General features: G+C 51.0%; 4 protein-coding genes across 7 annotated transcripts; all 4 read right to left on the reverse strand.

The window, feature by feature from the left end:
- Positions 1-25,078: 25,078 nt before the first annotated feature.
- LOC130157257 (transmembrane protein 121) lies at positions 25,079-67,037 on the reverse strand. The gene is made up of 2 exons (XM_056356667.1): positions 66,877-67,037; positions 25,079-32,191 (listed from the first exon to the last, which is right to left on the reverse strand). Exon 2 carries the CDS (start codon positions 31,552-31,554, stop codon positions 30,616-30,618), a length of 939 nt encoding a protein of 312 aa, XP_056212642.1. The 5' UTR covers positions 31,555-32,191; positions 66,877-67,037; the 3' UTR covers positions 25,079-30,615.
- Positions 67,038-130,415: 63,378 nt separating this feature from the next.
- Positions 130,416-204,116, reverse strand: TEDC1 (tubulin epsilon and delta complex 1). Of its 4 annotated transcripts, XM_056355858.1 has the most exons (9): positions 203,982-204,116; positions 202,887-202,965; positions 195,796-195,998; positions 183,011-183,181; positions 176,597-176,695; positions 155,363-155,449; positions 152,212-152,424; positions 137,764-137,921; positions 131,585-131,645 (listed from the first exon to the last, which is right to left on the reverse strand). In XM_056355858.1, the coding sequence occupies exons 1-9, from the start codon at positions 204,111-204,113 to the stop codon at positions 131,642-131,644; spliced, it is 1,146 nt and encodes a 381-aa protein (XP_056211833.1). In that variant the 5' UTR covers positions 204,114-204,116; the 3' UTR covers positions 131,585-131,641. The 4 variants fall into 4 exon arrangements, with proteins under 4 accessions (XP_056211831.1, XP_056211832.1, XP_056211834.1 ...); XM_056355856.1 differs by lacking the exon at positions 137,764-137,921 and having other exon boundaries at positions 130,416-131,645; XM_056355857.1 differs by lacking the exons at positions 137,764-137,921; positions 176,597-176,695 and having other exon boundaries at positions 130,416-131,645.
- Positions 204,117-212,939: 8,823 nt separating this feature from the next.
- Positions 212,940-217,149, reverse strand: CRIP1 (cysteine rich protein 1). Its single transcript, XM_056356194.1, has 5 exons — positions 217,020-217,149; positions 213,996-214,090; positions 213,820-213,877; positions 213,645-213,692; positions 212,940-213,295 (listed from the first exon to the last, which is right to left on the reverse strand). Exons 1-4 carry the CDS (start codon positions 217,057-217,059, stop codon positions 213,652-213,654), a joined length of 234 nt encoding a protein of 77 aa, XP_056212169.1. The 5' UTR covers positions 217,060-217,149; the 3' UTR covers positions 212,940-213,295; positions 213,645-213,651.
- An 8,751-nt stretch (positions 217,150-225,900) lies between these two features.
- On the reverse strand, positions 225,901-240,885 carry CRIP2 (cysteine rich protein 2). Its single transcript, XM_056356193.1, has 8 exons — positions 240,719-240,885; positions 230,968-231,062; positions 228,955-229,012; positions 228,337-228,477; positions 228,107-228,175; positions 227,584-227,678; positions 227,244-227,301; positions 225,901-227,093 (listed from the first exon to the last, which is right to left on the reverse strand). The coding sequence occupies exons 1-8, from the start codon at positions 240,759-240,761 to the stop codon at positions 227,026-227,028; spliced, it is 627 nt and encodes a 208-aa protein (XP_056212168.1). The 5' UTR covers positions 240,762-240,885; the 3' UTR covers positions 225,901-227,025.
- Positions 240,886-247,894: the final 7,009 nt, after the last annotated feature.

Below are 247,894 nucleotides of genomic sequence, written 5' to 3' on the forward strand. Positions count from 1 at the left end.
CAGTGGATGGAGCCGGATCAATGCATGAAGGAGATGACTGAGCTTCCGCGTCGCCCTGCTCAAATCAAACACCCTCTCCTTTGCAAAGTGCTGAAGGGTTCAGCAAGCCAAGCCAAGGAAAGACACGATTCACTTCTATTTAACATCACATGTCAGTGCCTGCAGAGCCCTTCTGCTCCATTGGAAATGCTGCAGAGCCCTTCAGCTGGCACCAGGAAACATCTTCTCATGGCATCAGGCCCTGATCCTTGGGTACTTTTCTGCCTGCTGCATCCGACTCCGAGCAGAAGGCTGTGGCAGTTCCTGCTCACAAATCCCCGCCATAACACTTGTCTGATGTCGGGTGGGGAAGGACACGTTGTTGCTCCCTGGAGACCTGTGGAAGTGGTACTGGGGATGCATGACAGTTTCTGCTTTATCGCTGGAGCAATCCGGACAGACAACAGTTGTCTGTTGGAGCTAAATACTGCTGCCGCCATGTAGTTGCATGTAGCTGATGTTTATTTCCCAATGAAGAGACTTGTAACCACTGACAAACTAATCGCCGATAAAAATCAGCAATGGAAGCAAACGCATACTGGAGCAGTGCATCCCATTGTCATGAAATTCATCCATGAAAACAGCCATTCTCCCTCCTTTACCTTCAGTAGATAAAGAAAATTGCCATGCATTTGTACTGTGAGGTCCCAGGTGCAGTTAGGTCATCTTACCACCAAAATGGCATGGGGGATGTGTTATGCCAGGTCCAGGGCGATGGAAAAATCCCTTCTCCGTTTCCCTGTAAAATTTCCATGGGAGGAGTAGGTTCTGCTCCTCACTGGGGGCTATTCACATGTGAGTCAGCTGTGGTTGAGCTGATTTAAATGTATCATCCTGACAAAAAAACCTGCTGGTAAAAAAATTACCGTAATGAGAAATCCTTGGAAGGGTTGGAGTGATCATCCTCGCAGCTCTGCAGAAGAAACTCTTATAGCAGAGCATGGTTTGCTAGGCAAAGGAAGATGTTCGCTTGTGCTGGGGGCTGTTGCACCAGGGAGGGTCTTGAAGGTGCAGGGAGAGCCTGCTTGCAGAGGAGGAGTCCTGCTGCCATGTCCTGCTCTGACATGTGAAAGGGCTTATAAATAATCTGATTCCTATGGCTTGACAAATAACATGCGCTGGGGCTGCTCTGCAAAGGGCTCCATGTACACAGGAATTCCCTGTTCATCTCCCTTCCTTCAGCATTTTACTCCTCCTGCTGCAAACACAGCCTATTGCTCTTATTATTGTTATTGCTGTTATTATTATTACATATCACTCTTTAATTGCCTGGTAAATTTGCAATAGTTTGGAAAAAAACAAAGGGGGTTGTGCAATTTGAAATGCTAAAGAGAACAAGAGTGAAGACGGGGAAAATGCAGTGCATCTAGTAGGATTATTGAAGAGGTGATGAGGACATTCTTAACCTTAATTATTTCAAATCAACTCATTTTGTAGAGTGTGTAGGTTTATGAATCAGATGAAACGTAAATTGATTCATAATTTCCTTTAATTTTCTGCTCTTTGGAGAATTTAGATCTATATTAACATAACCTGTACCAGCCAGTTACTAAGAGACCGTAGAAAATTAGTATGGGCGAAGCTGGAAGACTGGCATTTGAATATGCTCGAGCCCACCTGCTGCGTGGAGTTGGTGATTGGGGCTCATCAGCATGGGGCTGCTCCCGGCCCCCCTGAGCCCCGGCTGCCACTGCCTCCCGCGGGGCTCCCAGCATGGGAAACGGAGAGCTCGGGGATGGATGAGGTGGGCACGGTCCAAGGGCATGGTCCGAGCTTGTTCCTGCATCTCCACGATAATAAAAGCAACTCAAAAACTAGTAGAAAACAATATTATCCATCACAGAGATGGAGATCCGCTGCCCAGTCCCGTTCAGGCAGCCTCAACTTGCTTTATGCAAGTATTTTTCCTTCCAGTGCATTTCATTTTTGTGATGTTCTCCTCATCATTTGCTCTCTTGAAATTATCCTTCTGGTGCCTGTTTTCTGCTACCCAAAATTGCACATTAAGAAATCTGAGTCAATTGTGTTGTGCAGTGCTGGAAAAAAGCAGGTTTTGCTGTAAGTCCTGGTACATAAGGACTGCACAGAAATTTTAAAAGCTTCTCGCTCTCTGCGACTGGACATCCTGAGCCAGTCGGTGATGCAAAGCGACACCACGTCCCCCAGGTACCTGCTCTCTGCCATGGCAGGTGGCGCAGAGATGTGCAAGCCTCTGAAGCACCGTATGAATGAGACACCGGTGTTTGTCATTTCTGCTTTCGAAGAGAAAGCTTTCCTTTAGGAAATAAGCAAATACAAGAATTACCAGCTACAGAAAAAAATAATCAGTTTTTCTGGACTGCAAGAATAAGGGTGTCTATAAGCAAAATCACTTTCTTGCTTATTTTATTTGTAGCAAGCCTGCACTGTAGCTGTTTCCTTCTCTGTGCACTCGGGGGCTGCAGGGGGACATGGACCGGGGTTTGGGGACAGTATGCTCAAGCCCTTCTTCAGCACAAGGCACCGGCAAGCTGTGCTGCAGCGGTCCGGGCTGACCTTGCTCACGAGTCCTTTTGGGCAGTGACAAATGCCTGCCTTTGGAGACTGCTCTTATTTCAGGTTGGACGGCAACCAAATGTAAAAAGCACATGAGACAGCTGGCCGCGTGGGAAGCTGGCTCTGAGCGCTCTCACTCTGCGACGGGGAACGCTTCATTACCATTTTCCCTTGTCCTGCACGTTGTCCTCCTTGAGTCAGCTGTGCTAGTGTGGGCTGGGCAGCTCAGGCACCACCGCCACTGCCAGCACTAGAGATGGTTGGTGCACGGAGCTCAGCAGGGATGCATGCAGCCACCCGAACAAGCCACGTCAAAGCCCCCTGCTCGGCCACTGAGCTGGATCCTGCAGCCAGTGGTGGTCACGGGGCAAGATGGGGAGGCAGCAGTAAAGTTGCTCCCAGCCTCAGGCAGTTGTTGGCAGAGCAAAACACAATCCAACCAGAAACATTTTGAGGTGGCCTTTACTGTTTGCACTTCCAGCTGCAGTCTCGCTGCTGTTCCCAGCGGGCAGGGATTATTATTCCCTTGCAGGAGTGCCAAGACCGGGGAGCTGCAAGTGCTCCATGCAGGAGATGCAGTTTGTGGTGAAAGAGCTGCATGGGTGCGTTCCTGCTGGTATATTAAACTCACCAAGTAAAACAGCAGGTCATGGTAATATTAATCCAATAAAGCAAAATCAATAGTGGAATTCACTTCAGGAGGGAGGGATTTCACGGCTGCCTCTTGCAAATGCAAACACACATTATGTCATCAGCAGAGTGGTAAATCAGCATTTCTGAGACCAGCTGCCCAATTACCAAGGCAGTTAGATGATGGGAACTGTAAATTGGATGTATGCAAATACATAGCATGAGACAGTAAACACCTCCAAGAATTACTGAGAAATCTCTGGACCAAGCCACCGGCCAGGCAGCTAACCAGGTGTTCAGGCTCACGGGGCAGGGAGCAGAAAATGTGTCTGGATGCTTTTGGTGCTCACCACCATCCCCAGGGCCACATCAGGCCAGCTCAGAGATTTGCAAGCTCTCTGTGACCTGCAAGACCCTGTGGCTACAGCTGGCAGTAGCACGGAGTGCATGGCGTGGCTTTGGCTGTCTCACAAAATGCATCTTCTCCATACGCTGCTTTACATCTCCCTCAGGATCCTTTGGTGGCACGGACCTCTAGGTTTCTACAAAGCTAGGAGCTAGGAGCTGCAAGATATGGCCAGCTCCAAGCTAGTGGTCCTGAAGGTGAGGTAGTCATCATGTATTTCCATGTCCTTGCTCTGAACAGTGACTTTCCTGAGAGCATGCTGTGCTAAGAAATTATGTCAGTTTTGTCTTTTCAACAATTTAACAAAAAATGAACATTTTTAATTGCTTTCCTCTGTGTACAATTCCTTCCCTCTATTGTACTTGCAGAGATAAAGTAAAGCTTTGATTCAGAGGGAAGCTGAAGAATTTGGAGCAACAATGATGGGAGAACTCAAAGAGTATGTTTGTGCCCACGGAGGTGATGAGGAAAAGCAATTAGTTCCGTGTACTTGCAAGGAATACACCTGCGCCAGAGCACACTGTGAAAGCTTGTCTGGAGGTTTAAAGGACTTCCACTCAACTTCTTTCTCTAGTTTTGGTTCCCTTATATCTATTCTCTTCACTCCCAGGTTTCCCTGCTGCTCCATGTACTGCTTGCTTTCTCCAAGGGGCTGTCCATCCACCACCCTCTGCTCGGGACAGCCCTTCTCGGATATTGCTGTGCACTGGCAGCTGGAAGCATTCATGTAAGTTTTCTCCAAGTGGCGCTGAGCCCATCACATGTCTCAGTAATCTCCTAGACAGCCAACTGCTCCTACAAGCAAAGTGCTCATCATGTTTTCAGCTTGAAATTTGCTGAGTTTTCAGTGCTGGACATTGTGGTGTCTTCATCATCTACTGCAAAGACCTATTCAATATCATACATCATCTCCACAGACAGGTGCTTAAAGGCTGTGGTCAGGTTTCTTCTTTACCCAGCTCTTTAATAAGCTAAACAGATCGAGCTCCTTAAATCACTCTTTGGTGTGAAGACAGTTAAAGAGCTAATTACCTGGGGGCAGGGCTCAGGACCCGGAGAAGTGTAGGCACAGCTTGTCTCACATTGCACCAAGGAAAAGAAGTGACTTTTAACCTGGCTTCCTAAGGGAAAGGGCACTCATGCACCTGGGCTGTTTGCCTCTTGCTTGTCTGTCTGTCTGTCCCACCCTGTTCTGTTCTCCTCCTCCTCATCTCAACCTGCTGCAACCCTGTTTCTCAGAGGGATGTAGTGCCACAGAGATGCATGCTGGAAACCTCCTGGGTGCAGGTACCTGGCAGCCATAACCCTCCCGGTTGTAACCTGGGGGTGGGGGTGGGGTGGGTGTTGTGCCCCAATTGCTGCAGTTAGCCGCGGGTTTATTGTGTGCTGCTCACCGTACCGACAAACCAAGGGCACCCTGCCGAGGGAGGTATCGATCGTGAATTAATAGCAGCGAGCCGGAGATGAGCACATCGCGGAGCGTGACGGGCTGCTGGCCCTGGCTACAGAGAGCTCCCTAGCACAAGGATGAAGCCTCCTCAGATTACCCCAGGGGCTCCCCAAGCTGAAGCCAGCACAGCAGAGGTAGAAGTCTGCAGCGGTGAGCAGAGAGTGCCTCTGGGATGAACCCCCTCCCCATCCCACCTCATTGCACCCACCAGGGTCTCAGTCCCACCAGAAGGACCCTTGATTTCACTGCTGCCTTGGCCAGAGACCAGGGTTAGGTTCTCCAGCAGCACCCACAGCAGACGGCAGGGAGGAGATGCTTCCCTCACTCCGGAGCACCAAGGACCCCCATGGTCTGGTTGTAGCAGTGCAACATCATCTCCATTTGGTCTCTGGCCTTGTATCAGGGTGAGGAAAGCATCAGGGAGGAACCTCCTTGCTGCTTTCCCTTTGCACTGCCCAAGCTGCACTAGCTGAGGCAGCAGGGAGAAGCAGCCTGGCTCAGACCTGCTGCTTGCCCGGAGGGATGCTGCCTGGTGTACGCCTGTCACATAGTACATGTGTGGCTGCAGCCAGCGAGAGCCTCTGCCATTTATCTGGTCCTCCAGCAGTCCCCACAGGATGTTTCCAAGCTTAGCCTGGCATTGTGGCACTGCAAAAATCTCCTGCCAAAGCCAGAGCCTGCCAGAGAGGAGAGCAGGTTAAAAATAACCCTGCATCTGGTGGACTGAGACTGGAAACTGCTCCCGGGCAAAACATGGTCATGCTCCTGAGTGATGGAGCAGGGGAGTGTGTGTGCCAGTGGCAGGCAAGGTTTTGGAAGGGTCTTTTGAATTTACCATCATCCATCTCTGGGGTCAAGATTTCATCCCATGACCCGGCGCTGGCAGGCTCTGTTCCTGCCACAGGACGTGCATGCTCATCCAGCGGGTGGAGCAGGTCTGGCTCCCTGGGTGGCATGTGCAAACAGACCCAGCATAAGTGTCAAGGGCAAGCCACTGCTGCTGCTCCCCCAGCCTGGCCTCCGTTGTAATTTGCATTTGGTTTCATTTTAACTATCCAAAGCTATTTTAATTGGTGGCCTGCCCAAGCTGCTGGGGATGTGGGTGTGCTGCAGGAGAAGGCAATGGGCCCCATGGTGCCGGGGGAAAGGGTGCTTGTTACAGCCCTGCATCAGCAGGGCAAACGACTGCGCTTCCATCCCATTGCTGGAAATTTAAATAGTTGATTATGCATTTATTATAATTTAGTCTCAAGCCAGCCAAGTGCGTAATGAGTTGTCTCAGCACTGGCATGGGGTAATGCAGCTCCTGCCTGTCACTGGCTGCTCACCCACCTCACGCGTCCTTGGGTGATGACACTGCCCTTGACAGGGACACCTTGCTGCCCAGTGACCTCTCTAAGGACAGGGCCATTGGCTAGCAGGCCTGGTGCTAGCAGGGCTAGCACAAGAATGCATGAGAACTGCTGGCTGTCCCCAGGGGATGGCCATGGTGGATGAACAGGCAGAGACAGGAGCTCTGGGGTGGGGCGTAGGATCTTACCACCCTTCCAGGCAGGAGGCAAGCAATGGGACCAGCAAAGCTACAGACCAGACACTCAAAAGCCATGCTGCAGTGCCTGGGGGATGCACCCTGGGGGGTTCGCTGCCCTCCCCTTTCAAATCTGAACCCCAGAGCCGTCGGGGTGCTGATGGACCCTTGGGCCTCTTATGTGCCCTGTCAAATGCTGGAGGGTGCTGAGAGCCTCTGGACAGGGTCTTATGGGTATCCCAAGGGCAAAACCAGTGTTTTGGAGCAGGCTGCTGCTATCCTAAGGCAATGGCATGCTCCAGAAGCATCTTCACAGCCCAGTTCTGGGAAGCCGGCAATGTACAGGGAGAGGGAGGTGACAGCCTGGGCCTTGCCGCAAGACCAGTGCTCTCCCTGTGCCAGTACATCACTCCCTGAGGTTGCTCTGAATGCTGTCTGGAAGATATCTACTTATCCTGTCTCCTCACCGTGGGAAAGAAGCATTGGGAGTGGGGGATGGTATCTCCTGTAGGGATGCTGCTCTTTAGGCTGGGCTGCCCCGGAGCACGGCTTCTGTCTCTGCCCCTCCAGTGCCAGGCTGCCAGGTCTTCCCCACCATCATTTCATGGAGTGGCAGAGCCGGAGCTGCTGCCTGGCTAGTCCTGGTGTGCAGGTGTGGGGTGACACTCCCCACACCACGCTGCCCCTGACATTCGGACCACCCCCACAAATCTGGTTTGGGGGCTGTTCTGCTTTCATGCTTGGCCTAAAGGCTTGGATTATTTTAACCCAGGCTTGGTAATGCCATTAATTCTGATCTCTGGTTCATGATGTCTACTTTCTGAACCATAAGTGCTTTAATATTTCATTTTCTGTTGCTCTCAGGGTTGCATAGTTTATTCCACAAACAAGAGGTTGGGACAGTCATTAGCGTGTGAAATCAGAAATGCATGCATCAGTAACTATGGCAACTCTGGAGAGAACACCAGTGTCTAGTAAAATCAAGAATTAAGCTTACATGAAAATGCCAAACTAGGAGAGATCCTATCTGCTGAGGGCTTAGTGTATATTTAAAAGAGAAAAGCATGGTCTGAAACACTCAAGTAAACTGAGCTCACCCAAACCCAGGAGTGCAGCTGATCTTGTGACCCAGCTGTGCTGGTGCATCCCCACACAAGAGTAAGCCTGCTCACATCCGAAAAATAAATGCATGTAACAGCCAGCCTCATCCAAAGACCTCTTTTGCTGCCCCTGCATCCCTCCATCTGCTCATGGGGGTTTCTCTTTCCCAAAAGCAAGCTAATGCTGTCGTGCAGCTCACAGAGCAGTGACGCTTCAAGCAGAGGGTATCTGGCAGTGGGTGCTCAGAGCCGCATCCATAATTAATGCCGTAAAAACAATGCTGCCAGTTTGGGCCCTCTCATGATGTGAGGTGTCAGGTGCTGGTGCAGCTGCTTTCCATCCAGTTGGTAGATACAGCGGTTTGCTGTACTGTGTGAAGGCATCACAGCTCCCCCTCAATAATTCATGCTATCTTTTGACAACTTCAGTACGTAAGGACTTTGCCTTTACGAATAAAGTCTTTGCTTTGTGCTCCTGAAATTTTATTGCCTCCACAATATTTCCCTTACCCATTATATACTTGAGAAAACATAAACAAAATAACAGCACTGGGGAGAAATTCTTTGGCGCTGTTCCCTCTGCAGAGTGGAGAGGGCTGAGTCCTGCTTATCAGGGCCAGAGAGATGACATGTGTGACAGGTTGCTATTAATCTGTGAGCAATCAGGTACCAAGTCCGGGTGCTGCTCCGTGGCCAGCATCTGCTTGCACCAAGCAGGGATTTTAATACCGTGCCAAACAAGGTGCTATAAATACCTCCACAGCCCACTAAAAGGCAGGAATTAAAAGAAATGAAGTTTTTTGGAAGAAGCTGCTTTTTCAGAGCCCCATTTAGTGATGCTAATACTGCTACCTGTGATTATATTTTCCCCTATTCCTAGTTGCTTTTCCACTGTAATCAGCCTCAAAGCGTTCAAATGGAAATAGTTCCTGCTGCTTTCCACTTCACACTCATTTGGGAGCATGAGAGGGGAGGAAACAGCCGCTGGTTGGTGGGGCCATGGGGAAATCAGGGATGTTTTTTTGGAGGGTGGGAGCTGAGTGGTGGAGGATGCAAGGCGAGCAGCATGTGTGGGGACCAGCCTGTGTGCCCTTGCCTGCAGCTAGATGCCCTCCTTACCCTGCTTTACACAGTAGTTCTACTATCAGGATACTGTAGGAACTCCTGCTTACGTTCTCCTTAAACACATCTATATATGAACCAGACAGTAGTTAAGAAGTGACCCTGCATGTTACTGTTGCATTACAGCAGACATAACACAGATAGTTCCTGGCTGCAGTGGTGGACTTGTCTCTCTGAGCCAGAAGACACCAGCTCTGCAGCCAAGGGACCTTCTGCCAGCCCAAGCTTGTTGAGGACCACATGCTATTGTGTCCTCAGCTATCCATGTGCAGGATGGGGTTAGTAATGGATGACCAAGCTGGCCCATTAAGCTCCTAGCACACAGAGCAGCCTCCAGCTGTCTGAGCACCAAGGTGGACATGGTCAGACTGCATGGCCTCCATCTTCTAAAGCACCTGGAGCATCTGAGCTACCTTTTCAGTAAATGCCCTGCCTATTATTATCCCCAGATGTGTCTTCAGCTGTGAGCCCATGGATGCCCAGGCATAATTTGCATGGTGAAAATTCAGAAAGAAGCCACAACGCTTATCAGAATGGCCTTGGCCTCCAAGAGATCATGCTTTTACAAGGAACCTGCATATTTCAGCTGAAAAAATTATCAGGAAATGTTTTGATGTTGAAAAATGAAAATTCACAGAATGAGAGCATGGTCAGGGTTTGAGTCCAGCCCCTTGCTAAAGCAGAGTCTCCTCCAGCAAGGCTGCACAGAGTCCTTTCCAGGCAGGTTTGAGTGTCTCCAGAGAAGGAGACCCCCATGGGCTCTCTGGGCAGCCAGTGCCAGGGCTCCATCACCCTCAAGGTGAAAAAGTTATCCTCTTATTCAGGTGGAACTCCCTGTGTTGCATTGGTGCCCACTGCCCCTTGCCCTGTCACTGGGCACCACAGAGAATAGCCTGGCCCTGTGCTCTCGGAACTGGCCTTTCGGATATTTGTAGACATTGATAAGATCCTCGCTCAGCCTCCTCTTCTCCAGGCTAAACAGGCCCAGCTCCCCCAGCCTTTCCTCCTAAGGCAGATGCTCCAGTCCCTTCCTGAGATTCGTAGCTCTCCGCTGGACCCTCTCCAGTAGGGAGGCTGCCCACCCTGTCCCCCCCCCGTCTCTCTAGAACTGGGGAGCCCAGCACTGCACACAGCGCTCCAGGCGCGGCCTCAGCAGGGCAGAGCAGAGCGGGAGGATCATCTCCATCAACCTGCTGGCCACGCTCCTCCTCACGCACCCCAGGATCCCACAGGCCTGCTGGCCCACACAGGCACACTGCTGGCCCATGGGCAACTTGCTGCCCACCAGCACTCCCAGGCCCTTCCCCGCAGAGCTGCCTTCCAGCAGGCCAGCCCCCAGAACGTACTGGTGCATGGGGCTGCTCCCCGCCAGGCGCGGGGCCTCACACTCGCCTTGGCTGAACTTCTCTGGGTCCCTCTGCGCCCAGCTCTCCACCCTGCCCTGGTCTCGCTGAATGGCAGCGCAGCCACCTGGGGCTCCAGATGTCTGCCCAGCGCCTGCCTTACCCAGAGGTGGGCAGTGTAGGAGCCCACAGGAAAATGCCTCGCTGTTCGTGCGACCCACGCACGCCTTCTGTTGACCTGGAGCGTGCAAGAGAAGGGAGGTGGCAGGGTGCTCCTGGCAGGAGGTTGGCTGCGTTTGCCCGCCAGCACTGCTGCATGTGGGTGCTCGTATCCCCTTGAGAGTGAGGAGTGCAAATAATCTAGAATAATTCCTGGAGGGACGTGACCCTCAGGGCCTTGGGCGCGCAGCGGCCACTGCCGCCTTGCTGGGACATGGGCACCCACCAGGCATCTCACTGGTATGTGGGGCACCCACCAGACATCTCACTGGGAGGTGGGCACCCTGCCGGGATGCGGGGCCCTCCTCCTGGAGCACGGGTGCCTGCGGGGCGCCTCACAGCCATGGGTGCCCGTTCTCTCCCAGCCCAGCTCTCCCGCTTCTCCTGGAGCGCACGCTCTGCAAGCCCTCACAGAGCAGCCTGGCTCGCACCACTGCATTTCCTCTTCCCGCTTCCCCGGCGCCCCTCAGTACCCAAACGACACGTGCTCCAGGAGAAATACACTTTATAGATCTGAACAGCACCCGAAGACTGAGAAAGCAGGCTGCTCCCGGCAGGAGTTTAGCCGAGTTTCCCGGGCGTCTGCTGCACAGGCATGCTCTGGCTGTCCGCTTCGAGGAGACGGAGATGAGCCCTGGCCTTTGGGATGCCGGTGGGCCCTGGCAGCACCTTGGGGAGGGTGTCGAAGGGGCCCTGCGCAGAGGTCCTCGCCGAATGCCTGTTGGCTGTTGTGCAGGGCAGGCACAGGCGGCCCACCGATGGCGTGGTCACCCGTGGGCCATGGCCATGGCCACCTTGCGGGAAGATGGTCACCGGGGCCCAGGTAATGGCCTCCAGCCAGCGGAGGAGGCTGAGGTCTGTGGAGGGGCCCTCATCCCAGGAGCCTTTGGTGGGCTGAGGCATGGCCTGAGGCAGCAGCCGGCGGTCACCCTGAAGAGAAGTCACTGTTAGCTGGGTGAAAATGCCACGGGCGGAACTGTTATCCACCGGGTCCCTAACACCTGACCCTCTGCCTAGTGGGATGCTTGCCCTTGCACCAACCTTGGAGGTCCTAAGGAACCCAGTGGGTCGCGGGGAGGCACTGGCCATGGCCACCTTTCTGGGACGTGGGGAGCAACCCCCACACCCCTCACTGAGACAAGGGCACGCACCAGGCACCTCAGTGGGACACGCGCACCCACCGGGAAGCTCACGGGGACACGGGCACCCTGCCGGGATGCGGGGCCCTCCTCCTGGGACGCAGGCACCCATGCGGCACCTCACAGTACACTCTTGTAGTACTGGTGCCGGAGCTCTTTCAGGCAGAGGCGGTAAACAGTCCTCAGGAGCCTGAGCAGGCAGGTGTTTTGGGCGTCCAGCCGGCAGAGCAGTTCGTGTCTGGAGAAGGTGCCCTTTTCCCGGCTGCCTGTCCGCACGGAAGATGAGGCCGTCCATCCCCTTCCCTGGGAAGGACAGGGCCGGGAGCACGATGAGACAGACGGGGACTTGGGGGGCCAAGAAGTGTCCTGCTGGACTTGGCTTCCTCCAGAAGAGCTCGCGCCTTGCCAGTCTGCTCTGGGCAGCACGCTGGGCTGAGGAAAGCTCTGGCAGGCCCTGTGTCATGCTGGGGGCTGGGGAGGGTTTCAGCCCTGCGGCCTGGTGTGTCCCTGGGGAAGAGGCAGAGGACCTGTTGGGGCCTTGCTGAGGCTTTCTTGCCCGTGCTGGGGTTTGTTTTCTCATTGCAAGCCTTCTGGGCCAAGGCTGTTGCGGTTCCCTGCTCCCCAAAACCCAATCCCTTCCTGCGCGACTGGTCTCGATCGCTCACCTGTTCCCGGCGTCTCCTGTTACTGGCGTCTGCTCCATTGTCTCCAGAGGTTAAGTTCAATCCAAGCCATGATGAGCGGCCACACGATTTGCCCGGATTTGCAAAGCAGCCAGGTCATGTCCACCTGGGCAAGGCAGTTCCAAAGCCAGACCAGAGTGTGGGGCAGGTCAGAGGCCGTGCTCTCTGCGCTGACGGGTGGTTGCTTCAGGCCCTCGGGATAGACACCCATCCTGACCCTCACCCTGCTGCGGGGGTTGCGAAGGCCAATGGTGCTCGTCCATTCGGCGGCCATGCTCTCTGCGTCGAAGGGTGCTTGCTTCAGACCCTTGGGAAAGATGCCCAGCCTGGACCTGACCCAGCTGCGGGGGATGCGAAGGCCAATGGTGCTCATCCATTCGGCGGCCATGCTCTCTGTGACAATCAGCACTTCCTTCAGGACATCATGAAGGATGTTGATCTTGCTTGTGATCCAGCTGTAGTAGCTAGAAAGGTCAAGGCCACCAATAGCTGGAACTGCCACACAGAGAGCCATGCTCAGGGAGGCAACGAGGCAGAGCCACTTCATTTTCTCTCCTGAGAGAAAAAATCTGGATGCACAAGCTGGCTTGGGCTGTCGCCCTGAGCAGACTTCAGGGACTGACCACCAGGTGCGAGGGGCTGCCCTGACTGTCTGCGCTTGCAAGGGTTGCCGGTGAGACAAGCCATGGGCTGATGTCACGCCAGGTTCTGTGATGTCACAACGCCCTTCCTTGCCCACCCGGCAGGTGACGAAGGATGAGGCGGAGCTGGGCAGGACCTGTGTAGGCGGGTTTGGAAATGTGCTGCTCGCACTTGCTGCGCCGCCGGCAGCCGCTGAGCCCAGCAGGGGAGCGGGACTGTGTCCCCGGGCATTTGGGCAGTGCCCTGAACTGCTCAGCGAGAAGGAGCTGTGCCCAGAGCTCCAGCCAAGCTGCGTTCAGCGCTGTGCCGCAGCTGGGCAGGCGTGACGCGGTTCTGCTCCAAACCCTCTTGGGGACCCTGCTGGGGGCTAAGTGGCAGCCCACGTTAGGAGGAGAGCTGAAAAGTCACACGCTTTGACAAAAATCTTAATTCTACCTGAGCAGGGGGCTGGACAAACTGACTGCCAGAGGTGCCTTCCAACCTCCGCCGTTCCGTGAATTTTCAAGTATTTTCAGCACTGAGAAAGCCAAAGGCTTCCCTGCTGTCCGTCTCCTTAGCCACAAGCGTGACACTTGCACGCCCACACGGGGCTCCTGGAAGGCCTTGGTCTCTGGTGCTGGTGGGCCACTGTGCTCCAGGTTCAGCTGGCAGCTGAGCTGGTGCCAGCTTCATCCCTTCTCCTGCGTCCCCGAGCTTGGCTATGACATGTGTCCCTGTCCCTCCTCATGGGGACTTCCAGCACAGCTGCCCGCAAAGGTGCCTCTGCCCCTTCCCCCAGGGCGTTGACGGATAAGTTCAACGGGACAGGACCCAGTGCTGACCCTGGGGAACACTGCTGGCTGCAGGCCTCCAGCTAGGCTCTGCGCCGCTGGTCACAGCCCCCTGAGCTCCGCCGTTCAGCCCGTTCACAGCCCACCCATCTCACCCATCCTTCCTGAGGTTACCTATGAGGGTGTTATGGGAGAGACTGTCAAAAGCCTTGCTGATGTCAAGGTAGACAACACTAACTGCTCTACCCTCATCTACCCAGCCAGTCATTCCATCCTAGAAGGCTATCTAGTTCGTCAGGATTTCCTTTGAACCCTTGTGATACAGATGTTCATGAGCCATTCATTGTGCTCACCAGAAATATGGCACTGAGTGCCTGCAGTGAGATTTGCAATGGCATCTAGCATTAGAACAAAATCCTGACCCAAATACAAACTAAATACTTCTCTGGCAATAGAGGTTTATTTTAGATGGGTTTTTACCCTTACCGAGAGTACCTTGTCCTGTGCAAATTATCTGCAGGACTTCCAGCCTGTACCTTTATTATACAAATAATGAAAGGAGCTTTTCCAAATGGCAAGGAGATTCCTTTCTTATTTTCTGCTCTTAGACAGACACGATGCATTTCATTTCCACCTTTTGTGAGCCTAAGCTGGTATACTTGAACATTCACAAATGAAAAGGGTCATAAATACTGAAAAGGCAAAGCAGCCAGCTTCATTTTCAATAATATTGCAGATGCATTCATTTTAGTCACCCTATTTGATGAGGGTGAAGGTCCCCTGAGGCAGGTCAGCTCAAGAGCATCTTGACTTCTGGCTTGGATTTTTTAGTCTCATCTGAGTTTTTTCCCCAAGTAGTTTTTTTTGACAAATGAAATATGTATGGCAGAGGGAGACAACATCTCAGAAGCAGCCCATAAATGTAAGCAAATGCTGGACAGGTGCAGACCTGGCACTCAAGCCAGGGCTGCAGGATGAGGAGCAGCAGCAGGATATTAGTATCAGAAGCAATGAAGCTGGCTGTCAGGAGTAATCCCCAGGGGGAAATGCTGTGGTCAGAAGCACCTCCTGATGGGACTGGTGGAAATCTTGCCACCGCCTCCACTTCAAAAGGGCTGGTGATGCACTAGGCAGCTGCTGCAGGGGGCATCCCACCATGGGCAGGAGCCTCCTGCTCCCTGCGCACAGTTGAAGTGGGCAGAAGCAACCCCAACTGCCCCATGCCTGCGCTCTCCAGCATGTGGGAAGCTCAGAGGTGCCTTGTTTTTATGGGTTTGAACACCTCATGTGTCCTTGGTCCTGGGAGACATGTCTTGTCCTCCTGCTTTGCTTGCTCAGGTGGTGGCAGGGGTTGCCCCCGCTTGTTTCATGCCTTAGGCAGGGAGAGCCCAGTGCAATGGGTGGGATTTTCCCCTTTCAGGAGAAAATGATTAAAGATAAATTCTCTTTGGCCTCATGGCCAGCTGCCTTTGAAGGCTCCTTTCTCCTCTGCTGTTGTCTCCTTTGATGCGGTTGCTTTGATTTGCACCACAGAGGCTGTATCAGAGCCCTCCAGGCTGGAAAGACAGGGGGGTTAGGGGAAGAGCAGTGTCCCACAGCATGGCCCAACCTGCTCACTATCCTGCTGCAGCATCCCATGAAGCAATGGATGCTGCTGGTGGCTGCTCTGGGGGGAATAAGCATGGAGCTTCAAGGAGCAGCTCCCACCCCTGCCTGTTTATTATGTAAAATCATGTTCCTGCTCACTTTGAACAATCTCAATAAAATGATACAACAGAAGACTGGTATCTGTGGGGTGCCACCAGAATTAGCACCACTGAGTGATGCTTTTCCATTTCCAGGTACTCTCAGATCTATCTATGAGACAATTTTCAGTCTATAAACTGCACACATCTGTACCTCCCATGTGTATGAATCAGGCTGATGGGTGATACCATGGCAGGTACCTATGTGTAATGTCAACACATTTACTTTTATCAATCAAGCTTGTAACTACAGGGGAGGGGAAAAAAACCAACATGCAGGGTTTGACAGGATTCATTTTCCATTAAAGTGTACAGACTGGAAGTGATTTTCCATTAAAATGTATGGACTAGTGGCCGGGATGCTCTCACATGCTTTGCAAGCCTCTCTGCCCATCACTGGTATTTGTCTTGCCATGGCTACTTACTCCTTCCCAGCCCGTCATCCTCGGCTCCTGGGGACATCGCTGCGAAAGCTGATTTTACAGAGAAATGATCTAATTCTTCAGGCCTGTCAGGTGGAGAGGCTGTCACAGAGCTGCTCTGCATGACGGCAGCAGAAGGAACCTTTATCCCAGATGTCTTCCTTCATCATCCCCACCTATGGGAAATAATCTGAAAAGTGACTGACACCTCTTCAGCAGCGCTGGAAAGAAAACCCATTTGGAGATAATTTGGCTTCTGCTTCATGAGTTTGCTTAATTTTCCTGCATCCTGGAGGTGCGTGTTAACATGGAGACAGAGCATTTGCTTGAAACAGCTCATCAGCTCCAATTATTGACTGTGCTCCTCATGTCAGCCACCAACAGGAGGACACGGCAGCAGGGAGCAGCCCCGCTCATGGCCCATGTCTCATAGGCAGAACTGCCACTGGGCTCCAGGGGAAGGAACTGGCAGGGACAGAGGTGAAATAATTCGCAGAGTTTGTAACCTGCTCACTGGCATGACTCTGGATCTGAGCACGTCCCCAGAAAGTATCAGGGTGAAGCTAGCAGGGGCAGCTTGCAGAAGCAGAGGGCTTACAGAAAGCATCCTACCTACTAATTGCGGCCTGTCTGAGCTGTGACTTGCAGCCAGCCCAGCCAGCCCCGCAGAGATGGTTTGCTTGGGAGGCAACGTGGCTGTGTTCGGGTTTCTGCTTCACAGGCAGGAGAGCAGCAGCGTGATGCTGAAAGCCCAGAGCAGCAGTGCGATGCTGAAAGCCCAGGAAGGGGGTGTTTTGTGGAGGAAATAAATGACTGCCTTTGGAAGCTGGAAGATGAAATCCAGTGATGGCCACAAATGAAATGGAAAGATGGCCCTGGATCTCAATGTATACATGGATTAGATGGAATGTTAAATTAAGAAGTGTAATTCAACACAGAGGTTATTTGTTTAAGGGGAGAAGTACCAGCCCAGGTAGCGGGGAGGGTTCCCATGCCAGTGTCCCCATGCCAAGGGCTGTGCAGTGCTCCTGGGAGCTGGTCCCCAAGCTCCCTGGCAGAGAACAAACCAGAGGCTGTCAGTAGCATCTTTCCAACAGGGAGTTGCACATAGTCGGGCCATGAATTTCAGTTAAAGCATGCAAGATTAAGATTTAGCGCCTAGGTAAGAGGCACTTCGTGAAGCCTGGAGGCTGAGCACCCAGACTTGCAGCTGGACTTCTGACAAGCAGACCCCGCATGCATCAGGGAGACGTTGGCACTCACAAGGAGAGGTGAGAGCCTGCAATGAGCACAGCTAATGTGGTGTGAGAACAGACAACTTGGCAGCCTCTCTGAGAACACCAGTGTGCTGGAGGCTGCCTGCAGAATAAAGCAGCTGAAATTTCACAGCTCTATTATCACGCTCTGAAAGGCAAGCAGGTCTCTCCTTTCTGAATGAGGATAGTGGCCAGCCCTGCATGCTTTGATGGCCCAGAAAATCTCACCTTAAGTATAGGTGCTGCAGGAGCAGCCAGGCAACGATGCCACGAGATGCTGGTGATCACCTTGAAGGACAGACAGCAGGATGCTGCACTCCAGGGGAAAGCCCTGCTCAGAGAAAAGCCCCTGCCACAAGGCAGCCTGGGAGTGAGCAAGATCTTGTGCCCAGTATGTAGGGGCTGTGGCCTGCATGGGTCCCTGCACAGGGTGGATATTAGATGAGGGTTTTTGCTTTTTCCCCACAGTGTGAGCACCCCTTTCCTGTGCAACCCTGAGCCTAAGCCCTGGTAAGCTGCCCCTCTGTCCATGCTCTGTCCAGCATCCTGCACAGCTTGCTCCTTGGAGAGTGCTCCAGTTAACAAGTCTTTCAGGAAAGCAACAGCTCATATCCCTTTGACCTGGCAAAGCTCTCGCAAACCCTCTGGGGCAGGTTGGGAAAGCAGCTTGTGCTCCTGGCTGCAGCCGGGCCAGGGGGATTTTCTGGTCAGCTGGCAGGTAGGAGCAAGGAGAGGAGCTCCTTGCTGGTGCTACAGCATCACGAGATCCCCAAGAGATCCTCCAGCTTGGTAGTTCTTTCAGTGCCTTTGCTCAGGGACAGAGTACACATCTTTCAAAAGCACCTAAATAGTTCAGGAGCCTGCATGCCCTTGGCAGTCCTCGTGATGCCCACAGTTGTGCAAACACCCCACGGTGCTGGTGATGGGCCTAGGGATCTGGGCAGGCTCCAGAGCCCACCGTTCCTTCTTCCTCTTGGGAGGAAGACAAGGCAGCGGCCACTGCGGCTGAACCAGCTCCATTGGGCTATAAGATGCCAGGGACCTGTCTACATTTTCTTCATCAGCATGACCTATATCCTCCAAATGCTCTCCAACACCTCTCCAGCTCTGACAATTAGGTGCTTGTGAAAGAAGCAATGCTCCTGCTCAGGATGACTTTCTTAGTAGGGAAGCTGGCTTGCTCCATGCTGGCAAAGCTTTGCAGAGCCCTGCGGTGAAACACAGATCATAATTTGCCCAACTGAGGTGGGCTCCAGAATGCTCCTGGGTGTGTTTGAGCTCCTTGCCACTTCCAAGAGGACATGGGAAGAGACCCACCACAGCCTGCGGGAGTGGGAGACTATTTCCCAGCCCACAGGTGGATGTGGTATCAGAACATCACAGCCCTGCTGCAGCCCGTCAGCCTGCACCTGCATGGCTCAGGGAGCAAACGCAGCATCCAGACAGCTCCAGCGGGTGAGAGCTGCCTCAGGAATACAGCTGCCCAGGCCGAAAATAGGATGTGGTCAGCTCTTACTCCTTTGCGTCCACAGCTGCTCCCTTTCCTCTTCTAATTCAGGGGCATGTGGGGGAATTTTGGCTGTAGGTGAAAAAGCAGCATTTTGCTTTCCACAAAAAATGAGTTTGCCAAGAAGGCATGTATCTCTGAGGAATCCCTACCCTCTCCTGTGCCTTCCACCTGAACCCTTCTAACAAGGGCTCTTGAGCCAGCCCTGTGCTGTCCCTGCTTCCCTGTGCTTGCAATGAGAAAGAGGAGAAGGATTTGGACTGGATTTTCTGTTTCCACTGCATGCTTTCCCCTGCCTTTGCAGGAACACAAGTCCCCGAAAAACCCAGGAGATAGACCAGCATAATTAAGGAAAAAAGGAGCTTCAGATGACACTGGCTCTGGAGAACGATGCTTTCCCCTCCCTCTCGGTGCTTTCTCATTGCATCAGTCTCTTGCTAGGGGCATGAGTCACATTGGTTCTGGTGATGGATGAAATTAGCTCCAATGTGAAACAGGAAATAAAAAGCCATTCACCAACAAGACAGCTGCGCAGGCACAGAGCTCAGGGCAACGATACTCTCTGCCTTTTTCTGCTCTTGTGCTTTTCACACGCAGCTCCCTTTTAATTAGATGGGACGCAGTTCTAAGTCAACTATAAATGATATTATCAAACTAATAGAGTGTGATCATATCCTGGCTTTTATTGGTCTGGGAGCTGCTGCTGGCTGCCATGGGAACTGTGGATTTCACAGAGCTCCTCAGCTCCGGTTTGTAGGCATCAAAAGGGAAGAGGTGATGAACCCCCCAAACGTCCTTGCTTGGCAAAGAACTGATGAGGTTTTCTCCCTAGAAATCGATCCGTTGGGACTTTTTCATCCCCTCTTTGTTGGCCAAGGCTGCTCTTTAGCATTGCACTTCATCTCCTGGCAGGCTGCTGCCCCCCACCTTCCTGCCCAGCTCCTCACAGACCCCCTCGCTTCGGCTGGGCTGAGGGAAACCAGGACTGGCAGAGAAGGGAAGAAGAGAGAAAAGGGAGGACTCTCTGGCTGAGCGCAGAGCTGGGGTGTGAGGGCTGAGTGGGGTGGTGTTTGCCCCACACTGGGGCTGTCCCCAGGAACAAGCCCCCTCTGTCCCCGGCCACACAGGGAGCCACCCCACAGCAACGCACCTCTGCAGGCTATGAAAAGCAGAGGCTTCCTGAAAATTATCCCAGGGGAGGGAGAGAAGTAGGACAGGGGAAGCACTCCCTGGGTTCCACAGTCATCACAGTCCCAAAATGCCAGGTGGTGAGGCAAGCAGGAGAAGGGAAATGGGGGCTACAGCCTGCCCACCCTCCCAGCCTGCCTGTGTGCAGCAGCGAGGGTGTAGTGTAGGATGTATTTGCAAATGCAATCAAATGCAAAGGAAGAAGGGATGGAAAGAGAGAAAAATGACTTGGTCCTGGCTGCAGTTAGTGCTTCAAGCTTGGCAGGAGATTGCAGGCTCCAGGTATGCCTGTGCTGCGGCACATCTCAGCTGGGTCCCTGCCCTGGGCTGGAGCACACCTCAGCTGGGTCCAGCCAGCCAGCTGGCTGGTTGGCTGCAGCTCAGAAAGCTGCTGTTAAACTAAACCCAGGTCAGCTACAGCCTGACCACCCATACCCTCTATGCCACAGGGAGCAGTAATTAGCCTCCCCTGTGCCTCATCAGACATGCCCCAGCTTATCAGCACTTCTTAAGGTCAGAACACGGCATGGTGGGTGTGCATCTACTGGGTTGGGCATGGGGGGCTCCTGCAGGGACAGGGGCTTCTGCAGGGATCAGATGGCACCTGGGTGAAAGGAAAGCTTCTCTGCCAAGTGTGGTACTGTCTTTCTGTGCCAAGAGACCCAAGTCCAGCCTCAAAGCAGGGGTTGTGATGATGCATGGCTGTGGGTAACCAAGGGGACAAGGAGCAGCCTCGGCTGCATCCCATCGGCTCCTCGACGGAGTCTTGCCTGCACCCCTGCTCCTGCTGCCCCGTAATGCTGCAGCTCTGGCTGCTGGCATGACTTTGCCTTGTGTGGCTAGCTGCTCTCCTCTTCTTCTAGGATCTGGGTTCCTCTAAAGAAAAAACACCTTGAGCAGGAAAGGTTCATTATAACTGTTAGGCTGAAAGGCTTCTTCCCTGCCTGCCTGACCCAGCGCCGTGATGTCCCTTTGAAAAGATCTGCCCATGCTAAGCAAAGGCATTGAGCGTGAAATCCCAGGCCCTAGTTGAGATCTTCTCAAACCACCCCCTGCTGCATTGATTTTTTTGCATGGGACTAATTTTTTAATCAGAGTGATGTAGAACATGATCAGAAGCAATTAAAGGCTGGCAGACTAATTAATGTCAATCAGCATGGTTTATCGTATTGGCCTTGTCAATCAAATTTGATATTGTGTGTAGGGTGAGATTGCTTTCAGTTCTCAAAGCCAATGCTCCACAGAGAGCTTTTCTTTCCTGAGATGTTTATTAAAATAGTACAAGTCCTTCAGGAACCAGTTAAAGGACATGTTTAAAAGTCCTTTAGGCCTGACAATTACAGGTAGATCCTTTGCTAAATCCCACTTGGTGCTGCAGCAGATTAAATGCCAAGCTTGCTACCGTGCTCCTGAGAACCATGCTAGGTGCATCTCACCCTTCCTGGGGCCAGCATGCTGCTGGGAACGTGCTCTGCAAAGGCTCAGGCTGAAGGAGGTGGGTATGGCAAGGTGCTCAGCCCAGGAAAGGAGTGATTAAATGGGCACTGTGGCAAGGCTTAAGCAGGTTAGGGGCAGGATTTCTTCCAGGGACGGTCTGGAAGTCTGATACGGTTTGCAGTGGGGTGTTCTGGGGAAAAAAAAGAAAAAGAAGCGGAAACCTATTGTAAGCTTGATCCTGACAAAAGCAAATGCCCAGGGTGCTTTGGAAAGGCTGGGTTTGTAAGCAAGGAGATCTGCTGCAGCTGAGTCATTCCCGGCACCACCGCTGATCTCTCCGCAAGGCCCCAGATATTAGTTGACTACAGGCGTTGGTAACCTTTCCTGCATCCCACATGAACCTGTGGAAGAAGAACAGAACCAGCTATCAAAGCACATCCCTTCCCTTACAAGTCCATGTGCCCTGAACCTGGCACTGCTCTTGTTAAAACAAAAATCAAAGAGCATTTACAGTGCCTGGGTGAGGATGGCAGAGGCACAGTTGCTATGAGCACTCGCCGCCTTTTAAATCCTGAACCCCGCAGTACTCATGTTCTTTGCACATAATAGTATGGATGTAATTTTCTTCTTTTAAGAAAAATGAATAAAGGAAGAACTCCATCAGGCGGAGCCCCTGGAAAGTGCCTGGCAGAGGTGTGAGGCAGTGGTGACAGATCTTGCGGGGCAAAGCCAGTCATGGGAAGCGATGCTCAGGTGTCCCAACAGCCCGAAGCAGGGGTGGCACAGGCTGCAGAGTACCAGTGGGCTGGTGGCATCACGTCCCCCGCAGAAAATACTTGGCCAATTGCCAGCGTTGGGCTTGGCAGGTGTAACTCATGGCCGTTCACGCTTCATGGGCAGCGCAGTGCCAGCTCCTTCCTACACAGAGCTGGAGAGGGCCAAAACACTGGTCTCCAGACCCCTCTGGGTCTGAGAAAGCCTCGTTCATTATTCAGCAGCCTTGTCAAATATCACAGTTCAGCCAGCAGGTCTCTGAGTGGTCACCATTAAATTTATCTGTGTGATTGCTGGGGCTCATATTATTACATTTTGGAGCTGTATAAAATTTTATCCCTTCTGAATGGCTTACAGTCCTCTGCCACAGCCTGTCAGCTGAAGGTGTCTGAAGGAACACAGCAGGCTGAGCTTGGCTTTTATTACCAGCAAGCTGGGAAGTTGAGCCATGCAATGCTTCACAGCCCCAGTAGCCCCAGCACAGAGCGAGCCGCTGCGACTTGCTGGGAACAGGGAGAGAGGGTAGCCATCACATGGGAGAAGTGGGATTTTTATGACACATTTATTTCCATGGTACAAAATCATATATTGACATTATGGTGGAAGATCTTTTGCCTGATTATCGCTTGAAGACATACATTTTATCTAAGCAAATGCTTAATTGCTCCTCGTTGGATACTGGTCACGGGACATTAGACATCAATAAGAGACGATTCTTAAAATAGAAGCTGAATACTCTTTCCAGTGCAGCGTGGTGGTTATGGCCACAGAACAGATTTGCTTCACAGCATTTTTATTTTTTTCATTTGTTCCCCATTTGGGCAAGGTGGTTGATATCTCTGCCATAACCACATCCCTGCTTCCCAGCCCCAGCCTCTGCCCCGCAGCTTGTGATGCAAGATGCTCTGTCTCTGAGAGAGCCGCTGCGGATGGAGTCACACGTTTTAATTCCTAGCTGACGTGGGAAGAGCACGGCCCTGAGCATGGCCCTGAGACAGAAGATGAGGCTGCATGATGCTCAGCAAGAGAGATGCCAGTTGCTCTGAGGACACAGATGCTGGAGGGAAGCATTAATATTCTGGGCCACCGCGTCTCCCTGCCATCTGTTGCACTGAAGCAGAGAACAGCAAAATAAACTTCAGAATCCCCTGCAAGCGAGAAAACTCTGGATGCTATTTCTACAGCAAGCTGTTCCAGGTTTGCTCGAATCATCTTTCTCCTTTCCAAACATAGCGTTTCTCAGAGATGTCCTGCCTGGGGGAGATGGGTTTGGTAGCTGTGAGGCTTGTAGGAGTGTGATCATACATGCTGGAGGTGCACAGTGTGCTGCAGCACAGCCAGCCCGGCTTGTTGCTGTGGTTAAGGACAAGGCAGAAAGCGTGTGCTCTCCAGAGCAGGTAGTCGGGATGAGGCAGGGAGCTGCAAGCTGGCAGTCCTTGTGTTTGCTCCTGAGCAGGCAGCACCAGGGAAAGCTTTTGGACATTTCCTGAAATGTCTGATGGAAGGGAGGGGAGGTTCCCCCCAAAGTACCTGCAGACTGTTCAAGGCCCTTGTGCTGCCTTTCCTCCTGCTAAAAGCCCTTCCACCAAGGATCCACCTCCTGCAAGTGCTGATGTCCTCTTCCCAGGAGGAGATGAGGAGGAAAATTTTATGAGGATTTATTCTTTATTTGGCATTTGGGACTCTCCCAGTATAACACGCTTTCTGCCTATGGCCCATTCCCCTGTCTCCTACTATGTGCAGGTAAAGATTTATACTATTCCAGGTGCCAGCCTCACCGGAGAGATTAATGAGAGATAATTTCTTACAAAGAGGTTTATTGAGTTCTCCGAGTTCATTCACCAGCTGTGAAGTGAAGCATCCGAAAACACTTTTTGAATACTAAGTTCTCCCTGGCACTAGTGCAAATAAAGGGAAACAGTGCCTTTTTCTGCTCGAGGTATTTATTCTGCTGGGCAGAGCAGGCTTTATGTGTAAAGCCCTGGGAGCTGAGACACTGGGTTATTAGATGCCTGCCGGTGTGGCCCACCCAGGGTGGGGGAGGATGTGCCTGGCATGCTCAAGGCACCGTGCTCTGCTTCTCAGCATCCTCAGCTCCGTGAGCTCCTGCGAGCAACGGGTTATTATTTCACGGCAGATTTGAAGAAGTCAGGGAGCCATGGACATCAAGGCAAGGGTAATCACTCAGCTATGGCAATGTAAAGGAAAAGGGTTTGTGGCTACTGCACCCTGCAGACCTCACGTCTGCTGGCCTTATGGCCTGAAATGTTGACTTGGTGTCATAGCAATATCTCTTCTGCCACATTGTGCTGTAAGGGTGGGGAAGGAAAGTCCTTCCTTGGACCTCTCTCTGCACCAGTCCTCTCATTGCATGTGTCTTGTTGTGACCTACTTCTTGGGACACACTCCTTCCCTTTTCCCTACCCAAAAGCCAAGCAGGAGCCCAACGCTGGCTCCTGCACCCACACACTGGGCTGGTGCAGAGGGCAGAGCCCATGCCAGCATCACCTGGCAAAATCATGCATGGCCATACAGTTAGAGATGCTGCTGTTTTACTGCAGCTGGTTTTCCTCCTTGGTGCATGGCTCCTTTGAACAGAAGTCACGTTTGCTTGGGTTGGAGGAAACTGGTTGCAATTAGTAAACTGCCTTTAAAAAAAGATCCTCCCATTAGTAGTAGGGCAGGTGGCTGCCCAGGGCCTGCTGGGATGTATCTTTGTAAGCAAATACTGGCCACGAGGTGCTAATTATGCTCCTCTCCCAAGTATGTTCCTACCCCTGCCAATGGGTCATTCTACTAATTTTTACCTCTGTTGCAGTTAGTGTACCATGCCCGTAATGCGTTTGCATTTTCACACAGACTTGAGGGGTACATTAGCTGGGAAGAGCCGATGGGGAAACCCACAGCTGTAGGGACAGGTTTGGGAAGATGATCTACCATTTCCCTCAACGTGTTGCAGCAAGTCCCCAGCGAGCTGTGGTCAGCCGTGGGATTTTCCTCTGGGATACACCAGTGGGGAGAATCTGGGCATCTTCTTCACTTATTTATTTATTTATGCTTTGATGCTTTTTCCTTGGAGGTGACTTTTCTGTTATCTGCAGCATTATTCCTTCAAAATCCCCCTCCTGACAGCATCCCAAATGAAGGACTTGTACAGATATTTTTGCAAATGCCTTTTGCACACATAAAATGCTGTAACATCAGGGAAGCTCACATAAAACCAAAATACAGTACTTGCTCTTCCCTATGACTGGTCTTTGTCTTCAAACAACTGTGAAAGAGGGCAATCAATATACCTTGCCGGGGTCTTTTTAATGCTTCCTGAGCTATTATGGTCATAATGCTTCTTCAGGCTGCCGTGTCAATACATTTGAGACACTGAACATGTCAAAAACACATAAAATCTTTATTAAGGTGAAATTAAATGAGCAAACCCGAACAAGTAACTTAAATGGATATTACCCTTCAAGGATGCCAGACCTAAAAACCAGACACAGCTGAAAAATCCAGGGTGTTCAAAGTCAGGATTAAATTAATGAGAAGCTCAAACTTTTGCCACAGAGCCTGGGCAGGAGGAATTTAGGAGGACGGGAATTGCTGTTATGGTGCTCTGGACACCTGTCCTTTGTTTTTTATTGCAGCCTTGGCCTGAGCTTAAAAAGTGCAGTGAATCTGGGGCAGGCAGGAGGAAAACAGTTATTGGCATGAATGCTCAGTCTCCCTCTGCTCAACAAATTAACCCAGACTGAACAAAAGAAAAGAAAATAAAGAAAGTCTTTGCATACGTGCCAAGGTGGCAGTGCATGGGGCTACACTGGGTGGCACCAGAATGCATGGGACCCCACAGGCAGCGCTATGGGTTTTGCCAAGGAGGGAATGGAGAACCTTTTTACCCTGCCCAGTTAGATACAACCTGACAGCCTCACTCGCTCCCCGCCGTACGGCTTGGTGGCTGCTCAGCAGGGCTGTGCACGCAAGCACATGGTGTGCTTGAGGAGGACATCGGAGCGGTACATGTTAGGAGGCAAAGCATCCCACTGCTCTCCTGCCTGCAGGACAGCACCTCCCTGCACCCTGCCTTGGCTTCCCCGCAGCCCAGGCAGCTTCTGCCCCCTGCACCTTCCCGGGGTTCCTTTAGGAGGTGATGCTCTCAGGCACCCCAAAGCAGCAGTGGGTGTTTGTCTGTGGCTGGCTGTGAGGGAGCCTGTTCACTGGGAAGTACTCGGGTGGGAGCAGTAATTAAACCTCAGGAAAAAGTAACAGATGCTGGGCTGGGAGGGCAACCTGTCCCCAGGCACCCTGCTCTTGGCGTGTGGTTTGCAAAGTCTCACGCTGCCGAGAGCCAGCCTGGCTGCAGGGCCATTCTTGTGCTGCATTGTCTGTCTTCTCCTCAATCCTCCCAAGCACTTTCAGACCCTGAAAAGACACCAGTGCCATGCTCATGCAGAGAATCTGGCTGCAGGACCGCAGGGTGTGGTGCCTGATACCAGCCTTACACGTGGGGTGCAGCATCAGATATTTTCACCTGCCAACATCAAATCATCAGAGGACAAGCAGGACACATGAGAGCAGCTGTAGCTGGGAAAGAAAAGCTACAGCTCGCACCCCACTTGCCTTCCCAGTGCCCTTGACTGTGGGATACATGGGTCAGTGCAGCAGCAAGGTGGTTGTGCTGCTGCATGCGGGATGCGAGCCCCCAGGAGGATAAAATATCTGGTGATTCAGCCCAAGGCAGCAAGAAGGGTGGAGGTCCTGCAGGTACCTCCAGGCTATGGGGACACAAGAGCCTCATCCAGGCTCTTCTCACAGGCGGCGCTGGGCATGCAGCAGCACCAGCCTGTTGCTGCCTCTTCATCAGATGGATTTGCCCGAGTGTGATGCTTTGCTCCCCTTACTTGTCAGCTCCTTTTGCAGTTCTGCAATGCTCAGGAGGTAGATGGGTTCTGTCCAGCCCATCCCCACTGCCCAGGGAGTGAGCACAGATTACCTGTGGCTGCACAGGACTGGAACAAGCTGCTGCCCTTCAGGACCAGCCTGACAGGAAGGCTCAGAGAAGCTTGGGGTTTTGCATCTCGAGAGGTACCATCACCCTGGCATCTCCTACAAGCTACAGGCTGGAGCTGGCTCCTCCAGGAGCTGTCTCTTGGTTTGGAAGGAGACATTCACCTCAGCACTGCCCAGCAGGTCGGCAACCGGTAGGGAAGCACCACTTGGGCCCCCAAAAGCACCACCAGCCTCTCCCCGCCAAGGGCAGGAGCTCCCTCATGCCCGTGGCCTGTTTCTGAATGGCAGCAAGGGATGCTGCTCTGTGGGTTTTCCACTGGAGGGCTGGGAATTTGCACCCCTTCTGCATTATTGCTGTGCTGCCTTCACTTCAGCAGGTGGGAGTCTACAGCTTGCCAGGAGGATTTAGCATTTCACAAAGGAGCTCTTTTGCCAATACACCTTCTCAGTGGAAAGCTGAAAAATTGCTCAGTTCCAGCCTATTTAGTTTTAATTGTTTCCTTTAGTTCTTATGGCCCGCAGCAAAATATCACCTTCCCGTAGCAAACAGCCAGGCTGGGAGCCACTCACCCTGCACGGCCACCACCACTGTGCCATCCCTCCTGCCGGTCCCAAGGCTCCTGGAGCTCTTGAACCTGCCGGGCAGGGCTGGATTTTGTGGCGGTGGCAGTTTGCATTGCATTGCCCTCAGCAAGCACTGGGCAAGGAGCAGTTGCAGTGCTCCCATTGCGACACTGTCTCCATGTCTCCCAGCTCTTTGCTGGCTGCTCTGGCTCTCCTTTCTGCTTGCAGCCACCAGCCACACCACCCCTCCCAGCCAGCTCTCCTCTCCCCTCACTTCCCAGCCTTCCTCTGGCGGCTGCTGTGGAGGGGCTGGCTCGTAAGACTTGCTTCCAAGATGGTTTTGAAAAGGAAGGGTTGTGTTGCTGAGTAAGAAACATGATGCACACAGAGCCCCCAGGGGATGTTGAACAGCAGAAGGTGAGAAAAGCCTCTCCTCCCTCCCTTCACCACAGAGCAGGCTTCCAGCACCAGTGTGCTCAAGCGCCTTTACAGGAATGATGCAGTGCACTGCATCCCAGGTGAGCATCGCCTCCAGGACCTCTCCTCCCACTGCTGCTCCTAATGCAGGGGCTCAGGGCAGCCCTTCCCCAAGGACACCCCTCTCCACCAAGACGACAACTCTCTGTCAGCAGTGGAAAACAGTGTCTTGCAACCTCAGGGAAAAGGTGGTGGGGACTCCTAAGCCTGCTCAGAGGTTACGGCACCAGGAGGATAAAGCACTATTCCCTTCCCATCCCGGCTCCACCCAGGGAGCACAGCTAGACATCCCCCCAAGCAACCTTAGCAACAGACCAGGCTCAAGGCAATATTAATTCATTCCAATATAAGGCATGGCTGCAGAGCTAGCTACCAGGCTTGAGACAGAACAAAAATACACACAACAACCTGTCAGAGTAACCCCTGGGTAATTTATTTTATCCCCAGGATAAAACACCTGCTGCAGGTGCAGCCCGATGCTGGGCGCTGCCTGAGCTGGTGCCAGCCCCAGCCGCTCAGCACCGCGCTGCAGCCAGCAGCACCGCACTTACAGCACCGGCAGGTTTTCCTCCGCTCAGTGCAAGGGAAGAGCTGTAAAACAAAAGCTCATAAATTAATTACCTAAAAGAGTGGCAGAATGATATTAGATACTTGGGAGTTAATTGTACTGATGTTAATCGCATGTATTTTAATGGCACCGGTAGAGATGTAATATGTAATTCCATAGGTATTCCATAATAATTTAGCAATTTAATTAATTTCTGCTAATACCTTTTAAATCACTTGCCCTCTTCCTTTCATGTTCTCTGAGGGAAAGGAGGAAGAAACTTTTCCAGCTGGCTAAATCTACTGCAAACTCACTTCTGCTGGCAAAGGTGTCATTTTATTTCTCAGCGGATTTATTCCCAGTAGAGAACTCCCCCCTTCAAAGTCATCCTTGGGTGACAGAGCAGCTGAGCAGGGCTGTGATTGCCTGGTCCTAAATTTGGAAGGCTGGACCAGGGCTGGGCAAAACGGTCTGGACAGATCATGATGGGCTGAAAAGATAGAGACTACAATGATTTGTGGATTTATGTCAAATTTGGTGAGCAGAGCCCGGAGAAAATGTGGAAGAGAAATGTAAACAGCATCAGGCATTTTATTCTGTCTCCTCAAAATGAAATGTTTGGTTTAGAAAAAGCAAAAATATCCCATTTCAGCGTGTTTGAGATACAGCTTTTCTGCTTGTCTCCTTGCGCCTCCCCCCAGGTGCAGGCAGCTGAGAGGTGCCCAGCCCCTGGGGCAACATTTAATCTGGAAAAATTATTTATTTGCTTTCTGTGCCCACTGCTTGCTGAGTGCAGGGCACAGCACCTCGGCAGGGCACTTGGGGGGTCCAGGGGAGGCAGATATAGGACCCAAGTGATTTGGACTGTACAGGAGCTGCCCCCCGAGTTGCCCCCCTCCCTCCCTCCACACACTGGCAGAAAAGAGACCACCAGAAGCCATTGCTCTCACGGGGCTTTTATTGTCTGGCTGGCCCTCGCCTCTCGCCATGCTGCCCGTGGCCAGCTGAGCCCCCGTCACAGCAGCATGGCAGAGACCCGTGCCCCCCCACCCGAACCTAGCCGCCTGCCCGGGGCAGCACGTCCTTCCCAGCTCTTTTGGGGGTTTTGTGGTTTGGGGTTTTTTTGGAAATATTTACTTTTAAAAATATAGTAGCTGTGGAAAGCAGCCCTCTTTATAAACGCTCGATGCTGGGGTGAAAGGCATCGTCGCTGTCCTTATTACTAAGCCCTCCTGGGTGCCTGCGCCTGCAGGCAGGCTGCACGGCTGCTGCAGGCAGGGAGGCTCACAATGGCGGTGGGGGGGAGATAGACCCTTCTAAAAATAGAAATATTGTGCTGAGTTGTTTGGATTGAATGAAATACATAAAACACCAGCATTAGATTAGCTTTAGCTTGTCAAATATTGCTCCCAGCAGAGTCGGCACAGTGTGCTGGTGGAGGCGCAGTCCCCCCCATCCCAGGGCTGGGGAGCCACGCTGGCCCCCTGCCCTGCTCCCCAACGCAGGGCTTGCTGCTCTTGCCCAGCACCCACCGCAAGGACACCGGCCCCCTGGGGCAGCCCGGGAGCCCCTGGGAGCCGTTATAAATAGGAAACTGTAAACACAACCATTGGAGATAAGAGACATCTACGATCACAGGGTTTACTGGTTCAAACGTCCCACCCTCCCCCCCAGCCCAAACACCCATGCCCCTGTCCCCACTCCATAAAAAGGTCTCCGGTAACAAAACCTTCGTTCCAGGCTTGGAGTAAAGGTGAGGTGCTTGAGGAGTAAAAAGGGACATTGCAACCTTAGTGGTCTTTGCTCAGGAGGGGAGATGGTGGCAGGAGGGAGAGAGAGGGTTAGCTGGTTCAGGTCCTTTGCAAGTTCATTTGGTTTGTCTGGAGGACTCCTAGGGTTATACCTGAGATGAAGACGTCTAGGGGACACTCCATAGCTCAATTAAAACATGGTTGGTGTTTTGTGCCTAGAAGAGCCCTCACTGCTGGGATTTGTCCGTTGCGCTCGCCCCGTGGCAGCAAGAGAGCAGCATCCCTCCTCCACTCGGCATGGGGCTGTCTGAACCAAGGCTCGTCTGCAGGCCATCCCTCATGTGTCAAGGATCTCACTGGTGGGCGATGGCTCATGGGGGATGCCCTGTGTGCTGTGGATGGTCTGGTTGTGGGAGAGGGAGTTCTGCTGGAGCTCCAGGGCGATGGCATTCTGGGGGAACTCCTTCACCTGCCGCTTGTACTCGAGGAAGGTGCATGCCTTGGTAGCGATGGCGATGATGTTCTTGCCTATAAAGATGGTGGAGACCCTGCTGTCCTGGAACAAGACCATGTTGATGGCCCGGATGAAGATAGTGACGATGTTAATGGTGACCAGGCTGAGGACAGGGTAGAGCATCATTTTTTGCGGGGCAATGTGCTCCCCTTGCATGCTGATCTCACTGAGGGACACGCAAGGCAGGATCAGGAGGAGTATGTAGCAGTAGAAGAACATGAGCCCCTCTGCCCAGATGGGCAGGCCGGTCCTGTGCGGCTCCCACAGGTTAGCCTGGATGTCCAAGATATCCAGCAGGTCAAGAGCCACCCAGAAGAGGCGTCCCCGCAAGTCCTCTTTCTTCCGAAAGGTCCGTATGTACTCCATGCTGTCCAAGGCCACCAGCACCAGGTAGAGCCCCGGAACACAGATGGAAAGGAGCAGGGTCAGGGCTTTCCTGGCCACCGTCTCCAGGTTCTTCTTGTCAGCTTTGTAATTCTGAAAGATGAAATACAGTTTGATCTCCAGCACGAAGATGTAGAGGAACCACAGGATCATGGCATAGCCCCGCTTGGCCGTCTTCACCTCTGCCCCCACCCACACTGCCACGTAGCGCAGCACGATGAGGAAGCAGATGTCCCCCACCAGCACAATGATGCAGACGCCAATCTTGCGGGGGCCTTGGTTCTGCTCCACCAGGTAGGCGTCCATGAAGGCCATGCTGGTCATGATGACGATGGTGGTCAGACAGACGTGACGCTTGTCAGGCGGCGGCAGCACCATGGTGAGATGAGCAGCTGTCCCTCCAAGCTGGCACTAGGGGAGCAGCCCTGCCAGCGGGGCACAAGGGGACATCTGCAGTGAGCCCAGCAACCAAGGGCTGCTCCGTCCCCCAGCTCCAGGAGAAGGTTCCTGGAGGAGCAGCGGCTCAGCAGGCAGCCCTGCTCTCCCGGGGCTCCAGGCTGCCCCTGCAGACCCTACCCCAGCTCCTGGCCCTTTGCTGGCTGTGCTCCGTAAGTGCCACAGCTCTGGCCCCAGCCCCAGGGCTGGCCGAACACCCTCTGCCACCTGCAGCCAGGGCTCACAGGTGTGTGGGGCCTCCTGGAGGGATGTCCCTCTCCTGTGGCAGGTCCCCCATTGTTGTCAGGCTCTCCAGCGATCTGACGGCGCTAATGCACCTCCAGGCTCCGAGCCCCAGATCCTGGTACAGCTCCCTGGGAATGCACTAGGCGATTGGGCAGCAGGCAGACCTGGCCGGCTGGGCAGGATGGGCAGCTCCCCTCGCCCCAGTGAGACCCCACACTCCTCCAGGGTCTGGGAGGGTCTCGCCGTGTCCTCACAGGGAACCACCTTCACATCTATCCCTGTGGGGCTGTGCCATGCTCCTGCTGCTCCCAGCTGCGCACACATCCCTCCATCCCTGGAAAAGATAGCAGAGAAGGAGCGTTAGGGTCCCTCCACGTGCTGGCCAGGGGACAGCGAGGACAACAGCCCCCCTCAGCTCCCACCACACCATGGCATGAACTGGGCTCCCACCAGGTACCGTCCCACTGCCAGGGCCCCCACTACCATGCCCTGCGCCTCGCTTAATGCAGAATAACTTTTTATTGAGGATGAACACAGCAGGGGAAGGGGTAGCCAAGCTGTCCCCAGGGTGGCATGAGGTCCCAGCAGCTTTCTGAACTGCCTCAGCTGCTCACGGTCACAGCTCTGTCTCGCCATGCTGCGCTTGCATGATTCACTTGTTAATCTTTTCCATGCAGGGACCGCACTCCTGGGAAGTGAATAGGTCCCAGTGCACTCAAGAGTACTATCAAACTGCTTACACAGAGTGGAAGACATAAATAACGATCACAGTCAGATATGCCCACCCCACACCGTGTGACAGCTAGCCCTTCGTGCATGGCAGCTGCCTGGGAGGAAAGTGCTTGATGCCACAGACCATCACCCCCTCGCATCCTATGGAGCCTGGCCACCACGGTTGCGTCTGGCCGCAGAGCCTCGTCTCACGCAACCTGCGCTTCACCAGCCTTTGGCACTGCTTGGTGGGAATGACGGCCCTGGAGATGACACCTCCCAGGTGACGCAGCCAGGCTGCTGGGTCTGAGAGTGCTCCTTACCCAGCCCAGTGGGGCTGGGCTGAGCCTGGACCTGGATTTGGAGGGCTGTGAAGGTGCTGAGCTGAACCCCACACATGCATGTAGCTTGGCTGCCCACCCCTTGGCGCCGGGGGGCATCCCTGCTTGCAGGAGGGGGGCCACAACCCAGGGAGAGCCCCAGGAGGTGTCAGAGGGACTCGGTGGCACTGCTCCTGCTCCCCGCTGGCTGGCATAATGAGGACACACACAAACCTGGGCTCTTCATCTTTTAGGGAGAGAGGCAGAGGCGGAGGTTGAAGGGAAGAAGCCCAGCCCAAGGAATTGTAAGCCATTAAAGACCTGCCCTACTTTGCACGGGGAAGTGTACTGCAGCTGCTTATGTTTATGTGGCCTCATTTAAACAAAAGCTAGATCCTCTCCTGCTTCAGGGAGAGGAGAAGAAAAAAGAAGAAAAAGTGGGAAGCCAGAGGAGTTAGAACCAGCCTCAACGTGTGTGAGAGTAGGTGGACACCAGCTCTGTGTGTACCTGTGCCCTGGTTCCTGAAGGATGAGGCAAGCGAGGATGTGGTGCTCAGCAAACATTAGCAGTGGACTTAAGAACTGCTGCCCCAGCTGGGACTCCCACGCTGAGTGTGCTGCCAGACTTGTGCACAGCAGGGAAAACTGCTGCGTTACAGTAACTTCTCAAGCTGGAATTGCTCAGAAAGAAACCAAAAAGCTGGGGGTGGGTTCATGAGTACCCCGAAACAATGCTTTCCAGGCAAGGCACCCTCCACAGCCCCACTCTCACCAGCGCAGCTCTCTGCGCCGTCTTGTAGCTGCTGTTTAGGGCTTCAATTTGTTCTTTCTCGAGGTTTCAGATAAAAATATACAGTCGTTGCTGTAACTGCTTTTAAACTCATGCCAAGTTTTACAGGGGATTTATAGCCAAGGATGGATAATTCCAGATAAATTAGGTCTTTCAGGAGGAAATGGTGGGGTTTTTTTCTTCCCCCTGAAGTATTTATGCATCCAAAAGACAGCAGTTATTTAAAGGGCAGTGGGTGCATCACAGCACGTTAAGGTTAGGAAGCAGCTTGCTTGTAAATCATGCCCCTCTGCCCCCTGTGAGTTACACATGTGGCCTGGGAAGCCGGGGAAGGCACACGCTCCCAGCCCAAGCTATCCTCACGCCTACATGAAAGCGCACAGAAAAAACCCTGCCCTGCCTCTCGGTGAATACCCAGGGCACCCGACAATATTAATTCCTGGTGTTTATAACAGCAGCAAACAAGTCTTTCACCATCAGTGCTGAGCAGATTGTTTTCAGCAAAATATATGCTCGAACAGTGGATTGTTCCCTCCTGTCTGCTCCTGAGTGATTCACAGCAGCTTGGGATGGGTTTGATAAATATGTTCATTTGTTACGATGACCTTTCAGAGTGGAGGAAGGGGATCGTGGGGCTGAGCTGAATCACAGGGCTCAGGCCCTGCTTTCTCTTGGGTTAAATCCTGTATTACCCAGAGCAAGCAACTCTCTTGCCTTTGCAAGTAGTTTCCAAGCACTTGCTGTGGCACAAGCTCTTCTTTTTACTTTCCAGCTGTGCAACAGCTGATCTTTTCCCCACCTCTTGCAGCCCTGGTGCTATATGGAAATATGGAAGTCTCTGCCTATCCATGGAGCAGAGCTTGCCTGTTTGAGTGATGTGTGACCATCCTACCAGGGAGGGGGCGTGTAAAACTCTCCTCAGAGGACTATTAAAAAAACCAGGTAGCTTTTAAATAACCATTATTCTGGGAAATCCAGATTCATAATTTTTGAATGACTGCATTTGACATTACATTCAGAAACCACTTGAGAAACATGCTGGATAGACAAGAAAATGAGCATGTCAGATAGCCACAAGAGCATACTGAGGCAAATATTTATTTAGACAAGCATTCACAAAATTTACTTCCTGCAGGAATTCTTGTAAATAAAAGGCAGCTCACCTGTACGCAACAAGCTCGGAGTGTTACAGATGTTGGCAAGCCAGGCTGGCAGCTTCCTACGGGAAGGGAACTAGCAGCCTTTGCATGCCACTTGGTGCCAGGGCTCCCACGAGCAGGTATTGCAGTGCTCCTTCAGTCTTGGCAGCTACGGGCCTCCTCACTGGGACAAAATTCAGTTCATATCTGTGTATTCTCCTCTACCACTACCCTCTGCAAACAGCCCCGCTGCTTGCACTTGAGTGAGAAAATGTACTCGCTAACACTGACTGCAGCTTGTGATCAGCTGGCGAGATGCAGCCCACGGGCAGTGTCCAGCCACACCAGTGAAGGCTGGCGGCACAGCACGGGGATAGGCAGCAGCAGCGTGCCCCCTCCCCATCTCCGCGGCTTCCTTGGGGACACCCCATTTCCCAGCCCAGCCTTCCCAGTGTCCCTGCAGGGTAGGAGAGGCTGTGGTGGGAATGGGGGGGGCAGGGGGGGGTAGGCTGTGATTTCCTGGAGAGATTCGGTGGTCCTGCAGGTGGGTCCAAACACAGGTGAAGTGCAGGGTTTGCACTGCCATCTCTGCCCTGCTTCCTCTGGCACGGAGGGTGACTGAGCAGCAGAGGTGCAGCCAGCCCCTGCCCTTATTACTCTGGTGCATCTGCTCTGGCTGGCGACATTATTTCTTGGTCCTTTACCCATCTTTCCCAGCCCTGCTGACTGTCATAAAGTACCTGTGGTTACCCAGGGATGTGTGGTCACAGTCTTGCTTGACCACCAGCCTAGGCAGTTGGGAAGAAAAATAAACTGTACTTTCCACTGTGATGCCAGTGACTCATTGCAGTGTGATTAATTACCACTGGCTCTGCCATTACCAGCATCTGCAACCCGTGGCCAGCCATCACCGGTGCCTTCCTGCATCCTCTCCCACCTCCGTGCACTGCCCATGCCCAGCATCACCCGGCATCACTGAGAGCCGTGCCAGTGCAGGCAGCCGCAGGCATCCCTGCACAGCCAGACAAGCCCCATCTCCCAGGTCTAGGGAGCAAGTGGCTGCAGAAAAGCCTGGAAGGCTTGTGGAGCCACTGTCAAAACACAGCTTCATTAATGCCAGCAGGCGCTTCCCAAACCCCGGCCATACCTGGCAAATTAGTTTAAATTATTTAAGTGATTTGAATTCTGTCTATAAATACAGGAGGGAGGGAGCAAGGCAAAAGTATACACAACGTGCTTCCCAGGTAGTTAGGATGCCACATTGCTTAAAGCTTCATTTGCACTTTAATTGGTTTGATTTATTCCAGCTTTCCTGAGTGTAAATCTGAAGCTCCCCTTCACTTAGTCCTTCAGCCCTCTGAAGAGCTGCTGCTCCACAGAGCCCTTTCCCCGGCTGGCAGCGCCTGCCCTGCCCCGCCCCATGTCATGGCACTGTCCCCAGTGTGGGGCAGGATGAGGCAATGGCCATGGCCACCATCTGCGGGGACCAAAAGCTGGGCATTCCCCATCAGCAGCCCGCTGTGCTTCAGGGAGCAACCAAGTAACAGCCAAGTGACCTGCTCTTGGCAGAGGTCGGGGCTGGGAAGCGGCTCTTAATCGCTTTACGCTTTTTGTGACTCACTGAATTATTTGCAAGCTCCGTGCACCACGTAAGGATGGGGTTTAACAGGGACAGCGAATTCTCCTCTGAGTCAGAAACTATAAATCATGTCGTCCCCATGCCATTGCATTTTCCTGCCTCGCCTTGCTAAAAATCGGTGCCTGGGGGTGCCTCACTCAGCCTCACTGACCTGCAGGCTGGGATTTCACCTGCCCCCCAAGGGCAGCCCCTGGGGACTGATGGAGGGGGGGATGCTTGTACCCTGTGGAGCAGGGAAGCTGGCTTGGCAGCGGCTGCGCCCTGCCTCCTCCAAGGCAGTACTGGCATCTCAAGCGCATCCTGTGAAGGAAATGAGATTGAGGAAGTTTTTTCCGGACCCTGCCCACTAATCGTGTCTGAAAGAGGAAACAGCCCACTTGCTAATGATTACAGATAATTTACTGTAGGCACATCCGACAAACAGGGAAAGAGCTGCAAACCGCTCCCAGAACCTGCCCAAAATAAACAGTGCAGCCGGGCTGTCAGGTGGAACCAGCTCCAGCTTTTGGCGGTGAGTGCATCCACTGGTCTCTCATGCTGCAACCCCCCATCACTTCCCTCGGGGGGGGTTATTTCACCTGAAACCCAGTCAGAAAGTATCAGACCTGTTGCCTGAGTAGGAAAAAAATAAAACCACCCTCTCAATCACATCATTTTGTGACAGGGTGGGGAACTGCTGCTTGCCCAAAGCAGAGCCCTGTGACGATGGATGGCCTTTTGTGTTGGCAGTCCTGTCCCCCGTGGCTGTCCTGGCCAGGGCTCTCCCACCAACACAGGCAGCTGGAGCTGCTGGGAACATCTCCCTGTTCACAAACATGCTGAGTTTGATGATATTTGACAGACGTGTCAAAAAATTTAAAAAGGCTTTTCAGATATCTTGGGTGTTTAAACATAGTGTTTAGAGAAGGTAAATGACTCATTTTGACTTGTACATAAAACATTAAATTATACTACTATGTCTTGACACTACCAAAACAATTTACCATTCTCCTAGCTAAATGCATTGTTTCTGTAAAGGAATTGCTAGGTGTTTCCAAGTCAGGTAGATTTTCAAGATTTCGTTCTGATCTGGACCAAACCCCAGATTTAAAAGCATCAAAATCCCCCGTGATTTGTCAGTTTGGGCACACAAAACTGGGCACGTTTGGCAAACATCTTGTTGTGTGTGCGTTTGCCATGGTGGGGCGATGCACATGGAGCTCAGTGCCCATGGCATGCAGGTCCCAGTCGCAGAGGTGTCCCCGTCCTCTGCTCCCTGCGCTCTTTGCTCACCCTTCAGCAGAGCTTTCCCCACCGGTTCTGGGGCTTTTCCTCATTCTGCTACCTCGGGAGTCCTCCCATAGGGACTCGCTCCTCCTCTGCCGAAGTCCATCAGAGCCTTACGCGTGCCCCTGCCCTCCCAAGCTGCCCTCCTGCCCCAGTGCTCCTGCAGACGTTGTGCCCACCACTGGCTCTCACAGTGGTGACATGACTTGCCCCTTCCCAAGGAATTTGACCCAACAACACTGGTGGATTTTTTTCTGGTTTTCAGGTTATTTCTCCACTTTTTCAAGATGCTATTGGATTTTAAGTGTTCCCTCCAGCATGCTCCCAGCCCACCTCACAGTGTGTGCTCAGCATCCTCACTGGTCCCCTAGCCAGGCCACCTGTGACAGTGCCAGCTCCCCAAGCAGGACTTGTCCCCTGCCTGGGAAACCCTTCTGCTTTTGGCTGATGGAGCTGCACCATCTTTGTGCTGGGGCAAAACGCATCATGCAGGTGACAAAGCAGTAGCTGCACAGGAGCCCTCCTCCCCCAGGCACCACAGGGCTGACAGCACACCTGCAACTTGCATTCGCACAAGTCACAACTAAAATACAGCGATACACCACCGCCTTTGGCCTCTGCTGGTACCTTCCTGGACAGATAGGCCTAACCCAACCGGTCACCAAGTTTCACCCGCAAGCAAAGCCCAGAGCTTTGATTTTCTCTGTGCTACAAATAGGAATAAATGCAAACACCAGGCCAGAAGCATAAAACCTGCATCCAATTTCAGTAGCTTGAGGCTGTACTTTTGTGTGTGAATCACTGCCAGCCCCTCAAATAACCTCACATTGTCAGTATTAGGGGAAAGGAAACTACAGAGCCGGTGCAGAATCCTCGTGCAGACACTTTCCCCTACTGCCTGTTGGAAATCCATGTGGATGGAGGATGGAAAAGCTCCCTGGTCTGGCTCATCCTTGTTCTCACTCTCCTGGGTGCTGGCAGGGAGGCATGAATTTTCTTGAGAGCACTGCTCCCAGCACCCTTACCTAACGCACTGGAGTGCTCTCAGCACTGCTCTGGCAGCATCAGGTGCCTGAGAGCCAAGAAGCTCTGGCGGCCCCTCGTCTCATCTAGGCATGACTGAGAGGGAGTCAGCTAATTAAAAAAAAAAAAGGAAGCTGGTGTGTGAAGCTATAAATAGGGATGTGCTGGGAGTTCCCTGGTGCTAAAAGCATGCTTGCAGGGGAGGGGGCTGTTGGGAGCTCTGGGGCAGCACTCCAGAATGTCCCAGGGAAGATGCAGCTGAGATCCACAGGCACCTCCTACCTACGTGAGAAAGTGTTTAGACAGGGATGATTCTACAGTAGATGGCTGAAGGGATGAGGGGCTGGCTTGCAGGCTTTCTTCTAGAGACCTGGGCAGAGATGCACCTGCTGGTTTCTCTGACCTGGGACCAGGCTGGATGTCAGACTAAAGGCAGTAGGTGAGGGACCTGTCCTCTTACCTCCCCCCTCACCCACAGAATGCCAGGAAAGGTCATGGGCAGCAAGTTGCTGATGCATATAAACCAGGGCAAGCTCACAAGGGAGATTAGAGGGGCCTGACTCCCAAACTGCAATCCTGGAGACCTCCTGCTACTTGATGCTGAAGCTATGGAGCGCTTTCTCTGCTCCATGGCTTTTGGGAGGTGCTGCACCAGATCCCAGAAGCAGCTCTGTGCTAGGGCACAAGGACAGCAAGAATGACTGTGTGTCCTGCTGCCATGGGAAAGCTCCCCCACCTTGTCTCCCCATGTGAGCAGAGGACCTGGGTGCTTGAGGGGTTACCATTGCCTAGGTGAGGAGGCACCTCTGGAGGCCAACCAGCTCACCCACCAGCCCTGAGAACAGCTACACAAAGCAAGGGGGCATCTCTGCCCTCCCTGGGAGCTGCCCCAGGCTCGTCCCTGCTGCCAGGCCCTGGTGGCATGTTGCAGTTGGAGAGAAACAATTATGTCCTTGTTATTTCCTCTCTGCCCTGAGCATAGGGCTAGTAGAGGTGGGATGCACTGGGCAGCATGTAGAGATTGAGCTGGGCAGTCTGCTGCTGCTGCCATCAGTCTGGCCTTTGATTAAGAGTGATTGTTCTGCTCTTAATTAATGCAATCAGCTGCTGGCCAGTGTGGTGGAATGGAGGAGCAGAGCCCAGTCACTATGATAAAAGGAGATTGTGTCTGCTGGCTCCTGTGGAGCTTGGCAAGGCTACCTTCTCCCACCAGCCATGCACCCAGGCTGCGTGCAATGTCACCTCCAAACCTCGCCGGGAAACCTGAACCTAGAGGGGGGAACGCTCCCCCACTGGCAATGCCAGGATTCTGCTGCTGTGCACCCAACAGCAGAGATGGGGGGGTGCAGTTAATCCCTGGGGTAATCTTGCTGCTCTCTGTTCTCCCAAGCCCACCTGAGATGGTACTGCTGGTGATGCCTGGCTGGCTCCCACAGCGTCTAGTCCCCTGCCTACTCCTCAGGGACCTTCCTGAGACAGAGGCTCTCCTGTGACAACAGGTCTCATCCTCCAGTGACACCTGGCATGCTGCTGCTCACCCAGGTCTAAGGCAGCCATCTGCCCTGTCCTGCACGGGCGCCGGGCTCCCCCGAGAACAGGCGTGGAGCTGCTCAGCCTCTTGCATCTGAGCCAGCTCCCCGTGAGATGAGAAGGCATCTCGGCTATTTTTGCTTCCCTGGTGAAGTGGCTCATGAGCAGGCAGCAGGCGTGAGTGTATCCCAGTAAAATCTTCACTAAGAACATCGTGTCTTTTTTTCTGACTTCGAGTGCCGCAAAGCTCCCCTTGGTAATGCAGGGACAGCAAGCGAGAAAGAACCGGTGGGTAGCTTGCAAAATCAAGGGACCTTTGCTTGCTACGCACTTGGCGAATTTATTTTGGCAAGGCTGGTCCAATGTTAATTATTGATGGCAATAGCTCACCACCAGTCATCACAAAATCTAGCAGGATAAGAACTGCTGGTGGTGCATCCTCCAGGAGACAACTATTGACTTGTCTGGTCTTAAAACACGGCTGAGTCATGGTAGGGGGCTGGTGGTGCCACAGAGCTGGAGACGGGCATCAGCGGATTCTGCTTTACATTTGCTCTCCATCTTTCATGTCCACGCCACTGCCAGACCCTTCTGGACCAGGCGCTCTGCCAAGTGGTGTGCCGGTGAGTCGCGATGCTTGTTAGGCTCAGGAGGACAGCAGGCAGATCGGTTGGCCCTCCACATAGGCATCAAGCTCAGGGTCACCCTGCCCATCCTGTGTGTGCTGCAGCCTCTGGGGTGGGGGCAATGCTGGCATCTGCTGCTCTGGCATCACTTGGGAGATAAACATTGCACCTGCTTTGATGTAGTGCAAGAAAAAAAATGCCAGCCTGGAGGTCACCAGGGAGCCATTTCTCTTCCTCTGTTTTCCAGCCTTCCCTCTACCAGCCATCTAATAAATCCAATAAAATCTGTCTTGCTGGTGTCTAATCCAATTCCAGCACCCAGAGACCAGACTTTTTGTATCACTTGCAGACCTAACCAGCTACATCCTTGGTGTACGAGCCAGACGAAGGGGCTGCTGCAGGCTACTCCAGAAGAGAGCAATTACCTGGGATCAGAACATCCCCCCCCCCCCCATCAGTTACATTTATATAGGTTTTCCTTGGGTCACACCTAATTGAATTCTTCAGATGCTTGAACATCATAGTCAGAGGCAGCTGATGACTTCTAAACTGAAGTCCGGGCACTAAATGAGGTGCCTTATGTTTCACCTCGAGGACAACTCTCCACAGCGTTTTCTGTTTATACCCTCACGCATCACTCCACAGCAGGTTCAGCCGAATGCCACCTCCAGCGAGCACCCAGGCTTTGACTCCCACTCTAAAGGCAAAGGAATTTCAAGGTCACATGGAGAGTCGTGACCAAGCCTAGTTCCTCAAATTTGTTCCAGCACCTGGAAGCACAGGGGCAGGATGGTGGCTCTGTTCCACGGAGCATCTTCTGGTCCCTGGCCCCCGTGGGTGCAGGGTCACAGTTCAGCAGAGTCTGGAGGCTCACAGAATGAGCTGCAAATGCCCTGATCTGAGCTTCCAGGAGTGTGTCTGATGAAGGCTTCTGGTCTCATCACCTTCACAAGGAGCATCACCCATGCTGTGTCACATGCTGCTAACGCACTACTGCACAGCTCCCAGTGGGAGGGATTTGTGTTTCCACAGTGCTGCCCTCCCAAAGGTCCTCCGCTTGCCTCCCAGGCAGTGACACAGTGAAGCTCCAGGCCACCCAGGAGCCAGACCTGAGAGGTGCTGGGACCTGCCCCGCGCGTGGGCACCAGCTGGCATGCAGCCAGGAAGGTGTTGAGGCACCCAGGGCGAGCATGTGCCAGGGTATTTGAAATAACAGCCTGCGTATCTCGGTCAGTATCTCTGGTACTCCCTCCTTTGCATCCATCCTGAGGTGTCAGCCACTTGGGGACACTTCCATACGCCTCGTGCAGCTCAGACCACCAGCGGCCCAGCCCAAGCACCTGTGTGGTGCCCCTGCAAGGGTCTGAGCTGCTGGTTAGGCAGCACCCCATCATGCAGGAGGCGTATGCTGCTTGTTTGGCCTGGGGCCTGTTTGGATTGAGTTGTTTGTTTGCCTGAGCTGTTGTTTTTTCAGGCTTTCCTTTGCTAATGAAATTCTCTCCCTCCTAAAAAAATAAATAAATAAAGTAAATATCTAAGTCATCCATCCTTGTTGAGGATCCGTGCTTGGAAGGACCTGCGTGCCACAGTGGCCCGTGGAGCGGTGTGAGCTGAGGAGGGTGAGCGGGCAGGAGCCCTGTCCCCCGCGGTGGGGAAGTTCCAGGGCTCCTTGCTGCCAGGTCACAGGTGAGGAGGATGCTCGGCGTGGAGGCTGCACAGAAATCGGGAGATACTGCAGCTTCTCCATCTGACAGTGTGAGCCAGCGTCCTCTCCCCCAGGAGGATGTGACAATTTGCTGTGCTGGAGCTCATTGCCAAGGAGATAAAATATTTATGGCTGCTCTCTCTTGCTTCCCGTTTTAAGCCATGGTGACTTATTTGTTACAAATTTACATGCATGTTTAAAGACATATTCTAAGTATAAAAGGTTTATTTCTCCATGTAGCGTTTTGCCAGCCAGAATCAGCCATCCCATCTACTCTGTGCTTGCATTTGTCCCCAGCTTCAGTGCACATTTTCCTCTTGGTAATGATTATCATTATACTAAGAAAAATGGGTCATTTAGAGCAGTTTTTCCCCAAATGAAAGGCTGTGGGATACAGGATATCATTAAAATTCTAAACCTGACTTCCAACCTCAAAAGCAGGCTCTTGCTGTTTGGGTATCTCTGCGAGGGGGGGAGGAAGGGAGGGAGGGAGGGCACGCAGTGAATGCACTTTGGCCACAAAATGACTGTCTGAGTCCGTATGGCCTGTACCGCTGACATCTGCGCTGGCATTAACCACCCCTGGGCTGGGGCTGTCACCTGCGCTGCTGACACACGGACCCCCTGCCCGGTGGTGCAGGGCAGAGGCTGTCTCCTGGCCTCCCAAGGCTGCCTCCCGGCCAGCGCATCCACCGGGCTCCCACTGCACCCGCTTCCCAGCCGCACTGTGCATGGGACGGTGCAATCAGAGCAGGCGACGGGAGCTCATTTCTACTTTCAAAGGAGCAATTTATCTCCTGCCAGGAGGGCTGTGGCCGGGTCAGGTCCCCTGCAGAAGGGGAGGCTGGCAGGCTTTAAAAGCCTGTGCTTGCACAAGGGAAGAAAGCAGGCTGAAGTGCTCAGACGCAGCATCCCTGGAGGCAGCACCTGACTTGCCCTTGCACATTGCTAGGGCTTCAGTGAGTGTTGGCGCTGTCCCACAGGCCAGCTGGCCACGGGCTGGGACCTGCCACGGGTCCCTCTGAAACCCCTGTCCCCACGACTGCAGGTGCCCAGGGACAGAGCAGATGCTTGCCCAAGGTCCCTCCTCACCTCCCCAGCCCCAGATCTGGGCTCCCAGCACCAGGGTCGCTGCCAGGCTCCAGCCTGACTCCTTGCCCCCTCACTTCAGATGACAGGAAAGCATGCCCTGCCCAAGTTCAGTGCTAGCTTTGTCCGTGACAGCAGAACCCCCATCTGCCCGGTGTTCTCCGCTCCCCCATCTCCAGTGTGCTGCTGCTCAGGAGTCTCGTTTCTATCTCCTGGTATCCCCAGAAGGGGCTTCATGGGGAATATTTTGCTTAGAAAGGCTATGCAACTTCAGTGCAAGCCTGAAATTGTGTGCAGAGCTGTAAGGCAAAGCTAATCCGTTTTGCAGCTTAGCCAGCTGCTGAAAGATGCTATTTAGGAGTGGGGAACTGCTAACTGTTTTCCACCCCCCTGTGAAATGGGAGGGACAAGGGATGTTCAGAGGATGAGAGACGGAGACTGACCCCAAATGGCTAATTTAGAAACATCTTTGAAGGGAGACTTGCCCCAAATTGTCAACTTTTGAAGTTGTTTCTTTCTAACTGTGCTCAGAACAGGCTAATTTTCCATTCCATTTTTTCACATTTTAAATTAAAATGCATATGGAAAGCTCTCTTGCTACTGATCACAGCCAAGCAACCGCACCATGGCTAACACCACAGCTCGCATGTGGGATGCAGGAACAACTGCATCAGCCGTTGCTGCAACTACATTAAGCAGCATCGTAACATTGACCTGGCACGGTCACAGCCACAGAGTCAGTAGCATGCATCACTTCCAGGCTTGCCGTGCCTGAATGTGCGTCTCTCCCCATGCTCCATAGCCTCCAGGCACCCAAAAATTGTGGCAGTTGCAGGGGAGGATGGAGGCTGGGGAGTGTGGGTGGGATGTGGGACATCCCTGGGGCAGGGCAGGGACAGCAGCTCTCCTCCCGAGGGCCACATCTCTGTTAGGGGGGTGTCTGAATGACAGGTTAGATTCGGTCTAGCAGACAGGCTGAAAATCCACTATAAATTATTTCTGTTTGGCTGCCATTTAATTATTTTCACTTGAGTGTTTGAGCAAAATAAAAAACTGTGGAGAATGGTTAGGAGTCAGCCTGAGATGCTTTGTTCAGCCTCAGAAAGACGTCCTTTTTCTCTCTGGGGTTGTTTTACTCTTCTCCTCCTCCTCCCCTGCCCTCTGCTGCTAACTTTACATTGACTTTAAAATAGCAAACTGTTTGGACTTCTTGGGAACAATAAAGAAGATAAACACCAGGTTGTGCGGTAGGCTAGAAAACATGCTTCCAGGGGAAAAGGATTCAAACCTCATTCCCAAGTAAGGTCAGACAAAGGAAAGAGCAATAAAACCTTTTTCTATCCACTAATGGCCACAGAGCCATCATGCAGCTTTGTCCCTTCTTCCCTGGTGGGAGGGGAGCTCATCCCTGGGGAAGCGGCAATAAAGTGAGGAACAGATCAGACATTTCCCAGTTTTTCAGAGAAAACGTGAAATATGGTAAATGTCTTTCTGGCAGGTATTTCTCACTGAACTTTCAACTGCAAGAGACATGGGAAAATCAGCGCTTGCAGAGCAACAGGCATCCCTCCTGCACGGAACGGGCAATGATAAAACCCTGTTAAGCCAGCAGCGAGACTGGGGGTCTGGGGGGTTGCTGCCCCAGGTCCCTGCTGAGCTGCAGAAAGCCCTGCAGAAAGCTGCAGGGGCACAGTGGGTGCACTTGCAATCAGCTTTTATTTTCATTTGTATTCTGAAACCTGCTCCTGGAGGCCCTCCTGACCTCCCTAAGCATTAAGTGAACACTCTGCCTTGATTTTCGCACCACCGTTTTCCATCTCCCACCCTTACCCTTTGCCACTCACACCCCACCACCCTCCCACAGGGTCCCCCGTGGCCACAGCCCCTACTCCTGCCTGATTTGCCTCGTTAGGCAGCCGTTTCTCATTAGGATTCCTGACAGCCCACCTCCCAGCATAGGGGGACCTAGGGGACCCTCTGCCACCACAGCTCCAAGGGTGCTTTTCTGCTCTGTGGCCCCATGCATTACAACAGTTCCCTGTGTTTACATATTTGCAGGAAACAAGCTGTCTTCTGCTCTGGGTAGTTAATTCCTGTGCAATCAGGTGGCCAACACCTGCCGCAGCAGCACCGTGCAGCCTGTGCCTCGTAGCTGCCACCACGCTCTGCTCCTGCCCACAGTGACATCCCCACGACCCACGCAGCTGCTGCTCTCTGGGCACAAGCAGCCAAGAGGGATTGGGGCTTAGCACAGAGGCCAAATGCAGGACAAAGTCTTGAATTTCTGTTGTCTGAGGGATGCAGTAGGAACGTGCAATTGAGAGGGGGGTCCTCGCATCCCCCGGTTCCTTGCCCAGAGCCTGGCTGGCCCCTCTTTGAGCAGGCTTTGAGGCAGGGTGCAAGAGTGCAGGAACCAGGCACAGGCTTAGCTCACCACAAAACCAGCTGCCAAGCGTTCCCACCCTCAAAACGAGAGGCACTAAGGGCCTGGGTCTGTACAGCTGGGGAGTGGCTTTCAAACAGAAAAGCCACTGCAGCTGAGCTGTTACAGGGAAACTGTGGTGGCTTCCCACTCTTCCCAGGTGTGGAGCATCTCTAGTGCCCTGGGGGCTTGGCTTGATGTGATTTCTGCTATTTCAGGCTTTGATGAACCAAGTGAGTATAAAATGCAAACGCTGCTGCAAGCAGCCAGGCCTGGGCTGTCTTTATTCCTGCTGTGCACTGGGAGGGTGTACTGGTCTGGGTGAGATGGTGCTGGGGGCAGCCACCTTCCCAGCTGGGGCTTGGGTGCACTGCTAAGGGCAGCTGGGCTTTCAGGATGGAGCTGTACAGCTCCCCAGCCAAGCAGCATGTTGTTGCAAGACACGAGGACGGTAGGAGCCTCCTTTCACCTTCTGCCATGTCCTGTAGAGCCCTTGACCTCCTCCTGGTAAGAGTGCAGCTCCAGCCGTTCATCACTTAGCTCAGCTCTGCTTACTCGGCTGTGGGCTCCTGCCAAAGGAGGGACTGGCATGTGCTTGGCTGACACTGCAGCACTCGTGCTCCCTTGCTGGGGACAGCCACTAGTGCCATTAGCTCTGTCCCACTGCTGCTCTCCACGATGAGTGCTCGCCCAGGGAGCAGATGCTGCTCAGTGAAGCTCTTGGCCAGTGGGGATGTATCCCTGCTTCTGTGAGATGTTCTTTGGGCTCTTTCCCCCAGCATTTTGCTTCAGCTCCATTTTTGGGGGTTTCCTCCCACCTTGGGAGCCCAACAGCCTTTCCCAGACCTCCCTTCCTTCCAATCCATTCTTTCCCAGCACCCTTTGTGTGTCACAGCATCCCCCTTCTCCTGTGGGATGTGCTGGGGCTGGCGGCTGGCCATCCTGCCCAGAGGGACAGGCAGGAATTTCTAACTGTGGAGCTAAACCCTGATGGGGTTTAGCTTCAGGAATGGAGTGAGCTGGCCCAGACAGGACGTGCTCCCCACCTCCTGTACTTCTTTGCCTCCCAGAAATAAGGGCAGCTCCAGCTTGCAGTGTGAGCTGGGGGGTGTGTGTGTGTGTACAGCCCCCACGGGGCACTCAGCCCTGCTTCCTGGCTGGGGTGGCAGGTCCTCTGGCCCTCCAAGCCTCCCCTCATCCTCAGACAGAGCCAGATGAGGAGCACGCTGATTTGAGTGTTCTTACATGAATAATGAGCCACCTATGCTTTTTGGGTGCGTCTTTGTGTTCCTTTCCCATTGAAAGCCGATTTCTTTGTGCTGTACTTCAAAACAGCTCAAGTGTATTTGTAGGAGAGACTGGAGAGCTGGCTTTTCTTTCCTCTGAGCTGAAATACAAGAGCCGTTCTGCATGATGTTTGTGTCAGCTATATCCTACAGACACCCTAAAAGCCCCTGGCCCTGAGTGACAGCAGGACTGGGAGAGCACAGCGAGATTCAGGCTTGTGCTAATTTGGCCTCAGGTCAGTTTTAAACTGACGAGGGCACATCCAATGCAGATCTTGAATTAGTCCAGTTTATAAATACAGAACAACTCTGCACAGCTTTCCATTGAATGAATTACATGGCCATAAATATACCCGTTCCATAAACTTAAACAAGGTCTTGAAACACAACTAACCATTTGTCGCCATACAAATCAGCCGCTGTCAGACTGTGGCTAATGCTGGGAACCCACTCTCTGCTGAGCAACGAGACATCCCTCCAGTTCACACCTGGTTTGGCCTACAGCAGTCATCTGAACATCTTTGGTAAGAAAACAATGCAGATAAGAGATTCCTTCTTTCCTTCCTCCTTACAATAAGCACAGGGCACATCTGCCCCCTTTCTGCTAGCTGATAGACGTGCTATGCTGAACACCAGCTCCTAGGACGTCATCACTTATCCCCACGTCTTGCTAGACAGCATCTGCTGCAGGCGAGATTATAGATGGACTGTTAGAAGTGATAGTAGATGCTAAGATCCCATTACAGGTGTCATTTCTTCTGTCAACACATGGGGAGTTTCTATCGGCAACTTCTGTTCGGTGATGGTGAGCTCCCAGAGACAAGCAGGTTCCTCAGTGTCAAGTGATACATGTTTCGGTGGGCTGGAGACAACCCACAGCGGCAGTTAAGTGTTTTGGGACTCTGCAGTGAGAAACAGCGTTAACTCGTTTTGGGCAGTGCTCACCACGGAATGCCTCCATTCTTTGGTATAAATGCTATATATCAGGAACGTGGAAAAGATTCATGAAGTCTAAGCTGAGCAAGTCAACTCCACCTTCCCTTCCCCTGCTGTACTGGCAGTAGTAGAAAACAGATTTGGTGTGGGTTTTTTTTCCATTATCCACCTGGAAACTCATCTAGTTGGGGGGAAAAAAACCCAAACACAATCCATGCTAGTCATCTTCAGATGTGAGCCTGAGCCTCACACTCCATCCCCAATTTAACCAGGATCAGCTCATTGCCTGAGAGTGCCCAGCAGCCGATGGGGTTTTGCTGGCAGCTGCTGCCTTTGGCTCTCTCTACCCTGCATACTAATACGAAGGAAAATGGAATGGGTAATTTAATCCTACCCTGCTAGAAGCAAAGCAACACACAAGCCTGCTCATCCTCTCTAAGTTTAGCCCAACAGTGTATTAAAGAGCTGCTACTGGATTCTCGCCAGCCCCTACTTAGCTGAACTACCTGACTCTGCAAAATAGCAGCAAATTCTCCATTCTGTGTCATTTCTGGTCCTTGGGAGAACAACCCACCTCCGTGAGGAAACTTGACCCCCCTGGGCCTGCAGGAAGGCAGCGTAATTTGGGAGAATGGGTGGAGCGATGAAGGGTTTCTTGTGATATTGGGCATGCTCCCCATGGACGCGCTGCTGCCTGGAGCTGGGCTGCTGGAGCTTCAGGGCTCCCTCGGCCCCTCCGCTGTAAGCGCGTGAACAGTAATGAATAAATCTGTCCCTGCTCACTTATAAATAGTTTATAAAAGGTTCATAAATGATTTCTAGATGTTTTAATGAATAGTTAATCAATTGTTGCAGGGCCCAACAGGTCAGCAGATTGCTTATAGCCATCAATTATAGTGTCTGCTGATAAGCTTATAAGCATCGCTAGGACTCCACTGATGTCTCCAATGGGCTTGTAGCGCCTATAAAGCGTTAATAAATAGTTAATAAATGATGTAAATGGTTTTAATCCAAAGCTGTAGAAGGCCATCAAAAAATGTGTTCTTGGAAAGCTATGGGCAACGCAGCAAGCAAACATCTGTACCGAGGTCTGAATCCCTGCCTGCCTCCGAGGAGCAAAGCTGGCAGAGAGGTGCCAGCGCAACCCGGCTGCCCGGAGAGCAGCAAATTGCTTTCGTTCAAGGCAGTCTGGCAGATTTAAGAGAAACTCTGTGCCTGCTGTGGGACAGAGCAAGGCCCGCTCCTGATCCCCTCCTGCAGCCCGGCAGCCGAATGCAGCAGTGCCTGCACCGGGGAGCTCTACCACCTCGTCCCCAGCTGCTGCAGCAGCATCCTCCATGTGCTGGCTGCCGTGGGGCAGGTGCCGGGAAATGTGGGTGCTAGGGAAACCAAGAAAATTTCTCAGCTTTGTGGGGCTCTGCCCTGCACCTCTGGACATCACAACACTCTTCCCTCCTGGCCAAAGGGTGATTTGGGGTGAGCTGCTACTCCCCTGGCCTCAGCATCCCCCTCTGCCACAGCAGAAGGATGACACACAGACATGCAGTGCCGAGGAGCTGTGCACTACAGCACCACGAGGCAATAATGTATATGGTGTTTGGCCTCCTTAGCAGAAGTGCTTTATTATCATTAAACGCTGAATATTTCTGGATGATAAAAGCAATTAAGTGTAAAAAAATGTAATGATCCATTCCATATTGCGTCCAAAAGATATGAAAATCCCTCATAAAATTATCACCCTAGCACAGAATTGGATCTAAATATCTTTATAATGTAAGACAGAGAACTTTGCTTACAGTCGGAACATTTATAAGGCATTCAATTAGCCACCAGAGGGTTTCTTAGTATTCCCCAATTCTTCGCGAGCACAGAGGCAATTATAGGAGATTCTAGCTTTTTAAATTAAAGACAAAAGACAGGAGAATTTGGATAAAACCTGTTCCCAGGTTCATCCCTGAACGTACATGCAGAGGAAATTTCATGCAGATGAGGCTTAATTTACTGCACAGTTTAGTTCAGAGCCAGAGCAAGCTTCTGCCCGCATGTTTGCTGGAAGAGCCTCCTGTGCGGGAAGGGGACCGGTACGTGATGTACTGCTCTGTGAGCATGTCCTGAGGATGCTCCCATGAGGGGCTGGGTGCTGTCCCTTGTCCCACTCCTGCTCCCTCCGCAGACCAAGCACTCCCGCAATGTCCCCGAGCCTGGGTGGGGGTCCCGTTCCCCTTGTGGAGCCACTCTGGGGGTGTTCTTCATGGGGACTCCCACCCCCCTCGCTGCTGGCCGTGGGTGCTGGCAGCGGCCGCACAGGCATGGCAGTGGGTGTCCATGCCCGCAGCCTGTGCTGCCCCGCTGCCGACCGGCCCCTGCATGCTCCTCCATGCATCACTGTCTGGTGCAGCCAGGCCCAGGGACTAATTTAGGTTGGAAATAAGGTGTGTATTTGTAAAGGGCAGTTAATGGTGAGGGTAATTAATCACAGCAGCAGGTTAGCGAGGGACATGATGGATTTCCTGTTTCTGACATCTTTAAATCACAATCGGTTTCTCCTTCCAGAACTGCTCGGGCTGAGCCAGAAGCGATGGGCTCAGCAATCCATCGCCCAGTCAAACCTCCCCACAAGCTGGCGCCGCGGTGGGAGCCCCTGTGTGCATCCACCCTGCTGCGGGGTACCGGGGGGGGGGAGAGCCCAGCAGAGGGGAGGAGAACCTCTCCCCATGCCCCCGGCTTTGATCACTTCCTCCTGATGTATATTTTGAGAGCATTTCAATGGATCAAAATGTCAGATCTGTAGCGCTGCCAGGAAACACCATTTTCCTTTAATAAGCAGAGACCAGCAGGTCGTTTCATCTCCTGTACCTGCTCTGCTCCTCCGGTGGAAAGGTAGGGCTGCACCTTCCCAGGGTGGCAGCACCTCCCTGTTTCTTTCAGGGTGGCTCTGGCAGACCTTTCCCTTTCCCCAGAGAGAAGTACCCCCACACAGCCCTTCCCCACCGTCTCTGGGGATCCACACACCCCTACACATTTGCACGAGCGTTTGCTTCTTCAGAGCTGCTCCACACCATGATGTGGCCTCACCCAGCACCGGCAGCCGGTCCCGAGCACTTGGGCCTCCCACCAAGATTTTTCATGAGTGGCTTCACAGTCATGGCACTACTTTAAAAAGGAATCTTGAAGCCATGCCTTTCGCTTCACTTTCTGGCTCCTGAGCCTGCAAGACTCACTTGGCTCATGCAGAGCCTTGTTCTCCAGCCACCAGCGCCAGACACTTCCAGTCACAAGCCAAAAACCTCCTGCAGCCGCACGAGAGGCTGCCGCCTTCGTGGGTAGCAAGGACTGCAAGGTGCTTAATGCAACCATCGGGGCCACCAGCCCCACTCCCAGCCTCATGATGCTGCGTGGGGCCCTGAGGGACCCGGGCAGGCAGAAGCATCATAGGGAGCCGCTGTGCAAGCCCTAGCATGGTTCTGGTCTGTGGAGTGCCCAGAGGGACCCCCTCTGGACCCTCATGGTTGGGGAGGAATGAGATGGGCTTTTCCTGACCGCCTCCCACCGCTGCACATCCAAACCTTTCCTACAAAACCAGCCCTGTTGAAGGAGGCTGAGCTGTGCATAGGGAAAAGTGTGCAGGGGAAGGAAACACCATGGAAAGGTGAATTCAAAGTTAATATAGCTGCATAAACGAACTCAGACACTCAGCACAGGGAGGATGCAGGAAAGCGTAATGCTGAAAAGTACTTTTTTTTGCTGAAAAGCAAAGCCTCTGCTACTTTTTCCAGAGAACTTCAAAACCTGAGCACATCCTGACTCCCTCGGGGCATTCCCTCGAAACCTCTGGCATTCCCCAAATGACCTCCATGGGTATCAAACAAAGGGCATGCAAAACATTTCATCCCACGCTACAGCGCATCTGAATGCTGCATCTTGACACTGCCACTGTGCCAGAGCTGAGATCACTACAGCAGGGGCAGATGCGGCCAGCGAGGGAGGCAGGGCTGCAGGCAGCATCCCCTGCCAGCAACCCCAGGGCCTGATGCCCATCAGCCTTTCATTTTACTCAGGGCAGCACGTCAATCCCAGCGATGCTGGAAGTCAGCGTTAAAGCCATGCTTTGGCATTTCCCAGCTGCTGCTGCCCAAAGAAACAGCGCTAACTGCATGTTAACGTGGCAGGGCTGGGTGCCCGCGCTGCCTTCCCCGTGCCCGGGCGAGGAAGAGGACTGCTAGCGTGCAGAGAGATTCCCTGCTGACACAGCAAGTGCTGGCTCTTGGGGCACTTGCATTCAAAAAAAAAAAATGGGGAAAAAATAGAGTGTGTTTACAAATACATATCTATTTACAAAGATATATATATGCTTACCTATATTTATGTCATTATGCAAAGTCATATGGTGAGACAAAGGAGACTGGCTACAGTTTTGAGGTTCTAAAATTAGGTTTTAGGTAAAATAAGTATTTGCTTCGTGTAAGGCAGTTGGTTTCAAGATTTATTTTCACCCTGACTTGTATTACTACTCAGTATGATTGGGTAAAGCCCAGGGCACACGCATATCTTTGCACTCGTAACATATATGTGGATTCATGACCTAGCTAGCAAGCTGAATTGCCTTGCAATCTTTTTTCCGCTGCAGAAAGCTTAATAAGCATATAAGTCTTAGAGCAAAAAGAGACCCTATGTATTTGCTCTCCAAGCAGAGCTCTTGAATGGAGTTGTAGGAGCCAGAAAAAGCATTGCGGCAAGTGCCTAACATCCATTACCCATGTGAGCTCATTTCTGTGACCAGGACCCACAGTGTTTGTGGGACCAACACTAGGTGCCAGGGCAGTAAGTGTTAGTAGGGCAGTTCTATCAGCTCCAGGACAGCCCGCGACTTGCCTTTCCCCAGAAAAAAATCCCCAGCGTGTTTATTTACTTCAACTCTTTAACCAAATGCCTTCGGCAAAAGCACTTTACTGTTATTAAGAAAGCATAAACTGAATGCTTACAAACGTATACCTGTGAACCCCCGTGCTCCTGCAGGAATACAGGTATGGTTACCATCAACAGGCAGAAACAGTGATTTTAATCATGACTTCTCTGTCCCCTGGGGCTTTCCTGACATGGTGAGGAAGGTGTCCTTGCTGCAGCTCAGGTGCAGGGCTGGGAGCAGTGACCTGAGCCCATGGGTGGCTGCTGGGGAGACATGGCATTTATTTCATGGCAACAAAAGGTGCATCGCCCACGGGAGCCCGGGAACTAAGGCTGCCCACAGCGAGCAAAGAGAAAAGACATGACCAGGAAAGGAAGAAGCACCTGCTTGTCCCTAGGTGAGGGGAAAACAGGCACGGTTTGGTTTCTGCTGCAGAGAAGCAAGGATAACGGGAAAGGCACTGCGTGCACCAGGGGCACCCCTGAGAAACAGCCCTCTCCAAGAGGGCAAGTCCTTAGGGAAAAAACTCCTGACAAAAGATGGGAAAGCCACAGCTAGCAAAGGAAAAGAAAGATTTGGGTTTATAAAAAGCTTTTCTCACTGGGAGAGAGAGATCCATGAAGGAATGGCTTAAAAGTCCTGGGTTTCTAGGGTCAAGGCTGAGCTGTGACACCCTGAGGGAAAGAAACCACCTGAGGCAAGTAAGAAGATGGAGATGAGAGAGATAGAGCCTGACCAGGTATACGGAGGAATTAGGACGACTGGCACCAGCTGAGAGACCAGGTCATTTTGAAATAAAAGGAGCATGTTGAGGGTTTGCTATACATCTCCCTGGAAGGCATTTTGGAGCAATGCTGCTGGGACTGACAGCATTCTGCACGAGGCTGCTTTCCAGGCAGAGACTGAGGTGTGGATGCTCAAACCAATTCCACCTGGATGTGGCTGGAGCAGGCTTTTTATCTGCCAGTTACAGAACTGACATGAGGAGCTGCTGCTTTTGTTTGCTTTTTAAGTAGAAAGAGCATTATTAAAAAGCCAGCTGTAGAAGGTAAGCTCGGCGTGAGCAATCACCACTGGCTTCAGAATAATTAAACGGAAAAGTATGAAAAACAAGCTGGTAAATGAGGGCTTCATCCCGAAGAGGAGAAACTAGATGAAGGGGTCTCCAGCCTCCTGCATGTGGGTACTTTTGGGCCCTTTTGCCTTAACTTCAGCAGGGGCTGTTGGCAGCCCCCGCCAGCCCAGGACTGCACCTGGCTGGGGTTGCTGAGCCGCTGTGCCATGCCGTACCACACTGTGTCACGCCACACTTCATGGGCTGCAGCCCCTGCACGAACCCTGCTCAGCAGCCCAGCAAGGCAGGATCAGTACTGCCAAACGCAGCAGGGCTGTAAGCACCAGCGAGGGAGCAGAGCTATTTAAGTCAAAGGACAGTGCTGTCACAAGAACAGATGAGGATAAACTGGCAATGAATAAACTCAGGCTGGAAGAAGGATGGATGGCGCTTTGGGCCAGTCCGGGCACAGAGGACACAGAAAAGGGGAGTCAGGTTTTGTTCCCAACTTTTCCAAAGAGATAGCAGGATGCAGCACCTGGGGCACAGGGCTGTGGGCTTTATGGCCCCAGAAGCCCTCAGCCCACAAAGCCACTATGGCCTGCCATGTCCCCTTCCCCACCTGTCCCACCGGCGTGGGGCTGGGGACTCCCTGCCCAACACCACACACTTGCCTCCCAGCTCCACCGGGACGCATAAGCCTCACTTTATTTCATACACATGGCTCTTTTAAAACATACGTGGCATTTCCTTACAACTGTCAGTATCGACCTTCATAGCTGCCATGGTGATGAGCACCACAGAGAAGCCTATAAATAACATGAATGTGCCACATGCTGGCCCTTTTATGGGCCCCACTCTTTTTGATTTACTTATATGCAAGATATTTTACAGGACAACCCAATTAAGCTTGACAGCTGGCTGACAATGAATGCCAGCTCAGCGACGGCTTGCAGACACTTTATATTAAACAAGATAACGTGATGCAGAAGACCAGTAGAAGCTACTGGTGGGATTTGTCCAGGAAAAATTTTTTTGCAAGGGATCGGGCAAGCATTTGGTTACAGGGTCCCATCGAGTTTCTGGGATGCCACGAGAACACTGTACGCCTGCTTGCACGCATTTTGGCTACAACTCGATCTGAACAGGTCGCTCTGCTGTGGATGTAATGCAAAAGTGTGGTCAGCCACCCCGCACTGCAGAGGCTAGGAATTCCGGTAGGAGGCCACTGTGGAACGGCAAGTCCTCGGCTGGGGTGCCTTGGTGGCATCAGCACCCGCCACTGATCTGAACTCGGTCACTTTGCCTGCAGCCAGCTGCTCACCCAGGCTTCCAGCGCATCCTCCAGGACAGGCACTCCTCACACAGCATCACCGTAAGTGACATCTCGCTTGGCAGTTTCTATCCCATAGCTCTCTCAGGAACTCCTATATTCCAGACAGGCAAGGCAGAAATAAAGCAGCAGACCCAGGGCTTGCATGGCCTGTCTCTCTCAGCCCCGATATGCTGTAGCTATTCTGGGAAAGCCTCTTTCACTCTCCAGACCCGCTTCCACTTTTTCTGCCAACCAAATAAATGGCCATGATGGACAACGCTCATCCCGGAGCTGCTTGAGCCAGCTGTCCTTCCCAGCAGTATCTTTCTTACTCTCTCCCTGCACATTCCTGTACTGCCGAGCTGGGAGAGAGCATCCCCAGCCAGTAGAGACAGCTGGAAAACCAGGGTCTTTCCTGTGGAAGTAATCCAAGTTGCTTTCTGTGTTGCTCTCCGGGCAAGGCAGTGCCTGGATCCCGCCCCACCTTCTTGGGGGAGGCAGGGGGAGGAAAATCCCCACAGCACATGGGGAAAAATAAAGAGACTCCTCACTTACAAATAAATGCAACAGCATTTTCTCAGCTCTTTTTGGCTGCAGCCTAGTACTGGATTTCAGGCCCAAATATCCATTTTCAGATTTTTGATCTTGAATGATTTACAATATTGAGGAAGGCAGGTGCCTCATAAAATCACATTCAGTCACTTGAAAACCCAATTTTCCAGCAATTTTTCAAACAGAGTAAGTTTTGATCGGCTGCGGTTTGATGTTGAGCTGACACCTGAACCTGGGTGGTTGGGAGGTTAATGAAGAGCAACGAGTCCCAGTGAAGTGACCTAAACTACCTGAGCTCTACAATTATTTCACTTCAGGTGCATAAATTCCTCCCAAATTCACATTAAGGGTGCCAGTTCTCCCCTCTCTTTCAGCATTTTTCCTTTGATGTCTGTTACATTTTCCTCTGCTCTTTCTTCCCTCTTCCCTGGGTGGTTTTATTTTGCCTTTGGCAAGGAAATAAAGTGCAGCACAACTTTGCAAAGTTCTTCTGCAACTGCAAATTTCCTATACTCGCCCTGCTAGGCTTGGGTATGAGAGGGAAATCAAAACAATGCTCTCCTCTCCCCATGAATCCCCAGGCACGATCGAGGATTAACTGCCAAAGCCTGGTTACACAGGAGGACAGAATAGCCCTGGCTATTAGGTTGGACAAAGTTGTGTAGCTGCAGTAAAGGTGGGAAGATCAGAAAAGCTAAGAAATCAAAGCAGAAACCGAAGAAAACACGGGATTGATTTTGATCAGGGAAATACAAACCAAACGAGCCAGTGACTGTATTTCTGCAACCATGGAAGGGATGGGGAGGAGTGGAAGGAAGAGCCCTAAGTGGCTCGCTGCTGTGCTGCCCACTGAAAACCAGCCGTCATGTTCACCCAAATTTAAGATACACCAGGGGAATTCAAACCAGAGCAAACCAGAGCAAAGGGATTAAAAGCAAGTTTTAAAATAGGAGCCAATGGCTACACAGGTAAATGGAAGTTGCCTAGGAAAAGGATGCGCAGCAGCAAGGAAAGCTTCGGTACCACACAACACAGTGTGAGGTACCATTGGGCTGGGATGCCGAAGTGCAGCCTGCGTGGGGCATGGGGAGGTGCTGATCAGCAGAACCACTATGCAGCAGGTTCTCCTGGAAATGCAGAAAACCAGAGAAGCTGTTGCCAGCCAGGATCTTGCTCGCAGCAGTAAACTTAAAGCTTAAAATCCAGCTCTGGAAGAGAATCACAAGGTTACAGTCCGCAGCAGGGAGCAGCTGCTTGGATGCAGAACTTGCCCAGCCTTAGCACGAGGAAATCACTCACACGCTGCCAGCAGGGCCACAGGAATTTCTTGTGCTTTTTAAATGCAGGCAAGCAAGTCCACAGTCAACCCAGGCTGTCCTAACTTAATTAATGCAAGAACTCAGGATCTTTAATAATAAAGTTTCTATCAGACTACACATTAACCTCACAGTGTAAATGACATGCAGGGGCAGGGGGTGGCTATAGAAAAGCTAACCTACAGCGCCCAGCTCTGCCGCTGTTGCAGAAATGAACTTGCAAGGAACAGACAAGCCGCCCCAGGGCAGCAGCAGCCTGAGCTGTCAGCTATCAGTGCACACAAGCATCTTAAGGGTGGGTGCCAAGGGGACGGGGCCAGGCCCTGTTCAGTGGTGCCCAGCGACAGGACAAGGGGCAGCGGGCACAACCTGCAACACAGGTGGTTCCATCTGAACGTGAGGAAGAACTTTACCTTGAGGGTGATGGAGCCCTTGCACTGGCTGCCCAGAGAGGCCATGGAGTCTCCTCTGGAGACGCTCAAACCTGCCTGGACGTGACTGTGCAACCTGCCGGAGGAGACCCTGCTTTAGCGGGGGGTTGACTAGATGTTCTCCAGACGTCCCCTCCAGCCCGAACCATTCTGTGATTTGCTAATTTAAGGACAACCAGGGACCTGCAATTTGCTGTCTCACTCGGGCGAGTGTGTGAAAAGGGTGAGGGCACACTTGCACACTGCATGGTTTGCAAACAGCACGGGGCGGGGGGGAAGTTCACCTGAAATGCTTGGGTGGAGAAAAAGCAGCCACATACAGCGATTAAAACAGCAGCTTTCTTCTTAACTGGAGTTAATAGCAAGACCCCAGAGATGTGCTTGCCTAAGCAGGTGGTGCTATGAGCTGTTTAACGGGGCTAGCCCAAACGCAGCTACCCAGAGCTCAGTAACACGCAGGGTAGTGCAGCAGCGTCCCCCTACCCACCTGAGCCAGCCAAAGTGCCTTCAGGCATCACAGCCCCTACGCCCAGCGATTCTAACAGGCAAGAGTTACATGCCAGGGGTGCAGCACGGCCTGCAAATGCACATGTCCCCATCTACTTGTGCAACAGCTGTTGCAGCGGTAGGAAAAGGACTTACTTCGTTTTCGGGGCCACAGGGCTTCTCTGACCCTCCCAGCCCTGAGGCAGGGGGAGGTTTGAAGAGAAAGTGTTCCCAAGGTGCTTGAGTTTTCTCCCTCCAGCCTTGCAACCTGAGGAAGAACCACTTGGCCCCAGGGGAACCAAGGACTTGTCCCCTCTATGGGTGCAGGGACCTGGACCCACTTCCACGTGCTTCCTCTGGGAGAAGCGAAAGCTGTGATGGGCTCCTGGGAAGGGATGAAGATTTCCTTGTGTATCCCAAGCATCAAAGCCACATTCAAAGCAGTCTCTCTGTGGATGCTCTGCACAGCTGGGCTCTCACATGGGTTTATCTGCAGAGCTGTCACAGTCCGAGCCTCTGCTTTGCAGCCAGATTTTTATATTCTGTGCTGATTTCCCAAGGGTCTTCATTTGGGCTCATCATCCCCACAGGGATCAATAGGACTGCAGCTGCTGTCCTAGCATCTGCAGCCAGCTCTGCTGAGCAGCAGTGTGGTCTGCTGGATAAAGAAGGGGCTGGGAGCCAGGAGCATTGAAAGACAGCCCAGCTCCTGCCAGGAGCCTCCACCGAGGGCGCTCGGTCAGGCTGATCAGTGTCTTCAGAGACATTCAAGGCATGTCCCAGCTGGACATTAACACCAGTGCCCTCGTGTTCGCCTGATGCTCAGGGAAAGCGCAGGGAAACCCTGTGGCTCCCGCTAGCAGAGAGGGCCAAGCGGTGGTCCACTCCCACCACATCCCACCCCAGCCCTTCCCTTAGCAGATGGTGAAGCCGATCGCTGAAAGGCTACAGCGTCCACGGCTGGGACCAAGTGAGAGGAACGTAATTAAAATAGCCAGCACAGTCCTACATCGCAGGGGTGGTGAGGGGCTGGAGACATCTCCTCTGCCTCCGCCCTACGCTTGGGGCAGCGCCGGGGAGCAGCCCTTCTGCGGAGAAAGAAGTCTGGTGCGCACAGCTGGCTGCAGAGCCAAGCACGGCTCGCTAGCAGAGCCCTTCCAATCTTCCTGAGTGCTTCTGGCCCTTGCCAACCTCTTCTTTCTAAAAACCCTGTGGAATTACAGGTCCAACAGCAGGCTGTAACAGACATAGCAGAGACCAGTAGCCACCTAAAGCTGTGCGGAAAATACACCCATAACTGTGGGCTAAAACCTTGTATCGGATCAGCTGCATTCCCTTTCGAGGGGATCCTGTGACCTGCAGCTGATACACGCTTTGTGTTTTGACATCACCTCCCAAATACCTGTATTAATGCCATGTATAATCTACCTTCCTTCACTCTTTGCTCCGCGGTCACTGTGCTGGGATGTGCACAGCACAGGGATTCAAGCCTGATTAGCAGCAGCAAAAGCTCTATATGGCCACATAATATAACCATATAGTAGTGATGCCATCGCAGCACCTCTGATCTGGAGGAGCTAGATTCTCACAGAAACACGCTTGTTCCCTTGGTCACTGCATAGAGCTGCGTGGTCAACAGCATTGCCTCCGGCTGCTGCCAGAGCCGGGCCTGACCCACCAGCACGTTTCCCTGCTACGTGCTCCTTTAGATGTAATAAAGCCCCAGGGAAAAATTAAGGCTACAGTTTGTCAGGTGTCTTTGTACGCAGCAATGGATTCTGCATCTAGTTATTAACCTCTTGCAAAAGCTCAGTGTTATCTTGTATGGAAGTAATATTAGGTTAAACAGCTGTTGATAACTTATCTCCCATTATCAGCAGCTTCATTCAAGGCCAATATTTACTCACATCCAAGAAGCGTCGCTGTATTCCCAACAGCATTCTTTATGGAGTCAAATGAGTGCAGCTTTTAATAAATCTGAGCTACTTAGGAGGTCCGTATTACCGAAGCACGTCCTAATCTTGAATGCATGCACGGTAAAACTCCCGGGGGGTACAAGTCCTGGACATGGCACACGGTCTGGGGAAGAAATTTAACCTGGAGGAGGAAACCTAATGTGGGGAAGGAAACCTAACTTGGGAAACATTTTCTGCAGACACAAAGGTACAGACCCAACCTTCCCACCTGCTGCCTCCCACACCAACCGCTTGCACTGCTGCTCCTTCCCATCCCTCATCCCTCAGAAGGCAAGTTAGCCATGGGCTAGCAGGTCCCAATGGGTCCCAACCATCAGTGGTAAGCCTTTCCCCCCACCTTTTTCATCCTCTAATGACAGCACTTCAACCAAGGGCTCAGAAGAGACATCCCCTGCCACTCCACTCCATCAATCAGACCCAGCATAGGTAGGTGTCTCTTAGCTGAAAAAATAAGTCTTTGTGTTCTTGATGTGGCCACTGTCAAGAGTGTGTCAGCGGTTTGCTTCATGGTATTTTTTCCAGGGACTCCATCCTCTTCTTTATTACTTTTGCTGATGTTATAACAGTATTGCAAAGCCTTAGGCAGAGACCGAGACCCCGCTGTGCTAGACATGGTAGAAGCAAAGATCAGAGAAAAGAATTTGCATCCAAAAAAAAAAAAAATCAGATCCCTTCAGTCTAACTTCTGCCACCAGTATTTACAGGGCAGGATCTTGCACGTCAGGGCTAGGATGGGGACTGGGAGTTCTGGGTTCAGATCTCAGGCGTGTCCCACCCGCAGTGAAGCCCCCTGCCCACCGCCACGCAGACAGGCAGGGCACTGCTCGGAGCGGTCAGCGGTGGCACAGGCTGCCCACGCACACAGCACAGCCCCTGCTCTCCCTGCCTGAAATCAGCAGGCGCGAAGGCAGAGTTTCCCAGTGAGCTGCACAGCCCGGGCTCCGCTCACAGCATCACCTCTCCTCCACACACCGCCGGTCCACGCCGCAACGAGAAATTACACCTTGGTGATTACTGGGCTGTTTTATTACACCATTGCAGTTGGTGGAGTCAGTTGAACTGAACCCATGATCTGTAAGCTAGCGGCAGCCCCAGGAATGGCCAAGGGCTGGCAAGAGACCATAGTTAATGCTTAGTCTAAGCTGCAAGTGGCAGGTACATTGTAAGTGTGTCCCCTGACTCAGTACCCAACTGTGGTGAGTTTATAGCCTTTGATATCGTTACATTAATCATAAGGAATCTCCCAGTTCCTTGGATATACAGCAACAAGCTCTCCAGGGCTGGTTTCAGTAGTTTTATTCCTAGGTAATAGCCCTCTCCCTCATTTATAGCTATGTCTAGACACAAAGTGAGGAAGGTGCTATAAACACTTGATGTAAAAACCCTGTCTACCTCCTAATTCCTGCATTTCACATCCTGACCGTGCACGGAGCGCATGGGTACAAAGTCTGTGCTCACACACCTTCCTGTGCCACCAGCCCTGCACAACTGCAGCCTGCTGTCCCCAGCACCAGAGTGTGACGGGTCCCCAGGGGCAGCCCGGAGGGTCCCCAGCAGTGGGAGGCTGTTTGCCCGAGTCCTACAGTCCACCTCAAGAAAACGGCCAGGCGGGAAGGGAAGAGGCAAGGCGTGCTGCAAATCTTCCCCAGAAGATGCAGCAGCAGCAGCTGTGCTCCTGACAGCGTTTCTCAGCACTGCCTTTGCAGGCACCCTCTGACCACACAGGGCATGGCGAAGAGAAAGAAACCAAACCCACCCGAAAACAAGAGGAAAGAGAGAGCTATTTAATCCTTTTTTGGGGGTTGCTAATTTGTTACTGATCAAAACCAACAAAATTCACATCATGGGATGAAATCCTAAAATGTTCAAGGCCTCTGTGGATGTCAGAAAAGCATTTTCTAGGTCGAGGTATTGTGTTTAATGCACCCATAGCTCCAGTGACACCATCCTGGTTATACCTTGTACAGAGGGAGCCTCTCTACCTATTTGAAGTCTCCCCAGGGCACCTGAAATAACTAGGGCCCCTGAGGCAGAGGAGGGTAAGGGTGGTCGGGGAGGATATATGCTGAAGCTTGGGGACAACCCAGCGTCACCGAAGCCAGGCACATCACAGGGATGGAGGATTAAATCCCAACGCTATGGGAGATGCTGGTGATGCTGCCTAGGACCCAGCACACGAGGGAAGGAGCTTGGGAAGGGGCTGACTAGCACCATCACACCTCGGCCACGCTGGGCCAGCTCAGGACCACATGTTCCCACCTAAGTGTCACACAAATGCGGCATCTAAAACTTTGGCTTGGGATCTTGCAGAATAGCTTGGCTGAGCCAGCTCACAACTCTGGTAACAAATCCAGCCAAGCAGAGAGGCAGTCAGGGACTGATGGCAAACAAGCCGGTGACGTGCCTGTGGTGACTCTGCTGCCAGCCAAGGTGGTGACTTCATCTCATGATGCTGGTTGTTGTCAATTATTTTCCAGCCTTTGTGTGTATTCATGGGCTGCACAGCACTTTGGAGCCTTCAAGATGAAAGGTACTTTAACCAGCACTTTGGTGGCTTCTTTCCTATTATAGGTCTGGATTTGACACTCCCCCACCCTCTTACCTAACTTTCTCTACAAAGCTCTTCTCACTTTTTCATCTTTCTTCTGTGGTCCCTCAGCAGGGGGTGGGGGTAGGGGGGACAACCCCCAAAAAACATTTATTTCCTTTTGGGAAAGCCTGAGATTAATCAGACACAGTGCTCTGGGGATAGTGGACTTTCACAAAGGTGATTCTTTAACAAAGAAGCCTGCATACTTTTCTGTAAACTCCTCTCTTCAAAATGGCTTGGTGCTTAAGGAAAAAAAGGCCTTTGTTTTTTGGTGGGTTTTTTTTCTTTTTTGCTTTTAACAAGCCTAGTGGATGTTTTAATTAAGTTGGATAGGAATTTTCAGAGTTACTTGATGTGAAAATGTGAGCCTACAAGAGCTGCCTTTGATGCTTGAGTTATGTTTTAAACACTTGAGGAGTCCTGCAGAGCTGTTAATCCTTTTAGCATAGCTAATAGCTATTGCTAGAGTGCTCGTGAAATCTTGTTTTGTTTGTATTTTTGCTGAGCTGGAGCCTTCCTCCCAAATAGCAGCAGTCCACCCTGGAGCTGTTTGCAGCCCCCAGGCTCAGCAGCCCCCTGTACCACTGGGGATGGGGAGAAGAGGATGTCTGGGGACCTCAGAGCTGTTAGATAGAAGCCACAGGGGTCTCCCAGCACATCTTGCAGAAGCAGGTCCTGGTGGCATCCTGGAGTTGTGCTAGGGTGAGGTCAGAGGCATGCGTGAGCCCCCCCATCCCCATCCCTGTCCCCCTCCTGGATGGGTCACCTGCTTGTGGTAGCCTGGTAGGAGCCCAGGAATGGTCCCCAGCCCTGTGGTCAATAGCGGGGCACACCGCAGTCTGTGTGTGCAATCCACTGCCATGTCCAGAGTTGCTACCTTAAAATAAGAGCTTTCCTTTTCAAATATTTTGAGTTCACCTCTCTCCAGATCTGGAGAGCCACCCCTCACCTTGTAAAAGGCTTTCCTCTGCTCTGTAGCTGTGGATTTGCTTGAGGGACAGGCAGGGAGGAACTGACTTTGGGGAAATGCAAATGCCTTCCACAAAGGATGCTGCAGGGAGAGATGAAAGCCAACTCCATTTGCATTAGTTCCGTAACTCTGGATGTTTTCCCTCTCCCATTTAGACTGGAGTTCACACAAACACACACACGCACACACACACACAAACGTTTTTTGCCACAGAGCTATTCCGTTGCCAGCTGCTCCCCTCCCAGGAGTTTTGAAGAAATCCCCATTTACACATGAAGCTACTTGTCGGAGCACCAGCAGCATCCTGCGAAGGCAGAGGGAGCACCCAGGTAGCTGTGATTCAGCAGAGCCCTGCCGTGGCACCCTGAGCCCAGGGCAGGACCTGCACCTCCCTCCTGCCACTGTCCCCGGCCAGCCTCATGGTCTGGGTAGCTACAAGAAAACGAGCAAGATGATGAGTTCCAGAACAGTGCACGGGCTGTGCTTTTAGTTGGCCCATAGCAAAACAGCAGCAGCGATCTATCAATTCGTTAAAGCAGAAAAGCAGGCATAGGAAAACGCTCTCTCTGGATCTACGTGCTAAATAACTGAATCAGTGGGGCTGTCTCCCGGGCCGGTACGGGTACACGGCACTCCTGGGGGACAGCCTGCTGCGGCTGCTGCCTTTTCACAGCAAGGCGGCAGAGAAGCTAGGGCCCAGATCCTCCACCACGCTCCCCAGAGCACCTGCAGCACACAGCAGGGCGCCCAGAGCTGGATGGGGACTCGGGGACACAGCAGTGGGGACTCAGCTCCAGGCACGAGCTCCAACTGCGACGCTGTGCCAAGACACGCTCGCTTCCTCGGCTCACCGCTCCAAAACCCTCCTCCAGCATTTGCACAGTGTTTTGTATTTCCCCTACTAGTTTCTAAAGGGAGCAGGGGGATACCCCTCCGGCAGCAGCCCTGGCTCTACCAGGTCCAGGGGAGTTTAAGGCTTCAGGAAGCCTTTGGAACCACAGAGGTGAACGGGACAGGGCTAGAGATCCGACTACCGCTAGTGTCTTAACCACAGGCAGTTTTCTGTAAAACTGGCTTAAACAGACAGCCAAACATCTGTTTTCATGCTGACGGCAAAAGCTTTGCATCAGGAAATGGAGAAAAACCCATTTTATATTCAGCCCAGTCTATGCTGGTTGCAGCAAAACCTGTCGAGAGCCCTAAAACTGCAGGATCTGTGCTTATTTCATCTTACATCGGTGGCGCTCAGGAGAAGGGGATTTCTGGAGGAGGATTTTGCACGCAAGCGATCAGACTCTTGCACTCGTATCTGATCCCACAGATGAACCCAGGGCACCCTCCGCACCCAACAGGCACCCAGGGGAAAAGGCAGGTGCCAGCTGTTACGCACAGCGCCAGGGTGGACAGCCCACAGCCTGAATGCAGGCCAGCACAGCATCAGCACTGGCAGATGAAGGAGCTGCCCAGGACCCGTGGAGCTCAGCAAGCCCGGGAGATGTGGAGGGGATGGTACCAGGACTGGGCATTATGGTGGGCCCAGGTGAAGGCAGCTCACAACTAAAGAGGCATCCAGATTCCTGGCATAAACTACCATGGGACACCTAAACCCACGTGCTAGCCGCCCTGCTGCCCCACAAAAAGTATGACAGTGGCATGTGAGGTGACAGTGAGGACTCTGGATCTGACTCCCCTCCAGCTCGGGAGCATCGGATCAGGCTCCCCAGGTGATGCACCGGGCTGAGCACAACTTCCACCTGTGCTCTGGCAGAGCTCGGATCAACACCCCACACCCATGGGAAGTCACGGCTCAGCAGCACTGCCTGTCTGCCCGACAGACGGTGACAGCCTGCCACCGTGCAGGAAAAAGGGGGGAAAGGCTCTGGATGGGGATTCTCCAGGCACTGGAAAGGCCCCAAATAAAATCCACACCCGACAGTGCCAGTGGGGCAGGACCCCCAGCATCACCCACGTCCTCCTGTGCACATCAGCTCTGTGGGTGGGCAGTGCCTCTGCCAGCAGGGTGGGAGATGGGGGCACATTCAGCATCCTCAGGGGAGGGCCAACCCCCTCCCGGTGCCTCAGGGTGTATGGTGACCACTGGGCTGTGCCACCTCTCCCACGGGCTGTGCCATCTCTCCCATGAGCTATGCCACTTCTCCTACACTTGCCTTCTGAGGTCGACTGCAAAGGGTCCAGGTTCCCAACAGAGAAACCAGGAGCACCCCGTGCCCACAAGGTGAGCCTCCCGGCACCCAGCCCTGCTACGAGGAGGGCTGGGGAGAGTTCCCAATCCTGGTGGAGGACAGATCCAACACGGCTCCTGCATCCTCCAGCTGAGGCCTAGCTGGAGAGCATCCCCAACACTGGGACAGCCACTCCACCCAGGCGAGGCACCCAGTGCCCCGAGCGGCGGGATGCTCTGGGCATGCCCTTGGTGCACACCCCCGCGGCAGGGGTCCCACCCCGGGGCTCCCGGGCTGAGTGCAGGTTCCCCGCAGCCAAGTTTGGTCCAAAAGCAAGAAGCATCTCCCGCAGCAGCCCCCGCAGCCGGCTCTGCTCTCCCCCCGCCTCCTGCCCACCGACCCTCCTCCGGGGGGGGCGCGTTGGCCGCAGCCCCCCCAGCACCCCGCTGCTGCCCCTGCGGGACCCCGGCCCACGCTGCGACCCCGCCGGAGGGAGTCGGGGGCACAGCGGGGAGGGGAGCGGAGCGGAGCAGAGGGCGAGCGGCCGCCGGGGCTGCCCCATCCCTGCAGCACCCGATGGCGGAGTGGCGCGGGGGGGGGACGACACTGCCCGGTGGGACCGCAACGGGGGAAACTTCTGCCGCGTCCGCTGAGCAATGCGGAGGGCGGGGGGGGGGGGGGGGGGGGGGGGGGCGATGCTTGGAGCGGCGCCGCGGGGGCGGCGGGACCCCCCGCCGGTGCTGCCGGTCGTGCCTTACCTGCGGGGGCCGCTCCGGGGCTGCAGTCCGCGCCGTAAATCCGTGTGTACCGGGTGCGCTGCCGGGTGCGGTGCCGGGTGCGGTGCCGGGCGGGGCGGGCGGGTGCCCCCGGGGGCCGCGGAGCCCCGGCCGCCCGCCGCTCAGCCCCGCGGCGCCCGCCGCCCCCGCCGCGCTGCCCGCCGCCCCGCCTCGCCGCCCGCCGCCCCGCCTCGCCGCATCGCCGCCGCTGCCGTCGGGGGCTGCGGGCCGCCCCGCCGCCGCTCGCCGCCCCCCGGCCCCGCGCCGCGCTCCGCCGTCCGCGGGAGGCGCGCTGGGGGCGGGCGGCGGGGCGGTGCGCGGGGAGGGGGGACCGTGCCCACCGCCCCTCCGCCCCGCGCCGCCGCGGGGGGGCACCGGGACCAGCCCACTCCCCGCAGCCCGCCGCTCTGCCCGCAGGACGCGGGCGGGCCCCGGTTCCCGGGAGCGGGGGGCGGGGGGGGGGGCGCTCCGTCGGCGTCCTGCGGCCGGGGAGCCCCGTTGCTGGCACCCGAGAGCAAGCTGCGCCCCGCCACCCCGCCCCCGGGTCGCTGGAGGGTGGGCGCAGACCTCGGGACCCCGGTCGCCGTCCCTGCCGCCTAAGAGCAACATCACAGCCTCCGCGCCCCCGCCGCCACCCCACCTCCCCCACCGCCACCCCATCTCCCCCACCGCCACCCCATCGCCCCCACCGCCACCCCATCTCCATCCCTGTCCTAGAGCCCAGGACCCCCGTCACCATCCCGGGGAGCTGTGGCCAGTCCCAGAGCCCGGGACACTGACCTCAAGCCCTTCTCCTGGCTGTGCCCCGGGGCTGGCTCAGCTGCCTTGCTGGAAAATGGAGAGGGGCTGCCCCGTCTTTTCCCCCACCCCATAGCCTGCCCCCCCCATAGCGGAGCTCCCACACCATCCCATGGGCAGCCCAGGCTAGGCACATGTCCTATCCCAGTATCAATTTTCCACCTCCCTCCTGCCCCCCCATGCCTTCCTCCCGCTCCAGGCCCTGCCCAGGCATGGGTAAGATGCTTCACCGGGGCATTGGTGTGGCAGCCCTGACCCCCACAGCACCCAAGGTACCCTGCCGTAGGTGGGCTTGGCATGTGGGTAACAGGGATGGGAACTGATGCCCCTAGAAATCTCTTAACTCCACAGACTTTGCCTGTTGACAGCAGCGGCTGAAGCGTGGGGAGCTCTGTCCTAGATACCCAGCTTCAGTTGGGATGTTTCCCGGGGCACAGGACCAGTGATCCCGGAGCAGCAGCTCCTTGGTTAGCTGCCTTCTTCACCAAGGATGTGCAGCACTGAAAGGTGAAGGGTGGAGGGAGGCCAGCCAGCAGCCCTGCTCTCACCCCTCCTACCCACAGGCTTACAGCACTTTGCAAAGAGGGAGCCATTGCACTCTTTGCAGAGGAAAGCACTGTCGCTTCGTGGTGTGAATGGGGCACCCTCCCGGGATGCAGAATCGGCTGGCTCAGAGTCTCCCACTGCATCTCAAGCAGCAGTTACCCCTGGCACAGCCGACTGGCTCAGCCCCCCGATGTGGCTACAGTTCCTCTGCACTGGGATGCCAACTATGGGAAAACTGTCAAACTGGAGCCAACAGCTTCCCCAGCTAAAGGCTGGAGGCTGCTCTGCACTAGGTTGCCACGCTGGGCTGGGCATGTGTCCTGGGGGAGCCTGTGAGCACCAGCAGAGTAGGTGCCTTCACAGCCTCTTGCCTGTAGTCAAAGTTGCTCCAAATGAACAAACCCTCTGCACTTATGGATGGGACTGTGTGAGGAGGGGGCCCTCTCAGGCAAGCTGCATGAAAGCAGGTTAAGGCAGCAAGTGTGTTTATATGAATATGAGTTTAATCCACTAACCAGATCAATCAAAGCTGCAAGTGATGCTTTTACCCTGGCATGCCTTGCTATTCCTGTGCCTGTTCCTACATCGCTGCAGGAAAAGAAGCTTTGCCTGGCATGTACAGCAGCTGCTCTCCTACATCTCAACCCGCTTTATCTACACAGGGCAGCCACAACCCTAATTTCCAACCACATTAACAAGCAATACTGCAGATTGCCATAAGGGACCTGTGGCCATGCCAGGTATAGCAGGAAGGCCTCACTTCAGCTGGAGCACCAGCACAGTCGGGATGTGAAGCCTTGCAAAGCAGGGCAATTTAGAGATCTCTCCGTGCAGCCCTGGTCACTTATCACACTTGCACTGAATTATGCTTCACTTACACAGCCTCTAAGGTTGCTACTCCAGTGAGGCAAAGCCAGCTCTTATGCTAATTTGGCTATTTGTTAGTCTAATAACTCTTACTTGCATTTACTGTGCAGCGTAACATTGTCAACACTCCTTAATTTTGGTGTGAGAGTGCTTTTACAGTGAATTATAACAGTAGAGGTTAATTTGCAGAAATGCAACTTTCCAGCAGGCCCATACCTGAGGCGATTATAGGGGAGAGTTCTGCCTGTGCTCACCCGACCTCGTGCGCACAGCAGGCTGCTTCTGCTTACCCAGTTACTTCTGCACCGGGTCTTGTATCTGACTTGGCCGTATCTACCAGTTTCTTCATCGTGGAGCACGCCTGTGTTTCCACATCACTTGTGCACCCTGCCAAACCTCCCGAGAGTGTGCCTCTCCATCCCCGTGCCCACAGGTCCACGCTGCCTCCTCTCCCTGGTGGGGGACATTATGGAGCAGGCAGCACGCACGACATGAGCTTGGAGACTTTAACTGTGAGCCAAAGCACTGGGTCATTTGAGCCAGTTCAGAACAAGGTTTAAGGGCTTTAAGAGTCCCTGTTTTGAAATATAAGTTAGTTCGTTGTCTGTGTCGTAAATCTCCCCATTTACCCCACTGGAGCTGGATGAATAATTGAAGAGAGGTTTGTGGCTAATTGATTTGCTGATCAGTGGAAAGGAATCATGAATAATTTATCTGATGAATATTATTCAACCATCCGTAAAGCTGGTCAGTTACTGAAAATAATTAGTTGCAAAAACTCCATTTTTCAGCCGTTGGCTTTGTCCGTTTGCAAACACACTCACACTTCTTGCCCTCCAGCGTGGGTCCCAGCGGATTTCTCCCGGGCTGTGTGCAGGTGCTGCTCTTCAAAACAGCCTGAGCGCTTCACTGTGGCTCTTCTGCTCCAGCCACTACTTCATCAGCCACTAGCAGGAGCTCTTCTCTGCTTCATCCTCGCATTGCAAAGCTTCCTTTTCCTCCCCATGTCTTCGCAAGTACGGGCCCCCTGGGTTGCACCGAACTCACTAAGTAGGATGCAGCTAACATCCTCCACGCGGGATGAAGGCACTTAGCAGCTCTGCCAGCGGAAAGGGAAAGTGCAAGCGCCTCCATGCGTGACACCATCTGCTCCTGGCTCTTTCCGAGTGGCGCCTTTGCCGCACGGGTGCAATCCCACGGAAGGTGCCTGTGCAGCCAGCCTTCAGGGCAGAGGTGCTGCCTCTCTGGCCAAGGGATGGAGCAGGAGGCTGGGGCAAATACACCATAGGAGGGATGTCCTACACCAGCTTTCAGCCATACCAGGGCGGAACCAGGCTCTAATTCCAATTTTAAGCTTAAACCTTTAAGGCAGCCACACACATAAGCCTGTCATTTTTCCTGCATCTGTGTGAGCGCTGGCCCTGCCTTCGCAGGCACCCCTTGCAGCACCTGGCACAGTGAGCAGGGACGACCTGTGCAGCTGCCTCTTCTGAGTTAAAAAAAAAAAAAAAAAAAAAAAAAAGAGGAGAAAAGAAACTTTGTGGTTTCTCTAAAATTGCTGTTTATTTGCCAATTCTTGCATGTTAAGATTTCTGAGAAAACAATCAATCTCCAGAGGCCAGTTGATGTTATTTGCCTTCTAGCAGAAATCCTATCCAATTCTCCTGTGGTTCCCAGATCTGGCGGGGGCAGCTCCCTTCCCTCCTCCTTTTCCACCCCCGGAGCAACAGACACCCTCCCCATTGAGTCAACATCATCTTTCCCTGCAGCATCCTCTCCGAGGGACTTCCTGGGCTCACAACAGTGGCAAATTTGTTCTCTCCATGGCTGGGGATACCAAACAGCAGGATTTGGGAGCTGCTGGAATGTGCATGTTCCTGTGCCAGGCTGCTCTCATTTGGGGATGAGAAACTCCTCTTCCAGTTGAATCTGGGGTGATTCAGAAAGCCCTACAGAAGTCCTGCTATGTTCAAGTTTAATGGAAATAGGACACTCGGCTGAGCACACGAGCTTGCTGTCCCTGTTCAGGTGCAGAGAGCTCCTTCCTTGGGGGAATGCCACAAGTCTGTGCCAGCATCCACAAGCCTTGTGCGGCTTGGGAGATTCTGTGGAGAGCTCAGAAGATGCCCAGCCTTCAGCAGGGCCAGTGGATGTGAGCTGGCGCTGCTGTCGTAGCCCTGGAGGGTGGCTGCTGCCGTCTGCACCCACGTGCTCTGCAGGAAGTTCACCGCCTGGGACCGGGGGGCTAATTTCATTATGCAATGTTTGTAGCCAGAGTCAGGAGTTTAATTATGTCTTTCCTTTTCTTGCTGGCTCTTAGCAAAGCCACGTCAGCTCTGCTCTGTGTGATGCTCAGCCATGCCTGTGAGAAAGTGGGCTTGTTACACAGCAGGGAGCTGGGGGATGGAGGCTGCAGACTGCGGTTGAAGTCCTTGCTTTGGGTGTGCACCTTTGGCTGCTGCTTGCTGATGCCAAGCTGAGAATTTGCATGTGGTCCTTATGGCCCTGAGAGAGGGAATGTGCACAGTCCTCTGGGCTCAGGACCCCAGCTCCCCCAGTGCCTTGGAGCATCCCCACACACTGGGACATCACTGTGTGCAGCCCACGAGGGTCAGGATGCAGCCCAGGATGGCAGCTCTTCCAGCGTATTCATAGCTGATGCTGAGGGACCAGCCAACACCCCTTCTCTCCCTCTCTTGGGGCTGTCCTCCCACGGGACTCTGCACGGATGGCTAACCCTGGCTGCTGGGGAGCCAGGGCTGCTCCACCACCTGAATTTACAGTTCTTTAATGTATTCCTCCCTTCCCCTTGCAGCAGATGCTCTGTGTAAATCAGTGCCGCAGATAAGCCGTGCTGCTCTACACCAGCTGGGACTTCTGGGCCCTGGAAGACTTTGTTGTGGCGTCCAATAAATATACCAAAGCATTAACGCAGGCTGAGCAGGGTGGGTAGCAGCTGCCTGCTAGCCCACCCCATGCACCCAGAGAGGCTCCTGCAGCCTGTGCTGGGGTCAGCTGAGCCGGGATGTCCTGAGAGTAATGGAGATGAGATGCCTCGGGTGTGCGCATCCTTTCAAGGTGGGGAAAGGGCTGTGGGATGGGTGTCCCGGGTACCCACCCTACCTTGATGTCTTTATCTTTGCAGCCTGCTTTGGAGACGGCCTGCCTAGAAGCAACCGGTATTTTTCACCTTCAGATTAGCTGTTGAACATGTTTAGGTGGAGGATGGGCTTAATGGTCCAGGCTTAGCAGAAAGAAAGGGGAAAGTTTGCTCAAGACAATCTAATTGATCTTAATGAGACAGGAAGGGCTTTGTGCTGCAAACACCAGTGTTTGTTTTGTGGGTTTAACGCGATTTCTGGCTGGGTTTGATTACTCTGGGGAAGTCCTCTGGCCTAATAAACAGAGCCATAGGGAATTAGCACTGATAATGTCAGATGCTGCTCTCAGCAAAAGAGTGCAGCCTTCCAGGGTGGAAACAGAACCTTGGTGGGGGGCTGGAAAGGTAATTGCAAATGGATTCAATTAGCTCCCAATTTCCAGGCAGGTGGCTGGGCAGCAGCCAGGGCTGGGTGCCCAGGGAGGGGGCACACCAGCTGGTGTCCCTGAGTGGGGTGACAGTGAGTGCACTTGGGCACCCAATAGGGGCTGATGCTCCTAAAGAGCCGGGAAATTGTCTGTGGAAAGCCCGGTGGTTTTTTTCCCCCAGCTGATAATGATGGAAGTGGTTGTCTTCAGGAGGGAAATCCTTTTTCAAAGCCTGGGCATTTGGTTTGTGACTTTCCTAGAAAGTAGTGTAATTCCCGCTTTCCTCTAAACTGAAAAATGGAACCACAGTGCGGTTTTGTGCTTGGTTTTTTTATTGGTATCTCCTTAAATGGAAAGGGGAAAAATGACTTTGCATCTCACAGCTGCTGCTGAAATAGTGGTTCTCTGGAGGGCAATGTTTCCGCTGAGAGGTTTCTTCATGCCTGTTAACAGCTGCCTGTCCCCGTGGGTTCTCTGGGGTGCATCTGTGTCCAAATCTGCCCCAAGCGAAGGCTGGGGCAAGGAGGTGGCCGAGTTCATGCCAGCAATGCACCTTGCTCCTGCAGCCATGGCCACAGCCGTAGCTAAAAAATGCCCCCAACATACCAAGACCTGGCACACCTTGGGAAAACAAGGGTGAGGATGTTGCCCAGCTCCTGCTGCTCTTCCTGGCACCGCTCGCTGCACCCTCGCTGGGCATCTCCCTGCTCTTCCCCCTCAGGCACCCCGTGGTGAGGTGCCTCCTGCTGCTGGTGGTGCCAGGGGACAGCAAGCACTCCCTGCAGAGGGACATCAGCCATCTGAGCCGAGGGATGCCTTCTTATGGCAAGGGGAGGTGTTGGTGAAAACACAGCAGTTTCTTAGCACTTTCCTTCTAGACAAGCAAAACGTGAAGACAAATCACTGCAAACTCTCCTTGCTTAGTAGGAGGGAAAAGAAAATACTCATTTGTCTCCCCCCCCCCCGCTTGCTTGCTTTCTTATCTTTTCCCCTTTTGCAAACAAAACTCACTCAAGAGTCTCCCTCCATGAAATTCCTTCCCCCACCTTCAAATCTGTCCCTGCGGATACGGCCCATGACCGGTACATGGCTCTGTACAGCTGTGGAGACAGCGCAAAGCCACCTCTCTGCCATCCCCAGCCTGTCCTCGCTGCTCAGCCACCTGCCAGTGACACGGCAGCACCCCAGGGACAGGCAGAGGCGCGGTGGCAGGGGCTGAGCAGCGCCGAGCGGCTGAGTCACAGGGAAGCCATGCCTCTGCATCCCAGGGAACGTCATGGGAAGAGCGGAGAGGGAGATAAAGATTATTTATAGCTGCAAGAGCAATTATATGGAGCCGGTGTAGAGGAGCTGGCAGGCTGCCGGCTGTGCAGGAACGGTCAGCCCTGGGAGGCAGTGGGATGGGGGTCCGGGAGCTCGGGGGGGGCTGGGGGGGCAAGGCTGCTCCTGCCAGGGCTGGGGCATGCCTCAGCGGCTGGCTGGCTGCACTCCATAGGAAAACTAGGAAGAGTGACTGCCTTTTCCACATCAGTATAGCACTGGGTTATGATCCCCAGCTCCCCATCGCTCGGCTTCCTTCAGAGCTCAAAACTTCCCCTTTGCTGTTGGCTTGCCCCCTTGGACCAGGGATTTGTTCTGCCCCATTGCTTTTGCTTCCCAGATCAATTTGCTGTGTTTCCCATTGATTGCTGTCTATTTTCCCACTCTGGCTGTTGGTGGATTTTGCTTTTTATTGCTAATTACTAGTCTTGCTCCTCTGCTGGGGGAAATACTTCCCAGGTCGTTTTTAACTGATGTTAAGGATGTTAAACAATACTTACTAGAGAGAAATATTTTTACATCAGGGGGTCTGGGCAGGCTGCCGGTGGCTGCTTTGGCTGGCAGCTCTTGCCAGAGGCTCGTGATACCCTGAAACACTCTCTTGTACCCAGACTCATCAGGGATGAGACAAGGCCACGGTCTCACTGTGCAATTTATGGTGGGAGACCAAATGACTGTAGAGGGAATGCACAGCTGGAGTCTGCGCGGGTGAGACAGCAGCTCCCTGCAGAAGCCCAGGCAGCTGCGAAGTTGGGTTATATTTAATTTCAAATGCATGAAAGGTTCCTGTTTGACTTCTGGGAGGATTTCAGACCGAGAGCTAGTCAGGGTACAGTTGAGGTACATCTAAGGCTTTTTGGAAGCAGTGTACGGGCACTCGCTGCACTTTTCAGGAGAAGCCAGGATGGTGCTGGTTCCTTTGCTCGGTGAGAAGAGGAGGTCCTGGGTGGGAGGAATGCCAGGGAAGGAGGGGTTGCACAGCCTGCACCGACTCCAGCACCATGCCCATGAGGGGTAGGACGGTGGGCAGGCAGGCTTCAGCCGCGGCACAGACAGCCGCCCAGAAATGGCTTTGGAGGCAACTGATGGCCTTTCAACACATTTTAGAAAGAGACAAATGATTCAGGCCCAGAGTTGCAGAGGAGCAATTTGGATAACAAGAACTTCTGTCTGATGAGATTGATCTGTCAGCTGAGGTTTATTAATCCAAAACTCTGGCTGAAGCTGTCAAGTCAATCCAGGAGCAGATCTGCTGGCCTTGCTCCTCACCCTTCGAGGCAGCTGGCTTGGCCAGGTGGAGGCACAGCGAGGCTCTGCGCATCATCACTCCCCTCCCTTGGGTTTGTTTTTTTTTTAAAACGATTGGAAAACTAAAAAAAAAAACAACCAAAAAAACAAAAAACCAGGTTGGGCAATCTCGCCAAAGTCTCCCTTAAAAGGCTGCAAGCACAAGCTTCAGAAATCAGACAAGGGTAGTTTTATGGTAGTCGGTTTGACCTTCATTCTGCTCCCATTTACATTACGATGCAGTGTTTAGTTAAACGATCATTTACTCCTTTCTCCTGGGGCTTTTCTCTCATTCCAGTGCATGTGGAGCAAAATTAAAGTTGCGCAGGAACCACAAATCTGGCCTTTCCCAACATTTGAGTGTTTAACTCGCTGCCTGAGCAATGTTTTTTTAGCAGAGCTTTTTGTTCATAGCATCTTAAGTAATTTAGTATCAGTTCCATTCCCATGGAATTCATCAGATAATTAGCTCTTGGCTATAAGTGGGCAGCATAGAGCATCGTTACCTTGCCTCCCCCTAACACGAGGCTTTGCATGTTGCCACAGTATGGTTTTTCTATTAAAGCAGACTGGTTGGTAAATGCCCCAAGAGGCTCTCTCGATTCACGAGCTGCAGACCAGGCTTCTATATTAAAAACCCATTTAAAGTTCCCCAGCAAAATGTGTGACTTAGGAAAGTTAAATTGTATTAATTCTTTCTTGAATGTCCCAAGGATAAGCAAGGCCAGGATGCTGCTCTCTGTTGCCATATACTGCTCCGTGCTAACGCACGCTAATTTTCCTGGGGAGCTGGAGTTATCGCTGTCGTGTGGTGCTCTTACAAATAGGTTACTGGAGCTTTGTGTAGGGAAAATGGGCTTATTTTCTGCAAAGAGGATGGTGAATTTGCATCTCAATTAATACTTTTTCCTTGAAGGAATTTTCCATTGTAGGAGTCAAATTCTTCTTGTGGGTAAACTGCTCCAACCATATCACCTGCGGGATGTGCATCTCCAGCCCTCGCAGCCTCATCACAAAGGTGCTGGCAGGGAACCCCTGGGCTGGCCACAAGGTGTTATTAAAAGGCGAGGAGTGAAGACAAGCCACCTGTGCTCTGCGGGCTGGCTGCATCGCACAAGTAGCCAGGCTGGAGATGACCGCTATGATGGGCAAAGCTGCCTGAAGTCTACCTGAGGCTGAAAATGCCACAGCAGCTGGAGCCGAGGAGGGGCGATGGGGAGGAGATGCCATGAATTGTAGCTACATGGGAAGACGCAGCTCTGGAAAGGAGAAGAAAATCGTGGTGGTGATGAACTACATGAATCATTTAGAGGGATGTAATCCTGCGCCATATGTTATGTGTCAGTTCGCGGAGAACATGTCACATCCATTAGGATAATAATTGGACAGTTCATCTTCTTTTTTTGGCAAAAAAACCCCCGAAACCAAAAAAAAAACCACAAAAAAACCCAAACATGCTCTAGACTCATCAGCAGTCGCAGGGCAGAGCACGTCTGCCAGCCACACAGTGCTCCTGCGCCAGAGAGGCTGGTACCAAGGGCAGGCTCTTAGGGAAGCATCAGGCTGTATCAGAGGAGAGGAGAGGGAAGCAGCTGGGTGGGAAGGGAGGTGAGAGGAAGGAAATGCTGCTTCAGCTGGCCAGGGGGGCTAAATAAAACATGAGCTTCTCTGTGAGCATCTGCAAGAAGGTTAGGATGGATGCCAGGCCCTGGGTGTAGGAAAGCCAAAGGGTTTTGCACACTCATGTATTCCTCATTTCCAGCCTCTGAATTTTGTTAAGCCTGTTCTGTGGGATGAAAAGCCCCCCTGCTGCTAGAGATGCCCTCCTTGCTAGGGCTCTGCAGCCACCATCGGTGCCCCTGCCCTCCTGCAGCTCCCAGGGGTGCTGTGCTGGAGAGCCTTGCGGAGCGGGATGGGTGGCACGGGTACGGGGTGAGCGGCTGCCATCCTTGGAGGACCCCCACACAAGGTGGGGCAGCATGGGGGCCAGCAGCCGTGCGGGCAGCAGGCATCCCACCGGGTGCCACGGCTCTGGGCAGGAATTAGTTTTCATTAGCAGTTTTCCAGGCTTTTAGGCAGCCAAGCAGCCATGCCTGAAAGACTCTGGGGTGAGCTGTCATTATTGCACAAAGGTAGCTAAGCTCCCAAATCCTATTAGTGGAAAGGGAAGAGATGCTGTGAATGCCCTGAGGCAAGACAGCATCCAGCTGTGACAGCCAGGAAGGGCACACCTCACCTTAGCCCACACCTCGCTTTTCCCCACCCCTTATCTTACCCCCACTGGCAAGGCTTTTCTCTCCCAGGCCAGCCATCCCAGCGCAGCCCGCATCCTTCCCAAACAAGCCGACCTCTGTGGTACCCACCATCCCTGCCAGGGACTGCCCATATCACCCACCTCCTACCGCCTCAGACTCCTCTGCCTGTTCTTCCTTCTGTGAGTACCTTTATACATGGAGGAGCTAACATCCAGCCGCCCACATCCCGGCTGAGCAAAGCTGTGGCTCTCCTGCTGACTTACATTCGCTTGGCAGGTGAAGGCTACTGTGCAAATTAACTATATTTAGCCTTCCAGGTTTTTGTAAGTCACTTGATTCAAGCATTACGTGACATTTCAATTTTAAAAAATAGCGCTGCCTAACATCAATAAAGCGTAAATCAAGAGGCAGAAAATTGGCCAGGCTAGAAATTGCCATCAGCAGGGAGCCATCACCCAGGGCTGCCACCGCCGACCCGGGGAGCCTTTGGGGCTGTCCCACGCCATGGGCAGGGGGTGATGCTCTGCAGTGAGCAAAGCCCCGGGGCAGTGCTGCAGGCATGCACAGGTCCTCACACAGATGGGTGCTCAGGGGGACAGGGCCACATTTCCACTTCTGTCCTGTGCTGCCTGTCCCACCACAGAAGCCTCCTGCTCATCTTTGTGCAAGCCCTGCTAACAGCGCTCACCCAGGTGCTTCCAATTTCACGGCTCTAATTCATTTCCCCTGCTGCTGCTGCTCCTCCTCTCCAGCGGTGTAAGCCGATAAAGCTTTTTAAAAGGGCAGCAGCACCAAGACGCCATCGAAGAGCCTCATCTCCTGCAGTGAGCAGGCACGGGTGCCCCTTCTTCCCAAAAATCATGGCAGTGAGAGATGCTGAATCTCTTGCAAAACAAGACGCCCTGTGGGGCAGAGCTGAGCGTGGGTGCTGCTAGCTGTTCTTGGGGAGTGGGATGGGGGCAGGCGCCTGCAGCCCTGGAGGTGGCCACTGCCTCCCCAACACGAGGCAGAGCCAGCATCTCCCCAGGCTGCGGGTGCCTCCGCTCTGCTCACATGCCATCGCCTTCCGCACTCCAGCATTGATTTTTAGGTCCAAAGGGCTGAAAATAATCACACAAGGGAACAGTAGGCTGACTTCTCTTTCCAAGCAATTTTTATCCTTCTCTGATTGCCCAGAGCATGCCTTGGTCATTCTAGTGATAAACTGCCAAAAAAAAAGGTAGTGGTGCTTGCCATTTCTGTAACCTTAATAGCAGAGCATGGCAAAGGGCTTAACAAGCCACCCTACGTGATGTGGGGGAACAGTGGCTGTCCTGCATTTCCAGCTCCCAAACTGGGGGAGATTGGGAACTTTTTCATTCACTAGAAATTCCAGCTGAATTTTTAAGAAGCAAATGCCATCACACAGGAAGGACCATGGCTGTGGCTGGAGCTGTAGGGCAAGGACCAGCTGGGACTTTACCAATGCACACTCACCGGAGACATGTGGGGCTCCCTTTTGGGTCCAGCAGCCAGAGAAGGATTTTGGGGAGCAGATACCAACTTCACATCACCCAGAGCCCTTTTACTTTGCATTTCCCACCCTGATGGTGTGGTCGGGGCTGGGAGCAAGGGAGGACAAGAGCACAGCCAGCTCCAGCAAGCTTTCTGAGGCTTTCCACATGTTATACTCTCCATCAAGTAATTCTCACCCCCCAGCAAGTTCAAGGAAGCGTGGTGCGCGGCGAAGAATTACAATAAAATTGAATTATTCTGGCGCAAGAAATTTTTCTCCTCGCCATTTGTCAAGCTTTCTGCATCTCGTTCCAAAGCAAAGAAAAATCACCCCGTGATCCATCAGAAAGGGGAAAAACCATAAAACCTCCATAGCAGGTATGTTGGATGGCACAGCATCTGAGCAGCCCCTGGGGTGCTCAGACTGTCTGCTGGGCTGCTGGACCCCCCATCCCATCCCCCTGGTGTCATGTCCCTCTGTCCCCAGTGCCAGGGCATTTCTGACAAAATAACCTGCAGCAAAATAGCTGGTGTATAACAGCAGGCAGGACAGTCCCGGCTCAGGCTGTTTCCAGGGGCAGGTTCCCTTTGCCCCCGTGGGGATTGGAAGTGGGATGGCATTGCAGAGGCTGTGCTCTCCCCAGACCCCTGCTCTGTACCACCTGCCAGGGAGGACTCACCTGCAAAAAAGAATTTTGTATTGATTTCCACAGCTAGATGCCCAATCTACTGCAATTCTTTATTAGGGAGCTGAGCAGCACGTGGCAATGGGAAACTGCAAGCAGGGCTTGAAGAGTTTTCTGAAAATCCAGGAGAAACTCATTTTGGCACAGATCTGATAGAAATAATATGGGTTTTGTTAGGAATATAGGGAATTGAAGCAAATTGCTGCCCTTCCTCCCTCCTCTGCCCAAAAAAGTAATTTTTAATTGGTCAAACTGTGAAACTGGAATGAAAGGGAATTTAGCTTGCATCTTTTTTCTTTTTTTTTTCCCCCAGAAAAGTCTTGGGGGGGAAAAAGATGAGTCAAAGATTTGTCAAAGTACAGTGGGATTTATTTCATCAGAAAGCAGAAATCTAAATTTTTATTCTAATTAGGTATTTGACCACCCAATGCCATCCCCAGACCTGCTCTATCAAAGGGAAGCAGGTGGCATTCAACAGAAAGACACCTCTGAACGCCATCCATCCCTCCTTCTGCCTTTGCCGTCCATGCTGCTGGGCCATGTCCCACCTACATTCAGTCCCTGAAACCCCTATTTTAACCTTAGGGAAGTTCAGATCCCACTGCGCATCCTCCCTCCGTGCCGTAACACCCAAAAATGAAGGAGACTGGGATGCTCCTGGTGACTCGCTCCTGCTCAGGAAATCTGGGGACAGTGGCGAGCCAGTGGCATACCGCAGGGGCATGCTCGGGACCCCAGAGCCTGGTCTCTGCCTGAGCCGTCTCTGGATTCTCCTGCCCTGCTTCATCCTGCTCATTTGCAGGTCTTCATCAGGCCAGCACCCCGTGCACGTGCCAGGCAGCAGGGCAGCCTCTCCTCCTGCCACCCCGCACAACACGAGGGCTCTTCGCCTGCTCGTGCTGGGGTTTGCTAACGTATAGTGGGAAAGGCACCAAGAAGAGGGAAAATGCTCTGCTCTAGAAGGGACAAATGGGGAGATGGGGAGCTTTGCAAGGTACATGTTGCTTCTTTCTTCTGAAGTGAGGTTATACCCAAATTCACATCATCCTCCAGAAGATTTTGATGAAATTGCATTTTTTGGATGATATGACTGTGTCAAAAGGTGTCCAGCAAACTCTATTCTGCTTTACCACATCTGTTTTATCTGTGAACACAGCTTCTCTCAATAGACCAGGGACTTTCTTTCTAGTATTTTTTTTTTTTTTTGGCCTAGAAAAGGTCAAACTCATAGAGTTTGTTTGAACTTCGTAGAAGAAGCTGTTTTGGACTTGGCATATGTCACCGGGGTGGAGGGAGCAGCGAGCCGTGGCTGAGCGGCTGGATGGGCGCAGGGCTGGGGAACAGGGCGATTCAGCCCCCAAGGCAGCTCAGACCAGAGCCCCACGTGGGAACTGAGGTGACGCCAGCAGCACTGGGTCCCCTCACCATCCCCTCCTGCCATGCAGCCCAGTCACGATCTCTGGCCCCCTCCACTCGTTAGATGCGCTCGTTAGTGCTGCTGGAACTGATTGCAGCCACTGGCCCCGGCGGTGTGTTTGTAGGGGCGGGTGAGGACCCATATGCTCGCTCAAGCCCATCAGTTGCAGTTCTCAGTGGCTTTTGCAAATACTGGGACAAGCCACAGGCCTTTGCCCGGGGTCTGTGGGAGGTGAGGTGCTGCTCTCTGGCTAAGGAGACATTGAGCCCCACAGACCTCCCACCCACTAGCCCCCTGTGCCCCTAGCCCCCTGCCCTCGGGGCTGTTCATGGTGCATGGCAGGGGCTCCTGTTGCAGACGTAGCACCCCACCAGTTAGCTAAGGGCAGCCCCCTAAAACATGGGCAGAAGGAGCCGGATATCAGCAACACCAGAAACCTTAATCCTTGCCTTGCAGAAGGTTGACTTTGTGTCTTAAGGGTTTATTCCCTGCCCATCAAGCTCCCGGTACTCCCGGCGGTACGGTTCATCTCTCTTTGAGCCGAGGCTGCCTGCACGGTGCCAGCTGGCAAGTGTTCCATTTGACATCCTGAATCTGTCAGCAGCCAAATACCTTGAACTCTGGAAGGTATCACCGTAGATATTTAAGAAAAATAAAGGGGCTGTCCTTTCAAAGAATTTTTCTTCTTAAAAAGAAAGCCACAAGGCTTTTTTCCTGTTTAAAAAAAAAAACAAAAACAAAACAAAAAAACCCCAACAGTGTAGAAGTCAGTGCTTTTTGCTTTGTTCTGTGTAATGTGTTCTCAAAAACTGCTTTTCAGAGAGGTGCTTTGCCCCCACCCAGGGATGGCACACAGGGCCAGGCCACCACCCTAGTTTTTCTGAGTGCAGAGCTGGACAAGTCAACAAATCTCTGCTCTTTTGCTCCTGTGACAATTCTGAAGAGTAGGAATGACCTGTCATGGTTATTTTGTGTCAGTGTCAACACAACATAGCACTTCTTCAGACTTTTTGGTGGCTCGGAAATACCAAATAAATTAATAATGTCATTTATCATTATGCAAGAAAGCATTTCCTTGAATCTCATATGAGAGAGACTTTCAGTTGTGGATGGTTCATTACTAGACTTTACATTTTTCTTTGAATGGAACCAATACTTCTGTTGTTTCAAATTATAAAAGAAGAAGAATGTAATACGTGGAGGGGGGCCAGGATTTTCAACTGAACACTTTACCATTTTTTTTCTTTTTTTGGGGGGTGAGGAGGCAAATCCAACTTTCCAAATTATCCTCTAAGACATTGGGGTGAAGGTTTCCCCTGGCCCTGGGCAATGATGTTACGGAACCCCTGGCTGGGAATGTGATTCTGGGAGCTTTACAGCTGCCTTCCCGGACTGTCAGTGCTGCCTCTCCAGCCCCTCCAGCCCCTCCATAGCCTCTCCCAGCCAGCCCTGGGGAAACACTGCTGCTTCTTGGAGGCTGCAGGAAGGCACACATGCTGGAGGAACCTCCATGCCTACCGAACCTGCTCTCAGATAAGCAAGAAATACACATTAATCTAATTACCAGTGTCCTGTAAAAGCAAATATTTAGCTGGTGAAATCAAGGCAAGGAAAAAAGAGCTTGTTTAAAATAGAGCCAGGTAGGCTTTATACAAATGACGTCCTTCCCAAAGGCAATGCTGTTCTCTGAGCTCATGCAGCTGTCGTGTCCCCAGCATGGCACCTCTGCCTGGCCATGGACCCCAGCCAGCTGGAGACCAAGCACAAGGGACTTTGACACAACTTTAAGCCCCAAACCCAGCGATCACCTGCTTTCACAGCAGAAAGGCGGTTTGCATCACCTCCCTCCACAGCCACCACTGTCCCGGCAGAGCCAGCCCTGAGGACACACGGACCCCCTGCCCAGCTGTAGGGCAGCCTCAGGTCTGGCTAATGAGGGTCCTCTGGCTCTGGCAGCCTTGGAAAGGCTTGTGCTTCCCAAACCTCACCTCTGGCACGTGGCTCTGCTTGGTCCTACTCTGTGAGCACAAACAGTAAAGCAAAAGCTGTGTGCTGATAAAAACTGCAACGTTTCATCTGGATAACTGGGGGTTTCTGACTACAGACCTCACATCTGCTTCACAATAAAGGTGTCCCAACCGGTTCTCACCAGTAACACTCACAAGGGTCCCACAGAGGAGCAGCATGTACCCATGGAGAGGGACAAACGAGCCCTGGGGATGAAGGGCGGTGAGGGACATGGGTAGGAGCCCACGCAAGGAGAGTGCTGGTGAGGAGCCATCTGAGCCATGGCTGGGGGGACTGGAGCAGGAGTTCTGGGCACTGCTGGGAGCCCAGCCAGAATGTGCCAGCTCCAGGCAGGGACAGAACAGGATCTGTCCTGGTGCTCAGCCCCCATGCATCACCCAGAGGCACAAGCATCTCCCCTGGTTTCATTGCTATGGGCTGTACTGGCTGGACTCATTAAGCTTGATGTTTTCCCTGTGCACTTCAGATCTCTCTGGAGCCCCAAATCACACATTTCTGAAGGTTAAAAGAGCCATGACTCTGCCACATTCCCTGCAGGACCAGCTCCCTGCATCCCTTACAGCCCCTAGGCAACACATGCGAGGGGCTGTCCATCGGGAAAGCAAAAGCAGAGCCTTTCCTACAGAACTGGCCTTAACTACACACTAAATTTGGGTTAATTATGAACACATGCTGCAAGATAAAACTTGAAGGAAGAGCTGAGCATCAAAAACACAATGAATCTAATTAACGTGAACACAGCTAATTAGATTTGAATCTGCTCACAATATTCCATGTGTGCTTGAAACTGCTGGCTTTATGGGAGTAATTAAAAAAATGTTAAGTAGGGTTGGATTCACAAATTAAGCAGCCCCAATGATTTCCTTTTAAGCATGTGGTCTTTCCATATATTGTTGTTCTATTTGATTTCTTGAAGAAACTGTTAGTTGTGGATCATTTATTCCCCCAGAAGCTGACAAATTTGAGTTCCCAGAGCTGCTGCTGCTCTTGCACAGGGAGATGGGGATTTGCAGGAAGAGCCACTGGGCACAACCCTTTAGGGAGAAAAATGCCTCCTGCCTGGGAGACCAACCTGCAGAGCAGCAGGGGCGGGAGCCCACGCGGTTGCTTGGCCAGCTACACTGGGTTGGTCAGATCCAAACTTCTCCCAAAGGCCCCTGGGGACTTCCCGTGGTTGGGAGCGATGGAGCTGGAGGCAGATCTTGCCCGTGAAGGCTGGCCTCCTGGCCCTGATCCTACCCCACTCCTGGGGCTGGACCACAGCTGCTGAGCACACCTGGGCGGCACTGGGTGGCCCTGGGTAGGGAGCTTGCCAGGTGATGGGAATCAGCCTGGGGCAGGGCTGCTGGGGGATAAAAGGCAGCTCCAGGCTCCTGCAAAGTTTTTGGGGGTTGGAGCAGGGCTGGGGATATAGCACAGGCTCTTGAGAAGAATTGGGAGCTGCTGCAAGGTCTCTGCACCGGTTCTGGGATGCTATCAGGGGAGAAGATGGTGGTTTGCTTCTTCCTATGATATCTAGCAATGGTGAGTACCTGTGGGTTCAGCAGCCTGCTGGGTCCCTGTGAGGACAGCCCTGGTCCCTGTGAGGGAGCAGCCAGGGATGGAGCTGCTTGCTGTGTTAGGGTGAGCCTGGATGTGGGGAGGCTCCCAGAGAAGGGCTGTGTGGGACAGCCAGCAAATTCTGCTAGTGCCCCCAAAACACAGCATGGCTCCTGGGGTCCCTTGCAACCTGCTGTCTGGTGATGGAGGGGGCCTCGGTATGCAGTGGAAGTACATACATTAAATAAGATGTATCATGCATGTTAGAAGGATTTAGCCCCTAATGAAATCAGACTACCCTGACCCCTTAAAGTGGTTGCTTTGGCAATTTACTTTATTTTTCTTCATCAGTTGTAAAGGAGAAGGGAATTATGCTCTTGGCCTGTGTTTCATGCTTCTAACTCCTGCGGCTTCTCGCTGTCGCATAAAGATGTGGTCTGGTTTAGGCTCCTGACAACCTCTTTAAAGCTGGAAATCCACTGCAGCTGAAGCTGTTGGTTAAAGGTTGCCCTTGTGTTCCCATCCTCCGGTCAGTGGGATGGGGGATCCAGCCTGGACCAGAGTTCTGCCTGCACTCCACGGCGCGCACAGTGCTTGATGTACATTTTGTGCCCCGCTCCTGCTGCCTTGGGGAGCCTTCTGCCTGGTTTGGAGGCCTAGGTTTGTTGTGCTGTACCTGGGGAAAAAAAGGGCTTCTTGTTCAAACTAACTGTTTACAAAGCAGAGGAAACAAACTCCAGAGGGGGGACATGCAATGGCAACTTGCCTGGGAATTTCATATGCTAGTGCATCCATCAGAGGCAATTGGCTTTACTTAATTAAAATGGTCATTGTGCTGAAGTACCTAACTAGATTCAGGCACCTGTAGCCAGACAGCCATGGTACTGCGCATTAGCTACTGTGGCAGAGATGCCACTGCTGTGCTCAACAGCTCTTGCCTGGCTCCGTGTCAGATGGCTGCCCCGGTTCACTGGGCTTCCTCGTGCTGTGCCCCCTTCTCAGGGCTAGGCTCCTGTCCCCGCCTGTGGGTCCCTCCGGGAGAGGCAGAGCGAAGCGTTGCATCCCTTGGCCACGGTGCAGGGCACTGCTACATGCTCCCACAGCCGAGATGTGTGTCGCCTCTGCCTGCTCCATTGTGTTGGGCTCTGCTCCCGGTGCTCCCCTTGCCCCAGCAGCCTCTGCCCTTCAAGCAAACCAATTCTCAGGCTGAAACTTGTCACACATTATGTCACTTCCCAGGGCACATGCCTACTGCAGCCCTTGGTACACCAGGTCCAGGTGGCATGCCCTGCAGAGCAGTTTTGCAGCATGAGAAAAACCAAAACCAAATGAACTTGACCTTTTTCAGGCACTTTTCCTTCAGCCAAAGTGCCTGAAGGTTTAGCTGATCAGGAAACATTTTCTGTCGCCATCCTGGTAGCAAACACTCAATGGCACCGAAACAGGCCATAGCAGCAACCATGGATTTGGGGAAAATTGTGTTTTTAAAACTCCTAGCCCCAAGACCAGAGGCTGGAAAAGTTGGATCCATGGAAATCCATGCATCCAGCATACCTTGCTGGAAATGCTTGGCTCATACAAACATCTCCAGGGCTGCAAGGAGCTGGAGTGGGCAGCAGCGTACATACTGGGCCACAGTCACACATGCTGCATGCATGGTCCTGGGGGCAGGGGGTGGTCTCAGCCTGTGCTGCAATGGCCACGGCAGGTGGCTCCTTGGTGTCTCTGCCTGCTGGTACAGTGCAGGGTCTCCTGGCAGCACGTCCCAGGACCTGCCACCTGCAAGCTGCAGTGGTGGCTGCTTGTCCGATGCTGGCATGGCACACAGACCCTCACTGTACCCCACACAGCCCCTCCTAAGCTGGGAGGAGGGTCTCCAGGGCATGGCTTGAGTGGCTGAGCTCAGCCAGCTCTGTCAGGCCATCTGTGTGGGAGCTTAAGGGGGCTGAGGCCAGGAGAGTGCCAAGGGCTGATGTGCAGCTTTACTGTGTGATTGATCTGATGACGGAGGGTGCTGGGAGTTAATGAAGCCAGCTGTGGAGTTAGACAGGTGAGGATTGCTTGCATTCCCTTAATGGGGATGAATCACCAGCAACGCCTTCCCATTCCTTACTGTCAGAGCGAGATGGATGGGCTCCCCTGCAGCCCCCAGCCCTGCGCAGGAGGTGCTGTAGGAGCAGGGTGCAGCAGAGTGCCTGGCCCAGAAGCTGCAAAAGGGACAATACCTCCTGGGGAGGTGGGATGCAGCACAGGGAGCAGCAGGCAGGCCACAATTTTGGGTGCTGGGAGGGAAACTGAACCCCTTGAGCTGCTGGAGCAATTTCATGAGTCACAGAGTCCCAAATTTCACTCCAGCCCACCCATCTGTCATGACTTGGCTGCAAGACAGAGCCATGAATGAGTGATCTTCCCACACGGAGCACAAGCAGACTGGAATACGCCCTGTATTTTTAAAGTGGAGGTTTTGATTACCATGGAGCACAATAACTGACAAGCGCCTTGCAGAGTAGTTATTGTTGTGAAAGTAAAACCACCACCCCTTGCTGTTGAATGTGCTGCAAAGCACTGCTTTGGCAGCACAAGATGCAGCACCAAAAAGAGATGTCTACTTGCAGCGTGTCAATGAATGCGTCTGGGGAGGAGGAACATGGGGTCTGATGGGGAGAGGGAAATGTGGCCACAGAGCGTTGAAGCCTTTGCCTCTGCAGGGCGCACAAGCTCTGCCGGGAACCCAGCCAGGAGGTGGCAAGACTCCAGCAAAAGATCCTGTAGATCATTGTAATGTGACTATGTCTTACAACCGTACCGTGCATGCAAGAAAGGGATGTTGAGATCAGCTGAGCTTTGTCCTTTTAGAAATTGTGAGCTGATCTATGTCCCTGTTTGAAGACCTCTGACAGCTCAGTGATGCTCGCAAGCCTCTGCCAGCAGTGGTGGATGGGGAGGCTGGACGAGATGGGGGTGTGGCTGGCTTCTTGTGCTGAGCCCTTTCTCTCCCATCAGCTGTGCAAATTGGAGTTATTGCCACAGCTTTTCCCAGTCTTCTCGGATCCAAAAGCACAGCAGTACTTATTTTAATTTACGCTCAGTATCCTGCAAGGAGCGTCTTACAGTTCTATCCCCTGAAATACGCTCAGAGGAAAAGGTCAGCTCTTCAGGGCCCAGCACTTTTTATAAAGCCCATAGCAAGGGGGTATAATATTGCAGCTAGAGTAGAATTGGTTTCTCTGTTACTGAAACCCCCTCGGGCCACTGGCTTGTTTGCTAGGCTCTGAGTAATTCATTACTCTCTATTTCAGGCATTTCCCAGGGCACTTCCCGGGGGGTGCTCAGCCTGCAGCTGTGGGGTGCAGAAAGCCTTGCTATTGGGAGGACTGTCAAACCTGGCAGTAGGATACAGAATTGTAGAATCATCCAGGCTGGAAAAGACCTTTAAAATCATCAAGTCCAACTGTTAACCCAACACTGCCAACCCCACCACTAAACCATGCCCCTGAGCACCACATCCACATGACTTTTGAATACCTTTGACCCTCCTTGCTCACAGAGTCTTTGCTAGTGGCAAAGTGGTATTTCTGTGGTGAAAAAAACCCTCTTTGTTGCTTGGTGAACAGCTCGCTTGTTCAGCTTTTACTGCTTGGGTAGTACCAGGCAATTTTGGAGCCAGACCCTGTCCAAAGTCCATTTCATTTCAGAGCAAATCAAACTCCGGTTGTTTTTTTCCAATTGTGTTTCTGGCTTGTGAGGAGCTGAGGCCGTTCCAAACAATGTTCTTGTTCTTGAATGCTAATGAATACCGGGGTTTACGGAGCTATCGGAGATATTGGAGGTATCCGAGATCTTCCCAGCAGACTCAATGTACTGGGTTTTCTTAAAGGGGAGGTGGGGGAAAATTGTTTTCCTCCCCGAGCTTTGGTATCCTTTTCCTCCCCCGCCATGCTTCTGCACAGTGTTGAGACTCCCAAGGACATGTTGCCTTTCCCAGGGGAAAGAAGCCGGTCCATCCTCCCGTGAGCCCTGTGACTTCCAAACAGGGGAGGGATGTATAGGGAAGCTGATGTGAACTTGTGTGGTTGCGGGGAAAACCTGGATGTCAGGCTGGGTTCTGCCCTGCAAGAGGGTAGGTAAGTAAAGCCTTGAACTCTTATTTGGGGAAGCATCCAAACGTGTATGTGTTATCAGCCAAGTTGCTTCCCTGAACTCATTTGCAGAGATGCATTTCAAGCAGCAGTCTGCAAAAAACATTATTTTTCTTACTGGTTCAATGACCAGAGTTGTTTGGCTTCTTAAAAAAAAAAACCACCCAACTTATTTCACATTGAATGAAGCACTCAGTTCAACTCAAAAGAAAACACTTTGGTTTTGTTCTGCAGTACTTACCATTCTTATTTAAATTTAGTTTGATTTCTAAATGAAACATTTCTAATGGATCACTGGAGCCTTTCAGGATTGTTTCTATTTAACATTATGACTTGGAGACCATAATATTTTGGGGAAGGAAAAACACTTTGCTAAATATAGTCATTTAGGTGAGTCTGAAATGGTGAACAGCCTCTAAACAGCTAACTGTGTTTCCTGAGATTTGTTTGGGGTCCGGTGATGCGGAGATGGCCAGGCTGAGCTGGGGTCTTGGGTGTTTCTTCCAGGCATGGAGAAGCCCCAGGTCTTTCTCTTTGTCCATGTGAGCATGTGAGGCTGGGCACTGTTTTGGCAAAATGTGCAGGCAGGGGACCAGGGATGATAGGCATCCTGCTGGGAGGAGGTGGCCAGTTTTGATGAGGGGGCACCCCCAGCCCCACACTGGCTCTTTGGGTGCCAGGCTCCCTGCCCCAAGTCGTGGGCTGGGTGGGGGGCTTCTAAGCCTCTTCCCCATTCCTCTCCCTGCCTCCCACACCCCTAAATTATTTACTTCATTGCAGAGATCTCATGAATTATTGATCCCAAGTTTGGAGTCTCCTAGCAACGTGTTTACTTATTCCATCGCCATCCCTGTCCAGTCTCTTGGATGCATGAGTTGTCTCTGGCCCCTCTCCCCCCTGCCCAGAGCCAGGTGTCTCAGCATGGCCAAGCCCTTACCTCTAGCTCTGCTGGGGGAGATAGGAAGGGTTTGCCTGGAGCTCTGGAATGAAACTCTAACAGCAAAACCTGTAGGCTTGGTGCAGTCTTGGGAACAGTCAGTGCTAACCTGTGGATGCTCCTGTCTACCCTGGGGTGGATCAGCTGCTGCCAGAGCCCCGATGTGCTGTGTGCCAATCTGCGAGTCACCTCTCTGAGACCTCTGGGATCTTTCCTGCCTCTGCAAAAGCAAGGCAAGGAGGATTAAGGAAAGCGAGTCTGCAGGGATGCGCTTCTCCAAATAGTGTAGCTAAGAGGGGGGAAAAATACCCCTAAATTACCTCTGCCTTGTTCTAGCAAACTCATTTGTTTGGTCATTTCCCTGGGAGAGCAGATGAGCAAGAGCTTTGCAAGCACCTCCCAGCTGTGGTCTCCCCCTGTACCTCCACCCCTGCCCCATCCCTGCAGCCTGCTTGGCAGCTACCGGAGCCCACCCTGCTGCTGGATGGCTGTGTGGGTGGGCAGCAGCTGGAGCCACCTCTGACAGCTGCTGGGAGCTGCCCCCTCCATCCAGCTGTGCAGGCACCCTGAGCAGGGGGTCCCAGGGGGGCCAGGGTGAGCACCGGTGGATGGAGCTGGGCTGCCCTGCGCCGTGCTGCTTCATGCAGCGCCTCGCTAAGCTGCTCCTTGGCAGTTTTCTGCCTGGAGGCACCATGCTCAGTGGCATCCCAGTGCTGTTTTTTGGAACTACCCCTACACTGCGTGGGGCTGGTGGCAAGGGCACTTGAGCACTTGGGTCCCAATGATCCTTTATAGCTCCCTGCCAACCTTTTTGGTGCTTTAAATCGAGCTTGCAGCTGGCTTTGGGGCTGGCATGGCTTTGGAGGGTGGGCTTGCTGAAAATCTTTCCTTCCAGCCCCTGCCAGTGCAGTCCCGTGTTCTGTGCAGGCACCTGATTGAGTCCCCAAGTGTCCCTGTTAAGAAGGGGCTGATGCAGCCCCATGCTACAATTTCCTATAAAAGGCCACCTTCTTTCCCTATGTTTCATGCATAATTCCAGAGGCTCCTCTAAAAATAAAGTTCCCCCAGCAGACTCTGAAGCCTGAGTAATTTGCCTCCAGGATCACAGGAGAGCTGAGGAGCTCCATTTTTCCCTTGGCGCCGCTCGTTAGGGCTGGCCAAGGTCCCAGCGGGCTCTCCGGGAGCGGGAACCCGCTGGCACAGCGAGGTCCATGGTCTCTGCCCTGCGAGGGAGCCTAGCCTGGGCTCTGCCTTTCTCTTATTAAGGGGCCAGCCAGTGAAAACACTCCACTGTTTTTTATTTTTTTCTTTCCCCTTGTTGTGCTGTCTTAGCGGTGACCTGCAGTGACAGTGTAACGCCGTGGGGGTTCTGGAGAACCATGTCATCCAGAGCCAGAGTGGCATAGGTTGGTTGTTAACAAGATAATAGCGATGAGATGACTATATTTAGCTGTTCATGTTGACTTACATGAGTATACACAAACGTCTGCTACCAAATAGAGAGCTCTGTAAGGGAAAATACAATAAAATACAATACACCTGCCATCTGCCTATGGGAATGTGTTTTGAGTATGCTATATCACCCCCAACCCAAAGTTTAATACCCCCTGGTCAGAGTAAAAAAAAAAGGGGGGGGGGGTGGAGCAGGGAGCAAAATATCAGCCTTCCCTTCAATGTCCCCTGCTCTTCTGGGACACCTTGATGTTCTTCTCCTTTACTGCGCCCAGGTTTTATGCACCTAGGTGCTACTATCCAGCCGGTGCTCATCTTTATCTGTAAGGGCAAAGTTGGAAAAGTCAGTTCCTTCCTGTTTTCAGCATGCTGGTAACCCACAGATTATATCTGCTAGGAATCATTTTCTGATCAATGGGCTGATAAACCAAAGACCTTCCTTATGCTATTAATCATGCCGATTAATTATATCTCCCTCTGCCTAGAGAAAGATCCCTGCTGGTTTGTCTGCCTGCAAATCTGCAATGACGGCAGGCATTTCCATGGGTGCGAGTGACAGGTGGGCAGCAGAGCAGATCCCAATGCTTCCTTTGGTTAATAGCCTTGGTAGCAAATCCCAGGAAAAGCAGAGCATGATCAGCCCAACCCTGGGTGTTTCCAAGGCTTGTGCCGAAAGCCACCCTAAGCAGCCAGAAGAGCGGATGGTTTGGTCAGGAATAAGAATATGATGGGCAGCAGATGAGTCCCTTGGCATTTTCTGCTGGTCCATTAGTCCTCTCCTGATTTCCCAAGATCACAACCAAAAGAAATAGTTGCTTTGTACTGGTACGACAACAACAAACGGTTCAGGAGTGGCTCTGTGTCCTGCCTGTACTTACAGGATGGACCTCAGTGTCACAGAGTGCAGTGAGTGCTAAGCATCTGCATGGCTTTGAAAAGTCCCTAGGCAATTAATTGAAAATAAACCTGTCACAGACAGTCATACGTAGCAGTGGGGCTGGCTTTGCTCTCAGGTGGCTGTGCTCTGTGGTGCTCCATGCCTTGCCCCTGACTCTGCTGTGGTGGTGGTCACTGGCTGGAGGAGCATCTCTGTGCCAGTTTGGCTGCTGCCCTGCAGCGAGCTGCCCATGCACAGGCCTGGGGCTTGCACAGGTACCCCTGCAAAGGAGACTTCTCCGAAGGGATGGTATTTGCAGTGTTTCCAGACCTCTGTGACAGGCAGGTGTGTGGTGATGCTTCTGTTACAGGCAGAAAGAAGAGAACAGTAGATAAGAAAGCAGCTGGGGACTGTGCTAGGCAATGGCTCTTAATTTAAAATGTTTCCAGACTGTTGTCTGTTGGTATGAGACTTCTGGTTCTGATGCTTCTGAAACAGACCTCATCCCATTTGTTCCTGTTTGACTTGGTCCTAAGCTCTCTGGAAGGTGATGGGGTGGTTCCAGGTCTTGCTGACAGTCAAGGCTCTCCTTGCCTGTGCCAGCCAGAGCACGGGGCTCCAGCCCCACAGCTGTGACTTCAGCAAGGCTGGGAAATGGCTGAGATGTATCTTATTGGACAGGAAATCAATATCTAGTTTTAAGATACTTTTCTATTGCTGTTGATTGCTTTATATTATATTAAGAGGCAGTATATTCGCTTGGCTTGCTACTGCATTATTTTAGAGCTTTGGAGTTCATGGCAATGTTGAATATATTTTTTTTTTTTGCTCTTCCATCAAAGATGGGAATTCTTCGCTATCCCCTGGCCTCCTGTTAGCAAAAATAAAGCTTCTTGCTTTGCAACTAATGGTTTCAGAATGGAAAATATGTGTAATTGAATTGGAGACAGGTGCTAGGGTTTGCAGAGTGCCTGAAAAGGTAACTGCAAGATACAAACCACCGTGTGCATTCCACTGTGCTCCTACTCAGTGCAGGAGGCATTTTCATTGTGTGCTTATCAGCGTGTCCAAGGAAGAAAAGATCAGATAGTAGAGCTGTAATACAGGAAAACAAGGGAGGGAGAAGATGGAGACGTGCAAATTCAGTTGTGCCATCTGGTAGCAGCTCTTGAAGGAATATCCCTAGGTCCCTTAGTGTTGCAGGGGCCTTCAGCGCTCAAAGTTTCTCCTTCCCTGGGGTCCAAAGTTTCTCCTCCCCCTTGTTGGGGTCCAACATGGATTGAAGTGGCTGGAAATCAGAAGTTCCCAGTCACCCTGGGGGCAGTGAGCTAGGCAAACCCCTTGGATGCAGAGGAAGACACTGTTGCTTCTGCACCCAGAAGCTGCTGTCCCTGGAGCAACTGGGACATGAGGCAGATGGATATTTTTTCTTTTTAATTTAAGCAAAGCAGGGACCTGAGGGGATGGTGGAGCATGAGTGCCTTCCTCAGATGCCAGGGAGGTTGTGCAAACGGAAAGTCTAAGGGAACCTTGAGGAACCCTTCATCCCATTACCCCATCCATGGAAAAAGGGGAATCCTGCTGTTCCCATATTGCTCCCACCTAATCACAGAGCGCTGCTGACTGAAGCTCTGGTGGCAGCATTGGCAGCTCTCTGAGATGAGAGCAGCATGGCTCTCGCAGACAGCGTGGGGACACACAGATCTCTTTGCTCTTTTGAACGGATGGGCAGCAAGGGCTAAACGTGGGAGCACCGCTGAGCTGACATGCAAGGGATGGAACCGCTGGGAGCAGAGGGCAAGGGTGGCTCACGCAGGCTCGGGGCTGGGTCTCTGCTCTCCTGCTGGTGAGATGCACCACGGGCCAGGCCAGCATCAGCCTCTGACACTGCTTCAAAAGTTTTCTTTCCCATGGCCAGCTAAGAAAAATGCTACAGAATAGATGAGGAAGAAAATGAAAATTTGGGAACACTGACAGCCCCTCCTCATGTCTGTGTTTGGTGAAAACAATGTCATTTCTGCAAGCCCAGTTCCCTGCAAAATGTTTCCACCAGAGTTGATAAGAAGCTCTCATTTTTGCTAGGACACTCCTTTGGGCCTTTTTCGAGATGCAGACAAAGACATCGCCTGTCTCAGAGAGCATCTCTCAGCTACAGCAGGAACGTGCAGCGCATCGGAACAACCCACCCCCTGCCACCACACACCTGCTGCCGTGTCCTTGCAAGACAAGCACCAAACCCACGGTGCCCTCCCTGTGCTGCCTCAGCCCTGGCCATGCTTATCAACCCAGCATTGGGTAGGTGGCACTTGCACTCCTGGAGGTGCTATGTCGGGCACACCAGGTGACTGGTAACTAAATGGGCTCATTTGGCCACCACCTTCCCACCTGGAGAAGTGATGCCCTGCTTGGGGCAGCTCTGAGGACAGGCTGTTTCTCTTCCTCTGCTCTTTTGGCTGCTTTGCCTGGCAGAGGGTCCCACAGGCTGGTGCCAACTGGGTGCACCCTCTGTAGCTGGCTTAACCCTGAAGTGCCACGGGAACCTGCCCACATTGCTGCAAGGGCCACAGATTAAGGGTCTGGAAACAGTCTGGGGCAGGTGACGGGGCATCAGGGCTGAACCTGCCCTGCAACCCAGCTGCCCTCTGGCTGGCAGTGGGAGGCAGCTGCCTGCTGCTTGTGTGGGTTTCTGCCCAGGAAAATCAGATGCTTGGCCCTCTGCACCTAGCAGGGTAATGTATTCTGTAAGCACAGCTTTCTGCTCCCTAATCCTGCGGTGTCCAGGGCAGGCACTTTGTGCAGGTTACAGTCCTGGGTTTCCAGCCCTGGGGGAAGGCTCTGCAGCCCTGCTTTCCATCCTGCCCACAGGCGGCTCAGCCCCTGCCCTCCCACTTGCTCCCCACCTGCCCAGGCCAAGCGCAGCCCCCTAAATCCCACATCTGCTTCTGCCATTCGGTGCTGTCAGACCCCTCCAACCTGCCCCCTGGGTTGCAGCAAGCGGCCGTAACCATCCTGTCCCTTGCCAGTGCGCTTGTCAGCTTTGCACGGGAATTCCTATGTTTGCACATAAGAAGCCTCAGCCACACAGCGGCACCTGAGCAATGCCGTGGCTGCCAGCTTGCGAGAGGCTCTGGATGCCGCAGCATTCAGATAACTGTCCCTTTACAGTACTTCATACATTTAGGTTGGGAATATTTGTTTTAACGGCATGACCCATTTAGCATGTTCGAATGTCTCCTGTTGAAGTGACAGTTTTAACATTTCCCTTTAACCAGTACAGATTGTGCCACCCCTGGGTAATGTATTAGCAAATCACATTGTTAGTGCTGTGCAATAAACCACTTTTATCTTTTGCTTGGAGAAGCTGCAGAGGCCTCGCCGAGGTGGTGCTTGCTTCGGGAGCTGGGTTTGGAGCCAGGTGATGTTGGCTGGCCAGCACCATGCACAGAGGCTGAGCCTCCAGGAGAGAGGTGATGCTCAGCCTGAAATGTGGGGTCCTGACCCCCCTGGGATGCTGTGCACCCCTGCAGAAATGATCTCAGCATTACCTGAGGGTGGAACAAGTGGCAGAGGCTAAACTGTCCTCTCGCCTCCCATTGCTTGCTCCGAAGGTGTGCCCTGGGACAAGGAGAGGGCAGCAACAGTGAACACCGGTTCCTTCAGCGGTGGCAGCCCTGCCAGCCCCATGCTGCATCCTTGTGTGCTGAAGACATCCTAATTTGCAGTTCTCGAGCAGAATAAAAGTTGTCATTTGATGTTCCTTTCAAATCCTGGAGGTGAGAAAATGGGATAAGGTGCCTCAATATCGCAGCACCTCAGCAGAGAGCCTGTCACGGGTCCCTGTGACAGAGGACACCAAAGGCAGCGTGGCATGGTATACTTATTGTTCCCATGAAACTGAATTCTTCAATTTTTTTTGTCAGACGGCTCCTTTGATACAGACCCCTTTATTTACTGAAGTGCCCGGGTTTACGTAAATTCAAATGTCGGGGAAAGCAGTGTTGGAGTGCTGGAGAGCACCAAGTTACTTAGGACTTCAGAGGGACCCTTAAAGTTCACCTACAGAAGGACCTGCTGCCTCCTCCTGCTGCGCCCTCGCACCCAGTGCTATACCAAGAGGAAGCTGCAGGATGGGGCTGGATTTCCTTGGCTGATGAAGGTGGGGGTTTACTCCGCTGAGCAGTAATTCAAAAGCCAAAGGTCCTTCAAAGGTGGCAACCTGCTTTCTCCAGAAAAGCCTGTGGACCCAATGGTAACTGCCACATCAAGCCAGTGGAAGAGCAGCAGCATCTCAGAAGGATGCACGTGCCTTCATCCAGAAGAACCACAATCAAATACGGATGGAGACACGTGCAGCCCGTGATGCACCCCCATGCTGTGCATAGCCCTCTGGAAAATTCCTTCCCAGCTGATGGGCTCCACCCTAAGCCTGGCACTTCCCAGGGCATGTGGGCACCTTGCAGCCACCTCCTACCCACACCTGCTCCTGCTGCTGTGGGCATCCCAGCCTCTGCCCTGCGCCCCCTTCCTGCCCTCAGGGGATCAGGGATGACCCCCAGCAGCACGGTGCTCACTGAAGACGTGTCTGGAACCAGCATGCGGGCTCCGTGACCCACAGCACCTCTTCAGCTGGATCCGAGCTACAGGTGAAAGTGATGCTTCTTGCATTTCCGTGTGCTGGCCTGGCACCATAAATTGTGTCTAACAGCTGTCACCCGCAGAAAGGAAAAAATAAATCTCTTTGGCCAAGCATGCCATGTAGGGCAGCTTGCTGTAGAAATTCAGAGCCATTCTGGCAGCTTTGCAGGTCAGAGGTTCCTGTGTCTTGCGATGGGGAGGAGAGGGCAGCACTGGCCAGCGCTCTGCAAGAGCTCTTAAATCCTGCAGCAGCACTAGTGCCATGCATATCAATTTGCACTCACCCTAAAAGCCATGGGATGAATTTGCTGCTTAAGATGAGTTTTTTAATGTACTTTGCATGCTTTAGCATCGTTAATGGCTTAATGAATTAGGCTAATAATGACTTTTGCGTTGCATACAGGCCTACATACAAATGCATAGCCTGCTCCATGGGACTGAAAAGATAATTTCTTTTTTCTTTCAGGCCATTAGATAGGCTGGCAAGAGAGGGAGATGCGCAGATGCTAAAAGGAATTGGAGATAAGATACTGTGTCAGGCTGGTGAGTACCTGCTCACCTGACCAAGAGAGCTCTGCAGGTGATGGACCCCAGTAAGGCAGCTGAGGTTGAGAAAAGGAACCAGGGAAACACAATAGGAAGGTGTTACCTGCCCTTTGGGAGGGAGATGGAGAAAGAAATGGGTGTAGGGGACCAGCAAGAGAATAAATGCAGGGAACAGAGCCTGGGACAGGGTAGCTGGGGAGAGGACCTGCGGTGGACTTCAGTTCCTGCTGAAACACTTGCGATAAAGCTATGTGCTTTGCACCAAGACTGTTTCAGGAGCATTTAACCCAGGCTGCTCGCTGGCATCCTTGTGCGGCCAGCCATGGTGGCTGGGTGGCCAGCCAGGGAGCCTGGTCCAGGCAGGTCAGTGACCTAGCAGCCTGTGTGTCTGTACGGCTGCTGTCCTGTCCCCACCGCGGTCCTGCTGGGGAGACTCTGTAAACCCTGCCCCTGCAGAGCCTTGAGGTCCTTGGGTTGGCCGTCTGCCCTGGGATGCTCAGGGCTGTTTCTCATCCTGCAAAGGACTTAGCTGATGTCTCTGCGTAAAAGTACATCATACGCCGCTTCCAGATCTGCTGCCAGTGCGATTTTTTTCTTCACTAAGTAAAAGAGAGGAGGAACTGGTGCACTGTAATGATTTTCCTCTCCTTAAGCTTGGCTGATTATTGATATTGGCTCAATCACAAGGAGGCACAACAATATCTAAGGAGCAGCAGTGGCAGGCAGGCTCTCAGGAAAGCCTTTCATCTCTAAACCAGGCCTGGCCGCAGTGCTGCAGAGCTCAGAGAGGAGCAAAACGCCTGTTTCTACCCTGGGCATGCAAGAAAAACAAGCAGTGCAAGAAAGCTATGGATATGCCAGGGTGAGGCCAGTGGAGGCCACCAAGAAGCTGAGGTGGACAGAGCCCACGACAGGCAAGGAGAGGCCAAAAGCACCAGGTCTACACAGAAATGCAGGCTTGGGGCGTGAGACTGCTGTCTGCAGCTGCCACGCAGGGGACAGATGGATGCAACACAGAAATTCAGAGTAAAGCTTCCCGAGGAACAGACCCGAAGGAAATGCAATGCTTCCCACCATCCCCACACCACTGTGCTCCCTCTCTCCCACCCCTCCCGAGCTGGCAGAGTGCCTCACACAGGTTTTTCCTGGTACACCTCCATTGGTTTTCCCCCGGTGCAATCTCTTCCTCTTTAAGTAGCGCTCCCAGCAGCCAGAAGATGGAAAGATGAGTTATGTCTGGCTTATGAAGTTGCCAGCTGGAGTTACAATGAACTGTACTTATGTCATAGATCATGCGCCTGACCCCTTTTCCAGCCGTGGCTCTCTGCTACAACTTCTCTAATGCAAAAAACACTCAAAGGGTAGAAGCAACACTTTGTCCTGGTCAGGAATAAGAAGCTCATGGCTTCCAGCTGGTGCTTGGGTGAGCTTAGGTTAGCCCCAAAACCTCTCTTGGAGGCTTATCCTTCTAAAAATATCTCACTCGTGATTCAATGGGGCATTGATCATGCAGGCTTTTATTAATGATCGAGGGCCACAATGATCAGCTAGGTAGCAAATACAGTGTAATTTTTCCAAAGTGCTGTGCAGTTGTGGATGAAGACACTGTCAGGAGGCAGAGGAATTATGAGTGCTCATGGGGAGTTTAATGCTGTGCACAAATGGACTGATGAGATCCTTGGACGAATAAAAAAGAAAAAAGCAAAGCAGAGATATGGGCTAGTATTGGCACTTACTGATTTGCCTACACATCTAAAAGCACATGTAGGAAAACCGAGAGAGCTCAGAGAAGGGTCATCTCTAAAAGCCACTTTACAGGGAGAAACCTAATGGTCTCAATCCATTTAGTTTGTCAGAAGATTGAGATGGTTTGAACACAATTTTGTAAGAATCTATGTGAGGAGATTATGCTTCCAGTTCTATTTATTTACAGGGCTTGTTTATATACAGGGCTCTTAAATCCAGCAGGCAAAGCCATAAAAAAGATTAAGGACAGGATGCCCTAATGTTTTTATGCAGGGAACGTAATTGACCCTCAGATGCTCCACCACAACTCCAGGCAAGCTGTTCCATCATCAGGCATTTCAAAGCCAGATTTCAACGACTCTTTAAAAAGCCAGTGTGTAGCTACAGGTAAAACCTCTTGCTAAGCTGGCTGGAAGGAGCAAATGATGCTGTGGGGGGATCTAAGCAGTGCCCAGTGCTGGGTGTCTTGGAGCAGGTGCCCTTCCACAGAGCAAGGAGCATCCCCGGGTGGCTCGCGACTGTCCCCACGCCTTGCCAAGGAGCGGGCTCGTTGCAAAGCAGCCTCTGATCAAAGCTCTGAGGAGCAGGACGGTGGCCAGCCAAGCAGGTGGCTGATGGCCCCGGAGGTGCAGCAGCTCCGGCCTCTGCGCGCAGAGCCCACCAAGGACATCGGGGAGAACACGGGCCCTGCTCCTCTCCCCCAGCGCCTCCCATTCCCTTTATTTTTCCCTGCCTTGTTGCTGGGTAGCTCTGCCCAGCGTGGAAGGGCTCTGTTTTCAGAAGAACTCAAAACTAAAGCATTTCTTCTTCAAACATAAGAAATGATTAATCAGAAACTTGCTTGCTTTTTTGGTTTAGATTTTCTACAAAAGTGCAGCCAGTATGGAAAAAAAAGGGGGGGGGGGGGAGTGCGGGGTGCGGGAACAGGCCTATAAACTTTTGACTACAAGCAGGAACAGATCTTTCTGCTGCTCTTGACTAACCTCACCTTAAAATGACATCTGACTTCGAGGTGTCAAGGCTGCCGTCAGTGTGCTAGTGCTTAAGACAAGCAGAGAGCAAGCTGTTGATGTGACGTGGCAGGGGAGAATCCTTTTCCTGGCCAGGCAGAGCCCTTGCCCTGTTTTGATGCACGGGCTGATGTTCCTCTCCAGGACAACCCTCTTCTGCTGCTCCTTCTGCTGTGTTTGCAAGTGCCCAGAGGTTTCCCTGTTAGTATCAAGCCCTCTGCAAAGCCAGGGAAAGCTTTGCTCTCTCTCTTCTTTCATGGCACAGAGCCTGCTCGTGGGGCTTATTGCAGGGCTTAAAGACAGCTTGAAATATGGCCATCAAGACCTCCCAGCACTTTCTTTTGAGAACAGGTCACCTCTCTGCAAGGGCGGTTACTAGAGCCAGCAGTGCCTCTGCCTTGTATGCTGCCTTCAGGGACCTGGACTTTCCCTGGGAGATTTTTCCTTCTCAAGTGCAGATCAGATTAAACTGTTATCTCAATCTAAAATGCAATGGATTTCTCTTCTGGCTGCTGCAGCCCATGTCAGAACCAGATATTATAGCACAACACAGCTTGTGAAACGCTAATCAGACACCTAACGGGAAATGCTTAGAATAATGAGCTGAAGAAAAGCTCTGAAATTCATTCCCTGTGGCAAAGGGGAAGCTGGAGGGAAGGCAGTTTGCTGTTGTCCAGGAAAGTGCTGTATTTCACAAAAAGAGAGATGTGAAGCAGTCCCAAGCCTATCTTCTGAAATTATTTAGCACACACTAAATCACTTAAAATGGGCATGATGGGATTTTTCATAAAGCAGTGGGTCACTGCCTAGCTTTTATTTGTGTGTATAAATAAGAGCGTGTAGGGAAGAGTGGGTAAATGAGAGCAAAACATTCAGAAGTCGCAGGGATGCAGCTCTGCACCTTAACCCAGGGAACCATCACCACGTCCAGGCTGTGATGAACTCACAGCAGTGACTGCCTAGAGCTTTGGGGTCAATCCTCCTCCTCCTCCTCCTCCTCTCCCTCTGCTCCTTCTGCCTTTGGGCTGTGCCTTGCCGTGACCCGCGCTCTCAGTACCAGCCATTGCCATTGCACTCGGGCTTCACCACAGCGTTCATCAAAGAGCAGGCTGTCGATGGAGGCAACCTCATTGATCTCATGCAAACTCTGGTGAGAGATACATAATACATGATCCTGGATTTAGACACAGCGAGCTGAACCGCTGCTGCTTCCCCAGGACATTTGAAAGCCTCTTTTCAGCTGTAGGGGATCTTGGGTTGGATCAGGCATGGCTGGATTTGCTGGCTTACACCAGCTGCAGGTAAGTGTTTTCTTTGATGTCCATAGGAGTACCTGCATTTTCCCACTCGTGTGATGTTCAGGCTTTGTCTTCTGCCTCCAAGGCCAGGCAGCACGGGACTGCACTCAGAAAATGCATGTGATTTATTGCACCTCCCTGCAGGGAGAGAAGCACCAAAGGGAAACAGGACCAATGCCAACGTACACCATAACTTGCCAAATCATTCCATCGCGGTGCTGATACTAGCCGCTCGCTGGTGGCGAGCTCTGCTCAGAGGCTCGCCGTGGGGTGACTCCTCCTGCATAAGCCAAGTCTGGTCTGCAACCAGCTTCACCAAATGGCTAAAAAATGGGTTGAATGAAAGGCAGCCTTTTTCTCAACACCTGATGCTAAAAGATGCTGGGTTAATCAGCCCCCACCAGCGGGGGAAGGATGGAGGCTGGGGGAGCCGGCGTTCCCCCCTTCACCCACCCCGCTCCCCGAGCTGGGCAGGATCAGGGGATGCACCGGCCAGCGCTGGGCAGCACGGCTCGGTCCTCCCTTGGGATTTGCTCCTCCAAGCAGCTGTCCTGGCTTTTTGCTGCTGCACAATCACGCTTGGTTAGTTCCTGGAAATACGGAGCGATATTTCCATTGCAATTTATTACAGTCACTGAGACGTAAATTCGGGAGGAAGGGAACAACAGGATGCTGCAAGAAAAGGCTTTCAGCAGGCGCGGGGGGGGGGGGGGGGCCGGGAGCAGAAATGAAAACCCTTTCCATTTTGTAGCTTAGGAAAGCTTATTGTAATGTAACACTGTCGAGGAGCCATGAGAGAGTCATTCGCAAGGACGCTGCTGGGAGGGAGTCCTGAAGAAAACAAACTGGATGGCAGAGCAGGAATCAGAGGGCAGGACAGGCCCGGCACAGCAGCGAGTGCTGAGGGGGCTGGCAGAAGCAGAGGAGCTAACTGCGCTTGGAGTGGATTTAGCCGCTGTCTTTGGTCTCGTGGGATGCATCGCCCTTTGCACTCCCTCAGAGAGAGATCGAGAGATGTGCTTTTGAATACCGAAAATCAATGTTTCTGTTGGTATTTAGAGAATTACTGCCAGGTGCCTTGTATCAGGATTTTGCATTGGGTAAGGGAGCAAAATATGGCAAGGGTTGAGGTTTTGTGCTGTGGCACCAGGGTGCCCACCTGGGACCACGCGGCTCCCCCGGCAGCAGCATCCCGCCTGGGCAGCGATGTGCGGCTCACTGCACAGACGCCTGCTGGAGCAGCAAGAGCAGTCCCTCAGGAGGAGGAGGAGGCACTTCGCTGGCACTTGGTTAAATTCGAACCGAAACCAGCCTGTGGGTGGTTGCTTGAATCCTTGCCAGTGGGAAAGAAGTGGGGAGGGAGAAATTATTTCTTTAGAAATGACCTTTTTCTCTTGGGTTTATCTGGATTCTCAGTGTTGTTCTTGATCAGCCAAAGAAGGCAAAATGAAAGGAAAATTCCATTTAATGAAAACATATTGGTCAGAAATAATTATATCCTAGTGTAAATGTCCAACGCAACTCACTTTGCAAGGCCAGGAAGTGAATGGTCCGCCTGCAATCCCTGTAAAAGCACCAAAAATGGAAAGACACCTGAAGGAGGGAACACCAGGAACTGATTGAGCTGATTTTGGCGTGCTGTATGGGTGAGTCACGCCTGTGTGAGAGACAGAAGCTGCTCAGGACATCATGGGGACTTCACAGCCATGCGTTTCCAGCAGACATACGCTGTGCCATGCTGGCCATCCCACTGCGGGCCAGAAGAGCATTTCCATGCTCCAAACTCATCTTCTCCATGGGGTCCAGCCAGGCAGAGCAAGGGCTGAAGTGTGTTGATTGCTTCGTGCCAACAGCCTTATGCAATGAAAAACTGTGGGGGTTTTGTTCAGTAACATGGATGCACGGGGGAAAAAAAAGCAAAAAAAAAAAAAAAGCTATGAATTTAAAGTTATTTGTGATTGAAGCGTTGAGCTCCTTCTGTCAGCCTGGATCTTCAGGCATGTGGTGGACACGCTCCCTCGCTACTTCAGCAGCAGTAAAGATGCTCCAGGGATGAGGAGTGTCCTGCAGAATGGATGTGCCTGAGAGCAACTCCCAAAACTTCAGCTCAGTCAGTCCACGGTACTTCAGATTTAAGCACAGGGCTGTTTGCTGAAAAACCCACAGTCCGATAATGCACGTAGGGGGAGAGGGATGTGAGGGTGGAAACTGCTCCAGCCACCCAGAACACCTCTGCGGAGCTGTGGCCAGGCCTGGAGGCGCTGGGTTAACGCCTGTGGCTGGAGACACAGAGGTTTCCTCAGAGGGCTGAGGATGAGCCGTGTGGGAGCCAAGCGGCTCAAGGCACGTGCAAGTAGCATGCGGTCCTGGCACGTCGTCCTTGCCTCGCCACGGAGAGCAGCGGGGAGAAATGACCGTGGGGCCAGGGCCAAGGAAAAGGGAGAGGGAAGAAGCCAGCAAGCCCTGTAAACGTCCCCCCAAAGCTACATCTGTGCTCGGTAGGGAGGTGTGACTCTCCAGCTAGCTGAGCAGCCATTAGAGGCGAAGCAGGGAACACGATGAGGATGGTGACACCGATGGAGCAAAACCCACGCTTGGGTGGACATGGATGCCTGTCAGTATCTTGCCTTTGATGTCTCAGTGGCTCGAACCCATCCCAAGGTGCCAAGAGCCTGAACTGGAGGTTTAGCCTGCACGGAAAGGCTGTGCCCCTGGTGTAAAGGGAAAAAAGCACATGGGGTGAGGGACACCTGCCTTGTGCTGCAAGAGATGCTGGAGCTGGCCATGCAAAGCAGCAATTGCCCGGAGCCTGCAGCATGCCAGGGCTCAGGGTTTCTGGTGGAGGGAAAATCTTTTGAGCCAACTGTCTAATCAGTGCGGGGAGTGGATGTGGTCAGCCAGCCCCTGCCTCAAATAGGTCTGGTGTTGCTGAGTCGGTAATTGGGGATGATTTTAATGGTGTTACTCAAGCCCCCCAGGAGAAGCTGCTTGGCATCAGAGAAGATGAGCCTTGACGCAGGTTTCTAACCAGGCCAGGCAAAACACCGCAGGGAGCAAGGCAGAGACGGTCCTACTAGTGCCAGCATCTCACCGGGAAGCCAGCATCAAAAGGAATAGGACCGAGAGGCTTAGAAAGCCCAGGTCATGCTCGGTAGAGCCTGGGGCAGCTGGCAGGGCTGGGCAGGAGGGTGGGCATGCCCAGGCTGTGGGCAGGGAGAGGGGCGGCATCGGCAGGCAGCACCCGCCAGTCCCGAGGACCACGTTTCCCCTGGGGTTTGGGCTTGGCAGGACAGACGCTCTTGGCTACAGCCACAGCTCGTTTATTCCGAGCGCTGAGCTCCAACTCTCGGTGAGTATAACCCAGCCTGCAGATAACGTCTCGCGCCGCTGCAAAGGGCCGGGGCTGATTTACTAGCTTCCTTGTAAATTTAGTAACTTGGAGTTAACCGGAGCAAATGGAGGCTCAAACCATAAACAAGGGTATACGGATGACGGGGCTCTCCTCCCTCTGCAGAAGCAGAAGTGTCTTGTAGCTGCAATGTTGCCTGAAATGAGATTTTCTGTGTTTTAAAGGATTTGCATTTGGGGAGGCACTTGGGGAACTCTAGAAGCAGCCCAGAGCTCCGCGGTGCTGCCCCTCTGGCCCTCGGGGGGCTGGCAGGGAGCAGGGACCAGTGCCAGAAGCAGCCGGAGCATGTCCCGAGAGGGTGCCGGGGGTGTTCTCTGCTAAATAACACATCAGCCCTGAAGTTAAGCACACACTGAATAATTCATAAGAAGCAATGAATTATTAAATAACTTCTTGTTATTGCCATTCTAATTACATACCTAATTTCATACCTAAAAGGTGCTGTAATATTCTTGCTGAATCATATCTTGCTGGCCTCAGATTTGAGGGTTTCAATGCACCAGTGGTGTTGGAAGATAAAATCAAAGCTGGGAGGGAGCCAAGGCAAGCACCTCAGGGGCAACTTCACCATTTGCCTTGCAGCAAAATAAATAATTCTTAAAATCCCCTTTCCCCAAACCCTGGGCAATATCCAATCCCCCAGATGCCTGTACCTTTTTCCTCTTACTGTATACAACTCAAACACATTTTAACAGGAGAGGTAGTTTGGCAGCCAGAGGATCATTCTGTAGGACAAAGATCTGTTTGTAGGAGACCAAACCTTGTCCAAAGGCTCTCCCAGCGGAGCAGAGAGACTGCCCACGATGCTTTGCCAGGCCTGGGGAGCTGCATTTGCCGGGACAGCCACCACGCTGGGACCTCTCCAGGTGGCTCCCCGCGGTGGGCTGTGTGCTTTGGCAGCCTTCCCAGCATCACTGGGGGTCTGGGAAGTGCTGCTAATGCGCTCCACGCAGGTCCCTGTCACAGAGAGAAGAAAGGATCATTCCGGGGAAACGGCAGTTTTGCCTGATTTGTGTGAGTTTCCTTGCACTTTTATGGCAGCCCATAAAATGGATCATCTGTCTTAAAAGGCGTGGGCAGGTAATTGCAAGCTCGGCGGAGGGCTGCCTTGCACACTGGGGCGTGCGGGGGGACCCGGGGGGAGGCTCCAAGCCATCAGCCCCATCCAGAGCGCATCACTGCTGCATTTTCACCAGCAGACTGAGCTATGTGGAGACTTTTTGGAAAAAGTGCCTAGGCGGGGGTGATGCTCTATTCTCCTTAGGAGAGCAGGAGACAGCCACAACTCTATTTCCAGCTGGGGTTTCCAAGGCACTTGTTTACCAGCACTGCCAACGAAAGCTGTTATCGCATCAGCACTGCTGACAGCTCTGTCTGGAGCTGACTTTTCAGGAAAAGCACCTCAAGAGCACTGGAGGTAGTGCCTGGGCTTTGTAGGAAAGATACAGCAACCGCAGGCACTCACCCAGCCCTGAAACCTGTTAATCAGCACCTGAGACCAGGGACCCCACTCTCCAATCCCTTGCTGGGATGAAACCAGTCCCTGCTGACTGGTGTCAGGGGGTTGGTGTGTCCCTTTGGGGTGCTGCCTGCTCTGGGAGTGGGACCTGGGCTGTCCCTGCTGGAGAGCAGTCCCTGGCAGCTGGATCCTTACCAGCCCTTGGCAGGGTTACATGTCTAGGGGTGGCTGCTGCCACGCTGATGCCAGCATCCCCACTCAGCGTTGCCCTCTGAGCCTGCCTCATCGGCCAGGTCCAAATCTGCTGCATTCATACCTGATCTTCTCACCTCACCTGGGATGTGCAAGGACTCGGAAGAGGCTCTCCTGGAGACCCTGGTGGTGTATCTGCTGTGCTCCTCTCAGCTGGTCATTAGGTAATTGCCTGGAAAGTCAATTGCATTTGCCTGCATGAATCCTTTGCACACCCACGCTGCTGATTTCTCTCAGGCCCACAATCCATGAAAAGCTTCTCCCAAGCCAGGATGCAAGTGGCCAGCATCCTCAGGAGCTGCATCAGGAGACACTGAGCTGCTCTGGTGGAGCAGAGAGCAGCACCAGGATGAGCACAGCCGTCCTCCCTGTGCCAATTTGCAGGGTAGCATCTGTGCAGGGGTCTTATCCTGTGCTCCAGCTGCTGCTGTTACTGCCAGGACCCCCATCCTGTGCACCCCAACCACCTGCTGCCACATTAAGGCCAGCTTGGGTGTGCTGCCTCCCTGCCAGCAGCCTGGAGCATCCAGCCCTGGTCCAGCTGGGGTCTCCATCCCACAGGGCTGCCACGGACACCCAGGGGAGCGAGGGGACGCCTCTCCCCATGGACAGGGAGATGTGCTGGGGGGGCTGCGAGGTCCCATCCACTCCCATTTCAACAGCCCTTGGAGCATGGTGGGGTAGGCAATTTGGGGAGCATCGTGTGAAGTTTCCAGCCTCACGTCAGTCTCTCATCAATTTCCTGAAGTAATGAAGAGGTAATTAAATTTTGCAGGGGAAGGGAAGCTTCACCGATGGCAAGAGCATATTGAAGCTCTCAATGTCATCAGGGGAAATGCTAGGCTCCAAATTAAATGCGTTTACTGTTTCATGTACCCTCGCTTACAATCGTTGTAATGAATCTGGGAATTAATTGTTTGCCCATTTAAAACAAGTCCCCTCTTGCACTGTGCCATGCTCCCCTCCTCCCAGCCCTCCGTAATTTGATATTCTGGTTAGAAAACAAATTGGCATTCATTGGAAAATCAATCTTTTCATTGTTTAACTCTCATTTCTCTGGGGAACATGTGGGAATGGAATTACATTCTCTGATATGAACCCTCTCTGAATGCCTAATTGCAGCTGGGGAGCAGAGGGGCTGCCTGCATCCCAGGAGCTGCTGGGACCCCGCGCCAGCAGCATCCGTGGTGCTGCCTAAGGAGGAGCACGGTGATACACCGGCGAGTATCAGCCAGTCGCCTCGGTAATGAGCCCAGTAATAGAGTCTGTCATCTATTAGCGGGGATAAAATGGAAAGTGCTTGTTACGGTGGAGGAGATGACAACAGCATGAAGGAAAGCCTGAAGACACACCGTATTGTGTTTATTCAGGGTGAGGAGGGGAAAAACAAACAAAACCTGTCCATTTGCACCAGTTTTAGAAAAGCTCAGCTCCTGCACTCCGCATCCTGACATGCCGCTGCTCCTGCAGCGCTGGGCCTCAGGCCAGCAGGGTCCCCAGGGATGGGGGCTGGCGGGTCCCCAGGGTGCTCTTAAGCCTATGCCAGCCATCCCCTTTGCACAAGGACAGAGCAGTACCCACTCAGGACTTTGCTTTTTCCTTGTAAGAAGTCACTTTCTAAGTATGCCAGCCAGCTGGCCTGGCAACGATGCTTTTGCTTTCCACGGAGACACTGGCTGCTGAAATAAACTGCTATTTGTATCGGTAATATTGGTAATCTTTTAAACTTACTGCAGGAAAATGAATAGCCACTTTTATGCAAAAAGGTTTTACTGCGATATCAGAAGGCACTAATGAATATACAGAACCAAATTATATGGTACCCCATGAGTCAAAACTCCTGGACAGAGATTTACAGCAAAATGAGTAGCAGGCAAAGATAAAAGCTTGCAACCTAAGCAGGTCATATAATTAGAGACAATAAATTCCTGAAAAATTGAGCTGTCAGTCCCTTCCATCCAGACGCCCAGCTCCATTTCAAAGCTAAGTAACTTTGTAGTCGCAAAGAGTTAATGCAGCAGAGACAGCACCACAGCAAAAGCAGCTTCTGCACTTGCAAGGGAAGAGGTTTTCTCCGACCCGCCCCACACCTGCCAGGATGTGCTGGGTGGACGCTCTGGTGCATGGGACCCCCCAGGGCATGGACAGCGGAGGGGCTGGAGCCAACCTACCAGAGGCGCAAGCCTCTGCCAGCAGCTTTCCCCCCTGCCAAAATGAAAGGTCCCATCACTTGGAACCCAGGGCACACGTCCATCCCCCGGCTGGGTTGGTGCTCCCTTGCTGGCTTTTCCTTTTCCCCTCCCTCTCTCCATTCACAAATTAGCAACAAACACGTTCCAGGTTGTACTAATTAGTTGTTTGGAAGATTTCAAGGGACCATTTGGGCGAGCATATGCCACCGCCAGGAGCTGGCTCTGGCAGGCTGCCTCCCCACCGCCGCCTGCCAGCCACCCCACAGCCACCCAGGGCACCCACTGCCCACCCGTGTCCCCCTGCCAGGAGGGAACCTTCAGAGTCCCCAGAGCTGGCTGTACAAGGTGTAGTCACACTGCCAGCATCCTTTGGCATGGGGGGTGGGTCCGGCTCCACATAGCCAGCCCCTCGCCCACGTCAGCCCCAGGGTGGGTCTGGCACGGGGGGGCATCAGCAGCAGTGCCATGAAAGATGGTATGTCGTTCCGTGCAGCACGGTAATCACATTCCCTTCCTTTTCTCGTGGTCTCACTTAGCAACACTCCATGAGCATCTTTGTCAGGCACATATTAGGAACCATTCTTCATAAAAAATTAAGGGCTATGGAAATAAAGTGACCTCTCTGAGGGCTTCAATTACACTGTAAGGTAATTGTGTCTTCCCCAGGCCTCCATCACGGTGTTTGGGAGTCTTCAGCAACAATTTATGTATTTATTACAATTTAAGTATCCTTAGCCCTCAGCTCTTTCCAGTAATGAAAATATATAGCGCAAAACCCGGCAGATACAGACTGAGCCATGCGTAAAATATGACAGCAATCCTCCTGGCCATCACGCCGCAGAGAGAAGCGGCAGCAACCCCCCGACACCCTCGCAGGGCTGTGAAGCCGCTCCCGTGTGCCCTCCCTGGGGCACATGCAGGCAGCAGGACAAGGGGAACCGTGGCAAAGGGTTGGGACTAAAACCCTCCGGACCAGGACTGGTACCAGGGCAAGGCATAAAGCCTTTCCTGGGGAGAAAAATACAGATTTAGTATTGTTCTTAAAACTAAAGGTTGCTTCGAATTGGGACAGAAAGGCAAAGCAGACACTTTTTTATTTTATTTTTCTTCCTGCAAAGTCTTTTTTTTGTGTGCAAACCTACCTTTTTTTTGCAGGGAAGGGCTGCAGAGGCTGGAGCCAGGCTCAGCTCGTTACACCCCAGGGCAGCGTCCCTGGGGCCAGCTGAGGCTCTTCCCAGCTATAAAGGCAGCAGGGCTGGGGCTGCCTCTGCCTGGGGGGTTGCCCAGAGCAGAGCTGGGGCAGCCCTTGGGGTGCTGTGGGTGGGATGCAGGCGAGCCCCAGCAGCCATGCCCCGACACCGTGGGGTGTTTCCACATGAGCTGGTGGATCCAGCCAGACCAGCCACTGTGAAAGGAGATGCTGTAAAAAACAAGGTGATTTGGGTCCTTCCCCTGCCATCTCCAGCCTTGAAAGGGTCTGAGAATGGTGGCAGGGAGAAGTAGTCTGAAGGGACCAGGCTTTTTCCCCCCCAGCTCTGAGGAGCTGGTCTTCCTGGGCTGCTCAGTGCAGCAGAAGTCTGTGCTGAAGGATCAACAGGGAAAAAAGAAAAAAAAAAGGAAAAAGAAAAAAAGCCTTGTAAGATGATACTGGAAAAAAGAAAGACAAAAAGCAGATATTTTTTTTCTTGTCAGAAAGACACCAAGTCCTGCACCTCGGGTGAGAAAGAGATGATTTAACAAGCAAAAGATGTCACTAAATCCCTGAACTATAAATCATTCTTCTTGCAGCGAAAATACTTAACAGCCGTTCTGTGCCATATCAGTGCCGGAGCCTGGGCTGGGGACTGCAGCTGATGTAGGGTAAATGGGCAAATGGGGCCCAGCCACTTGTCTTGTCAGAGTTGCAGGAGGAATATGGAGCAGCTAGGAAATATTCCTTGCTCCTGCTGTGTTCCAAGCTAATGTCATGAAGATGATGCAAATGGCATGAGGTGGTGCCTGAAAGCCTCAAGGACTACGTGCTGGGGGCACCCTGAGGGACGGGTGTTGTAATAACCTTTTGATCATTCATTCATGTGTCATCATCAGGCAATTTAGGATATTATTTTTTTCCAAACAAAAAGAAAAGAGGGGGTGGGGAATGTCTGTTGAGTTAAAGTAGAGATGGGTGCCAGGTCCCAGCAACCTCTCTCCTGTGGGGTCCGGGTGGTGATGCTGTGGGGAAACCTCCACTGGGAATTTGTGGGTGACCGGGGTGAGTGTCAGGAGAGTTTCCCAAGGATTCAGATGGACATTTCCTGATACCGAAACTGTTAAGCCAGATGCAAGAGGATGCTGCGTTGCTGCAATGATTTAATTGCTAAAGAAGTGGTAATTGCTTAGGGAGTAGTAACCGCCATCTGATTATAGTCAGTAGGAGCAAACAGAGGGCAGCCCCAGCCAGTAACGCAGCTACTAGGCGCTCCAGAAGGGCTGCGATAAATCAGGGGGAATTACCAGCAAAACTGACTGGGTGGAAAAAACCAGGAATTAAATGACTGCGAATGGCAAGTTAAAGAGCTCTTTAAGAAGTGTTTAAGAAACAGTAAAGGAAACAAGTTTGTCAGAAGTTTAGCCTGACAGTTGTTAAAAATAAGTAAACAATAGCTGGAAAAGAAGGAAGGGAAAGGTGTCTGTGAAGAAGATGCTATGAGAAACAAAGTAATAGGGAAATTTTCAATGTTGGTATAGATGCCACTGTTCCAAGGAGGAGAATTTACCCAGTTAGAAAAGAGAAAGCAGCTCCTTCTGTGGGCAGGAAAGGCTTGCAGTTTGGAAGGAACAGGCAAGTGTGATTGAAAGAAGGAGGGCATGCATTTATACCGGCTGAAGATGATGGATGCTCTCTCTTCTGTTTGCACTAAGGAGGCATATTTTAAACTCGGCTGACCTACCTCTCTGCCTCTCCGGAGCCGGCAGCACTGCCTGGGTGAGCCCTGCCCCGCTTCGCAGCTGAACCAGAGTAGAGCCACCTTTCCCTGGCTGGAGCGTGTGAAAAGGGAGGGAAACCAGGGGCGTGCGAGCACCATCCAGGGATGGATGGCGATGGGGATTGTGCCCAAGCCATGGTGGTGCCACTGCCCTCCCGCTCCCCGTGATTTACAGGGCTGATGCCCCATGCTAGTGATGAGAGCAGCTGTGTGCCCACTGATCCCAGTGCCCACTGCTCCCAGTGCCTGCTGATGGGGTGAGAAGGGGCCAAAAGCTGTGTGTCCACCTGGGAGCTGAGAAGACCCCACCAGGCTCGGCGTGCCGATTCTTAGGCACCTGGTATGGCCTTGATTATTGACTTACTGGATCCGAGTTCAACTTCAAGGGTAACTGGAGAAGGCTTTTGGGTCTATTGCAGCCTGGTAATGCTGGGTGCAATGGGCCATGTCTCCCTGAAGAAAGGCCAGGCGGTTCAGCCAAGCAGCAGCATCCCTGTCTGGGGAGGCAGGACCTGCTGCCGATGGGCTGTCTGGGAGCAGCGCTGCTCGCCCACCCTTCTCCAGGCAGTTTTGCTCACCTGAGGGAAGCCGCTGTTCTAGTAAGTGCCCACTCAGTATCTCACTGCCCTTTCCCCCATGGAAGCTTTCTGGAAGAAAGCACCACAGACACCCTCTGCCCTGATTTTCACGTTCATCTAAGCATCGAAAAGCAGATGTGCCGCCTAGCCAGCCAAAGCACAGCGTGGAGAGCTGCTGGCACTCCAGGGGCATCACCTCCTAATTGCAGAGCAGAGTCACCTCTTGGGCTGCCTGCTCTGCCCTCGGACCAGAACAACTCGATCACGTGTTACTTTTGGTTTAGATCTTCCCGTTCTGATCCCAGTGAGAGCAGCCAGGAGTTAACTGCCATTTCTTTTCCTGAACCCTGCCAGTGCCACAGCAGTGAAGGTGTAATTATTGAGAGACGGACATTAACCTATATATGAGCCCTGTCCTGCTGCTTTTCATTCCTTTGTTTAATTGATTCTTTTTTTCCTTTTTTTTCACTTTATTCTTCTTCCTTTTAAAGATTCCTAAATTTATGGCCAGCTCAAAGGGAGTGCTGCTGTGGTAATGAAAAAATATAGTGGTTTGGTGCGATAACATTCTGGCGGTTTTCTTGGGCCCTTGTTACGTTTGATTTCATCTGAACACCATTTCTGTATAACAGTTGCAAACAATATTGTATTAGCCTTAATTTTGACCTTGCCGCGATTTCTACCAGAAAATTGTTTCGGCTTAGAAATGGCCAGACTGACTCTTGAAGCCAATGAAAATAAGTCTGCAAGGTTGAAAAGAAGATGTCAGAAGCAGGCACTAAAGATCACTTTAAATGATAACAGTTGTACTTGAAGCAAAAATAATACACGAAGCTTTCATCTAGCAATTTTCCTTCTTGGACAGCAAAGTGCTTTACAACTGAGTTCCCTGTCAGCGGCCCTGTTTTTAGAAGTGAGCAGAAATATGGCTTTCCCTTTCTTTGCTGTGTTTCTCTACCCCAAACCGGCTTGTTAATCAGACTTGCCGTCTCTCCTGCTCCTCGAGGATGTGCCTGTGCCCACCTGGCTGAGCAAAGATATTTGCAGCCACTGCCCTCCTCTTTTTTTTTTTTCTTTTTCTTTTTTCTTTTTTGTCTTCCCATTGAATGTAGAGTTGGCTTTAGTCTGAGGGGGCGGGTAATGCAGCCGTTTGGCTTTTGTGCCCTGTTGGCTCATCCTGGTGCTGCAGAGGTGGCTGGAGCCAAGGTCTTGCTACCCTGCTGCAACATGTCCTGTATCCCTGTCGTGCCCGGGGGATTGAGCATCACGGCATCATCTGAGCCAAACCTTAGCCCAGGCCAGGGCAAACCCAGGAGGTGGTGCAAACACATCCCGAATGGCCTCAAACCCATCAGAGCAGCTCTATGCGCCAAGAAGATGCATCCTACAACAGGAAGAAGCAGGACCAGCCTGGACACCTGAGTCTGGTGTCACCCCCGAGCTGGGCATCCCTCAGCTGCCATCATGTCTGAAGGCAAAACGCTTCTCTTTGCATTGAACAGGGCAGCACCAGCCTGCCAAGGGGGGCTGAGTCAAAATGGCAACGTCCTGCTCATGAGGACTTTGTTTGTCTGGCTGTGGGGCAATGTGGGGCCTTGCTGCAGCTCCCCCTGCAACACCCCAGAGAGTTACATCTCTGTGGGCGAATGTGGTTTGTTAAATAAACCTTGGTGTCTCACATTAGTAGTTCTGGACAGCCTATTTCTTGTCTCTGTGTCCCTGGGGATGAGGACTGATTGGGATGAAACACTCACCGCACAGGCTGCGTTAAAGGAGCCGCTGCTGGGAGGTCTCTGTTGCCCCAGGAGTGGCTGCTCTTCATCCCGGACTGCACAATGCGGGTGCCTTTGAAGGTCTGATGCTTGGGGAAATGCAGGCAGGGCACAGCCCTGTGATGCTGCCCAGCCAGGGGACTCTCCTTACCCCATGGCTCAGCTTAGGCAGCCACACAGGCTGTGTGGTGCCTGTAAAGCACCAACCCCGAATGCCTGGCTGCCTGCTGGGGAGGCCAAGCTTGCTGTCTGCTGCCTGCCCTGCGCCTCCTGGGCACCTTCTCCCCGTTTCCGAGCTGAACTGTGTCCTCATTTTGCTCAAGTGGCTTTTCTAAGCGCTGCTGAAAGTGGGTGGATTTATTCCCGAGCCGAGTGCTGCCTGATGGCACCTTGCCACCTGCCCGCTGGTCTTTCTCACCCCTGCCTTACACCCTTTCTGCAAAGTACCCGAGTTAAGCCCTGAGACGCAGCAGAAACGCCCGCTGAAATAGCTGCACAGGGGCGTGGATCAATCCTGTCCGCTGGCCGAGAGGCTGCACCCCCGGCCGGGCTGGCGCTGGGCTTTGCCTTTGCACCTCCTTACTGCTCTGGGAACGCTGGCACCGCAGAGTTTGCTGCCAGGTAAAGCTCAGCGAGTAAATCATTACTGCAGAAAGTTTAATTGCAGCCATTAAGCCTTTAATCTAACAATGGTTTGTACCTCTAAATGGCGATGCTGTCCCTGAAATACAGGCACGCGTCCACATACCTGCTCACTGCTTGTTCAGTGTTGTGTTTATGGCTATTTTTAGTGAACCAGAAGCAGGTAGTTATACACTTATATGGCGATAAAATTAATTTAAGAAAAAAAAAACCACCAAATAAAAACCCCCAAGCAAACCTATGCATCCTTGAAAAATAACCCCCTGGCTCACGGTCCCACTGACTGCGAGAGCCGTTTGCGGCTGGCTGCCTCCGCCTGGTTTTCTGCTGTTGAGGCCCCACGTCCTGAGCCCACACGGGACACAGAGGACCCCCAGCCCCCCAGCTCAGACCCCTCCCTGCCTCTGCAGCCAAGTCCCGGCCCCAGCCCGGGGCCACAGCCACCCTGCAGGGTGTACAGGGGTGCACAGGCAGGAGGGAAAAGCCCGTCAGTGTACGGTGCTCTGCTCCCTCTCATAAGCGCAGAGCAGCCTAGCTCGGCCAAACCGCTCCCCTTCCTGCGCTTGTGACGGTGACTTTGCCCAGCTGTCCCGTCACGCTGTGTGCGGGCCGTGCAACATGCCCACGGGTGCTCACAGCAACGATCAGTCCCAGCGCTTGGGTTGAACACATGCTCCAGACCATAATAGTAATGGGATGCACTGCACGGTGATAAAACTGCAGGACCGGCGTGGCTTCCCTGGTGGGGCTGGGGAAGATGATGATGGTGACCAGCACGGGCTCGTTCACCAGCGGAGGCAGCTGGCATGGCTGTGCTGCAGGTGTCTGCCCCTGGCTCCCCGCCGGCTTCCTCAGCAGGGAAAAGCCCAGGAGCTCCCAGCAGATCCTGCTGGAGCTGTGTGACAGGCACGAAGCCTCCCCACGGGGACGGGTGGCTGCCAGAGACCCACCAGCTTCCCAGCCCACCTGACGGGGTTCGGCTGTAAAGCAGAAAGAGTATTTATATTTGTCCAGCCAAGTTTAAACGAGCAGTCCTGTGAGAAAACAGATGCTTAAAAGTTCCAGACAAACACGGACAAAGTGGGATACCCCCCAAAAGGCTGCTTTAAATAGAGACTTCATTTCATCCCGATGTCTTATTCCAGTAAAATCTTATCTGCAAGTTTCAGGGCTGCCTGGGAAACCTTGCTGCCTCACCAGGGAAAAGGATATTTAAGAAGGATTAAATCTGACAGTCTTATACTGAAACTGGATTTTTAAGACATAAGCAAAGATTCAGGAGGAAAAGGTTAGTGGGCTGTTGAAAACACAAATGCATTTAGGTTAATAAAGCTTAATTTCTAGTTAGATATTAACAGGCTGAATGTGATGAGCCAGGCTGACTGCCGGGCTTGGGTACGAGTGAAGGCAGTGGCGATGGGAGGGGAGCCAGACCCCCCTTTCAGCACAGCCCCCCACCGCCCCCCCAGACGCTGCTGGGGGTGAACAACAAGCACACCACAGGGCGAACAGCAGGCGCATGAAAGCAGATGCAAAGGAGGGGTTGGTTGGTTGGTATATTTAGACCCCAGAGGCAAGAAAAGTTTTGACCTAAATTTAAAGTATATTAGACACCAAAGAGCCCACTTCTCTTTCTGCATGCGAGGTCTCACTCCCCTGGCCCACAGGAAAAGTTGTGCATCGATTACGGCTCAGCTTACCCTTCTGCTGTGGAGGAATTCCACTCAGCCAAACACCTCGGCTCCTTGGCCATGCAGGCTTGCCCCAGTTAGCTTCAGCTTTAAAACAGAGCAAGGAAGATGTAAATTCTCCTGTAAGATATAAAAGCTCCCATCTATATTTCTCCCCAAATAGTGAAATGACATTTCTCCCCACTGAAAACAGGACCTTGGAAAAGACTCTCTGGATAGTTCATTTGCTGGAAAAAGAATTGACAGCCCAATTAATCTTGCAGCCTGGGACTTTTAAACCAGGGCTGTCAGTGTAGGCGCTCTGGGACGAGAGCAAAAGAGGCTGGATAAGTATCACACAATGCTGGTGTCCCAGGGACACCAACCCTCTCCCCGACGCCTTGCACCGTGCCTGGCCTGCCCACCAGCCCTGAGGGTGCCATAACTGCCCCGGCACCCAGGGGCTGCCCTGCGCTCAGCTCTGTCTCCGCATCCCCTTGTGCGCAGCTGGCACAGACATGGCTGATGGGTCGGGGACACTTGACACAAATCAGCTCCGAACTCACCCGGCACGGTGCATCCACCACACTGGGGGAAACACGGGCCGTGAGCTGTGCCGTGCCACGCTGCAGAGGCACCGGCACCGCCATGCAAAGCTGCTGCCCCATGCAGCGCACCCACAGCCCGCAGCCAGCACAGAAAAGGTCCCCAAAAATAAACCACTTTGCTTCCCATTTTCCTTTCCAGCTGACGAGCTCGCTGTGCAATCACCTTCCTCCTTCACAGCTGATGCTCTCCAGACATTCACCTGTCACTCTCACCACGGAGAAGCCCGTGGCGGGGTGACTTGTGCACAATAAGCTCTTTACTCTGCCAGCTGCAAACACAAAGCCCCTTGCAAAATAATTCTGTGCACTTGTGAAAGGGCAGCCACCGCCGTGCGGCTCAGCCCTGCCGAACAAGCCCACCAAGGCACTGGCCAAGCTGCAGCTCGCCAAGGCCGAGTCTCCATCACGTTTACCACCCCTCAAATACAGATTTAGGGGCACAGCTCACACCACTGCGCCTGGCACCACGTCGGCTGTGCTTTAGGGGGAGGTGGGGGGAGGCAGTGATGGCTTTGCAGGCAGCTGGACGTGTCCACAACCTTACTGGGCAGAAACCATCCCCGCAAGGGATAGAATCAGCCTTGCAGTCCATTTTAGATCATTAATTTCCCTGTTCCTCACTTTTAAAATGTCATATTATGATTTTTATTATTGTATTATATCATTATTGTATTATTATTCTAATTGTTATTATTAATACTCTCTTCTCTACAGGTACAGAAAAACCTTGGGCTATCAGGCACTGTTGTGGCAACATCTTAAATCCTCCCCAACTCCTGCGCATCGTCTTTGCCGTGCAAAGGCCTCGGCTGGGTATCAGCTCCCTTGGCCCCATCGCTAAGGGACAGAAGAAATGGCAGCGCTTTCACGCTGTTTTGTTCTTGCCGCTATCTCCTCATCTGCAGCTTGAATATATCACGCTGTCTTCTCCTAGCCTTGATACCGAGGCCAGATTAATGGGATTAACTAGCAGCTTTCCTCACAACCCTTCCGCCAAAAGCTGACCTAAATGACATGCAGTGCTGTCCCTCAGCACCCCGTGCTGCGCCCCCATGGGCACCAGTGTCCCCTTGCATCGAGACCCTGGCAATCACTGGGAGCTGCCCGCTGTCCCCCCTTCCTGCCCACAGCTTGTTCCTAAATTCACCGGGAAACGGAGCAGCTTGTTCCAATGCAGACCGAAAATTCCCACCACGGCCCTCGCCACAAACGAGTTAGACCTCTGCGCTGCCCCTAACACACAGCAAAATTGCTTTTCAACTCTGTGCTAACAAAAAGCAGCCGTGCATCACTTACCAATATCGAGCCCGTTTATAAAAACATGGTTTTGCTCCGCTCTAATTGCTTCAAATGAAGCAATTGCATTACGCACCCCCCCTTCATCGTACCTTGCCGACAGACGCTCTCCACCAGCTCACTAAGTTTGCCCTCAACATGAATTAGATCTCAATGTTCAGGCGGTGGAAAAGTGGCCACCCTGCCTGTCATACCTTGCTGGGATGCAAACAGGCTCTCACAGGGTTCCCAAAGCCCTAACACTGGCAGGCTGGCAGGGGGGGATCAGGACCTGGCCAGGCTGGGCAGGGAGCCCCTTCAGCTGCACCAAGGAGAGGGGGTAGGAAAGACGGAGAGACTGGGCAGAACTGCTAGCAAAGCAGGGATGGAGCACGCTCCTTTGCGCACTCTTGGCTCCTAAGCGGGGCTTTTGGTGCTGTTTCTGCCTGGTGAGGCTCAGCCTGGCTCTCCTCCCATCCCGGCGGGTTTTCAGGTACCCAGAGGATGCCTGGAGTCTTGCAAGCTGCGGACAACAAGCTGTCGCTTCGGTGCTAACCTAGCCCTTCGGGTGAAGAGCAGAATAAATAGTCTTATAAAGCTGGCAGACTTAAATATGACACAAGTTAGGCCATAACTCACCTGACCTTGTATTTCACATCATTTCTAATGACATTTGTCATTAATAAGCAGCTTGTCGCCTCCCTCTGCTCTCGGGCTGCTGCAGCAGAGCACAGGACATCCCTCCCGCAGGAATTTACACCTGGGAGATGCTCCCCTTCCGTGGGCAATGTCACTGCTCTGGGTTTATTCCCTCTCCTCCCATAATTTTCCCATGCAACATTTAGCAGCCAGCAAGGGACACAGGACCAAACGGACTGGGACTCTTCTGCTTTGAGATGGCCCTGTTCTCCAGGGACAGCACCACCAGGGATGGAGTAGGAACACTGGTGCTAAGCCCCCCTGCGCTTTGCTGCGGAGGAGCCAGGCAAAGGGGAGCCTGAGGGCTGCAGCACTGGCAGGGTCTGCGCTGCTCGGAAGGCTCCGGGCTCTGGCCTGGGGCTGGTTGTGCTCCCCATGCCATAGCTCCTGTGCACACACACATGCGTGTTCACACACACACATGCACGCTTCCTGCCGGCCTCGGGAATCTGCCCATTGCCATGGAAACAGCGGTGACATCAGGCACGGCTAACCAATGACTAATTGCATTATGAGCGGTGAGCCCAATTACTGAAACAATTCCCAGGCCCCAGAGATCCATACCTAACATCCCAGGCAGATGCCAAAAAGTCTCCTTCACCTGCAGGGATGCCAGGCAGGGCTGGAAGAGGACAGCTGGGGACCCTCACCCAGGGCTTGGATGTGGGGCACAGAGGGGCTGTTTGGGCTCCGGGTCACTTCTACTTTGAATCCTAATTTTCTGAGGCTCCTCAAGAGCCATTTTGTACCTGTTTAAGCTGCCTGGGTAGTGCCTCCAGGGCTGCTCTCGCTGGCACCTCACTGCAGCAGGGCTGGTGGCACCGTCGCTGCCTGGTGTGCAGGGGAAGATGCTGCACAGCTGGGGTGGCAGCCCAGGCACCCAGAGGGGGTGACCACGGACTGGTGGCAGTCACCTCTGCCAAAGCAGAGCCAGGCTTCTTTATTTGGCTCCCAACACTGTTAAATTTAGAGATTTCCCCAAAACTTTTAAGGGCAGCCTGGGCACCTTCCACCCTGTTTCTGCAGTAGGGAGGAGCATGGTACCCAGAGCCATCCTGCAGCATGTGGGTGTCCGGGCCGGGGGATGCTGGTTATCCCCTCGGTAAGTAGTTTCAGAGACTTCATCAGACTTCAGAACAAGGAAAAACTCTGGGGGGGAAGGCACTTTGCCACAACAGCTGATGTGAAAGGCAGTCAGGGGGTTAGCTATTCAACTATTCTGCTTTTAAACGACAAATACCATAAAAAAAGGTCCCAGCCAGAGGCAACTCATTGGACAGGACGATGAAACTCTGGCACTCAGCAGCCGGCAGGCGTGTGCAGGGCTGACTGCTCCCCGACTCCTTTTCTCAGTAATCTGCTGGATCCTGGGGACATCTGAAACAAAAACAGGCTAGCTCTGTTTGTTTATTCATTTATATATTTTAAATCCCTTACTTAAGATAACGTGATGGCTTATTGCATCAGCAGTTTATAACCCCTGGCTCTCTACAGCATCCTAGCTGTTTACGGCGCTGTATTATTTACTGCCTGACACTGAAATAAGAAACGTTATGAAAATATGTTAAGGAATTACTGGGGTGCCCTGGCTGCAGCCTGAAAGGCACCGGTGTTCACATCCCTCTAACACATTTAACCCTCCATCTACCGACCTGCAGGCAGGACAGTAGCGGTCCCTCCCTCCCTCTCCGCAGCCCCCATCCTCCTCCAGGCCCTGGAGGACAGCAGGAGCAGGCGCTGACTGTGCATAATCATCTTCATTAGCGGAAGGCACCGATTTCACCCTTGCGCTGCTCTAGGAAGCATTAATTACAGCAGAAGGCACCAGTAACGCAGAGGCATTTCTCCCCATGCCCAGACGCTGGGCAGGATGGGTGCAGTGCCAGTATTTAGGAATTACCACGGTACGTTCTCACCAGGCTCCACGAACACTTCTAGCACAGCAGCTCTACTCGTAAATCCCCATCCACCCCAAAAGGTTAGCCCCTCCAAGTGATGTCCTTTAAGGACAGACCAGTCATTTTTTTCCACCAACAAATTAAAACCAATATTATTTCTCCTTTTTTTTCCTTTCCCCCCAGCCTTTTCTGCACAGAAGAGCACTTCCCCACACTGGACAGACACACGGTGGGCAGCCCGGGGCTCAGGCTGCAGCCCGGGCGAGGGGGTGGCGGGGAGCCTGCATCAGCTTTTTCCCATTAATGGGCTCATTTAGGCAGCCGCACCCCGCAGCGCCCATTAACACACATGAGAGAGCGCCCGGAGGTGAGAGCTTCAGTAATCAAATGTGCTATTAAGATCCTAATCCATTTCATTAGCCCATTTCATTTGACACTTGGTGAGGCTCAGAGATGCTCTGTGTAACAGGGATGAAGGTGCATGGCCTGTCCTGCAGAAAAATAATCCTTTTCATTAGACCAGTAATTCCCTTTTATCATTTATTAGTTTATTTTGAAAGCCAAAGGGCACTGGGGGTGTGCAGCTCTGGCAGAGATGCTGTGGATTTTCCCTTTGTCTGTGTGTCACCACGCAAAGTGCAAACTGGGAGGGATGCACAGACAGCAGCAATATTGGGGTGGGGGGTGGGGAAGAAACCCTGAAAAAACAGGTCACCCCACCCAATTACTTGATTACATATTACTGGACCGTATTTTGGGGATGTTATCTAGAAGACCCTCCAGAGAATATTTTGGAGACTGAAATGATTAAATACCTCATCTGTATACTCATTACATACCCATCTGCAATAATTTCTGATTTCTTTCATCCTTTGATTAGGAGCCATGTGAGATGGTCTCAAAGGTCAGCAGGGAGGCGGGAAGCGGAATTAAACACAGATTGTTCAGGAGGCTGATAAACCAGCGAGCTGAACTGGCACCGCATTAGGCAGGCAGGCTGACACCACTTAATTTTCAGTACAGATTCTGTATCACCTCTTCAAAACAAATGAACATGACGCTGTGTGACTGCCTGGGAACGGCACACGGCCACGGGGATTTTGTGCACGGGGAAAGGTCTTAGGTTATCAGATAAGCATGCCTTAAGTTATCAAATAAGCATTCCTAAATATGTGGATACCCTGCACAGAAACACCCTTGAAACTACATTAAACCTTCCTAGCAGTAAAGAAATATTTTATGAATTAATAATTTTGTGAATATAATATTAATTTCAAGGACTAGGTCACAGCCGTTCCTCAGGAATAGCTGGGGGAAATATCCACATCTTGCTGAAAGGCTTCCACTGAGCTAAGCTGAAATGTTTCAACCCCAGGTTTAGCAAGCCCCTACCTGAAAGCAAACTTCTCCCTGGGTGTCTGAGGGCGATTTGGGAGCAGCCCAACGTGCCAGCAAGACTCCCAGGCCGTGTGCTGGCCCCGAAACCCCCCCAAGCTCACCCCAAGGGTCGCTGCTGGCTGCTGCCCAGCGGGAGGGCGGATGGGCTGGCCACAGCTGGGCTGGCCAGCAGCTCCGTCCTCACTGGGTCGGGCTGGTCCAGCATGGAACAGGTAGATGCAGCCCTGGAGCATCCTGTGCCATCCTCCCCTGGACACCCAGCCCCACTGGCAGGGCCCCCAGGTCTGCCCAGCTTCACCTTGCTCAAGACCACAGCATCGCCCGTGGTCCGGGACAGCAGCACACACCCTGGTTTTCATCCCCAAGCAACATGTGAAAGGTGAGGAGCGACAGACGGGGGGGGCTCCTCCTTGCTTTTTCTCACCTGGGTTGCTATCGAGACAGGGAAACGGTGAGAGACCCCATCCCCACAGCCACAAGTGGAGGGGATGAGGGCAGACAGAGCATCTCGTAGAGCAGGACTTTTAGCAGGACTTGGGCCCTTCTGAAAATTTATTAGCATACAGTCTCTGTAGCCAAAACAGCAAAACCCCTGTTGTTTCCTCTGTTCCAACCCATTTCTTTTGAGACAATTTCTGAGCAATTGATGCAAAAACATATTTTGAAAAAGCATCTTTGCCCTTAGAAATTCAATCCCCTCTGCTCCCTCAGCATTGCCGGGGCCATTTGCCTCCCCCAAGAAGCTGGCAGAGGAAAGCTGGCTCCCACCCGCACCGCCAGGACCCCCAGGCTGCTGCTTCAAAGTGCCCTGGGATGTGGGGGCGGGGAAGGTCCCCAGGAAAGCGGCTCCCCCACAGGATCCCTGCCGGAAAAACAGCGCTCAAAGCCAAGTGCCGCACGGTTGCACTTGGGACAATGGTGCCAAGAAAGAAGCAACGTGTGGCACTGCTGGGGGGTTGGGTTTAGCGCCAGATCCACCCTTGGCAATGCAGCCCGGGGCCAAGTGCACATCTAGCCAGGGCTTGCGTTGGAGAGCAGCAGCAATGCTGGGCTGTAGCTGGAACAGGAGGGAATATCCCCACCAGCCCCTCGGTGCTGGCTCGGCGCGCCCCACATGAACTGCTCACGGCACAACTGTGGTAAGCACTGCCTGGACAGCACTGGGAAACTTCAGCCCCAGGTTATCACTTCAAGCGTAGGAGAGAGAGTTTGTTGTTTCTTTTTTTTCAAATGCACCATCATCTGCAAAAAATCCCTGCTGAGCAGTGAGGCTATAAATCACTCCCTTTCCTATCCCTGCCGGCTGCAGAGGCTGGAGCGTGGCCATGGCCGGTGGGCAGAGGTGTGCTCTGGCAGAAAGCATGCTCTCCCGTCCCCTGGACTCTGCAATTTTCTCCCTGAGAAGTTTCACAGCCCTGTGAGCTCATCCGCGTTCCCACTGCAGCTCCCAGGGGAGCGGCATTGCTGTGCACCCCTGCGGCTGGGCTGGCCACAGCAGCACCCTCACAGAGGTGGCAGCTCAGGGGGATGCCGTCCGTCCCTCCCCGCTGCAGTCCTGCCCTTCCCACCCTGCAGCCCCCTCCCTTCCCACAGCACTTACAGCCCAAATCACGGCTGGCTGACTTTCCATGGCAATGCAGGTTTGTGCCCCTCCTGTGCCGTGAGCCACCGTCCCCCTGCCCAGCCACGGCTGCGCCACGGAGGTGCAGACCCCAAGCACGTCAATGAAAAGCTCTTGACTTTGTGATATGAATTACAGCATGATATAGAGGCCTATTAAAGGCTGCTTTCTAGAACAAATGCTGCCCCCGTGGCTAATCAGCAGAATATTTCCTACATTGAGAGACAAAATTAATATTGTTGTTTGGCAGATGCAGCGATGCCAAGTAAATAACTTGCAATCAAGCTTTATTGTTATGATGCCTTTTGTTGCTGGTCTTAGCCTCGAGAGGGTAGCAATGAAAAAGGGAGAATACAAATGGAAACCTGTAAGAGCCTGAAATAAATGCGTGCCCTGAAACTGTGGGGAGCTGGGAATTAATGGGGGACGTCAGCATTCCTGGCGCAGCCTGGCCACGCTGCCCTGTCCCCCGCCGTGGCACCCAGCCGGCAGGGGGATGGGCACGCAGCCTTGGCCAGGACATCTCCCCCAGCCCCACAGGCAGCCCGCACCCTCGGCTGGGGGGCTTTACAGCATTATTTTCATTTTTCAAAGGAGTTAGCAAAGAGAGAAGGCGTTATGTCAGCGCCATGAAAGCTGGCATTAATCAAGGGTGACAGCGCGGTCTCCTCGTGGGTGGTTAGCATTATAAAACACATATTAGCATTTTTAATATTAATCAGCATAAGCAAGAAAAATCCTTTAAAAAAGCTAATTAGAAAGCTCATTTACTTAGAGGGTAAGAATGAATTAATATCACATCTCAGGGCCATGAAGCATTCGCACAGAGTTGAACTTCTCCAGGCTCATGGCTCGTCGGCACCTCACACATCCAGGTTCTTCCCACACCTGATCCAGACACCCTCCCCTCCCAGCTCGGATCGGGGGCTAATCCCATTCCAGGAGTCACAAACCGTCCGGTGCCAGACACAGGATGAACTGCACTTCAGAGCTCACCATCAGCCTAAGGCTTCTCACAGCTCCCTGCCGAGCCCGCGGCAGGAGCGGTGCAACCTGTACCTGGAGCAGCCGAGTCATCACGGGGGCCTGACGCTGCCGAGTGATGGGGCTGGGCCAGCGCAAGAGGCAGCGATTTCTGTGCTTACAGAAAAAGCACAAGGTTTTACCTGCCTTTCATCCCTCCCCGGCAAGGGATGCAAGGGGGTTGCGGCAGCAGGAGAACAGGGGGCTGGGGGACCCACCGGCTCCCGCCGGCTATGCTCCATGACCAACCTGGTGCAACAGGGACACTTCATGTAAATGCATCCTGAAAAAAACTCTGCCTGCTCCCTTTCCATAGCCAGACCCCTCATGGCACCTGGCTGCCAGCGCAGCCCTGGCACCCATCAGCACACAGCCCAGGGAACCCGCAAATCCCACATGGAAGGCGAGCCAGGCATGATTAAGCAAAATCCTTTACTTGCCCCGCCAAATGCTGGGGAAGATTTTGCCAGCTGAGCAGTCAGAATAGCAACAAACACCCATTTTTTTTACCTCAGATTTGTATTTATAGCATAAAGGTGGCTCCTGCAAGACAAGAGCAAGGGCAGGCACGGTCCTGCCGTACTGGCTCACCCCTCACATCCCGCTCCCTCCTGGTGCTCCGGTCGTGCTTCACTGAGCCATTCAGTCCTTCCAGAGGTTTCGCAGCTCCGCACCCTCCAGAGCGGCCGTGGGCTGCTGCGAGGCAAAGGAGGCATTTCGCCAAACAACCAGGCTGCGTTAATAAGGTCAGATGGGAGAAGGAGAGCATTAGCAGGGGCCGAGAGCCTGCTTTGACAACTACCCTGGCAAATTCCTGACTTGCTTGTCTTTGAGGCAGTCAGCCACGCTAGAAAGCCAACACTCAAAACATTTCTTAGCTGTACTTAATGCTAAATCAAAGCTTGTGTCACCAAGAGAGCACGGCTCCCTCCCAGCCCCGGCTGCCCACCCGGCTGCCTCTGCCCTGGCTCCCTGCAGCCCCTCAGACCCCAGAGCGGCTGGGGGTTGCTCTCCCCAGCTGCTGGCGGCTGCCCAAGGCACAGGCATCTACTGGGGTCCTGCAGGACCGAAGAGAGGTGAGCCCTCTGCCTCTCACTTTAAAAGGGTGAAACAAATGAGAGCCAAGGGGCAAGGAAATGTTCAAACTCGGGGTAACTCCTTATTTCCAGGCTTGCAAGGCACTCGCGCTCCCTTTATTTATGTTCAGTGTCTAGATGGACCTGTACAAGGAGTATTTCTTGGTGGCTAATGGGCTCTCCAGCCCTGCAGAAGGAAGCAAACCAGAAGGGTTGGTTGCAGACCCTAAGATCCATGCTGGGAAATAAGGCACGCCGTTAACAGTGAGGGTACCTGACTGCTGCAGCCCCTTGGCTCAGCGGGGCACAGCTGCCTTGTCGCTGGGGGATGCTGCTGCAAGACTGGTGGAGTTGTTCGTGTACACAAAGCCCATCAGACCCAGAAGCCAGGGCTGGGACCCGGGCCAGGAGCTTGCACTACACGAGGCTGGATGCTCGCACAGTCCCCATGGGCTATACACCTCCGTTTTCCTCCTCACCCATCTCAGAGCATCCCGTAGGGCTAGCGATCTGGCCATGGCGCAGCAGCTGGCACACAGGGCAGGCACAGTGGGGCTGGGAGGATGAGAAGCGCCCAGCCTAGAGGCCACAGGACACCAGGGCTGGGCTGTCAGTCGAGAAGCAGCGGTACTGGCAGACTGCTCCCAAGGAGCAGCTACCGGCAGACTGCTCCCCGCAAGCCATCGGCTCCAGGAGGCAAAGGGTGAGGGTGAAAGATGCGAAACTCTTGCTGCAAGAGGCCGAGGGTCAGAGGAGAGGGAACTCAATCATCAGGCATGTGTTAACTCCCACCGAGTGTGCACCACGCTGCTACACACACATGCTCACACCAACTGCTACCAGCTCATCCTCCTGCAGGAGGTGGCGGAGGAATCCCACAGGGAACCCAACACTCTCCAGGCTGGAAATCACTACTCCCAGCAGCTCTTATTTTTAAACATAGGTTGCAGCCCTTATTTACCAGCAGGCGCAATGTTGTCAGGAGCAGTGACTGCAGATGCCTTGCTTGCCTTTTGTGAAGTAAACCTCCTGTTTTGACTGCAAGCTGATTGATGCTCAGTTATTTGGGGAGGGATATTTCTGGTTACACGGCACAAAAGCCAGACTTACCAGCCAATTAAGTATTTATGGCCAATTCCATTTCCCTAGCAAAGTGTTCGGAAAGCAAGTATGGGTTACATCAGAGAAACGGGCTAAACTGTGCTCTTCTGCATCACCTCCATGCTGGCCTGCCAGGAGCTACACCCATATAAGTCCTGTAAAAGCTTCTCTTAAGGCTGCACTTGAAAGCAATCCATCACCAGAGAGCGTGGCTTAAACACTGCAGCTGTAACTCAGCCTGTCTTCAGCAAAGCATTACCAGAGCATGAAGCAAAAGGCCACATACTCCCAGCACCGTGAGGAGGATTAGCTGCTGGGGGGCCTTCCTGCGGACAGGCTTTGCTGTCAGCTGTCCCCAGGTGAACCTCTGGGACAGCTCTTTACTGCCTGACCCTGCCCAGGTGTACCCCACGACCGCGTGCAGTACCTCTGGCAGGTATTGATATAACCCTGGCTTCCTGCTTTTCCAGCACAGGCTGTTGCCTCCAGCATGCTCCTCTCCTCCAGAGATCATTTAGAAAGCCTGGATCCAAACCCAGCCTAAACTCCCTCCCTTTGGGATGCACCACAGGGAGAACTTCTGCTGTAGCCTCTTCAAAAAACAAACCAAACCCTGCTGCTTCTTCTAGGTGTTAGGACAGCATCACCACCAGCCTTCCCCCACCGCTAGAGTTTAGCAACCAGTTGCACACAGCGCGTGACTCACTCTCCACCAGCTTCTCCAGCCGATACCCACTCTTCTCTGTTCAACTCCACCAACTGTAGGGCAGGTCCCTGCTTTCACAAGGAAAAGGACAACCAGCGTGGCGATACTGCAAAGGACAAACCCTGTAACAGCTTGTACCTTTGCTTTTCAGCCTGTAGTGGGTTGTTTACAACACTCTCCAATTTCTGTGAAGTAATACTTAACATTTATTGAGCATGCTTCAGCCCATGGATGAAACATACCGCTTGAGTCATCTTCCGCCTGGCGCAGCATCTGCCAGAGACCAGCCAGTCATTAGGTTGCTGGTTGCCACACATCTCCCGGGACAGCCATTCCCCCTTCTACAGCATCTTCAACTGCTGACATGGGGCCAAGCCCCAATGACAGACAAGGTCACTGCAGCCTTCAAAACCAGTGGGCTACCACGGTGGGTGAGAGAAGTCAGCCTAAACAAGGAAATGAAAACACTTCAAATGCCACAGTTACGGTATGAGGTGACATCTATTTGTTCCTAGGTTATATCCTGTGAAGTGTGACTGTGATCACCCAGTTCACTTTCCTGCCCTCACTGCAGCTGGTGTTAATCCAAGAATGATTCTCTTAGGCTTTTAAGTGGTGTTTATCCTACAGCACCTCCCAGCAGCACTGGAGAGACAGCTGACAGCTCGCCAAGCTCACAAGGACTGGAAAGCATCTGTATTTCAGACACATCAATATGTCTCAAAAGCAATCAGAAATTGTGACCAGTCACCAAGGCTTGACCACAGCTTGGTCCCTTTGTGCCCAACTCCTGTGGAGGCGCTGTGATTTTTAAAATGCAGCCTTCACAGGAAAACCACCCTCCAAAATTTGGTCATGACAGCCAAGCCCTTAAAGCATCTTCTGTTTTGTACTGAGAAGGGCAAAGGAAAGAGGGGGCTGCAGGTATTGGTTTTAAAACCGCTGCCAGCTCAAAACGCCCCACTGACCTTCAGTGGGGACCGTGGAATATCTGCTCTGGTTTAAACTGCTAATTGGTACCTGAAACAAAAGGCAGTAGGAAATCAGTGCCAGAAAATAAAAACTGTACTTGCCTATGCTCTTCGCAGGAGGTGTGTGAAGTGCTCGACGCCAGCGCAGCACCACGGGGGGCAAGGCCATCTTTTCAGCTGCTTTCAGCTCCTCTCAACCTGCATGCCGGGACAAGCGGCTCCGGCTCCAACTCGCCAGTTCTCCTGACGGCTTCCCACACGGCCACCTCGGTACAGTGATTCGTGCCACATGGCAAAGAGTTCACTGTAGGCACTTTTATACATCACACACGCATATATACAGACATACTGAGCATCATCATTTTTTTACATTCCACCAGAGAGAAAAATAATTCTTCAGGGTCAAGCAGGGGAAAGGCGCTGCCAGTTGTGGTCTCCGCCGAAGCGAAGATCCTTGGATGAGTACTGAAGCATGCCGCACTAAGTGCTGTGCAGTGACAAATATTTGATACTAGGAAGTAAGTAATCCCACGAGTGACTACTGTCAGTTTAAGTGGACAGCAGCATAATGCATCGTGGCATTCACCATTAAGCCAACCCTGAGAAGCCACAGCAAGGCATGAGCTAGACCTGCACTCGAATCTGAGTGCTCTCACCATGATCAAGAATATTTGCCCGCTCTCCTCTGCTGAAAATTCCAGAAGAACAAAGGATTTTTTGAGGGCAATGTTTTAAACCTAAATGTGATGCAGTACGAAAATCCCTTTGTGTAAAAGCTGAAGGAGGATATAAAATGCTCCAAGAGAGAGACTGGTGCTGCCACTCTTGTTAGTTCTAGGATATACTGTTTCTTTCCCAATCATGAATAATTTTCTGCGAAACCTGTGTCAGAGTAAGTCCTCTTGCACACCGAATGCCAGCAGCCCTGGAGCCAACACCCCCCCACCCCCCCAAAACTGTAGCAGCTTGAAACAGTTCAGCACTTGGTACCCTGCACCTACAGAGCATTTTGAAAATCAGAGCAGTGTGGATTGGCTTTTTAAGGCCAGGGTTATTCTTCCAGGAACAGCAGCCTGAGGCCACCTTCCCCAGAGATGGATCTCACCAGCCCACTAGGCTTGTGTGTCCCAGGATGATGTTTGTCACCCTGGGTGCCAGCTGACAGCAGGCACGCTGGTTATGCCTGACAGCCTCCGGTCAGTGAGTGCACACAAACAGCCCACTCCCAGGGGCTGTCCCGTCTGCGTAGGGCTGACTGGAGTTGAGGTCTCTACCTGGGAATCGCACTTCGCACCAGCCTTACTCAAGCCTGTTCCTTGCACCAGCCACCAGGTCCACGCAGAGGAAAGGCTGCCTGAAATGTGGCCCATATTAAACTGAGCTTGTATACTCCCGGCTGCTAGCAGTGCTGCATTCAGCTGGGTGAAACCAGGGCAAACTAGCCCTCCCTGCATGGCTCTGCACTGGCGCTTGCACTGCCCGTCCCTTCTACAAAACCTGTATGAGAACCAATATAAGCGGTACAGATGAGCAGCGTCTGGAAGCAGCCAAATTGTACTTGGTGCAGCAGAAACCAGGAGACCTGAGCCGTGTCCACCCACTCCTACCCGCAGTCTCCCTGCAGAGCAGCAGTCGTACTGATGCCTGGAAAGAGTTCCTTAAAGGTTCCTCACATTTGGCTGCTGCGCAAGCCAAGAACGGCTGGTAATTAGCAACACCACTGAGCTGGGGTAGTAGACAGAAATCCAGATGGAGGAAAGCCCACTGCTCATAGCAATTCACAAATGAGAAGAAAGCTGGTTTTTTAGAATTTATTTATTCCTGAAAGTGTACAACCAGAATATAAAAAAATTCCTTGGTGAAAGCAAAACAGAAAAGGGTAGGAAATGGAGTGTAAAGTGTAATTCACATGTTCCAGGGGAAGAAGCCTCCAGAGACAGAAGTTGGAGACTCCTCAAGCTTGCAAGTTAAGGTCATATTTCTATTTTACAGAAACTTCCTATAGTGGATCCATAAGTTATCTCATTGTGACTCATAACTCGAAGGAATGAGTTTCTAGATTGTTCTCTTCAAGAACCCAATTACTTCAAGTGCATCACACCAGTAAATGAAATCAGTGTGCTGCTTTTTTTATTATTAGGCATTTGTTTTTCCTTATGGTGACTGCATTATAGCTGCCACAAATATGCAAACCAGCTGAATTAAACCAGCACACTTTCTCGAACACTTCCAATCTCTCTAAGCCTTGGTACTTTGCATGTTCTCCAATACCTGGATTTTTCTGACTAACGAACTCTTCCATTTGCTGGAAAATACTGAATGCAATTAGTACTTCAGTGCTGTGCCTAGCAGCTGAGCACTGTAAAACTGCCTGGTGCCTGGCAGAAGAACTAGAAAACTGAAAGATAAAAGGGAGATTTACACACACTCCCACCAAGGCCTGCTGCAGAATTTAATTGGCAAGGTTAGCAATAAAGGGGCTGCAGAAAGAACCACCAAGGTTATGGCCCCAGTGCAAGTCACAAAGCCGTAACAAGTTATGATTCCCAGGCTTAAAAATTGGAAATTATATTTGGTTCCTCACCTCGTACTCCCCCATGCCAAGCTGCACAATGTGCTCTGATCAAGTCAGTCTATTCCTTTGCTCTTCTCAGTCCAGCTTTTATCTCTTCAAGGGGAGATACAAATCACTCCATCCAACCCTTCTGCAATTTCATCCAGCCTCTGTCTGCACTCTTCCTGCAGCTGTTTCAGCTCTCTCTCCAGGCTGGCCTCTCTCATCTGCAGGTCTCTGATCACCTCTGTAGCACTGACAGCTGAAACAGGCTCCTTAGATACAGACCTACTGAAGCCCGTTTTGCTGGCAGGATGTTTGCTTCTGAACACCAGTCTGCACAAACCATGCATCTTATTTTTTGTTGGAGCACAAAGGCATGTAAGATCTAGCAGTTTTAGTTCAGCACTCTCCTGTATCTTTTTAGCAGCAGTAGAGAACCCCTCCTTCTGTAGTTCTTCTCTTGTTTTCACCTGCAGAGAGAAGAGAGAAAAAAAAAGGGAGGGAGGGAAGAGTATGGTAGATTTCTGTGAAAAAATCCTCCTGCCAGGAAACAAAACAAAATGTCATGTTTGGGCTAGCATGTACCAAAGAGAAGAGAGCCAACTGCTAGTATAAACCTAAGTGCGTGGCAGTGAAAACTGAATTAAGCTAACATGTGCTTTCTATCAGGTACCAGCCTTAGCGACCAAAAAGCTGCCTGTAGCCATTTGTTTGCAGATTCACAGTCTACCAGCCCCTCTCCACTGATGACTAATACAGGGCTCTGCACACTTCCCTTACCGAGGAGTGGGTGGTTTGACTTCAAAGCAAAACACATGGAACAAAAAGGGAGATCCAGCAGAGTGACCTTCATCACCGTTGTGCTTTAAGCCACCATGCTGTCATAACAGATTAATTGCCTCATGATTAACAGTATTACTTCAGTTTGCAAATGCTTTCGGTACTTGGCAATGCTAAAAAGTAGGGATGACAACTGTAAGCTAGAAATTCCTTAATTCTCAATTCTCATTATGGGGTTACAAAATAGAGAAAGGAAAATAATGGAGCAGAGACAAAGAACTAGAGGCTAAGACCAAAATGAGTACCAGGCAGCACACTTTCACTGAAGATAGGGCCCAATAAAACAAAGCTTCTCTTGTGACAGAATCACAGTCTGAGTGATAAAAGCCATTGTGTACACTGGGATTTCTCCAAAGCATTTGATTTCATATTCTCTAACAATTTGATTTGAAGAACTTGCAAGATGGTAATTGCCTTGCCAATTTTACTAGTGGATTAAACATGAATTAAGTGACTCATCTAAAACTATAGTTGTCGGTGAGGAAACATCCATAAGGAGAGTTGCCCTGCTAAGTCCTTCAGGGAAACTGTTCTTGGTTCAATGGCATTTTCCATTTCTGCTACGGCAACAAGCTGCCAAACCAGCTCAGCCAAAAAGCAGCAGTTTCAAAAAAGCGATGCCGCCTCTGCAACCTGCACAAATCCCAGAGCTCTCCTGGAACTTGTGCACAGTTCTGGAGTTTGTGCTTCAAAAAAACACAGGGAAACAGAGAACAGGATTCAAAGGCAGGTCACCCAATGACTCACAGCCCAGAAAACAAGCCTTATAGTATGAAACATCAAGAGCTCGAACTAATCCATTCATGGAGACACATATATAATTTGTTTTAGATCCTAAAAGAAAGTGGTGAGAGACCAAACTCTGCCCACAAAGCCGTAAGAAGATCAAATGGATGAAAATCTGAGTGAGATACTCAGCTTCAGAATAAGACATTGTTTCCTACTGTGAGGATAATGAACCGTGAAATGCTTCATTGCAGCTCCAGGGATGAATCCTTTGGCCAAAGCTCAGCTCAGGTCAAGCTCAGTGCTAATGACACCCCCCTTCCAGCCTTGAAACTGCTCTGCAACCCTCCCCTCCCTGGCTGTGGGTGAAGCTGAACAACTCCTTGGGGCTTAAATCTGCATTGAGATATTGGTGTCTCACATATTAGGGCTTTGACAAGTTTGCTGTAAAGTCAGGGATACGTTAGCATCTCTCTGAAGCACCAGAGATCAATCAGAGCTCAAAGCAGCACCAGCTGCAAGGACAAGAGTCCTAAGGTAGCAAAGCCCCCCCGCCTTTGCCACTGTAGAGCAACAACTGCTCAGGGTCAAACCAGCTGCCGTATCTGGAGAAAAAAGGATTTCCCCTCCCCCCCCAGATCAGTAGGGAGGGTTTCACTACTGAAACAAATTCAGATGCTTATGACATACAGGGGACCAAACTTATGTTCTCTTACGGTGCGAAACACGCAGGCATGGGGGCTGCAGTCACAGTTAAATTTCCCCACTGACACCAACTCCACCAGGGCTTCACTCATCCCACATCTTTTTGCAGAGTATCTTCGTGAGTTTTGCAGCCAAGCAATTAATCCTCTCAACAGTCTTCTGATGCGTTATTCTTCCCCCCACCCCCACTCAAAAAAGATTAAGAAAATCAATCAAATCAGAAAAGGAGTAAATTTCTCTGAATTTTCCCTAACACATTAAAGGCTTTATCGATGCAGAACCATCTGTTAAAGGAGACCTCTGTTGATTAAGGCATGTGAATAGAGAGTTGAAGCCAACAGAAGTCTATCTTTGCCCTTGTCCAAGAACCAAGGGTCCCTCTTTATCATAATCCCCAAGGAACCCCAGGACATCCCTCTCTGGCTGCTGGCTACAAGAATATCTGAGGCCAAATTCTCCAACACCACTTTTGAAGAAACAAAGCTGAAAAAATAAATAGATTCAATGTTATCTGGTCTCCCCACTCCCAGTGAATAAATGGAAAATTATGTTTGCACAAAGTGGATTTAACAGTGGAATCCAGGAGGGGGGGGAAAAAAAAATAAAAAAAAAATCACTCAGCAAACAGAGCCCACAATGGTTTTTATTTTTTGCATTACACTCAGGCAGAATACTAGTAGGGCTGTATAAAGGTATTCCTAATGAAACATAGGTTTTCATACTCTCCAACAGCCAAAATTGGAGAATTTTATTATCCATTGTGCAGGACACATAATGGAAGAGCATGCTCCTCTCAGGACTAAGTGCACTGAGTTCTAACTCACAGCAATAGCAGGAACAGGAATTACTACGCTGAAGCAGGAGCAGCTGCAAGAACAAGCACAACAGCTTTGCAGTTCAGCACTCGGGGAAGCAGAAATACAACAAATTCTGACATCTGAGTATCAGAAGGGCACTGCACACGCTATCTTCTGTAAAGAGAACTAATATTTCCTGGGACAACATTAAACAAATTTAACAGGGGAAATTTTCAGAGTAATGAATATGAAATAAGAGAACAAGTTTACCAAAGCGCTCTTTATTTCGTATCAGCACAATCTGGAGCTGGAAAGCTAGCTCCAGGTTCCTTTTTCCAGTGTTCCTCCTGGTAAGCTCTGCAACCTATGTCTGTCCACAGATACTCTGGTTGTGGTTTGTAGATTTCAATAGCTAAAAATCTCTGAGGGATACCCTCAAGTAATATTCTTTATTCTTCACATCCTGAACACTTGTGAAAATACTCAATAACCTCTTCCTGTACGGTTAATTGATGCTCTTTAACAGCTTGCTGTCTCCCATTAGTCAGCACACAATGATTATTCTACACTGCAAAACAATCTCAGCAGACCACTTTGTATCAAACAAACATATTGTAATTAGGAACCTCAGCATTTTGTGCCTGCCCAATCTCCATCCCACAGCTCTACCTTTCAGTCTCAATCTAGCAGCTGGAAGGTGAATTCCCAATTAGGTGCATAGTGCCGTCTGACAGCCACTGCACATCCTCTCTGAATCAGTACAACATCATCATTTCCACTTCCACAGAACCAACCTCATCCCAAAAGGATCCCATGCATTTTGCGAAAAACCACACCAAACGTTGACAGAATAAACTGATGAGGAATCAACATCTTCAAACTGAAACATACCCTGCTCTGCAGCGAGTGCTGATCTGGTTAGCTGTTCACAACAGCGCAACGGAGCAGTCACTCACAGGCACTGTAACTGAGTTCATGGAAGCACGCTGTCCCTCTACACTCTCCAGGGTCAGTGTACCCTACCAGGTTTCACACTCTCAAGACTGATAAGCTAACAAGAACCTCCCATGGCACACAAGTGTCCTCATCAGCCTTATGAGGGCTGCAGATGGACAGATGCCATGAGTGTACACCGAGGCAAACACTCCTACTGGGTTCCTTGTAGCTCTTCACCTCACCATGTCACCAACCACTGTCTGGGACAGGACAGTGGCCAAACTGCCCCAAGTGCTCCTAGATGGTTTCCATCAAAATAACTCAAGTCTACCAAAAGACCACCCTAGGTTTTCAAAAGGTAATTAAAACTAAAAGCTAAAGGGCAAACTAGAATAATTTTCATGTGCTAAGCAGAAGCCAATGAGCTAGTGTAGTTGCAGACTGGAGTACAGCATCTTAAATCACAGACTGAAAAGGGACCAAAGTGACAGATAGCCTGTGCTGCCCTTCCCAAACGTGGCACAGTGCGAAGGGCTGCAGTGTGCACAGACGCTGCTGGCAGATTCACACGCAGGAATATGCCAACTACTAAGCGCTAGAATAAAACAGATCTCTTCAACGTCGGCTGGAGGGTGGGCAGAGGAGACAGGTGTCCTCCAGTTCCTGACATGGCGGAATTAAGCCAGGCAAGACATCCCTGAAGTGTGGAAAGGATTTCCCACCTCCCCAGAGACAGTGCCAACACCGATGCTGCATTTCCAAAAATGTTCAGGCTGAAAACGGCCCAGCCAAAACAGAAAAGAGTTGGAAAGGGGCAATGAGGTGAGGCATATCCGAAAAACAGGCTGAGCAGGTACCTTGGCTCCGTCCCCTCCATGGAGGATTAACTTATGCACTGATGCACAAGAGAGACTTCAAACCAGCAAATGCCTACATACATGATTAACTTCTCCAGCACTTCCTCATCCCCACCTTCTCTGAAATGTCTTCTAACTGAAGATACCACTGGCTGTTCTTTTCATCCAGACAGCTATCTCAGCTGTTTTCAGTCACGGGAACCTTCTGGTGCTAAACAAATTTTATACCAATGAGTTCAATGGGCAAATCATGGAAAAGGTAATGTGTCACACATTTTAAACAAGCTGCCTTCCAGTTTCTTTGCATGTTTCACAGTTTGGAGGCCAGAACAGTATTACGCAAATTCACCTCCTCTAGGCATGTGCTAATTCTGTCGCATCGACAGTCCCAGTCTTTCAGTTGCCCATCATGGGGAGGTCTACTTCTATCAACTGCTTATATGACCTACACATGTAGCTCATTTGATCTCTCCTCAAAGAGGAGACCTTCATAATTACCACTGTGGTTTCCTCAGCTCCCTCACATTTGCCTGCACCTTGCTGGCAACAAGCTTCCCAGAGCCTTATGTCTCATTCTGTATGGCTCAAACATCCCCAAGAGGCTAATCTGACTCAGAATTTTAACAGCTCACTAATGAAAAGTGCAGTAAAAATATTCACAAAACTGTTCTTTTTCTGTTAAGAAGCAAGCTGGATGCAAACATATTTGGAAAGAATTTTACCAACATGCAAGACATGCCAAGGAGGTGCTACGAGGTCTAGATAACCACATCACGTTATTTAAATCATTCCCAGCAATGACCTAACAAAAGTGACAATCTTCCAAATACTGGAAGTCAACATTCAGCTTGTTAAAACTTCACACGTCAACCTGAAAGCCTCGGAAAACAAATGAATGCTCTGCCTCTCAGTTACATACTTGAAGGAAGCCACTAGAAAATACAGCAGGAGCATTTCCATTTTATGATCGCGTTGTTGCCAGCTTCGAGTAAGGAGCAGCAAACCAAATTGTTGGAGTTCCTTTTGAAGTGGATGATAAAGACCAGAATCATGTCATTATATTTAAATCACAGTCTCTTCAACTTCTTCTAGGAGTTTTGTAGAAATGGCTGTAATGACAGTATTGTTCAGAAAAACAAACTACACAAGCCTAGAAATGGCACATTTTCTGCCTCCAGTCCTATCTGTCCACTCATTCTCTTTTGTATTTCTCTTACGAATAGGGACAGGCCCCCATATGCATACAGCATGAAATACAAATTATTCTTGCCATTCTGTACAGATGCTACAAACTGCAATGCCTGCCTTTGCTGGAAAACACAGTGCAGCCTGCTCCTTTGTTCTCTGAGTCACAAGGAACAAACAGAAAAATCTCAGATCTTGTCTTTTTGGATTCGGGAATGAAAGGAAATTAGGTAATATAAATGGATGCAATATGCAAGCCACCAAGTCATACTGCCTTTGCTATCATGGCATAATCACCCAACACCTTTCATAAACTCATCTGGTTCCTCTGAAAATGCCAAACAGCATTTGACTTGCAGAATTCTTTTATTCCTAAGCTCATTTCCAAGCTTTATTTTAAAGCTACCACATCTAAGATGGCCCTCTGTACCTAGGGAGTTGAAAAGGGTGCAGTGAAATATTACATGCTTGGAAATGTATGATGAATGAGGGGCCAGACTGCAGAAATAGAAAAGACCTGCCAGGTCAGCTGGTGCACTCACCTGCCTGGCTCCAAATGGCTCTCCAGCACATCGCAATATCCCAAGCACGAGCCCTGAGAGATGTTCTCCAGGCTAGAGGAGCTGCCCAGAGCTCTCAGTCTCCATGTATAATGAGCAGACTCCCAATCAACAGACAAGCACGAATTATAGATAAAGATCTATAAGTAAAAAATGAAAGCAGGATAAGCACAGAGATACTGGCATCGCTCGGAGACTGCCAGCATGGATGCTACGCAGAAATCCTGACAGCTGAGTGCTGGAAACCAGGCGTGGCAAATTAAGGCTAGTTTAGGAATTTTAAGTTTCCAGACTGGATTCCAGATCAGTCCAGGGGCTGAACCTTGCAAACGCTTGTCTTTAATCAGTACAAGCCTGAATAACACTTCATAAATGATTGTTATTTATACCTTTTTCTGTCTTAGTTTATATCTAGGGTTTATCCCACCACCGCCACCTCCCACCCCCTGAGAAAAACCTTACAGAACTGCAATTCCAGCTGACAGTCTATCTGGGATACAGAAAACAGGACAGAGAAGGATTTGCAGTCTACTTTTAAGAAAGCTCTCCTTGTCAGCACCAAGTACACAAGGGAAGAGAGCAAAATAAAATAATAAGCAAAATGTATCAATAACACAGAAGGGGGAAAAGCAGAGTCCACTATAAGCATAGCATAGCATAAAGATCTGCAAGCATTAAATAGAAGTGGAATAAAATAAAAATAGCCACAGGGATAGGGATCCCACAATTCCCACCCACAACCTCTTTGTGCTCCTATACAACAATTTCCTGGCTATACAATATGCATTCTGTACCTTGCTGCACACAGAGCAGCACTGAAAAACACGCACCATGGCCTGTTTGTGAAAGAAGATCCCCAAGCAGAGTTTGTTTCAAACATCATTAGAGGTAGCAAGAACTGAACAAGCCAACACTGTTGCTGTCCATGTTTGTCACTGTTTTCTGTATAGAACTGAACAGTTATGAATAACCCAAGTGTTTTGTGTGCTTGTGTGTCCCCAAAGGCATAAAAATAAACCCTTTTTCACACATAAGTATGGCAAGGGCTTTACACTTCTGTAACAATAAACAAGTAATAGTTTGGCTAGGGGGCCAGTTTCTTTTAACAAAAGTGTTTGCCGTTTTTTTTTTTTGAACAATCATGGTTACGTGTATGACAGATGTTTTCCTTCCATAGCTATAGACAGTGACCCATTCAACCTCAGAGAAGCAAAGAAAGGCACCATTTCAAGGGATGCTGTGAATGCCTAAGTGATGGAAAACTCGGATCCTGCAGCTCCTACTTCTGGGAATAATTAGTGAGCAGGGGGGAACAGGACCCTGCAGAGCCTACGAAGAACAGTGACTTCCAAGAAAAGCAGACCCCCAACCTTCAGAAAAACACCTAAAGGCATTTACTGCTTATAAAAAAAAAAACCAAACCACAAATTAAAGCAAAAGCAATATCTGCAATCAGCTGTTCTGCAAACAATACAACACTGAGTAAGCAGGTGTTTTACTATAAAAAAAACCCCGACTCTAATTTCAAATTCATGTCTTATACTAACTTGCCCAAATGCAATTTCAAACCTCCAAGAAAGTTATAGAGTTAGTACTGCAGCTCTATAAAACTTGTCTCATTGAATCAAGCTTCTTTGCTGTAAGCTTTCAAGGTTTTTAATTTTCTGCAGCAATTTCTACACACTGAAGAGTAACCAGTTAAAAACGCTGGAAACCATCATTTTCTATTTTAATAGCTGAACACTTCCCACACTGTCCTGCCTAAATGAGGTCTCTTTCTTCTTGTGAGATCCTTGATTGTACACAAAGAGACTTGATGTTCTTCTGAAATAGCCCATTTAATAGCAATGCTCATGCATTTATGGATTTAAAGTCATAAACTGTTTGATTAGCCTAACCTAACCACAAAGCACAGGCTACAGTATCTCACCTAGTAATTTCTGCGGTGTTCTACTACATTTTAGCGAGTTACAGGGTCTCTTTTAGAAACATACAATTTTGGTATTTTAAACACAGGATCTAGCAGTTTAAGATATTACGCTTACCACTGTGTTATCTCAGCAGTGAAATGTATTTATGGTTAAAAATATGCCCCTTTTCAGTGAGTCCCACCTCAGCCACTGGGTCTTCTTATACTATCTTTCACCTAAAGTCTTACACCCTCAGAACTCCTCTTCTGTCTCAGAACTTGCGGAACGTGATCCAGTTATAACATTCCCTTGGTTAAATTATGCTTTTCTGACCTCTCAAGAAGCCAGATCAAGTAATTCCTTTATTACCCCTCCTTTAATCCTTTCCAACCTCTCAACCATTTTCCGGTTGCAATGGTGGTGTAAGTGGGGCCGACACATTTAATTAAGCTCTGAACTGTGATCTGTATCTTATCTGTATTTTTATGACCAGTAGCAGACAGCAACACCTAGCTGCCAATAACCTAACAACTTTTCCATGACCCATTACCATTACCTTCTATTTCATAAGAACATGAAATGGAAAGGTTTGCACATACCCAAAATCTGATGCTGTAGGCAGATCAAACCGGTTTGAGGTACATGCATGGGGGTTTCTTATTAAACCCAAACCCCAGCAATAGTAAGAAACTTAAATAATTTCTTTTGGCTTAACAATTATAGCAGCTAGAGAAAAATGTCACCTTAAATAATAATTTCTAACATTCATTATTATAGTTCAACAAGAGGAAAAATCTTAGGCCTTTGCCATTGGTGGTGAATAAACGAAAGGGGTGATCCCAAAGTAATATTAATAAAGGGCATTATTTGTACCATAAACTATGAAGACATTTTAGAAGGGTTGTAAAGCTGAGCTACAGCAACTGACAGAAGATGTAATTATACAAGCAGCTGCATTCCAAACTTCGCTGGGATTCGCAATTTCCTGCAATTAGAGAGGAATGTATGCATCTCCATCTTATGCATTTTAAAGACTTTCACTATTCAAAATGCTAGCTCCTGGGTCCACCCATTGTCATTCCAAAACAAACTGACAGGGAAGCCACAGAGAGGCAACTACCTATTTTATCTAGGAATAGAAAGTCATCTTTTAACTGGGGGAGGAGTCCTCTGAGGAAAAACTCTAGTTTTAATACCAGGAACGCACATAGGTGCATCCAACGAGAACGGCTACCACGGTCTGGCAGGGCACTGCTGCTCTGTGCTTCCTTTTATCACGCATTGAATACTGCGCTTTGTAAGCCTCCAGAACAACATCCACGCTGTCCTCCAATGGAAAGCTTTTAGATGGTGAGGAAGCATAGTAATTGAAAGTTAGAAGTTAATTAAAGCATTAGAATGAGATAATTTCATAAAAAAGACTGACCTGATCTTGACTGAATGGATAACATATCTGTTGGCTTTGTTTGGTTTGGGGGTTGTGTTGGGGGTTTTTTTTGTTTGTTTTTGGGTTGTTTTTTTTAAAAGATAATTGAATGGATCTGTATTTAGACTCCTGTATCTAAATACCACATTGATAGGAGTCAGAAAAATCAGTTTAGCTTAAGATAAAGGAAAAAGGATATAGGTTTAAGAAACAGGAAAAGAACAACATAAAAGATTTTTCAGGGTCTTTACCAGGAAAACACAAAATATACCTCCAAATATTAACACAAAGCACAAAAGCACATGACTGATAAAACCACTGCCTGTTTGCTGAGCCTACAAATATATCTATCACACAGGCAAAGCAAAAGAGAAATTAATCCTCTTAGGCCTAAAAGCAACTGAACTCTGTGACTGCTGTGCTATGAGCCCGTGTGAGCAGACCTGCTTACAGCGAGGGCTTCACCCGGCTCTCCTCGTGTGACAGAACTACGCTGGATCCTGACATTGAAGAGATGCACAGAGAGGCAGCTGCTTCAAGGACAGCCTTTGGGTTGGATTGCTGAAGGACATATCCGAGGCAAACAGCCCAGAACGAAGGCAGCTAGGCTGAAAGCACCAGGAGATACATCCCTTTTCCACAAAGCTACAAAAAAAGTTTCTTGTCATATGGATATTTTCTGAACTCTCTGTTCCTGAGGTTTTGGCATGAGTAATTTGCTTTTCCAGTGGTTAAAGCTCAAATTAAAAAAAAACAAACCCAAAACAGGTGGGAGTCAGAAATATAATGTGATTATTGTATTGCAGCAACTCTGTGGGAAGAACCAGCCAGGGACAAGTCTTAAAATAATAAATGGTCTTCAAAGAAATCAGTAATTTCTGCATTACTTCTATTCAGGTAAAAAGGATGTCAGTGATGCCAGTACAAAAAGAGCAGACGTGAAGCAACAGCAACAGCATACAACAAGATGGCCAGAATCACCGTGCTCTGGAGCCAGGAGCTTATCTAAACCTCTTCAGCCACTTCCCAAGAAGATATGCAATCTGGCCACCCAGTATGGTCCTGCTGCTCTCAGGAGGGTGGGATAACTCCAGGCAGGAGCATCACACTTGCAGATAATTTACCATTGACTATAAGGAGACACAGTTCAGACTTGTGAAGGTCCAAATGCTACACAATTCCCAATGCACACCACAGGGAATAAGAGATAATACCTATCTCCTCCTCTAAATTATAAGTCTTCAGCATTCTACAGTAATAAAAAAAAATACCATTCCAACAGCCCAGCCTTTTATAATGCATTTCTTTTTAACTGCAGTTTTATCTCTATAGACTTTTCAAAATCTTTGAATTAGAAGATCACACAAATTAATGCACTAATAGGCACATACTGAAAATACACGATATGAAAACCAGGGTATGTCAGTGTAAGTAATTTAGACACTTGCAAAAAGGCTGCAGTGCTACTTTGAAAAAGACCCTGACAACTACAAATTACAAAGGAAGGCAACAGACATGTATTGCTTCATATAATAAATTGCTCACTTATTTTTCAATTTGTTCTTCCAAACTTTTATCTTGGGCAGCAGAGACAAACACTGATGATGTATCATCTCAGATCTAAGTGACTTGCAGAGGCTTGGAGGGTCCCACTTTGTGTTCAGCAGAGCTTTATCACTGTGCAACATGAAAGCAGCCACTTTCACTAGGAACAGAGTGCTGCTTGTGACTTGCACTTCTCTGTATTGCCCTGCTCTAGGAGAACAGGATTGAAACAAATTCAAGCAAGGTAGTTCCTGTATACACAGCCAAACAATGGAACGTTTATACAAACACTCCTAGAACACACAGATGAGAGAAAGGTATTACTACCTAGTCATACAAATTTTCAGGAAAAGGTCTTTCTTAAGCAAAAATTACTAGGAAAATGAAAACAAAAATGAAAAACTCATAACCACAACTTTTAGGGAATTTCTTCACCCCAAAACTGGTTTAGTTTTCAGTTAGAAAACACTCCCTTGTCCCCTCCAGGGGCTTTGCATGACTCCTGCAGAACCTCCACCAGCACCCAGCCCTGCAGCTCTTCTCCCTGCTTTTGGGGGAGGCAGGAATGGTGCACCCAGAGCAGCAAAGGTCACTCCAGCAACCCAGCCTATCCACAACTATGGCATGAGGAGGCAAAGGAAGTTTTAACTTTCAGCTGGAGAACAGTCTACATAAAACATTTTCAGAGTTTCAGTGAAAAAGCAGACCTTAGCAAAGGAAGTTTTAACTTTCAGCTGGAGAACAGTCTACATAAAACATTTTCAGAGTTTCAGTGAAAAAGCAGACCTTATCTAATGCCACTACTCTTAAAATACATTCAGCAGTTTATTAGCTCACAGTTTTGACAGTGAGTAGCAGCTGTAGGTGGATGTGGAACTGCCTGAATGGTCACTGTGACTCTTGCAGCAAAGGCTGGGTCCTATGGCTAGCCTGCAAAGCCGGGGGGGGGGGGGGGGGGGGGGCGGGGGGGGGGCGGGGGGGGCGGGGCCGGGAACAAACAGCTCTCAGGGCTTTGAGAGAGCTGACGAAATGAAGAATTAAAAGTCGAAATTCTGAGCTCAGTAGTGTACTAAAGCTTCATTTAGATGCATTTCTGGCTGGGAAGAAGATATGCGACAATACTAAATTACAGATACACTTTTATGTCAGCTCTTCTACAAGTACAAGGGACAAAGACACAGAAATGAGTTGGATGCTTTTTTTCTCTTACGATCAAGTACACTCAATTTCAGGGCAGACAACTGAGAGAACAAGGCCAAGGTTCTAAGGAAAAAAAAAAGCCGTTTCAGGTTAAGCTTTGAATGCATGAATGCAAACAGTCCTTCTAAAAGCACCTCTATCAACCTACCTAAAAATCAGGTAGTACTGCAAAGTATGCAATGCTTCTAATTCCTACTGTCAGAGGAGGAACCTGTCCCAACAGTCTGCCTGGAGCTGTAAAGCAAGTCAGATACCTCCTGGAAGTTAAGTGTCCCCAAAACCCTCTCTGAAAGGTTCTGTAAAACACAGTAACAGTGTTTCAGGTAGAGCTGCTCTGAAAAACAGCCACTGGCTATGGTGTTTAATATGGCTTCTGTCAGCCAGAATTAGCTATGTTCCCAAAATACTGCCCTTGTGGAGGACAACATTTGTTGCAGTGGCTCACCCCTTGCAAGAGTCTCCTAATCCAGCAACCTTGTGGTCACCTCAAATCCCACCCATCAGCCTCCAAGCTTTTCCCATTCAAAAAGACAGAGGCAATGCTGGGACCTGCAATCTTATATACCTTGTACATCTGAGCCCCACAGGCATTCCTCATCTTCATCCCTGTTTTACTGTGCATTTTAACTGTGAGAACCTAAGTACTATACTTATTTCTTTAAAATGCACTAAAACATTTACAGTGGCTACAAAACACGTTCTCTCATTGGAATAGGGTTTTTTACAGTTTATTGTTAAATAAAGCTCATCTAAAATTTTACTATAATTCTTCAGCTGCATTTACTACATGTTTCATTGCCTTGGTCAGTATCCAACATCTTGGCAAATAATGTGAGTAAAATATTAAAACGAGTTATTGATTATACTTGAACTGATCCTGTCACCTGAGCAAACATTCTGTATCTCGACAAAGGAAGGGAAAACCGCATCTTTTGGAAAGCAAGAAAAACTTTCACCCACGCTTACTTCAAATCCCAGAGTTCTGCATACAAAACAGGAGACGGCACGCAAGTTTTTAATGTTTCTCTCTTCCCTAAGGAGCCTGGAGTCTTTTAGAATACATAAGCCCCACAAAAAATGTCAGGCTAGGTAATTTATTTTCAGTTACAGTTTTTGTGTGTTTGAAATCAGTTTGCTGATGTAGCAACTGGTACACAGAGTCTCTCCATCTCTCACACAGTTCAGCACTCATTCAGCAATCTCACAGCAAGTTGCATCTGCAAATGCAGAATAAATACTTATCTTTTTCATCTCCCTGTACGCTGCAAGCTTAACTGACTATTCAAGTCTGACCAACCTGCACAGAGTTCTCAGAAGCAAGATTCTCTCAAAAGTCTCCCGGCTCTGCTTACCTGCAGTAACTTTCCACATGCATGCCAGTTTTAAACCAGAGTAACTAGGGGCTTCAGGTCTAACACAAATGCAAGATCCTGCTGTTCAGAGAACCAATGCATGAAGGTGGTTTCTTTCCTCCTTCCAGCACAAGAGAGAGCACACTGCCCTCCAGGAACAATCACTTGCATCTCCACAAGCACTTACCAAAAGTAAGCAGCCTCAGATCTCCTGCTAGGGATATTGACGAGTGACAAAAACCAATGTAAGAAAATACAGGGGCAAAAAGCGAAAAGAAGCATTAGGATCTTACTTCCTACTGTTTACAGCAGATGCATGCTTTCCAATAACCTAAATCTGCTAATACCATGGCAATTCCATCAGCAACAAATTTAATCCTACATTTAACTAAATAAGAACTACACATAAAAGGCATTAGCCTTGTCTGTCCTTGCCATCCTTGTGCCCATGTCCTCCATTGCTCCTTTTGATGGATGTTTCTGTTGATCTCTCTGGGTCTGCGCCCCTTACCCCAGGCATCCGGGTCCAGCCAACCATGCATTTCCAAAAGCTACTTCTCTGGCCTTGCTAGTTCTTCAATTTCTTTTTGCATGAAAAGCTCTACTGACAGCTGCTCAGTGCTCCAGATGGAGGTTTGCAAACACAAAGTGGAACACAGACACACTCTGGGACTGGGGAAGGGGCAGCGGAAGGGAACGTGCTGACTGAGGAAATAGATCAGCACAGAACTGTTCCCTACCACTCCTCCGCTTCCTGCACCCCAGACAGCCTGGATAATTAACTACTCGCTACACTAACATCTTCATATTAGCAGAAAGCCCAAAGAACTAGAATGAACAGCAGAAATAGCAAAAATGCAACGTGAACAGTCTGCTTAAAAAAGTGAGCTACCGACAAGCCTTCAGAGAGTTCTTCGGTGAGAGCTCAGCTGTCCCTTTGCCACAATTCCTGGGTTTAAGGCAGCAGAAACACAACCCAGCCCTGCACCGGTGCAGGGAGGAACACAGCACACCAGGAGCCAGTCCAGCCCCCACCAGTGCTCCTCAGCATTCACACAGTGCAGAAAACAATGAGCCTTATTTCCCTCACCCACATGCATACACTGCACCAAGTTTTTATTTTCATGCAGGTTAGTCACATGGCATGGCCACCAAGCACTAGCAGTGGCTACTAGGGTACCCACAGCTCCTCCTGCTCCCCTCCAGTTCCTTATGAGGCATATAGAAAAAAACTGTGGAAGTGTACTTGTTTGGGTAGATAAAATTCAACTCAACCTCAGTAAGAAAAACGAAAAAAAAACCAACCCAAACCAGAAGGATGTAGGACTATGTTTCAGCATCAGCCTCTGGAGCTGCTTCCCTACTTCAAATAGTAAAGCCTTACACCGAAGTGCATCAAAAACGATTCAGTCTTTTATAAATGTAAGATCCTTACCATAAAAAAAAATAATCCCCTTTTATTAGACTCTACAAGGTTTCCAGCAGTGTGCTGTGATGAGCTGGTAGTAGCAAAAAGTCTGAGTGAAGCACAAGACTCTTGGGATGGAATGAAAGCCTCTCTACATTTCAGTCCCCACCATCCACACTTGATGGGGTGTCCCAGACCATTCCTGCCACTACCACTGACCACCTCTGCACCTACCCTCTCCCTAACAAGAGAAAACAAAACATCCTTGTCCCATACAGCCCCTTCCCAACACATTAGAATTCCAAAGGGCATTTATTTTGAAACGGGCAACCTTGCATCCCCTCAGCCCTACCAAGGACTCAGGTGCAATGGTTTGGGAAGGTTAGAGGTCACTGAACAGAAGGGGAGGTGACTGATCAGGAGAAAAACACAGAAATAAAGACAAAATGCAGGTTTCAGCATGCTCTTCCACCGTCATTAAATTAGTCTGATATTGGCCAGGGATTACAACCTCTTGAAGTGTCGGCTCTGGGTACTCCAGGCATAACATGAGCCAAGCACGCAAGCACAGCCACCACTATTTCTAGAGAGGACTGTGGTGTGGAAAGCGCATATTTAAGCTCAGATTAATGGCTCTAAACCTTTCTGGGCCATGCTTAACAGGGGCATGCATGAGCAAACTCCATCCCATCATACTGCCATCTCAGAGGCATCTGGCTTGCTTTCAAATGCTAGTCAACACAGAGGAAAATACAATACCCCAAATTTAACAAAAGCCCAGTATGGTGTGAGCATTTATGTGATGAAAACTAAAGTGATCACCATTTGAAGTCAAATACTCTGCATTCCAGCTTGTGGATGCCAAATGTTTAAACAGACTGAAATCAAATCCCCCTTTCAAATAGAGAGGTAAATAACAGGGAATATTCAGAAAGGAAAAAAGCAAACAAGCAAACAAGTTCTCTTCTGGAATTAGGAGATTTCATCTTTTACAGTTAAGTTTGTTTCTAAGAGGAGAAACATTTTTAAAGCTTAACTATTTCACTCAACTTTTTGATCATTTACAAATCCCCGAAGTGTCAAAGAAATGGTAATTATTTGCCCAGTACTGCATGGAAAAGAACAAAGCTAACAATAAGAAAGCCACATATTCAGATCACACCTCTGTCATATGCCTTTTCTCCTCCAAGATACTGAACACATTGCTGCCTAGAGATGGATATCAGTTAAAATGTCGCATTAATCAGGGTTTCACAAATCACCCAAATCCCATGGCAACATTCAGATGTCTTCTAGTGAATGTCCCTGAAAGCGGAAATGGTTTCAGGGTCATTCTAAGCACATAACCAAAGAAAGAGCAGAGGCAGGCAGAAACAAACAAAAAAAAATAAGGAAAGAAAGAAAGAAGCAAAAGAAAAGGAGCAAAATAAGTTGCTGAATTTTAAAAAACTTTGATAATTTTAACTACTAGAATCACAGTGTGCAAATGATCAAGCTTGCAACAAATAGACACATAAACTCTAACCCCACATCCTGAATAACAAGCAGCTGTGTACAGTGGTACAAACCAGGCACTGTGGCACAGCAATGACTGTAACACACCTGAAATATTTCTATCCAAAATAAATCAATCCATCGCAGGCTTGCATAAGTGAGAGACTTCAACAGATTTTCAAGCCCAAGCCACAGTCTTAGACCACAACCAACTCTTCTTCAGCCATCCCTGACAGATGTTTGCATGATCTGTTTTATGCAGGGTCTGCACACAAAAAAAAAAGTATGATTTTTTTCCTTAGTATCTAATTTAAATGTCTGTGTTGCAGTTTACATCCAGTCTTGTCCCATTCATTGAGGACATGGGGAAAAAAATAAAAATCTTTCCCCCAGAGAAAACTTCTTCATATCCAAAGAACCATATACCTCACCTCAGTCTTTCCATTTTTAACATAAAGACGTTATGTTCCAGACTTATGATGACTTTCGTTTTTCTCTTCTGGACTCTCCCCAGTTTCTCTTCTGAATTATGATGCTCAAAACTGGATGTAAAGGAAGAGCAACTGTACCTTGTTATATCAAGGTTCACTCTATCCCAGCAGTATGTCTGACAGTCTTCAATAGCAAACAGCTAGGGAATAAGTTTAGGACCAGACAAACATGGAACAATACCTCACTAGAAGACACAACTTCCTGAACTCCAGTAGTTTGCGACTGAAGGACTTTCCTGACCAGAGAATACTTTCCGTATTTCTTGCTTAACAATGATTTCATTCTTCATTAATTTGCCCAGTAATTCCCTCAACGTTCACCCATCATGAAAAGGAGCATCAGAAGCGTGATGCCCCTCTTCATTCTCTCCTCTTTTACCTAGGCAGGGGCTCCTTGTAGTAGATTTCCTCACAGAGAAACCCTTTCACAGCTTGGGTCACCATTGCTTCCCATCCCTGTGCCTTTTCAGCTCAACTTTTTTTTTTTTTTTTTTTTTTTTTTAAAGTTATGCTGGGACCAGAACAGCACACAGCATTCCAGGAACAGATGGGAATATTTTGTTTTGCTTTCTTCTGCTTTCCTAACAATTCTTAGGATTCAGTTCACTGTTTCTGACCACTGACATTTCCACAGAACCACTGTTATAACCCCAAGAGCTCATTCACATGCTATAACAGTCATACCAAACATGTAAAATTATGATTCTCCCTTCAGATGCATTTTGCCAGATTTATCTCCACGCAATATTATCTGACATTCTACCACTTCACTACTCAGTACAAAGACCCTCAACAATCTTTTGCTGTTGTCCTTCACGTGCTCTCAGGCATTTAGTCTCATCTTAAAACTTGGGCATCTTGCTATGCACCTCCTTTCCCAGAGCAGTTACACACATGCTGTGCAGCACAGGCCCCCAAGGCTCCAGGGGTGACCACCTCCCCAAACCAACGACAGCCACTGCCTCTCCGCTTCCTGCTCTGCTGTGTGCTTGAGGGTAAGAGAAAGACAGACAGGTGGGCAGTTTATCTTTGTGGAGAATTTTTAGGGACTTTATCAAACACCATTTATAAATGCAATTAAATAACGTCAATCCAACCTCCCTTGCCCACACACTCACCAGTCCCTTCAAAAAGCTCCAACCGATTTTATATTCATGATTCCTCTCTGCAAAACTCGTACTGTCTCTTCCCCAATATATCGCATTTCATCACGTGCCCTCCATTCTGTTCTTCAGAACAGTTTCTACTCGGTTGCCTGGCACAAACATCAGGCCTACTGGTAACAACAGACATAATTACTCTGTGGATTATCACATTTGTTGTGAAGTACAAGGTAGTAGGCACAAGAGCTGTAATAAACTGTACTGTCCCTCAGCCGGGCACAATTGTGAGAGCCAAGATAATTTCCAGATGTCTCAGTATCACAAGAGTTAGAGATAATGACCACTTTAGCTACTACTGGATCTTTTCTCTTTGTTTGACTAAAAAAAATATATAGAAGGAAAGATTTGATAAGCTTATTTCTCCAGGGGAAAGACAGAAGGGGGCAGAAACATACAATTGATAGAGGAGCCTGCATTCAGCAAGCATCCTGACTGGGGAGAAAAGACGGACTGCAGGCAGAAAGCATCACATAAGCAGCAACACTGCTCAAAGCAAAGGCTGATATAAAGAGGATTGATGGAGAGTCATCTGACCCCCAGCATTCCAAAAGCTGTCATGTAGCGTTACAAAACAATTCTGTTCCAGGGCACATAGAAGAGGAGGCACTTGTGATAAACCATCCTTTTAAGAGCACACTTAAGATGCACTGCATTTGTTACCCACAGTCATAAACTCGCATGACATTCAGTGAATCTCAGAACACTGGAATTTGACTGACCATCATTCAAATCCAATCACAGCACCTATTTCAAAGTACAATGAAGAATTCATCAGTTAATATTTTTGGACTTCATGTCCAAATTTAAGCATAAAACAACCTTCAGTGTGATTGTTATATAATATTTAACAGCATATATGTTGATACATATAAGAGGAGTCAGAGTATATCTTGCTTTGGAAATCATGCATTGGAAATTTTATTTTTAGAATCCAATGTCTGATTTGTCCTGCAACAGTCATGCCCATTTTGCCATAAAAGCGACCAAATCTGATGATGCTAGAGACCTGCCTAGTCCAGCACCCCACCACTGACAGTGACCGACAACAAGTGCCCAGAGAAGACTGTGTAAGACGAAAGCAAATACACAGAGGTACTTCCTCGGAATATTCCCCCAACCTGCAATGATTTGTACTCGTGCAGTTACTTAAGTTTGTAATTTGTATCTGTATATTTGATAATCTTTGCTGGATTTCATCTTCCAAGAATGTGTCCAACAGATTTCAAATCCATGTACACTGGTTATATCCACAGTGTCCTGTCGGAAGAAGTTCTGTACCCTGTGTGAAGCAGCACGGCAGCTCCTTGTGCCTGTCCCTATCCAACTGATCCCAATTAGTTTCTTATCCTTACAGTGGAAGAGAACAATTAGCTCTCACACACTTTTCCCATGCCAGATCCTTTTGAACTCTTGGGCAAAGAGCTGATCTGACTTGTCAGATCTCTTGATCTGACAACCTGCCACTTTTCATTTTGTCAAATGATCTATAATCCTATCTAAAATAACCCAACAAACCAAAAGAAACAAAAAAACAAATCAAAAAATGCCTCTCCTTAGTTAATACAGGCGTAAAATTGCAATACAGCATTTTTGTTACTGCTTTACCTGCCCCACCTGTTCCTTTCACTTTTTCTGCATCCACAGGTTTCATAGATTCCCTGGTACCCTTCTTTTCTCTTGATGCCTGAAAAAATCACTAGCTTCCATGCCTTCATCTTCATCGTATTTTCTTTTGGCAGTATGTTAATATTCACATTCACCTTTTACATCTACATCAACAGCTCCTCTATTTATGCCCCAACCGCCCCCTCTGGGTGCTTCCCAGTGTCTCCCCATCCCTATGCCAGTGAACACCATGTACGCTTCCTTCGTATCACCTGTTTTCCTCTGCAGCCAGCCTCCCACAGCCAGTCTGTTCTTCCACCAGATCTTCTGCTTAGTCCCTTCTCTCACTTCACAAGCTTGAAATCCTTCTTTTTCCTCCCCCCATCAGACATTTCAAAGACTACTAACTCAGTGAAAGATGACAAGCTCTGGCCTCTCCCACCCTCCCGTCCCTGCAAATGTCTATCTATATTTTTCTCACTATAACCATTACTGATGCTTTCAACCTGCTGCCTCTGTCCCCTCCGGGGGCTGCCATGATTTCCTTTTTCTCTCCTCTCCTCCCCTATCCTTTGATGACTTCCCTTCCAAAAGAACACTTGCTTTGTTTCAGCATGCTGCCTCTCTGGGAGAGATGCCTACTTTGTGTTTGAAAGAGTACCTGGGATGCTGTGGGCATAAACAGACAAGTAACTGCAGATCTGTCATCAAGATTTCAGCAAGGTTGACACAGCAGCAACAGGGAAGCTGCCCTAGGATGGGCCATAGTGATAACACTAAAAAATACAGGAACTTAAAAGTCAGTAATGATCCAAGAATGCCACCCAAAGCCTTACCTTCTCACACCATGCAGCCTTTCGACGAGTTACAAGCTTATGCAGTTGGTCACGGAAAGTCATTAGATCTCTGGATAATCTGTCAATTTGCCCAGTCAGACTGTCAGCCCAGGGACAGCACAAGGTCGCCTTTGGCAGCCTGCTTTTCTCTACATGAGCATCCCGGGACTCACACTTATTTCCCTCTTCAGCCATATTATCTAACACAGTTTCCTAAAGGAAAACAACAATGGAAGTTACTTTTCAGCAGAAGCTAAAGTGCTTCCCCCCACACACACACATCTTCCTGGTAGTTCATAACTAGGAATTCACTGCTGCCATATCTCAGTGTACAGTTGCTCTACAATTTCAGTTATTTTAAGATATAACCCCCTCAGTTCACTAACATATTTCTAAGTTAACAGAAAACTTATGCTGCTAACCTAGCTTATTTTAGAAAGGACTGCATACTGTCAGCTACTCTCCACTGCACTAAAGGATAATAAAGTAGCACTCACGATACAGAGATCATCAGTACTGCAGAAGCTCCAGATATGCCCTTTCCCCTCAAACTCTGAGGCTGAATGCACTTCTATGATCTTTTGCAACAAAGTGATGTCCAGGAAGGAGGCACATGCTTGCATTGTTCAGAAGAGCCTCATGTGCTACATAGCACAGTAAGCTGCAACACCCACAGGCTCTCCCGTGTCCATCCTCTACAAGTTGAGGAACCCTAAGAGATCTCTGCACCAGGCTGGTCAGGAGCTCTGTCAGCTCTCTTTGACCATGGCCACCTAGCTGGGTCTATAATTAATTCTGCAACTACCTTCAGAGATAGCAACAATTATCCAAAATACTAAAAAAAAAATGCCAAATAACTTTGGGGTCCTTGAAACGCATGTACCTATAAACCATGGTGCACAGATTATGTAGAAACACAGTTTTCAAGCCAGGGTAGCAGAGCATAATTAAAGGACCCAGGCTTCCTCGCTCAAAGAATATTAAATATTTATTTCCATATTCTTATCAAGGCGACATTAAATAGGAGAGGTCATAATCTCTTTTAAGGACATAATTTGCATTCAGTATTATCTTTAGAAATTGGAGAAGTAATGTGAAAACAGTATGAGGGAATTCAGCAGTTGAGCAGCATGGTCTACACACAGGCAAGAAAAAACCAGATGCGTAATTACTGGCTCAGCAGCAACACTGCTGGAAGAGACGTCAGAAAACCAGAAGTCACCAACGTCACACTGTTAAAGTCAAGTACCATTTTAGAAAGTATAAATACAAATCTCTGTGATAGAAGAGTGCTGACTGTAGCACTGACATACAGGTGAGGCACCTGAAGTCAAACACAGACACATGGGAGAGAAAGTCCCATACGAGAGCAGCAGCAACCAGCAGAAGCTTGAATGAATGGCCTACAAGGAGACAGAGAGAACCAGCTTTGTTTAGGCTAGAAACATGGACTGGGAAGGCAGTGACATGCTAACAACCTTCACTTCTATAAAGATCATTATAAAGAGGATAGGAATGCCCCCCTCTTTCTCTCTCTTCTCTGCAGGTAGGTTAAAAACTCTGGCTTGATTCACAGCAAGAGATTTTTAGGCTTATACAATACACAGCTTTGTAAAACAGCAAAAGACACCCTTACAAAACCTCCTTCTCAGCAAGCATCAGCATTGCAAATTGGCACAAAACAGCGCGGAGGCCAGCAGCTCATGCTGACCAAAAGCCCAGCTCATGACAATGCAGACGTTTTTCTGGGCACCAACCGCCTAACAAACTGCATGGAAATAAAACAAAGCTGTTTTGGGAAGTTTTGTTTGTTTGTGGGGTTTTAGGGTTTTGCTCTGGTTTTATTTGAAATTCATTAAATGACAGAATTTTAAAGTAACATTACTGGAGTCACTCCAGTTGCTGTAGTTACGTCATGCTCTATCATGTTCCTGCCCATAACCATCAGGAAGACCCAGCAGCAGCTATGCAAGAATCAACCCGATCCATCAGATCAGCAATGCAAAGCATAGGCTAAAGGGAAAAAGAAAACTATTGTACCTCAAAGCACATCTCATTCCCATACATCTTACAGAATCCGGGAACAACCACCATCAGCAGCAAAACAAAAGAAAGGCAAATTTGCCATCCAGCCTACTGAACGATTTAAAAAGACGTGCTCCTCAGTTTTTTTGCAAGTATTTCTTTAGGACTTAACTCCAGGAAGCACACTAATACTTACAACAGTCCCCACACTGTTCAACACGTCAGAGGGAAATGGTGGTGGATACCCTGAAATGCCGTAACACTTGCATTTACATTTTGCCTGTTTGGAGCCAGGTTTATGCTCGTGTTGATGTTTTCCGAATAACCAGAAGATGATAGACATGAAGAGCAAAACCCATTATAAAATTAGTGACAATCTGAATGGCTTTGCATTGGAAGCACTCTTCAAGACAGGTAATTTTACTCCTTTGCCTTGCTTTTAGTGCAGAACAAGGCATATGGATAATTAACAGTCAGCTCACTGATTCTCAAAATTTCGTAAACTCATATGGCTAATGTGGTGCTCTAAAAAATTATTTTCAGCAACTGTGAATGGGCAAAAGTTGTAGAGAGAAGTGAGATGGATGGTACCGTTTACACTCACTTGAGAAATCGTAAGATGCACAGAGAAAGGCTTATTGATTTTCTTATGATCATTCAACACAGTTCAAGGGGAAATTGGCAATTTCAACACACTATTTGATTGGGAAAAATGAAGATGTTTTCAGTATCAGCTGCTCACAAATTTAGTTGTTCTCAAGTCTGCAATAAAGCTTAGAGGCCCTATTCTGAAAAGCCATTTAATTTTAAGAAAACGTACAATTGCTATGTTTAAAAAACATTTAAGAGATGAAGATCAGACATTTTCATTTGTGTTAACTATATGAAATTCTGCCACTCTGCGCTGCAATTCCTCAGCTTAGCTGGGTGAGCCTGACTGAAGAAAACAGAGAGATGAAGAACTAAGAAAACATTCCTTACTTTACTAAAGGCTTTTTTCCTTTTTCTCGGGTGCTGTTAAACAGCTGGTTTGCAGCGTTTACTTTTGTGGGAAGGGGCCTTTGGAAGTGATCAGCTATGTTAGAGTCAAAAAGCTGCACCCTTCAAAATCAGTTTGATGCATTACCATCCACTGCCAATACACTGGTTCCAGTCGCTTCCACTCCAGAAAGGCTTCTAGTTGCATGGTTTCAGACTCCAGAAGCTGTAAGAGCTAGAGGAAAGGAGACAAAGGAAAGAAAATCAGGTAACATTGCTCACCTGTGACCTAAATGAAAACGTGTTTGGTCTGAAGTATAAAAAGAACGTCAGCGGTACACAGGGTAACACAGGGTTACTTTACAAGAATACTGTAAAAGCAGCTGTGGAAGTGTGATGTGAAACACCTTCCCCAGGATCACCAACTTACTCCTCACCTCACATGTACAAAGACCATCAGCTTTTATATACATAAATGAGTTTCCATACTGTTTTGAGGAATCAAAGAGCCATAATTCTGATATATTAAGGCCTAGATGCATGACCACCTTCAAATCTTCTATGCTTCTTGACTACAACAATAAGCTATGTTTCTCCAAGAGTATTTTTTTCCATCTATACATTCACTCATATTTATCAAGGCTGTAAGGTCTAAACACCTTCTCTTCCAGGTCATAGACAGCCTTCTCTCAGGTAAAACTTACACAGTTGGGCTTTGACTGGGTCTCCTCATATTCAACAGTAATGACCCCAACTGCGATATACAGGTACCTCTACTACTCCAACATATCTCCTTCTCATGCTGCTCCCACACCTGTAAAAACTCAGAACTCCAGTATCTCCAGTCCTCTCTACCTCCTCCCCCAAAACCTTTCATCCCTTCTTCAGATCACTCAAACTGAGATGATCTCTGATGCTCCAAAACAGCATGGAAGTCGTCCCTCTAAGAAGCGTTATATATTTTATAAATTGTCTGATCTGCTGCATGAGGAATCCCTCCCTCTGAGAGCACATGAAGGATAAAGGTTATGTTCTAGCTAAAGGAATTGTAAATTTTTCATGAATATATACGTAACATATATGCACACATGTATATGGAGAAAGAGACGTTCCAAGACTAAATATTTATAAATCAGTAAAACAAAAGTTCTTGGAAAGAATGATAGATGAGCAAACTAGGTATAAATCAGAGCTTACCACCTTTAACAATTTCAGTACTGGCCATGTACTGCCATAATGAACAACTTTAACACCAACTGATGCCAAAGGCAACTTTTTAAGATGACACACAAATAGTGTATGATCTCAAAGAGAATGAGAAGGACCAGATCAGTACCAGTTAAACCCACCTTATACAGAAAAATATCTTCTGCTAACTTTGTTGGGTTTAGTTACTTACTACATAAAATATAATTTAAGTAACTGTGAAGCATGAGTTGACTTTGCAATTTTATTCTACAGATATAACTTGAAGATAAAGAAATCAAATAAAGGAAGGCATTTTGCAAGAGTAACTGCTGGAAATTATAAGCAGTTTGCTCTAAAACACTGCTGGATCCAAAATACAATTATTACACGTTTGTTCGCACAACTGACATTTGGCATTATGCTTAATGACTCTGCTAGTTTCAAGCTCAGCTGGTATATATAAAAGGTGGAAGAATGGGTTTGTCTCCTTTTTTCTTCTCTTCTTTTTTTCATAGGTATATCTACAGCACAAACTGCTTACGTTATGAGATCTGGTGCTGCCAATAAAACCCAGCCAAGAAGTTGATTAAATATTCAGGCAACAGTGAAGTTACTTGATTTTAAAGTAGCTTTGTAATGTGGTCATGAGGTGTGTGTGATTGCAGTATGAATATGTCTTGTGACAGCTAAAGAGAGATGAAGGTTGAAATGGGGAGCTTTTCATTCTAAGCCTAAAAAAAAAAATCTTAGTAAAAACCATAGTCACCATCTTTACTTTTAGTCTCACTAGAGGAGCTCCCAAACGTTAAAAGCGCCATATGCCACTTGCTTTCACACCACAACTGAAAGGATATGGTTCTGAAACTTCACAAACCTGTAAATAATCTGCTGGAGTTAACTGACCTTAACAGCAATCAAAGTTTTCTGAGCAGTCTCCTAACCTCGAGCCTTCCAGGGTCTTTGGTATTTTAGGGTTTTTTTTGTTGCCTTTTTTTTTTTTTAAAAAAAAAAGCCTGCTCCATTAGTTATACAAAACATGAGCAGCTCAGTTGAAAGCATTCATCTGACTCACGTACTTATCGCATCCTCACCTTTTACTAAAGCATTACCACGCTTGGAAATACCCACAACTGTGTGCTACATTGTTTCCGTCATATATCAGCAATAGGCTGACTACACCGCTCATCCTAGGAGGACAGTTTTCAACTTCGCTGGAATGCGCGGTGACAGCCTTAGGCAGCCTGCAATAGCCAACATTGGAGTTTCTGCCCTGAGGGACTCTTAAGACACTGCTCCTGGACACCAACATTCTCTGCCATCCAATATATGGACCTTGCAAGACTCTTGATGTTATTGCAGCATGGAGAATAAAGCAGAACACAATAAAAACTAATGTACTACAAATATCCTTGAGATACCTTAGCAAAAACCATAAAAGCAAATAAACGTTCAAGGCAAGGACGGGACAAGAGATTGCATGTCTGCATGCCATGAATTTGGTCACAAGGACAGTCTCCATATGACCCAGGGGTGACAGGCTTTCACTCAGGCATACCTGTACTTAGCGAATGAACAGCTATTTGTATCAGCCAGCTTCCTTCTCCCAACCTCATCTTTTACTCAAGCTTCTCACAAGCATCTATTGTTCTTTAACCAAAATACACATTTTGTGACTTGGAGGTCGATGGTGTACACCTTCTCAGGTCACTCATTGCAGTCACACCTCAGCTGGTACTACAGCTGTAACTGCAATTGTGGAAACCAAAGCCCAAATTGTACCTCTGCATTTTCCCCAAATATAGTACCTTTTCTAACTTACTAATAACAACAGTTCACACAGAGATCCCTTTATATGTGATGAGCAGTACCACTTCCACTGATACATAAACCTCTCAAAATGCAAAAGAAATTCACAAGTTGCAACTAAAGCTGCCTGCTCATTTTCAGTGACCCAAGGACCCAGATGTTGCCATGCCTTTGAAGTTTAAAGACTAACATCTGCAGAAGAGCATAAATTTTGTCTGATGAACAAAGTGAAGCAGCAAGTCAAAAATGTGCCCCATGTGAATATCTAAGTGATACTTAGGGATAACGCATGAAAACTGTCTTTCCCTCCACACAAAATTAAAAAGGAAATCCATTTCCTTCATTCTTCTGGAGGAAGTTATTGCTCTAAATACTTAACACTGTGCAGAAAAGTAATGACAAATTCAAATTGCTAATCTCTGTGGAGAAGTAATCCCATAATGAATGCCGAGAGCAAACACTTTGCAGTAACAACTTCTGTAAACCGTTATGAAGAAACCATCACTGGTGCAAATGACTTGCAAGCAACAGCTTTGTTATAGTGGCTAAACTGTGCTTAACTGAGCTGTCTCAGAGTAGGATGCCAGGAAACCTCAGAGTGATGCAGAAGAATGCAAACTCTAAAGAATGTGCCTTGCTCCCTCTGACATGTGGCTGTGATCTCCAAAGCCAAACATCCTTCAAACACGGCTCACACACCTCAGGAAGCTCTTCTGGGAACTTCAGCTGCAAAAGTCCAAGGTGACATTATCATCTTCGTGGTTTTAGATAACCAAGAAGAGGCCAAAGTTGAGTCCTCTGTTATCCACAAATCTAACTTGCATCAAAATCATTATTTAAACATCTTTGTAATTACTTTTTCTGTTGAGATATTAATCTTTTTCATATTATTTACTAGCATATTGCTAAGTTCATTGATGCCTGTAGACTGTTACAGAAATCAATATTTAATAATTTGCAGCATAATGCATCCTTTTCATAGGCTCAGTTCCAGAGAGTTCACTGCAACAAGTATTTAAACTCTGGTGCCCACAGATCATAATTCAACTACCGCATCACTGGCAAAGTATTTTTAATCAAAAACTGCTCTGCCTAAATATTCAGAAAATCAGCCTATTGTCAAGACAAAAAATGGTCTTTCAGCAATTAATTATGTTTCTTGGCTCGGAGACAAAATACTGCCGATTCATCACCTATTCACATATGACTGTAGATAGAAAACTTGCACTGGACTCCAGATCACTGCAAATCTCACTCCAAATGCAAATATCTCTGAAGTACGACTAAACGCTTGAGACAGGGTTGGCTTAGTGTGAAAGCTTATATGACAAAACTATCAAGAGACTATTTCATATTTTTATTCAATCGGAAATTGCTTTATTCAACTTGAATTTTGGTAATATGAATACTAGTTATGAATATCTAACAATCACAGGAGAGAAATGGAGAAGTTCCTTCCAAAAAATGCAAAGAAAGGAGTAAACACTCATGAAAAAGTTACACAATGTACATTATCTGTACTAAACCATAACTGGGATTAAGGCTTTAGAGACCTAACCAAGCATCCGATGAAATAAATTACAACACAACCTCATCTCTGCTACCAGTACAAAAGTCCCTTACCAAAAAAACCCAAGTAAACCTTGATAACTGAGAGCCTTGCAGCAGGCAGGCTGCTAGGCAGATGACATTTGGTTTAAAAGAGCACATACTGCCAAAATTGCACTTTCATAGGACCAAGTTTTGAGACCCCTTCATCAAAAGACAGATAAAAATCTTGATATAAACATCTCAGGCTGGACAAACACACAATGGTGTAGGTGGACATACTCAGTGCTCCAAAATTCAGTTCCACACTGATTTCTTCCGAGGCAGAGCTGGCTATCCCCTGAAGGCTGAAGCAAAAATAGAGTCCTGAAAACTAGGAAGTCATGCTGGAGTTGTGTGAAGTACAAGCAGCTAAACAGCAAAACCCAACAGACCAATAAGCAGCTCCTAGCCTCAAGGCAAAGAAAGATCTACTCATGTCATTTCTTCATTTCACTGCCTGTGAAATACTGCTGTGGGTTGAGACAGAGCAAGAGAAACACCACAGCTCAACCATCACAAAGTGGGTGGGGATCAGAAAGGCTCCTGGATGACGAAAGTGGATGAGAACTTCTCCCAGTACCAGCTACAAACCCCACAGCAACCTTGACCAAAACACCAGCAGAGATGGGGAATGTCCCTCTGTAGCTCCAGAAGCAGGTATTTCTGTGCCTGCTGAGCATCATCTCTTTCGGAATTGTAATGGTATTTTTCTTGTCATGCAGACTATAAGGGAAAACAGGACTTGGATCTTTTGCAGAAGGTAAAATACATAAAATACAAAACACAGCAGTTTTGGGTGGAGGAGAGCAATTCCAGATGCCTGGATGTGTGCAAAACCTTCAACTCCTGAAACAAAATATGTGAGTTTTCAACTCACTGACACCAGTTTGATACCACCATGGCTTGAACTTCCATTGAGCTATCTCAGTTTTACACTGCTGAGAACAGGGAATCAAACCACTAGTTAAAAACTTAAGTGACAAAGATCATCATTATAAAACTTAATTGCTATTTGTGGAGGGATTTAGAAAACAGCTGTTTAAAATGAAACTGAAAGAAAACAGAATGTAAAGCAAACAAAGTGAGGCATTTGGCATGTAAAAATTGTACCACAGCTTTCACATTGATAGGCAATGAACTGGGATGCACTAACAACGACATTCATTTGCAGACGAACAGGTCAATGAATGGACCACTTTGAATTTTTCCCTGTGGAAATGGCACATGTTAGAACAGGGAAAAAAGATCAGGAAGATGACTACTGAAGTGTGAGTTTTATACTCTAACAGCCAAGATCAAGACATATAAGAACAGAGAAGGTACATGTTTTCTTCCCAAAAGGTACCACTGATTTTGGGTGCCTAACTTGGCATACCTGAAGAGCCAAATTTTCAGGCAGTACTAAGTACCTTTTGCTGAATATATGCTCAGTTAAAGCACATGCAGTAAGCACCAAAAATCACAATTTACTTTAGACATATCTCTCCTGCCAGACGATTTCAAAAGAAAGCACCAAATTGTATCACAGTACTGCCCAACAGCTGTTCATATTGTACTGCCAACCAGAACCCTCATGTAGCTGATGTCAAAAAAGACCATTATTCATCTGCTTTTATTCAGACTGTTTCTGTACACAGAATAAAGCATTATCCATACTCAGGTTTGGGGTTCCCCCCCCCATATACTTGCCCATTTTCCTATATTTTTAACAGACCACAAAAACGCACGCAGGTCAACATGAACAAGCAATTTCTAATTTGTGTGTGTGTTAGGACTACTGACTTCAGCAGGGGAACTAACCCTTTAGGTTTTACCCTCTCCCCTTTATCATTCCATCCATCCTTCCCACCAGCTTATTATATCCACTTACTGTGTCCTTCCTTGACATCTTTATCCTGCATTTGGCAGTGAACAAACAAAAACACTACCCTTACACAAAAGCAAAGGAATGCTTTTTTTTTAAAAAAAAAAATTCAGCCTATATCGCAAACACTTACTAAGCCAAGGGCTTGGCTTTTTATTTTTTCCTCCCCTTGAACTTTAGTACTTTCCCTTCAAAATAAAGGGCTATGTTGCACAAGCTGTGCACAAGTGATGCCTTAAACTCCTGTGGGGAATTCAGTATTCTCAACTGCATACACCACAGGCTGCCAGTCCCAAAGGCCACGTAAGGCTCCCCGGCCTCCTTCTCCTGCTCCCTGCGAGAAGAGGGACCCAGAGGCACAAGGGAGGTGCCTTCCTGATGCAGACCTTCCCACAGGTGCCTGCCAGTTCAGGTCCCTGCCACCTTCTTGCCTACTGGCCCGTAAGGACCAGGTGGTCCCTAACCTAGGACTGGATGAACAGTGACATCCAGGGCTTCCCCAGTTTCTGCTCATCAGGGACAGAGCTGCATGGCTTCACCTGCACTCCCAGGGTACCAGCAGATGTACGTCATGACTAGGACTGGCTTCTACAGCATCCACAGCAACGGAAACCCAACCTCTAAGCACTAACAAATATAAATGTTAAACAAAATTTAGCTCTCACCCAAAGACAGGAAAAACAAACACAAAGAAGGATAGCTTCCACCACTGCAGACAAACAGCACAGAGAATTATCACAAATGTTCATGTTAGTTAAAAAATGAATTTAAAAAGTCATTTGCTATGTGGATTAATCTTAGCTTGCCAACTTGATACGAATACAGTTCCTCCCAGACTAGCTCTTCTTTGACAAGCCATCAAAGCCTATCATGCATGCAGGTATTTTCACACATTTAAAAAAAACGCATTATTGACTAGAGAAACTACTAATTTGAAGTCTGCTACAGTCTCCCTTATGTCAATTCATTCCTCTTGCTAGTCTCTTAACACACTCCTTTAAATTAAGCGACAAACATTTAAAAAGAACCACAAATACTGAAACCACTTGCAAAGCATGAGTAACAGCTGATTTTATAACTCTATTTCCTTGGCTATTTAAAAAAACAAAAATACCTGCCAGGAGAGCTGAGTTAACATTATGGGCCAGTTGCACAGAAAGTTTAATTTTACAAGGCTATAAAAAAAGCTCTGCCAGTCTCCTCCCAATCTGAGCTGCATTCTCACCTCTAAAAAGCAGAGTTCATCTCAGTTCAGCTTTCCAGCAACAGTTCAGTTGTGACCAAAGCCATTGCAATATATGAATTTAACTAGTTTTCTTCTTTAATTAGCATGAGGCTAGAGAATGCAGTGGTCCCATTTTGCTTGACCTTCTAGACAGGTTAAGTGTCTTTTTGATGCAGTGGTGGATGCAGAACAACAGAGGTCCCAACGAGGGATCACAAGATCATCATAGCTCTGGGGCACTTCAGGATCAGCCTTCACCAGAAGCCATAATTTGGGGACAAGAGAAGAGTGACATGCCTGAAGTCCATTTTGTGTTAGAAGCTAATAACCGATAACTTTTAGATGAAAACAACAGTAAAGACTCCACAAGCAAAGATGCTCTGCACTCTCTAGTGGCTACTGTTGGCTTCAAGGCACAATTCAAGAAATTGGTTATGAGTTTTAAAGCTCCTCACCTTAAAGTTTTTTTCCTGAGATTTAATTTGTTCCTTCAGCACCCAATACCTCAGTTAAGATCCACTGGGCTGGACTGATGAGACCCTTTCAGAGTCCAACACCAAAGAATGGCAGCAAGTAAGCAACTCTCTCTTTGAAGCCTCCTACCAAGGAAAGTTAAGAGGCAGCATGACCAGGTTATTTTGATATGACTATGGAGACAAGACAGACTTCACACCACGCGTGCCCCTGCACATCAGCCTCAGCTGACAAATGTGAATTTCATTATTCAGCTTACAGACAACAGATATGAAGTTGGCACCACCTTTTCCGTAGCACCATATGGGACCACAGAGCCTGCCTGGCCTCCCTGTGCTGGCCCCAAAGCATCACCTGAGCTGGGGCAGCTTCCTCCCGCCGCTGGATTTCTTAGCACTTCCACCAAAAACAAAAATCCAATGCCAACTGATGACAAAGCACCTCAGACTTATCTCTCCAGCTTATTAATTCCAGCTGCATTGTCTCAGGTGAAATTATATTATAGTATATCACTGTCATTGTCACTGTCACAGCATTCAAATTATGTGAAGTACAGCATAAAACAAGCAAAAGCACAAGAGCAGCAGTGAAACTCAGTATCATCTTATCAGTTTTCCTGTCACTGGCAATCACAACCAAGTGTTCGTATCAGTCAATCCACATAATGCAGTTCCTACTTCAGTGCAGTATGCATCTACCATGGTTTAGATTTCTTCCTTTCTTAGGGTGTAGGAGACTAAGATGTTGCTGCTACATAGTCCAACAATTTACGGGGGTCCGTGATGAACCACTGCATCATTTTTCAAGGACCAAGAACTCTACATGCTTGGTCAATAAAATGTACAAAGTAATAACTCATCCGCAAAAAATGGTGATGGCACCTCTAGAACTGCAGCAATATTAACTCCTCTTTTTTTTTTTATGGATAAATTTAGCTGAAGGTAATATTAGTGACAAATTGCAGCCTGGGGAAATTTTCAGATCAAGGTAATAATGCCATGAGGTAGAATGATTTGCTTTAGCATTGCTATATAATGCTGTCAGTTCTTCCAATGGGACACTAATTGCAGCCAGAGGCCACCTTGCTTAAAAAAATACCTGAAGAAATATTTTAGCACTAAAACTGTCTGGAGTAGTAAAAAAATAAAGCATCCTTCCCAAGAAGGGGCACTGGGAAAGTAAAATTGGGTACAGAGTTCAACAACTAAATGATTCATGGCTGGGTGACAAGCTAGCGCTTGTCAGCTGAAGAAGCTGGTCTCGTGCTAACACCGTCAGCTGCCCAGCAGACTCACAAGGATGGGAAGGGACCTCTGGAGGTCCCTAATCCAACCTCCTGCTGAAAGCAAGGTGCTCAGGGATCTGTCCAGCAAGTCCTGAACAACAACAACAGCGATGCCACCCCTTCTCCAGATCTGTTTCCAGAGCTTGACCACCCTTCATGGCCATTTTTTCCCCTTATATTTGGCCAGAATTACTCACGTTCCAACTTGTGTCTGTTGCCCCTTCTCCTGTTGTAGTACACCTCTGAAGAGAGCCTGCTCCATGCTCCAGCTCTGACCACTTCAATGGCCTTACTGGACTTGCTCCTGTATGCCATTGTCCTTGTGGTGGGGAGCCCACACCAGGCACCTAGCACTCGGTCCCACGAGCGCTGAGCAGAGGAACAGGATCCCTCCCTTTGCCCCACCAGCTTTACTCCTGCTAACACAGCCCAGGATGCAGTCAGCCTTTGCTGCCTGGGCACACTGCTGGCTCCTGGGCAACCTGTTGCCCACCTGGACCCCCAAGGTATTGGGTTCAGGGCAGGTTTTGGTTTTGTTTGTTAGGATTTTTTGCAAAGCTGCTTATTAAGCAGTCAGCTCCCAGCCTGTTCCATCCCAAGGGGTTATTCCATCCCAGATGCAGGCCTTTGCACCAGCCTTTACTGAGCTTCCTGAGGCTTCTCTTGGCTCATTTCTGCAGCCTCAGTCCCCCTGAACAGCAGCACTACCCTCCACTGTTATGCCCAATGTGGTACTGTCCACGCACTTGCTGGTGGTGTGCTCCACCCCATCATTTAAGCCATGAATAAGACTTTAAGCAGTACTGCCCCAAAAGCTGATCCCAGAGAGCTACAACAACAACCAGGCACCAATTCGAGTTCAGTGGCCCAAAACATTTTCCTCTGGCACTGCCACCCACTTACCCAGCCCACCTCTAACCAACTTGGCTACAAGGATATTCCTTTAGTGATACAAATGCAGGCACATTCTCTGACCCTGTGTGCCTTTCTCAAAGCTCTTTAATTACACATTTCTGGCTCCTTCTGGGATGGGATACTCCACACTACTTTGAAAGGGAATGACCAGCAGGATCCGAGGGGACTGCGGAGGTGGAAAGTGCCTGACCCAGAGCAGGCAGAACTAAACCAGCCAGTAACAGCAGCCATCAGATGAGCAGAAAACAGCTTGACACTGCAGTTGCAGGGAAGGAGAAACAGAGGAGACTGTTTTATCATATTCATTGATATTTAAAGCAGTTTAGCTCCTGCAGAAGCTTCTTTCTTTCTGTCTACAGCATGAGGAAGAGTCACTCCATGCATTTCTACCCTCTCCAGTCTTCCTAAATTAACTCCCGCACAGGTACCCACATTCATCCCTTCTCCTGCCATCGACCCCAAACTTCCACCCTGACCTCCAGCTGCTTCTTGGCTCTGGATAGTCCTTGTCAATCTTCCAGATAGGATCTGGAAGATCTGCTGCTTCCAAAAGGGGGTAAAACCTCCAGCAGCAGCACAGTAGGCATGACTAGGGAAGTTAGGAGAGGAGTTCCTCACCCAAGGCAACTGGTCCACTGTCTGCCCCAACAGGAGATCACACAAAGCATCCAAAGGCAAGTAATTATTTTTTTTTCCTCCAAAGACATCCTTTCTAAAATTGACTCAAATCTGCCTTAGAAATACTAATATACATTATCTTGCAAAATTTGATTGTTCTTGCTTCTACAGTGCACAGCTGGCTGGAGCCTTTCACTTTCTCCGTAAAGATAAGGAACTCTGCTACAAGTAGAGACAGTCTAAAAGTAGCTTTGAAGCCATCTGACCTCTGTAATACTTCCTGATTTTACACTGGTAACAAGGGTTGCATCTGCTCTGCCTCATTTTTGCAAATGAGTACCTGATCCAATGTTTCCAACAGGTTTTAATAACTACTATAGCAAACCATGTTTTACATGATAAATGTCAGCAAATGAAGTGAAAACCAATCGCCTAAGGTATTTCAGAAGGAAAACGACATGGCAGCCTACCTCTCCTTTTGTAGAGTAAATCATTAAAAAAAAGCAGGAATCAAATCTTTTGTTCCTGCCACACAGCACAGGGTGGGCAGCACATGCTGTCACTGACAGTTTCTTTGTTTTCTTAGTGCTTATTCTTTCCTTGCAATGAAATGTGAAAAGAAAAAATGATATCTGAATCACAGGGTTTTTTTATCTCATTTTTAAATTCTTTGCTCAGTAACCACTCTCCTACTCTACAGGAAAAGCATAGCAACCACCAAATCACCACCAAATCAAATTGTACAAAGACAGTACAATTACTGGACCAGTAGTGGGTAACGAGGGGTTCCCATGTACACAGCCAGAAGAAACAAAATCAACAGCTTTTTCCAATTTCAGTAACCTTAAAACCAACAGAGCCTTCTCCCAGAAAAACAACAAGTGGGAAGTATTCTGCATGTTAAAGGTGATCTAGGCAGTCCTGCTAAGAGGACCAAAACACTTTAACGTATCATGCTGAACATCCTCACATACAAGGAAAATGTGGGTTTCCCAGTACAGCTCATCATCCCTGCAGGCTCTGAAACTCTACCCACCCCTGTACAGCAGATTTCACTGCGCACAGCACTGCAGCAGGCACTCTGCTCCTGACACTACACCACCGAAAGACCAAAGTAGAGATTTCTACAGAGAAAGAATGAATCTTTTAAGCAACATAACCCATGGGGATTTAAGGCCAGTTCTTGCTCCGCTGTTCTGCTTACTGATACCTGGGCACCAAGGGGAAAGCAGGAGTCTCGGACAGGGTCAGGAAACCAGCTCAGACCAGCCAAATATCACTGACATGCTCTTGACCCTGCTCATCATACAGCAACACCAAGACTGTATTTTGTTTGAGCCTGCAGACAACCTTCATATTAAATCCTTTTAGCCTCCACTCTTTCTTATTTGAACGACCACCATCAAAAATAGATTACTCAGGATCATTCAGCTCCCTCGAGCTTTGTGTGAGCCTCCAGGCCTCCTGCATTTAGGTGCTGGAGCTCCATATATAATTCAGTATGTTATCAGATCTGTTCTCTTCTGCAATATTAATGTCAGCTCCCATGTTAGTTCTCACCAATCTGACTACCATGCATGTAAAATGTCTTAAGTAACTGGCTGGAACAATAACACAAAACATTAAGTAATTTAACAGGGGCTGGGGGGGGAAGCATTTGACTGTCAGTGTTATTCAGAGCTCATAGCAGTAAGTATGTTTTACACTTCTAATGCACAATCCAGCAAGATAAGTGCTAAGGTTGGAAACTGAAGTATTTGACGTTTAAAAGTGACTGAATTCAAGCTGCCTAAACAACACTAATTTGACCATCCCAAGTGTATAAACTAGAATTATGTGACCAAAATATTTCCCTTCATAATCTGCCTCACCAAGGACACAGAATGACTGTGCTCAGTCCAGAAGCTATTCCTTTTCCTTTTAAATTGCATATTATTCTGTCTGTTCTTCAGAGGGAAGCCATGGACTTATTTGCCATACATCATTCAAATCTCATTTTGAAGACAGAATTTTTATCTTCCACATAAACAAGTTATCTTTCCTAATGACCCATGTGAGATGAGATGATAGTATTATTGTCATTTTACAAATGGGAAATGAAAGCAAAGAGATTAAAGTAAAATGTTTCCATTTCTTTTGGATGCCTTACCTGAATCTTCTGAGACTGGATTTTTCAGATCATGGATACCCAGTGCAACGCAACAACTTGCAGAGATGCTTGAGGTAGTTTTCACCGAGTTAGTTCCTGAGCCAACATAGCCATGGCACACCGCCTCAGCTCATCAGCTCTAGCAGAAGAAACGAGGCAGATGGCCTAGGCTGCATTAACACGCACCACTCTACTGACTAGGATCCAGCCTAATACTTCAGCAGAGCAGTCAGTGTGCTGCAAGGACCTACTACACCATCTGGGGTTATAGCTAGCATTACTAGGTGATGCTGTCTGCACTGCTGAAACTCTTGAGGGGCTCCAAGCAGAGGTCCCACCAAGTTCAGTAGCAGCTAGGAACACTCATCATGTCCAGAAATCAGATCTCTGAGCATCAAATTTGACACATAAAAAATGTGATCAGCAGTCCACCATGCAGTCTAGTTTAAGTAACTTGCCACAGTGAACGTGAGAACCCAAAGGCACAGAAGTATTGCAGCTCTCCAGGACAAAGCTCTGCTGCCTCAGCACTTAGGGCTTCCTTCCTCTTTCAATGATTCTCCCACTCTTACTACTACTTCTTCACCTTCATGAATCACTTTCTTCACCACAGCTCTGACTCAAGAAACAAGGCACTCTGCTCTCTGAACAACGCAACAGCTCTGGGATAAAATATCCTAATAAACATACATTACACCACAACATCACACTCCAATTTAGACTTAATATCTTTGATGTTGCAGGAGGAATATTACCTTTCTGAAAAGATACACAATGGATATCTCTGATGTACATCTGCAAGATCATAACTTCTAGAGATACTAGACACGCTTCAGACTCTTGGGTCAATAAACTAAATAGCAGCAACAGTAGGTTGTCCACTCAGACCATCACTGGAGGGGTATGACATTTGCCTGCAAGTAGAGAATTTCTCAGAGCAAGGAGCAAAATAGTGATTTGAGTCCTTAGACAGACTCATCTTCCCTGTTCAGAGCTCCACCCTAACTCTCCTCCCCAGTCCTGCCTCCCATATTCAGCCCTTCCTGCCACAGCCATTCTTCGGTGCCTCAGTCTCTTTTCACCCAGACAGCCTGAATTTTCACACCAGAGACACCTTGCCTCCCCAATGTCCTCATGCAGGCCTCTTGTCCAGGGGTTTCTTCCAGCTCCTGCCTTCACTGAACAACAGCCAGAGCAAAGAGGCTCTTCACTGTCCATCCTATGCCCTTCCTCTGCCTGTCCAGAACCCTACTTCTGCTCCCAGCCTAACACAGTCAGTCCATGTTCCCTGTGTTCTTCAACGAATAATGTTAGAATGGCTTAGTAAAAGGAAATTAAACCTGGGAAGAGAGGAAAACCTGAATACTTTAAAAGGGCAAAGCATTTGCAATTTTCATTCAAAGTGCTGTGGCAAGCATAATTATGCAAATTCAAAAAACTTGTCATAATTGACCTTTTCAAAACATGTGTGTCCACGAACATACAATTCATTGTTGAACCCTGAAATTTATTAAAGGTCAGTAGTTCTAGAACTTCTTCTCATTTCATCATTAAAGAACTTCAGATGCACCCAGTAGCAACCAATGAAAACCAAACTTGCTTAAAAACAGGTAAAAATTTTGATGCATTGGGTTAGAAAAATCTGTTCCTTTAAAAAGTTCTGTAAAAGGAAAAGAAAAATACAGAATCGATCAGTTTACTTGCTGTTCTGAAAATTCAGCAATGCCAGAATCCAAGGACTCTGGTCATCTGATGCCCTGTGAGCAGATTTAGTAAATGGTCAGGAGTCACTACTGACTCAAACTGAGTATATTCTGGCAGTGTGAAGTCTCAAATCTCATTGTGTTTAGATCCTTTGGAGCTGGCCACTTCTTCTGCCCCATTGCTCCAAAAACTGTGTCACAGACCTCTGTATTACTTTAGGGAAGATCGTTCTTCAACTCTCCAATCTCCTTCACAGCAACACAGTCTTCTTTTCACCTTGAAAATTGGTTCATGCTACAATCCTTCAGTGAAGAGATCACACAAAGCCTGGCATAACACCTAGTAAAATGAAAATTTCTGTGGAGTCAAGACTGGCCAAGGAGGGATTTCAGATGGAACATGCACAGGAAAAAATACCCAACCAAACCCCCCCACATTTTCACCAATATTCACAAGCTCTGAGGCAATTACTCTTGAACTTTATGATGTATCATTTCTTATGCAAGGTCCACTTGAGAAATTTTTTTCCTTTCAAGAAACTGAAACACGATGACAAATAGGCAAAGCTGTCCTTAATAAGAACAGTAGTTACAACATGAAATACTGATCCTGTTCCATCACAGAAATGACAGAACTATGGCTTTTACCAAAGGAATGAAGTAACAAATGTATAAAAATTGAGGGCCAGCTCAAACAGAATTAGTTGTCAGAACATCACAGAAGATAATGAATCTATGACAACTTATACCATTGAAGGCAGCTTGTCCTTGAAGCTCAAGGTCATTTTTTTAGAAAAGAACAGATCTTTTTTCTGGTATTTGCATGCAGCACAAGCCTTCGCTTCCTGAATTAATCTTCTACACAGCAGCATCACAGACTATAGCATAAATGAGATTTTTTTTCCATTGGTATCTACACTGAGAAATGTGTTGGTTCAACTGCTTCTTGCACAGCAGATGGAAGGACATCAGAAAATATCAGATGGTCCCCTAGCAGGCTCTTTGAAACTCAAATAAGGTTACATACCCTTCACCCCACCATACAAGACCATAACAGGGTTGATTACAGAAATACAAAATACTAGCACAGGTCTGTGTCAAATCAGTAACGTGACACAGTGTCGGGCTTAGCAGCAGGGTTTTAACTGTTTATTTTCATTTAGCATCTGCCTGCAGCATCTGTCACCCCCGGGAACGTTCCATGAAGTCCCAAACAACCAGCACAAGGGCACCAAATATAGCCTGGCAACAGCTGGAATTATCCGGCCATAGTTAAACCACTTTCATCCAAGACAGTCAGCAACTTCGGCTCCATTTCTGGAGATAATATAATACCATAGGAATTATTCAGTAACCAGCTGAATAACTTGTATTAAGACTTCATTTTTGTTTGACGTATGTTCCAGGAAGCGGTGCTGTCACTTGGACTGAAATGGACCAAAAAAACTCTTCACATTTTTGGTGTTTGTGCACTGAACATACTGGTTGATATTACCATTTTAGCATGCCTACGCAGATAAAATACTTGCAGATCAGGAGGGCTTTACACAAGTGCGCAAGCCCACATGAGCATGCACATGACGCAAAGTGAAGACTGAAATTTCATGCAAAGTAACTAGTAAATGCACATTTAACATATTTGAAAATTCAAATCCTATCAGTTCCTAATGCTTCCAATCTGAATATACTTGTTCTGAAAAGAACAGAAGCTTTTTAGTGCTTTGCATGAATTCAAACCACGGGCTATTACTCATAGAGAATAAACCTGTTGTGTCACCCATCTGTAACGGCCATCTGGGACAGATGTTTTAAATGGAAACTCATGAGATATAGGGTCCACAATCAACTTATCTTACAACTTGGTCATTTACCCCTTGAATGTCCCAGTAAGAAGTTATGGAGTCCTGACTGACTGAAGGAAGCAATACACAGACTGTACACTGGCTCTTCCCTCCCTGATAAATGAACAGTCCAGAAAGCGGATCAATGCTGTGCCCATACCATCCTATCCCATCCCACACAATCCCTGCTGCTTGGAGAGCTAAAGCTCACCTGAAGATTTTATGGACATGGAATTGATCATACATTATGTACGCTAGGTCAGACAGACTATTTGTTTGCTTCTATTTGCTTGCTGTCAAGGACCTCAGTTCCTTAAGCCCCTTTAAAATGTGTTAATGATCAACAAGTATAAATATTTTTCACAAAATTCCGAAACAATGTTATTAGCTATTCACATCCAAATTCCACAGATTTTTTTCCACATCCATCTGGCAGACAGCTGCATTATTTATTTGCTGTAACACTCAGTAAATTGATCTACTGGCATTTAAAGGTGTCATCTTTACTCATTACAATTTCAATGACCTCTCCAGCACTGCCAGCCACCATTATACCAATGACCCGAGTTCTGACTACAACTTTTAATCTCTGCTAATCACAAAACCTGCAAGACTGAATTACACATATGAAGTAGTATATGAAGACGCAGAAGAAACCGAATGACTAGGCTGTTTTGCTTCAAAAGTTCATTGATCTCTATATGGTAACAATTTGATGAGAAAGATAATTTAGTGACTTTTAAGTGCAACATACATTTTTTTCAAGCTCAAGGTAAAACATTAGAACCAATGACGCTGCAATGTAGAATTAAGGTAAATGGATTTCACAGACAAGCATGGGATTATATTCTATTATACTCACAATAATGAAAAACTACCTAGTTGGTCATATGTCAAAACCACTGCCCTCACAGTCAAAGGAGGAATGTGACCACATCTTCAGAGACAGACCGTACTGCTCTGGAAAGTTTAGGGCAGGCGCTGCTTACCCTCAGCCACATCTTCTGCACATTCTCTCCAATACACCTCAAAACTATTCTAGCCAGAGTGCCAGATTCCAGAACTCCATCTCTGCCCTGAAGTATTTCAGACTGGCAAGTAACAGCAGCCCGCCAGACCAATTGACTAGGGGAACCATTTAAAAATGAGCAGCCCCGAAAACAGCTTGGAAAACGTACCACAACGCAAGACATTCAAGACACTCTAGACTATGTTCTAGCACACTGATACATGCAAGAGGTTTTCAAGAAAAGACACAATGAACATCCAAACTCCCGAGCAATGCACAGGCTGTTGCACACTGTCGCGCTGTAATCATCCCCAATTTACAGGCTCTAGCATGGCCTTGCAGTCAAATGGCAACACCTGACTGACGTGTTTCTGCTGAGAAAATGACCATCAGTGTATTTCTCATGCAACACACTGCAAGCCAGGGAGTACTCAAAAACACATGACAGCATCTTGGGAAAGAAAGGACATACATGTAGATGTCAAGAGCTAACACAAGCATGCACATGTACTTCAACTGGAAACTGAACACCAGCTGAAATGTCACCACCTATTCACTGACACCCTGGGCGGCACAGGAACTAAACACGATGGTGACCTGCAGCTCACAGCCACACACATTATATATAACCACAGCCAAGCCAACCACAGGAAAAGTTGGAATTTTGATCATGCCTCACTAGAGAAAAATATAATTAAAACTATTACGCTTGGAAAACTTCCAGCTCTATGAATCTGACAAAGACGTTTATGATGATAAAAGAATAATAATGTCCAGTAAAATCCCTGTACATAAAAGCAATAAAAGATTTTTATAGTCAGAAAATCAAGGGAAGAACATTTTAAAGAAGTTAACGTGCAACTTCTAGAGAAAAGGAGTAGCATAACTTTTCCATTTCATAAACTGAAGTTTAACTTCACAGCTATCTGTATCCTATCACACTTCTCCCATCAGACTAAACATCTCGTTTTATTACGGATCACAGCAACTTATCTTGTTGGATATTTTTTGATGAAAATGAACTCTAAGCTTCAATAAAAACAGCCCAAAGTCCTCTCTGTGAGAGCTAATTTTTGACACTTCAATCCACTTCACATTTCTATCCTTTGAAGGGTGCCTAACATGAGAAGGAATTCCTAAAACCATCCAATAACAGGGGTGCATTACAGTAAAACATACTGACAAGCTTGCTCTTTCTATTGATCCATGTAGCAGGTTGTTATCTGAGGGAACATTAACAGAAATGTCACATTACTTAAAGAGAAAAAAATTATTTCACAGTTTTTGGAAAAAACATTTGGCAGAGTGCTGCCATCTGCACCAATATTTGAAAACCAAGCTATTCAAATATGCATAATTTACTTAATCTTATCAAGATATTTGAAAATTAGATGCTTTTTATTACATTTTCCAAAGAAGCATCACTTTGCATATTGAGTATTATATCCATCTGGAAAACTGACACTTGAAACAGCCTTGCCTTTTCAAGTCCATACCACCTTGTTGTATAAGGCTTTTCATACACACTGAGTGTATGACTTCTGGAAGCTGCTTTTGGGAAATAAGGGTAAAGGGAGACAGAAACTACAAAGATTGCTCAAATGATGGCAATAAGAATTTTAAATCTTTCAAAAATATGTATATTGAAGTGTTGTGATGATTTCCTGCAATTTTTCCCTGTTTATTTTAGAATCGGGCACAAGAGAGCAGCTTAGAGGAACCCCTTTTCTTGAACAGGTTTGAGAACTTCAAGAACTTCACAGCTGATTATGCTGCCAAACAATTCCAATTCTGGACCAGTCCAAGCAGTTAAGTGACCTGAGAAAAGAATTTCAAACACACATACACTGCAGTTTGTTTGGGGTTGTACCTGTTAGAGCCCAGAAACCAGAGATGGTGACTGTGGCCACTCATTTATTTGCGGAAAACATCTTCTGCCACCCTGCCTCCGTCCCTCTCAGTGATCACCCTTGAAGAGGTGCCCTTTGTTTCATGTATTTGCTGTTTAAGCCTGGGAAAGGTGGAATGAAGACACCACAGATTTTAACTAAGCCACACAGCTGCCCACTAAACCTTCTAGACGATAGTGCTTTTACCTAACCACAATGTTCAAAATACAAAAAGATTCTTTCCATTTTATCTTGAGCCTCCACTGAAAAGCACACACCTGAAGCAGACATCCAGCAAAGGGAGCAGCATGCAAGAAACAAAACTCCTGGAACGATTCATTAACAGCAGACTCAAAACCAAACCGACTTCAAGAGTATTGTTTTGCTTTACTGTAACAGACCAGTGTCATACTCAGGGTAAGGCTTTGGAAAAAGGTGGTTGCAGAGTCCTTCTACACAGCCTAGCAGTTTCTAGTACCAGCCCATCAGACCTTTCTAGACATTTGCTAAGCTCTGGAAGACTCTCAAGTACAGGCTTCAGAGGTCTGTGCTGCTGTGTGCTCTGAGCTGCTGAGCAAACCATAGGAGGGGGACTGTGAAGCAGAAATGGAAAAGAAATCTCAAGCTGACTTAGCCATTTACTCTAGAAAAAACGTAATTTCCCAAGAAAACGTTCTAAACAGCTGAACGTGAACCATTCATCCAAGGAATACTCAGTAATGAAAGATTAACATCCGCTTTACTTTAGGGAGTTTGAACATAAGACTGTCTCCCACCTTGAAATCTACTTTTCTGAATTTCTTTGTGCATGGTATTTACAATGGCCAGTTCTGTTAAGGCGGCAGCAGAAAGAATATCTTTGAGTAAACAGATTTGGACAGATAGCAGAAATTTGCCAAATACCAATTTGGTTAGGGACGAGCTTAAAACCTCAATTTTGTTTCATTTTCACATAGAACGAACTTTGTTACAAAGTGATAGGTAAAACAAATGTATTATATTGTATTAAAACAAGTGAATTGTACTACTTCAAGTAATAAACTGAAACATTATAATGGGTATTTGAGAGCAGCAGGAATATATACCTAAGGGTAACAGACTACACTAGGAAAAATGATTCTGTCCTAGAAGGTTCTGTCTGAACACACAGAGAAATACTTTTTTACTGTGAGGATGACTGAGCATGGAGCAGGTCACCCAGAGAAGCTGTGGAGTCTCCATCCTTGAAAATATTCAAAAACCATCTGGACATGGGCATGGGCAGCCTGTTCTGGGTAGATCCCTGCCCACTTCAACCATTCTGTGCCTCTAAAATATTTCCAAAACAAAGCCCCTTACTACCATCCAAGAAGGCAGTCAACTCAGGAATACTAGCATCAGGTGTGCTTTGGCTCTCCAGGAGAGATAAACCAGATCTCTCCATGTTCTCACTGGCAGTCCACTCAGGCAAGGTCACAGGCAGATACTCTGCCTGACTGGCCCAGATGCGGTTACTGGTAGTATAAAACAGCAGTCAGCCAGCTGATCTAGAATGTTTTATTCTGCAAGTCTTTTCCTCAGTGGCAGTTTCAGTTAGGTCTCTTCCGACTCCCTCTCTACCAGTTTTTACACAACTTAGCCTAATACCTTTGGGCCTGTGTTACATCGAACTAGAAGAAACCATTTGGTGAATACAAGTTATAAGAGAGGAAACTGGCAATCCAATATATAAGCCCTTCTGTTTGGAAACCAAGTTTAAAACACGTTACAAGGAGCGCAGTCTTTTGCTGAACAGTGTTTGTGTAAAGCATTATAAGCACATCCAAGAATTACAGGAGAAGCATTACCTGCTTGTAGTTCTCCGGTTGCCTAACAAGATCTGTTTCTGTGACAGAAAGATGTCCAAGGATCTGGTCTGTATGGGAGCCACTGGTGAATAAATGGATCTGGAATAGATTAATTTAAAAGATATTTGTCAGTACAAGGCCCAGATCATTAGCAACATCATTAACTACCATTTAATGGCTGCATGGATTGGAACAGTGATGTGAACCAGTGGTTACAAGCCCATTCCCAATGGACAAGTTCAAACGTAACTACTACCACCAACACAACAATAGACCTTTTCAAAACAGCCTGCAGCAAATTATGATCATGCACCTCAATCATCTCACAAAATGGTCCATCTGGTATTGTTACCAGAAACACATGCAAGAATTGCTACTGCTGCTGCCACAGTAAAATGGAAAGACTTCTCTCTTCATCCTGCCTTGAAGTCTTTTTCCTTACACTACACATGCTCTTGTGCATAGCATGAAAGGAGAAACCATTTACACAGATAGCAAGTGTCTTAACAGAGGTGAAGGATACCCTCAAAATAATTTTTTATTTCTTCCTCTAAAGCAGAAAATACTACCTAGTTACAGTAAGTTTCTCTTTTCGTGCTATATATTGTCGGCTTTTGCTTACTGGGACCTTGTCCCAGCTGCACTAGTGACGGTATCATCAATTATTTGACGAAAAAGCTTCCCAAGTTAGTCAAGGGAACAATAAAAAGCAATTCCTCCTATTCAGAGCTGATCCCTTTGTTACTGTAATAACTGCAGCTGCCAAACAAGATAGCAGTGCACATTTGTCAGACAATCACTCATATTTCATTAATATTTCTGCCAGAAGACAGAGAGTGTTTCCTGCTTTTCTTCCTTTATTCTAATATGAACTTTATCATACACTTGGGTATTGACAACTATTTTAAAGTTGACAGGCACTGGGTAATTATCAACCCGTCCCTGAAACTTCAGAATATTTTAGCGTTCCTTTGCCAAAACTCATTTCTGGTGACAACCATCTGTCACATGTGCAGAGCTATGTGAGTTTAAAAATAAAAGAGCACCTCCCGACACAATGTTCTTCCTTTCTACTTGCCACTCCTCTCCCTGCTGCACTCTTGCGTAACTCTGTCTGCCAAATCTTTGGGCCTCCAGCACAAGGACTGAATTTCAGCCCTTCTTCAAAAGTATGTGGCAGCAGCATCACTGGCTAAAGCCCAAAACAAATACTCTAAAGCTGTAACAACAGAGCAATAAAATGTTCCCCTGAGACCAGACTAGATGAACACTGGAATAATCCAGTATTTGTATTTTTACAATCTGTTAGTGATAACCACAACATACTGAAGATGAAGCTAGACTTAGAGAGAGAAACAGTATCAAGGTAAAAGAAGCAGGTGAGAGGGTGAGACAGAGCGGGTGTATATGCTTCACCGCACTGGAACGGTCTGAGGTGGAGGCAGGTCTGATTAACCTTACACTAACCTTTGCATGAGAGTACAAGCACAGCCCCCCACCGAGCGCCCCTTCTGGGGAGTTTCCCATACCAATTCCTAAATGCCCTTGAGCTTAGACACCCCGCAGAGAGATCAGCTTGTTTAATTCACCTAAGAGAAGATGAAAAGGGGGCTTTGTTCATACATCACACACACACTTGCACAGTGAGGAGAAACCACTGTATTACAAAATGCACTATTGGGATCTAATGGCAAGTGCACTTTAGGAAAACCCAAAGATTTTCAAACCAAATATCTCAAGATATAATTAACCAATGCAGTAATTTACAGAATAACATGGTAGATTCTTCACACCAAGATACAGATGCGCCTAACAATTATGGTTAATTCACCCAAATTACTGACAACAAGGTAATTGCTCTGCACCAGCCTCTGCCCACTGTTACTCAGAGATCAAGACTTTGTCCCTTTACTCTTTTACTTCAGCATCAGATATATAGATACAACCCGTCCAATCCATTGTAACACATTTTATTTTATATAGTTTACCTTCAGAGGCACAAGAAACCACTTTGTTCATAGGAGGTATTTCCCAGTGCTGCTCTGCATTCTTACTGACAGAACACGACTCTTGCTCTTACAGTTTCCAAGCATATTACAAACATTATTGTCATTTTACCATGATCTGATAATGCCAATTATGTTAAACTCCTTTACCTTCAAGAGCTTCATTTAATACCATTTCATTCCTACAAATCTATACACATAGTCCACAATCAGATGTTCACCTGCATAACAAAGTTGACCTTTGAACCTGATCTAAATCCCCCATTTCAGGTACAATTTCTGTCCTAGACTTAGAGTGGATGGAGGATAAGTGAATATACCCATAGGAAATCCATTGGTTTTGCTTACTTTTTCTTTCCACTTGCTGACTGTGGCACAGTGCATTTAACAGACCCAAAAGACAATGCCAGTTTTAAACTATTCAGGGGTCTCTACCTGTTTTTCTGAAACTATGCAAGGCTTCTCATTCAGACTTTTTAAGGCAAAGCAGTAATTCAAAGCCTAACTATAAACAGCTGCTCTCCCCTATGAATTCACGAGGGATCAAAAACCAGGCAGACAGATATTCCTCTGGCACTTGACAAAAAGAGGAAGAAATAGAACACAAAGAACCAAGAGGCATGCCTTAACACAGTACTTTATACTTCATGCTTCCATATATTTGAAGGTATATCAGGTAAATATGTACCACTGAGAATTTTGAGAGAATTATGATGGTATTACTATATCAGACTTTCAAAGCAGGCCAACCTGTCCACATTGAGAAGCCACTATAATGTTATTCAACAGCTCATAGCCTCAGGCTGCAAAATTCCTTAGCAACAGAGAGGTTAAGATTTCCCTGAGGAAGTAGTCTTCCTACAGCAGGTCATGTGTGACTGTAAGCTTCAACGTGCCTTCTGGGAGCTGAAGTCACTGAAAAGCAGCTCATCAGAAGAGCTAGCAAAGAGGAACAGCCAGTCAGACCACCTAACAAGCAATTCCCAACACATGACTGGCTGTAGCTCCAGGGAGGCTTCCTTCTTTAGCAACCTGCAATGGTTACTGCAGAACTTCATACCATCAACCTTAGGTGGCTGCGGGCAGGACAGAGTAGTTGAAAGCCCCAGCAATCAGTTTCAGTTATCATTTATGTACTTTAGAGAAAGAACAGCCATTTCTTTTTGCCTGTTTCCCCCTCATATCTCCCTCCTACTGCTCCCTTACCCTTTCTTCAGGCAGTACAGTACTATTTCATTAAGACACGAGTCACCACTTCCAAACTGAAAGTACATGTCCCTGATCACCCAAGCGATTCAGAATTGTTTCACAAAATCACAGAAACGGAAAAGACCTTTGGAGGTGTTCAGTCCTACCTCCTGCTCTGACAAGGCCTACTGCCAACATCAGTTTGTGGCTTCGTGTGTGTGAGCCTTGGAAGCCTCCAAGGGTGAAGACCATTCAGCATCTCTGGTGACCAACTCCACCACTGTCCATCATCGCAAAGCAGCTTCTTTAATATGCTTGAACCTGCCAAGCTATAATCAGTGGCCCTTTCCCCTTGTCTTCTGGTACTGTTAAGACGACCATGGATACATCTTTGTAACTACCATCCTCATAAACTACCCAAATAGCTGAAGGCAGGTAATTAGATGACCTCCCTCTCCCTCAGCCTCCTCTCCACCAGAGCAAGCAAGCCCAACTCCCTCAACCTCTTCTTGGAGGTCATACCAACTTAGCTAGTCTTTGACTATCTTGGTAGCCTCTTACTGGATCCTCTATGTACAATTCTTTCTTCCTGTAGCAATATCCATACTGGAAAAAAAAAACCGAAAAACATACAGAGTGGAAAAGCAGTCATCTTCTGAATGAGAACATATTTTCCAAGTGTGATGTGTTTTTCTCAGAAAGCCCCAAATAGAGAATATGGTATTTTAAAGCCTGTGTGAGTCACAGAATGAAATCTGTGGAAGTGTCGCCACTACTTGGCAAAAATTACAGCTCGTGTTCACCAGTAAATAAGACTGTTCCACAGTTGAGATACATAACCCGTTAAGTTATTAAACAGAGCAAGCAAAAGCCATAATTATAATTTTGTGGAGAAAGCCCTCCATAAACCTGCCAGGATAATTAAAAAAACACAACACTTATTAGCCTTTTGCATATTGTGTTCGTGGTTTATATGAGAAAAGCAGCACTTCATATAGAGGTCATATTGGGTCAGCTCAGTCTTCTAATAGACTAGTTTCAAAGTTTTAAATTAATGCAGTAGCACAGAAAGTTTCTCTATAAAGAGTCAGGAAATATCAATTATTGTTTATGCAGCTGTTAAATTGTAGAAGCATGTTATATTTTGTGTTACTATAAACGTTAACATTACTGTGGCACTGTAATGAAGTCCCTTCCAAAGTCACTTTTACCTTTCAATTTTCCTGCTTTTAATTCTGACTGAAATATAAATCAGAGCACTGCACTTTATTACAGCTCTGAACAGAACTCCCACAGCTGCACATACATATTTGAGCATGCATAATATCAGTGTGCAAACACACATGGAGGAGCTGGGCTCCAATCTATTCTCTTATGTATACGTCCATGATGGCAGCCCTCTACATACACTGCAGAACTTAGTCTGATCACAAGAATCATCACCAGCACTGCTTACACTTTCAATTTAGTCCAGTGATGACTGCTGGGAAAGGCAATAACGGCAGCTTTGGGAAACTGGATGAACAGAGAAACATTCTCCCTCCTGCTTATTTTTCCAGATTCCGGAAATTGTGGTCCAGGGAGTCACAGCATAACTAACCTGCCTCATATTGATCTGACTGTAACAGTCCTAATTAGCAAACATTTTTCCTTGGACAACCACAGGGAGGAAAAAGGTCCAAGTTCATTTCAAAGTACAATCTCCGTAGGAGGCCGCCATATCTCCTGTCATCCAGTTTAGCATGCTGCCCAGTCAGCACATCCCTTCATCATTTCCATGCCTGACCTGGACCATTGAGAGTATCTATGTCTGTACTGGAGGCCCCAGGTTCAACCTGCTCTTAATTCTTCCTTGGTCTCATTAACTGTAAGTTGAGGTACTGAAGCTACCTAATGATTTGTTACTGCAAGTACTACATAAATCAGAGCACTGATGATGAGTTACAGAGGTATTTGCCTCACCTACTATAAAAATCAGCATACCTTAAATAGAGGTAGCTTATCAAGGGGAGAAGATGCCAATCATTTCATTTGAGTTTGTATCACTAAGCCACCTCTCCCAACAGCATCACTGTCTGTAATCTCACTGCAAAAGACAAGGACTGCACCTGCACTTACGGTGAATTGCTATCTTCATTCCCAGATCAGGAAAGCACATTCACAGTGGGCAATGAGAAGCAAAAGGTTATTTTAGATGCTGCACACACAGCACCTGATCTTTCCCTAGGGCTGTCGATCAGACATCTTCCCTAGCAATCAATTCATGTAAAGAACAAAATGTAACCTCATTAGTTTTCAGCATTGCTCTGTCAGACACAGGATTAAAACCAAGAAGGCATCTTCATTCAAAACTCTCTTGTTCCAATTCTGGCAGCTTTCTGACAAATGTTGTTCTTTTGAGGTGAAATTTCTCAGAACTGTTCTTAGCCTCAAAAAGGTTTTCTGTGGAGGTTCTGGGTACAATACCAAGTGGCTCCATATAAGTTACCTGAAGAGATATGGATGGAGAAAGGAGGTCTAGGGGAAAACATTACTGAATAATTTTTAGGACTATCTATAGAATCGTTTTTTTAAATTTGTCTCTGCAGTCACCATCACTGTCAACTTTAGGACTGCAGGCTGTTTCCATCCTAAGCAGACATAATGCTCCCAGATGCCTGTGGTTTTCAGACAGGTATATAAACATCATTCATAAATGGGAACAGAACTGCAATCTTAGCAATGTAGAGACCACTACTGATTCCCAATTTAAAAGCAGGTCGATTTTGGTTTCTGTTCAGACGTTCCCCAAGGAACTGGGAAACTGCATTTTATTTGCTGCTATTACTTTCAACATCTGTGCTCAATATTTTTAATCTACATTTCCTATTAACTTAATAGTTCTGAATCACTACTTCCTGTCTGTGGGACCAGAACGCTCTGTCTTGCTTCTACCAGGCATTTTCTCAGAGAAATGAAAAGACAGCCTATGGTTGCAGAAGGGACAAATGTGCCAACCTGCAAGAGACTTTCACTCAACAATTATAACCTTACAAACACTGAAGTTACTTCATTTTCTTATGGCTCTGCCCCACTGGGGAAAGATGGGGGTATTTAGAGTAATTCACTCTTATCTACAGAAAATGCAGAACTAGCAAACAAGAATAATTTGCACATTTAGCACTAGCTCAAGGCTTTTAAATAATAAACAATGCCATAGTGAGTTAGAAGAATCATTTACCTTGTGCAAAAGTTTGCATTGCTCTTGGTGCTGAGCATGCAAACTCCGCCACTGGAACTTCAGTCTCCCGTTTAACCACTGTAGGTATCGAACATCTACTCTGTCTTCTGGCCCATATTCAAGTGCTATTTCAGCTGTACCCTTCTGGCTGCTAGGCAGATCATCTTCACACTAAAAGCAGAAGAGAATACCAAAAGGTTTTAAGTTTGCTTCAATATTTTCAAATCATTCAGTAGTGAAGAACATAGAAGGCAAATAGGTCAAAGATTTTTTAAAAAAAAAAAGGAAGCAAGTTCCAGCAGTAGAGAGAAATTGTAACCTTTCAGAATAGAGGACTGGGAACAGCCTAAACAAGTACTGAAGTCTGGAACAAATACCAGCTTCTCAGCTATGATATAGTGAGCTGTCTCCTCTCCTGTCTTTCATTTTCCGTACCCAGGAAGACACAGTGTTCCTGAGACAGCAAAAGCATGTTCTTTACCCAGATGGGAAAAAAAAAAAAAAAAAAATCACATTTTGACTAGATTCTAATAAGTCAAAGAACATAAACAGATTTAGCTCCTCCAGTGTCTTCCTGAAAGTGCTGCAGGCTATATTTGGTGACCCTATTTTGTAAATCAATGACTTATATAGGCACAAAATTGCGGGCCTGTGCTTACCCAGCTACTTTCTTTTCTCCATCCAGCATTTCCCTTCTTGCAGGCTAGAGAAAAAAAAGCAATCATCCAGCTGACATTGACCAGGAGTCCACAGAGGCACTCCCAGCTACAGTTGTACCATCTGTCTTGCCTTGTTTTGTATTTCTCTAGAGTAATTTGGAAGGAAGAAGGGAGAAGCAGAGTTACCTTTTGTTCATCTTGTCCCACTTTCCTTCAGCTGCAGGGGAAAAAAAAAAACCACAACCAAAAAACCCAACCAAAACCAAACAACCACCTTCATCTTCTGGACGAAATTTCTGCTTGGCCAAAAGCATAAAAGCAAGCAAGACATTTCTGTTGTATCTTTCTTAAGGAACATGGGGGGAATTCCACCTCCCACAGCCTCTTGCACAAAGAGATCATTCATACTTACAAAGAGATCTCTCTCCATTTTCAGCTAAGACTCCTGCAGATTGCAAATCAAAAGGGGAGGAAGACATGGGTTGTTTTGCTTCTGATGCCAGTAACACCACTGAAAGTAAGGCTGAGCTGTCAACTTCATCTAGTCTATAGAAAGTATATACAATAAACATAATCCACAATTCCAGATTTTTTACTACAGCATATCATAAGTAGAAATAATACAGAACTGCAAAAGTCTGGTTATTCAGAACAGGTGTTTGCCAGCTCAGAAACTGTGTCCCAGTTGTTGGGCTTTCAAGACATTTCTTTAAAGCAGAAATTTAAAAAGCCTACTCGAAACGTGACTGTTTTCAAGAAAACATTTAAGCAGCTATTTGGACCCATAGACCTTGATAGTATTTAAACACATGTGTTTCCCTGCTTCACAGACTTCCATGTTCAATATAATCTCATAAAGATTCTATTGGCAGGCAAAGCTTAAATGTAATTCCAGTTCGGATCCTAAACTAAAAATGAAAACTGTAAAGTGAAGAGAGTTTAATCTTGCCTTAAATGCATATTTCAGCAGCAGCATATCTATAATCATGATCAAATAACCCCCTAATGCTTGTTTTAACCTAACCATCACCTCAGTTGACAGGGCCTCTAATACAATAAGTGTTCCTATTATTTATAAGCACAAAAATGCTGTTCTGGTCACATAAAATGTATCAAGATTACAAGTTTTTTCCCTTTGCTCTGTGGCTCAAATAAACTCATGCTATAAATCACAGGGGCAAAGGGTTGGTAAAGGGCTTTTCTGTTTAAAGACACAGATTCATCTTAAAAAAAAAAAAAACAAACACACACACAAACCACAGTATCCCCTTTGTGCCAACTGCAATGTCACTTTTTCCTCAGATGCCTTCAGCCTCATGCCCCTAAATCAAAAGGCACTGTGCCCTAGGGCACTGCAGTCCTAGCTAAGTACCTTCATGGTTCTGATTGTCTTGCCCCTACCAGGAGAGGTTTCTGGACTATGAAACCATACAGATATGATTACCAGGTTGCCCATAAACATGATGAGGTAAGCAATTGGATATTAGTCACTACAGCAGAGAAAATGCATGCGTAAACAACATTAAACATTTCACATAAGCAGCCAGAAAGCTGCAAGGCCAAAGACAGACCTGGGACTCCCAGATTAAAATCTGCATTTTCTATAATTTACAGTTCAACTCCAACTTCCCTGGTTAGAGGTTTCTGAACGCCACAAACACTGCTCTCCTGGGAATTCATTTCAGGAAGGAATGGCATTAGATTAGATTGCTTTGCCAGTACGGTGACAAACACCATGCACAGCTAATTTTATTGTAGCAACCTGCCTTATTAATATTAAAATAAGGAAGCCAGCCGATGCATTTTTTAGCAAGATCTCTCTATTATTTATTTCAAACACTGAACAAAAAATTTACTTTTACTATGAAATACTTAGCCTGGCATAAAGTAAACAAGGTAAAAGAAAAAAGGTCTTGCATATTACACCATGACCTCAATTTCTAGTCCCATCTTTACAATCTAAGACTATTTACTGCTCTCCCAGTGGGAGAAAAATGACTAAAATACCAGCCCAAGCTAGAGCCTTTGCTTCAAATATCACTGTGAATTTATCTAATCTATGCAGCAATATGGGTACACACCTACATTCACTTCTGAGACACAGAAGTGCACATTTTTTAGTCAAAAGAGAGCAGCCAAAGCAACAACCCAGGGCTCTCAATGGCCTCTCCACATTTGGAACGCTCCACACCAGCTCTGGAAAAGATCATTTCATAGCCACTTACCAGAAAAGCTTTTTGCTTGTAAACTGTTTGCTGCAATTATTGTTTCTCTTTGATTTTGTTCTGAAGGCGCATGGACTCCAGCTACAGAATGGTGCCACAGGCTTGTAGTACAAAAGCCACATCAACAGTATTGATACCCTCATTACAGTGTCGAAGTCTTTACCCATTACACTGGTGGTATCAGAGTTAGCCAGGTCAAACTGGATGACGTGGACTCACCAGAGCACCTGTGATCAGTGTAACTTAAACAGAAGCTAGAACAAAACCCCTCAATTCCACTCCCACTGTAACTCACCCCAAACAAGCCTTTCTGTTCTAAAAGCTCAAAGTACTGCTGTTAGAAAGCCTCAATATCAATTTATTGGCAAGACTAAGAAAAGCAACAAAGACAGATAAAGCGACACACATATATTTACATGAACTCTCTTCAAGCCAATGCCTGAGCTATCACCCTGCCTGCACTTAGGTGGAACTTAAACCCAGCTCTCCTGTGGTAAAAGATCCAGGCAAATAACCAGCTAAGCCCCATAATAAATACACGTTCCAGGACACAATGCATCACCATCCCAACTAAGGTAGCTCACAAACTACAAAACCTACCCCAAGCTCATAAATGCATCTCTAGCTTAGTTAGAGCTAAACAGGGTTTATGTCCTAAAAGCATGTTTTTAAAATCTTTGCAAGGCAGCATAGAATTCAGCCTCCAACATCACACCAGTTTTGCCCCAAACATTCCTCCCTAGGCTATTTCAGGTCCAATTGTTATGAAAAAAGATGCCGGATCATTCTCAAAACATGTGAATCTACTTGTGGTTAGACAATGCAGCAAGGGCAAAAAAAAAAAGCCAACGCAGTTCTCATGGTAGAAGTGCTCTGAACAGACAAGTCAGGTTCAGGAAACACTGAACTGAAAAAAAGCCACCAGATATAAAAGTACTTAAGAGGAAAAGAATAAGGGGTGGGAGAAAGGGTGTGAAAAAAGACATGGCAATATATCAACTTTCATTTACGTTGCATACATCTAGGCAAACAACTTGCATCTAACATGGTTAGAGAGGAATTAAAGATTTAACAAGTTTCAACTTTTGTAGCAGAAATAAAACTCTTTTTGGTTTGAAATATAAAGCAATCCCACATTAGTAGAACTGCTCTTCCAGTTTCCAGTAACAGTGGATGAAGATAAATTAAACAAGTACTTCATCATATAAACTGGTTATCAAAGAAAAACATAAGCATCAATGTGTTTGCAGACATGTGAGAAGGAAACATTTTTTGCACTAGTTGGTCCACTTGAGGATTTTAGTGACCTGGTATGAGAATGACCTTGCTCTATTCATACACCTTGAATTAAACTCTAAAAATTGTTTTAAAGCAAAATTCCTTGTAGATTCAGCGGTGATCTCAAAATATGCCACAAGCAATACTGCAAAGAAAACCCTTTGTTTTGCAACTTTACCACATCTCTACACATTCTGTACTTTTCCAATTCATATAGGTATCTTAATGCTTATAAATTCTTAACTTAATAAATTTACTGTGTCCTGTACACATGATGGACATGAAGAGGCCTATGCTGCCTGCATTGCTGCAAAAACAATGTAATCTTAGGGCTAGTTCCCTGAAAGATGCGCTTTTCTGACTAGGAGCTGCCATCTGTCGGTAAAAGGACAGACCCTGCTGCTGCCGGCTCAGCCCCTGCGAGCTGCGCCTTTTCCCGGACATCTTCTAAATCCCTCCAAGGATTCTCTGCTTCCGTATTTGGACGGCCAGCAAACAGCTTGCTGATCTTCCCATGGAAAAGCAACCCTACCAGAACACGGATAACACGTTTAACCCATGGATGTATGCATTGTCAACTCCCTGACATTAATCCTTGAGCAGTGCAAAATAAAACAACTGCCTGCTGAAACCTCTAACACACACTCCCAGCCCACTCCTCCCGTGCACCTGAGTTAATCTGGGTCTAGAGAGAAACTATTTACTCCCAGGTACTACTCAAATCTTAACTACACTAAGCACACAGCCTGGTATCACGAAGGTGGGAAGATGCATATCTAGATCCCTTGCTGCAGGACTCAGGAAAGGCAAAGCAATCACATAAATCAAGCCAATAAAGCGCTTCTGCAGCTTTTACTGAGCGCTCATTCTGAACCACTCATAATTCAGACAATGGTTTTGATGTGACATAACATATGTTAAGCTGTGTAATTACAAATCTTTAAACTGAGCATAATTTTTTTGTAAAATTAAACACCATAGCCAGAAATAACAGTATCAGACATGCTCTCTTAATTAATACAGCCATATATCTATCTGCAGGAGGGGAAAATGTGAAAAGGAACAATCTGAACAGATGAATGTGAAAGGGACAACGCTATTTTCATTAACAGCACTATCAACAACACTAATTGGATTTCCTTCTAGACAAGTTAGGATCCAGATTAGATATATGCACAGAAAGATGGTGTAAGAACCCACTCCCACACGACGCACATACCAATTAAATATCCAGGTATTTGCACAGAAGAATGTTTTCTACAAACCTATGTGCTCACAACATAGAGGTTATGCTCCTAGCATATTCAGCAATTAAAAAAAGAAAAATCCTGTGTTTCCACAAGGCCTTTTAGCTTTTCAATTTCAGTGCCTTTTGTAAAAAGTACTACTCACAACAGCACTCCCAAGAGCTCACTCTGAGCAAAGAGTGAAAAAGAGAAGGTGCTGAGGGAAGACAGAAAACATGAACACAGCTCCTACCCATTTGTGCCTTGTTCAAACAAGCCTGTCTGGCAGTAGCCACAGGCCTGAGGCACTAGAGCAAATCAGTCCCTTATCCCATCCCTCCTCACTCATTCAGGAGGTTACTTAAGAGCTCTGCAATAGAGTGAAAGCACTATGCCTTTAAAAGAGCACAGCAGCATTGCCTAATCTTTGGACCTGCATGGTTTCAAAATAACATTTAAATCCCAAAGCTCGCTGCATCACATATTCAGACAAAACACAGAAACCAAATATACTAAAACAAACACATGGCAGGATAGACCTTAACTCAGAGCACTGCATTTTGCAGGGTTCAAGAAATGCAATATGGGTAATTCCTTGCACTGCATTTCCTCTGCCTGCAGCTCTGCTTGTCCACGTCCATTATGCTCCACTGTGGAGCTGGACAGGACCAGCAGAGCAAAGACAGACGCAGCAAGTTACATCAGCAGCAAATCTGCAGCAAGAGGCCACAGGCAAAGAAACAGTAACTGCCCTCCAAGAAGAGAGGCAGAGGCCTGCCATATGTAGGAGGCCTGCCATGCCCCTTCTTCGCATGCTCCTTTTGTCCTCCTGAGGAAGAAGTGCATTCTTTCAAATGGTCCGCCGATGAGAGTTAAACCCTGATCACTTAAAGTGAGACACCAAAAGCAGAGGATGTTCTCAATCAAATCAAAAGGCCACAGTGAAGATAATCAGAAAGTACCAAAGGTACTGGCTGCTGCCTGACGCTGGAGGGCAGGAGAGGCACTAAACAGCTTAGTCACTCGGCTTCCCCAACAGACAAGGAGCTCCCCACACAGAATTTCAGCAGGGTACCACCAGTATGACCATCACCACACCTCATCTTCCTCTCCTCATGTGGAAGCTCAAGTGACTCCACCGCCTGTTGGCTGAACACCATCCAGAACACATCAGCTGTAACATCAGGTTCAAGAATTTTGCGTTTATTTGAAATTCAGACATTACCAGAGCAACAGCAGATTCAAATAATTATAAGCCTTTCTGATAGTTTCAGACTTGCCTTTTTAGAGCATTTTACCTTGACATGCTGTCAAAAAAAACCAACCAAAAAAACCCACTCTTTAAAGGGTATTCACTGTGTCAGGCAAAAATAGATGTTGTTAACCCCATGTTTTCCAGTGCAGTGCAGCACAGGAAATTGTTTTGCATTTGGCAAAAGGTTCCACAACAAGTCCAAAGCATGGAATTAAAAACACAAAAAAGATCAGAAGGAATAGCATGTACATCCCCACACGCAGAACAACACAGAGACAATTCCAGCTAAGACAATTTCAGCTATCACCTGTAACTTGTGCTTTAACACAAAAAAAAAAAAAAAAAAAAAAGGCATTTTTAAGAGTCCAAACTGAAATGTGCTCCAGTTCTTGTATGGCAAAAACATATTCTGAATTTAACCACATCTGACCACTAAGTATGTTTAAGCCTACAGGCAGTATCAGTAAGTAAACACAAAAACAAAACCACAAAAATTAACACTTGAGCAAACACCAAACGCATCACGCTGCCACAGGCAAAGCAGCGCTGCTCAAAATGGTGTAAGGGAAATTTTGCAGAAGAAACTTTAGGTTTCTTCTCTGCTTAGGTTTCGGGGACAGCTTTTAAAAAAACCTTCCTTAGCAGATACTGAAGAGAGCAACAACTGTAGAAAAAAAAAGGGCAAAAGATAAATGGTGAGAGTTACTAGGAAGATAGGAGGACAAAGAGAAAAGAAGTGTAAGCACAGGGAATAAGGGAGAGAAATCAAGAAATGAAAGCTGACAGACTAATACAGCCTATAAAGATCTGGAAAGTAATTATGCTTTCTGAGTCACAATCAATAGGTTAATAAAATTCCCTCCTCCACTCCCACTGGAATAGGTGAAGAGGGGAAAAAAACCACAGAAAATTTATATTTACTGACACTAGTGACAAAGGTTTCCTGGTTTTCTGCTGTGGTAAACATCAAGCTTGGCCGTTACATTAACACTTTCCTCTAATAACATGGTTTATGGAACAGCAGTGACAGTCAAGATTTTGATAAGAGAAGGCATTTCAACAAGATTAGAGCAACCACAAGCCTTGCGCTGTAATGTAAGTAGCCAGTGAGCCAAACCAGACCGTGACAAACAAAAGATTAATCAAATTGCAAACGTAAGAGTCAGAAAGCATGTTTAATTTCATTTTTCCCCACCACAAGTAATTAAACTGAGTTCACTTTGGCATGAGAGAGACATGCATGAATTCCAACTATAATAGCCATAATAGCTCTATTTGTTGATTAATATACATTCACAAAAGGAGGGGGGCGCCTAATTTTACTCAGAGGGCAAGAAGCAGGCAGAGGGAATTAGTGGAACCAAGAACCAGTGTTTGTATGACATTCTGGTGATAATGAGGGATATAACATCACTACCCCCACCTAAAAATTCAACAGCCTCCACACATAATTAAATTACAGGACACAGATTAATTTCAGTTGTAGAAATAACACCAGTACAGGCAGTATTCCTCCCCGGGAACAGAAATAATACATGCTCCCAGCATATTGCTATTATCTCCACAAACCATCACAGATCTGGAGAAAGCTGTGATGATAACACTAAAATTTTAAAAGCAAGGGGGGAAAAAAAATTAGTCAAATACTGAATGTGCTAAAAAGGCAGGTTTACATCAAACAATTATCTGCTTCTCAGAAAGACAGAGAATATGAGAACTCCCCAGGTCTGCCTTACAGGTTCACTGAAGGACAGCATTTCACCTACAGGTTTTCAGATTTGTTTTGTACTCTGGGATTTTCATGTGTAAACAGGAATCAATGAATGGCACTTGAGAATAATCTGCCTGTACACAATCACCAAAGCAACAGAAGATGTTAAGACTGACATCATGGCAGTGCATATTTGAGATAGAAATCCACAAGGGGTATAAAAAGCCTTTGAGGACAATGTCCATCAATTAATTGCCCAGTGCTTTAAGGCAATAACAACAGGTGAGAATTCCCAAGTAGGCACTTCAGTAAATCAATGTGAACCTCCAATTCAGACTGTACTTAAGTCTTTATAGATCTAACAGAATGAAAGATTACTTTTTTTAAAGAATTGACCAATGCAAGGTTTGAACTTTCACTTACTGCCTCTGGAGTCACCAAGGTGCTGGCCAATCAGCACAGTAGATTCAGAGAACGGACCTGCACTATAGCAGCCAGATATTAAGAGTCAGACATGCACCCTGGCTCCCCTCTTCCCTTCTCCTGCTCAGCAACACGGGTTCCAGTTTGCTCTTTTAACTGTCTCGCCCGCTCAGTTTACAAACTTCACGTACTGGAAGAGCACTGTGGGTGGAAGGCTAGAGGGTGCGGTGGCTCCTTCAGTCCTGCTGACTGGAGCAAGTACTGCAGCAGGCACGCAGTACCCTGGCTCAGGAGAGACTGCAGCACTGCCCTTTCAAAAAAAAAAACCAGCTGGACGCCACATGAGTTGCCCTGAAGGATTTTCTTACCTAACACACAAAAACAGTCAACACGTATAATCATCCTAGGCTATTAACCATACTTGTCCTTACCAAACACCACCTCAAGATTATATTTTTATTTAGATTAGCCACATTAAGCACTACTTCCTACCACCTTAACCCTTTCGTCATGCTTTCACCACTGCTTGTTTTATAATTTTAGGAATCCCTTAACTTCTGATTCTGAAGACATAAGTGCACGTCAAAGTAAGCTTGTGGAAGCCTTCTCCAGCTCAGGATCTTATGATTATGAATTCTACACAGCAGCTGAGCTCCATGTCCATCATGTGTCATGAATACCCTTGTCCCTCTATAAATAACCAGCCTGAAATCCTTTAGAGCTGATGGAAGTGTTCAATTTGCAGGGGAAGAAAACTGTGTTGCTAAGGAACTGCAAAGAAAAAAAGGCCAGAGAGCAGTAATCTGAAATGAAAGGAATTAATTTAATTGGCCCTTGATATGTTGGGTATTTGGCATATTATCGGCAATTTAGCAGGCTGTAGGCTTTGTTTCAAACTTGGGCTGAGAGAATAGTCAGAACATGATTGCATCCTTAATTTAGGGATTAGCTGCATTCTGTCTTCTTCATGCAACAGACCCTGTCCACTTTTGTAGTTTCAGAGAAAATTTTAAAAGCAAATCACGTGAATACCAGTTTGAACTACAGCTATGCCTACAGTTCTTGAGACTCCATTTTTTTAGATTAAGATAAAGGGTAAGGATTTTATTCACATTTATTCTCACTAGTAGACCAACCCGTGCTTTGCCAGTAAGTACTGGCTTTCATGCTTTGCTTTGGCAGAGATCTCAGCAATGCACAGAACCAAAAGCTATTGCATGGATTTTTGTTTTGCAACATTTTCATTTCAGGAAAATATCTTCAATTTATTATAATGATATGAGGGGAAAAAAAGACTCCATGCAGTGGAACATTTTTCAAGCTCTTTCTCAGCTGAAAATTTCAGGTGTTTTAAAGAGCATTTGCTTTTCTTTCTTCCTTTTTGAGACAGAACTTTCTCTAGTGAAGCTTTTTTTCTTCTTTTACCTTTCTACTTTGATTTACTTAAATAGAAGAGAGTTACAACTGCAGAGACTACATCTCTGGCATACGTAGCAATGCCTTTACAATCTGTTACACATCTTCCAACACTTCAGCTTAAGTATCGCAAATGCCTGATATTTAACATTCCCAGAGTCAACATTCCAGTACTTCAATTGTTCAAGTTGTACTTTAACTCACAAGATGTCAGGTATCAAACTGACAACCTCACCTTCTTCCTTTCTTACTATGATTTTAGGGGCTACACTGTTGAACACCGACTGATGAGTAGACTTTGCCACATGAAGGTAACCCATAAAATAACTATCAAATAACAATATATAAGAACCCTCTCACACCTTTATGCAACAAACAACAGGCTTTCATGAGAGGTTTACAGGGAACTGACTTACTAACCAAAATGTGGGGGGTGACCCACCTGTCCTCTTCTTACCCATTACATCCTTATGTCCTTATCCATGCATTCCTAGATCTTCATTTGGTTGGGTCTTACTGGTTGAATTTAATTGTTTTTTAATTCCCAGTTAATCAAATAAAAGATAAGAACTCTCCCTCAAAATTCTGTTTTGTTTTAACTTTATGATATAGAATGACAAAACACACCAGTTACACTGCAACTACATTCTATCATATTTCTCCCTATGAACATCCATTTTTATTGGAGCACGAAAATTTGCTAGATGAACACCATGCAAGAAACGTTGCCATTAATACATTGAGCTTTACATAAACTGCTAACTCCAATTCCCAGTGTATAAAATTTTCGCGTGGCCTATTGAAAAAAATTTTCCAGACCTGTAAACCTTTCCAAACACTGCTCCAGACAGTTACTAAGTTATTGGATAAAAACATGAAATATGTATTGCACACTTTTTGAGAAACACAGGTAGAGCAGGTTAGAATAGCAGTAAAAGGCACAGCAATACATTTCTCAGCGTGCCTCTGTGTGGCCATAAGTGATAACACTGTATTACAATAGTTCTTTCATCTCTTTTTGGAAAATGTAAAACTTAAGACCTTCAGAGAAAATAACATAGGCACTGCCTCATTGCTTGAATTCCTGTCACTGCCACACTTCACTCATTACTCTTTTGTAATATAAATTAAGGACACAAAAAGTAATCTGCTACCACACATGAAAAAAAAGAAGTTTAAAGTAAAAAGTTCTCCAGAAGTGTCTTTTTCCTAAAGTCTCAAGGCAGCATTCACATCACTGGCAGGCACCACCACTAACACCTAGTGCACCAAACATCACCTCTTGTGCTCCCTCTTCTGCACAGCAAACAATTGTAGTCTAGCAAGAGTGGTCCGTTTTCTCAAAATACTGTTAATACTGTTGTTAAAGGTGACTTCCCTTTGAACTGCTTTCCGCTTGTACAAATATTTTCCTTCTGAAACCACTATCTATATTGCAGCTCTCAAAACTCACTTTCCTGCTTTGGTGTCTCCTAAAGGTTCTAGAAAACCAGGTAGCCTACAGTCTAGGGGAACACGTGTATGTGATCATGAAGACCACAAGGTCTTTGATGTTAGGAGATTATCACAGGTAGGGTTTCGGACCTACAATGTCCTTTGCCAAAAAAAGAAACAGTATTCTGTGAGCTGGTCATTTTGAATCAGTCTGACTAGACGAAGATGACTTAGAACAAACTCACAACCATCTAGACAGGCCTCGTCCACACTACCACACTGCACTGGTCAGTTTAAATTCAGCCTACATCATCCGTTGTATTAAGAGCAGGGACAGTTTACTCACAACAAACAAAGTATAAACAGAAAAAACATCAACTTCTCTCCTAAGCTTCTCACTCCATGCTCCAGAGCAATTGTCTATACAGTAACATGTGCACATGGCCTTAAATGCAAGGAATGGATTTTAAAAGCAGTGATACTAAACATTACTACACTGAGTTGGGGGGGGGCGGCTTTTTTTTTTTTTTTTTATCATGCATATATACTGCAGCTAAAGCAGACACACAGCTATCCTTAGCTTATTTCAGAGCAGGCTTGCTATGTGCTAACATTTTTTTATTGATGGAAACAACAACATACCCCACTGTGCTCTCAAGAAGGCTACAGGGTCATTAGTTACCCCAAGAGCACTAGCTGCCATTTGAGATCTTGATGGTTTTAAAAAGTAGTTTGCCTTAGGAATATTTGCTCTACCCAATGCTAACATACCCAGCATTCACAGCTAACCTGTTTGCCTAGACTGCAGAACCACACATGCTACAGTCCAGAAGCACAAAACTCAGAAGCACAGAGATCAAAGACATTCACTTACTTGCATTCCTCCACACTGGTCTCACCTATACAGGAAATAAAAATCAGGGAATTCAGGCAGAGGTGGGAGTTTGAAAAAGAGAAGGAATCCAGATCACCTGCACACAAAAAGTTCAGAGAAGGGAAAGAAAACAGGTTCCAGATGCTGGCCCCTTCAAGTTTTTTTAAAGCTGGAGTAAGGCATAGATACCAAGATATCATGCATTACACACCAGTGATAACACAGCTGCTGTCACAAGATGTTACTCATGGTCAGATAAAATGGAAGGATACAAGCATGCTCACCGTGCACACAGAGGTTTCATCCCCAGTCTTTACTCTGTTCCGAGCCAAAAGCTGCTCCAAGAGGCTGTGTCTGTGCAGCAGCCAGGAAAACGCCAGCAGCAGCTCCCGACTACCCACTGAGCCATCAGAGGGGAGCTGGTAGAGTTCTGGCCTGTCATAGCCATGGTACCATAGTGCCGATTTTACAAACCTAATTTGGTTATCTGAAAAGAAGAAAACAATTAAGAATAACACACTGCACTACTCAACGCATTTACCAGTTCAGTTCCAAAAACTGCTGCCTCCTCTGAGAGGAAGATTTTTAATGAAGCCTAAGATTAGTGGAGGGCAATGGGGACTACAGTCCTTATCAACAACTGATAAAGGTCAGGAGGTAAATGGTAGAAACCTTCCTTACGTTGCCCCATTCTGATCTATAGGAACTACTGCTAAGGGAAAAGAAGAAATTCAAAGTTGAGATCAAGACTAGTAATGGCCTCTAGGAGATCAACAAAGACAAAAAGGATAAAAAGCCATCCCCACTATAACAGGACTCCAATTCACTTGTGTTTTATGAGCCACCAAGCATACTACAAATTAGTAAACACTCCAGGTCACTTTACTCCTGAATGAAACTGAAATATAGAGATAGGAGTTTCACAGCCTGCTGTAAAATCTCTGAGCACCAGTGAGCAGGCAGAGATAATGCAGCACACCACACAGACTATTTAATTCTCAGGAATGCTCTGATCCATATTCCTTCACACCAGCAAATGTTACCTGACACCTACAAGACAGGCACTACAGAACTGGAAAATACTGAACAAGACACAGAGAAAATTGTTATTAAAAAAGGTTCTGACCAGTAAGCCTCAGCTCTGTATTAAGCCAAAACTATACTAAAGAACATAATTAGGGGGCACAATGATAAACAATACATACTGGGGAAGAACCAACAGTTGCTGTAAAAGGAAGTCCTGCTCAAAAGGCTACTGGAGTTCTCCAAAGGCAACAACAAGCGATTAAGGAAGACTCAACCAATGCAGGACATTTAGACTTCCCAGTGGGACTCAACTAGCACAAAGAAACTAAGGCACTGCGATTGAGAGAGAAGGCCCTTGCATCAATGATGAGTGCCTAGCTGGTAAGAACCAGAGGGTAGGAAGAAATGGTGGTTTCATGAGGGCTCTGTGCTACACAGTTGCTGTTCAACCAACTCAAAATGACACACAGACAACATGACAGTAACAGAAAATTTGGTGCCGATGTGATATTACTCAGTATAAGGAATTCAGGCAGATCATGAAGGATTGCAGAACCTAATGAGCCCAATCTTTAAAATGACATAATAAAATTCTTCTTAGAAAAAATGAAAAACTATGCACACAAGGGAAAAAACAATCCTAGCCTTACTGACACAGCAATGGGCTTGGAGCTGACCACTGGACTCAGAACACAATCTTGGATAATGAAGATCTTTTGTGACAGTATCACACTTGGTTCTCACAGGTATCCAAAGGCAAACTGAACCTAAGAAATCTAGAAAGAAACTAAACTGAACATTATATTGTTTTGTATATCTACTGTGAGCCCACATCTCAAATTCAGTGTTGTTTTATTTCTTCCGTTCCAAAAAGGCTACAGAAAACTTGGGGAAAAAAACGAAGATAAAAGATCAGTATGATCACAAGTACAGAACAGCTTCATTGTAAGAACCGACAACATATGCCAACAAGATGACTGAGAATGGGTATGACAAAACTCTTTTAAAATCATGAGTGCTGTGGAATGGGTGAACAGGGAATAATTTGTTTGCACAACATTCGATACAAGAACTGCAAGCCACCAAATAAAGTTAGCAAGCACGCAAGTCAAAACAAGTTAAATAAATGTTCTTCACACACAAAGTAAAGCTCTGAAATTTCTGGCCATGGGACACTGGGCACTGTTACACAGGCCCGAGGAGGAACTGGATTTACAGAACAGGAGTTCATGGAAGCTTATGAAATACAAAGATATGCTCTCTGGTTTGAGAAGTCTGAGAAGTAAATTACTAGAGGTTGAAAGAATACTCCCCTGAAAGTATCAGAGCATATTTGCTCTTTCCTTTCCCCTGGGCATCTACTTTTGACAGCTGCCCCAGCTGGATGGAGCTAGAGGAACCTTCAGTTTGATCCACTTTAGGCATTCCTACATACTAAGGAAGAAAGCTACTCCCCTTTTCCAGCATAATGCTTCAGTATCTCCATTGGGTTTCATAAAAAAGCTACACACTCACACACAAGTAACAGGAAGCACAAACCTCTCACAATCAGAGACTGTCACTGCTGTCCTTAATTAACGTAACAATCCATTACATTACATGCCCATTTGCCTGCTCCCTGCCACTTGTAGTAAAAACATCCCCTAGCACTGAAACATATCATAATCCTTCTTTGTCTGGTATCAACCACTGAAGCTCAAAAACCACATAATGACCAACTTCAAAATAAAAAAAAAAAACCACAACCCAAGAAAAAAATCCTGTTGCTCTCAAAAGGATTTTGTTCATTACATGGGACTCTTACAGCGAAGAGTGGCTGATTTAACTTCATTTGCAAAAAGCTAAAGGAGTCTTACCCACCAAAAGTAATACAAAGCCAAGACAGGGAGGAGCTACAAGCTCCTACTATGCTAGTAACCCTACAGGAGCAGTACACTGCTACAGCTCTGCCGAGGCTGGAAGGAGCTGGTAGTCACAACGGGTGACCAAGCCCTTTGCACCTTAACAGACCAAAGGAAGGTATATTGTCTGCACTGTCTGACCAGCTTCACGATTTAGGGAAACTAGTGCGGCTCCCTAAGGAGATGCCTACTTCCAGAGTGCTCCTCAGTCTAAATCCACAGCTGAAACTACTAAACAGATTACTAGACATCTTCAGCAGTAGAAGCAGGAATACACAGTTGGCCACATGAAAGCTACAAATGAATTCCTGGCAAAGGCATGAACCATGACTGAAGAACAAAAAACAAGATCAGGAGCACGATTAAGCAGGTGACAATGGTGCAGAGCTACTATTTTTTTGCAGGACTAGTGTTTTGCATAGCAGAGCTTCTGCAGAAACACATGACAGTTGGACAAATGGTTTTGAACCTAGCTTGTTTCTGCATTACAGAGAAAAAGGACCCCTAAATCACTCTGCTCATTTTGCAGAACCTGTGAATGTAAAAACAAGCAGCTTCCCTTCACGACACTAGGGTGGCAGAAATGCCGATGGTTTGCTAAAAATCTTGCTGTAGATATGCACTCCATTCCCTCATGCACAGGGGGAGCACTCAGATATTAGAGATATTAATTTGATCGCTCTTGAACATTCTCGCACGAGCTAGGTTTTCATGTTGCCCTTTCTTTTTCTTTGTGCATTTGTCAAGAAATGAAGTAACATAACAGGTAAAGGCAGAAATACTCCAAAAGGAAAGGTCAGTACTTACTTTCCACCTATTTCAAAGCAAACAAGCATCACATGCTGCCACCTGCAGTTCAGGGAGCTCCCTAAGAAAACATCTCAAAGAGAAGGAATAGAGAGCAAGCCAGGTGGTTTTTCCCTTTATCACTGTTTCCCTGCTCTGACACACCACTCAGGACCAGATCCACCAAGGCCATTTGCCACCTGAAATTCTGTGTTGCTCTGGTCCTTTCTCTCTCCCTATTTCATCTCTCCCGCTGCAACACACTGCCTTCACACGAGAGGGTATGATTGTGTGAGTATCAGGCAGGAATAATGGGTGAGCAGTCAAAGCATGGATCTAGAACTGGGGCTCAAAGAGCCTTTCCATGACCTTAGAGAAGTCAGTTTTCCTCATCTCTAAAGTGCTCTGCTTACAAGGAAACAGTGCTTAGATAAATGGCAGCTACATAAGTACCCCAAGACCAAGATGGATTCCTTCATAACATGCAGCTGAGAGAGATGAAAAAACATCACTCGGCAGATTAACACCAGTCACTCAAACATCTCCTCTTTGACAACATCTTCTTATGGCATTTCATGAGGATTAGGCAATTTATAGAGAAAGACCTACACAGTCCTTCCAGCTAATCCCCTTCTGCATGCACATTATTTATAGAAGTATGTTTGGCAAGTAAGACCAAGCTGTGGATGAACCTCGGGTTTCAGCTCTCTTAAAACTATACTCAAGCTGTGCTCTTCCACTTTATGAATACTGCAGAACATTTTCAGTGAATTACAACATGATACACAAGTAAGGGTTATGCATCAGCCTGGCAGGCTAAGATGGAAAGGCACTAAATCAAGTACAAGAACAAGCACAGGTACTTCATGCACTCAGGCAAAAAACACCTGCATAGGTAGTGGTGTTATGGGAAACTACTGCTGCAGAAGAACGTTCTCTGCTTCATTTGTCAAACAAACAAAAATATATTACAGCTCCAGACTTCTTCCCCATACTATAAAACCTGAATTGCGACTCCAGAAAAGAAAGATTTCTGCCAACTATCTAAATGCATACTGCACTGCTACGTGCTGTGGCTGTTAGGTTGTTAACCGAGTCCGCCAGCTTTCAGCTTCTGTGAGGAAAGAGCAGCATCAAACCACTAATCATGACTTCATCAGTGTGGTTATGCCTGGAGTACTATTACACAGCTTACTTTGACTTGTGCTCCACTGACGAGAGACCCATTGTTCCAACATGTTTACAGGGCTGGAGTGTATTAACGCCTTCCCACTGGAGTTTACAGTGAGTGCTTTATGCTGCGTGAAGAAAAAAAATCTTCCAAAATGAGAAACCAAGAGCCATTTGCAGAATTTTATAACCACGGACCGGCAGGCTTCAGCGCGGTTTCCCATTTCTTTCTGCAAGAACGCAATAGTTCTTACATTTTTGAAAACATCAAACTGGATTTTTTTCTATGTAATTTTTCAAATATTTTATTTTCTGCTAGATAGGCAATAAAATACATCTACCATTCAAAAACATGGTGCAGAAAGTTTTTCTAAACAATGTCACATCACAAACATAACAAGGAAATGACTAGTAGCTGTTCTAATCAAAGCAAATTTTAATCTCCTCTATAAAATTCACTGACACAAGAAGATCAGATCAAAAACTGACTAATGAAAACTACTAACTTGAAACAGAAATACACACTGGGTTGCAGCTTCAAAAGTCACTAGATAAACAGGACTTCCCAGACCAAGGAAAACTGTTCTGGAAAAATCTGACCTTTTCCATGGGCCAATCTGTAAAAGCATTCTATCCTTGCAATACACTGCTTTCTTCTAGCGCCTCACAACTGCAAATGGCCCAACATCTGGCAAGCAGTCCTTGAAACGTAGATCTCGTTCTACAGGGTGTTGAGAACCACTGTGACCCCAACACCACACACAGACTGCAGGTGAAAGTTCAATGTTTCCTTTGGAAAAATAAAAGGTACAAGGCCATTTGAGTATGGCTTTTTTCCAGAAAGCTGTTCATATGCACACAGTAACCTGTATTCCAAAGGAGTCTTCACAGCCTTCCTCTGGGATCTGGCAACTGCTGCCCTCGCCTTGTTTTAGCTAAGATAATTAAGAGGCTGCATAAACCAGCAAAGAAAGCCTGATCCATGGACTAAAGCACTAGACTTGGACTAGAGGAATCTGTTTCAATTCCTTGTTGTGCAACAGGATCCTGTACAAACCTGAGAAAATTATGCAGTCCCTATGCCCAAGGCCTCCACTTCATTTACATTATATAAATACCTGAAAGACCACAAGTGCTCCAGAGCAGGGACAGAGAAGGCAGTAAAATATTGATCGTGTTCACAGCAAACACCTCGTTCACTTGGCCAAGCAAAGGTGATTAGTGTAATTTGAAAAACAGTACAGCCCTCCAACCTGAATTTCAGCTTTAATCACCAAGTTGTTAATGAATAAGTTTCTTAAAAATCAGCTCAGCAGTTCTGAGCAGAACCACACATTCCTACTTCACAATCTACCAGCCAAGGCTGGGTGTGCTCTCTTCTAGAGCCAGCAACCTGCCACATGCACACAAAAATCCTGTCTCCAAATGCTACAAGCGACTAGTATGGGAACAGCCAGGATTCAATGAGGTTGCACTTGTGCAGGCCCACCTCCACAAAGCTGTATGAGGCAGTCAATAAATCGACTTGCCATACACAGCAGATTGTGGATGAGCAGAAAAGCAAAAACAACCAAATGAAAAATAGCAGTACTATGAGTAACACGGAAACATGCAGATTTCCTGCTGAGCTACCAGCAAAACTATGCAGTTTTGCTCCACACTGCACCATTCCTTTTTTAACTCTTGTTTACAGAGCCATCAGATTCCCAGCTCTCCGGGAGGTTAAACAATGTAATCTAGGTTCTTTTTGCTTTCAAGAGCAAAAGTGGATTTTAAGTGGTTTTGGTCCGAGGAGACCTTTATCCATCACAGACAATCCCATTCTCAAAACTTCCTCTGACAATGAAAGAGGTCAAGAGACATCTTTCAAGAGAGAAGTCTGGGGAGTAGTATCATACTTGGAATCACGTATACTTAAATAGTAATTAGTGTTCCATCATTGTGAGAAGCCAGCCGGCATTCAGCTTCCCTCTGGTGCAGCGGCCCTGTCCACAGAGATATTCATGGTCCCTCTACAATACACACACTTTTTGTTTTGTCTAGAACTTCAGAACACTGCCTTTATGGTTCATATACTGTAATTCACAGCCCTGATATAGGACTTGATAGAAAATTAACCACAGAATCACGTGTCATATACAGAATGGGAAAAGAAGGAATCAAAGGAAAAATAAATCTATTTCTGTAATTATCTCTGCAGATGATGAGAATGCCTAAGATCACTGCACAGATCTACCTGTGGTAAAACATCAAAAGAGAAGCAAGAGTCCCTGGCAGATGCAAGAATATCCCAGTTCCCTAGACAAAGCAAGCCAAAGAGGAGTAAACCTGCCTGCACAGCTGCTGTAAAACAGTAAGTTGGTGGCACAAGTATTCAAAATAGAGCATTCCTGACAGGGAGCAAGGGCCCAAAAGAAAAAGTGCTACAAGACCAGTCCCAGTACTTCCCTGGGACAGATGGGGATCGCAGTCACCCAGACTGACTAGGTTACCTATGGCATCAGACTCTGTCCACTTGCTTCCATGGATTTGTTTCAGAAGAGCATAGAGCAGCCTCCAGCAATCCAGGGTCTGCAAAAAAAGAGGGGTGGAGGGAGATCAGTAGGCAAAATATTTGTCATATATTTAGTCTTAACTAGACATTTAAACCCATATCTGAGCATATATTTTTACATGGAAAAGCACACCAGTACCCTGCCAACACTGCAGAATCAGGCAAGTTCACCTATTAGCTGCGTTATGAATGTTACCTACAGTAAGGTGCACGCAGAAAGAGAAGGGCTACTAATGCTGGCTGCACAGCAAGACCCAGCACTTCCACTTTGAGGCACATGCGTCCAGGACCACAGCTTCTAAAATATCTGCTCTGATATAACCACATATGGCACAACTCACCCACAGTCAAACAAGCACTTGAAGACACCATAAAGATCTGACCATGATAGTATCAAAAACTCACAAACAAGAGGCAGCACACAGTGAGCTGGAACTGGAAATCATTTCTTGGCCACACAAGGACAGCATGCTGACAAACTGAGAGTGATTCCTACAGCTAGAATTTCAGCCAACACTCGTAAAATGCTTAAAATAGCTATCTGAGCAAGTGGAGCACCCTGCATGTGAGCTGATGGCCTCGCACTCATCACCCTGTAAAGCCCTGAAACAGAAAGACCCAGGCAAGTGTACAGTCAAGGGAAGCACACCTCAGGCGGCACTAGAAAGGTGTTGCAGACCACGGTGCAGTATCATGCTTTGCGTTAAAACCGCAGTAAGAGGAAAGCCCTTCCCAGTGGAGCGAGCTCTCCAGGACTCACACAACACACGCCGGCTGGGGCCCACACCACGGTCCCCCCACGCAGGGCCTGGCTCCACACAGGTGCCCCTGTCCCAAGGCCAAGCCCCACCTAGGTGCCGCCGTCCCGTCCCCCCCCAGGACCCGACCCCACACGGGGAGGACCCCTGCCCGCCCACAGCGATGTCCCCCCAGCGGGGCCCGCTGCACCGCCCACCCACCCCGAGACCACGGAGGCTGCCAGGCGACAACCGGGGCCGCCAGCGAGGGGTGCCCCGGGGCGGCCCGCGCTCACCGCCTGCGGCCGGTCGAACCTGGCACGGCGCAGGGTGTCGGGGGCGGGCCGGGCGGGGGGCGGCAGGGCCCGGCACAAGGCGCCGACGGCGGCCGACAGCGCCCGGTCCCGCCGCTCCTGCCGCCGCCTCATCGCGCCCGCCGCCGCTTCCCGCCCTCCGCCGGCGCGCGGCGGGAGCATGCGCAGTCCGCCGCAACCTCGCTAGCCCGCCCCCTGCGGCGCCCCCTGGCGGCCGGGAGGGAGCACCGCCGCGCCAGTGCGCCTTGCCGCCATGCCCTCTCGTAGCGCGCTGATCTGCCCCTTGTTTGTTCTCCCCTGCAGGGCAGAGCTCGCTTCTTGCCTCCCCCAGCAAGTGACCCCCCGGGCGAGTGGGAAGCGCCCGGTGGACGGTCGCCCCCGCAAGGCACGCCTCCCCCACGGCCAGGCCGCACCGCCCGCCCGGCCGCAGGCCCTGAGGAGAGCCGGCCGCTTCCCCGCCCTTCCTGGCTGGAAACGGCAACAGCCCGCTTCGGCTTTCCGAAAAACGCCTCCGTGCTGCTGTCAGACCAAGAAATCCTTCCTCTGCTGCTGTCAGACCAAGAAATCCTTCCTCGGCCGATGGGAGCCGAGGCCTGTCCCCCGGCTCCCCGCCTTCCTCTCGGCGCCAGGGGCGGTGGCGCAGGCAGCCTGCCTCGCCCGCGGGTGAGCTCACCACTGGAGCGATCCCAGGGGTTAATCCGGCATGAGGAGGCGGCCCTTTGGGAGATAGCCTTGGTCACTGGGGTGGGAAGGCCACCTCTTGGCTGGGGTTTACTGGCAGAAGCCTGGCCCTGAGGCGGGCTCCAGCTGCGGGCCTTGCGGAGGGACCTGGCCTGCTCCACCCGCACAGCCGGGCCCCTGCCTGTGCCTGTACACCAAACCTGCTCAGAACCCCCGCTCACTGATGGTTTCTTGGCCAGTTACCCAGTTCACAACCCATTTAACACACTATGCATGAATCTAGTGTGATGCTTTTATCTACTGTGATACTTTTCTCCCCCTACCCCCACCCCCAATATCTGAACACCGTGAAACAACACATGAAATCCAGCTATGGAACAGCCCCTTGCAGCCTGAAACAACACATGGAATCCCTTCCAGCTATGGAACAACCTCTTGCAGCCAAATGGCTCCTCGCAATGAGGAGAGAAATTGCATTGGTCCAACGAGACCTTCAGCAAAGCCGGCTTGCTAACGTGAACTGCATTTGCACTCTTTCCCTCTATTTGCTGCCCCTCCTGCTTCCCACCCCTGTGCCGGGGAGCGCAGCCCTTCCCGACGCCAAGCTCTGCATCGCTGCTCTCCCAGTCCTGCAGATCCTGGCTGCTGCTCCAGCCGGCCCTGAAAGGACCCCTGGGTGTGAGTTACCCAGGCTTAAGGATTTTTAAAATATCTCCTCTAGCAGCTGTTGTCTCACATCCTCCTTCATTCCTAATGGCCTGGAAAGCATTTTCCTTATCCCTTGTCCAGCTCTAGCTCAGCAATCTCTATCTGCTTCCTTGCTCTCCTTCCTTACAGGTTTGGCATCTCCATACGGTTCCTTGTCTTTGGCTCCCAAAAGCCCAAAGTCCTTTTTTATTGCCCAGAGCCTTATCGGACCTGGATAATCCTCTGCTGTCTTTGGCATCCTTCGCGGCTTTCCGTACCTTGCCGCTATCAGGCGCTGTCTGGTGCCTCCGTGACACATCACTTGTCTATTTTCCCGTCCCTGCTGCAAACTCCGGGCAGGAGGACCCTCAGCTGCAGCCAATTTCCTTTGTTTTCTTGACCACTCCATAAACCCTGCTCAAAGCCATCCCTGTCCCCACACACATTCCTCTGTCTAGGCCTCTCCTCCCGGGGGCAGCTGCCTGCTTTGCCGCTGCAGAGACAAGGGCTCTCCTGCAGCACCCAGCGCACGCACCAGTGGGTGGTTCTGCCCATCATCCCCGCTCTGGGCTCCTGTCCCCCAGCCAACGCACCCCAGCCAGTGAGCATCACCACCTGGCACAGGAGCAGCAGCTGGGATGCACGCCATGCTGGCATGCCAAGAGCCTGTGTGCCACCTCTTCATCCCGCCGGCCAGGCCAGCCCCGCGGTGCCCCAGAGCCAAGCTGGCTGCCCTCCTGGCTGGTGTCCCCTGGTCCCCAGCCCCACGGCTCCCCCGGCACGCAGCCCCGTGGGCGCAGCTGACACAAGATGCCTGGCGCTGCGGAGGGTTGGCGCCTGGCCATGGGTGAGTCGGACGCCAGGCAGCTTATCCCAGCCTCTCTGGCGCGATGCGGCACAGCACAGCGCAGCGGGGGCTCAATCTCAGCACGCAAGGCCCCACTTATCTGCTCTGCCGGCTGCCGGGGCGGTTTTCCCAGGATGGGAGAAGCTGATGGGAAGGCAATGGTTTCCTGCTGCAGAGATGGACCTAGTGCTGCGGACAGATGAAGGAGGTGATGGTGTGACAGCCTCCGGCATGCTGTCCCAGCAGTGCTGGGGATGCCACCCCACTGACAGCACAGCCCCTGCATCCAAGGCACCCTCACCTCCCCTGTCCCCAGTCCCACAGGGACGGACAGATGCAAACAAGCAGTGACAGGCTGGTGTCACTCTGATGGCACTGTGTACACTTGAGAGGTCACGGGAGACTGGCGGGAGCCCCCAGGATCCCCTGTATGGCAGGGGGCAGCAGAACAGAGCTCTGGGCCCTACAGCTCTGCCCTGGCACCAAGGCAAGCTGCTGCCGCAGCGAGCACAGCGAAAGGGACCACAGTGGGAAGAGATGGTCTGGGCTTATATTGAGATGCCAGGGATGCTCCTCCTGGGGAGAGGTCACCGGGCTTCACCCTCGCTGGGTTCCAGGGGCTCGCACGATGCCGTGCAGCCACGCAGCCGACCATTTTCAGCACATGTGTCAGCTGGGGTCATTTCCGCCGCGGGTGACTCAGCCGGGCCCAGAGGCCTGTTTGCGCCTGCACCATGGCAACCCGCTGCCGCAGACAGCCCCACTGCTGGTGGCGTTGCCAGAGATGACAGCCACATCACATTGCCTCATGCAGATTGTATGCAATAACGGCGATCTCTGCTCGCTCCGGCAGCAGCACAGCTTCCTGATGCCACCACAGCCCAGCCCTGCCAAAGGGAAGGTGTGAGCTCTCCTTCTGGGAGAACAACCACTTTGTTCTTTTATTTTTATTACTTTTTTTTAATGCTTTTATCCCTGTGCAGGCGCAGGCAGGAGCCAGCCTGTCTCCCGGCCAGGTCCCCAGGCCGTGCACGGGTGCTTCCCAGGCTCCACCGGCAGCTCAGGGCAGCCGAAGTTCCTCGCTCCTCTCCTCTCCCCTTCTCCTCCCTGCAGCAGCAGCAGCTGAGCAGACACCGCAGCAGAGCGCAGCTGCTCTCCCTGCCCGCGCAAAGGAGGCTTTGGGTGGCCATAGCATGTCACTCCCGGAGCAGATCAGGCAGGCTGCACCATTTCCTATTGCAGATGTTTCCAGCTCCTTCCCAACACCCTCCCTGCTCTTTTATACATGCACTCTCTCCCTTCGCTGGGATGCCAGGTTAACCCGAGCAGGAAAAGGCACAGCCTGGCAGCAGGGCAAACAGCACACTGCCAGGAAGGAGCAGAGGAGCCCAAGGGCTGTGAATACCAGCTGCCTGCAGAGCAGGGTAGGCCTGCAGTGATGCTGGGCCCCACCCCGCCTGGGGAAGGGTCAGGGATCACAGCTCCCACCAGGCACAGAGCAGCCCCAGCATCTGATGATAATGATGATCTGTTGTGGGCTCATGTCTCCATCAGCCAAGCAGCCCTCCCTGGCTGGGGAGGGGATGGTTCCTTCTGGACCAGCCACCTGGCATCTCTGCTGCTGTAGTCCCGCTGTCAGCACGCTCAGAGCAGCCACATCAGGTTGCAGATAGGCACCTCCTGGCCCCAGAGCCATGAGCTGCCTCCTGGCATCATCCTCACCCATAGGCGCAGGGGGTGCTGATACGGCTGGCATGCAGGTTTCCTGGACGTGGTGAGTTTGCCTGCAATAGGCCTGTGTGTGAGCTGTAGTGCCAAAATTGAAGGTCAGCTCCCAGCAGTCTGATGCTTAAGATAGGCATTGGCATTTCAGGCCCTCTGATGGAAGGTCTGCACTTTCACTATGATAAGTGAATTGGGAAGGATTAGAAAAAAAAGATCTGAGACCTCACAATTCTCTGTTCTCAGGAGTTTCACCCTTTTCTTTTTACTCAGATAGCTGAGCTGATGTTCTTCTGCACTGAGGGAAACTCCCGAAGAGACAGCGGCTATGGTGGGAAGCTTTTGCACCCTTCTGCCTTGGAAACTCTCCTTATTTCCTTGAAAATAACACAAGAGATCTGAAAGTAAAATGCAGCTCTAGTGCCTGATGCCAACTTTTCGTGGGCTCCTGGATGAGGAGAGCCACTGAGGACCTGGCAAACCTCCACAGGGCTCTTTGCACCCAGCTCCTCTCCAACACTGGATCAGCAGCAGCAGGCATGGGGTGATGGTGGAACAGCCCATCCCCTCTCCATCTTGCTCCCTGATTAAACCTTAGTCTCCAGTACCATGATTCATGGTCTCGTCTGCTGCTTGTTATGCCCCTAGCCATCTCCCTTCTCCAGAGCCCCCCTGCCTTCAGTATCTTCAGCTGCTTCAGTATTTGCTGGGGATGTTGTTCTGCACCAGGAACAAGGTTTGACCCTCTGCCACCTCTGCAAAGCTGTTTCTGCTGGCGGGATGGGGCTTCCCCAACCTGCTGCCTTGCAGAGCTGGGCAGGGAAGTCCCAGCTCACTCTGCAAGCTTGCAGAGCTCCTGCAGCTCGACATCAGCTGCATGGTCCCCTTAACCATTGCCCAGATGAGACAGGCAGATTTCTGAGATGTTAAGAGATAGGCAGACACTTTCTTGACCTAAAAGATATCAGAGCACTTCAAGCTTAAGACAAATCAGCCTTAAAAATAACTGAAGCAGTGGTGAGCCAGATACCACCCAGCTGCAGGCTGGCTTTGTCCCCACGAGCCCTGTGCAGCAAAGAACAGAAACTCCTGCAGCCACAGCCCCCATGCCACACTCCCCCGGCCCTGGCTGCACCCTGCCTGTCCCTGAAAGGGACACAGCTTTATTGGCAGAAACACACCATCAGGGAAACAAACCGCTCACCACCTCACGGCAGGTGCCTGGCTGCATGTGTGCTGCAAGGGCCTCTGTGTCCCCAAGGTGCCGGAGCCTGCATGGCTGAGACACCAAGGCACTGCAAGGGAAGTGCCAGAGGTGTCACGTCAGTCCTGCCAGGGGAGGGTTGGTGGCCCTGCCAGCGTCTCAGCAAGGCAGTGTTGAGCCAGACCCCCCAGCTCCCCAGCACGTTAGCCCCATTGCGAGCTGCAGCCCACCGCCACAGTCAGGCTGGCAGGACACAGCCCTGTCCCTGGGCTGTGGCTGACGCTTTGGCTAAGGACAGCGCTGGGGAGCGATGCTGAGGGCAGCACCCTGCTGCAAGGCTTCCAGCCTAAGCCATTCCCCGTGCCAGCTGCAGGCTCAGGGACACATCTGTCCCCTCCTTCGGATTAAGGTCTGTTCCATCTGTGCTAGGAGAAAGACGCAGGGCCAGGGAGCCCACCCTGGCCCCTCCTGCCTGCACCCTGCCGCCACTGGGGGCTGAAGCAACACCCATACTTCTTACAGACCAGCTGAAGGACACACACCCACCCCCCTTTCTGCCCCCTTTCTCCTTTTTTCTTCTGTACAGAAAACCACAGAGCTGGGGTGGGGAACAGCAGCAGTTTAGTATCTGAACCCGTCCTGTTTCCTGTCCTTTGCCAAAACCTCTTCTGCTTCCCTACCCAGGGCGCTGGGGCTCGCCCACACCCAGCTGCCCCAGAAACGGGGATGTTGTTTGTTTTTTTTTGTCACAGTGATGAAGTGTTTATAGCAACTATCACCCCACAATCCACAAACCTCACTGATCTCAGACCAAACTTCCGAAACAATGACAGAGAAAGCACAGCCCTTTCCTCCAGGGTCAGCAACCGTGGCGTTTCAGGTCACTGAAACGCAGACCTTCGTGCTGGGCATCACCATGCTGGAGATCACCCGACACCTTTTGCTGTCCCAGATGGGCACCTCGAGGCTGTGGTCATGCCCTGACCCCCCCCCGTGATGGCATCGATACCCCTGTGGCTGCTGACCAGGTGGGATGTAGGGGTGGGAGCATCTGGCAGGCCACACCGAGCTGGCATCCCTGGGCTGCTTCCCCAAGAAAGCTGGGATTTGCCCTGAGCATCCTGCTCTCACCATCATCCCTGTTGCAGGAGCAGCAGAGCCAGGGCATCGCCACACTGGGAAGGAAGGGATCGTCCCTGCCTTTCCCCAGCTCCTGCTGGGGGTCAGAGCTGAAAGCATCGCAGATGAGCTGCGCTGGAAGCCACGCTGCTGCCTGTCTGCACAGCTCGTGCTCCAGACCACAGAGATTTACTGTTCAGTGGAGAAAAGACTATGGCTGCTGAGAGCCCACCTCCCCAGCCCACCGGCCGCTGCTGAGCCTCGCTGCGCATCCGAGGGGAGCGCCTGGCTTGGCTGTGGGTTTCCTATCCAAATGTGATACAGCTGTTTCTGCTTCCTCTCCAAAGACCAAAGCGAGTTTTAAGAAATCAATTTATTGTGTTATTTTCTTTGACTAAGGCTCCTTGCAGATGTGACCTGCGTCTGAACTGCCCAACCTCACTGCATCGAGGCTGGAGCAGGCAGAGAGCGTGACTTGTACAAGCACCGCTCTGGGAGAGGAGTAACCTGACAGCAAGTCCTGGGACTAAAGGCCATTTCTATGGGAGTGCCTGTGGCAGGGCAGGCGGAGAAACAGGATGCTCCGAAGGAACTTTTTGGGTACCAATACCCAAGGGCTTGTCCCCAGAGCTTGCTTGAGTGACATTCGGCACAGAGTGAGGCAGCTGCCGTATCAAGTTTAGCTTCTTTGCAGATTTCCAGAGGCTGCACAGACCTCACACAGCTCGGTTCCTACATCCCACCACGCACCCAGGGCAGGGAGAGCCATCCCCAGCCACCACACCTACACCTGGTATGGGTGGCAGGGACCAAAGCAAAGGGCAGCCCTGTGCAGCACGCTGCTAACAGCAACATGCTAACTCCTGCCCGAGCTGTGGCTGCTGCCCACAGAACAAGGCTTTCAGCTGAAAGGCTGGATTGCCCCAGCCTCTCCCTGGGTTCCATACCTCCCAGTGGTTCCCTGCTCCTCCCTGCTGGTTTGGCCCCTTGCACCTGGAATTAGCTGCTCCTGAAAAGTTTTGGTGCAGGGCCCTGATGGGAAAGACCTGCAGCCCAATTCATGGGTCCCTCTCCCAGCTGAACACACTTCTACAAATCCAGCAGAAGATCAAGCTTGTGTTTGCCACTATTTTTAATGCCCAAGGGTAAACTCTATCTCACTGGCATGCTTAAAGCTGCCGAGATTATATCACTAGTTTGCTTTGAAGCCAGCTTCACAGAGGAAAGCCAGGTCCCCGTGCCCCAGGGGCGGGCTGGGTGCCAGCAGCCATGCAGAGCAGGACTGTGGCATCTCACTGGCAGGGAGCCATGGGTGCTGGGATGCCTGGGAGGCTGCTGGCAAGGGCAGTAGTGGGAGTGGAAGAGCAGGGGGCCCTGCAAGCCCTGGCTGGCTGGGAGGTGTGGTGGTGGCCCACCAGCAATAGCTGGGGTTTGCCTTTGACACGGACGCCTGCGTTTGTTGTGCTAACTGGGTGGGAGGCCAGGCACCACCAGCTGCTCAAGTGTGTCCCACTGAAGTGTGCCTAGTGGGTGCAGAGACTTTTTGGCATCAAGCACATGGGAACGTTTTAAGATGCTTATCAGATCGGGCTGCTTCTGACACCAAAGATTTTTACATTGGACACATCCCTCTGACCCCTGAGGGTTTTGGACAAGTCCCAGGAAGGCTGGCGTGACAGTAAGATGCAGAGCAGTCTCTAAGGAAATGCATGCATAAACTGTAGACAAAAATATCCCAGTGTATGACAAAGTATTTCTGAATATGTAAATGGTGTGGTTCAGGTTAAAGAAAGACACGGTTAAGAAACCATTTTAGAAACATCCCTCAAGCTGACAGTTTTTGCATCTGTCAGTACTGTTCTTCCAGCAGGGCAAAGAGGCTGAAACATGAAAGAGCAAAATGCTTGCAAGGCAGCTCTCACCTTGTAATGCTGCACCTTTGCTTTCCCTACCGAGGGAGGCTGGCCCGGCCTCGCCAGTAGCCTCCTGCCCTATTTGGCCTTTTCACATGGCTACTCAGAGTGAAAGCAGCAGATACCAGCTTTGCCTGATGTGGCAGTCTGCTGCCGCCCATCCAGACACCTCTGTGCCCCAACTGGGGACTGCGAAGTGCCATCTCAGATCCAGGAGCACAGAACTGGGGGCTGCCCATGGGCACGGCTGTCCAGCAGGCACTGCCAGGGGCTGGGACATGGCCAGGAGGCCACTGAGTGCCACAGGGACCTCAGGTCAGCCGTCTCCCTTGTCCAGCAGCACTGCACGCCTCTGCTTTAACCCCATGACAGCCACAAGCATCAAGAGGTGGCTCCACACTCTAGACTTCTGCAAACATCATGACACAGACCCAGTGAGGTTGTGGGTGGGGTAGGACCTTCCCCCCAAGCCCAGGGAGACCCTGACCCTGGACAAGCACCGGCACGACACCCACCGCTCTTTCCTTTGGGGCGCACTCAGCTCCGGTGCCCGCAGCACCCTGGGGCTGTTCTCACCCCCCAGAGCTCAAGCAGCCCCTGGGGTGGGCAGCCAAGGGCAGGACCCTGCGCACACCAGGAGCAAAAGCACGTGGAGCCATCCACACGGTGAGGGGCTTGATCCAGAAGCCACAGGAGTCCTTAAGCAAGCAGCAAACACTTTGCAAGCGAGCCCCACAGGACTCCGGTTACAGAGCACAGCAGCGACATGGGAGAAGCATCTTTCAGTTTATTAAAGACTGAGAATACAACTGTGAGCCCAGCCAGGAGAGCCGGGTGCCAGAAGCAGGGCTGGGTTTTGGCTGGAAGGGTGCGGTCTCCTCTCCAGGCAGCCTTCAGCAATACCAGCCAAGTTTCCTATCCGGCAAGGCGTCCCAACGCCCCCATCCCAGCAGTGCTCCACCTGGAGCGGAGCCCCTCTCCGCACCAGCCCCAGCCTCGGTTACTTATTGCTTTTCATGTGCTAGTCTAGTACAGAATGAATCAAAAACAAAACAAAAATGCATGTCTGTCGCGGTGTGTTTGTGCTCTCTTCAGGCTGTGCTGGGAACCCTGGCCGTCAGACCTGGAGAGGGATGGAAGAGAGGGGCAGATGAAGTCAGGCTGGGCTGGGAGCAGGGACATCCCAGGGACAAAGGCACTCCAGGACAGAGCCCGTCTTTGCTGACAGGCCACAAAGCAAAAGCCTTTGGTGTCCGCTGCCAGAGCTAAGGTGACAGTCACTTGGGGCTGGCAGAGAGGAGGAGCTGGCACCCAGCAGGTTGCTCCCAAGCACTGGCGTGAGGGCTGGGAGTCACAGCCAGCCCGGAGAGACGCCGTGGCACACCTGCCTTCCCCGCTTGTCCCGGGGAGGACAGCCCCAGCCAGCCCACGGAGCCAGAGGCAGGAGGGGAGCTCCAAGAGGAGGCACCAACCTGAGGTTTACTTGAACGTGTGGCTCTCGGCTCCTCCCCGGCCAAACCCTGGAAGAGAGACAGAGCGGGCTCAGCATCATTGCGGGACGGTGAGTGCACCAAGGGATGAGTGTCACTGAGAGACGGGAGCCCTGAGCCCCCTTCCCTCCCACAACCCCAGCCACAGTGGCCCTACCTTTGGGCCCGAACAAGGCAGCATAGCAGGGGTGGTTGCAGTATGGCTTGCCATCGTGCTGTGGGGAGAGAGAAAGAGCATCAGCCCCTACCGCCCTTCAGCTCCATCTCTGCCCATCCCACCCTTCCTGCAGCCCCTAGCTGCAGAGGACAGCGACCTGCTGGCAGCAAACTCACCTCTGCATGGCCTCCAGATGTCAGGGTCTTGTTACACTTCTCGCATCTCAAGCAGGGCCGGTGCCAGTCCTTCCCCAGAGAAGTCACCTTCTCAGCTGCCACGGAAAGGAGATGGGTTAGTTGAGGCCCTAACCAGGCACAACAAGTTAAGGTTTCGCAGGTTGGCCTCCCTGTCATCAACCCTAGGGAGGACTTTTCTGGGCTTTTCTCAAGTCTACCTGTCCAGGACAGAAAGCACCATGTTTCAAACCCAGGAGCTCACTGTAAACACACAGGTGCCTGGATCTGAAACAGCAGTGCCAGGCCCAGGATGAGCATCACTGCATCCATGCAGACAGGCTGATTTCTATCCATCTTCCAAAGATCTGAGGACCTTGCTCCTTCCCATGTCAGCCGGCAAGGGGATGACTTTCTTCCCAGCCAGCTGGAGACCCAACGATCACTAGAGCTGGCAGGGGCGAGGGGGGGATGCTGGTGAGAACCAGGGAGGCAAAGCCATCGCCACACCCTGCCAACACAAACGAGCCACCAGCACTCTGCCCACCGCTCCAATTCCACATGCACCACGGCAAACCAGAGCAGGGCTGAAGCTTGGCCGGGGTTCAGGCGGCTGTGGGGGAGACAACATGCTGTCTGCTGGAGCTGGGATGTGTTTATGGAGAGAGGGGGGAACACAGGGTGGCTTTTAATTGCAGCATGGTGGGGGAGGAGGGTATTTTCTGCAGACGTATGTGCTCTTCATATTGGCAGCTTCACTCCTGGGGATTTCTTAAGTGATAAAGCAGAGCTTTCCGCAGGGCCCTGTCAGAGCCAGGTCTGAGCACGCTCCCCACGCCTGCAAAAAGAGGTTGAGCCGTGGCACTGAGCGGCTGCTGGCAGCGGGCGCCCCGGGGGGCCCTTGGCAGCCTGGAACACCTCTCCTTTGGAGTCCAAATATACCCACAACAGCTCAGGCAAAGAGCAAGCCAACGGCTGCAGAGGTGGCAGCGGGGGCAATGCCCAAATGTCACGAGGCAGCCCCGCTGCCATCTCCCAGCAGACAAAGAGTCTCCTGTGCTCATAACCCAGTGGGGGCTGCAGTGTCCTCCCCCCGAGCACCCTCAGGAGCCCGAGCCGGGCCCATGGTGGGACTCTCATGTCACAGGGTTTCTGGAAGGCACTCAGCTTCCCCACCGCTCACATAAGCATTGCACCAACGTTCGGGCAGGGGCTCTGCCAAGGCTCGCTGCAGTGGGGCCCCAGCGGCTCTCAGCCATGCAGGCGAGATTCCCCTGGAAAGGTGGTGGTGGCCCTGCAAAACCCATCCCCGGTCCCCTTGGCATCCTCTCCTCCTCACCCCTGCTCTGTTACAGACATGATTTGGCTGAAAGCAGCCCGAGGCATACCCGAGCAGCACTGCCAGGCACCAGGAGCTCTGGGGTGCTCCAGAGCAAGGCTTGCTCTGCCTCCTCTGCCAGCGCTCCTTATCTGCAGGCACAGAAATCAGGCGGCAAGCTTGGTTCTCCAACAGCTTTTGAACCCTCCTCAGCCTCTGTATCAACAGGCGTTTCGTAATAGCAGCCTGATAAGCACAGGGCTAAAACCCCTCCTTGGTCAGACAGCCCCATACCAGCACTGCCACACCTGTGGGCATGGCAAACACAGCTCGCCCCAGTTGGGATCAAAGCAGATCCATAGAGAAAGGCAGACACTGACCAGCACCTTGGTAGCTGCTGGTATCAAGCCATGTGGGTAAATGAGGTGCCCCAAGACCCTTGGTTGCAGGAGGGAGACACAAACTGTATTGTGCCAACCCCCCACCTCAAAGCCTAGCTGAAGGGTGAGTTTAGACAAAGCGATGTTCGCCAGCCACAGGAGCCACGTCCCAAGCAGCACTGCAGGCAGCAGCACCCGCGCCAGCCCCAGCACACCTCCCCAGGGTGGGCATCACCAACAGCCACGGCTCCACGGCCCAGAGAGCAGCCCCTGCGTTTGAGCCTCCAAGTCCTTTGCCAGAGCCCAAGTAGGAGTTGGGGCACACACACGCGCGGAGCAGGAATTGGGCAGAGTGAGCAGAAGTCAGTGTGGGCACTCGGGTTCCCAGATCCCTCATCTCTACTAAATTAAAAAGCAGGGAGCACACATAAGCTGCTCCCAGCAAACCCCCTCAGGTGCAGCTAAACCAGGGATGTGGGGAGGTCTGGCAGCCAGAGCCTGCCTGTTCCAGCAGCTGCTGCTGGCAAGGTGAGAGGCTCAAAGCCCCCAGATACCCTCAGGCAGGACAGCCAGACCATGGCACCAGAAGGGGCAGGAGCCTGGAGCTTTGGGGCCCCAGTCTGGAAGGAGGACATCTGCCTGAAGCCCAGTGGCAGACAGCAGCCCGACAAGGCTCACCATTAGCCTGCAAAGGTGGCTTAAAAATAACACCCCAGCGGTGTCATCTCACCATGCTAAACCACACAAGCCAAAATGTGGGCAACCCACGGACCCAGGAACGTGCCCGAGGGCAGGATTTGCCCTTGGGAAGGTGCTTACTCGCCTGCACCAGCTTTCAGAGCAGCAGGCTGCACTGGCCGGGCCTTTGGGCTTCAAACTGGCATGGGGCTGTGGGCAATGGTGGGAAAGAACCAGGGCTGAGCCCCGTCTGCAAGACTGGGGGTACCCAACTGCAGCCCGCATCCCACTGCAAGGCACCTCCTTGGGTGGATTTATAAGGGCCACCCCCCCACACCCCCACGGCACCCCGGGGACCCACAGCGCAGAGATGCACAGCTTTGGGGCACCCCAAGAACGGGCAGTGATGGGGTGCCCAACACCAGGGCACGCCGGGGACCCACAGCGCAGGGATGCGCAGCTTTGGGGCACCCCAAGAACTGGCAGCGATAGGGCACAGAACACCAGGGCACCCAGGACCCGCAGCGCCGTGGTGCCCGGGGATCCCAAGCCCGGTGGGGTGCGGCATCGGCGCACCCCGGCTGAAGCAGCGCGACAGCCCCGCGGTCCCCGCGGCTTAGGGGCGGCCGGGGGGGCGCAGGGAACCCTTACCGAAGTAGACCTCCTTCTGGCAGCGGGGGCACTTGGGCATGGTGTCGGCTCGGCTCGGCTCGGCTCGGCGCCCCGGCTGTGGGATGCTGCGCGCGGCCCCGCCGGAGTCACTGGCCGGCCGCCCCGCCCCGCCCCGCCCAGATGTGCGGCCCCGCCCGCAGCTGGAGGCACCCGCCCGGAGCACAGCCTGCAGGGGCTCCCAGGGCGGGGCCCTGACCCCTAGCCCCTCCTTGCGTCCTGCACCCCCTGCCCCCTGCAATCCCTCCAGCTGCACCTCCTGCACCCTTTCCATCACCCTTTGCACCCCTGCGCCCTTTGCATCCTGCAGCCCCACGCCAGCTGCACCCCTTGCACCCCTACATCCACGGCACCCCACATCCCCTGCACGCCCCACACGCTGCAGCCCTGCCCCCTCTGCACCCCAGGCTGCTGCAGCCTGGCTCCCTGCCCATGCTTGTGCTGTGCCGGGCCGAGAGCCCCACTCGTAGTGGGGCTGGAGGTGTGATTGGCATCTGCCGGTGTGGGGCTGGAGGTGTGATTGGCATCTGCCAATTAACCGTGCTCCCAGATAAAGAATCACGTGTGCTGACCACCAGGGCTCACCCCCTCCCAGCACAGATCTGTTTTCTCCCGAGAGGGTGTAAAAGCTGACCCTCGGACAGGGCGTCCCGCCCGTGGGGAAGGTTGGGGTACAAGGCGAAGCAGGAGGGAGCTGTGGGGCTGTAACCCCTCTCTTGCAGGACCTCAGGAATGGTGTGGGTGCAGGACGCGGCTGCGCTCACTGTGGAGAAGCAGCCCATCTGTGTCGCTAACTGTTGTCATTTTATTAGGAGCGAGGACTTGCTGTTCCTTTGCACTTGGCTGTGAAGGAAATGAAAAGCCTATCCAAAGGTCTGTTTTGTATGAAACAATCCTCCCCAGGGCATGTTGCCGTGCTGGAAAGGTCATGAGGGCTGGTGAAACCCAGCGCCAGGACGCCTAGTGTCTGCCTCCCGAAATGCAGGGCACCCCTCGCCTGCGCAAACAGGGCCCCCTCGGCACGGGAGCCCACCCGTGGGTGCAGGGGGACAGGCAGCAAGCTGTGCCCAGAAGCAAAGTTCACAGTTCGGCTGGGATTGCTTTTGACCCAGCCTGGCTCCAGCCTCCCTTCCCAGTGGGATCCCTCATCCTGCTGATGGTCCCCGCTGCTGCCGGTGGTCCTGGGCTCACCCTGCCAGCTGGCAGCCCCACCGCCGGCTGGGGAGCCCCTCCGGTGGGCTGCTGCAAGGAAGCCGCTGGGCTCGGCGGGGGGCTCGGCAGCCCTCTCTGGCAGCGGCATCGCTGGGAAGCCCACTCCCGGCTAAGGCACGAGTCACACTCAGTGTCTTACAGCATGGAAAGAGAGAGGTGTCCTGCAAGGACTGTCACCTCCACCCTGCCTCCTCGCAGTTCTTCCTCCGCCGAGGCACTCCACACATGCCAGCGCTGTATTTGAGCCACACCACCTTCCCCTGCACCAAGCCGCAGCACCCCACAAGTGCCCGGCTGCATTACCCAGGCCAGGACCCCCTCCCCACCCCACGCAGGGTGCAGCTGGCACCCTGATGAAACACAGGGACAGGGCACGTCCTCTCCCCTCTCCGGTGGCCCTGCCTCCCCTCCCACATGGTGCCAAGCTGCTTTGAGGCCACTGCCCGGCTAGGACAGCCATCTCCAGCTGTGCTCCCTTTTAAGGCAGGTTTTATGCCAGCAGGCAGCTGAAAACTGGCCTCTCGCAGGTCTCCTCCAGCTGGCCCAGCCCTGTGGCCAGTCCCCGTGGACCCCTCAGCCCACCTCCTCCTGCAGCAGGAATGCTCCCACCCCGGCCGGGGCAGCCTGTGCCCCCGCATGGCACCATACACCGACTGACCCGGCTGCTGACGCACCGCCCAGCCACCCCCTCCCCTCGCTTCCCTCAGGCGCTTACTGGAAACCGTTCACAGGACAGAGCGGGCACAAAACCGGCGGCAGCTCTCACAAAGCAGGCGCCACCGAGCCATGCACCGCTCTTTGCCAGCCCTGCCCACGTGGGGCCATATGCCTGATGTCCGCCCCCACGGCCCGTGCTTTAGCCCTGCCAGCCCTGCCATGGGGATGCATACACCTTGGGCTACCCCAGCCCACTTCACCAAGGGGTGAGCCAAATTGTGGTGCTGGTGCACCACGCAAAGCTATGGGGCATTACAGTGAGCCAATATCAGGGTGAAGGCTGCTGCAGGACAGCAGCCCCCATTTCTACACCGCACCAGAGCCATGCATGCATCCTGCCTATCACCGCTACCCCACTCTTGCCCCATTGATCAGCAGGCGCTCACAGCAGCAAGGCAGCGCAGCAAAGCAGAGGGCCCCCAGCAGAGAGAGAGGAAGGGCTGCAGGTGCTCCCGGATCACGGCAGCAGCTCGGGACCCCGCAGGATGCGGCCTCTTTCACCTTTTACGGGGAGTGAGTCCATAAACACTTTGGAAGCTGGTGTGTGAAACCCATCAAGATGCCGCAGCAGGGCAATAAACCAAGCCCCCGCCAGCCTGTGCTGGAGGGAGCTGGCTGGGAACACTGCGGCAGCCCGATGTTTGAGGTCACCACGCCTTCTGCCATCTGGGGTCCCCCCGGGAGCCAAAACCAAGCTGCAACTATCTGTGAGCCATTCCAGAGCAGCAGCAAGCTCACGCCTGTGCAGCGGGATGCTGCCCGTGGTGCCGTGCCTGTGGACACGAGGAGGGGCAGGGAGCAGGCAGCTCTGCTGTGGGCAGAGGCAGCTCCAGGGAGCAGCAGGAGAGGGGCAGGGGCGGTGTCTTCAGCAAAACTAGGTACCAACCCAAGCATGGCTTCAAAGGGAGGTTTTCATAGCCTGGAAACAACCTAGCTGACACCAACAGAGAACAGCCCCCTCTGCAAATCACAGCTTTATCTTATCTGGAGACCTTGTTCCAGCTAATTTGACCATTAAGGCAGAGCAGCCTCAGCTGTCTGTGCCCTCTGCTAGGAATCTGGGTGAGGCTCAGTCCCAGAGCATCAGGCGCCATGGCTCACCGATGGCATAGCAACAGCCCTCAGGAAAATCTGGGCTGTCCCATTTGTTTGTTTGGGTGGCGTTGTTATGGCCAGGGTCTCCTCCCCACTCCCTTGGCAAGAACCAGCACCAGCTCCCAGGTCCTTCTGTGGCAGATCTTATGCAAGGTCCAAGCAGCCCCCAAGGGCCCCCCAAGAGTTTCCCAAGCTCCTGGGCATGCTGCAGCTGTGGGCACACGCTGCCTGCCCAAATACCCCCCTTGAGCAACTTGGCCCTGGTGATTATCAGAGTAATGACTGGAAAAGTCACCGGCATTTGAGCGGGCAGGGCGGGTAACATAAGCCGATTTGGGTTTGTTTTGCTAACACAGCACGAGAAAACAGCTATTTCCGCGTAGGAAACCAGCCCATCTGCCAGAGCAGCAGCTCCCAGCTCCCCTCCTGCACCCCTCGCTGCAGTGGCATAGGGGCTCCCATGCTTCTCACAGCACAGCCAGCCTCCCAGTGCGCTTGCACAACAGGGAGACGATGCGCTGGTGAAGGCACGACCCAGGGGCTGGTGGCATCCTGGTCCAGCATTTTCCCAGCATTTACACAACTGTGAGTCCTGCAAAATCTCCCTCCCCAGCCAGCCTGCACTTCTGCAAGTCAAGGGTCTACTCAGCCAAGATGATTTGTTGTAAAGTATGCCCTACCCAGCTCAGCAGGGGACTCTAATTTGACAAGAAAATTATAGGGTGGCTTCAAACAAGCCCAGCAGAGGCTGGGGGGAGCTGCCAAGCGCGTGATCCCATCAAAAGGCCCGCGAGGTGCTGGTGCTGTGAAGCGGCACGGGGTACCCGCGGTGGGGGGCCGGCATGTCGTCCCCCCCCACTCGCCTTCCATCACCTCCGGATTTGCACGCGGCTAATCCCATTACCGGCTGGCCAGGAAAACAACAGCACGAAGGCGGCTGTCAGGGCAAATTACACCCCGAGGAAAAACTCTGGGGTACGTCTTCATAAAGCTGACAGGCGGCCGATGGCTGGGAGTAATTGGGAACAGGACGGCAGCGGGAAAGGCAGTGCGGGAGCGGGGGGCTTGGGGAAGGGGCTGGGAAGGGGCCCCCCTGGGGGCACGCTGCCGCTGGTGCTGCAAAGCCCTGAACAGTTTGAGCCTGCGAAGCACGCTCGCTGCCATGCCCAAACCTCCGCTCGCTGCCCTCCTGGATGCGGCGCAGAGGCTGTTCCGCCGGCAGCATGGGCAATCACACCGCCGTTTCTAGCAGAAACTGTAAAAACATATTCCAGGATGGTTAAAGCAGCTGGCCGCCCACAGCAGTCACTTGTCAGGTCAGCTCTCAAGAGCCAGGGTGTGAATTATTATCATCCAGTTAATATTACACTGCGTGAGCAGTAACAAACAGAGGAGCCCCAGGGCCAGCTCCCCAGGGCTCGGCGGGATGGGGGGAGCCCAGCTGCCAGGGAGGTGCGGGGCTGCCCGCGCAGGGCCATGCTGGGGATGCATCTGGGACTTCCATCCGTGGGACACGGCAGTGTGGTAGCCCTCGCCCGCCTCTCCAACCCCCCCAGGACCCAGTTACTTGGAAAATCTCCTCCAATTTCATCCGGGCACCGCTCCCCCAGTTTCCCTGAGTACAGTCTGGCCAAAGTCTCTGCTACCATCTGCTCTTTTCTGCAAGCTTTCCATTAGCGCCAGCCCAAGGAAACCTCTTGGCTAAATCCCGCTGGGGGAGGGTTTGGTGCATTTTCCTGGCACAGCCCCGGCTGTTTCTGTTGTGGCTCTCAAATCCAGCCAGGATAGTCGAGGAAGCAACGCCCGCTGCCTTGGGAAGCCACCCAACACCCATGAGGCATCAACTCTGCCTGCTAGGGAGATGCACATGCGTGCTGGGGGCTGGCAGGGAGCGTGGGCACCGCTCAGGGGCTGCTCACAGGGGACCAGTGCCAGGGACCACCTCGCCAGCCCTGCCCTGGCATGGGGTGCTCACCCAGCAGTGCCGTTTGCCCTGGGCTGGGTCCAGGCTGTTGACACCACACCTATTCCTGGTTAAAAATTCACTGGAGGTGAGGCGAAGGGTTTGTAGAGGTATTTGCTTTCTCTGACAGCACACAGCCCGGCGTGGTCATGCTGTGGTGACAGCGCAGGGAGTAGGATATAGCTGCTCCACTCTGCCTTACCCAGCCAAGGCGGAGGGTCAGGACGGAGCCAGAGAGGGGAGAACACGAGGAGGAACTGTAGGTTTGTACAGCATTAGCAGCATGCACACCTCTGTCCCACCAGCACAGGTTTTCTTCCCCCTAGCAAGCAGCCCCAGGGCACTCCAGGAGCCCCTCTGAGCCCCCAGGGTGGTCCCCCAGCTGCCCACCCCACCTGGAAACCCACTGGTGATCTGAAGGCTGCTACAGAACCCAGCTGACATCGGGAGGGGGGGGCGGGGAAATTCCCCTACAGATGCAACAAGCTGGGGAGCCGCTGAGGGATGAAGCCAGCACCAACCAGCACCAGCAGCTCTCCCTGTGTGTACTGGCAGGGGGATTTACAGCCCAAATCTTCCTCATCTTGCTTTTATGCCATTCCCCCTCCTTCATCCCTGCCTGCTCTCCTCCACCCTATCCAGTATTTATAACCAGTCCTTTAACCTCCCTCTGGGGCCAAGCCAAAGCCCGGCCAAGGCAGGGAGAGCCGCACCACTGACTTCAGGGAGTATCAGAGCCAGTCCTCGGCCCTTGCAGAAGCAAGCTGGGCTTACTGGGTCACTTTCAATATCCCATCTTAAATCACATCTTCCAGCACTTCATCCCTTTTGGCTTCTATTTAGTGACTTCCCAGCAAACGCTTTAAATTTGTCTTGCTTCGCTGCCCAGCTGTGCTGCTCTGGCCCCCAGCACATCAGAGCCATGCTGCCAGCCACAGCCATGCTGTCCTGCTGTCTCCCTGCGTTTCAGGAGCCCCTCCACACTGCCATGGTTGCATCTCCCTTTCCGGCTCAGATGTTGCAGTACAGGGCTGCCCTCCTCATTCCTACCCCCACTAGGTCCCTCCCTGGTGTTTTCCACGTGTGTAGCCTGCTGTGCCCCGCCGGGACCAGCCTTTGACCACAGTCTCTTTCCTGGGTCACTAATGACAGTGCAAGCGATGTTGCCCTGTTTCTGGTGGTGCCAGCACCCTCAGTCTTCTGTTGAGAAACACCCCTAGGTGACAATCCTGCTCCTCCTGCAGCCTGGGGACACCCAGGCTGACACTCATTGGCCAGACTGCCCTTGAAACAGGTTGACCACCGGTGCATCGTGGCAGCTGGTGGGATCCCTGCCCTGCACCCAGCGAGGAGCTGCAAGTCACGGCTCCTTGCTGAGCTCCACTGGCTCCCAGGAAAACTGGGAGCCAGCGAGGGTAATTGCCCAGGACAAGTTCACAGGGCTTGGGGGCTTTCCAAGCAAAGCTGCATCCACTTTGTTCTCTATTTTTCCTCCGTACCCTGGAGAGCATGTCTGCAGTCATCAGAGCCCTCCAACTTTTTTATCCCACTAGCAAGTCCAAGCTGCAAAAAAATAAAATATTTGACAGCCCCAAGGGGAAGGATGTTTTCCAAGCCTCAAGTAAAGAAGCATTTTCAGCTCACATAGGTCTCCCAAAAATAAATCCAAAAATGCACCAAGGATTAGAGGCCAGAGCTGCCTTCTGTGCTTGAGCAAAGTGCCACTCAGCTGTGTCGGTGTCCCGGTCACCGACCCTGCAGCACAGGGACAGCCCTGACCCCTCGGCATGCACAGGGATAGTCCCACATGGCATCCCAAAGCCCTGCTACATCCTTCAGCTTCCTGGTCTTAACACCTACCCTGTGGGTACCTGCCATACCTGGGGGCCACCTTCTGCTCTAAGGGGTGCCCAGACCCCCACCACATCGGGGGGGGGGGGGTGGCAGTGAAGAGACATCACCCACCTGGAGCCTGAGCAGCCAGATCGTTCCTTTTGGGGTAGCAGGAAGCTGTGATAGAGGCAGGCTTCCCAGCACCCTGTTGCACAGCAGAGATGAATTTTGTCTATTTTTAATTTCACTGCATTCCCCCAATAAAACTCTCATAGGGAAAAGAAAATGTAAGCAAAAACAGAGAAAAAAAAAAAAAAAAAGCCAGACCCAAACCAAAATAAAACCTTGCATTGGGTGGCTGCTGCCTGGGAGCAGGCAGGATGCTGCACCTGCCCTGCCCTGTATCACACCCAGAACTAACCCAGGTACCAGCCATCGGGGCATCCCTTCCCATCCCTGCCACCCCAAGCTGCCTTCCTCCCTGTCTCAAGACCACCGACTTAACTACAGCCCTGCATCAGCTCCTTCCCACCCCTGCCGGGCCATGCGTTCGGTCTCAGGTGAGGCCCCATGTGTGCCGGGCTCCCGGCTCCAGCGAGCATCTGCCCAGAGGCGCTGGGGATGGAACCTGCTGCATGTCCCCCACCAAGGAGCAGGGCCAGTGCCCATGGTGAGGCTGGGTGCAAAGCGTGGGGCCAGGTGGGCGCTGGGGAGGGCAAACCCCTGCTGAGCTGCAAGTAGGGCGATGGGGAGCAAAATCAGCCTATGCAGCCTATTGGGGAAACTCCCTGCTGCGGGGGATTGCCACGGGCTAGCAAAAAGGCTGGCGAGTTGCAACAAGAGCTGAATTCACACCAAGTGCTTTGCTAACAGCTGTGCTGGGTCCTGGATGGGTAATGGGGACCCCCACCCCAGCACCGCAGCTGCTACATGGGGCAAATTTGGCCAAGTTTGGCTGCAAGGGCCCAGCTCCCTGCCGCCAGCCAAGGGAGGAGCTGGCAGAGCGACACCGCTCTGCTTTGTCCAGCAGCCTTGTCCCCTAAAGCATTAGGGGGGTCAAGGCTCTATGGAAACCCCGCCAAAACACAAATACACATAGCCCGGTCCCAACCCGGGAACTGCGCTGCCGAGACCTCCGTGCCTGGGAAAAGGCTGGGATTGCTGCCGGGAGAGGGAACACCAGCGGCTCCTGTGCCCGCTGCCCTGCCCACGGCCCGAGCCCCGGGGACGCCGCTGCGGCTGAACGCTCCCTGCAGGCACGATGCCCGATGCCCGTGCCCGCTGCGTGGTGCCCGCTGCATTGCCCAGCCGCGTCCAGGCGAGGAGCAAGGCTGTGGCCGTGGTCGGCACCCAGCCCCCTTCCTCTGCACAGCGATGGAGCAGCTCCAGGGCTGATGCTGCTACAAGGATGCAAGACATTGCAGGGGTGCCAGGTCCCCGTTTTCCCCAGCAAACGGGGCCAGTGAGGTTCCTGCATCCCTGGGGCTCTCAAACAACCTGCCAGAGGGGACGAGCTGGAGCAATGGTTCCCAGAGCTGGTGTTTGCCTTGGCAGCCCCAGCCTCCATGCCTTGCTTTCCAGACACCGGGCTCCTAGGGGGAATAGCTGCGTGTCTAAACCCAGGCCTGGCAGCCGGGCTGGTACCTGGCCAGGGACACGGCAGCTCCCAGGGGTTGGCCCGTGCCGCCACGCTGCATTCCTGCCTCGCTGCCGCCACGCTAGGCTTTCCCATTGGCAGCCCTGCTCAGGCACTGTGCCTGCTCAGCAAGACCTGGCTGGGGGGAGCAGCGTCACCTGTTACCTGACATTCCACCCTGCAAAACCAGGGAGGATCCCATCCCATCCCATCCCCTACAAACCCAGGGAGGGCAACAGCCTGTGCTGCACCAAGAGCAGCTCTGGCCTCAGCAGCTCAGGATCAGCTGGGGCTCAGGCTGCTCTGCCTTGCCACAGCAGCAGGGTCCTCACCTGTCCCAGGACCAGAGGGATGCTGTGCAGCACACAGAGCTTCCCCTGCTCTTCCCAAAGCTGAGCCACACAATGTATCTCTCAAAACTTTTATTGTCAGCAAATAACAAAAGTCAGCCCTGCGGTGGGTGCAGGGAGCCCGGAGAGAGCAGGGTGCTGGCACCCCAGGGCTCACTACCCCGGCGGGTCCCCTGCACCAGCACCCTCCCCGGCCTCCTGGGCAGCAGTGGGGCTGGGGGTGCACAGGGGGGACGGGCAAGACTGGAGGGCACGTGTCATTCTCCAAAGCAAGGGGCACATTTACAACTGCTTATAAATAAACAACAACAACGAGAAACCTCTGGCTCTGGGAAGCAGGCGGGCATCCTGCCGCCAAGCCACCAGCCCAATGTGCTCTGTCTTCCGAAGGCGGGGAGCAGCCCACTCCCCCAGGGCTGCAGCCACAAGGTGCCCCTCCCCACCCCCGGCACGGGCTCTGCTGCCAACCTGGATGGGGGGACACCACCAACTGAAACCAGCCAGCAGCTGGTGCACATACAGAGATGCCCGGGGAGTGCAGGGATGGGAATGTCAGGGGGTGCCAGACCCTAGAGTCTGAGTGGCAGCTGGCCCCAGGGAGAGCGAGGGCCAGGGCACGGAGCCCGGGAAGGGTCAGGAGAAGAGCAGCACTGCCAGACAGGCCAGAGCCCTCAGGGGACTTGCACGTCCCCAGCAGTTGGTGAGGAACAGGGCTGAGTGCCCTGACCAGCAGCCCCCATCCCCAAACACAGTGGGATGCCTGCCCAGCTCCATCACCCTCCATGTGGGGGGCAGCCGGGAGCACCCTCCCGTGGTGGGGCTCCTGCCACCACCTTCCCCTGACCCTCATCCCCTCAGCTGCCACTCGCTGTCCCCTGCACATGGTGACATCTCCACACCCACCCTGCTGCCTCCCACGCTTGAGGCAGGGGGGGCTGGGGGTGGGTGCTGGGGAGGGCAGAGCACATTGGGAATCACCAGAGACACCTTCTACCTTTGCCTTTAAACACTGAAGCTTATATTAAAGACTATGATATATAACCCGGGGGGCAGGGCCATCCTGCCCGGAGTAGAGACAGCAGAGAGAGCACAGCTCCATGGCCAGCCTGGCGGGGGGCTGCTCCGGCTGCGAGCAGGTTAGTATGGGGGCACAGAGCAGGCGGCGGGGCAGGGGGACACCATCTAGGGCTGGTTCTTCGCCTCGGGGTCTTTGTCATAGATGTAGCTTCCCACAGCTCCGGTGTTGACGCCTGCACGGAGGGAGACACAGGAAGGTGAGGACCCAGGTTGAGAGGTGGTGGGTTCCAGGGAGATGTCCCCTCTGGGTGGTGGCAGCGTCGAGAGCAGCAGCCCAGGTGGGGCGTGTGCCCCTGGAGCAGCTCCCCACCCCAAGCACTCACCTTTTGGCCCGAAAAGGATCCCATAGCAGGGCTTGTGGCAGTATGGCTGTCCATCATGCTGCACGGGGCAAAGAGAGAAGCACATCACACGGGGCAGGGGTCCGGGGAGAAGCCAGTCCCTAGGACAGATCCCCCTGGCTGGGCAGCTCTCCGGCTCACCCCCTGCAGACTCCCCAGCACCTCCAGTGCCCCCCCAGGCTGCAGCAGCTGCCTCCGCCAGCCTCGCCCTGCCCTCTTCCAAAGGCAAGGGCTGCCCAGCCAGCACGGCACGGCTCAACCATGCCCCGCTGGCACCCCCCACGTGTGCTACCCGGGGCTCCCAGGGCTGGGACATCCTCACCTCAGCGTGGCCCCCCGGGGTCAGTGTCTTGCTGCAGCGCTCACAGCGTAGGCAGGGACGGTGCCAGTCCTTCCCCAGCGAAGTCACCTTCTCGGCTAGAGCGGGGACAAGGAGTGAGGGTCACACCAGCCCCCCTGCACAGATGCCAAGGGGGAGCATGTCCCATGGGGCCATCACCTCTACAGACAAAATCCCAAGACAGCCCCGTGCATCCCAGGCTCCCGCATCTCTCCCACCACCTCCGCTGCCTCCCAGGTGACAGAGGTTGGCCGAGGACAGCTATTAAGCCCAGCCACCCACCTGGGAGGTGACAGCAGGGGACAAAATACAGATGAAGCCTTTTCCAAGAGCACCCATCGCTGCAGGCTCCTTGGGGACATCTCTCTGTGCCCCCAACCCCATCTCTGAGCCATCCCCCCCACTCCCCCACCTCCACGTGCCCCCAGGGGTCCTGCATGGAGCCCCAGCACCACAGGGCCGTGCCACCCCGGGGCAGGCACCCACTGCCTGCTGGTCACCTTACCGAAGTAGACTCTCTTGCCACAGCGTGGGCACATGTTGGGCTCCCCGGTGAAGGTGGTGACGCTGGAAGCTGGAAGGAGAGAGGGCAGGGGTGTGGGAAGTGGGGTGACACCTCAGCCAGGACACATGTGTGCAGAGGAACCCCCACTCGAACCCTATACCCCACACCATCACCAAACACGGTGGTTCTGGCAGAGGGGGCCAGGCTGCCCGTCCAGCCCTGCCCCTCACCTTTGCTGGGTCCCTTGGGTGGCGCGGCATTCACCTTCCTCTCCTCTACCTTCACCGGGTGCTCGATGGGCCCCGGAGCAGTCTGCCCCTCGATCTGCGGCTTCTCATAGATGTAGGACCCGGCACCACCGATGTTCACCCCTGCAATGGGGCAGAGAGGGTCTGTGATAGCCTGGGAGCACTCAGGGTCTCCATCCTCTCCCCAGCCCCCCTGCCCCACTGCACCCAGCCCCACTGAGCCATGGGGCCACTGCGGGCACTGCTGCACCTCGGCCCTGGCTTGCGACGTCCTGACTCAGGCTTTCTCCAACCTCATCTGAGATAGGAGAGTGACTCCACCTTCTGTTTGAATGGGAATTTTGTATTAAATATTTAAAAAAAAAAAAAAAGAAAAAAAGAAAAAAGACAACTATTTGGAACGGATCCTTCCCTCCTCTCCCTCTGCACAAGGGGTGGCAGGGTTGGGATGGCAAAGTGCTGGCTGGATGCTCAGCCCATGCTAGGCTGGCTCCTGGGGTGCTTTCAGGGCCGTGGCTCCCTGCCAGCAGGGATGGGGAGACCTGACCCCTCCTGCAGCCCTGGGCATGGCTGCACAGGCACCGGGGGGCATGGACGTACCTTTGGGACCGAACAGTGTGGCATAGCAGGGCTTGTGGCAGAAGGGCTTCCCGTCGTGCTGGGGAGAGAGGGGATTGTTAGGATGCTGAGCAGCAACAACTGCTCCCTTGGGATCTCTTCCATCCCCGCTGGTGTTCAGACACCACCATGGCCATGCCTACACCGCAAAATGCACCCAGCCTGCAGGTCTGCCAGCGACAGCCTAACCCAACCCGAGCACTCAAGGATTTTACTGGCATCAGATGCTCCAGCTGTTCTGCACATGCCATACCATGGGACTGGAGCACTAGCACCTTCGGCAGTTCAGTCGAGAGGCATCCCCCAGTCCCAGCCAGGCAGTGGGCCACCGGGACCCAGTAAGGCATCGCTTTGCCCATCAAGCATCCCTGCGCGGTCAGGCCGTCAGGCGCACAGAGCACTGTGGCTTCCCCGAGCTGAGCCTCCCCCTTGCCTCGGCCTGAGATCAGAGGCCCCGTGTGGGCTCCGGTCCCAGCCCAGCCACTATCGGCCCCGCTATCGGCTGGGGGCAATTATCGCAGGAAGGCACGAAGCGGGCGATAAGCCCTGGAGGTCCCATAGCCATTTCTCACGGGCCAGTGGGAACAGAGTCCAGGAGACAAGAGCGAGCATTTGTGGCTGGGGCAGGGGGCCAGCGGGGCTGCCACACACACTGCCCTGTGTGGAAAACCCACCGAGACCCCACCTCAGGCACGAACCCACCCCATTGCCTGCTCGGCTCTGATCAGCATCTCAGCCCTGCTTCATGCCCCAAGCTCCCACTCTCCAACCCCTCTGCTGCAAGGCAAGGGCACCTTGCCCAAAACGGGCCGGGCAGGCGCTGGCAGAAGCGATGTCCCTTCCCTCGCCGCCCTGAGCGTTGCCGTGCCGAAGGCGAGGGCTGGGGGTCAAGGCTGGGGGAGTGGGCAGGCTCCGGGCGGGCAGCAGGCGGCTGCAGAACATCGCAAGGCATAAATGTCAGTATGCTCACAGCGTTACCATGCTGGAGGGGAGGGTAAACATTTAGTCGGTCTCCCCGCGACACCTTTCCAACCCAGCTGGACACGCTGGCTTTGAAAGGAGGGAGAAAATGCAGGGAAGGGCCAAATTCTGCTGTTGGCACAGTCGGTGGGGGCTTGGCTGCCGTCCCCCACGGGAGCAGAATCTGGCCTTATATGGAGAAGCAGCAAATCCCCCAGGCTTAACCCAGCCCGAAGCACAGATGCACCCGTGCAACCCCATCCCCGCCGGCAGGACAGGCCCCACTCCCCTCATGGGTTGGTGGCAACCAGCACGGCTGTCCCTGCCGCCGCCACCCGCTCCCCAGCTGTGCCGCCTGCTAACAGCGCGCTAAAGAGCTGGTGACACTCTGGCATGACAGGCACTGTGCAAAACCCAGGGCACCGGGTGTCACACTGGGGCACTGCACAAGAAAAACACAGTTGCTCTCCAGCCCAAGCACCTGCCACCACCACCGGCACAGCACCTTTGTGCTCCCAAGTGCTGGGCAGCCGTAGTGCCATCGCACTCCAGCGCAAGCCCCAGGGCACCGAAAGCACCGATGCTGAGACAGCACCACCACGGCAACCCGCTCATCCCGAGATTCTTGGTGGTTTTAACCACATTCCAGTACAGGCTCTTGGCACCTGCATGCCTTGAAAGCCAGCACGATGCCCAAACAAGCCTGCCTGGTGCACGAAGCTGCTTCAAGCGCTTGCCGTGCAGGCTGCCTGGGAGCTCGCACCAGGGTGGCATGGCTGGGGCACCACACGTGGTGCCAGCACCACTCTGTGGCTTGCCCAGGACTGTGCATGGGAGCTCTGGAGCAGCAGCATTTGAAGCCGCAGTGTATGCTCCTGGGCTTGTGTGCCCCAGGGACAGCCCATCCGCATGGCATCGGGTACCTGCCCCAGCCCAGTTCCTGGGATCCCCCGTCCCTGGGGTGTTGGAGAGCCCACCAGGCCACCCTGCCCAGCAGCAGGGCTCCCCGCCACCACCCACCCCGGTGGCTCTTACCTCGGCGTGCCCACCCGGGGTCAGAGTCTTGTTGCAGCGCTCACACTTCAGGCAGAACTTGTGCCAGTCCTTGCCCAGGGAGGACACCTTCTCGGCTGCCGGGAACACAAGAGAGGGGTGAGCAACTGCCCAGCACCTGCTAAAGCCCCTGGGGAAGCCAAGCTCTGGGCACCACGGGGGGCTGCACTCATCGGCACGCTGGCAAATCAGCCACGCTGCGGGGACCACCCTGCTTGAAGCCCACGGGCTCCCCAGGGCCATTCTATGGGTGCAGCCCCCCCACCCTCTGCCCACCCTCAGCGCCAGCCTTGCCACTGCAGACACCCTTTCCCACGCGCCACTCCAGCAACGGTAGCATTTTCCTTTCTACTCCCTGCATCTATTTTTTACCACCACGTTACCCAGCATGACCCTGCTCCCATTCAAATATTTGGCGTTACCATGCCCACCCCACCCGTTTAGTCATGCCTCCCACACGCACACCAGCCTCCTGGGCTCCCCGGGGAGCCTCGGCCGCTTCCAGCCCTCAGCTGGTGCTGCTCCCAGGGCACCCGCCTGCCTCCAGCCGGGAGGATGGGATGGCAGGCAGCCTCCGCTGTCACCAAGGATGGATGTTTGGAAAACACCTGTCTCTTGGCGTGAGGGTGCTCCCCCCTCGCCCCCAGCCCAGAAGCAGGCACGAGGTGCAGATGGGTACACAGGCACCAGCCCTGCATTGCCCTGGAGTGCCACAAACCTGCAGAGCAACTCGTTGCTGGCACAGAAAACAGTTTCAAAGCGCCAATGGGCAAATTCAAGGAAGGAAAATGCTTTAAGACCGGTTACATGAATGCGCCTCCTCCAGCTGGCCCCGAGCTGTTCTTCCCCAGGAGCACTCCAGGAGGTGGCACACGCTGCCAGTCCTCATCCTGCATCCCCAGCCTTGCTCCATCCCCCCTCCCTCCCAGCTTCTGGGGTGACGGGCGCTGCCCCGTGCCCCCCACCAATTCTCCTTCGCCCTCCCTCTTCTTGCACATGTGCGGAGACAGCTGGAAAACAGCACGATCCCGTTAAAGCCACCATAAAACTAAATCAGAAGAGCCAAATAAAATATTTAACAAGCAAATAAAAGCACAGCCGGAGCCTGGCCCTGCTCTACAAGACCTCCTCTGCAACGGCGGGGTTCCCAGCCCTTTGTCCCTCGAGGACCTCAGCAAATGTCACCTGTTCCCATCAGGTCAAGATGGGGGTCAAGAGCTCCCCATGGGCTGCTCCTGGCTTCCAGAGCCGCCCTCCTCCCAAGGCAAACAGCTGCGTCAGGGGCACACCACAGGGCCAAGATAAGCCAGAACAACTGCCATCACCAGCCAAAAAAAATCAACCCTGGCGCAAAGCATGGTGGTCGGTGGCAGAGGAGGGCAGCGCGAGGGGGCAGAGCAGGAGCCATCACCTCGGGGTGGCAGGGGAGACCCCCGAGAGCATCCCCAGGCAGGCACATGGGAGATGGCCTTGGGGGACCAGCATCAGCTGGAAGCAGCTCTGAGTTGACCTCCCAGGGATGCCACACACAAGCCCAGGCTGCTGGACCAAACCCCAGGTGGGAGCAGGTGGCCGGGTGCCCCGCCACAGCCGAGGGTCTGTGCCTGCCTGCTCAAAGCTGCCAGGGCAAATCTCTGCCAGCCCCCAAGCCGGGGGGCTCGTGCTTCCCCGGCCCCCTGCAGCAGGCAGGGAAGGGCCCGGGGCTGGATCCTGCCTTCCCCTTCGTCTGCAGCCCTCAGCTGCCCCCGGGGGCAGAGGATCAGCCCCAGGGCACACAGCCCCCAGCCCTGCAAGCTGTCCCCAAAAGCGAGGGGGACACTGAGGTCCCAGCACCCCCCTGCCTTGGGGCTGTTGCAGGAGCCCTGCATCCTCGCGGCCCTCCCTGGCACCAACGGGTGCCTCCTTGGGTGACCAAGGAGGGAAACGGAGTGTGATGGGCTGAAAGCTGAGCCAGGGGCTCCGGGCCAAAGAGCCACTCGGCTTTGTCACAGCGGATGCGCAGCCAGGGCAGGCTGTGCTGTGGCCGCATCACCCCCAGCTCCTGCTGCTGTTGCAGCCCCGGGTACAGAGCAAGGAGGAAACTCCCAGCGGATGCTTTCCGGAGGCCATCGCAATTCCAGCCGGCCACAGCCCACACCAGCTCCTTCCCGCCCCCGCCAGACAAGATGCCTTCCCAGCGTCCCCCCCCCGCCCCGTAATATTTCAGGCAGCTGTGAATCCCTGCTGCGCCCTGATGAATGCACACCCCCCTGCCAACGCACCCCCAGGCCACACAGAACAAGGGGGACCTCACTGGCACCCGCAGCCCCTGGCAGGGGACAGGGCAGGAGGAAGGAGGTGGCCCGGTGCCCAGTCCTGCTGCCAGGGCATGGGGACAGCCCGGGAACCGCGGGGGTTGCCCTTTGCCTGGGGGTGGAAATGCTACGCAGAAGCTGGCCAGGCACCCTCTGGCTGCAAACAAGGGCACCTGGGGGACACGGCTAGAGCCGGCGCAGCCAGGACGGCTTTCCAGGCGGCATTGTTCTTCGTGCGGAGCGGAGGAAGCAGCCTGGAGCCACCCCAGCCTATTTCCAGGGCAGCGGCGTCCCGCACATGGTCGCACTGCCCCATAAATCACTGCGGAGGGAAAACAGCGGCGCCCAGATTTCCTGTCGCCCGGCCACATCTGCACCACCCTTGCATCAGCTCTGGAGGAAAAGTCTCCGGCCATGCCCTCCCACCGCTGCGAAGACCCCCAGGCAGCTGCTGTGGGGAGCCCTGCTCCACACCCCCTGGCTCCACGGGGACGCCCCTCTATCAGCGCTGCAAAAGCAGCCTGGGGCCAGGCAGTGCCCGGGCTCCATCCAGCTCTGCGCAGGGAGCACGGGACGGCATGGGACTCCAGCGGGGCTTTGCTCAGCCAGGCATCACACTGCACCCAGCCTCCACCACCGACAGGGATGGGCAGCACCTGTGTCCTCTCAGCATCAACCCAAGCGCATACACGTCCTGCCCCGCTGCTGCATCCCGCACCTACACGCTCAGCCCTGTGGCACAACGTTCCCTCAAGCCCACTAAATTTAAACCAGCCGTGCAGCGCCCCTGGGAAGGGCAGGGTTGAGGGTACTCGCCTCCAGGAACTCTGCCAAAGGTGCATGCCTTGGGGTTTGCCGGCCCTGGGTCACCCACCTTGCCGCGGGTGGGCACCGGGTGCCCATCGATAATAAACCTCCCCCCTATGGCAAACAGCCCCGCGGAGGAGCACGGCTGGGTAGGGGGCCGGCTGCAGTACCTAGCCGTGGGGTAAATGTGCACCATGCAGAGGTGCAGCCCGCACCAGCCAAGGACACCACCACAGCTGGGGAAAATCAGAGGCCAGGAGCAGGCAAGCACCCGAGGGGGCTGCTGTGGCAGCCTGCTCCCTGCGGCAGCCCCACCCTGGAGACAATGAAGCTCATCCCTTAATTATCTGCCGTGCCTGGGCAAGGCAGCTGGAGCAGGCAGCAGGTGGGTGCATCTTTTTGGGGTGGGAAGGGAGCATCCCTCCGCCCAGCCTCAGTGCCGGGGGCCGCGACAAGCTGGCTCCAGGCCCTCACGCAGGTATTTCCACAGCCTGATGTCAGCGCTGCTTCCAGCCAGAGGCTTATTCAGCAAAAGCAACCGAAGCTGCAGCCGCGTCTCTGTAAAGGGCTGGGCTGTTGCCCCATCCACCCCATGGCAGCCCTGGGAGGACATGGGGAAGGGCTGACAAAGCCCAGTCTGGCAATAAAGATGCCAAATCCCCACGGGAATGCAGCGACCGGCATCCCTGGAGAAGAGGGATGCTGTCAGACCCACCGCAGATGCACTTCAAAGCAGTTACAGGCACAAAGGAATGAGGAAGAGAGATCAGCACAGGGAAAGGAGCCTGGTGAATGGCTGGAAACAAAGCTTGCAGCCCAGGTAGCCGGCAGCCTCCTCCTCTCCCCAGTCCCTCTCAGTGTGGTTGGGAGATGGAAAAGGCAGAGGGATGGCTTGAGGACCTCCTGCCATGCGGCCAGCCACTGCCCTGGTCCGCCAGGAAGGGTCTGCGCTGCCTTCCCACATCCCCCACCCCGTCCCCTCCTGCCTCCCCGAGCACAGCCAGGCAGCTCCTCTCCCCATCACACAGCCGCTGCCGACAGTTATGCCGCACCGTGATTTTGCGGCCAAGACGTGGATATCCAGCTCCCCCACAGCAAGGCGAGGCAAGCCCTCCGGCCCCGAATCGCTTGCTTCTGGGCTCCCTCCAAGTGTGCAACAAAGCCAGCTCGGTACGGACTCACCGGGGTGGGGGGGACAAGGAACACCCCAGGTGAGGGGTCCTGCTTCCAGCCAAGCAGAGAGGCGAGGTCTTACCCAGGACCCCAGCCGCCCCCCCCCCTGAGCTGAGCCACTTGGGCGCCCCAGCGCGTGGCATGGCTCCTGCGCACCCACCGCTCCCTGCCTCGCTGCCGACAAAACCTCACCTCCTGCAGGCACTCTCCTGGTCCTGAGCCTTCCACCTCCTGCTCTGGCTTACAGGGCCAGGGCAGCCTCCAGCAAGAGTCGCTCTCCATTTCCCACCCGCCTGCTGTACTCCATCAAGCAGCATCCGCACGGGATGCATCCCTCCAGCTCTGAGGCCAGGCAGCTCGACCGTGGCTCTGCTGGGAGAGGATCAGCAGTGGGTTTTGCCAGGCATTGCATTCAGCCAGGGCTGAGGCCAAGAAATCAGCTGCTCACTCGCCGCGACGCAGACCCGCATGTGAGGCGCTGCAGGCAGGAGCCCCAGCCAGCAGCAAGAATCCAAGCAGCCGGAGGTCCCCCTCGCCCCGCCGCACAGCGAGGGGCAGAGCAGCCAGCCAAGAGCCAGGGCACGGCCGGCACAGGCAAAACCCCTCCCTGCGGAATCGCTGGTCCCAAGCACGGTGTCCCTCCTGTGTGCTGAGATACCATCTCCGGTGGGCAGCGCCAGGAGGATGAGACAGTTTCCTGGCCCGTGTCAGTAACAGCCGGACTCAGAGACATGCCGGAGCAGCCAAGCCTGTCTAAAGTGCCCCTCCATCACCACAGCATCTCACACACCCCCCACACACCCCTGCTGGCTCCCCACAGCTGTGGGGCACAACCAGCTCCAGGCAGGGTTTGGCCCCAGGACTGTGGGCAGCACAGTGTGAACAGAGACAGCGGCAGGAGAGGATGCTCGGGACCTCCCTGGGGGCCACAGCACCAGCATACCCACCGGGAAGCGCCTGGCAGGCTGGTGGGAGGGGTCTCCCCATCCCTGTGCCAGGACCTGCCCCCCACCGTCACCTCCCTGGGTGCTGCAGGGCCCCCCAGCCCACTGGCAGGAGTGATGGGCACCACTACCCTCCGCAGCCAAAAGCGGCACCATGGCACACGCTCCAAGCTCTGTATCTGATTGCAACATCACAGTGACAGATTTTTCCATTACCTCTCGCTCAGGCGTTCCTGCTCTGCCTTTCCTTTCCAGTCCCACCACCTCTCCCCATCCCTGTGCTCCTGCCAGGGACAGGGAGGGAGGACGGGAACACAAGGAGCTCTGCCCAAGACCTACCTGGCACCCAAGACGTGGGTGCAAAGCTCCATAAACCAGACGCCAAACTGAGTCACTCAGGACCAGCTGAGCTTACCGAGAGCTGCCCCAGCCCCAGGGCTCTGGCCCCAGCACCGCTTCCCGCAGGCTGCCAGCCCAGGGAGGGCAGGGCACTCAGGCTGGCCAGCACAAACCCCTGGCACAACCACTGCAGGCACATTCCTGCAGATCCCAGTGTCCCACAGCAGCTGAGCCCCAGCTCCCCACAAGGCAGGCCACCGCCCATGAACACGCACACAAGGTGCTGGCCCTGCACCGTGCCGGAGCCCCAGCAAGCTCCAGCAAAGCGTGCACTTCCCAGTGCGCAAAAGCAAGGGGACCGAGACATCACACCGTCCCGTCCTGCCCTCCCGCAGATCATTTTCTATAGCTCATGCTCTTTTCCTGAGGGAAAAGCTAATGCTAATCAGCCCGTCCTTCAACTTCCCACAGAGGTATCCCCGCCCCGGCAGGGCCCTGCGCGGGGAGCAGGGAACTAGTGCATCCTTAGTTACTGCTCTGCAAGGTGCACATGCTGCGCCAGCAGCTGCCCCGAGACATGGGAGCAGGCGGTTACCCCAGGAGCCCAGCCAGGCTCCGTGCTGCCGAGCCGACTGCTTCACCGGCTGGGCTTGAAGAGCCGCTTCCTTTGTTAGGGACGGCCATAAGCGAAATAAAGCTCCCCTGCCCCTCCTGCCTGGCCGCTGACAGGCCACTGTCCCCCCCAGCGCTGATGCGGTGCCTGAAGCCAAGGACAGCGGTTACTTATTAATTGAAGAGCCCTGCAGAGGGCATTTCCACAGGGCTGGCCCACCAGCGGGCAGAGCACCCCACACCTCGCTGCACCCCGTGTCTTGCTGCACCCCTCTCCTCCGGCAGTGTGACAGCGGGGCCAGGCACCTGTGCGGGCCCCTCTGAGCGCCCTGGGCTTGGACCCTCCTTGCTTCCGAGCTGGATGTGTCCATGTCCTTAGTCCCCCGCTGGCACTCCACCGGTGAACTGTCCCCACAGAGCAGCTCTGCACCACTGGGACAAGCCCTGGGGCTACTGGGTGACTCCCACGTGCTTTTAGGATGCCCCTTCCCAAACAAACAGCACAGCAGCCGGCCCCAAGACACCCCTGCAGGTGCAGAGAGCTCCCCAAAAGCCACCCGCTGGCAGACCCTGCTGCACGTGCGCTTGCTGCATCCCCGAGGCTTTCGCCCGCCTCGTGCTTGGGATGGGAAAACAGGAAACCCCCCACTGCCACGATCCCCCGCAGTTCCCTGGGAAGAGAGGACAGGAGGCGGAAAGGCTTGGCCAGGGCTCCCAAGGACCCTGCAAAACTCATTTAAGGCTAGGGGTGCAAAAGGGAGCTGGGGAAACGCGCGGCTGTTTGGCTTCAGGCGACTCTGGTCCCTCCGGTGCTTCCTGCCTAAAGAGACAGCCCAGCCCCAGCCCCCAGCCCCAGCCCCCAGCCACCTGCCAGCGCAGGATGGGAAGCAGCCCCGGCAGCTGCCGGCAGCACTGCTCCTCTGGTTAAACATTCACTCCATCCCTCCAGCCTCCCTGAAGCAGGGAAGTTAGCCCCAGCCACTCCTGGAAACAATGTCACAGACCTCAGCCTGATTTTTTTTTTTTTAAAAAAAAAAAAAAAAAAAAAAAGCCAGAAAACTATTTTTATATTTCCCTGTGCTTTTTAAAGGAAAAAAGCTCATTCTGTAGCTCAGGAAACACCCACATCCTCCTGACTGCGCAGGGAGGAGCCCGCTGGATTTTTCCAGGGAGCATGAAGCAACAGGCAGGCTGGAAATGAGTTTTCCATCGGTACCCACGATTGTTGGCGTTGGTCAGCCGCTCCGGCACTGTGCGGGGCCCGGAATGGGACGCGGTGGCATTTCTCACACATGACCCACAGCTGCAATCCCAGGCATTTGAGAAATTATAGTTGCCAGCGTCCATTCAGCACAAGCGAGGAGCACTCCCGAACAAGCGGGGCTTTATGAATCACCACCCGTTAAGCTTTGGGCCAGCAGAGGAATTCACAAACGTTACCGAACTCCAGGCACAGTGTTCCCATCGCCTTCCCACCAAACCACATGGTCCATCGGGAGGAAACCCCAGGAGCCATGTCCCGGAAAGAGGGCTCAGAGGTTGCATCCAGTTTCTATCCATTAAATAAACGGACCTGGGTTTATTTTGCCAGAGCCTGGGTGGTTCCTCAAGGAAAAAAAGCTCAAGGCTGGAGCGTGTCCTTGCTGATGCCTATCTCAGCTCCAAGCACAGAGAAGTTTCTGGCTTGGTCCCGTTCTGACTTATCCCCCCAGTCTCTCTCAGGGGCAGTGGGGGCCACAGGGACCCTGCGGGGATCATGTGATGGGGGCTGCTGCTCCCCGGCTGCCGGGCACCTGTCCCCTCCCTGCCTGCCAGGCAAGCATCCCCGGGGCAGACGGACGGGGAAGCCAAGGCGCAGCAGAGACCTGGTCACAGACATGGACACCTACAGAAACGTGCCTGGGGGGAGAGAGCTGGCACGCAGCTGGGGGAACCGGGTACAGCACTGCTCCCCCCAGGTGATATCCCCGAGAGACCCCTAAGTCCCCCAGCACATGGGGAGAAAGAAAGAGCATGGGCACTGCACTGGGGGCTGGCATGTCACCTCCTGGCATAGCCTGGCCCCTGCCAGCAGCGAGGAGGTGGTCCTGGAGCCCGGCCCCAGCCCCCTGCACAGGGCAGGCTTGTCCCTGAGCGAGAGAAGCAGCTTCCTGACCCCAGGCCAGTGCCCAGCCAGCTGGGCGGACACACTATTTTCTGCTTAAAAAGGAAAAGATTCACACAAGGAAAGACATCCGAGCCCTTCCCACCCCCGCACAAATAGGTTTATTTAAAGGAGGGAGACAGAAAAAATTCCTATTTCTCTGTGTTTACTTGGAGATGGCCAGAAAGGAATGAAAGCAACAATGCCTCAAACGCTCGGGCACCATCAAGACCCTTTGGTATTTCCCTGCCAAACAAACGTGCCGAGGCAGCCGGGGCTGGACCCTGGAGCCCTGGAGGGAGACGGGCAAGGAGGGGTGCAGGTGGGCAGCGCTGGGCCAGGCCAGCTGGACTCCATGGCCAGCAGATGCCAGGGGGCAGCTCGGGCTGGAGAGCTGGATCCATCCCTAGCGCCACGCCGAGCCTGCAGGGCAGCCCGGGGGATGCCCACCCCGGGGCCGGGGGGGAAGCGAGCCGGGGTAGGCTCCCCGTGGAGCGGCGGCGAGGCATCAAGGCATCAGCCCTCGCTCCCACCTCCGCTCCCGGCATTTTCTGCCAGCCGGGCGGCAGCGCTCGGCCCGGGATGCCCGACGGGAGCCGCCCCAGCCCTGGTTCCCAGCGATCCTGACCAGCCACAGCCCCGAGCCGGGCCCTCGGAGACCTGCAGGGACTCGCTGCCGCCCGGGGCCGGCCCGGGCACGCCAGCCCGGCCCGCTGAGCCCGGCCGCGGCTGGGGAAGCCCCACGGAGAGCCCGGCCCGGCCCGGCGCCCCGGGCGCCCACCCGCGGCACGGCGGGAGCGGGGCCGGCAGGGAACGGCCGCGAACCCCGGGGGGAAGGTGCTGCCTGCACCTGCCCCCCCTGCTCCCCCCACAGGGACCCCCCCGCGCACGGGAGCCCCCTCGCCCATGCCGGAGAGGCCGGGCTCCCCCATGACCCAAGCCAGCAGGTACACGGGGACACGAGCCCCCCCCCCCAGCACCCAAGCAGCGGGCACACCCCCAACCCTCCTCGCCCCCCCCTTCACCTCCTCGGCTCGGGGGGCAGGGGAGGGTGCTCCCGACCCCCCCGCTACCCCCACCCCTGCCCCCCGACCCAGCGCCAGCCGGCAGCATCCCTCAGCACTGCCCGGGGGTGGGGGGCCGGGGGGGCAGCAAAGGGGCCGCGGCCGCTGCGAGGGGGGGGCCCGGGGGCAGAGCAGCGGCTGCCGGGCAGGTGTCTGGGTGCTGGCGGCGCCCCGGCACCGCGGAGGAGAAGAGGGCCCGGAGATGCAGCGGGGCCGGGATGGGGACCGGGAACAGGGCGGGGGGCCAGGGATGTACGCCGGCTCGGGGAGGGGGCACCCGGGGCAGGGCGGGGGTCCCAGGGATGCGCCCCGGCTCGGGGAGAGGGATGCGGGGCTGGACCCCGAGGATGCGCTCACCGAAGTACACGGTCTTGTCGCACTTGGGGCACTTGGATGCCATGGCAGGAGAGGAGAGCGGAGCGGAGCGGAACCGAGCCGAGCCGAGCTGTGCCGCGCCGAGCCGCGAGCCGCGCGTCGCGCTCCGCCCGGCCCCCGCCCACTGGCCCCGCCGCCGCCCGCGGGGGGCCGGGGCGGGGCCCGCGGAGCGTCTGCCTGGCTCGGCTCGGCTCGGCTCGGCTCGGCTCGGCTCGGCTCGGCTCGGCTCGGCTCGGACCCGGGCGCGGCAGGTGAACGGTCCGAGCCGGCAGAGCCCCCTCCCGCGCCAAACGTCCCTTCCCCTGTCCCCCATCTCCCAAAGTGTGCAAGTGCTCACGATTCCCCTTTCCTGGGGGGCAGAGGGGGGTAAATAATAATTAAAAAAAATATATTGAAAATTAACAAGGTTTCAACCAAGCAACATGACCTGTGGGATTGTACCAGCTCTGTGCCCCCCCCGCCTGTCCCGGTGAGCCCTGCAGCCCTGCAGGCCGGCACCCATTGCCACAGCCCCCCCCGAGCCCAGGCGAGAGATGGGGCGAGCACAGGAGCTGCTGCCCCCCCGTTTAGGGACACCCCAGGCACGCTTAGTCCCCTCCTCTAGGGACAGGGGTGCCCTCGGGGTGGGGGGTGGGTGGGGGGGATGCTTTCAAACTGCACAGACAGCTGGGCTGGCCACAGAGATGGTGTGTGTGGCTGCAGGGGGGTGCCCAGCTGGTGGCTGTGGCCTTTGGGGTGACAGGGTGGTGGCTGAGGAAGCCCAGTGCTGTCTGAGACACCCCCCCCGCTGTGCCCTGTCAGCAGCCCCCCCCTCCCGAGCCTGGTCCCACACTTGCAGCCACCACCACACAGGGCTGGCGCGGTGGGACGGTGCCCAGGTGGGGTGGGGGGCGCAGGGGCGGGCAGCGGGCGCAGGGGGGGCAGCAGCCCCCCGCCCCGGGAAGCACCGTGCCTGTGCCGGGTATTCTTAGACACATTTTTTCCGGATGGGGTAACTGAGAAACCCAGATTAAGTAGCCGGGATGACAGGCCTGATACGGGAGACCCTGGGGGGGACGACGAGGGTGAGAGGCCCGGGGGGAGCAGGGAGCGGTGACGGCTGGCCGGGGACAGAGCAGGGCACGGCTCGCGGTGGCCCTGCTGGCACAGTGTGGCACACAGGGCATGGCACCACGGGCAGCACTGCCCACCACAGGCACGCCGTGGCGAGTTGGGGGTGCCGGTCCCACGGCTGGCCCCAGCGGAGGGGCTCGGTCACCCCCATCCCAGCTGTGGGGTGAGCGGCCGCGCTCGCTGCCCCGGCACCCTCAGCCCTTCCCCGCTGTAACCCTGCTCCGGCCGCGCAGGCCGCCTCGCCAGGCCCAGCAGCACCGTTCCTGGCGCCATTTTGTTCCGTTTCCATGGAAACGCCCGTGTCAGGGATCCCTCCAGCTGCCGCCGCTGCCAGGGATGCTCAGGGAGCCACGAAGCCATGCTGAGGCGGGAGTGCTGGCTGCGTCCACCCTAAAGCGTACCGCATGGTGGGGTCCAGACCCCCCTACACCAGGGAAAGCCCCTCGGTGCTCCAGTGGCCAGATCCTGCACCACGGGGCTGCTGGGGACAGCAGGTGCCTGGGAGGAGGGTACTGGGGGGGGTGCGGCGGGGCCTGTGGCTGGGGTGCTATGGGGGCTGCACCCCTGCACCCCCACACTGCAGGCTTGACCCAGGTGTTGGTAAACACGAAATCTGCTGCTCCGGCGAGGCGAGCGAGGCCATTGCATTATTCATCAGCTAGCAGCCTGGCACTCCGCCGCCATTGTCATATAATTCCGCCTTTCTCTGCCGGCAGCTGGTGCGGCTGTGAGCGCCCAGCCGGCGCTTCCCTGGGAAGGGAACACAGGGCTGTGGGGTGGGACGGGGTGACCCCGGCCAGCGAGTGCCCGGGGCCGGATGGGATGGTGATGCTTCACAGCGGGTTCCTCCATCGGCTGCACACCCTGCCGTGTCGCAAGGACCCAGGCGTCGCCGTCACTCCACGCTCAGCTGCTGTCACAACAATGTGGGGCTTTGTGGCCTGCGAGGTCCCTGCGCAGTGCAGGTGGCAGCGGTGCCGCCCGGGTGCTCAAGCCCCCCACGGCCCCATGGAGGGGTGCTGAGCCCTGCATGCCCTGCCACGGAGCCAGTGTGCCCGGGCTGGGTCAGCAGCCACCCCCGGTGCTGGCAGCAACCAGGGCAAGGCAGGAGCTGGGATTTGTGGAGCTGTTACTGATTTCTGGGAGGCCAACTGCCCGCACAGCCCGGTGGGTGCTCAGGTGGCCCCTCCGCGGTGCCCGGTGTGCCGCTGCGCCGGAGTGCCCCAGCAGCAGCCCTGCACCTGCAGCGGCTCCTCTGCCACGCTGCGAGGGGCATCCCAGAAGGGGTCTGTGGTCCAAATCCTCTGGATCCATAGGAAATCTCGGCTGGGGCGGGGCGGGGAGGCAGGAGGGGAAGGAAGGAGGTTGCATCCACCCGACAGCATGTGTGGGGCTGCCACGGGTGAAAGAAAGCCGAAGCTCAGCTGTGCTGCAGAGCCAGCACCCGGCCGCTCCTGCCAAAGGCTTTTCACACATAGAGGCTGGGGGCAATTAAGACAAATCACCTAAAGGTGTGAATCCCTGCCTGCAAATGCGCTAAATCCCAAGCGGATATGCTCGTTCGGGAGCAAAGTGGCTTTAGCTGGTCATGTCTTAATCTGCCCTGGCTTAGGCTTGGCATGGCCCTGCACCAAGGGAAGGGCTGTCCCAGGGCCACAGGGACAGCGGGACGGGTGCCTCAGGTGGCACTGGCCGGGCAAGCGGGGATGGCACAGCTTCTCTGGAGACAGCACACCCAGTGCCGGGCACAGGAACGCAACTGTGGGACCGCCTGCTGCCGGGGGGACACAGGGTGCAGGCAGCAGTGCGGTGGCACGTGGGGGACATCTCTGACCCTGCCGTGCCAAGTCCCCAGGCAGCTGCACTGATGCCCAGGGAGCAATTTTCACCGAATCATCCACTTAGGGCTCCCTGGTTCCTGGGGTTTCCCTGGTAGTGGGTAGCAAAGCCACCTTTCAGCAGCCAGGGGGGCGTTCTGGCATGGGGGATGCAGCCCGCAGAGACACCCAGGGGTGTCCCCATCGAGGGGACCAGCCTCCCAGCCCTCACCCCCATGGCGGCAAGTGACCCATTTTCCTCCAGCGCCACCCAGCCCAGCACACCCCGCGCCACAGGCCACTGATGCTTGACCCTCACTGATCTTGCTGTGCCTGTGCTTACCCACCCAGGGGCCGTGGGGGCACGGCGGGGCTTTCCTCCGTGGAGCGCCTGGCAGCCCGGCATCCCCCTCCCTGATAAAGCAGGGCTTTTAACTCAGCCCCTTCCCACAGGGATGCTGCACGGAGCAGAGCAGGAGCCGCATCCTGCAGCATCCCCTTCCCGGGTGGGACCGAGACTGAAGCAAGCCCAAACGCTAAAGCTGGTGCCGGCACGCATAGCCATCCCCTGCGCAGCAGCAACGGCCCCTGGCCCAAGGGGGGCTGCAAGATGTGGGGGGTGTTTTGCTGACCGTGCCGGGCTGGCCTTGGCCGTGAAGCAGCGATGACCTCCACCGGGAGCCTTCCAAAGGCGTGAGGCGGTTTGGGAACCTCTGCCTAGGGCAGGTCAACCGGACAGCTTTGCAGGGAGCTTAAGGGAAAGTAAGGAATAAATAAGGAATAACTACCCCCAGGCTGCCTCTCCTTTGGCTCACCTCTCTCCCCTTCCCCGTGCTGACTCCCCTCAGCTCTTTCTTCTTTGTTCAGATGGAAATACCACAAAACTTCATGCACCCAGACAGGGCTGCTCACGCAGGGAGCTGGGGCTGCACAGTCTGCCTCTGCTCGCGTGTCTCGTTTTCTGGGCCCTAGGATCAGTTGGATTTGTTACAGGGCAAGAAGAAACTTGGGGGGCAGGGAATATCCAATAAAAAAGGTAAGGAAAAACCCCCACTGCTGGCTGGGTTTGCTCAGAGGACAGTCATCCACATGTGGCCCACAGACCCTCAGCTGGTGCATCACATGTTCAAACCCCCCCCAGCTTCGGTCACCCCAGGGTGACACACTGCAGCTTTCTGTCACCCCTAAAGCTCCCGCACCCCCAGATGCAGCCTGCAGCCAGGTGCTGCTGGTTACAAATGGCACAGCAGGCAGCTGCAGCCATGGGCCGTGGCCAGTGATGACCGTGGACCACCAGCTGCCCCGGTTCTGCCTGCCTGCTGCCTCGGTTCTCCCCATTTGGCAGGAGCTTGGCTCTCATCCGTGGCCCAGGAGTGGTTCCCAGTGGGTTCCCAGGGACATGACGGAGAAGTCTTTCACAGAACCAGGCAAAACATTTGATTTTTATTTTATTTTTCCTGCACAGCCCTCCTGGATGTGCAGCACCTGCCGGCCCGGATCTGGTTATCCCGTGTCCCGAGGCTGGGCGGCATGGGAGGGCATGCAGCGCAGCACCCCCCTGCAGCCGGGGGAACCTGCTCCCCAGGACCAGGACCTTGGGGCTGTCTGGAACGGAGAGGCAGCCACACACAGTGGGGACACAGCCCACACGTGCCGGGTAGACGGCCTCGCTGCTGAAGGGTGGCCACAGGATAAGCGCACGGCTCAGAAAGGGGAGCTCAGGGGCTTAGGAAGGATTAGTGAGACTGGAAGATGGAAGACCAGAGCAAGAGCGTGCCGAGGGGCTGGCAGGAGCTGGGTCTCATCAGGCAGCACATGCCACTGGCCGGGGCTTGGCATGTCACCCCTTGGCCTCGGCGCCCGCTATCTGGAGCTCCAACCACCCACTTGTCCCTTCTCTCCTTTAAAAGGCATCCCAGTACCCACTGTTATCGGGCAGGGCAGATAGCACTGTCACGCCTGCAATAAACAGGTTTACAGACGTTTCACTTGTCCTTGCAAGCAGGAATGGATGTCCTCATTGACCCCGAGTCCCCTTCCCAAGGAGGCTGGAGCTGCCAGCCCGCCCAGGGCCAGCGAGCATCCCACAGGCTGCGTGCATGCTGAGGAGGCACGTCCTTGGTGTGGGGCACACGAACCTCCATCGAGCAGGCACGCTGCCTCTGTGAAGTGGGATGCAGGTGCCTGAAAAACGGTGCTTTCACCAAAAAAAAAAAAAAAAAAAAAGGCAGCAAGCAGCTGGGGAGCCCCAAGCGTGGCTTTCAAAGCCCCGGTGGAGCCGCGCACCGTGCCGGGGCTGGCTGCAGCCCCAGCTCCAGCAGGAGGCCATGCAGAGAGGGGCTGGGGCAGCTGGTTTTCCGGCTTTCCCAGGGGAAGGAAAGGGCATCCCAAGGGCCAGGCTGTGCCAAGAGCCAGGCTTTGGTGGCAAAGTTCAGGTCCCGGCCGTGTGAGGCATGGTGTGGCCCTTTGGCACTGAGCTTTCCCCATCCCGTGGCCCCTCCCGGACACCCTGTGGCCGGAGGTGGGGCTGGCCATGGTGCAATACGGTGTCCAGGGCTGGCATGGTGGCAGGACAAGTGTGCACAGCAGCTGCCCAGTTTTCACCGCCTGTGCTCCATGAGCACACCACCTCCAGGACACAGCTCTCGGTGAGCTCCTGGGGTAGGGACGGGGCTGGACACGCGTAACCCAGCGCCTCGTGGGTGCTGCAATATCCCTCTGGCACCATCTTGTCCTTCGGTAGCACAAGGGGCAACACCCACGCAAGAGGATGCATTTGTTCCCCGTCTCCAGCAGCCGTTACGGGCATCTTCCCGGGATGCAGGGAAACAAGTGTGCACACACGCCCAGCTGGGCTCCGCGCCTGCCCGCTCCCCTCCCGTACGTCCTGCACGGCGGCAGCCAAGCTGAAGGCAGCGGGGAACAAACTCGCTCCCGCTACGATGGAAAGTCGCTGATTGAGCACATCTTGGCTGAAACCCTCTGGTGAGGATCTGTAAATCTCCTCGCTGTGACGCTGCCAGCATCCCGTGGAGCACTGGATCCAGGTGGAAAGTCCCCCTTGCAGGCAGAAGGGGAGGAAGCCGTCTGCAAAAAGACGCTGAATTTATGTTACTCACACTTGCTCCAGGAACGTGGAGAATGAACTCACAAAGCCCACGGCAGGAATCAAGCGCAGCTTCAGCCCTGACCTTGCCCGACTTTCTTCCAGGCTGAGGAGGACAAGCCCCCTGCCCCATGGTTTATCTAAATTCACAGTGTACCTTTTCTTGCAACAGCTTTCCCCCTCCCAGGAGCCTGCATGGTGGATGAAATGTGATCATCCGAGGCTGAGGCTTTCAGCAGGTCTCAGCAGGGCAAAAACTTTCTGTTTGGTCCCCAGGGAGGGCTGGGGGGACAGGGCAGCACCAGCCTCCCCTTGCAGGGAGGGCAGTGGAGACTGCACACGCTCAAGACGTGATCCTGAAGATGGGGATCGTGGCAGATCCTGTCACTGCTGGCTCTTGCAGGCTCTCCTAGAAAAGTATTAACCAAAAAGCACATTTACGGGAAAAAACCCCAAAACACACGCTTGCCAGCTAGGGAGGACTGTCATGCTGGGGCTGGCCTTTCTGCAGCGTTCCCTCCTTTCTCCCTCTAATACTGCTTCCAGTTCTTATTTTACGTTAAAGGCATTTTCAAGCCTGTGTCCTCTTGATTCATTAAGGAAACCAGAAGAGAAACAGGGTCCAGTTTCTACAACTGCATCAAAATCCTTCCTCCTCCACCTCCTCTCAGTCAAAACCCACTAGATTTTATTCTTGGTCTTCCCAGAAATCCCCAGACTTGCACACCTATCTCAACACACCGCATACCATCACCTGGGCAGGTCAGCTGCCCCTTCCTCTTCCCTCGGCGGTGGAAAGCAGCTCCACCGCGATGGACACTGACCATCTGAAAGCAACTTGGCCTTCCCAAGGTCTGGCTTGTGTAACACTTGCACTGAGCGCCAGAGGCCACAGCAAAGCTGGCACGGGCCCCAGATTTCCATTTCAAAGGAAATTTTGGCATGTATTTTGCATTACAGCTCTCCAGTAGCGTCCCGGTTACGGCCCACCTCCCACAGCAGGAATGCCAGGTTTGGAATTGTTAGTTTGGGTCACACTTTCCTTTTCTTCACACTGTTTCAACAGTGCTGTTGCAGCCAGTTTGCTGCCATCACATTACAGCATCAGAGAGATCACAGGGG

This window comes from Falco biarmicus, chromosome 11 (genome assembly GCF_023638135.1).
Source record: "Falco biarmicus isolate bFalBia1 chromosome 11, bFalBia1.pri, whole genome shotgun sequence".
Lineage (NCBI taxonomy): Eukaryota > Metazoa > Chordata > Aves > Falconiformes > Falconidae > Falco > Falco biarmicus.

What these genes read in the sequence shown, in the direction of transcription:
- LOC130157257 (XM_056356667.1), bottom strand. Translation starts at nt 31,554, where the DNA reads ATGGTGCTGCCGCCGCCTGACAAGCGTCACGTCTGTCTGACCACCATC.
- TEDC1 (XM_056355856.1), bottom strand. Translation starts at nt 204,113, where the DNA reads ATGAGGCGGCGGCAGGAGCGGCGGGACCGGGCGCTGTCGGCCGCCGTC. An exon ending in GGTTCGACCGGCCGCAGGCG is followed by an intron (nt 202,966 to 203,981) that starts GTGAGCGCGGGC and finishes CTTTTTTTGCAG; the next exon opens with ACCCTGGATTGCTGGAGGCT. An exon ending in ATGAAACCTCTGTGTGCACG is followed by an intron (nt 183,182 to 195,795) that starts GTGAGCATGCTT and finishes TTCTGCTTTTAG; the next exon opens with TGTGAAGATGATCTGCCTAG.
- CRIP1 (XM_056356194.1), bottom strand. Translation starts at nt 217,059, where the DNA reads ATGCCCAAGTGCCCCCGCTGCCAGAAGGAGGTCTACTTCG. An exon ending in CATCTGGAGGCCATGCAGAG is followed by an intron (nt 213,878 to 213,995) that starts GTGAGTTTGCTG and finishes CTCTCCCCACAG; the next exon opens with CACGATGGCAAGCCATACTG. An exon ending in TGCCTTGTTCGGGCCCAAAG is followed by an intron (nt 213,693 to 213,819) that starts GTAGGGCCACTG and finishes TCTCTCTTCCAG; the next exon opens with GGTTTGGCCGGGGAGGAGCC.
- CRIP2 (XM_056356193.1), bottom strand. Translation starts at nt 240,761, where the DNA reads ATGGCATCCAAGTGCCCCAAGTGCGACAAGACCGTGTACTTCG. An exon ending in ACCCAAGGGACCCAGCAAAG is followed by an intron (nt 228,176 to 228,336) that starts GTGAGGGGCAGG and finishes CTCTCCTTCCAG; the next exon opens with CTTCCAGCGTCACCACCTTC. An exon ending in TGGCAAGAGAGTCTACTTCG is followed by an intron (nt 227,679 to 228,106) that starts GTAAGGTGACCA and finishes TCCCCGCTCTAG; the next exon opens with CCGAGAAGGTGACTTCGCTG.